The sequence below is a fragment of the Suillus subaureus genome (genome assembly GCF_016647635.1).
Source record: "Suillus subaureus strain MN1 chromosome Unknown BJ212scaffold_34, whole genome shotgun sequence".
In the NCBI taxonomy this organism is placed as follows: Eukaryota; Fungi; Basidiomycota; class Agaricomycetes; order Boletales; family Suillaceae; genus Suillus; species Suillus subaureus.
This window is the reverse complement of record NW_024538590.1, coordinates 1-245,410: the sequence shown is the minus strand read 5'-3', so window position 1 is coordinate 245,410 and position 245,410 is coordinate 1. Positions and strand designations below refer to the sequence as shown.

The 245,410-nt window shown below is 46.5% G+C and overlaps 82 protein-coding genes and 4 non-coding genes across 86 annotated transcripts; 36 read left to right on the top strand and 50 right to left on the bottom strand.

The window, feature by feature from the left end:
* Positions 1 to 2,644: 2,644 nt before the first annotated feature.
* On the bottom strand, positions 2,645 to 2,836 carry BJ212DRAFT_1279609 (uncharacterized protein; the record flags this gene model as incomplete). Its single annotated transcript, XM_041331507.1, has 1 exon — positions 2,645 to 2,836. A coding segment is annotated over one exon (192 nt), but the record flags the coding sequence as incomplete, so codon positions are not given.
* A 1,909-nt stretch (positions 2,837 to 4,745) lies between these two features.
* BJ212DRAFT_1302594 (uncharacterized protein) lies at positions 4,746 to 7,043 on the bottom strand (the record flags this gene model as incomplete). The annotated part of the gene is made up of 8 exons (XM_041333288.1): positions 4,746 to 5,075; positions 5,103 to 5,384; positions 5,439 to 5,923; positions 5,979 to 6,152; positions 6,218 to 6,333; positions 6,396 to 6,536; positions 6,576 to 6,892; positions 6,954 to 7,043. 8 exons carry the CDS (start codon positions 7,041 to 7,043, stop codon positions 4,746 to 4,748), a joined length of 1,935 nt encoding a protein of 644 aa, XP_041189194.1.
* A 2,025-nt stretch (positions 7,044 to 9,068) lies between these two features.
* On the bottom strand, positions 9,069 to 11,226 carry BJ212DRAFT_1527999 (uncharacterized protein; the record flags this gene model as incomplete). The annotated part of the gene is made up of 10 exons (XM_041341752.1): positions 9,069 to 9,112; positions 9,379 to 9,611; positions 9,662 to 9,795; positions 9,996 to 10,245; positions 10,303 to 10,438; positions 10,482 to 10,509; positions 10,560 to 10,844; positions 10,893 to 10,903; positions 10,941 to 10,975; positions 11,075 to 11,226. The coding sequence occupies 10 exons, from the start codon at positions 11,224 to 11,226 to the stop codon at positions 9,069 to 9,071; spliced, it is 1,308 nt and encodes a 435-aa protein (XP_041189193.1).
* A 7,701-nt stretch (positions 11,227 to 18,927) lies between these two features.
* Positions 18,928 to 20,158, top strand: BJ212DRAFT_1484485 (uncharacterized protein; the record flags this gene model as incomplete). Its single annotated transcript, XM_041340804.1, has 6 exons — positions 18,928 to 19,168; positions 19,225 to 19,407; positions 19,473 to 19,562; positions 19,609 to 19,622; positions 19,690 to 20,065; positions 20,109 to 20,158. The coding sequence occupies 6 exons, from the start codon at positions 18,928 to 18,930 to the stop codon at positions 20,156 to 20,158; spliced, it is 954 nt and encodes a 317-aa protein (XP_041189192.1).
* Positions 20,159 to 20,232: 74 nt separating this feature from the next.
* BJ212DRAFT_1279530 (uncharacterized protein) lies at positions 20,233 to 20,673 on the top strand (the record flags this gene model as incomplete). The annotated part of the gene is made up of 2 exons (XM_041331500.1): positions 20,233 to 20,371; positions 20,426 to 20,673. Coding segments are annotated over 2 exons (387 nt in total), but the record flags the coding sequence as incomplete, so codon positions are not given.
* A 958-nt stretch (positions 20,674 to 21,631) lies between these two features.
* Positions 21,632 to 22,464, bottom strand: BJ212DRAFT_1484484 (uncharacterized protein; the record flags this gene model as incomplete). Its single annotated transcript, XM_041340803.1, has 2 exons — positions 21,632 to 21,921; positions 21,957 to 22,464. The coding sequence occupies 2 exons, from the start codon at positions 22,462 to 22,464 to the stop codon at positions 21,632 to 21,634; spliced, it is 798 nt and encodes a 265-aa protein (XP_041189190.1).
* A 3,373-nt stretch (positions 22,465 to 25,837) lies between these two features.
* BJ212DRAFT_1302590 (uncharacterized protein) lies at positions 25,838 to 26,912 on the top strand (the record flags this gene model as incomplete). Its single annotated transcript, XM_041333287.1, has 3 exons — positions 25,838 to 26,002; positions 26,033 to 26,789; positions 26,839 to 26,912. The coding sequence occupies 3 exons, from the start codon at positions 25,838 to 25,840 to the stop codon at positions 26,910 to 26,912; spliced, it is 996 nt and encodes a 331-aa protein (XP_041189189.1).
* Positions 26,913 to 27,847: 935 nt separating this feature from the next.
* BJ212DRAFT_1279487 (uncharacterized protein) lies at positions 27,848 to 28,168 on the top strand (the record flags this gene model as incomplete). Its single annotated transcript, XM_041331497.1, has 1 exon — positions 27,848 to 28,168. A coding segment is annotated over one exon (321 nt), but the record flags the coding sequence as incomplete, so codon positions are not given.
* A 3,741-nt stretch (positions 28,169 to 31,909) lies between these two features.
* On the bottom strand, positions 31,910 to 32,773 carry BJ212DRAFT_1379640 (uncharacterized protein). The gene is made up of 3 exons (XM_041336606.1): positions 32,460 to 32,773; positions 32,402 to 32,411; positions 31,910 to 32,354 (listed from the first exon to the last, which is right to left on the bottom strand). The coding sequence occupies exon 3, from the start codon at positions 32,277 to 32,279 to the stop codon at positions 32,064 to 32,066; it is 216 nt and encodes a 71-aa protein (XP_041189186.1). The 5' UTR covers positions 32,280 to 32,354; positions 32,402 to 32,411; positions 32,460 to 32,773; the 3' UTR covers positions 31,910 to 32,063.
* Positions 31,910 to 32,773, bottom strand: BJ212DRAFT_1379638 (uncharacterized protein). The gene is made up of 2 exons (XM_041336605.1): positions 32,460 to 32,773; positions 31,910 to 32,404 (listed from the first exon to the last, which is right to left on the bottom strand). Exons 1-2 carry the CDS (start codon positions 32,584 to 32,586, stop codon positions 32,301 to 32,303), a joined length of 231 nt encoding a protein of 76 aa, XP_041189187.1. The 5' UTR covers positions 32,587 to 32,773; the 3' UTR covers positions 31,910 to 32,300.
* A 491-nt stretch (positions 32,774 to 33,264) lies between these two features.
* BJ212DRAFT_t107 lies at positions 33,265 to 33,347 on the top strand. The gene has a single exon. It is a non-coding gene; the product is annotated as a tRNA-Ser (tRNA).
* A 1,458-nt stretch (positions 33,348 to 34,805) lies between these two features.
* On the bottom strand, positions 34,806 to 36,406 carry BJ212DRAFT_1379631 (phosphatase phospho-type). The gene is made up of 8 exons (XM_041336604.1): positions 36,260 to 36,406; positions 36,100 to 36,207; positions 35,971 to 36,049; positions 35,809 to 35,919; positions 35,614 to 35,761; positions 35,455 to 35,560; positions 34,894 to 35,400; positions 34,806 to 34,831 (listed from the first exon to the last, which is right to left on the bottom strand). Exons 1-7 carry the CDS (start codon positions 36,301 to 36,303, stop codon positions 35,259 to 35,261), a joined length of 738 nt encoding a protein of 245 aa, XP_041189185.1. The 5' UTR covers positions 36,304 to 36,406; the 3' UTR covers positions 34,806 to 34,831; positions 34,894 to 35,258.
* Positions 36,407 to 36,414: 8 nt separating this feature from the next.
* BJ212DRAFT_1379623 (uncharacterized protein) lies at positions 36,415 to 38,792 on the top strand. Its single transcript, XM_041336603.1, has 11 exons — positions 36,415 to 36,554; positions 36,602 to 37,023; positions 37,076 to 37,264; positions 37,317 to 37,458; positions 37,511 to 37,590; positions 37,637 to 37,743; positions 37,808 to 38,003; positions 38,071 to 38,142; positions 38,198 to 38,285; positions 38,336 to 38,580; positions 38,642 to 38,792. The coding sequence occupies exons 1-11, from the start codon at positions 36,422 to 36,424 to the stop codon at positions 38,729 to 38,731; spliced, it is 1,764 nt and encodes a 587-aa protein (XP_041189184.1). The 5' UTR covers positions 36,415 to 36,421; the 3' UTR covers positions 38,732 to 38,792.
* BJ212DRAFT_1379610 (CASP C terminal-domain-containing protein) lies at positions 38,793 to 42,131 on the bottom strand. The gene is made up of 15 exons (XM_041336602.1): positions 41,936 to 42,131; positions 41,780 to 41,890; positions 41,672 to 41,728; positions 41,496 to 41,617; positions 41,231 to 41,445; positions 41,057 to 41,166; positions 40,879 to 40,973; positions 40,604 to 40,659; positions 40,386 to 40,503; positions 40,222 to 40,326; positions 39,993 to 40,172; positions 39,714 to 39,932; positions 39,530 to 39,658; positions 39,157 to 39,441; positions 38,793 to 39,094 (listed from the first exon to the last, which is right to left on the bottom strand). The coding sequence occupies exons 1-15, from the start codon at positions 41,982 to 41,984 to the stop codon at positions 38,897 to 38,899; spliced, it is 2,049 nt and encodes a 682-aa protein (XP_041189183.1). The 5' UTR covers positions 41,985 to 42,131; the 3' UTR covers positions 38,793 to 38,896.
* Positions 42,132 to 43,950: 1,819 nt separating this feature from the next.
* On the bottom strand, positions 43,951 to 44,811 carry BJ212DRAFT_1484476 (uncharacterized protein; the record flags this gene model as incomplete). The annotated part of the gene is made up of 5 exons (XM_041340802.1): positions 43,951 to 44,154; positions 44,210 to 44,261; positions 44,319 to 44,556; positions 44,608 to 44,742; positions 44,793 to 44,811. 5 exons carry the CDS (start codon positions 44,809 to 44,811, stop codon positions 43,951 to 43,953), a joined length of 648 nt encoding a protein of 215 aa, XP_041189182.1.
* A 1,303-nt stretch (positions 44,812 to 46,114) lies between these two features.
* On the top strand, positions 46,115 to 47,260 carry BJ212DRAFT_1279580 (ribosomal protein S9/S16-domain-containing protein; the record flags this gene model as incomplete). Its single annotated transcript, XM_041331504.1, has 3 exons — positions 46,115 to 47,051; positions 47,116 to 47,186; positions 47,240 to 47,260. The coding sequence occupies 3 exons, from the start codon at positions 46,115 to 46,117 to the stop codon at positions 47,258 to 47,260; spliced, it is 1,029 nt and encodes a 342-aa protein (XP_041189181.1).
* Positions 47,261 to 47,916: 656 nt separating this feature from the next.
* BJ212DRAFT_1279632 (BRE1-domain-containing protein) lies at positions 47,917 to 51,092 on the bottom strand (the record flags this gene model as incomplete). Its single annotated transcript, XM_041331508.1, has 14 exons — positions 47,917 to 48,026; positions 48,085 to 48,151; positions 48,204 to 48,392; positions 48,509 to 48,787; positions 48,842 to 49,217; positions 49,268 to 49,413; positions 49,466 to 49,645; positions 49,696 to 49,853; positions 49,918 to 50,068; positions 50,120 to 50,353; positions 50,401 to 50,564; positions 50,617 to 50,683; positions 50,740 to 50,883; positions 50,940 to 51,092. 14 exons carry the CDS (start codon positions 51,090 to 51,092, stop codon positions 47,917 to 47,919), a joined length of 2,418 nt encoding a protein of 805 aa, XP_041189180.1.
* A 117-nt stretch (positions 51,093 to 51,209) lies between these two features.
* BJ212DRAFT_1379581 (P-loop containing nucleoside triphosphate hydrolase protein) lies at positions 51,210 to 54,568 on the top strand. The gene is made up of 13 exons (XM_041336601.1): positions 51,210 to 51,573; positions 51,668 to 51,830; positions 51,882 to 51,970; positions 52,021 to 52,097; positions 52,149 to 52,304; positions 52,356 to 52,878; positions 52,931 to 53,029; positions 53,085 to 53,228; positions 53,279 to 53,578; positions 53,632 to 53,851; positions 53,903 to 54,072; positions 54,123 to 54,326; positions 54,375 to 54,568. Exons 1-12 carry the CDS (start codon positions 51,259 to 51,261, stop codon positions 54,201 to 54,203), a joined length of 2,337 nt encoding a protein of 778 aa, XP_041189179.1. The 5' UTR covers positions 51,210 to 51,258; the 3' UTR covers positions 54,204 to 54,326; positions 54,375 to 54,568.
* On the bottom strand, positions 54,373 to 56,621 carry BJ212DRAFT_1448784 (galactose-binding domain-like protein; the record flags this gene model as incomplete). Its single annotated transcript, XM_041338594.1, has 13 exons — positions 54,373 to 54,486; positions 54,543 to 54,568; positions 54,619 to 55,015; positions 55,066 to 55,133; positions 55,191 to 55,433; positions 55,494 to 55,592; positions 55,645 to 55,798; positions 55,851 to 55,967; positions 56,019 to 56,095; positions 56,157 to 56,224; positions 56,281 to 56,369; positions 56,425 to 56,510; positions 56,564 to 56,621. 13 exons carry the CDS (start codon positions 56,619 to 56,621, stop codon positions 54,373 to 54,375), a joined length of 1,596 nt encoding a protein of 531 aa, XP_041189178.1.
* Positions 56,622 to 58,325: 1,704 nt separating this feature from the next.
* BJ212DRAFT_1279698 (S-adenosyl-L-methionine-dependent methyltransferase) lies at positions 58,326 to 59,268 on the bottom strand (the record flags this gene model as incomplete). The annotated part of the gene is made up of 2 exons (XM_041331516.1): positions 58,326 to 59,032; positions 59,088 to 59,268. The coding sequence occupies 2 exons, from the start codon at positions 59,266 to 59,268 to the stop codon at positions 58,326 to 58,328; spliced, it is 888 nt and encodes a 295-aa protein (XP_041189177.1).
* A 231-nt stretch (positions 59,269 to 59,499) lies between these two features.
* On the top strand, positions 59,500 to 61,900 carry BJ212DRAFT_1379551 (uncharacterized protein). The gene is made up of 9 exons (XM_041336600.1): positions 59,500 to 59,937; positions 60,001 to 60,099; positions 60,159 to 60,227; positions 60,283 to 60,881; positions 60,930 to 61,000; positions 61,105 to 61,237; positions 61,290 to 61,436; positions 61,491 to 61,671; positions 61,723 to 61,900. The coding sequence occupies exons 1-9, from the start codon at positions 59,634 to 59,636 to the stop codon at positions 61,743 to 61,745; spliced, it is 1,626 nt and encodes a 541-aa protein (XP_041189176.1). The 5' UTR covers positions 59,500 to 59,633; the 3' UTR covers positions 61,746 to 61,900.
* Positions 61,813 to 63,012, bottom strand: BJ212DRAFT_604431 (prenylated rab acceptor PRA1). The gene is made up of 5 exons (XM_041343637.1): positions 62,822 to 63,012; positions 62,666 to 62,755; positions 62,535 to 62,608; positions 62,411 to 62,481; positions 61,813 to 62,355 (listed from the first exon to the last, which is right to left on the bottom strand). Exons 1-5 carry the CDS (start codon positions 62,864 to 62,866, stop codon positions 62,153 to 62,155), a joined length of 483 nt encoding a protein of 160 aa, XP_041189175.1. The 5' UTR covers positions 62,867 to 63,012; the 3' UTR covers positions 61,813 to 62,152.
* Positions 63,013 to 63,158: 146 nt separating this feature from the next.
* Positions 63,159 to 63,374, top strand: BJ212DRAFT_1205676 (uncharacterized protein; the record flags this gene model as incomplete). Its single annotated transcript, XM_041329154.1, has 1 exon — positions 63,159 to 63,374. A coding segment is annotated over one exon (216 nt), but the record flags the coding sequence as incomplete, so codon positions are not given.
* A 190-nt stretch (positions 63,375 to 63,564) lies between these two features.
* On the bottom strand, positions 63,565 to 66,366 carry BJ212DRAFT_1379530 (uncharacterized protein). The gene is made up of 10 exons (XM_041336599.1): positions 66,199 to 66,366; positions 66,104 to 66,142; positions 65,740 to 66,052; positions 65,582 to 65,689; positions 64,828 to 65,528; positions 64,350 to 64,766; positions 64,214 to 64,267; positions 64,043 to 64,158; positions 63,691 to 63,978; positions 63,565 to 63,629 (listed from the first exon to the last, which is right to left on the bottom strand). The coding sequence occupies exons 1-9, from the start codon at positions 66,295 to 66,297 to the stop codon at positions 63,915 to 63,917; spliced, it is 1,911 nt and encodes a 636-aa protein (XP_041189173.1). The 5' UTR covers positions 66,298 to 66,366; the 3' UTR covers positions 63,565 to 63,629; positions 63,691 to 63,914.
* Positions 66,367 to 66,908: 542 nt separating this feature from the next.
* Positions 66,909 to 67,457, bottom strand: BJ212DRAFT_1250260 (uncharacterized protein; the record flags this gene model as incomplete). Its single annotated transcript, XM_041329707.1, has 3 exons — positions 66,909 to 67,008; positions 67,161 to 67,248; positions 67,301 to 67,457. Coding segments are annotated over 3 exons (345 nt in total), but the record flags the coding sequence as incomplete, so codon positions are not given.
* Positions 67,458 to 68,274: 817 nt separating this feature from the next.
* BJ212DRAFT_1448779 (Alpha/Beta hydrolase protein) lies at positions 68,275 to 71,381 on the bottom strand (the record flags this gene model as incomplete). Its single annotated transcript, XM_041338593.1, has 11 exons — positions 68,275 to 69,243; positions 69,297 to 69,486; positions 69,519 to 70,076; positions 70,126 to 70,246; positions 70,297 to 70,570; positions 70,622 to 70,693; positions 70,752 to 70,907; positions 70,962 to 70,984; positions 71,045 to 71,131; positions 71,183 to 71,279; positions 71,331 to 71,381. The coding sequence occupies 11 exons, from the start codon at positions 71,379 to 71,381 to the stop codon at positions 68,275 to 68,277; spliced, it is 2,598 nt and encodes an 865-aa protein (XP_041189171.1).
* Positions 71,382 to 72,085: 704 nt separating this feature from the next.
* Positions 72,086 to 73,666, bottom strand: BJ212DRAFT_1379507 (uncharacterized protein). Its single transcript, XM_041336598.1, has 6 exons — positions 73,480 to 73,666; positions 73,009 to 73,431; positions 72,853 to 72,953; positions 72,691 to 72,791; positions 72,592 to 72,638; positions 72,086 to 72,533 (listed from the first exon to the last, which is right to left on the bottom strand). Exons 1-6 carry the CDS (start codon positions 73,612 to 73,614, stop codon positions 72,180 to 72,182), a joined length of 1,161 nt encoding a protein of 386 aa, XP_041189170.1. The 5' UTR covers positions 73,615 to 73,666; the 3' UTR covers positions 72,086 to 72,179.
* Positions 73,667 to 74,168: 502 nt separating this feature from the next.
* BJ212DRAFT_604142 (uncharacterized protein) lies at positions 74,169 to 74,892 on the bottom strand. The gene is made up of 2 exons (XM_041343636.1): positions 74,602 to 74,892; positions 74,169 to 74,552 (listed from the first exon to the last, which is right to left on the bottom strand). The coding sequence occupies exons 1-2, from the start codon at positions 74,671 to 74,673 to the stop codon at positions 74,286 to 74,288; spliced, it is 339 nt and encodes a 112-aa protein (XP_041189169.1). The 5' UTR covers positions 74,674 to 74,892; the 3' UTR covers positions 74,169 to 74,285.
* A 1-nt stretch (position 74,893) lies between these two features.
* Positions 74,894 to 77,454, bottom strand: BJ212DRAFT_604069 (uncharacterized protein). The gene is made up of 3 exons (XM_041343635.1): positions 77,316 to 77,454; positions 75,923 to 77,264; positions 74,894 to 75,867 (listed from the first exon to the last, which is right to left on the bottom strand). Exons 2-3 carry the CDS (start codon positions 77,129 to 77,131, stop codon positions 75,091 to 75,093), a joined length of 1,986 nt encoding a protein of 661 aa, XP_041189168.1. The 5' UTR covers positions 77,132 to 77,264; positions 77,316 to 77,454; the 3' UTR covers positions 74,894 to 75,090.
* Positions 77,455 to 77,505: 51 nt separating this feature from the next.
* BJ212DRAFT_1448777 (glycoside hydrolase family 16 protein) lies at positions 77,506 to 78,710 on the bottom strand (the record flags this gene model as incomplete). The annotated part of the gene is made up of 6 exons (XM_041338592.1): positions 77,506 to 77,594; positions 77,650 to 77,722; positions 77,780 to 77,917; positions 77,941 to 78,091; positions 78,144 to 78,450; positions 78,497 to 78,710. The coding sequence occupies 6 exons, from the start codon at positions 78,708 to 78,710 to the stop codon at positions 77,506 to 77,508; spliced, it is 972 nt and encodes a 323-aa protein (XP_041189167.1).
* Positions 78,711 to 80,022: 1,312 nt separating this feature from the next.
* Positions 80,023 to 80,304, top strand: BJ212DRAFT_1200393 (uncharacterized protein; the record flags this gene model as incomplete). Its single annotated transcript, XM_041329063.1, has 1 exon — positions 80,023 to 80,304. A coding segment is annotated over one exon (282 nt), but the record flags the coding sequence as incomplete, so codon positions are not given.
* Positions 80,173 to 80,699, bottom strand: BJ212DRAFT_604053 (uncharacterized protein). The gene is made up of 2 exons (XM_041343634.1): positions 80,395 to 80,699; positions 80,173 to 80,340 (listed from the first exon to the last, which is right to left on the bottom strand). Exons 1-2 carry the CDS (start codon positions 80,609 to 80,611, stop codon positions 80,297 to 80,299), a joined length of 261 nt encoding a protein of 86 aa, XP_041189165.1. The 5' UTR covers positions 80,612 to 80,699; the 3' UTR covers positions 80,173 to 80,296.
* A 418-nt stretch (positions 80,700 to 81,117) lies between these two features.
* On the bottom strand, positions 81,118 to 83,834 carry BJ212DRAFT_1579627 (Rec8 like protein-domain-containing protein). The gene is made up of 6 exons (XM_041342258.1): positions 83,729 to 83,834; positions 83,556 to 83,676; positions 83,358 to 83,497; positions 83,194 to 83,309; positions 82,643 to 83,136; positions 81,118 to 82,498 (listed from the first exon to the last, which is right to left on the bottom strand). The coding sequence occupies exons 1-6, from the start codon at positions 83,729 to 83,731 to the stop codon at positions 81,444 to 81,446; spliced, it is 1,929 nt and encodes a 642-aa protein (XP_041189164.1). The 5' UTR covers positions 83,732 to 83,834; the 3' UTR covers positions 81,118 to 81,443.
* Positions 83,835 to 85,848, top strand: BJ212DRAFT_1379489 (uncharacterized protein). Its single transcript, XM_041336597.1, has 4 exons — positions 83,835 to 84,017; positions 84,070 to 84,431; positions 84,491 to 84,832; positions 84,884 to 85,848. The coding sequence occupies exons 1-4, from the start codon at positions 83,912 to 83,914 to the stop codon at positions 85,733 to 85,735; spliced, it is 1,662 nt and encodes a 553-aa protein (XP_041189163.1). The 5' UTR covers positions 83,835 to 83,911; the 3' UTR covers positions 85,736 to 85,848.
* Positions 85,849 to 89,505, bottom strand: BJ212DRAFT_1379487 (uncharacterized protein). Its single transcript, XM_041336596.1, has 5 exons — positions 89,381 to 89,505; positions 89,050 to 89,327; positions 88,406 to 88,918; positions 87,054 to 88,353; positions 85,849 to 87,012 (listed from the first exon to the last, which is right to left on the bottom strand). The coding sequence occupies exons 2-5, from the start codon at positions 89,186 to 89,188 to the stop codon at positions 86,271 to 86,273; spliced, it is 2,694 nt and encodes an 897-aa protein (XP_041189162.1). The 5' UTR covers positions 89,189 to 89,327; positions 89,381 to 89,505; the 3' UTR covers positions 85,849 to 86,270.
* A 1,398-nt stretch (positions 89,506 to 90,903) lies between these two features.
* On the top strand, positions 90,904 to 93,375 carry BJ212DRAFT_1279679 (DUF580-domain-containing protein; the record flags this gene model as incomplete). The annotated part of the gene is made up of 18 exons (XM_041331514.1): positions 90,904 to 91,143; positions 91,195 to 91,310; positions 91,365 to 91,496; positions 91,549 to 91,586; positions 91,635 to 91,812; positions 91,868 to 91,894; positions 91,947 to 91,975; positions 92,025 to 92,159; positions 92,214 to 92,251; positions 92,302 to 92,449; positions 92,506 to 92,601; positions 92,655 to 92,717; positions 92,777 to 92,815; positions 92,864 to 92,929; positions 92,982 to 93,062; positions 93,120 to 93,162; positions 93,216 to 93,276; positions 93,325 to 93,375. 18 exons carry the CDS (start codon positions 90,904 to 90,906, stop codon positions 93,373 to 93,375), a joined length of 1,581 nt encoding a protein of 526 aa, XP_041189161.1.
* Positions 93,376 to 95,120: 1,745 nt separating this feature from the next.
* BJ212DRAFT_1379465 (uncharacterized protein) lies at positions 95,121 to 96,075 on the top strand. Its single transcript, XM_041336595.1, has 2 exons — positions 95,121 to 95,794; positions 95,850 to 96,075. The coding sequence occupies exon 1, from the start codon at positions 95,283 to 95,285 to the stop codon at positions 95,658 to 95,660; it is 378 nt and encodes a 125-aa protein (XP_041189160.1). The 5' UTR covers positions 95,121 to 95,282; the 3' UTR covers positions 95,661 to 95,794; positions 95,850 to 96,075.
* A 173-nt stretch (positions 96,076 to 96,248) lies between these two features.
* On the top strand, positions 96,249 to 96,868 carry BJ212DRAFT_1484460 (uncharacterized protein; the record flags this gene model as incomplete). Its single annotated transcript, XM_041340801.1, has 5 exons — positions 96,249 to 96,383; positions 96,434 to 96,508; positions 96,557 to 96,622; positions 96,685 to 96,738; positions 96,794 to 96,868. The coding sequence occupies 5 exons, from the start codon at positions 96,249 to 96,251 to the stop codon at positions 96,866 to 96,868; spliced, it is 405 nt and encodes a 134-aa protein (XP_041189159.1).
* Positions 96,869 to 97,322: 454 nt separating this feature from the next.
* Positions 97,323 to 97,404, bottom strand: BJ212DRAFT_t105. Its single transcript has one exon. It is a non-coding gene; the product is annotated as a tRNA-His (tRNA).
* Positions 97,405 to 98,568: 1,164 nt separating this feature from the next.
* BJ212DRAFT_1379455 (uncharacterized protein) lies at positions 98,569 to 99,664 on the top strand. The gene is made up of 5 exons (XM_041336594.1): positions 98,569 to 98,679; positions 98,732 to 98,760; positions 98,818 to 99,155; positions 99,207 to 99,290; positions 99,343 to 99,664. Exons 1-5 carry the CDS (start codon positions 98,623 to 98,625, stop codon positions 99,528 to 99,530), a joined length of 696 nt encoding a protein of 231 aa, XP_041189158.1. The 5' UTR covers positions 98,569 to 98,622; the 3' UTR covers positions 99,531 to 99,664.
* BJ212DRAFT_1379444 (uncharacterized protein) lies at positions 99,665 to 101,956 on the bottom strand. Its single transcript, XM_041336593.1, has 10 exons — positions 101,780 to 101,956; positions 101,637 to 101,723; positions 101,543 to 101,584; positions 101,454 to 101,481; positions 101,241 to 101,402; positions 101,100 to 101,184; positions 100,962 to 101,049; positions 100,843 to 100,909; positions 100,470 to 100,787; positions 99,665 to 100,421 (listed from the first exon to the last, which is right to left on the bottom strand). Exons 1-10 carry the CDS (start codon positions 101,821 to 101,823, stop codon positions 99,741 to 99,743), a joined length of 1,602 nt encoding a protein of 533 aa, XP_041189157.1. The 5' UTR covers positions 101,824 to 101,956; the 3' UTR covers positions 99,665 to 99,740.
* A 56-nt stretch (positions 101,957 to 102,012) lies between these two features.
* Positions 102,013 to 106,121, top strand: BJ212DRAFT_1279644 (armadillo-type protein; the record flags this gene model as incomplete). Its single annotated transcript, XM_041331511.1, has 9 exons — positions 102,013 to 102,717; positions 102,769 to 103,508; positions 103,561 to 103,795; positions 103,847 to 104,711; positions 104,768 to 104,878; positions 104,927 to 105,297; positions 105,349 to 105,562; positions 105,605 to 105,957; positions 106,008 to 106,121. The coding sequence occupies 9 exons, from the start codon at positions 102,013 to 102,015 to the stop codon at positions 106,119 to 106,121; spliced, it is 3,708 nt and encodes a 1,235-aa protein (XP_041189156.1).
* A 102-nt stretch (positions 106,122 to 106,223) lies between these two features.
* On the bottom strand, positions 106,224 to 107,416 carry BJ212DRAFT_1466736 (proteasome assembly chaperone 2; the record flags this gene model as incomplete). Its single annotated transcript, XM_041338978.1, has 5 exons — positions 107,162 to 107,416; positions 106,947 to 107,103; positions 106,838 to 106,896; positions 106,665 to 106,780; positions 106,224 to 106,605 (listed from the first exon to the last, which is right to left on the bottom strand). Exons 1-5 carry the CDS (start codon positions 107,216 to 107,218, stop codon positions 106,224 to 106,226), a joined length of 771 nt encoding a protein of 256 aa, XP_041189155.1. The 5' UTR covers positions 107,219 to 107,416.
* A 146-nt stretch (positions 107,417 to 107,562) lies between these two features.
* Positions 107,563 to 107,649, top strand: BJ212DRAFT_t108. The gene has a single exon. It is a non-coding gene; the product is annotated as a tRNA-Asp (tRNA).
* Positions 107,650 to 107,836: 187 nt separating this feature from the next.
* Positions 107,837 to 108,538, top strand: BJ212DRAFT_1379436 (uncharacterized protein; the record flags this gene model as incomplete). The annotated part of the gene is made up of 2 exons (XM_041336592.1): positions 107,837 to 108,192; positions 108,319 to 108,538. A coding segment is annotated over one exon (219 nt), but the record flags the coding sequence as incomplete, so codon positions are not given.
* Positions 108,539 to 108,753: 215 nt separating this feature from the next.
* BJ212DRAFT_1484455 (uncharacterized protein) lies at positions 108,754 to 109,188 on the bottom strand (the record flags this gene model as incomplete). The annotated part of the gene is made up of 1 exon (XM_041340800.1): positions 108,754 to 109,188. One exon carries the CDS (start codon positions 109,186 to 109,188, stop codon positions 108,754 to 108,756), a length of 435 nt encoding a protein of 144 aa, XP_041189153.1.
* A 461-nt stretch (positions 109,189 to 109,649) lies between these two features.
* On the bottom strand, positions 109,650 to 112,620 carry BJ212DRAFT_1466734 (cytochrome P450). The gene is made up of 15 exons (XM_041338977.1): positions 111,891 to 112,620; positions 111,709 to 111,838; positions 111,612 to 111,656; positions 111,416 to 111,559; positions 111,214 to 111,365; positions 111,046 to 111,161; positions 110,884 to 110,995; positions 110,820 to 110,833; positions 110,575 to 110,764; positions 110,466 to 110,522; positions 110,394 to 110,418; positions 110,213 to 110,341; positions 110,025 to 110,162; positions 109,884 to 109,969; positions 109,650 to 109,830 (listed from the first exon to the last, which is right to left on the bottom strand). Exons 1-15 carry the CDS (start codon positions 112,228 to 112,230, stop codon positions 109,820 to 109,822), a joined length of 1,689 nt encoding a protein of 562 aa, XP_041189152.1. The 5' UTR covers positions 112,231 to 112,620; the 3' UTR covers positions 109,650 to 109,819.
* A 16,274-nt stretch (positions 112,621 to 128,894) lies between these two features.
* BJ212DRAFT_1279531 (cytochrome P450) lies at positions 128,895 to 131,002 on the bottom strand (the record flags this gene model as incomplete). Its single annotated transcript, XM_041331501.1, has 12 exons — positions 128,895 to 129,072; positions 129,123 to 129,298; positions 129,327 to 129,328; positions 129,376 to 129,432; positions 129,485 to 129,724; positions 129,794 to 129,905; positions 129,956 to 130,071; positions 130,124 to 130,275; positions 130,328 to 130,471; positions 130,522 to 130,566; positions 130,619 to 130,748; positions 130,801 to 131,002. The coding sequence occupies 12 exons, from the start codon at positions 131,000 to 131,002 to the stop codon at positions 128,895 to 128,897; spliced, it is 1,554 nt and encodes a 517-aa protein (XP_041189151.1).
* A 1,147-nt stretch (positions 131,003 to 132,149) lies between these two features.
* On the top strand, positions 132,150 to 133,863 carry BJ212DRAFT_1379390 (Gtr1/RagA G protein conserved region-domain-containing protein). The gene is made up of 6 exons (XM_041336591.1): positions 132,150 to 132,398; positions 132,454 to 132,562; positions 132,614 to 132,740; positions 132,791 to 132,984; positions 133,037 to 133,179; positions 133,229 to 133,863. The coding sequence occupies exons 1-6, from the start codon at positions 132,373 to 132,375 to the stop codon at positions 133,599 to 133,601; spliced, it is 972 nt and encodes a 323-aa protein (XP_041189150.1). The 5' UTR covers positions 132,150 to 132,372; the 3' UTR covers positions 133,602 to 133,863.
* Positions 133,864 to 135,468: 1,605 nt separating this feature from the next.
* On the top strand, positions 135,469 to 143,874 carry BJ212DRAFT_1448766 (uncharacterized protein; the record flags this gene model as incomplete). The annotated part of the gene is made up of 27 exons (XM_041338591.1): positions 135,469 to 135,757; positions 135,815 to 136,035; positions 136,228 to 136,341; positions 136,389 to 136,438; positions 136,487 to 136,587; positions 136,657 to 137,218; positions 137,271 to 138,122; positions 138,175 to 138,193; positions 138,243 to 139,367; positions 139,418 to 139,469; positions 139,528 to 139,556; positions 139,606 to 139,747; positions 139,798 to 139,939; positions 139,985 to 140,141; positions 140,166 to 140,167; positions 140,277 to 140,481; positions 140,533 to 140,577; positions 140,627 to 140,754; positions 140,817 to 141,061; positions 141,114 to 141,172; positions 141,222 to 141,394; positions 141,448 to 141,858; positions 141,914 to 141,953; positions 142,010 to 142,079; positions 142,129 to 143,553; positions 143,603 to 143,658; positions 143,710 to 143,874. The coding sequence occupies 27 exons, from the start codon at positions 135,469 to 135,471 to the stop codon at positions 143,872 to 143,874; spliced, it is 6,879 nt and encodes a 2,292-aa protein (XP_041189149.1).
* A 693-nt stretch (positions 143,875 to 144,567) lies between these two features.
* Positions 144,568 to 145,826, bottom strand: BJ212DRAFT_1484444 (uncharacterized protein; the record flags this gene model as incomplete). Its single annotated transcript, XM_041340799.1, has 2 exons — positions 144,568 to 145,115; positions 145,187 to 145,826. 2 exons carry the CDS (start codon positions 145,824 to 145,826, stop codon positions 144,568 to 144,570), a joined length of 1,188 nt encoding a protein of 395 aa, XP_041189148.1.
* A 341-nt stretch (positions 145,827 to 146,167) lies between these two features.
* On the top strand, positions 146,168 to 148,873 carry BJ212DRAFT_1379368 (TPR-like protein). Its single transcript, XM_041336590.1, has 10 exons — positions 146,168 to 146,398; positions 146,451 to 146,480; positions 146,537 to 146,861; positions 146,914 to 147,226; positions 147,272 to 147,501; positions 147,549 to 147,823; positions 147,880 to 148,188; positions 148,241 to 148,376; positions 148,428 to 148,558; positions 148,617 to 148,873. Exons 1-10 carry the CDS (start codon positions 146,297 to 146,299, stop codon positions 148,698 to 148,700), a joined length of 1,935 nt encoding a protein of 644 aa, XP_041189147.1. The 5' UTR covers positions 146,168 to 146,296; the 3' UTR covers positions 148,701 to 148,873.
* A 1,596-nt stretch (positions 148,874 to 150,469) lies between these two features.
* BJ212DRAFT_1484442 (dihydroxy-acid and 6-phosphogluconate dehydratase) lies at positions 150,470 to 153,355 on the top strand (the record flags this gene model as incomplete). The annotated part of the gene is made up of 22 exons (XM_041340798.1): positions 150,470 to 150,486; positions 150,552 to 150,630; positions 150,686 to 150,710; positions 150,767 to 150,810; positions 150,861 to 150,888; positions 150,941 to 150,963; positions 151,015 to 151,094; positions 151,141 to 151,166; positions 151,219 to 151,231; positions 151,284 to 151,323; positions 151,377 to 151,385; positions 151,444 to 151,648; positions 151,699 to 151,792; positions 151,840 to 151,919; positions 151,972 to 152,215; positions 152,264 to 152,558; positions 152,619 to 152,641; positions 152,698 to 152,800; positions 152,852 to 152,858; positions 152,913 to 153,008; positions 153,065 to 153,273; positions 153,326 to 153,355. The coding sequence occupies 22 exons, from the start codon at positions 150,470 to 150,472 to the stop codon at positions 153,353 to 153,355; spliced, it is 1,770 nt and encodes a 589-aa protein (XP_041189146.1).
* Positions 153,356 to 153,996: 641 nt separating this feature from the next.
* On the bottom strand, positions 153,997 to 154,412 carry BJ212DRAFT_1466717 (uncharacterized protein). Its single transcript, XM_041338976.1, has 2 exons — positions 154,253 to 154,412; positions 153,997 to 154,192 (listed from the first exon to the last, which is right to left on the bottom strand). The coding sequence occupies exons 1-2, from the start codon at positions 154,265 to 154,267 to the stop codon at positions 154,046 to 154,048; spliced, it is 162 nt and encodes a 53-aa protein (XP_041189145.1). The 5' UTR covers positions 154,268 to 154,412; the 3' UTR covers positions 153,997 to 154,045.
* On the bottom strand, positions 154,266 to 155,171 carry BJ212DRAFT_603118 (uncharacterized protein). Its single transcript, XM_041343633.1, has one exon. The coding sequence runs from the start codon at positions 155,010 to 155,012 to the stop codon at positions 154,422 to 154,424; it is 591 nt and encodes a 196-aa protein (XP_041189144.1). The 5' UTR covers positions 155,013 to 155,171; the 3' UTR covers positions 154,266 to 154,421.
* Positions 155,172 to 155,267: 96 nt separating this feature from the next.
* Positions 155,268 to 155,631, bottom strand: BJ212DRAFT_1484441 (uncharacterized protein; the record flags this gene model as incomplete). Its single annotated transcript, XM_041340797.1, has 2 exons — positions 155,268 to 155,490; positions 155,549 to 155,631. 2 exons carry the CDS (start codon positions 155,629 to 155,631, stop codon positions 155,268 to 155,270), a joined length of 306 nt encoding a protein of 101 aa, XP_041189143.1.
* A 3,034-nt stretch (positions 155,632 to 158,665) lies between these two features.
* BJ212DRAFT_1302560 (uncharacterized protein) lies at positions 158,666 to 161,505 on the bottom strand (the record flags this gene model as incomplete). The annotated part of the gene is made up of 12 exons (XM_041333286.1): positions 158,666 to 158,732; positions 158,791 to 159,024; positions 159,076 to 159,278; positions 159,326 to 160,059; positions 160,113 to 160,216; positions 160,271 to 160,359; positions 160,405 to 160,568; positions 160,618 to 160,703; positions 160,754 to 160,830; positions 160,884 to 161,081; positions 161,140 to 161,273; positions 161,334 to 161,505. 12 exons carry the CDS (start codon positions 161,503 to 161,505, stop codon positions 158,666 to 158,668), a joined length of 2,262 nt encoding a protein of 753 aa, XP_041189142.1.
* Positions 161,506 to 161,918: 413 nt separating this feature from the next.
* On the top strand, positions 161,919 to 163,267 carry BJ212DRAFT_1570169 (uncharacterized protein; the record flags this gene model as incomplete). Its single annotated transcript, XM_041342040.1, has 4 exons — positions 161,919 to 162,173; positions 162,231 to 162,386; positions 162,435 to 163,145; positions 163,217 to 163,267. The coding sequence occupies 4 exons, from the start codon at positions 161,919 to 161,921 to the stop codon at positions 163,265 to 163,267; spliced, it is 1,173 nt and encodes a 390-aa protein (XP_041189141.1).
* Positions 163,268 to 163,320: 53 nt separating this feature from the next.
* On the bottom strand, positions 163,321 to 164,689 carry BJ212DRAFT_1379334 (ATP adenylyltransferase). The gene is made up of 6 exons (XM_041336589.1): positions 164,546 to 164,689; positions 164,300 to 164,485; positions 164,205 to 164,253; positions 164,041 to 164,148; positions 163,867 to 163,980; positions 163,321 to 163,809 (listed from the first exon to the last, which is right to left on the bottom strand). The coding sequence occupies exons 1-6, from the start codon at positions 164,663 to 164,665 to the stop codon at positions 163,367 to 163,369; spliced, it is 1,020 nt and encodes a 339-aa protein (XP_041189140.1). The 5' UTR covers positions 164,666 to 164,689; the 3' UTR covers positions 163,321 to 163,366.
* A 5,797-nt stretch (positions 164,690 to 170,486) lies between these two features.
* BJ212DRAFT_1220992 (uncharacterized protein) lies at positions 170,487 to 170,915 on the bottom strand (the record flags this gene model as incomplete). The annotated part of the gene is made up of 1 exon (XM_041329381.1): positions 170,487 to 170,915. A coding segment is annotated over one exon (429 nt), but the record flags the coding sequence as incomplete, so codon positions are not given.
* A 1,423-nt stretch (positions 170,916 to 172,338) lies between these two features.
* BJ212DRAFT_1448760 (uncharacterized protein) lies at positions 172,339 to 173,242 on the bottom strand (the record flags this gene model as incomplete). The annotated part of the gene is made up of 4 exons (XM_041338590.1): positions 172,339 to 172,426; positions 172,484 to 172,647; positions 172,692 to 172,889; positions 173,123 to 173,242. 4 exons carry the CDS (start codon positions 173,240 to 173,242, stop codon positions 172,339 to 172,341), a joined length of 570 nt encoding a protein of 189 aa, XP_041189138.1.
* Positions 173,243 to 175,844: 2,602 nt separating this feature from the next.
* Positions 175,845 to 176,165, bottom strand: BJ212DRAFT_1484434 (uncharacterized protein; the record flags this gene model as incomplete). Its single annotated transcript, XM_041340796.1, has 2 exons — positions 175,845 to 176,054; positions 176,109 to 176,165. The coding sequence occupies 2 exons, from the start codon at positions 176,163 to 176,165 to the stop codon at positions 175,845 to 175,847; spliced, it is 267 nt and encodes an 88-aa protein (XP_041189137.1).
* A 1,642-nt stretch (positions 176,166 to 177,807) lies between these two features.
* BJ212DRAFT_1484433 (uncharacterized protein) lies at positions 177,808 to 178,815 on the bottom strand (the record flags this gene model as incomplete). Its single annotated transcript, XM_041340795.1, has 4 exons — positions 177,808 to 178,010; positions 178,070 to 178,133; positions 178,206 to 178,712; positions 178,768 to 178,815. The coding sequence occupies 4 exons, from the start codon at positions 178,813 to 178,815 to the stop codon at positions 177,808 to 177,810; spliced, it is 822 nt and encodes a 273-aa protein (XP_041189136.1).
* A 2,096-nt stretch (positions 178,816 to 180,911) lies between these two features.
* On the bottom strand, positions 180,912 to 181,315 carry BJ212DRAFT_1527763 (armadillo-type protein). The gene is made up of 2 exons (XM_041341751.1): positions 181,265 to 181,315; positions 180,912 to 181,211 (listed from the first exon to the last, which is right to left on the bottom strand). The coding sequence occupies exons 1-2, from the start codon at positions 181,265 to 181,267 to the stop codon at positions 181,035 to 181,037; spliced, it is 180 nt and encodes a 59-aa protein (XP_041189135.1). The 5' UTR covers positions 181,268 to 181,315; the 3' UTR covers positions 180,912 to 181,034.
* A 1,922-nt stretch (positions 181,316 to 183,237) lies between these two features.
* On the top strand, positions 183,238 to 184,260 carry BJ212DRAFT_1302554 (uncharacterized protein; the record flags this gene model as incomplete). The annotated part of the gene is made up of 7 exons (XM_041333285.1): positions 183,238 to 183,495; positions 183,594 to 183,680; positions 183,730 to 183,793; positions 183,875 to 183,951; positions 183,977 to 184,022; positions 184,065 to 184,099; positions 184,213 to 184,260. The coding sequence occupies 7 exons, from the start codon at positions 183,238 to 183,240 to the stop codon at positions 184,258 to 184,260; spliced, it is 615 nt and encodes a 204-aa protein (XP_041189134.1).
* A 5,590-nt stretch (positions 184,261 to 189,850) lies between these two features.
* BJ212DRAFT_1279578 (uncharacterized protein) lies at positions 189,851 to 190,318 on the top strand (the record flags this gene model as incomplete). The annotated part of the gene is made up of 1 exon (XM_041331503.1): positions 189,851 to 190,318. A coding segment is annotated over one exon (468 nt), but the record flags the coding sequence as incomplete, so codon positions are not given.
* Positions 190,319 to 192,573: 2,255 nt separating this feature from the next.
* On the bottom strand, positions 192,574 to 195,375 carry BJ212DRAFT_1448759 (uncharacterized protein; the record flags this gene model as incomplete). The annotated part of the gene is made up of 12 exons (XM_041338589.1): positions 192,574 to 193,161; positions 193,189 to 193,235; positions 193,515 to 193,746; positions 193,855 to 193,997; positions 194,019 to 194,044; positions 194,095 to 194,270; positions 194,321 to 194,450; positions 194,503 to 194,731; positions 194,860 to 194,970; positions 195,021 to 195,077; positions 195,117 to 195,234; positions 195,283 to 195,375. 12 exons carry the CDS (start codon positions 195,373 to 195,375, stop codon positions 192,574 to 192,576), a joined length of 1,950 nt encoding a protein of 649 aa, XP_041189132.1.
* A 1,519-nt stretch (positions 195,376 to 196,894) lies between these two features.
* Positions 196,895 to 197,629, top strand: BJ212DRAFT_1484428 (uncharacterized protein; the record flags this gene model as incomplete). The annotated part of the gene is made up of 5 exons (XM_041340794.1): positions 196,895 to 196,945; positions 196,984 to 197,144; positions 197,229 to 197,357; positions 197,401 to 197,560; positions 197,609 to 197,629. The coding sequence occupies 5 exons, from the start codon at positions 196,895 to 196,897 to the stop codon at positions 197,627 to 197,629; spliced, it is 522 nt and encodes a 173-aa protein (XP_041189131.1).
* Positions 197,630 to 197,778: 149 nt separating this feature from the next.
* Positions 197,779 to 198,473, top strand: BJ212DRAFT_1484427 (uncharacterized protein; the record flags this gene model as incomplete). The annotated part of the gene is made up of 3 exons (XM_041340793.1): positions 197,779 to 197,916; positions 197,966 to 198,151; positions 198,201 to 198,473. The coding sequence occupies 3 exons, from the start codon at positions 197,779 to 197,781 to the stop codon at positions 198,471 to 198,473; spliced, it is 597 nt and encodes a 198-aa protein (XP_041189130.1).
* A 142-nt stretch (positions 198,474 to 198,615) lies between these two features.
* BJ212DRAFT_1220540 (uncharacterized protein) lies at positions 198,616 to 199,155 on the top strand (the record flags this gene model as incomplete). The annotated part of the gene is made up of 2 exons (XM_041329374.1): positions 198,616 to 198,828; positions 198,982 to 199,155. Coding segments are annotated over 2 exons (387 nt in total), but the record flags the coding sequence as incomplete, so codon positions are not given.
* Positions 199,156 to 201,805: 2,650 nt separating this feature from the next.
* Positions 201,806 to 201,877, top strand: BJ212DRAFT_t109. The gene has a single exon. It is a non-coding gene; the product is annotated as a tRNA-Ser (tRNA).
* Positions 201,878 to 202,459: 582 nt separating this feature from the next.
* BJ212DRAFT_1379325 (uncharacterized protein) lies at positions 202,460 to 203,803 on the bottom strand. Its single transcript, XM_041336588.1, has 4 exons — positions 203,410 to 203,803; positions 203,268 to 203,358; positions 203,013 to 203,214; positions 202,460 to 202,962 (listed from the first exon to the last, which is right to left on the bottom strand). The coding sequence occupies exons 1-4, from the start codon at positions 203,465 to 203,467 to the stop codon at positions 202,846 to 202,848; spliced, it is 468 nt and encodes a 155-aa protein (XP_041189128.1). The 5' UTR covers positions 203,468 to 203,803; the 3' UTR covers positions 202,460 to 202,845.
* Positions 203,804 to 204,643: 840 nt separating this feature from the next.
* On the top strand, positions 204,644 to 207,997 carry BJ212DRAFT_1448757 (uncharacterized protein; the record flags this gene model as incomplete). Its single annotated transcript, XM_041338588.1, has 11 exons — positions 204,644 to 204,887; positions 204,946 to 205,035; positions 205,083 to 205,236; positions 205,295 to 205,506; positions 205,560 to 205,810; positions 205,872 to 206,102; positions 206,160 to 206,703; positions 206,759 to 206,983; positions 207,128 to 207,618; positions 207,674 to 207,761; positions 207,882 to 207,997. The coding sequence occupies 11 exons, from the start codon at positions 204,644 to 204,646 to the stop codon at positions 207,995 to 207,997; spliced, it is 2,646 nt and encodes an 881-aa protein (XP_041189127.1).
* On the bottom strand, positions 207,901 to 209,196 carry BJ212DRAFT_602522 (uncharacterized protein). Its single transcript, XM_041343632.1, has 5 exons — positions 209,007 to 209,196; positions 208,706 to 208,930; positions 208,597 to 208,654; positions 208,280 to 208,550; positions 207,901 to 208,233 (listed from the first exon to the last, which is right to left on the bottom strand). Exons 1-5 carry the CDS (start codon positions 209,096 to 209,098, stop codon positions 208,169 to 208,171), a joined length of 711 nt encoding a protein of 236 aa, XP_041189126.1. The 5' UTR covers positions 209,099 to 209,196; the 3' UTR covers positions 207,901 to 208,168.
* Positions 209,197 to 209,252: 56 nt separating this feature from the next.
* Positions 209,253 to 211,287, top strand: BJ212DRAFT_1279646 (rab-GTPase-TBC domain-containing protein; the record flags this gene model as incomplete). Its single annotated transcript, XM_041331512.1, has 9 exons — positions 209,253 to 209,793; positions 209,841 to 210,017; positions 210,071 to 210,141; positions 210,190 to 210,384; positions 210,438 to 210,552; positions 210,603 to 210,789; positions 210,833 to 210,959; positions 211,012 to 211,107; positions 211,156 to 211,287. The coding sequence occupies 9 exons, from the start codon at positions 209,253 to 209,255 to the stop codon at positions 211,285 to 211,287; spliced, it is 1,641 nt and encodes a 546-aa protein (XP_041189125.1).
* Positions 211,288 to 211,532: 245 nt separating this feature from the next.
* On the bottom strand, positions 211,533 to 213,784 carry BJ212DRAFT_1484421 (uncharacterized protein; the record flags this gene model as incomplete). Its single annotated transcript, XM_041340792.1, has 6 exons — positions 211,533 to 211,709; positions 211,769 to 211,851; positions 211,907 to 213,428; positions 213,480 to 213,570; positions 213,620 to 213,681; positions 213,731 to 213,784. The coding sequence occupies 6 exons, from the start codon at positions 213,782 to 213,784 to the stop codon at positions 211,533 to 211,535; spliced, it is 1,989 nt and encodes a 662-aa protein (XP_041189124.1).
* A 185-nt stretch (positions 213,785 to 213,969) lies between these two features.
* BJ212DRAFT_1302544 (uncharacterized protein) lies at positions 213,970 to 217,785 on the top strand (the record flags this gene model as incomplete). The annotated part of the gene is made up of 8 exons (XM_041333284.1): positions 213,970 to 214,226; positions 214,291 to 214,554; positions 214,608 to 214,810; positions 214,858 to 214,958; positions 215,012 to 216,135; positions 216,191 to 217,542; positions 217,600 to 217,668; positions 217,694 to 217,785. 8 exons carry the CDS (start codon positions 213,970 to 213,972, stop codon positions 217,783 to 217,785), a joined length of 3,462 nt encoding a protein of 1,153 aa, XP_041189123.1.
* A 191-nt stretch (positions 217,786 to 217,976) lies between these two features.
* BJ212DRAFT_1484419 (ribonuclease E inhibitor RraA/Dimethylmenaquinone methyltransferase) lies at positions 217,977 to 218,732 on the bottom strand (the record flags this gene model as incomplete). The annotated part of the gene is made up of 1 exon (XM_041340791.1): positions 217,977 to 218,732. One exon carries the CDS (start codon positions 218,730 to 218,732, stop codon positions 217,977 to 217,979), a length of 756 nt encoding a protein of 251 aa, XP_041189122.1.
* A 718-nt stretch (positions 218,733 to 219,450) lies between these two features.
* Positions 219,451 to 222,184, bottom strand: BJ212DRAFT_602435 (uncharacterized protein). The gene is made up of 7 exons (XM_041343630.1): positions 221,820 to 222,184; positions 221,696 to 221,761; positions 221,504 to 221,645; positions 221,121 to 221,453; positions 220,922 to 221,069; positions 220,188 to 220,868; positions 219,451 to 220,137 (listed from the first exon to the last, which is right to left on the bottom strand). Exons 1-7 carry the CDS (start codon positions 222,111 to 222,113, stop codon positions 219,582 to 219,584), a joined length of 2,220 nt encoding a protein of 739 aa, XP_041189121.1. The 5' UTR covers positions 222,114 to 222,184; the 3' UTR covers positions 219,451 to 219,581.
* Positions 221,829 to 223,452, bottom strand: BJ212DRAFT_602442 (uncharacterized protein). The gene is made up of 4 exons (XM_041343631.1): positions 223,349 to 223,452; positions 222,561 to 223,295; positions 222,449 to 222,502; positions 221,829 to 222,390 (listed from the first exon to the last, which is right to left on the bottom strand). Exons 2-4 carry the CDS (start codon positions 223,057 to 223,059, stop codon positions 222,158 to 222,160), a joined length of 786 nt encoding a protein of 261 aa, XP_041189120.1. The 5' UTR covers positions 223,060 to 223,295; positions 223,349 to 223,452; the 3' UTR covers positions 221,829 to 222,157.
* A 2,348-nt stretch (positions 223,453 to 225,800) lies between these two features.
* Positions 225,801 to 226,746, bottom strand: BJ212DRAFT_1484417 (uncharacterized protein; the record flags this gene model as incomplete). The annotated part of the gene is made up of 4 exons (XM_041340790.1): positions 225,801 to 225,829; positions 225,880 to 226,187; positions 226,236 to 226,441; positions 226,489 to 226,746. 4 exons carry the CDS (start codon positions 226,744 to 226,746, stop codon positions 225,801 to 225,803), a joined length of 801 nt encoding a protein of 266 aa, XP_041189119.1.
* Positions 226,747 to 228,181: 1,435 nt separating this feature from the next.
* Positions 228,182 to 229,667, bottom strand: BJ212DRAFT_1302541 (uncharacterized protein; the record flags this gene model as incomplete). Its single annotated transcript, XM_041333283.1, has 7 exons — positions 228,182 to 228,552; positions 228,747 to 228,990; positions 229,035 to 229,204; positions 229,238 to 229,348; positions 229,396 to 229,468; positions 229,519 to 229,540; positions 229,645 to 229,667. 7 exons carry the CDS (start codon positions 229,665 to 229,667, stop codon positions 228,182 to 228,184), a joined length of 1,014 nt encoding a protein of 337 aa, XP_041189118.1.
* Positions 229,668 to 230,560: 893 nt separating this feature from the next.
* Positions 230,561 to 231,196, bottom strand: BJ212DRAFT_1302540 (uncharacterized protein; the record flags this gene model as incomplete). The annotated part of the gene is made up of 3 exons (XM_041333282.1): positions 230,561 to 230,643; positions 230,688 to 230,910; positions 230,975 to 231,196. The coding sequence occupies 3 exons, from the start codon at positions 231,194 to 231,196 to the stop codon at positions 230,561 to 230,563; spliced, it is 528 nt and encodes a 175-aa protein (XP_041189117.1).
* Positions 231,197 to 239,187: 7,991 nt separating this feature from the next.
* Positions 239,188 to 239,924, top strand: BJ212DRAFT_1302539 (uncharacterized protein; the record flags this gene model as incomplete). The annotated part of the gene is made up of 4 exons (XM_041333281.1): positions 239,188 to 239,435; positions 239,526 to 239,634; positions 239,687 to 239,779; positions 239,826 to 239,924. The coding sequence occupies 4 exons, from the start codon at positions 239,188 to 239,190 to the stop codon at positions 239,922 to 239,924; spliced, it is 549 nt and encodes a 182-aa protein (XP_041189116.1).
* Positions 239,925 to 240,710: 786 nt separating this feature from the next.
* On the top strand, positions 240,711 to 241,709 carry BJ212DRAFT_1302538 (uncharacterized protein; the record flags this gene model as incomplete). Its single annotated transcript, XM_041333280.1, has 5 exons — positions 240,711 to 240,767; positions 240,891 to 240,956; positions 241,004 to 241,192; positions 241,398 to 241,652; positions 241,698 to 241,709. 5 exons carry the CDS (start codon positions 240,711 to 240,713, stop codon positions 241,707 to 241,709), a joined length of 579 nt encoding a protein of 192 aa, XP_041189115.1.
* Positions 241,710 to 242,210: 501 nt separating this feature from the next.
* BJ212DRAFT_1484411 (uncharacterized protein) lies at positions 242,211 to 242,627 on the top strand (the record flags this gene model as incomplete). Its single annotated transcript, XM_041340789.1, has 1 exon — positions 242,211 to 242,627. The coding sequence occupies one exon, from the start codon at positions 242,211 to 242,213 to the stop codon at positions 242,625 to 242,627; it is 417 nt and encodes a 138-aa protein (XP_041189114.1).
* Positions 242,628 to 245,410: the final 2,783 nt, after the last annotated feature.

Sequence of the window (245,410 nt, the reverse complement as noted above, 5' to 3'; positions counted from 1 at the left end):
GATGTTGACGGAAAGTCTTTCGAGGGAGCGACTTCGTGAATATGTCCGCTATCATGTCGTGAGTCGGTATGTATGGTATGATAATGATACCGTCGTTGACATGGTCACGGATGAAGTGGTAACGAACGCGGATATGTTTCGCGCGATCGTGGAACTGAGGGTTCTTCGTCAGCGCATGACTCCCATTGTTGTCCCCATACAGGATCGTAGGCGTGATTAGCGACGGGTCGAGTCCAAAGTCTTGCAACAATTGGTTGAGGTGTATCTGCTCTCGAGCAGCATTGGAAAGAGAGATGTATTCCGCTTCTGTAGAGGATGTTGCCATGACAGGCTGTTTCTGTGAACGCCAGCTAATGGGGGAGCCGAAGAGATAGTAAACGTAGCCACCGATGGATCTACTATCATCTTTGTCAGACGCAAAGTCGGAGTCAGAGTATCCAACCAGTCCTTCATCTGACAAGCTGAAGTTGAGGGAAAAATGTGCCGTTCCACAAATGTAACGAAGCAAATGGGTAAGCTGTTGGTAATGCTCAACACCGGGGTTGCTTAGGTACTTGGATAAGGTAGACACCACATAAGCAATGTCAGGGCGGCTGACGCGCATAGCAAAATTGAGCTCGCCGATGACTCGTGCATATGGTATGTGCGCGAACTGCTCCATTTCGGTATCGGTAAGGGGTGTAGTTGATTTTGTTAATGAAACCCCAGGTACCATGGGAGTACCTACTGGTCGACAGTCTGACATTTTGGCCTCACTGAGGATTTGTTCGAGGAATGAAGTCTGGTCGATGGTGAGGGTGCGTTTTGCACGGTCTCGCTTAATGTGCATTCCCAGGAAGTGGCGGGTGTCTCCAAGATCTCGAACCGCTGGCTCATTGCACCCTTGAACCCATCGAGGAATTTTCGACAATTTGAGGCGAGAAGCATGTCATCAACATAAATGAGGAGCCATATGACCTTATCTTCTTTCCACAATACATACAGACTATAATTGGCCTCACTTCGAACAAAATTGAAACCTTCTTTGCGCAAAAATTCATCAAGGGTCTTGTTCCATTGACGTCCGGATTGTTTCAGCCCATAGATAGCTTTGAGGAGCTTCCAAACCCAGTCTGGATATTCTGTGTCTTCAAAACCTGGTGGTTGCTTCATGTAGATATCTTCATCAAGATCACCATTAAGGAATGCAGTTTTCACGTCCATTTGGTCCAGTTCGAGGTCATATTTCGCCACCATGGAGAGTAAGGCACGTGTTGTGTCATATTTGGTGACTGGTGCGAAAGTCTCCGTGTAATCCAGTCCTTCTATCTGCAAGAATCCCTGTGCTACCAGGTGAGCTTTGTGATGACTAATTTGACCATCTTCATCATACTTGTAGGCATAGACCCAATGGGAGCCAACTGCTTTGCATCCAGGAGGGAGTGGTGTCAAGATGCTGGTTTCTTTCTCTTGAAGTGACGCTAACTCTTCTAGCATTGTACCCCCAATGCCCAGACTCTGGAGATGCACGGGCCTGAGTGAGGGTTTCTGGAGGTTGTTTTTGTCCATCAACAGTCACAGATGTACACATTGCAGAGTGTTCGTTGATGGTATCAGCCATGATAGGTTCCTCATCATGGCTAGTTTCCATTGGTGTGTATGTCCATCGTTGTTGCACCGGAACACTCTTCATCGGGATAGCAGCTGATTGCAGAACTGCAGGCTTTGCATCAACATGCTGGTGGGTTGATCGTCATGGCTCCAACGGTAAGACAATCTCTGAGTCCTGTATGTTGCCAGTCAATGGTGTGGGGGCAATGTTATCAGGTTGCAGAAATGGGAGTGGGGTATCTGGCAATATCTGAGCCACTGGGATCGGAACTGCTCCCACTGAAACTATGGATTCGGGTACTATTGAGGGAATGGTAGTTTCAATAATGACTTCAGGTGGCTTGTTGTGAGTTTGTGACTTGGGATTTGAGGCAGTAGCTGGGGCGTCAGATAGCTCTTGCACTTGGAAATGCTGATTATATAGGTTGATGAGTGGGGAAGTAACAGAGTTAGGGTCTCCGTAGAAGATTCTTTCATCAAAATGGACATTATGGGAGCACACAGTTTTCTGTGCGGCTGGGTCCCATAGCAAGTAACCAGTGTCTTTCACGTGGCCCAACAGGAAACAGCATTGTGACACATAGTCATATTTGTGACGTGTGCCATCAGGAACATGTACATAGGCAAGGCAGCCAAAAGGGTGTAGGTGCAAGACATCAGGTGGACAGCCAAAAAAGAGTTTGAAAGGCATTCTTTGATCTGTAGCTGATGATGGGAGTAGGTTTTTGATGTATGCTGAATTCAAAATAGCATGTCCCCAAAAAGAATGGGGAAAACCACTCTGATGGTGTGCACTCAATGCCTGAGTGACAATGGTCTGGTGTCCACGTTCAGCGACACTGTTTTGCTCTGCAGTATATGGCATTGTAAGTTCGTGGTTGATACCTTTGTTATGCAGGAAAACAGTAACAGCATTGGAAATATATTCACCACCGTTATCGCTATGAAAACGCTTCACCCGTTGACCTGATTGATTTTTGATCCAAGCCATGTATTGCTGTAGATGAGAATAGACATCCTTTTTGTGCTTAATAAGGAAGATTGTCATGTAGCAGGAAAAATCATCAGTGAATGTGACAAAATATGTCTCTCCAGACATGGTAGCAGTGTTAATGGGTCCCCAGATGTCAGAGTGAATGAGTTCTGCGATATGTGTGGCACGGTGACAAGTGTGAGACAGGAATGAGAGGCGCTTCTGTTTTCCCATGAGGCATGATAGACACTCAATGTGATCACCAACTTCCATAGGTTGGCATTGTCCATCATTGTCAAGGACGAGGCCATTAACCACTTTTTCAGCATTGCGTAAGGTGGAATAAGCTGTGTGGCCCATGCATGCATGCCAAACAGTTATTGACAGTGGTTTGGTTGAGACAGTCTTCACTGTGTAGGCAGTATGGTCATCGCTATACTTCACACGAAGGTAGTATAGTCCTGTGGTGCAGTCAACCTGTGCAATATTGGTGCCATCTATGTGGTGCATCCACCCTCCCTTAGCATCTGTTCTGAAAAAGATACCCTCTGTTGCGAGAGCTGAAACAGATATCAACGTGCATTGCAAATCAGGCACATGTATGAATGGTAGCTCAATAGTGTCCCATTCTTTACCATTGTAGATTGCTAGCTTCACAATTCCCCAACCAGGAGTGAAAACGACATCATTATTGGCAAGTTTCACCACAATGGGTGGATTATAGGCAGAGTAGCAGGTAAAATGAGAGCTGTTTGATTCCATATGTGCAGTTGCAGCAGAGTCTACATGAAAGGCGAAGGAACTAGTACTTGTATTAGAAAGACTTGCTTCATGTTGAGAGAGTTGAAGAAATGATGGGATGGGCTTAGGTTGTTCTGCAATACGGTTGGGCGAATCAGTGATTTGTGAAGGTAGTAAGGGGGGATGTGCTGACGTGTTTGGAGAGTCAGCCTTTGCTAGACAGGCACAGCAATTGTGCCAAATGTGGCCTGTGTGCTTGCAAGACCTGCACATTGAACGCCATGATAATTCCCATTTATCTCCCTTTGTGGCGTCAAAATCCTTTGGCTTTGTGCGTTCGGTAGGTTTACCTGTTTTCACTGTCCTAGCCACCATGGCTGTGTGGTGCATGTGTGGATTTGTGGAACCAAAACTTGCATAGTACTGCTCCGAATTCCTGATCTAGCTAATGATGCCTTCCAGTGTTAGCTTTCCAGCATTGGCATCAGCACTGTGGAGTATAAGCAGACCCTTCAGTCATTTTACATGTAGAACCCCTGCCCTGGATGTGCCAAAAGGTCATAGAATCATGGCTAGCCAGTCCTCGGCCAGTGCATGTAGAACAAGTGCTGGCTGGTGTACTATTTGATTATCACCTGAGTATCATTAGTTCATGTAGGATAGGTACTGGCCAGTGTATAGTATGCCAATGTCTTTCATGTAGGATTGGTGCTGGCTGAGGTATTATAAGCCAATCTCTTGTATGTAGTATCAGTGCCGGCCGATATATCATATGACATATACTAGCCACTGGCTGGTATATGTAGGATATATCTACTGCAGTCTGATTTCATTAGTAGACTGGCCAGCTTGTATGTACATGTGTAGGACCATGGCTGGCCAGTTTGTAGTCCTTAAGTGTACTAACCAGAGGATCAAGCTGGCTAGTATATGTAGTCATTAGTGAATCAGCCAGCCTGTATATACATATGTAGGAACATGGCTGGCCGGTTTGCTTATATTTCACTAGCAAACTGGCCAGCTTGCTTATATTTCATTAGCAAACCAGCCAGCTTGGCCTCACGTGTGTAAAACCATGGCTGGCCAGTTTGCTTATATTTCATTAGCAAACCAGCCAGCTTGGCCCCACATGTGTAAGACCATGGCTGGCCAGTTTGCTTATATTTCACTAGCAAACTGGCCAGCTTGGCTCTACATACATAGGAACATGGCTGGCCAGTTTGCTTATATTTCACTAGCAAACTGGCCAGCTTGGTTCTATGTACGTAGGACCATGGCTGGCCAGTGTAGAGCTTTTGAATTATCACTTTGCATTAGTATACTGGCCTTTTTTCATCTACATATGTAGGAGCTAATGGTTCAATTCTTGTCCAAGTCTTGACAAGTAGATATATTTATTGTACAAGATTGATCAGCAATGAAGACAAAGGAGTATATAAGATCAGTTCTGGTTTCTCTTGGAAGGTTGCCTTGTCCTGGCTGATCTGCAGACTTCAGGCTCAATCCTAGGCTTCTTAGACTTACTGGTCGAAGCTTGGGGCATTCTTCTCTTCCTCCCTTTCTGCTCCTGCTCCTGCTCCTTCTCCTGCTCCTCCTGCTCCTCCTGCTCCTCCTGCTCCTCCTGCTCCTGCTGCTTCTCCTTCTCTTTTGTGAGATCAACTTCCTCCTCAGTCACCTTGTTTCCAACTTCATCTTCATCCTCCATGTTGTTGTCCTCACCAAGTGCCTCTTTTGTCAGCTTCTCTATGTGCTCGACAACTGTGCACTTAACCTGTGAGACAACTCAATCAAGAGAAACCAAGAATTCTAGATTGAAAGCAGAATAAGGTAGGTAGAAAGGCATATTGGGGTCAGCCTCATCTTCCTCATACTCTATGACATGTTTAGACTCCCTATAGAGGAGCCCAATTCCTAGAATCACTGGCATGGCAGATGCTGCCCCTGAGATTGGACATGCTTGCAGCTTATCCAAGCTCGCCTTCAAAGTGTCATATGACACATGCATGTCCTCAGGAAGATAAGATCCTCCCCAAGACCAGTTAGCCCAGATAGGCAAATCTGGATTTTGCACTGAAGTTGGCTATTGGATGAACTATGAGCTATAAGATTAAGATGCACTGGAAGTTATACTGACCTTCTGCTTGGCCAAGATTGCCAGATCCCTAATGGCATCTATAAGCTCCAGGTAGTTGTCATTCTTGCTTAGAGATTCCAGGAATGTATATTGATCAGTGATTGAAACGTCGTCAGGGGTTGTGTCGGCTGGCTGGGTTCTATGTTCTGTGAGATCAGAGCTGTTCAAGGAAGGAAGCTGGTCTCTGTCTTCTTTGTCTGAGTCAAGTAAGCTTACTCTTTTTGCCTTAGACTTCTTCTTTCTTTCTTCATTTCTTACATTTGCACGAACATCACCATCCTTGGCTTTGACAAAAACAACTAGCTTCTTGTTTGCAGCTGAATTTTGTTCCCAATGGTTCCATAGACGATTTACCTCCTCAGTCTTCATATGAGAAGGGTCTTTGACCACAAATGCAGTGGGAACAGAACCATGTTCCAAATAATTGGACGAGGCAGCAGTCATCACACCCCAAGGCACAGGTCTAGAGCCCCCAGTGCAAATTTCTACAAACCAAAGCATCAATGAAATGCTAACAAATATGAAGACATAAGAACTTACTATATGAAGCATGAAATATACCCCTAATCAATTCATGTTGGCCCTTAAGGCCAAGACCATCACAACTAGGAAGTTTGGCATATCTGTCTTCATCTGGGATAATTTCGGGGATAGCAGCTTCATTGCCAGCATCCTCATTGTCTGAACCCTTGAGGTCCTGATCATCTGAAGGATCTATTAGTTTGAGTGAATAATTAGTGTTAGTGCATGCAAGATTCAAATTTTAATTAGCCACATACAAAACTTGGTCTTTGACCATTCTGCAAAGGATTCAAATCCAGTTGCAGTCCACTCCTTGATCCAATTGGAGCTGACAGAGAACCTCTTCTTGACATTTTGAGGGTCGGTTTCATGTCTGAGACATAGTGATTAGTTAGTCTAGTTAGCCTTGAGAATTAAGAAAGTTCAATCACTTACAGACTGACAGACAATGTCTGACTAGCTTTTTTCTTGTGACTAACGAACATCACCACTCGACAACCCATAGTATGCCGGATTTGCTCAGAAAAGTCTTCAAGTGTTTTCTTGAGGTTGTTCTTCCTATACCTTAAGGAAGATCTTAGACAAGATCAATAGTAAATTTTAAGTTAAACTTACATTGCTTGACTTTCTTCTGGTGCCCCCTCCCTATTCCATTTTGTCATGGCCAACTTGACCTCCTCCTGTTGTGAAGGTGACATATTGTCAAACCATTCCCTGGCATGGCCTGTCCGATACTTGATTGACTGTTGGACGCCTTTCCTTTGCTCAGCTTTGTCAAACTTATCTATTTCTTCCTTGAACAACCTCTGTGTGACATCCCATTTGGTAAGTGATTTCTTGTAGAAGGATGCTTCTCTTGGACGACTTGTGGCCTCTCTAACCTCGGCCTCTTCCTTGTAGGCAATGATTTGGGAACAGTATTGTTTTATTTCCTATATGTAGCATTCACCCATCAATCAAATGTATTTACATACACAATTAAAATTTTGTTACCTTTTTCAAAGAAGTAGGCAATTGGGGCACATCTTCATCTTCAAGTTCCTTTTGGGCTTCAAGTATAGCCTTACAAATTTTCTTCACCATGCGTTTGACAGCCTGTGGTGAATCTGCAGTCACAACATCTTTGTCATATCCCACAATCCGGACCCACGTTCCATCATATTCCCACGCCTTCTGAGCCTACATCCGGACCCCACATCATATCCAGCTCATTCCAAGATCCCCTTCTGCTGTGCTCCACACCTCAGCAGGATCGACTATGCTCCGGATTTACCCCTGAGCTCCGGACCATCGGATCCTCACTGCTAGCCTGATCTGTACAACCCTATCCTGTCCACCCTATGTGCACTTCATCCAGCAAGACATCCAGACTTCACCTTGTCTCAGATTCTGGAACTATATCCACCTTCTTGTATTCTGGTCCTGTATCCACCTTGTCTTCCAGATCCCCAGATCTCCAGACCTCCGGATATTAGCTCCAGACCTATTCCCACCCTCTGTCCGATATCCTGCACCTATCCCCATTTAGGCATTCTCTGCTTTCCGGCTTTCGGTTACCTCTTCTTCCGTCTTGCTTATTGATCCTTGTATGAGTCTTCATCTCCGAGTTCATTTACTTATGTTCTGTCTTACTTACTAATGTGTTTCCACATGCTCGTACATAGCCTTGCTCCTTTGCTTACTGATCCCCTCAGATATTGTTCAGTATATAACCCCTGTAGATACTCCTGTAGTTCCCTAGTTTGAATATCAACTTAGACTTGCCCAATCCTCTCTCGGACTTTGGTCCACCTAAGTCTGTCCTACCCATCAGGTCTAGGGATTGATTCCCTAGGCTGGAGCTCTGCCTTTCTGGCACTTACCCTCTTTCTGGACTTAGGTCCAATCCCTGTCCCTCCGACTCTACCTTAGGGTAGTCTACCCCTGCTTGTTTCTACATCGGATGAAGTCCGATGTAGCCCCTATTCCTTCTGGACCTCCGGACCTCCTGTCCCTTGTACCTCTGGGCATCCTGTCCTTCGGACATTCTGCCCTCCATACCTTCGGACGTTCTGCCCTCCATACCTTCGGACGTTCTGCCCTCCATACCTTCGGACGTTCTGTCCTCCTAACCCTCAGACATCCTATCCTCCTGTCCTTCATACCTCCAGACATCCTGTCCTTCTGTCCTCCGTCATCCTGCCCTCCTGTCCTCCTGTCCTCCAGACCTTCAGACCTCCTATCCTTCCATCCTGTTTCCTGTAGAAGTATTACCTTGCAGTGGGAACTCTCCTGAGCACTTCCTGTGTTCCTCCGGAACTGTCCCACGCTCCTCCGGATGTTTCCCGCGCTCCTCTGGAAGTCCTCTAGTGCTCTCCAGCAGAGTAGCCAGCCTCTGGAAGTCCTCCAGACTTTGTTGGACCATCATCAGACCTCATATGAAATGAAGGGCACATACTCAGGTAAGGGGCACAGTGTATGAGCTGAGGCCAAGCCCCTCTGAGTCAGTCTCTCTCTCCCTTGAGCAACATGGTTCTTAACAATCTTGATGATAATGATCAAGAATATATTTAAAGTGAGTTGTCCAGTCAGAAGACATTATAGTTCAGTCAAAAAAAAAGGCTGAAAATTTTGATAGAGCTGACATGTACTTGCAGTAGGAGGGCGGCTGGCTGACAAACTGATTTGACTCCCATATTTAGGTACAAAAATTAAGTTGCTAATCATATGACCATATTAAGATGATTTTCAACAATCAACAATCAGTTCACATGATTGTATTCAACGTGTTGATTTAATCATGTGATCGTGTTTGAACCACTTAATTTTTGAAGTCATCAAGAGCTAAGGCAAACAACTGATATTCAAGGCTGCAACTATATACTAGTTTCTAATGGTAGTTGAAACCTACTGGGGAGATAATGTTTCTAAAAAAAATGAAAATCTGTCAATCAAAGTAGTTAAAATCATGTGATCGTGTTTGAACCACTTAATTTTTGAAGTCTTCAAAGGCTAAGGCAAACAACTGATATTCAAGGTCATGAGAACAAGCATCGATTTGTAATCCAAAACATGTAAAAAAGCAAATCTAACATGGGTAAAAGTAGTAGTAAAAAAAAGCGATGAAATTCAATTGGCCTTCACACAAACTGCAATCCAGCAGAAAAGCAAATCTAACATGGGTAAAAGTAGTAGTAAAAAAAAAGTGATGAAATTCAATTGGCCTTCACACAAACTGCAATCCAGCAGGAACCACTCTTTCTGGCATGAGATAGGATGACTGAGTTCTCAGGGGGGCTGAAGAGATACCCTTTCCTGCACTTTGAGTTCATGCATTCAAAGGAGTAGGTCTTCTTGTGGTTGGCTGAACACCAAGAGTTAGCCCATCCACACTGAGGGCATTGGAGTGGAAGATGGTGGCCCCAAGGGCGTTCCTTACAATGGGTCCATGCGAATCTAGTGATGTCCAAGGCATGACCAGCATTAGTCATCAATAAGAACATGTCAGTGTGTCTGCCAAGTTTGTAGGACTGCATAAGCATGTCCAGAAAAACTTCGTGAATTGGCAGACACTCAGTCAGGACAAGTTCTGCAAATGATAGAAGAAGGGGAGCCACAAAGGTTGGCTGGAAATGGATGGCGTTGAAGCAGATGGTAGCTGTAATGTGATGACTGGGAGTATGTGTCAGCAGAAGTGCAGGATGATAGACTATGGTACTTACTGAAGGATGGCTGTTTGCAAGGACAAAAAGGACTCCTCATTGTTAACTAGAGCACCACAAGACAAAAACCATAGGTAAGAGTCTTTGGCAGCTCTGATGAGCAGTTGCCATGGCATGAGGATGATGCCCAAAAACTGTATGTAGAATGGTGAGCAAACAGCATGTCATAAAAGACACTACTCACACTGTCAACTCAGCCAGACACATACAATTTTTTCTTCATCTCATAGCCCAGGAATGGATCTCCAAGATCATTGTCAGTATGGTTGGAGATGGTGAACACGATGCAGGGCCAGTTACGCTGAGCCATGAGGCTATGGACCAATTTGCCCACCTTGACTTGGTACCAGTCACTCTTTGACTTGGAGCTGACGTCGAAGATGAGCTCGTGGAAAGCGATACCTCTGTGTGGAAAGTAGGGGGAGAGGAAGCAGTACATGAGATCAAAAGGTCTGCCAGAAGTTTCGAAGTCAATGAGCGTGAGGTGGATTAATACCACAGGTGTGGAAGAAATCTGCGATTGCAGAGATACTTCCAATGCACTGCAGATTGGGAGGAAGGTGGGCAAAACTGGCAAGTTGTTCCTGTAAAATCCCTACATAGCGTGTTAAGACACAACTACAGAAGAAGAAAGGACTTACAAAGTAGGCAGTGCATGTTTCTTCTGCATGAGGGTCTTGTGCTGCCAAGTGGCAAGATATGCATGTGAACGTGACATTGTCACAGTTGACAGTGTGAGCGTGAGTGATGGGAATGTTGACGCAGTGAGAGCACATCCTGTGGGGACAAAAATCACACAAGTACAAAAAATCGTGGTCACTTGAACCGTCCTGGCAGACGATACACCACTGTAAAACATGTGGATTAGTGATCAATAAGATATGGGGCAAGTACTCACCTCATTGTGACTTGACTGCACCTCACCAGCTACCATCCCATCATCCATCCCATCCATCTTGTCCACCTCATCTCCTCCAGTCTCCTCATCCAAAACCATCTCCTCCATTGCCAGATTGGAGTTGAGATCCATGTGGATTGAAGCATCGAAGCTGAGATCGATCAAAGAATCAACGCCAATCAAAGAGAAGTCGAGTAAGGGCGCAAAGTCGACAGTGATATGCTTGGCGGTGCCTCCAGTCAACTTCTTGCAGGTTTGCTTGGTGCACGTCATTGGATTTGTAAGCTGAAGAAAGAGGATAAGCATCACAAGCAAAGACACAGAAAGACTTACAATTGGATAAGCTGGATGAGCATCAAGCAAAGACAGAGAAAGACTTACACATATTTTCCACATGTAGTACAAATAAACACAAACTGGTTGGTAAGCCAAATAAAGACACACGGTTGAATTAATGTGCCAAGTGCCAAACAACCAAACAAGGACAAATGCACATGCGTCATATCAACACCAACTTCAATTCCCACAGTTCATTTTCTTCACCCATTACCCTCACCACTTCCACTCTCATCTCATTCTCAAGGGCGCCTTCTCTGGTGTACCCTTTAGGTCTTTGCAGACTGCAGCTGCAAGGATCTAAAGGCAATGCACTGGAGTCGCCTTTCATTAATGGTGAGTCCCTTTTCTCTATTCACACATTTACTAACTTTCTTTCTATGTTTATTTTCATCAAGGTGTATTGGCGGCGCCTATGGTAAGTACTATGTACATTTGTTCTTTGGTGCTGACTACCTTTGATTTCACTGCCTCTGTCTGTAGTGCTCCCTTGGGTCTTGGGGGTTCCTTTCTGGTGGTTGTGTGGCACTGCACCCCCTGCTTATATTGGGTCTGGGGGATTCATTACTGACTTTATCTTCTTTTCAGTGCATGTCTTGGTTTTCTGGCGGTTGTGTGGCACCGTGCCCCCTGCTTATATTGGGTCTGGGGGATTTATTACTGACTTTATCTCCTTTTCAGTGCATGTCTTGGTTTTCTGGTGGTTGTGTGGCACTGCGCCCCCTGCTTCAATGTCTGTTGGGTCTGGGGGTTAGTTTGTTGGCAGTTGTGTGGCACCGTGCCCCCTGCTTATCTTGGGTCTGGGGGTTTATCACTGACTCCATCTTTTTTAAGCACTGGTCTTGGCTTGGTTTGGTGTGGTGTGCCTCTTGCTTCTCTTGTATCACTGACTCTGTCTTTTTTTCAGCACTGGTCTTGGCTTGGTTTGTGTGTGGTGCGCCTCTTGCTTCTCTTGTGTCTTGGGGTGGGTGTTTGTCACTGACTTCCTGTTTTTTTTCAGTGATTGTTCTTGGTTTGTTGGCAGTCGTGTTGTACTGTGCCCCCTGCTTCTTTGTGGTAAGTGTCGTTTTTCTAATCAATGTCTGTCTAACACAGTTGTAGGATGTATATGATACTGTGCCCCCTGTTTCTTTGTGGTAAGCGTCATTTTTCTAATCAATGTCTGTCTAACACAGTTGTAGGATGTATATTACACATTTTACTACTTAGTTTTCTCTTTGAGCATGAGGCTTTAGTGAGGAGGGCTCCCTCATCAAAGTCTCACTGCTTGCCTTTGACTTCCACACTCGATTTTCATATTACACTTGTAGTAAAATATTTGCTTGTGTACTTTGCACTATTTCTTTGAATAGTAGGCCAAAATGATGTGAATTGTTGCTAGTGGAAAAAATCACATGACCATGTGCATTTTCTTGGTACACCAGCTGTGCTGGTGGAAAATGAACTCAACACCCAATGTTCTCAGTGAGAACTGCAAGTGTAAAATCTATAGATATCATGTACAGTGGCTCAAAAAACTGTCCACATGTCTTGACATTTTTCACTATCTATGATATTGTGTGAGAATGAACAAATGCCTCAAGAACATGCTTATACCACATTGTAGTATGGCTTCAGGGCTTTCATCTGTGCCCTACACCGTGGGAATCGGTGGAGATATGGTGGAGATACAAGGCTCACAAAATGGTGACTCATGTGGACAGTTTTTTGACTCAAGTATTTTACAATAATAACCAGGTATTCTAGTATTTTGTATGACCTCCCTTGGCTTTAATTACTGCCTCTATCCTTCTAGGCATACTCTCAATTAATTTCTGGCAATCCTCAGCTGTGATCTTCCCCCATTCCACTGCTACTCTCTCCCAAAGCTCCCATACTCCTTTAGGGGGGTTTTCATAGGCTTGAAGCTTTTTCTTGAGTGTTCCCCAGAGATGTTCAATGACATTGACATCAGGAGACTGTGCTGGCCAGTCAAGAACATTGATGTTATGTTCTTCAAACCATTCCTTAGCTCTTCTGGATGTGTGCTTGGGATCATTATCCTGTTGGAAAATGACATCTTCTTCATCAATCCCTGATTCTGCCAAGCTAGGCAGCAAGTGGTCATTTAAAATGTCCACATACTGCTCAGCATTCATCTTCCCCTCAACCTCAGCAAGCATTCCCACACCATTCCATCCCATACAGCCCCATACCATTAAAGAACCTCCTCCAAACTTGACAGTCCCATTAACCTCTCTGTCTGTTAGGCCATCTCCCTTCTTTTCCATACATATACCTTCCCATCTGACCCAATCCTATTGATTTTGGTCTCATCTGACCATATAACATGCTTCCAGTCCTCTACAGTCCAGTGTTGATGAGCTAAGGCAAAGGCTAGTCTTCTCTGCCTATGTTTGATGGAGAGAAAAGGCTTTTTCTTCTTTGTTACTGCCTTGAGAACATTCCTCACAGTTTGTGAAGAGACAGGGGTAGTGATGGTGGAATTGATATAATGGGTGGCTTGGACAGCATTATCAGCCTTTCCTGTAGTGATATGTTGGATAATAGCCCTTTTGTCAGTAGAGGTAAGCTTGGATGGATGTCCTCCACAAGAGTTTTCCTTGTCTGGGTGGCTTTCTTTGATAAACTTGGCCACAGTGGACTTGTATACTCCAGTTCTAGAGGAAATTTGGCGAGCAGGGAGGCCAGCATAAGACAGAGAGAGGATATTATCTCTTTGAGTGGAGGAGATGGCTTTCATGGTGATTATGACTATGATACATGAGATATTCTGGTTTATATAGTTAGATATAGTCATAAAATAACATAATGACACCACTTCATAATTTATATAATAGTGGCATGATTTTTGTGGTGTCATAAATAATGATTTATATAGTTTTAATATACACTCAAAAAACTGTCCACATGAGTCATCATTTTATAAGCCTTATGTCTCTACCATATCTCCACCGATTCCCACGGTGTAGGGCTCAGATGAAAGCCCTGAAGCCATACTACAATGTGGTATAAGCATGTCCTTGAGGCATTTGTTCGTTCTCACACAATATCATAGATAGTGAAAAATGTCAAAACATGTGGACAGTTTTTTGAGCCACTGTAAATAGCTTGAGAATCATATCAAATGGACAAAGCAACTGAACAATCTATTGCAAAAATGCCTTATGAAATTGAAGCTTGGTTGATTCAACTTGAAGCACACGAAATAAAAGTAACCAATGTGAAACACCATTGAAACACTTTGTTTTGCGTGCAATGCACAAGTTCACTAGCAGTACCTGCTGCCATCACTACTACTTACTACTACTACTCCAAGAAGCAAGCTTCAACAACTCTCTGCCTTGTCAAGTATGCCATTTGGTGTGCTGAAAGTGCCAATCAGCAACATTTGAGACTCAATGTGCAGTACTGCATACTGCCAGTCCCGTTCTAACTAAAATCCCAATATTGACTTTGACTTTGACTTTTCAGATCACTTTTTCCTTCTCGACACCACACTGCCCATTCCACTCATCACCCCATCAAGGCTGCTGTGCACGGTCCACTTGTACCTACCCACCCCCTCCCCTTTCAGAATGCCCAGAGCGTTCCTCATTCACGTATGGGTTATCATCCTGCACCGTTGGTGAGTCCACTCAATGATCACCCCATCATGGCTGCTGTACATGGTCCACTTGTACTTACCCCCCCACCCCCCCTTTCAGAAAGTTCTTATTAGCCGCTCATCATTCCATGTGTTCAACTTCGCATAGGCACCACCCAAACCCCAATCAACTCAACCTTCCACAAGACACTCTGACCCATTTCATGGTCATGAGCAGCCTTTGCAGTTGTCCACACAGTTCATAACCCATCTGTTTGCTTGTCTACCTCCCCCACCATTGCCTTCTAACTCTCAAGTGAAGCTCCACATTCAACGCATATGCCCTCCACTGCACAAAGTATCATCCCTCACCATTGGTGAGTTCTTATTAGCCGCTTGTCATTCCACATGTTCAACTTCGAAAATCATAGAATACTTAGATCCTCATTCAAAATTCAAGGGTAACAGGTGCCTTGTCACTTTGAACCAAGTCTTATGTGTGATGTAATCTAAGTTCTGAATTGGTGGAACTGTTGATCTCATATAATATACCATTTTAGTTAAATTAGCCGCTTCTGTTTTCTATCAGTTGCTTCCATCATTTCATATCTACAATATACCTAAATTTGGACTAATTTGACAGTGCGGGAATTCTGACAACAATTTTTGCTTTGTTTCAGTCGGTTCATATTTCCTCCCTCCCTCACATGGACAACTTAAGAAGTGAAACAACAAAGCTAAGGGCTGCACTCACTGGTCAGATCACTCAAATTATGAGGGATTCTGCAAACACAAGTGTTTTTAAGGAGGGGAAAGTACAATCTCACCTTCTACACAAGGCAAGGTATGACAGTTCATCATTTAACATTATGTTTTGACTTGCTAACCTGTTCAGGTTGAGAATTGGAGTGCAACTGAACAGTTGCTTGGCAACAGCTGATGCCCCATCAAAGTGTCCTTCCTCGATATCTAAATATGAAATAAACTAAGCAGCGCTCACAATTGCTTATGCAATGGTAAATCCTTGTGAGTTACATACATAATAACCAATTTACTGGGGTTTTAATCTGAGTGGCAGATTATGTAGACTGGGATGTTAAGAGATATGCTAAGATGGCAAAGTGCTCTCTACCCAAGGCAGACTGGTTCACCCTCCCCAGAAATAGAATGGCTACAGAAATACTTCCCACCAGCAGCAATAGGCAAAATGTCTGCACCAGCAACCATTGTGGACAAACATGGTAAAATAATGATGGTGTACTTGCCTGGTATCTTGTCAAGATCTTGAGTTGTAAGTCCTCTATTTGATGGGGATTCCCTCTTGTAACATTAATTATTTGTAGGACTATGTGAACACAGCCACTAAGGGTTTACGAAAGATGCTTCTTAGAACTGTTCTGACTTCATCGGCCTCAAAACCATCTTGGCGATCTCAAGGCTTTGTTGTGCCTGAGGGAGGGGGAATTTTCGGAGCAGGAAGAGTTACAGTATCTCTGGCATATTTTATGCAAAGACATGAGGTATTTGTCTAATCAAAAACATCTAGCTAGTTCTTGCTCATTTTTGCAAAGAATTCAAGACCCATTGGTCACATCTGCTTCATACTCATCTGCAGAAGTCCAAGAGTGGCTTGCTGCCTTATCAACTACTGAATATTTTTGGAATGCAATTACTGCTACCTCGGCTCCTGGTCTATTTGAAGCAGGTTCCACTGCTATTTTGGAAGTTGTACAGCAAGTCAGGGGGGTGAGTAAACCAGATCTGGCAGTGCCCATGTCTCAATGGCCCTCAATCTTTTCTGGATTGGAAGTAATTGCCAACCGCATCACATTCTCTCACAGAGACCCTGGTGGGGCACATTCACTCTTTGATCTTTTAGTGAGTTTGGGTAGTGGCCATGAGGCCAAATTGACATTACAAGATATCGGAGCGGAGCTGGATTATCACCCTGGGACCATGGTCTTCATTTCAGGGAAGGTTCTGGAGCATTCTATTGGCCCATGGATTAAAGGAGAAAGGCTTGTCATTGCCCATTTCATGAAAGATAAAGTTCATTCTAGGGTGGAGGTGCCAAGACCAGCATTTCCAACACAGGACTTTTTTTTGCAGATAGTGGGAAGGCAAACCTAGGAGGGGGGTGGGGGGAGGGGGTGAAGGGATAAGTCAGGTGTTTGAGCATACGTACTAGGTACTAGATCTAAATGAGGTAGTAGTTTAGCAATTTCTATGAATGATTTTGTCAATTACAATCAAAATATCAAGGACATCCTCTTTTGCCTTAGTAACAGTATGTCTCCCCAAAAAAAAACTTGCCTCAAGGCAGCTACATTTTCCTTCAAAGGAAGAGGTTGATTATCCAAAGGCAAGGACCTAGATGTCGACTATGTGTCTCACAAACAAGTCGTTGGAAAGAAAAGGAAGATGACCTGGGTAGAATCGTGTGCTGATGCCCTCTACAACACTGCCCCAACACCATCTCCTTCCTCTAGCCCTCATAAACAGGTTAGAGAGGAAACTCAAGGCTTGCCAAACATTCAGGAGGAATTTGATGGAGAAGTCCTCGGTGACTTTAATTCATATACAGAGATCCAATCAAGAAAAACAAAGGTGACAAGATTGATGCATAGAAATTTAATTTTATACTCAATTAAGATCAAATGAACTAGACTCAGAATGACTTTATCCAAGAATATCTGCCTTTCCGAGACACATACCTCAATATCCTCCTTGACTTGGAGAAGCCCTCTGATGTCTTGGAGTGCCAGTCTTGTCAGATCAGTGAAGGGAAATTCCATTGTTTGACATGCAGTAGGGATCAGACATTGTGTCATCCTTGCATTGTCAAAACCCATCAATGTTTGCCCTTTCACAAGGTTCAAGAGTAGACTGGAAAATGCTTTGAAGACAAGTCACTCGAAGAATTAGGTATTGTCTGGTATATGGGCCATGGGGGGCAACCGTGTCCATTTTCTGAAGACCCACAGGCATGGGAGGATGTGCATTGGATGCAGAGGCTGGGTCTGTGCCAATGGAGACATTTTCCAGTTCAACTACGACATCCACCTTGACCATCATACATTCAACTGGAGTGTTTTTGCACAATGTTGTTTGGTGTGGTTGTCCTGGGTCTAAGCATCAGCAGCATCTGCAGTTGCTGAAGGCCAGGTTATTTCCTGCAAGCATCACTTGACCTCGAACTGCCTTCACTTTTGAAGTCTTAGATCATTTTCTAATTGATGTGCCTGGAGTGCAAGACTTCAGCATCAAGCTTCTTTGAGAAAATTTGATGCATGACCAATCACTCATTCCCTGGTACTGTTCCTGTGAGAGCATATAGTTATTCTTTTCAACAGTTGGACTGACCATATTAAATGCCTTTGCTGGCTAGAATTAATATCAGGAACTCATGAGGGTGTCACGTCTATGGAGAGACTTGATGAGCTGAAAATTCTTTGGATTTGGGCATGACACTAGGGAGAAACCTGGCAAGGGTGATCTGGCTTGGTTTTGCCCTTCATGTCCTCAGCCTGGCATCAACATACCTGATAACTGGCAAGACAAGTATGAAAGGCAAGTCATCTATTTGTGGTTTGGATTATAAGGAAGCTGGCTTTCTCTTCTATGCAACAAAGAACATTATACTGACTGGCCGGCTGTGTGCTACATGTTGTACACAAACTCTGGCCTTGCTGGCTTAGTTTCTAACAAAGCTGGCCAGTACTGTATAGACAGGCTGTAGACCTGGGCCAGCCAGCCAAACTCTGATATTGTATTTGGCTGGCCAGGACTGTATAGACAGCAAGCAGAACCATGCTGGCTGGCTAAACTCAGATAATACATTGTCTGTCAACTCATTGAACTTATACTTATTCTTTACACAGTTGGCTCATTTTGCAAAGATTTGTTGTGGATGGAAACTTTACTGCTCAACATATGACTATGAAAAAACCACAGTTAGACATCAGTCTTTCAGATGGTCTTGGTTATATGGTGAAAGATAGAGAATATTAGACTCATCTCTCATTGGCTGTTGAAAGTAAGGAGGTGAGTTGACCTGTAGCAAGGGTATTTGACTTTGCTTGACAGCCTGTATAGCGCTCTTCTTGTAGCAATCACTGAGTGATCAACACCGCCAATATCAGCAGGAGTAATCTTTAAGTAACAGGGGTAGGAGCAACTGCCTGTGCTCAACATGGATGCTTTGTTCCACACAGCATAGTTGATTTCCAGAAGGGCAAAAGGTCTGTACATCCTCCTAAACAGCACATTAAGTGAGCTCATAGGATGTTTAGACACATGAACATTGACTATTCAATATCCAATGCTTTGAATTATCATTTGTCTGGTATAGACTCCTCTCTCATTATTTATGATGTGGGGTGTCAGTGGAGTATTAATTTTTTACAGAGAGTTGCTGAGAGCCAAAGCTTATCAATACCAGAAAATATGCAGATCATCCCTGCGGTTGGAAAGTTCCATCTCAGCGCTCACAAATTGGCTTTCTTTGCAAGGTACAGCCTCAACTTTGTTCAAGGTGCTGGACATGTTGATGGGGAGATTTTGGAAACCCTATGGGCACCATTCAATAAGATTTCCCCAACTGCTCAGTCAATGAGTCATGCTCATCGCCAAGAAGTTCTTGACAATCATATGAGAGACTCAAACTGGAAAAAATTAGTTGGAATAAGTAAGCACTTCAATCATGTATATATCAAAAACTGTGGTTGACACTTAAAATTCTAGTGAAGACTCTCTTGACAAAGTATAAACGTGCTCTCAAAGGTGTTGATGAAACAAAGTCTCCTTTTGATGAACTGTCCCAGTCTCTGAATCCTGAGAAGATTTTGATGTGGGAAATTGATGAGAAAAAGGCTGTGGAAGAATGTGGGGAGTATCTTGACATCTACCAGTTGCAGATCAACAAAGGTAAGTGCTCACAGCTCTGTCTGGGTCTGAGGCTTATAAGACATCTAATCTGGAACTGAGTTCAGCCCCAACTATGGCAGAGATTCGGCTCAAATTAACTGAGTCTGAGAACAATGATGACAGACATCCAGGAACAGTATCTTGGCTCATCACTGGTATCAATCTGGAGGATTTACAGTACATGGTTGATTGGAACAGCAGAATGGCTTGACAAAGTGCTATTTTAGGGATGCATTGAGAGCAAATATATGACAACTTCCTAATGATGCAACCTCTGCTCAGAAAGCTTCTATAGAAGAAAAGCGGCAGAGATTGGCAGCTAGGATCACCAAATTTCATGAAACCACCAATGCTATGACTGCTGGCATGGATCTTGATATTGGAACAGTGCATTCTGACGATCCTAGATTCTGTCATACAGATAACAATGGTAATGAGTGGGTGGAGGTTTCAGATGAAGAGATCTCAGAGGATATAGATGAAGAAATCCTCACAGAAGAGATGGGTATCTGGATGCCATCTTCAACATCACAACACAATAGATTGACTCTTGGGCTGGGCCCCCTCCAAGCTGAAGAATTGGAGCTTCGAAAAGGCCAAGCTAATGACTGCCTAGAAAACCTTCATATGGCTCTCGGTCACAAGGCCCTTATCTATCGTCAGTATTTTCGAAGTGCTGATTCCACATGGGCTGGCACCAGGTCAAAGCAAGAAGCTCATCGATGTCAGCTCAAAATTGACAAATATGTAAGAAGCTATCAGAGGGCAAGGTCAGCAATGCAACGTCTAGGCATGGATGAAGCTACCTTGGGCAGTATTTATTGAGAAATATTGCCCACCAAACTCAGTATTGACAAAGAGGTGACAGAAGAAAATAGATTTGGTCAAGGGTCAGACAGACTGGCTTGGTTTTGGAGGGTGAATAATGGCAATGAAGGTCAAGAAGATGCTTGGATGGATGAATGTAAGAACAAAATTTTATCTCAAGTGCAAGTCACTTCAACTCACTCTGATTTAGTCTATAGAGTCAACTGGTTGAAGGCAAAGGCTAGATGGAGTAGATGGCAGGAGGAGTTGAGTCTGGTAAGACATGAAATGGGTTGGACCATAAACTGGTTCAAGTATCACCAGAAAGAATGGAACAGAAGGTGGCAGGAAACGACTAGACCTGGTCATCAAGCCTATGCTTATCAACAGGTCTTGATGTGGAGAAGGTTTGCTCAGGATGCTGAGAAGGCTTTCAATGGGTGTGGATTTGTACTTTGATATATTATACCAACACTCCTGCAAATTTCACGTTGAATGACATGTTGTAAGTCCACCTACTGGGCAGTATTAACTTAAGGGCTGCAAACCAGCCAGCCTAGGCCTACATGTGTAGGACCATGGCTGGCCAGTTTGCTAGTGAAATATAAGCAAACCAGCCAGCCATGGTTTTACATACATAGGACCAAGCTGACCAGCTTGCTAGTGAAATATAAGCAAACCAGCCAGCCATGGTTTTACACACGTGGGGCCAAGCTGGCCGGCTTGCTAGTGAAATATAAGCAAACTGGCCAGCCATGGTTTTACACACGTGGGGCCAAGCTGGCCGGTTTGCTAATGAAATATAAGCAAACTGGCCAGCCATGGTTTTACACATGTGGGGCCAAGCTGGCCAGTTTGCTAGTGAAATATAAGCAAACCAGCCAGCCATGCTCCTACATACATAGGACCAAGCTGGCCGGCTTGCTAGTGAAATATAAGCAAACCAGCCAGCCATGCTCCTACATACATAGGACCAAGCTGGCCGGCTTGCTAGTGAAATATAAGCAAACCAGCCAGCCATGTTCCTACATATGTATATACAGGCTGGCTGATTCACTAATGACTACATATACTAGCCAGCTTGATCCTCTGGTTAGTACACTTAAGGACTACAAACTGGCCAGCCATGGTCCTACACATGTACATACAAGCTGGCCAGTCTACTAATGAAATCAGACTGCAGTAGATATATCCTACATATACCAGCCAGTGGCTAGTATATGTCATATGATATATCGGCTGGCACTGATACTACATACAAGAGATTGGCCTATAATACCTCGGCCAGCACCAATCCTACATGAAAGACATTGGCCTACTATACTTTAGGCCAGCACCAATTCTACATGAAAGACATTGGCATACTATACACTGGCCAGTGCCTATCCTACATGAACAAATGATATTCAGGTGATAATCAGATAGTACACCAGCCAGCACTTGTTCTACATGCACTGGCCGAGGACTGGCTAGCCATGATTCTACAACCTTTTGGCACATCCAGGGCAGGGGTTCTATGTAAGGAAATGACTGAAGTATGTGGTATAAGCTGGGAGAGCAGCACATAGAAGTCAGGGAGGGCACGCAATAATGCTTGGACGAGTGTATATTCATTGCACTTCCACTCCACAGACTTGATAACCTTGAACTGAGCTTTGATATCTGTTATCTCCTTAATAGTGTTGGTAAGAGAGTCACTGTCGGAAGCTTTGGGAATATCAGTAAAACACTTTTTTTCCCACCACCAAAAAATGGCTGGCCACAGCTTGGTCCCTTCTGTACAGAGCTGTACAGAGCCCACAGAGGCAAAGTGATTTGCTGATGAAGATCAAAAACATGGCCCATAAGGCTCATAAAGTGGATGCTGACAGACACCTGATATTTGTCCTCCAGTGCCTTCCAGATAGTGGCTGGGTCAGTGGCACCTGTAAAGTGAATCAGGTCACTTGAATGGACCGCCATGCTGAGTAATCCTTTGGTTATACTCTGGCATTCCTGGAATGAAACGATGTCCACACTTGCATCGTGGGTTGTGAGGCATTTATTAAAGTCGTTGTCAGACTCAGTGGGACTTTTACTTGGGTGCTGAGGGCCCTTTTCATCACCAGTAAGGAGGCGCCAGAGATTGAAGAGTGAAAGCCGAAGGTCCATAGCCATCACCCACGAGGTGTAGTTTGAGCCATTGGCATCTAGCAGAGAGTGAGGAAACGAAGTGGGAATTTGAATGTTGGATGCAGAGATAGTGGACATTGCTGGTATAGAGTGATATGTCAGCGATGGCAACAATAGAATGGGAAGAGTGAGCAGATTTGGCAATGAAGGAGTTGAGAGGACAGGAGTCAATGGTGGTGACAGTGGCAAAGGAATGAAAAGGATCTGCAGATCAAGCGGTGATAGAGGGCGGCCTTGTTCCAGTTCGGGAAAGGCCAGGATGGCTCAGATAGGCTGAAAAGAGGGAAGCAAGAACGAATGTAATGCCTAGTCTGAGCCAGGGCTCATAACCTATCAAAAGGCAACAAGACTCGGACTAGGAACAAGGAAGGGACTCAGTCTGGGATCAAAGACTATTGATAACTATAGATCATACCTAGGAACAAGGAAGGGACTAAGTAGGATCGTAGTTAGTAGAATATATAGAATCATAAGCAAGGGATCTTACCTCAGTCTGGGATCAAAGACTGAGGGAAATCATCTGACAGAAGGAAGAATCAATACGCTAATTGAGATGGAGAGTCAAAGAGGAACATGCGTCGAACATGTGTAGAAAGGAGTGATTGTGTATGTAAGATAAAATACATATGAATGAATGCCATCTTGATACCTTGAACATCCATGGACCCTTCATGATGTCTATTTTGTGTAGTCATAGCCAACTGGCACCAGAACAGATTACTCTGAAATTTTCTCTCCTGCGACAAATTGTTTTCCCTTCTAATCACACTTTGATATTCACTCAGACAGTTGCCAGAGACTTGTCTCAACTTCGCCCTGGCGAAAGCGGTTACCATGACAGAATCGAAATATGTTTCTCCTGGACTGCACAGGTTCGAAACCTGCCGATAAATCATTTTTCCATCTTATCATACCTTGACGTTTATTCATCAATAGTTGGTCGGAGAGGAATCACAAGTTCCTCCTGGGGAAAGTGGCTACCACAACGGAATTGAAATCTGTTTCTCCTGGACTATGCAGGTTCAAAACCTGCCAACAACTGACTTTTTTCTATTAGAACAGGCTTTGAAGACTCACTCGTGGATGATTTCCTTGGAGGTCATCTCAACTGGTCTTAGCCAGGTGGTCACCGCAACAGAATCGAAATCTGTTCCTCTTCAAGTTGGACTGCGCAGGTTTGAAACCTACCAACAACATGATGTTTTTTACTCTGGCACAAGTTTGAGGAACATGGGGAGGACATGGATTTTTGTCTTCTTGCACAACAACACCTACATCACGAGTGCCCCACAGGACAGCATGATGCAGAAGTGGAATGGTACTGTGACACACTAACACAGGGGGTCTTGTCGTACAACAATGGAAAGGTGGTTGGAACACCAGGTTTGAAATCTGCCGATAACAAGTCTTTTCTATCGGAACACCTTGACATTGACTCATGTTGTTTCCTTCAGTGTCCATATAACTGGCCTTAGCCAAGTGGTTACCACAACAGAATCGAAATCAGTTTCTCTTGGACTGCGCAGGGTCAAAACCTGCCAATAAATATTTTTTATCGGAATGCACCTTGACATTCACTCATGGATAGTTTTGTCGGAGGTCCATCTTAACTGCTCTCAGTGAAGTTGTTACCACAATGGAATAAAAATCTGTTCCCCCTGAACTGGGCAGGTTCGAAACCTCCCAAATGACAGTTTTTTTTTTCTATTAGAACATACCTTCAAATTGACCCATGAATAGCTTCCTCGAAGGTCCCTCTATCGAGTCTCAGCCAAGTAGTTACCACAACGGAGTCAAAATCTGTCTCTCTTGGCCTGCACAGGGTCGAAACCTGCTGACAAAAATGTTTTTTATCAGAACACACCTTGACATTCACTCATAGATGGCTTTGTCGGAAGTCCATCTTAACTGCTCTCAGCCAAGTGGTTACCATAATGGAATTAAAACCTGTTCCCCTTGGACTGGACAGGCTCGAAACCTTCCAAGTGACAGCTTTTTTTTCTATCAGAACATACCTTCACATTGGCTCTTGAATAGTTTCCTCGGAGGTCCCTCTATCTGGTCTTAGCCAAGCGGTTACCACATCAGAGTCAAAATCTGCTTCTCTTGGAGTTGGTTCGAAACCTACTGCCATCATTTTTGTGGTGTAAAGATCCTCAGAGGTATGTCTTAACTAGGCCCAGTCATTGCGCCAAAACCTCCTTTATAGTCTGTCCATGAACAGGAATTCACCTTCATGGCGCACACTTCATGAAAGTTGTCTCAGACATATAAGATATGTCCCTGAGGTGCATACGTGCCAACCTAGATTTTCGACAGACTGACCAAAACAAACTATCGGCATTGACCACTGAATGAAAAAAATGTTAATGGGGCTGGAGGCCAGAAGAATACGTACAAGCTAAGGACAGAGTGAGTCTGACAGTCATTCAGGAAAATGATGTAACCTCCCCACCTTTAGCTTTCAAGTCACCCTCGATCGCATTGGAAGAGCCAATGACCAGAGGAGTGTCCATTGACGAGGCTTCGGTGAGGCTTGAAGAATTGAAAGTGGCAGACTGAGCCATATCGTTCTGATGTTCCTGTTTTATGTCGATGCTGTCGGAGTCTGAGCAATCCGCGATAGCGATGGAGAGGGAGCAACTTGGTCCGAGCACAAACCAAACAGGACAAAGGCGAGTGGCGTAGTGGCGTCAGCTCACATCCTGCAATATGACAATGCTTGTTTGCCTTCAGCAGCCTTTTGGCACATTTTTGCTAGCACAGCAGCACAGTGGAGAATACAAGAGAATTGCATCGGATCATGACATCATTGGACAGGTCAACGACATTGGAGACCTGATGGACATCAGGACCATAGAAATATTGTAGTTGTATGTTTTTGTTTCAAAGTTTATGGATTTCTGAGTGGCTTGCATCTGCACTTTAAAGATGATATCCATGCAGTATACATATCAAACATGCATGTGCATCGGACTATAGATTGCTCGGGTACAAATTATGCCCAAGTCTTGTCATCATTTCTTGCAACCCTTTTTCATCCCCTCCAATTCTTCGGGACTGGCACTGTGACAAGTTGACAGTGATCCGCAAATTGTGCACTGGCACGAGGGGGTCAGATCAGTAAACAACATGGATTACTATTCTGGTGATTAATATTAGATCAGGACCCAAAGAGCATCTTCGATGAGTAAAACGCAGGCTATGTATCCACTCATCAGGAAAATGTCATGAAAGAAAGATGTGCTCAACCACCTCTGTGACCTCTAACAGAACAGATGGATTGCTTCTTGGACCCAAACCAAGTGGCACCCTGACAAGGACCCTGAAAAATCCTTATCATTCAATGTGCTCAACAGTGCGTTTGCCGCCTAACAGCGTCATCCCACCCCAGCGGAAATATTCAAACTAACCCACTTCTCCTTTCTAAAACACCAAGCATGCCCTCAACATGCCTGGAGGCAGAAGAAGCATGAGCATCAGACTGACTGCATTGCCCACCTCATGCACTATTTCACCAACCTACGGGCTCAACACATGCAAAACAGCAAGATCACCCATCACACAAGAAGCAATAGAAGCTCTCACAAATAGAGTCAAGGACGCACCATTTACAGTAAATCACCTGATCTCAGTACTTTTCCAGATTATGCAAATGTCAAGCTCCACACTGGTCCTGGTTGTCACAGCCATCCAGGCAGTAGCCTTCCTCCTGAAGGATGTAGAAACTAGTGGTGCAGCAGATGCCATCATGGAGCAAGTCATGCACTCTCTCATCACCAAACTGGCTGATGCCAACATAGCCAGCACCATGTCTAAGAGAATCACGGAGGATATCACTGCCAAACTGGTAGACCATGTTATAGCAGCTATATCACCCCAGGTCGCCTTGGTATATGATGCCTCACAATCCCTCACATCGACACTAGAGGAAATGTCTGCACTTCACACCTCCATAGGAAGGGAAAGGACAGAAAAAGAGGATAATGTCAAGACTGTGGCAGACCATATTGAGGATGCTGCAGATGCTCTCCACGACTCAGTAGAAACCTACCAGAAAGCGCTTCAGATACTAACTCCATCCCTAGATGCAACACAGGAAAAGATTGACCAGCTCCCTACACAGATCCTCAAAACCCCAGCACCATCCCAAGGAACTGTCCACCCTTCCTACAGCTCAGTGGTCACAACCCACCTACCACCACAAGTAGACAAGGCAATAGGCTGTGCAGCACTTCAAGCACACCAAATCCTACTGGACCCCCTCCCAGGAGGAGTACTGTTCTCACTGAACACCTCAAAATGCGACATGGCAACCAAAATCAAGACTGCATTGGAAGCTGCAAGAAACAATTCCACTCCAGAAGGCACCATATGCTCGATCACTGCATTACATAATGGAGGTATAATAGTTGAATTGGAAACTGAATCACTGGCCAAATGGCTCAATAGCCAACCAGGTAGGACTGCACTGGAGGCTCACCTGGACATTTCTGTATTGTTCCGCCAATGCCAATACCCTCTAGTCCTTGAATACTTACCCATTCAAATGCAGATTGAACAAGAAGGTTTCCTACAACAAGTAGAAGCAGAAAACCAGTTAGACACCAACACCCTGGCCTCAATCAGATGGATCAAACTGCCCCTGAAATGCTCAGCGGAACAAAGGAAAGCCTTCACTCTACTCCATGTCACTGACATCAAAACAGCAAATGACATCATCCAGGAGGGAATTTGCTTGGAAAATGAGAGAATCAGCACTAGAAAGGACAGAAAGGAACCAATGCATTGCGTTAAGTGCCAGAAATTCAATCATATCGCTAAAAACTGTACCTCCCCACAGGATATCTGCAGTACATGTGGGAACCAACATCACACTTCAGCCTGCAACTCCTACCGCACAACACGCTGTGTCAATTGCCAAAGCCAACAACACATGAGCTGGAGCTGGTCATGTCCAGAATTCGTTAAATGATGCAAGGAACTCAACAACAAGCACCCTGAGAACTGAATGCCATACTTCCCCACTGAACACACATGGACACATGCTGCCCATCCACCAAGACCAGCCAGAACCTCTACCTCCCCATATCCCTCTTCTCAAAGCCCTCATAGCCTCCCTCCTGGATGCCTTCACCAAACAACAATCACACTCCCCAACCAACCCCCCCATGAACAGTCACCACAACATCCTCAAGACAAATCCATCCACAGCCTCATCACCACCCCCATCCCCCCCTTCTCCTCCTCTCCTTCTTCCTCCTCCTCCTCCTCTTCATCTTCTCCCTCTTCCTCCTCCCCCTCCTCCCTCTCCCCCTCCTCCCTCTCCCCCCCTCCCCACCCCCCGCATTCGGGGACAACAACCCCGACAGCTCCCCATCCAGCTCTCCCAACCATGTCTAATCATGCCACTAACCCTCTAGCTCACCTATGCATATTGCAACAGAACCTCAACACATCTATGGTAACACAAGTTTCCCTCCTCAATAACTCTGCACTCACAAGAGACTGGGACCTCATAATCATTCAAGAACCTTACATTAACTTCCTTCGTAACACCTGTGCTAATCACTGCTGGCATGTACTATATCCCACAGAACACTTCACTAACCCTCAGTGTCACTCCCAGGTGATCACGCTTGTAAACTCATCTATCAATACTAACTTCTGGAAACAGATACCATTCCCCTCTTCAGATGTGGTCATAATGCAACTAACTGGTCCCTACGGTGGATGCTCAATTTTCAACATCTATAACAATGGTAACTCCCAAGATACTCTTACGGCCCTCAATACTTACCTTGAAGCAAACATTGAAACCATCCGTGCCACGGAAATGGACCACATGCTATGGATGGGTGACTTCAACTGTCACCACCCCTTATGGGAGGACATTTGTAACTGCCACCTGTTCAACTACACAGCAGCAAACCCGCTCATTGACCTCATCGCTAACTATGGCATGTTACAGCTGCTTCCCTGCAGAATCCCTACCCTCCAAGCTAACTCCACTGGTAACTGGACTAGACCAGATAACATCCTAGGGATGGAATCTATTGTGGACTCAATTATCTTTTGTGACACCAACCAAAGCCAACATGGCCCTTGTATGGACCACGTCCCCATCCTCCTAACTCTAGAACTCAAAACGACCAAATCCCCATCTGAACCCAGGAGAAACTGGAGAGATACTGATTGGGAAGCCTTCAATGAACACCTCAGCAAATCACTTGAACCATTCCCCCCTGTTCCTCTAGCATCTGAAGAAGAGTTTCAGCAAGCTGCAAGCAGCCCCACCAGAGTTATCACCACCGCAATGGAAGCCACTGTCCTGTTCACCAACCCTTACCCACACTTGAAGCACTGGTGGACAAAGGACCTTACTAACCTCCATAGACAGGTAAACAAAGCCAGCCACCTGGCCTATCAACTCTGGGGCCTCCCTGACCACGCCTGCCACAATGATCTCAAGTCTATCAAGAATCGATATGCAGAAGAAATCAAGTTGATGAAGAAACAACACTGGATAGACTGGCTGGAAGATATAGAAGGTAACAACCTATGGACTGCTAACAAATATATTTCTTCAGCACCCAAAGATGGTGGCAAGGCCTGCATCCCAACCCTCAATATTCGAAGACCAGATGGCACCCATGCCAAAGCCACCACCAATCAAGAAAAAAGCACAATCCTAGCTGAGTCCTTCTTTCCCCCTCCTCCTGCTGACAACTCTGTTCCTCCCGACACAGACTACCCTGATCCTGTAGCACCTCACACCCCATTTTGTCAAGAGGAGATCACCTGCACAATTGCAAAGCTAAGCAGCTATAAAGCTCCAGGCCCAGTGTGCAAACACAACAATGGCTATACACTTGTTAAAGTGCCTAACCAAAAATATTGTTGTAGGTCGATGCTCTGCCTATCTGCTACACTTGCAAGCAAGAATGTTCAACCCTAAAGGGAATTGCTACTGAGAACAGCCGATGATACTAAAGACCCGAAAGTGCGCAGAGCATGGGAACAAGTGCGCAGGTATGTAGAGTGCGGGAATGCAGAAGTGCAGTTGATGAGCGGTTGATGAGCGGTTGATGAGTGGTTGATGTGGAAGTGCGAGATGCTAGGGTAAGGGGTAGGGAAGTTTTAAGGAATGGTGCAGGTAACAAGTGAGGGCAAGGGTATTGATTGCATGGGTAAGGAAAGTCAAGACAAGGTGTCCAGGTATAAGGTAACCAATAGGGGCTAAAAGCGCACACTAAAGGTGACTGCTCCTAAGTAAAACCTAAGGGAAGGAAATACTGTAGAAGGGAAGTAAATATGAAGTAGTCACTCTAGGCACTTCATACTAGCTAAACCCTCTTGGAAACGGAAGGGACAGGACAGACAGGCAGTAGGAATATGTAAAGACATGTAATAAGACTGCAACACTTGTTACAACACATGAGGCAAGACAAAATACATATCAATGAGGTAGGATGGACAATGGACTGACATGGGACATTTGTAAGGTAGTCCAAAGGCACAGGAAATTGACCGCAGGTATGCGCGCAGTGCAGGAGTGAATGCACGGGTCTGCAGAGCACAGGAATACACATCTGGAGTGGGTTGAGTGCGGGAAAAGCAGTCAATGGTTTTGTAGCTTTCCATCACCTATATCAAAAGATGGCCATTGCAAGCCTAGTGGGAATATGATCGTCACAATGGATTCTAACTCTAGGTGACTACTGACATGATGGTGGTTCATTTATATTGTGGTGGTTGTAGGTATATTTGAAAACTTCTTAGGCCACAGGTAAGCTGTGCCTAGGTGCGCTCCCAGGGCTCAGAAGCAAATAGGGAGCACTCTAAGTATGTAAATGATGTAAATAAGGGTCCATGATGGAATAATATATCATACAATACCAGAAATGGTCTGATATAAGAAATAAATGAAAAGGGACTCACTAGGGGACTGGTTGGATGATGGATGGATGCTCCAGGACACTGTGTGACAAAGGGTGATTGAGCGCAGGAAGAGTGCGCTAAGCGCATGCACGGGAATGCGTCGCATAGTGTGGGAAAGCGTCGTGCCTCTGGCGCATTTTGCGGGAAAGTTATAGATAGTGAGTCATGCACTGTACCAATCATCTTGAGTTGTAATATGGGTGATCTACACCTAGAGGAATCTCATGCCCTACACCAGGCCTCTGCAGCTTAGAGAAAGACACTCACAGTCCCTCAACCATGCTCAATGCCATCAACCCCTGATCAAATGTCACAGCTCAATCCAAGCACCACACCCCTTCAAACTTTTGAAGATCATGAGGGGGCCATAGAAGCAGTCACAGTGTTCCCCGATAAGCAACGAATGGTTATGGGCTTGAGGGACAGGACACTTCATCTTTGGGACTTGAAGGCAGGTGTTGTGTTGAAGAAGATGGAAGGGCATCATGATGAGGTGCTGGCATTGGTGGTATCACAAGATGGACAATTGGTAGCAAGCAGCAATAGAGACAGAGAAAACATCATCTGGCATGGTGAAACTGGAGAATCTCTAGCCCAGCTCATCAAAGCCCACACCAATAGAATCACCTCACTGGATTTCTCTCTGGATGGTACAGTGCTGGCCACTGGTTCAGGTGACTATATGGTGAAGCTTTGGTATACCAAAACATGGCAGATGCAAGCAGCTTAGCAGAACCAATTGACTGTGGTACTTTTGCACTTGTCCGCTGTGTTTGATATTCGCCTTCTGGTGAACTTCTTGCTATCACAACAGACTACAATAATATTGACATTTATAATATAGGTACGGGGGAACGTGTCACATCTTTAGAGGGCCACAAGTCACACAACTTGTCACTGGTGTGGACGCCCAATGGCACACACCTTCTTTCAGGTGGCAATAAAGATGATTCTACCATAGGAGAGTGGGATCCATTGACCTGGGAACAGGTTGGCCATCCTTGGGAAGGCCACACTAGCAGTATCAATGCTATTGCCACTCATCTTGCTGGTACCCTCATCACTTCTGCATCTGATGACAACCATATTCGTCTCTGGTGGCTCTCAGATCAACGAACCATTACCATCTTCCAGCATTCATCCATCCCAATATATGTCACGTTCTCTATGGATGGCAAGCACATCCTGAGTGGAGGTTATGATAATAAGATCTCAGAGTGGACACTACCTAGTGATGCTAATTCAAAGGTGGGTTTCTATTCTTGACTCTCATAACACAATTCCAAGAGCATCCCTTGCATAGATCCTGGCTATCATGACAGCTTGCCATGCATGTGTAACTGGGGACCTGTCCACTGCTGAAGAGTTACTCACCCAAGAAATAAACACTGATGCCAACCCTTATACTTCCTATGCTAATTGCTCATTTGTTATGGCCCAACAACAAGACTGGGACCACATCAGGAAAAAACCAATATCGTCGTAGGCACACTGACAGCTATATAGGCACATGTAGGCACTGTAGCACTATGTAGGCATTGTTTAGGCTACATAGAAGTATATAGCACTATATATCCTAATGCCATGCTACATGGAGCTACAGGAGTCATGACTGTGCTACAGTAGCTACAGGATACTACCAGAGTTACCACTGTGCTACAGGTCACTACAGGCAGCTACAGGCACAACTATCTAGTATTTGCAGGTCTACTAAATATATATGGACATCCTGGCTTCTAAATACTTGTCACAGATGCACAAAACATCTCACCATCAATGAAATCATTAAAATAAAAATCATTAGCTGCTTCATACACATTACCACATATCAACCTCAGGTACACTGACTCTCCCATCTTCAGTATTAGATGGCATGGCCACACAATGTTGTCAACATGAATCACTGCTGCATTCTGGTGAAATTGGCAGGTTGAGTGTGACACTTGTTGCATTCAAGATGAAGGGTCTGGTGCTCAGAAAGGCGTGAACCACTCTATGTATGCAAGGGCTCTTGAGTATTCACCAAACTGATGAGGGAGTGAGAATATAGCACGAACTTGAGCCACACACAAACCTGCTGCAGACTATGATCAGATTGGATCACTGTGACACCAAAATCCAATCAAACTTACCATCTAGAGAACACAGCTGTGAAGTCCAAGGACCATCCAATATCAATGCCATATCAAATCGAGCTGGACTACCAGCCTTCCGTCCTGATGCAAGTTTCTCTGGGGTGGCTCTAATCCGCCTGGACATTGGAGCCTCGCTAACTTGAAAAGCAGGTGGCGTCACAATGACAACTTGACGATAAATGTTGAAACGGTCTTGAACGCCTGGTACGATGGTGTTGTGCGGGAGATTCGTCTGAAGGAAAGAATGGAGAGCCGGGAGAAAATCAGTCGCACCATGTGCACCCACAATATTTTGAACAGACTGGTGTAGATGCACTGGGGTCTTGGCAAGGACACGGGTCACTCCAAATCCGCTTGTCCGAATTCCGATCCTCTCGGGCTTCATGTCGTGGAAGTAAGTATGATCCGGCTACGCTTGTTCATCGACACTAATCTTTGCAACTTTCGCATTAGACATATCTACGTGTTGAGCTTGGAACCAAAGCCTTGGATGACGCGCATCACGAAGAAGCCGCCGATCACTTCACTGCCGCTGTCAACTCAGGTGCTCACAATATTAGAGAAATTGATCTGACTCAAGTAGCCTTGAAGTTACGCTGGCCAACTACAACAGTTGCAGGTTCCCCCCCTTTTACCCACCTTGAACATCCACGGATCCTTCATGACGTCTATCTTGCGTAGTCATGGCCAACTAGCGCCAGAACAGATTATTCTGAAATCTGCTCTCCTGCGACAAATCGTTTTTTCTCCTGAGCACACCTTGACATTCACTCACAGACAGTTCCCGGAGACTCGTCTCAACTTCGCCCTGGCGAAAGCGGTTACCACGACAGAATCGAAATCTGTTTCTCCTGGACTGCGCAGGTTCGAAACCTGCCGATAAATCATTTTTCCATCTTATCATACCTTGACGTTTATTCATCGATAGTTGGTCGGAGAGGAATCACAAGTTCCTCCTGGGGAAAGTGGCTACCACAACGGAATTGAAATCTGTTTCTCCTAGACTGTGCATGTTCGAAACCTGCCAACACACGCCTTTTTTTCTATTAGAACAGGCCTTGAAGACTCACTCGTGGATGATTTCCTCGGAGGACCATCTCAACTGGTCTTAGTCAGGTGGTCACGCAACAGAGTTGAAATCTGTTCCTCTTCAAGTTGGACTGCGCAGGTTCGAAACCTACCAACGACATGATGTTTTTTACTCTAGCACAAGTTTCAAGAACATGGGGAGGACATATGAATTTTTGTCTTCTTGCGCCACAACGCCCACATCACGAGTGCCCCATGGGATGGCATGATGCAGAAGTGGAACAGTACTGTAACACAGGAGGTCTTGTTGGATAATAAAAAGGCAGTTGGAACACCCAGGTTTGAAATCTGCAGATGACGAGGTTTTTCTTCTATCGGAACACCCTGACATTGACTCATGTGGTTCCCTCCGGTGTCCATATAACTGTCCTTAGCCAAGTGGTTACCACAACAGAGTCGAAACCTGTTTCTCTTGGCTTGCGCAGGGTCGAAACCTGCCGACCAAAATGTTTTTTTATCGGAACACACCTTGACATCCACTCATGGATAGGTTTGTCGGAGGTCCATCTTGACTGCTCTAAGCGAAGTGGTTACCACAACGCAATCAAAATCCGTTCCTCTTGGACTGGGCAGGTTCGAAACCTCCCAAATGACAGTTTTTGTCTATCAGAACATACCTTCATATTGGCTCATGAATAGTTTCCTTGAAGGTCCCTCTATCAGGTCTTGGTCAAGTGGTTACCACAACAGAGTCGAAATCTGTTTCTCTTGGCCGGCGAAGGGTCGCAACCTGCCGACAAATGTTCTTTTTATATCAGAACACACCTTGACATTCACTCGTGGATGGTGTTGTCGGAGGTCCTTCTCAACTCCTCTCAGCCAAGTGGTTATCATAACGGAATCAAAATCTGTTCCCCTTGGACTGGGCAGCTTCGAAACCTTCCCAGTGTCATTTTTTTTTCTATCAAAACACACCTTCATGTTGGCTCATGAATAGTTTCCTCGGAAGCCCTTCTATCTGGTCTTAGCCAAGTGGTTACCACAGCAGAGTCAAAATCTGCTTGTCTTGGAATTGGTTCGAAACCTACTGACATCATTTTTGCGGTGTATAGATCCTCGGAGGTACGTCTTAACTAGGCCCAGTCATTACGCCGAAACCTCTTTTATAGTCCATCCATGAACAGGAATTCACCTTCACTGGCGCACGCTTCGTGAAAATCGTCTCAGACATATAAAATATGTCCTCGAGGTGCGTACGTGCCAACCTAGATTTTCGACAGACTGACCAAAACTATCGGGATTCACCGTCAAACGAAAAATGACATTAATGGGGCCGGAGGCTAGAAGAATACACGCAAGCTAAGTCTGACAGTCGTTCAGGAAAATTATGTAACCTCCCCACCTTTAGCTTTCAAGTCATCCTCGGTCGCATCGGAAGAGCCAACAACCGGAAGAGAGTTCATCGATGAGGCTTCAGCGAGGCTTGAAGAATTGAAAATGGCACTGGACCGGCCCATACTGTTCTGATGTGTATGAAATGTGTAATGCTGGTCATTAGCGCTTAAACACTTGCGGGGCCGAGTCTTGATCGCATCTAGATGCCATGCGCGAGAGATGTTTGAAATAACATATAGACCCATTGTGTTGAACCAGGGCACCGGTAACATTCTCGCAGCCCAGCCCCAAGCAGGATAGAATATGAATATGAAGACTCTGTAGATCGCTTTAATATGACAATATCGACGCCATCCAGCAGCATCGCCGCCATCAATTCTTCTCTATAAATTGATTAAAGATCTCCTCGACCTCCCAAGCGCCCGCCCAGTACTTGACCTGGCATTGATGACCGCCCTCTCGAGAAATACGGCCCTCGAGGCCGCGGAACCGCCGGCAGAGCACCATATCCTGGCTACTCAACCTCAGTGACAAGATCTGAGTACTAAGACGACAAAGCAGACATTACCTTCGTAATCTGAGGATAGGACAAAAGTCATTGGATCCATCTCCAACATAAACGATACGGTCGTAGCCAGGCTTGTGGCGCTCCAAAAATGCGGTAAGCTCTTCGCCTAAACTTTGCGTTAGCTAGGGTGGTGGTGTGGTATAGAACGGAAGGAGTCACCTTTACACATGTTGGGGCTGCATCCGACTGCGCAGCTGTGCTGAGGCCCGTGGGGGTCGACTCTACGACGGAGCTTGAGCAGACCCGAAGGTTCGAACTCTGCAGGGTTAGTCACGATCTCTTCAAACAGGTTTTGCAGCCCTTTTGACTGCGATCCCTTAGTCAAAGAAATAAAATCGAAGTGAGGGAACGCACCTCGAGAATAGTGTTGATGAAAACAGAGTTCGCGTTAGAGAGGCAAAAGAATGTGGTGGTGGGGTTGGACGCGCCCTTGAGGTTAGTGACACCGCGTACCATCGCGGGGTGCTAAGTATACATGCTTTAACACACCTACGTTCTCACGTGCGAACTACTCACGAAGGGCATTTGACGGAGGGTATGTTCGATCTCCTCACGCGTCCTGCCGCGTGAATGGATTTCTTGCAACGACTGTGCTCTGCAAGCCATATATGAAGTTAATTGAATAGTAAAAGGAAAGGCACGGACATGAGATCGGTCCATTGAACGCTCTCTTTGAGGGTTTTCATCTTTCTGCGAATATCAGGTGCCAAGACTTCGAATATCCAGCGATCAGTGTCTTGATCTGCCATTGACCTAGGATGGGAGACATGTATGATAAGTGACGGAGGGAATTAGGATGAATTACCAGTCAAAGTCGAAGACGACCAGCTGGGTTTTGATGGTGGTCATGGTGGTTTAAGAGATAATGATGATAACGTCGTTTCGAAAGATGAGCTCGGTTGTCTTATGCCGCGGTGTTTAAAAGTGTACATTATTGGAAGGTGGTTGTGTGAGAGCAAAGTCGACGATGCCTACGACGTCCGCCAAAGCATCCTACAAAAAACAACCCGGTACTCTTGAGCTCACAGATTCACATCTAACATGGACACAAGAAGGCAAGAAAGCACCAGCAGTTCGTGTTCCACACCTAGAAGCATCTTGTAAGTAAATTCAACCCAACTCATATCAAGCTCACTATCGCTTTCAGCTCTATTCTGCAGTAAAGAAGGCGCTGCTCAAGTCCGTCTCAAACTTGGACTCGTCAACGATGAGGCAGGACATAATTTCACATTCACTTCACCTTCAGCGGTCGCGTACGCCGAGCGAGAAGCGTTCAAGCAAGAGCTCACAAACATCATTTCCCGAAACCGGAGCGCTGCACCAACGCCATTACAAAAACCAACACCACTCAGCACACCCGCAAAGACACCCGCGCCAATACAATCCACATCCCGTGCTACCTCCGTCTCGAGCGACACTCGCACTCCAATCCTCTCCGGAATAGATGCAGCAACTGACTTTCGCCTTAGAAAAAAGGTCCTCCTTTCAAATCCTGAACTTCTGGCGCTTCATAAGGAGCTTGTCATGAGTGGTCATATTACAGAGTCTGAGTTCTGGGATGGTAGAGAGGTATCGTATCCCGCATTCATATACCCCTTTATTGTCCTCAGTTATTACGAAGCACCTCTTGCTTGCAGAAGCTGCTGCAGAGGGCCAGAAACGCGGGCGTCCAGGCCAGCTCGTCGACCCTAGACCACAGACCGTAGAAGGCGGCGAGGTTAAGATCGTCATCACCCCACAGCTAGTCCACGATATATTCGACGAGTTCCCCGTTGTTGCAAAAGCGTACAACGATAACGTCCCTAATAAGGTCCGTCACAAGTCCTCACTCATCACCTGTATCTAAACCGCACTGCTACAAGCTCTCAGAAGCCGAGTTCTGGAAGAGATATTTCCAGTCAAAACTCTTCAACGCCCACCGCGCTTCTATCCGTTCCTCAGCTGCGCAGCACGTCGTAAAAGACGACCCTATATTCGACAAGTACCTAGAGAAAGACGACGACGGTACATCACTTCTATCCATCCTGAAATTCATCCCCGTCATTTCATTTCACAGAGCTAGAGCCCCGAAGAGCACGAAACGAGGTTTCAGACCTCTTCATTAATATAGGAGCGACGCTCGAAGACCATGGAGAGGTAATTCCCGCCATACTTGGCTCATGTTCTTTCTCACCCCAAACAGACAGGAAACGAAAAAGACGTGACGATGCAAGCCGGTAGACAACGCGGTGCCCTCCCCCTCATCCGAAAATTCAACGAGCACTCGGAACGATTACTCAACTCCGCGCTGTCCGTCCCCTCTTTTCACAATATCAACACTGATGCTGATGCTGATAAACTTAATGTATGACAGAGGCGAAGTGCCACCCGCTAAACGCCGGCGCATTGATAGTGGCCTCGATGAGGACGAGGACACATACGCCCAGATCACGCTCGACGATCTAAGGGACCCAGAAGCTATGGATGGAATCACGCTTCAGATGCAAGACCGCGAGCGGTATTTCGAGGGACAGCTTGCTCGGAATGCTTCAGAGCAGGCAGGTAGTGCGGTGCGTTTCCTTCCTCAATTCAATTCTATTCTGTTGTATCCCAGAATCTCACGCACCGAACAATCAGGTCGTCGACGTCCGCGCAGCGTTTGCAGAGTTGAAACATGGCTTTAGGGGTTGGGAGACGCGGTTCAGTCAGGTAATACCTCCTGTTTTATATATATATCGGCGACACATCCCCAATTCCTCCACAGCTCCGAATAGATAAAAGAGCAGGAGACGCAGCGCTCGACTCAATGACTCAAAACGTTTCTGCGCGACTAGACATCCGCACTAGAAAAAGTACGTATCCCTCAACCAATATCTCTTTGATTCAAACCCTTGCTTTAAAGCCAATTTCCCACCAACGCTATTCCGCCAACTTACGACGTGCCAAACGGCCGCAAACGAGTTCCTCAGGCAATTCTGGACATCTCTCTATCCTCCACCAACGACTACTTCGTCGAGCGCTACGCCTTCTCAAAACGCAGCTAAAGCGGCAAAGATGGCGGGTTACCTTAGTAAGACGCGCGAGAAAGTTGAGGCGCTCGTGCGGGCTGGGCAATTGGAGGGTGTGGAACCTGAGAGGGTAGAGGCGGTGAGTCTTTCTTTTCTTCTTTTGTTTGGATGATTGTTGTTGAACGCGTTTTTTTTGATAGGCTATGAAACCGCTCTTAGACGCTGTCGAGCATGCGCTTGCGTTTTATAGGGCGCGGAGTGCAAAGACTTCGACGCCGAAAACCGCGTAGTGTGATTCAGGAGATGGATTATGTATCTCAGCATGTAACATAGCCATAGTGCATTGATATTTTACAGCATATAATCTAATCGCATACGTTCCCTCCAAGTTCCGTGATGTGGTGAACTACAGAGCGAGCAGCCAACAAAATAACCTCCATCAAACTCCACCATGATCAGTATGGCCCCGGTTGAACCTGCAGCTGCCCGCTCGACCACGCACACTCATACACAGTAACGACCACTAAGAGATGCAGCGCTGCCGCGTAAAAGATAAACGCCGTACGCGCACGCCGGTTGCCAATAATCCCACGCGTGAGCACGAGCACACCTCGCTCGATAGGATTGAGAGCCTCATACGCACGCGTCGCTTCCTGAACGACAAGCCAAACAATACATCAGTCCAGCACACACGAGGCCAAGCATAGACACATACCCTTCCGCGAAATGCTTCAAATGGATTCATCGTTTCCTCATACCTCGCGCGCCATTTCCCCAACTCGTCCCTTCCACTTCCACCGCCGCTTCCATTCCCGCTTCCACTTCCGTTAAACGCCGAGGAAGAAGAGGAGGGTGGGAGAGGATCAAGCTGTGAGACGGAACCTTGTTCGCGATATGATTGCATGTAACGGACTTTCTCATAGAGCTTGAGGTTGTCGGATTGGAGGGATTTGACTTCGGTGCGAAGTTCTGAGATGGTGTGGTAGTGTTTGCGCAGTTCCTGGGAGTTAATTAGTGTCGAGCGGGGTGAATGATAATAAAAGAGGTGGGGCAGAGGCGTGAACGCAAATGCAAAATCTGATACTCACTTCCTCGAGCTCTGCGTTCCGTTGCCGGAACCGATCCCGCTGGCTGGTCACGATAGGAAGGATCGAGGTATCAGCAGATGACGTGAAAGGTATCGGTGTTGAGCGTGTGGTACTTGGGCCCGTTGCGTCCTGCAATGCCAATTATATCAGCCGCACGAATTAACTCTTTCGAATGCAGACAAACCTTGGTCCGTAAGCCGAACTCGAGCCCCAGCCCCGAAATCCCACTCTCTCCACTCTCTCCACCCTCCTCTCTTGGCCCGCTCCCACTGTTGGTGTTCAGCGCGAGTAGGTCCGTCTCGAGTTTCTCACATAAGGCTTGTTGCTTGGCAAGTTCTGCGTGCGTGTCTGCGAGCTCGTCCTGTGTGCTCTTGAGGGAGGCTTCAAGTGATGTATGCAGGATCTATGGAACAGAAAGTTGGATGAGGAGCGACGTGGAGGTCAAAATTCATAGTAAACGCACCCTAAATCGAGTCAACTCTTCTAATATCCGTTTGTTCTTCGTTGCAAGGAGCACCTCGAGACTCTTGCCGTGCTGTGCATTTGCTTTGTCTGCATTTGGATTTGGCAGATGCACGCCGTCTTCGTCTTCTTCAGGACTTGACCAATCGTCATCCGGGTCGAGACCTGCGAATTCAACGTACTATCATGGGGTCGACACGGTGAGAATGACACACGAGGGAAAGGCGCACCTTCAGAATCTCCAGTTCTCGCTTCACCTCGTCGTAATCTGAGTATGTTTTGAGTTTTGTCTTGAGAGCATCTACTTCTACGTGAGCAGCATCCGCTTCGCGAGCCTGTGGAATGTTTATTGTTCTTGTTAATTATGCATCTCCGTACTCGGAATAACACCCACCTTCTCTAAAATCCGTTCCTCTAATCGTACTGCAGCACTTCGTGCAACGTCAACGGCACCTTCGAGTCGCGTGTACTCGGACTCGAGTTCGGAGAGACGAGTCGTTAGCGATCTGACACTGTTGAAATATATGCACGTCAGTCAGATTGAAAGCACGTATACGAGTTAAAAGAGTGGGCAGTGGGAGAAGCAGAGTGAAAGACGAAAAACAGACGTACCGCTCACTGCTTTCGCTCCCAGTGCGCAACGCCTCAATCTCTCCACGGAGCGCTTCCTGCGGGAGAAGTCAGTGTCGAATTTCAAAGGAATAAAAATAAGAAGTTGCGGTAATAAGGAAAATAGTAGGGCAAAATGTGCGCATAGTAACGAAGGGTGGCTATATGCCATGACAGCTATGTGGTAACTCGAGTGGATGCATGCAAGATGATGCATAATAAATGGTATGGAACAACAGCGAATTGATGAACAAGGGATAGAGCCTGACAAAACTTACATTTCGCTGCTCGACGGTCGCGACTCTGCTATTCGCGCGTTCCAGGTCGACCATGATCATGTCAGCTTCTGCAAGACGGGAAATGATCTCTTGGTCTAAGTAGAAGTGTCAACGTGCAAGACAAAAGGTACAATAATGAAGTGAAAGGAAGCGGAGGGAGGAAAGTAGCACAACTCACCCTGACGCTGGCTGTGGTCAAAAAGCTTCGCCTGATTCGATTCGTTCGACAGTCTAAGGTCACGCACTTGGTCCCTATATAGTGCAACCTGGCGCTGCAAATCCTGTTCCCTACACCTCAATCAGCATCATGCAACTGCAAAACACCAACCTAAACAAACAACACGCCACATACCGCTCCTCGTAATTACGCATACGTTCGTCGTACGCAGCGTTGATCTCAGACTCCTTCTGTGACACAAGCTCGTCCATACGCGCCTCCAGCTGTTCGACACGACGTTTGGACGCATCAAGAGCGCTAGACGACTGTCGAAACTCAGTATTCTCAACACGTAATCGAGCAACTTCAGCTTCCAGTGCGTGCGCTTCTGTAGCTTTGACTGCTTGGTCCTGCGCACGTGTGAAATTGAGGAGAGGTGAAGAAGATGGGTGAGACGCACGACAGCAGCTTCGAGTAGAGGATATGGATCTGGTGCTTCGGCAAGGACCTTGTACACATTGAGAAATGCATTCTCAGAAACCTTTGACCGCTTCGTGAGGCTGTCGATCTCTGTCTGGTATGCTGTGCCAGAGTTAGGAATGGATAGCAGGATACCGAGAAAGACCATGCGCGAACCTTTGAGCAGGCCTTTGAATGAGTTCAACTTCTCGTCATCTGGAATCTTCTTGAACTCTACGGAATGTTTCAGAATAGCTGAAAATCAAAGAACGTATACACACGGACCTTTCGTGCGGTCAGCAAGCTGCTTGCGACCCAGTACAGATTCCTTCTGGTTGTCAACGATTTCGATACCTTGAGTGTCCAGCGTCTTTTGCAGCTCCTGCAGCTTGATATCTGCACTTGTTAGCTCATGACATCCATATAATTTGATTCGCATACCCTTCCATGTTGCTAGTGCACCAGAAAAGTTGTGCTCTGCCGCGCTCATGGTCAACCGCTAAGTGTAGTAGGCCACGTGACTGCAGTAACTGGCAATATTGACTCGGAAGATAAATGTAAATCCTCTGAGGGCCTCCACATATGGGCGCATGGAGTGAAAATCGACAAGAATCAGGCCGATACGTGAAGATAGATGTCTAAGCACAAATTAAGATAGATACAAATCTAAGAAATCCGAGACAGCGAAACTTTAAATTTGTGCAAAACGCAAAGAATCTTTGCGAAGGTATTACGCGCACCATATGTCACGTCTGGTCGTGTTTCTTATCCTACAGTAACTACACTTCAGCTTCGTCAAAGCTTAGCTCACCTTCTTCGGTCATCTTCAACTCATTGAGCGCCGCAAATTCAGCAGCAACGTCGTCAGGCGAGATACTCTCTGGATCAGCAAAAAGGTCATCTGCATCACGAAGCTCGGTCTAGAGCGGCAGGGGTGCTCACGCAAAGGATGCTTCAATGTCAATTTGTCATTGATCAATGATAGCAAGGGAGCGCCCTCTAACATGTGCCATCTTACTTTAGGGACATCGGCTTTCGCAACTTTGGAATCCCCGACCCTACACAGTGGAGAAGTTATGTGACCTCTAAGCATCAGCCACCTGTATCTTCATGTGCGCGTGAATAGACTACCCAAGGAGGCCGCATTCACTACCTCATTGCAACTTGGAAGTAACGTGTAGTTTTCCCTCCAGAATATTAATATCGCGCTTTACGTTGGTATGTCCCTTTGCCACTTTGCCTTCTCTTCCATCATTCGTCGTGCTTGCTATGATGCATGATTTTTGTTGTGCTGAACATCTACTCCAGGCACTCTTTTGCAGTCTATGAGGTGTCTTGGTTTAAGGTCGGTCCAATTCCATTGTTCGAAACTTCTGCCAAGAACGAGTCTCATTCCCATTTAAACGCTAGTAGGTGTTTCACCGATCCGCATTCCTTCCTTACCTGTTTCTGGCTGTTTTAGTGCCCTGCATTATATGTCTTTACTTTCTATGCGTGATCACAGCGGACCCTTGCATCTCACGCCTTGAGCTTCTAAATTTGCCCTCCTCCCACCGATGCTCTCTCTGTCGAGAGTGCCGCATCCGATGTTCTGGTACGCCTGGGACAGGACAACATCTTATTTTCACGCGCTCACCTTGAGATAGGCATCTTACGTGCACTGTACTGTGTTCCAGCGCTTTCCCCATCAGCCTAGCGTGGTTCTTTCGGACATGGATTCGACCCCTATAGCCACAACAAATGCTGATTCTGTCTGGTTTGTTCATACGCCTTTGTACCATGCGGATAACCTAAATGTGTTGTCGGCTCCCGCTCTCCGCAGTGCTACCACCGATCATCCGCAGGTGTCAAGAGAGACATGGAAGTAGCTGACAACTGATACAGTGCAGGTAAATAGGGAATGTAGAATGGGCCGTCAAATGTAAGATACTACCTGTAACTTATGACAATCTCGATGGCTTGCAAATGCAAAAGGCATTGGCGGACAGCTAGAGCTAACGAGATTTAACATGAACAGGACTGAATGGATGGCGATGACGGGAAGACCGTTCCTGTGTATATCTGAAGGGATTTGGGAGAAGCTGTTCTAAGTTGCTGTGAATATAATTATCTGTATCTGGGCTTCATGCCTCACGGACACTTTATCATCTGTACGCTCAGATAGCGGAACTCTACAAATGCGTAGAATCAGCTGTCTGGGCAATTCATACTGATTCTCGTTGTATTTTAGTATCGGGCATCAAGAACTTGGTTGGTTGCTAGAACCTCCAGACAATTCAGCTTGCCACTTGGTGCAAGTGTGGGTGGGCAGTTTACTGATTTCCAGTAGTGATACAACATGAAATGAAAATTTGTCTACATAAGCCTCAGCTAATATACTTAAAACGTTATAACTAAACTAAAATAAATACTACGACGGTGAATATCTCCATGCAGAACACTCGGCAAGTATTCCCCTACACAATACTGCTAGTTGGCACATGTACATGCTCTTGGAAGACAGTCGAATCCAGGCTAGTCTCTGCATCGGAGTCGGCCACGAGGTTAGCGTGATATTCTCGAACGCTAAGGATGAGGCGTGGTCCCAGCACAAACATCTGCACGACCAATAAAATTTGAAGAGCACCATAGGATATCTCAACTTCCATAGAATCTGACTCCTACAGAAATGATGAGCAGTGGTTACAAGCAGACGTTAGCGACAGGTCGGCGTACCGAGAGCCCTAGAGAGAGATAACCCAACTCGAGGCAAGAGACACAAGCAAAGCTAGCACGTGCGGAATTTGAGCAGAAAAGGATAACCGCCTTCACATTACAAGCTCACCTTGCAAAATAAAGCACGTGGGATTTTATCAGCACTCTGAAACAGTCCCCGATGGTCAATCTTGTCAATGGGCCGAGTAGTTGCAGGTCGCGGAAGTGTTTCACAGCAATCCAGACTGACAGACACAGTGCAAGGACCTCCCAAACAGTGTTGAGCATCCAAACCATTGAGGCCAGAAGCTGGAAATCCCCCTCATATTCATAATTGCACATATACGTGCCAGAGAGTATCAGCTCCTCTAGAGTTTGTCCAATGAGCTGTGTTCTTCATATCAACAAATGAAACTTACCCGCCGCAGAATCCTTGAGTGCTACTGCCGCGATTACTCCGCAGGCGATGTTAACAGCCAAGAAGATAATGACAAGGAAGGTAAGCATCATTCTAGATCTCTGATACATGGCATGTAACCGAGCAATCATGATGACTTGCATCGTGTTTCAGTCGAGTCGATATCACAGAGATATTGCAGCTCACCGCCCAGTATGGCAGCCATGACTACATTTGTCCCGTTCAGTGCGTAGCCCATAATATTACCTGAGACACCCGATTAGTGATCACCTCGTACTAGAATTAAACACGCTGACTCACACCTGTCGAGAGATTATTTTGAGCCAAGTTCTATGCTCAGAATTCCACTCACCCCTACACATGAGTGTGTTTGTTTAATGGGAATGAGATAGTTGCGGAGTACTCACTGCACCTGACAGCAAGACCAATGGTATATTTTCTGAGTGCCGTCGGTCAGAAGAATCGAACACAGCGCATATGAGACATACGCAGAACGTTGATACTGATGACGAGAGATGGGCTATTAGTACAGCACCAACTTGTTAGCCACAAAAACATACACAGAATATGGTATTCCAATATAGCGTATCTAGAACATTTTAGAGTCAGTACTTGCCAGCCACGCTATAGGATAACGTGAGGTACGAACAACGAGATACAGCACGGTCATGAGAGACCGGCGTTGCCTCTGTCGCAAATTCATTACCTTCTCCTGTTTTTCTTCTGATATGGGACTCTGCCACTCACCCAGATCAGTTCAATCTATGACACAATTCTTACTAGTAACGAGTTGGGTGCTCTAGCAATAGCACCGACCCACCTCTTGTCCAAGTGTCAGTACTGGAAATATTATGAGAATAACAGCAGTTTTCGAACACTATCCCACTCACCCCAATCGTATACCACCACGCCGGCGGCGGCAACTGCGGAACCGCAAGTCAATTAGATCGAGACATATTGATGCGACAAACCTATCCAATAGCTTAAACAAATGTTCAAATTGATTACCGGCTACCAGCTGGGATCATTTGAGACTACGGTCATATTCGAGGGATGGGTGTGAACGAGTGGGGGATGTATGGGGTGTATGAGGATCTAACGTTCGTGCTAGATATACCACTCCAGTGACAGCCCAACATGATGAGGTCGGGTGAAATATGATGATCCTGTATTTGCATAACACGAAAAGTGATGAGCTCTGAGATTTCCGATCAAGACGCGCTGCATCGCATCGTTACTAATCATGGTACATTGTATCGTTCTTGTATCGTTCTTGCGTCGTTCTAGGGGTGGGCCCCGAGCTGTCAACGTTTCAATGTTTATATGACCCGCAAGCCGAATAACACGCACATGCCACGCCTGCGCTATCGTGACAACATTCTAGCAGGCTGTGGGATGAGGCACCTACATTAAATATTGCCTAATCATATGCAGTGTCGAAACATACTACCATGTCACGTGACATCTACAGCCAAATTGCTCGTTGCGGGTTTTCTCGCAAGACAACAATGTTAACGAGCGTTTTACGGCGTCCACAAGGCCTATCTAAGTTTTACTCATCACAAACTAGGCCGTTTGTTCCTCCCGCGTCTCTAAACAGTTTTGATTTTCGCCAACGTCAACGCGAAAAGCCACGTCCTACGACTCCAACGTTTTATACCGCTCGTCCCGAGTTCTACGACCAGCTCTCGTCATTGGAGTCGGCCCTCCAGTATGCTAAAACAGCGCTCACAACATGTCATCTCCTTCCCCTTCCCCAATTTGCTCGAGAGGCCCTCCCACCGCGTGTCAACGCTTGGGTTGACAAACGCGAGCTCGGCCTGAAGCTAAGGAGTACCCTCACGACGAGCCGCTACAGACGGGTAGTTCTCGTGCTCAACGAGCTTGAGACCTACAGGTCCATTGCGGAGAAGGCTGGGATTATGGAGTTGCAGGAAGGTATCAGAGGTATCACAGAGCTATTTGAGCGTGCAGACGCCGCGACAATGCTTGCGAGGGGGAAGGCCAAACCCGTCAAGCTCGACGAGTATGGGCGAAGTTACACGCTTGGGAAGCGGAAGACGAGCTCTGCACGAGTGTGGATTGTGCCCGTGCAACAACCTCCCGTAGACAAATCCACCGCCTCCCAGTCCATACCAGCAGTAACAGAAGCAGACTCTGCGCTTACGGCCCTTCTTAACCCTAATTCCTCGTCGAAGAGCAACGAGGCTGTATCCGTCGCTCAGATCCTCGTGAACAACACTCCCCTCTCGACTTATTTCCCTATTCCCGCTGATCGTGCTCGCGTAATTCATCCAATCAAACTCGCCGGTTTATTGGGCGCATATAATATCTTCGCCATCGTACGTGGAGGAGGTACGTCCGGACAGAGCGGTGCGCTCGCGCATGGTATCGCCAAGGGCTTAGTTGCTCATGAACCCTCTGCCACAACGATTTTGAGGAAAGGTACGTCTTGTGTATCATTTTTGTCCTCCACTTAACAAGTTCGACTAATTTTTTTTGCCTATAGCGAAACTTTTGCGTCGCGATCCACGCATGGTCGAGCGCAAAAAACCTGGTCTTGCGAAGGCACGCAAGCGGGTATGTGTATTTTTCGTTATATTCCTTCTCTCATTTGCTCACCTTGTCTACAGTATGCCTGGGTCAAGCGGTAGCTATTCTCAGTGCATTGCGCAGTGCCTATGTCTTGTTCCATCGCTTTTATCGTGTTACCAGTGCTCCATCAATTTGACAATTCTGCACGAAATACATAAGTGAATATTGCCTAGAAGATGTTTTCACCTCCATCGCTTGATATGACAATGGGAGGTCATCGCTTCGGACACTAACCAAGATGATTCCTCGTGGAGTCGGGGATGTCGAGAGATTCAGTGACACCTCCGAGTCAGGCTGCGAGCCACACAACCTCTCAGATGGTTCTCGAAATCTAATTATCCTCTAGACATACTTAATAACGCGCCAACTGAGCCTCAATCGTTGGTTCGTTATAAAGCGGTTCCGTCTCGCTGTGTAGTGGTCAATGCAGAATGGTGTCTGGGCTCACTTAGCCGTGGCATCCAGCCAGTCATCCCCACGCCTTGCACTTCGCTTCACAGCTTGACCCTTTTGCGATTTTCATTCATCCGCATAGATGTCAAAGATGAAAAGATATCATTACATTACCTGGCACGAGAATTCCATAAAAAAGCATAAAATATGCTACAATACATCGCTGCGTGACTGAAGATTCGGTCCAATAAAAAAGGCGCCAGGCAGCGAAGATTACCAGAAGTCTATATTTGAGTAAGGGTGGATGGAGTGGGAGAGAAAGTCATTGGAAGAGGACGTTCACTACCTCACTCTGTGCAAAGCCTGAATTACAATGTGGGCACCGCCGCTGACGTGTCGAGATCCTCGCCTCGACGCATTGTTTGCAAAACGCTGGAAAGGAGTGAATTAGTTCGTTCATGCGCTATCGATTGCTAGCAATGATACGTACTGTGCGAGCACTTGGTGAGAGCAACTCCGCGCATATTTTCTTTGCATGTCGAACATTTAATGAGCCTCTGTGAACTCATTCAATAATCACTTCCAAACACTGGGGAGGGTGCATCATACCCAGACAGACGCAGCCTCTTCCATAAGGTCTGCTTCCTTTTCACTTGCTGAAGCAGATTTCAACTTCTTCATCTCAACACGGAGTTTATTAACCTCGGCTTTCATACGAGCTAGGTCGTCATCCCTCTTGAATAGACAGCCCTTGAGGTGGTGGATATGAGCGTATTTTTCGTCAGCGATCTTTCGAACCTAGGCAGAGAAGTTACGGATATGGACCAGACAACGATGTAAAATCGTACATTCTTCATCATCTCTTCGGTACATTCGGCCTGCTTCTTATACATCAGGGCATCGGTTTCGAGAACATTGAATCTTGTTTCTGCTTCATCCATCACTCGATGCAGACGCTGGTTGGCTGCTTCGAGATGACCCTGAGTCAAAATGACGATAGTAAGAAACGAAGGAGAGACAGAATGCAAAGAAAAAGGACGCACTATTTGTTGTTGCAGGTTTTTCTCGCTATCAACTAATCGTTCGACAACCTTGGCTTGCTTCTCGAGGTTCCGGATGGCGTTTTTCCGCTCAATCTCGACTGATTCCCTGTCGCGCATGGCTGCAAAGTACTTGTTATCCGCCTTCGCTTTCTGGATGCCAGGTGTTCACTTAACCTGCCGGACGAATGAGAAATGGCGACGGACCTCGTGTGCGCTCTTAGCGATCTTTTCCTCTGCCGCTGTTAAGCTCATCACCTTATTCTTTAATTGCCCATCCAAAGCCTCCCATGCACCCGAAAGCCTTTCCATCTCTGCATAAATTGGGTCCTCCGCCTGCTGATGTTGTACTGTAAGAAGTCGCATTTTCTGGAGCTCATCTTCCTTCGCTTGCAATTGCCTGGCGAGATCTGAAGAAGACGGATCTCCAAGGAGAGATCGATACCGTGATAATTCTGTCGTGACGGCAGCAAGCTCTTCTCGGGTAGCTGCTTCTGAGGTAATATGACGTGCAATATCAGGTTGCTCTTCTTGTATGGTGGACATGGATTGCTGAAGTGCGGTGAGCTTTGATTCGGTTTCACTGTGTGATGTCAATTGTACCGTCTCTACACTTTAGAATATAACACGCACATCAGTTTCCTCCGAAGACCATCCACGTATTGAAGATCGTCAACTTTTCCCTCCCAGAAATGCTTCATGAGATCTTCATTACCGGCATGCGCAGCTAATTTCGCCTTATGTCTCCTGACCTCCGACTCAAGTTGCGTCACCCTCTCCTATTCGCAATGTATCAACAACTTGGTATGAATCTGTGTGTAACTGGCGCACCGCTCGTGATTCGGCGAGGGCCTTGAGCTCCCGAGATGACTGATATTTTATATTTTCACGACTTCTAAGTTCATTTAATTCGGCATGCAGCAGCTCACGTTGGTCGCGAAGGCGAGTGAGATCTGCATCCCGCTTAGCAAGTACAACTTTGAGTTCTTGGTTCATTTGTTGCGCAGAAGCCTGACAAAGATGAAATGAACAGGCAAGAGAACAAGAGTGGAATAACCTACCCGAGTCTCCTCCTCAAATTGTGTCCGACTTGATTGCAGGTCTCGTATTGTGACGTCCAACCGTCCTATTCTGCTATCGTTCTCAGCTTTCATGTGCTCCAGCTGATCCCTACGCTCAGATAGTATCTTGTAATGCACAGTCCCAGAGACCATTTCGACTGTTGGAGCGGCGCGCTTTGATATTTTAATGTAAGTTTCGTCCTGCGGAAGGTAATGTCTAACAAACCTCAACCTCGAGCTTCGCTATGGTCTCCGCCTGGATCCTAATTTCTGCCTCTAGTTTACTTGCACGTTCGGAGGAAATTTTGAGCTCCAATCGACAAGCTTCGATATCTGACAGGGATGAATCATTATGACCATTTATTTGAGGCGGCTAGTAAACGTGAGTTCCATGCAATAGTGAGCAGAACCGATAATTACTGACTGGTGGAGTTGATGACCCATGATTTGGGGTGCTTCCTTCCGCTGGGCATGATTGGTCCGGGTTTGCCTCATCCTTTGCCCCGCCTTTTGTCTGCATGGCTGCAACAGTGCCACTTTGCATACGGTCTAACTTGATCTCCGCAGCAATAAGGTCGTCGTGAAGTTGCTCCTTCTCTGACTGGACCTCGTCAAGCCTCTGCTGCAGCAGTGCTATCTCGGAGCGAAGAGCAACATACTAGGTCAAGTCAACATGGTATGATATGGCCCAGTGGAAATACTGACCTCGGTCTGTGATGTCTGACTGCGTTGATATGCCTTATCATTGAAGGTGGCCGGATTTAGCTTCATGAAACTTGCAATTAGTTTTTCGGTTGTAGGCATGTTCTTCTCCAGTGCAGCTTTGAGGCTCGAGTCAGTTGAAATGTGCTGTGACAAATCAAAAATATCTGGTACAATGTTTAACAGGAACCAAGTTGTGGAGGGAGTGCTTTGACCTACCTTTCGTATCGATTTCGACGGCTGGAAGTTCCTCTGGTGGCGTCAGGGTTTGAACAGTATCTACCAACTATCCCACCAGAAAGTTGATGCCCACTACTGAAATGGCAGTAACATATAACATACCTGCTTCCAGCATGCGGCAATAGCTACTAGACCTGCCTCGCACGAGCTTCTTCTCTGTTCCAGTTGAGCTATGCGCGCCTGATTCCGCTCGTTCTCTCTCGAGTAGTGCCTCATACGCCTGAAGATGGCCTCCTTTCGAAATAGCTAATAAAGAGTAAGGTTTTTGTACGCCGTAAGGTTACAAGGAATGCCAAAATCACCTCTAACTGGTGGTTGTCTGCAGGTTCTTCTGCGTCGTAATTAGCATTCAAGCCGTTGACCTCCGGGCTCCCACTCGTGCTCGTTAACACCCGCTTTTTTGCTTGAGCAACCTCTCCATCGTCTGGCAAGGGCCTCTTTCTTGATTCCAACATGATGATGGATGAAAAGAGGCGTTGGTAGGACGCGACGAATGGAATAAACACTTTCAAAGTGGACCTTAGCAATGAACAGTATCTGGGTTTGAAACTCCGATGGCTGTAGCGGGTTGTCGGGTTTATCGCCAGCCCGCCTAATTTTTGCATGTCCTTCTGACCTGTCATGCAGACATTTGTCCGGAGGCTGCCCAGTTCATGGCAATGGGCGTTATACAGTTCTAGATCATCCAGAACTTCTCTGAAGTGCTTGGCATCATGCTCAGGCAGACGCGGTGCTTCAGCAGCAGCTGCGGTCGCCAAGTCCTCACCGGTGGAATATGAGCCACCGATTTATCCCACATATCAGCTAACAGGGAAAGATGTGCAAAGGCTCAATTTCCAGAGGAACATTGGTGTTTCCGCCCACATTGATTCCGGAAAGACCACTCTCACAGAACGTGTACTGTTCTATACCGGTCGTATTCGAGAAATTCACGAGGTGAGTTAGTGAATCTTTTTGGTTTCCAAATAGCATTTGTTTCACAGTCAAATTTGTTCACATGGGACTGCGACTTATTTTTTATTCGGTCAAGGTTCGAGGTCGGGATGCTGTTGGTGCCAAGATGGATAGCATGGAGCTTGAACGCGAAAAGGGTATCACTATTCAAAGTGCTGCTACATTTTGTGATTGGGAAGCAACTTCACCTGTGACAAACGAGAAACAAAAGTATGCAATTAATATCATCGATACCCCAGGTAAGTTGGTCGCCTGACTATCTCCGTGCTGAAAATGACGGGTCTTTGCAGGCCACGTAGACTTCACCATAGAGGTTGAGCGCGCCCTCCGTGTTTTGGATGGTGCCATTCTAGTTCTCTGTGCTGTATCTGGTGTACAGGTGTGTAAAACATAGTCAAATTGATCAACAACGTTTCATTACTTGTACAGAGTCAAACTACAACAGTTGATCGACAGATGAGACGGTATAATGTTCCTCGGATTTCCTTTATCAACAAGATGGATAGGTAAGCACCGATTCATCGATTTGAAGTTCGAATTTTGATTTTCCCTCGCAGGCCTGGCGCAAACCCATGGCGAGTTATCAACCAGATCCGGTCAAAACTCAAGATTGCAGCTGCAGCGGTTCAGGTGCCTATAGGCGTTGAAGACGAGCTGAAGGGTGTAGTCGACCTTGTACGTTGGAAAGCCATTTACAATGAAGGAGAAAAGGGGTATGTCTCTAATAACTTGTCTTCCCCGGCTGTGTTGACCATATACTGCAGCATTAATGTCGTAGAGTCTGACGATATTCCTGAATCTGTGCTCGATCTCGCCAAGGCTAAGCGTGTCGAGTTGCTCGAACAACTTGCTGAAGTGGATGACGAAATGGGTGAACTTCTGATCATGGACGAGACTCCCACGACTGCCCAGCTTGTTGCGGCCATTCGTCGCGCCACTGTTGGTCTCAAGTTCTCACCAGTCTTCCTTGGCTCCGCGATCAAGAACACCGCCGTCCAGCCCATGCTCGATGGTGTATGCGCCTATCTTGCGAACCCCGCTGAAGGAACCGTGACAGCCCATGATACAACTCAGCCTGCATCTGCCCCACCCGTTCCACTTGTCCCTGCCTCAGATGCACCTCTCGTCGGCTTGGCTTTTAAGCTTGAGGAGGGACGGTTCGGTCAGCTGACATACATGCGGGTTTACCAAGGCACTCTGAAGAAGAGCGGTATCATCTATAACGCCCGCACTGGCAAGAAGGTCAAGGTTCCTCGACTAGTCCGTATGCACAGTAACGAAATGGAGGTACGCATCTTTGCAGTTTACGCGATTCAGACCTCATGTCCTTGTGGATTAGGATATCGAGTCTATCGGTCCCGGCGAGATTTGCGCTATCTTCGGCGTTGAATGCTCCTCTGGTGACACTTTCACCGATGGTTCAACTAGTTTTTCCATGGTAAGCACGTTAACGCTCTCCTGTTGGTGCCGGTCTTACCCATATTATTGTGAAGACGTCGATGTTCGTCCCCGAACCCGTGATTTCCCTCGCAATCAAACCTGAAGGCAAAGAGACTCCCAATTTTTCTCGTGCCCTAAACAGATTCCAGAAGGAAGATCCGACGTTCAGAGTTCATCTGGACAAGGAGAGCAAAGAGGTACGTATGCTCGTATGCAATATCACTCCGTTATTCAAGTTTCACTGCAGACCATTATTTCTGGTATGGGTGAACTTCACTTGGAGATCTACGTCGAGCGGATGCGTCGTGAGTACAATGTTGCTTGTACCACTGGTAAACCTCGCGTCGCCTTCCGTGAGACCATCACGCAGCGTGCGGAGTTCAACTATACGCACAAGAAACAAACTGGTGGCGCAGGGCAATTCGCACGTGTCATCGGATACATTGAGCCCATGGAATACAGCGAGGACCTTGGCCGTGATGTTGACTTTGTGAATATCGTCATGGGAGGGAATGTCCCTACTAATTTCATTCCTGCTGTGGAGAAGGTACGTTGATGGAGTTACTGGAAGATTGACTGTATCCTCATGTTGTTGCACAGGGCTTTTACGAGGCGCTTGAGAAGGGTTCATTGTCAGGTAACCCCATCACTGGCTGCTGCTTCGTGCTCAAGGATGGTGCTTTCCATGCTGTGGACTCATCTGAACTTGCTTTCCGAAACGCCACTATCGGTGCATTCCGCGAAGCTTATAAAAATACAAAGCCGGTCATTCTCGAGCCTATCATGACTGTCGAGGTCGTTGCCCCATCTGAATTCCAGAGTACGTCAGAACCCCTTTGGTTGCATGGATGAACTCCAATTTCTTCTATAGGCGCTGTCATCGGTGGACTGAATCAACGGCGAGGTACTATTATCGACAGTGAGGTCCGCGATGAAGAGTTCGTTTGCATTGCAGAAGTCGCTCTGAATGACATGTTTGGCTACTCGAGTCAGCTCCGCGGTGCTACGCAGGGCAAGGGCGAGTTTACTATGGAGTACAAGGTATGTTTTGCCTGTCGGTTAAAGGGTAGAAGCTTATGTTGTCCTTGTAGAACCACATGCCTGTGCTACCCAACGTTCAGAAGGAACTGGAAGAGGCCTACCGCAAGACGATGCCACAGGCAAAGAAGTAGATTTGTTACATTAATAGACACATCACTGACCTACATAGAACTTACAAGCCTGGATCGTGGCTTGATCTCGAACAACACTAGAGCCTAAATAATACACATCACTCCCATCTGATATCACGCTCTGTCGATCGATTATTCGAATGTTTGTTGCGTCGAGGAGGAAGGTTACCTAGTGACGCGGAAGCGCCAAAATAACCACTTCGCTAGCTTCCAACTCCAAAATTTCGCAATCCGCCTTGTCGCCATTCCCAATTTGCGTCTCCACGCAAGTGAAGTCCATTGGCTTCCAGAAAGTTGGTGAGCTCGTGTATTCTAGAACAAAATAAAGAAGCCTGTCACCTTGTACAAAACCGTCATCGGTTGATCTGAAACATACTGTAAAAGCTGGAAAGGGAAATGTTGGTAGGTCACTTACGCCAAATTGCAGTGTTATACATGATTCCTTGCCCTGCACTCGCTACGAATGCACGAAGAGTATTGAAGTCGGGTTTGTCGTCTGTTCCATTGTGGGCGACCACTACAAGGTATGCACTACCTGGCTCCTTCAGCGCCTCGTCACCCTGTATACCTCCCCCTCCCATAGGAATGAAGGCCTGGTTCGTGTATGGGTGACGCTCGACGACCTTGAGCTCCACACCACCGTTAACAACTTTTGTCGGATTGCAGCGATAGACAGACAGCCCACTGCTAGCCCCCAGACCAGCCGGATACGACGATTCTAAAAGTGAAAGCTTATGGAATTTGGTTGCAGATCCTTGATTCGCAGGCGTGATCTTAGTCCCTGGGGGAGCTGCAGTATGGTCACCATATGCCTGAATGACTTGACCAAAGGGCAAAAAGCTTCTGGTGTAAGAGGGAGAACAGGTATGGTTTTGACTTGTTTGACTGCTACAGGCGCCGATTCAAGTGGCACAGCAGCATCGTTTTGTGCTGTGTTACTGGGTCTGACCGCAAGGTCTGCTGTAGTGGGACAGGGTCCCTTCGTACCATAGACTCGTACGCGCTTGATACCACCATCAGGATATATGGTAAGCTTTACGTGCGTATAGGCAATAGACACATCTGCTTCCAGTGCAAAGAAGTGCCTCCGATGCGGTCCGAGCTTGACTGGGGACAAAATCTGTGTCCAATCGGCAGCATCGCTATCTGGTACCTCGTCTTCGCTACACAAAGCGTGGAGTTCACAGGTCTCCGGGAAGTTGCCCTTAAAATGTGCCGTGTCGATTTCGACTGTTCCCAGATGGCCCGGTGTACCCCTAAATAGTCACCCATAAGCTCAATCCATGGGACTCTGGGAAGTTTTGGTGACTTGCAATTTAATGATCACCCAATCCTTGTGGCCCTTCTGCCGGCTTCGCTTAGTCTCCCAACCATCACCCATATCTTTACCTGCACATATATAGTACCGAAATCAAACTCCCGAAAAGCGCGAGACACCCACCTCGGCCTGGGAGAATCAGATTCGCGCCAACACCAAAATGCTGATCAGACATAAATGTCACACGACCTCCAGCGAAGACATGGGCAAGGTCGAATACTTCTTGAGGGCCATCAGGCTGCACAGGAGCGACATTACCGTAGACTCGGAAACGCGCCTATAATTAAATACGTGAGTTTCACATTCGAGTAGTTGGACACGAGTCTCACAATACCACCGTCCGGATACATGTTTAACTTCACAAACTTCACTTGTTCGGTTTCTGCTATCTTGAAAAGATGCCGCTGAGACGGGCCGAGTGGGACACGGGGTAAAATTTCCGTCCACTGTAGCGTCATATATATTTAGGAAAAGGGACGCGAGATATAGACACGAACCTTTGCATTGTTCACGTCATGTTCATCCAGTGATGAATCAATAATGCCATCTACGGACACTTCAGGAGCTTCATTACCTACTCATTACGACGAGCTTATCGATAACATTTATTGTGTAAAGATAAGACTGAGACAAACCGTTGAAGTGGGTTGTGTCGATATCAAACCCGACGATCGTGCCCAACGTACCAAGTTTAATGACACACCTGTGCGGAGAACACTTATATCACGATATTATACGAATTATACCTCGTCAACATACCAGTCGTAGGAAGGATTATGTCTCCGTGTCTCCCAGCCGCTGTACAGCGCGCCATTAGGGCCAAACTGCCCTTTGAGGCTGGGAGCTGGCTGTTGAGGGGGGCTTGAAATTATCTCGCAAACTCACACTGGCCATGGAAATTACCTCGACTTCAAGCAGGTGAAATGCCTCAGCGAAGAACTCGTCTGAGACTGTCACAACTTTTCCTCCTAGTGCGACACTGGAGAGCTCTAAATTCAACGGGTTGCGTGAGGATTGAACAAAGAGCAAATACAATACACACCAGTATTAGACTTGAATGTTTCATGGAAAGCTTCAAGCGGGATGCTCTCGTATGCCATACTAGGCTTTGCGTGCAAGGTGGTGGATGTAGGACAAGATGAATTATTCCGCCGGCTCCCGCCGCGGTAAACGACTATCTTATCTTGCTGTGGAATCCACGGACGTATTTGGGCGTTCGTGAATTCAAACACGCGAGCAGTGGCGCCACAGGCAGTGGTCTGTTCCAGATAACAGAACTAATATCCATTGGCTCATACTAGTCCATAATAATGATCAAGGTGATCGAAGGAGCTATAGCTAACCTCGTGAAGCTTCAAGTTAAAATCTGAATTCGGTTGGACCGCACCGGAAGGAGGTTAGAGCACATCGTTAGTCAGCATGGGTTAAAATTTGACGGCGAGGGACTTCCGCTACTCAGCATGCTGCTAGTTCATCCTCGCAGGGTAGGTTGTAACTTTTAGCGCTCACATGTGTCGATTAGGAAGGTTACGTGAAGTACATACTAAAACTTGATCAGCGTCCAACCGTTCTCGATGCGAGCACATGTAGCTCGCATTTAGGAGTGAACAATGCACGGTTATGAGGCAATCCACCATGCAATCAGGTTAACAATAATAATATATATCGCGATGAACGCTCTTTGGGTGTGAACATGTAGCGCGCACTTGACTGATAGAAGAGTGCCCATACACCAGCTCACCCTATTAGAAGCGCACCCCACCAATATCCCTGGCATGCGCCATGACCACAGGTGGAACTGCCAGAACTGGCTGTCTTCGCCGTATTTCCGATACCAAAGGCTTAAGATCATCTGAGGGATCACGTATGCTATCCTTCAGACCAAGATGTGCTGTTTGCTTGATACTGAAGGGTTGGCGACGAAGCTGCGGAACGCAAATGTTACAAGGAGGTCCACACCAATGTCGTCCTCTGCATTCTGGAGTCGAAGTCGATGGTCTGAAGCCTAGAATACAGCACGTTGCTGTCCAGGTATTGATCCATCATTCCTCCCCGAGGACTCATCAGACATATATTCTGACTCGCTCTCGCTTCCCTCCTGGGAAAAATCTCTCCACCTCCACCGATCGGGAGAACAGCAAGGGGCATGCCAAATTTCAACACCAACTATGGGATAGACATCTTCAGACGAACATGTGGCACTTGCTGGGGCTTTGGAATGTGGTGAGGTAAGGTGAAATCAGACACGGCGGAAATGCGCAAGGCGAGGGGTCTGCATGGGGCTGATCAAAATTTTCATCAAGCTGCTCACGGTGAGAGCACTCACCATAGCATTTACACTTCGGCTTTCTGCGAATGTGACATCAAATCAATCAGAATTACAAACCTCCTGAGTGATTGAATTGCGAACCTTCAAATCAGTCAGCATGATCAAACGACAATCATCGCCAATCAAGTGCGGTTACTCTGCCACATAAGCGCCACGTGCAATCATTGTCATTGTCATGGCGCCTCGCCCTTCACAGCGGGAGATTCCCGTATGTATTCCCCGCGTGTGGGCAAAATGCCACGTGTGGTCGCCGTGAAATATCCGGAGAAGAGTTTCCGTTCGGAGAATAAACCAGCAGTTAGGCTTCTCTCGATCATGGGACAACCACGTCGTTGTCGAGGGAAGCGGTAGAGACTTCATATCTCGGACGTCATGAGTCACAGCAGAAACGGAGTAAGATTGCTATTATTACGCGCATCTGGAGATGAGAAGAGCGTCGATCACTCGAGGACATGACACGTGGATGTGAGTATCCTCAAGCGCGTGCAAGGACGACACGTTTGACATTCCATGGGTCTTTCCATACTTGCGTGTTTCGCAAGCCTGCTGACTGCTGGAGTATACCCTCGACCGCATCTGCTTGAGCTCGGCCGACTTCCAATGCCACGATTGAACCGTCACGCAGCATCCCTTTTTGTCTGAGAAGTTGTGAAATGAGACGGTAGAAGGACAGGCCATCCTGTTCCTCGGAATCTGGGAGGTCTCCCAGCAATGCGGCAGGATCTTCGTAATCCTTGACTGATACAGGAAGCTCGTCGTACTCTCGTTTTGGAATATAAGGAGGATTCGCCGTAATAATATCGAATGGCGGCAGGAGGCTTTTGAAGACGTCTGGATCACGGAGATCACCAAGCATTGGAATAAATACGTTTTGACTGTATGGAGTCAGGGACGAGGGCTGGGATGATGGAATGTTGCAACGTGCAGCATTATCTGCGGCTAAGCGGATCGCGTCTTGAGATACGTCTATACCATAAGCACGAGTGCTGCCTGGTGGCCAGAGATGACATAATAAAAGAGGTATGCAACCGGTGCCAGTGCATAGATCGAGGACGGTTAGCGGACGGAGGGGGGTCGGCGTTAACATATCCGCAAGACGAAGAGTCCAGTCTTCAGTCTCAGGACGAGGTATTAATGTTGGAGGCCTTGTTAGCAGGTCAAGTGGACCAAATGGCGTAGTGCCTAGAGATCTGCATGAGTTTATTTGCACATGGGTTTGATGAACTAGCCTGCACACCCAAGATATATTGGAGTGGTTCTCCACTCAACCTGCGCTGGAGCATCGCGGGAAGTGTGGGAGAATGAGATGCAATCAGAGTTTGCTTCATCCATTTGAGTTCGCGTGTAGCGGTTTCACGACCTAATGAAGAAACCAGCCCAGTGAATAATTGTTTCACAGCAGTCACGTCGCTACGCATGTCCAAGTTAAAGCAGAGCTCAAGTTTACCAGACCAAGTTCTGATGGTTTGTTGTCCTTGAACCTATAGAATTTTTGCCTCATGTTAAACGAAGTGTCAAGCCGAAATTAATCCGGACCGTCATCGGCAATGCCGACCGGTTTACGGCTATTTTTTTGATTATGTAAGTGAAATAGTAAAAAAATATTATAAGTATGTACTTGGCAATAATTAGAATTGATGTAAAAGGAAGGATATCAGTCGCTCATCGGTTTACGGCCGACGTCAAAGTTTCCCTTGCTTCCAACCGACTGTCTTCCTCTTACTTCTTACAAGTCTTTAACAGTTTACCTTGCTGATCATTATATGTGTTCATAGCAATTCTCATGGCAGCAGATTCCGCACTCGCCACTACATCCTCAGAAATGACTACTTTGGTCGACCCATCCCCTGTGACTACTGCTGCTCCTTCACCATCTAGCGTATACGTCAATCCTTCCCAGATGGTCACTCCAGAACCACAGGCAGGCCCTTCTCATTACCGCACACAAAAAGACAAAGTCGTTGTGAAGAAACGCAGACGCGATGATGAGGCCGAAGCTCCCCGCAAAAGCAGGGACGGTCCCAAGAAAAAGAAAGCAAATCGTGCCTGCGCGCACTGTCAGAAAGCACATTTAACATGTGATGATTGTAGGTCACCTGTTTGTTGCCCGGATCTTGCACATGTCAAACCTTACATGTTTCTTCTAACAGCTCGTCCTTGTCAGCGCTGTGTCAAGCGCGGAATTGCAAGTACATGTACAGAAGGTCACCGCAAGAAAGCCAAGTATCTCCTCGACGATGACGAACTTCGTGCGTGCTTCTTGGTATCTCCGCTCGCCCGGTTAATTTTGATCACGTGTCCATGACAGAACAACTTAAGAAAAAGGGCAGAGTTCCTGAATCGAGTTCAGAGCCCGCACCCGCGCTCCAACCGACATGTAACACGTCTTGGCTCTTTTGTCTAGTCGTGTGATATTCTGACACTGCTTGCAGCTGAAACCTTCCAATCGCACGACCCACTCTTTAATGTGTCGTTCGATCCCAATTTCACGTTCGGCTCCGAGGCCGCCAACCTAGAGTACTCCATACTTTCTGCAATCTTGGGTAATCCAAGTCCTCCGGAATCCGGTCCAGCACCATCTCCGTCACAACAGCAGCAGCAACAACAACAGCAACAGGTTTCCCAGCCACTTCCAAATTCGGCGTGGTCTCCTGAGCCACTTCACGCACAACCCCAGTATATGCAGGGAGCGCCAAGCAATTTTGGCTCCCCGTTCGGCGATCCGCCTCAGTTGTCGATGCCGCAGTCGGATAGCTTGTCTACTTCTCAACCGTCGCCAACCTTTCTTGCAAGCTATCCTGCGCCACTATGTCGAACTTCGTCGCCAGCGCCGCAATACTCTTACGCTCAACCACAGCCGCAATTATCGGCTCCATATAACCCGCTTGCACCGCATTATTCGCGTGGTGTTATCAGTCTCGGTTCCTCAAGCGTAATGCGCACGCCATCGAGGGATACTCGTTCTCACTCCTACGAGTCTTCGTCGCGAACGTCACCATCACCTACGATTCAAAGCGGTGATCATCATTCTGTTCGTGTCTGCTTTCTCATCATGTGCCTGGCTCATCTTCCCATTCAGACCATCAACGTCACAGCGCCTTATGATTATACTGAAGGTTACCACTTTCTCATGAAGCATCTCCCGAGTCGGTGCGTATACTCTGTGTGCTGAGAAGTAGAGAGCTCCTGGCCTGTGTGGTCAAATCCTAATATTATCTTGGGTTGGATTGCCCCTGGGACCCTCGAACGTTCAGTTTTGAAAAGAATGACATATTACGCATTGTCCGAGCACTCGCCATCTTTCGACCATCGCTTATCGCTCTGCAAATGCCTATGACGGATGAGGACGAAGTATTCGTCGAGAAATGTTTCCAAAGATCACTGCTCGTACGTGTATTACTTTATTCTTACATGACGCTGGTTTTGATCCCCCATGTAGGAACTCGAAAAGCTTATATCGTACAGCGGCACACCAACGGTGGTCTGGAGGCGAACCGGCGAAATCTGTCTCGTCGCACCTGAGTTCTGCATGCTCACTGAATGGCGTCTGGAAGACCTTGTCGGAAAGCGCAAGTACATATACGAAGTCTGTATACTTTGTCTCTTTCTCGAAATCACGTTGATCCAGCGTTGGTGCCAGCTATTCGAAAATCAATCCGTCGTCGAATACTGGGAAAACTTCGCCTCTCATGCCTTTGAGAATACGACCAAATCGGTATACTCGCATTGCGTTCTCCTCAAGCCCTCCGGCGCGCCGATCCCCTCGACCTTTTGTTTCTCAATACGAAGGGACATCTTTGATCTTCCCAGCATAGTCATAGGCAAGTGATCTCTTGATTCCCATCGATATACTGACGACAGGCACGCAACAGGTCAATGGTTACCGCTCCTATGACCCGATGTCCCACCTAGATGATATTGATTCCCTTATCTATCTGTCTATCTATCTACATTTGTATCGAGATACTGCATTCCTTGGAGAGGATGGCTTAACTCTGTACATTACATTATGAACTTCTTATATTGCACATGATCTCACTTGCGCTGCCACTGTCATCATAAAATCATTATTCTAGTACCGGTATCCTAAACGTAGACAATGAAGCTAGTTTTCAGTCCGTCTCATTCCAATTCGTACAGTCTATGCACGTCTTTATGAGCAACGGAAATACGCGCCCATATATTGAAAGACGAGGGATCAACGAGCGGCCGGAATTGGGATTCGAGAAAACAATAGAAATAGTCCAATCTCGAAGGAATACAACAACCACGCTCAGTTCTCATTCTCTTTCCCCATGGCATTTACACTGCTCCTTCGATATTTGCATATTCACTTTCGACACCTGGTTCGATCAAGCATGCGTGGGTGAGAATGAGAAATGCAGATGCTCCAATGAGCCAGAACAAAGTCATGAAAGGAGAGGAGAACCACAAGAGGGGGATGCCGACCACGAAAAGCCCTGTGTAGAGGGACTTTTGAGTGACGAATTGTCCATAGACTTCCTCTAAAGCCCAAAATCAGCCCAAAATCAAAGGAGAAAGAGAATAGAGGAGTCGCACCAAAACGGTTGATGGCAGCAAAGCCTCCAAAGAGGAAGATGAGGGATAAGAGAAGGAGGGGACTTGCAATACTAGGTGAGGGGACGATATTAGTTGTGGGTTCAGGGTTGGGACTGCTACGCACAGGGAATATACTGCGAGAGCAGCTACGATGAGAGTGTAGTTCCCTGAGAAATACCGAGTGTTATATGTAAGTCGCTGCGAGTTCGGTCTCAGCATCGTCCTCGGGGTATGCAACAACCACACGAAACGCACCGATACTGCCGTGTTAAAATCTGCAGGTCTTGAAATTCGATGGATATCAAAGAACTCTGCAGGAGTTCTGAGTGTGCTCAAGCGGGTTTCCTGTCAATGAATAAAATTCTTGAGCGTCGGAAGGCAAATTTTCCTTTCATGCAGAGTACGACGTACCCGGAAAGACTTGAGAGCATCAGCGACACGAATAGCAGCTTCCATAACTGTTTAATAGTTTGGGTTGGATGGTAGTTGGTTGAAAGTAAGGTCTGTGGTTGGTCTGCGGGCACGGTATTTGTTCAAGGTTTTTCTGCTGCGCTGCTGCTGTGTTCCGCTTCGCGTGTCGGTTTTAGTGACCAAACAGTGGTGAACACGTCTTTGTTGTCAGCGCCAAATTGAGGGCGCTTATTTGATACCTCATTATCACCGCTCATCATTGTCTACATCGTCAAACTAGTGCTAAGCACTCGGGCCTGTACAGATTATCCAGCGTGCTATTCCCATCGACTACACTATGATCAGACGCACACCTACCATGATTCCAATGTCAGATGCTGACGTCCAAGAAATCCGAGACCTCGTGGTAGACCAAAAGTCTCGTTTCGAAGCCAAGCAAAAGACTATCCTCGCAATGAAAAAAGTGGCTGAGCAACCAATCCAGCCTAATGACCCAGAGACCTTGCCGTGGTTCCAGCTATTGGTGGCTGAGAGGAATAGACGGCTCGGTATACCTGCCCCGGGCACAGCTATTCATGGGCCGAGCACCGGTCCGAGCACATCAGGTTTGATTCAAACGCTTCTAGCCCGAAGACTACTCCAAACTGACAGCCTCATAGGTTCCAGTTAATACACGTGAGGTAAAATACAGATGAAGCAGTGCTAGACGCAGTAAAACAGAGTACGAAATAACAGGACACATTAGGGCACATATCGTCCGTCGGGGACTCGGCTTATCAGGGCCCGCTTTCAAACGCATTCCTAAATCCTGTACATCACACTGTCGTCAGCCCCATATCGGAAACATCTGATGGTGTCCCAAAACTTACCATCCAAGTCTCTCTTATCACATAACGCTGCAAGGTCAGACCTCTGAAGGTGCAAACAAGTCGTCTTGAGGCTATCCCACAGTGTGGAGTTTGTCACACCACGTTTGTCATTCATGCCACTATCATCCGCCACGCCATCGCTATCTTGCAGAACTAACGCATCGAGAATGTGGGACTGCGCCTCCTCATACCGCTGTCAAACTAATGTCAACAACAGCACAGCATCAAAGCTTCCCGGAACAAGCAAGACCCACCCGAAGATTAATGCAGGAAATACCCAGGTTGAACCTACCACATAACGCGTTTCACTCAGCACCCATAACAACCAACTATGAGGATAGGGTCACAATACCTTGCTCGTATATATGCAGGGTTTAGATCCAGTGCCCGATAATAGAACTGAAGTGCTTCCTCGGCCTGCCCATTATTTGCCATCGTGGCACCCACTCTGTTATACAGAAGCCAATCCTAGTAATAATATGCTTCAGTCGCGCGCCCATAAACTCAACTTTGAAACACTCACATTCGGACGGACCGCCAATGCCGTCAGGAAACAATCTTGCGCCTTGACATATTCCTATGAAATCAATTGACAGGATAGGTAATCAGTCCATGACTCTCGGAACAGATGGAAACGATCGAAGGCCGTAAGCACGTACATCTGTCGTGTTTAGTAACACAGCAAGTGCCACTTGCACATCCGCATCCACACCTCCCACTTCGTCAGTACTCCGTGCCATACTGATAAGACACTCTATCAACGCCTCGAAATCGGGAGGGGATACATATTTAGCCGATGTCAATGTGGCGTTCTGTACCATATGTTCGTACTTGGGATTGCGGATCGCCCATTCTTTAACTGCGTTGTAAACGCCCGTGCGGTTATTGTCATTCGTGTAAGAAACGGAGAGGGCAAGCCATGTGCCAAGGTGTGTCGGATCGAGTTCAACGGAACGTTCCAGGGCCTGCACAGCCTTCTTTTCACGTTCGTTTTCCTGTTGTTTGACGCCAAGCTCATACCATGCTGCGGCGTTGTTCACATCGCGCTGGACAACCGCTTCTAGTTCGAGCACGCTCTATTTGAGATGAAAGCGGAGTCAGCATACATGTGAACAGAAAAAACGTCTTGTGACTAACATCATGGCCACGTTGAACTTCACTCACGTGCATTCCATGATGACGCGTCCTTGACGAATCGCCCAGGAGATAAGGATTGTTCTCCTGAAATTGGTAATTTGTCAAGGCTTTAATTCCCGTGGAGGTGGCTTCAAAGGCATCCCAATCGCGCTGGAGTTCATGCCATGAACCTTGCTCGCCCGCGGATATAGTGTGGGGCACAGGTCCTGTATAATGAGCGTCCCAGTACTTCGAGAACTCTTCGTTTTCTTGTTGAAAGTAAGCATCGTCGGCATAATTGTTATTGCGTTGGTGGCGATACGCCTCGCTTAATTCGAAAGAACCTTGATAACCCTGGATGGAACTCGCTGGTACTGAGTGTACCCGGACGGGCTCCTGAACTTCTCGCACAGGAATGTCAACTGCACGCCCCTTTCCCTTGACGTTTACACGCGCAGTAGTGCTACTTTCGCTCGGAACGATCTTGTCTTCTTCAACGATGACTTCGCCGTCCCGGAACTGACGCATAAGGCTCATGAATTGACTGTGGTGAAATTTGGGATTCTGCTCGCCCTGGACGGCATCAATGACGCGTGCTGCTAACTGTGCCATGTCATCTTTCGAAGCAGGCTTCAATGCAACGTGATCGGATTCCGCAGCTGGGGCGACATGCGCGTTTAACCTCATTTCTTGAGATTGAAACTCTCTGTCCCATGATACCTCTTCAGACCATCTATGAGCGTTTGATTACATTCGATCAAACTATAAAACGCACGATTAGTCTGCAAAGCAGATCTTTGCATTGGCATCGGGACTGCGGCCATCATGCCCGACATTGGACTCATTCTATAACCTGCATGCGAGGCGTTCCAGGGTATACTACCTAACACTTGAACTCCGCATATATTCATTGTACCCACCACAAGCACGCACCTTGCAGTCCTGGACTCATAGGCGCAGAAATAGGACTCTTCATTCGATCTTGCTGAGCCTCGACATGCTTGATCATAGATGCAGGTGTCTGCACCTGCTGTACCAAAAAATCGCTGGCCCAGCCCGAGGGAAATGGGTTCTGGGTCTGCGGTGATTGAACAGATGCTTGAACTTGTGGGAGAGCATCGTTTAATCCAGCTAGATTAAAAGGCTGAGGGACTACAAGTTGGGTCGGGGGTGCAGGCGTCGAATTAAAGAAACGTTCTGCATGCTGTTGCAGTTCTGGTGAAGTAGCTTGCTGGGTGCGGAACACCTGTGTGTGGGATGTTATCGGGTTCATCTGATTAAGAGATTGTATTCTTACCTCTCGAGATGAACCTGCACGCGTGCCACCGATGAAATCCTGCAGTGGGGTAGAATGGTTGATGACCCTAAGACTTCCCATAACCCCGCACGCACCTGCTGCACTCCGCGGTCTTGGTCGAATCTTTTGGATAGGCTCTGAAGTGGGTTTGACGGCCCGCATTCAGCTCCACCGACAAGCATTGCAAGCGACATCGTGATGGAAGAGGAAGAGAAGTGCTGGACGAGTCCCAAGTCATGCACCTGATCTACACCCTGTAATAGCCGGGGAGAGTACATTTCTCACGTGTTTCTGCAAGTTCCCACGGATCGCAGTATAATGGGGGTAACATTAAGAGCAAAAGTATATTAACTGTAAGCCCACTGAAGGGAGAAAAAAAGTTGGGATCGATACAAGAGTGTGTACATCGGTGGGAATGAATGATGATGAGCCTATAGCTCAGATAATCTTACATCCTGAGGAATCATGAAGACATGAAGGAGAAATATCTAAAAGTGTTCTGGGAGTCCATGCATGTCAACCACTGGAGTTGATTAACTGGAAGTGCTTGAACTGGGTCCCGGTTGATTGCCGGGAGGGTGGCCAGGTAGCGGAGGACCCTGAGATTGTGTGATCGCTTGAGCATGTGCTGCAGCCTGCTGCTGGGCTTCTACAATCTGTCTGCATTCAGAACCACCCTCGGAACGAACTAGACCGCGGAATAGTAAGTATTTAATTGTCGAGAACTCCGGGAATGTCGACTTACGATGTCGCTGAATGGAAGCAAATAGGGATCGACGTTAGCGAATGAGCGTTGATAACGATATGAAGAAGTTACGTTTAGGGCATCCAGGCGGCTGAAGGTCTTTTTACAGCCCTGACAGATGTTGGATTGTGAACGCGTGGCGTGTAGTGCTTGATGTCGCCTGTGCAGATCATGACGTGAGCATGTCGTAGGTGAGTCAATAATGGGGAGAGGATCGATGACGCGATAAGGAACAACAGTCGGCCGAAGCCAATTATATGATTGAGAAGTAGAAGAGAGTATTATGAGGAAGGGTCAGTGAGTAAGACTTACTTGCAGTCATGTTGTCTTGCAAAGCCTTTCTTGCAATCGGGGTACTCACACACATATGGGCGTTCTTCGGTGTGAGATCGAAGATGACCTGGTGGATGATGATTTATTACAGAATACAAACATATGGTGTAATTGGGCACCTCTGAGATTGAATCGACGCGTAAATGTGCTCCCGCAACCTGGAACTGGACAGGCGAAATGGGCCTCATTCCTCCGCCTGCTTGCACTTGCAGCCTGTGTTGCTGATGTCGTGACCTGCTTCTTCTCTACTTGTAAAATAGGGGGGAGACGAGTTATTGCGGTTGGGGAAGTGTAATGGGCGGAAGCCGACCCCTCTCCCGCACCGGATGCGAGGACCTGGGCGTGAGTGTATAACTCTGCTGATGTTGGGGTGTAGTATGACTCCTGCTTTAACTCCGGTTGAGGCTGAATTGGTGGAATGTTTGGTTGTGGATAGGGTGTTGGATGTGTGGTGTGTCGGAACGGAGAGTTTGACTGACTCCTCCTGTACGCGTGACCTGGAGGGTATTGGTCTGGTGGAGCACTGGTGTCATTTGGACCTGCACCTGGAGGAAAAGATTGCTGTGGTGGTTGAGACATGGGTTCTGTTGAAATAAAATGATGATTGTTATAAGGTTGAAATTGTTGCTGAGTGGATGTGGGAGATGTCGACCAGTTCGACCGTGTCGAATCCAGGTTCATGATTGATAGGACCTTTTTATTATTTAGGCGAGGGAATAGAGGGCTTCTTTGATTTGAAGGTTGTAAAGATCAACGGAAGTTCTGAACAGAAGCGGATGCTGAGACTTTTCAGGACAACGGGTGGGGAACGGATGACTGGATCTGGAGCGCTCTCCCTGGCGCCTTTTGAAGGGAATGCACAGCCTCTCTCCAGAACCAAGTTTTTTTTTCTTAAAATGATTAGAACTTGAAAATTAATAAAAATCCAGTGCAAGCAGACCTTTAGGACTGACTTCTGCGATTCGGATTGACAAAGATCTCTCAAAGAGTGGCTGTGTCAGCACAGCTCTCATCGCCACAGCCGCCGGTTCCCATTTTCACCCGACCGGTCACAACGTTATTTCCCATCCCGTGAACATAATTAGATTTACTATCAACTACCTTGTCCTTCAAATATATGTGCATCCAACAACCTCCTCCGTCTCAATAATTCACTCTCCGTGATCCGTTGTCCTATCTTTCCGTTCCCTCCACGAGGCGTACCGCTCTGAGGCGTCGTACTAGTCGCCGTGTCAATTTGCTTCTCATCCCCACGACGTAACTGCCCCATCTTCTGCGCTTGCAACAACGTCTCACTAAGCTCTCCAGATCCCCTTCGCGAACTCATCGGAGGTGTAGAGCCCACAGAGCTTCCCTGCGTCATAGTAAGCCGCTTCCGAGCCACAAACGTGATACCCGAGTCGTCCGTCTCCGTTTCAGATGTAAATGGGCTAGGGCTCCCATCGGTGTGTGCCTCCCCATTCACCCGTTTCGGACCAACAGTCGATGATTGCGGCGAATTTCTCCGTGACCGGATCTTCTTTGTTCCAGCATGATCAACAGGGTTGACCTCAACCCTGCCACAAGGACTGCCGTTTTCTTGACCGCTGTACCTCACAAACGCATCTTCCATCCAGTCGGCCAGATCCTCTACCACAGCCCGTGCTTCACTCATCAGGGACATCATCTGAAGGTACCCGTGGCTCCAATCAGAAAACAACACCATCTGCACCCAATCGTCCTCCGCTTCTTTCGCAAGTTGGTCCCTCTCTTTCTTCAACTTCTCCAGCCCCTCGTCACTTTCGATGTGCGCGGAGCTCATTTGGAGCGTTTCCCCAAATCGGGCACTCTTCCCAGAAAGTGCAAGCTCCAGCTCAATTTTACGCGCACGCTTGGCCTCACGGACACGCCCCGCAAAAATCACGGTGTCGTCCACAAATGGATCCTTTTCACCACATTGCATCAGAAGCGGGGGGAACTGCGCTAGAAGTTTCGCAGGTGTGAGGATAGGCGAGATAAAATAATCAGTGGCAAAATCCGGGTTGTGGTGGGGACCAATATAAAGGATAGCCATGGCGCGCATCTGTCGAGTTTAATAAATACCGAATGGGATTGAAGACTGATCAAAGTACGTACCATGCTGGGAGGTATGATTCTGTCCTGGAAATACCCCGTGCGGCTAGTCATTGTCAATCGGGTGCCAATCAGTTCGCGTTTCTTGTCTTCGCCTTTGGTAGACGTCGCTTTATTGTCAGCCTCCGCCACAGCTGCAGAGAGTTGTTCCTGCTGCTTCTCGAGCGTCTGATGCAAGTGTGCACCATCGCTGCTGCCGACACATTCAGGGTACACATATCGTACACGATCTCAAGTGGCCGGTCCTCCTCTCTCACAGGTTCGTCCTCGTCGCTTTCAGAACCCGCCCAAAAACCACTATCGTCGTGTCGCATTGGATTCGTTCGCGCGCTCTCTTTCCTAGCGCGCGTTCCAAACGATACCACGGAGCTCTTTTTCTTCATCCCCAAGGTGGAGTGGTGCCGACTTGGTACCTGCTTCGACCTAACGGCGTCAGCGTCTACCCCTGTAAAATCCAATAGCGCATCTTTCCAGCTCCTGCGTCTATGTAATTTTCGTCGTCCGGACCCGTGTTTGCGGTCCCCCACCATGCTCAGCGGGCTGACATGTTGCAAGTGGTCTTTCTGCGATGCTAACTCATGTATGCCCGGAAGATTACCCGAGGATTGCTCCGAGCGCAGGACCTGGAGGTTCTCAGGGGACATCCACGAGGTAAAATTGAAGTCTAGAGCTGCATAGCTCAGCACAAGCGCGACAGGTGCGGGAAGAGGAGCTGTGGTAGCAGGGAGCGCGGCATTGTGATGTAAAATCTTGATCACCACGCCCACTACAAGTGTTGCACCGCTAAAACACCGTGAATGAGCGGCATGCAACTACAAATGAGTTGACGTACGCAGAGTCTCCTGTCAATATAATGTTAAGTTTCTTACCAGACATGCCAATACATCGTCCAGTAGACATAGCAATAGCCCGATAGACATCAAAGCATTCATCAATCGCGAAGGGGTATGGATCTAGTACGTTAGTTAGTAAGATGAAGACAGGCACATTGTGTTGATATTACATTCTGGTGCCTTGCCGTAGTCAACGGAGAGTACTGGCTTGCCTGTGCGTAGCGCCCAGGAGCGCAGTCGCTCATCGTGATGTTCCGGCGTCATTGCGACAAACCCACCACCAGGGAAATCAAGTATGAGATCCGTGGCTTGCTGAAGCTGAGGAGCAGGTGGTGCAAAGTACACATGCACCTTTAAAGGACGGTCGTATGTCGACGTGGGAGGCCTCGGCAGTAGAAATTTCTTGCATAGAGACATTTGCGGCGTCCGCGCAATTAAACGGAGCTAGAAATGTTTTAATACTACAAGCGTCAAAGCAGTGCGAGGATGTCTTACATATGGGTTAGTAGTCTTCTCCCAAGTAGTTCTGAGCATCTCGACGGTCGGAACAGCTCTGTACCTACGGATCTACGGACATGCGTGTTCTGTGAATAGTATTGATATCAGTTGCATGCACAAGAAGTACCTTTTCATCAGCTTCGTTGGCGTAGATGATATAATAGATGGAGAATAAGATAGAGCAAAAGTCTTTAAGCCATTTAGGGCGTATGGAGATAGCAGTAGCAAATCCAGCATCAAGGCCAATCGCAATCCATGTAGCACGATAGTATGAGGGCGAGTACTGCATTCCAATGGTTATGACACTGTCAAACACCAACAAAGGGCAGGGACTCACTAAACGAGCCAGAGGTTCCGGCGCTGCGAGATTTCAAGCTTAAATGAGACTAATCAATTTCTGATAGCGTTCTCTAAACTTACCTCCAAAACCGGTAATCTTGTCCAAATTTCGAGCTGCATACACCGCAGTAAGTGTACTAACGATGATCTGCCAGGGCGAGAAACGTTCTAAAGGCAATATGAAATTGGAGGCTATGAACATGCATACACCCCACTCACGCAAATGCCTATTGGCTCTTCTGAGCCACAGAAACCGTGGAGCATTGGGGCTACCGTAAACCAACCGCCAAATCCAGAAGATGATGACGAGAAAGACCTTGTATTCACTGATAAGCAAAGGAATGCGCGAGGTTATGGTTGTAGCTACCTGAGTGCGTTTCCAAGATGGACTTGGTCTGCCTAGAAGATAGTCAATCATGATGAGTTGCGAGTAAGGAGGGGTGGGACAAGCATGGACTACCAGCAAACCCCCTTTTACATGTGATTCTCTAATTACAGCACTTGCCTTATTTGGTGTACGACCATTTCTACTGTCATGGCCATGATTAATCATGTTCGGCTGGTCATCATTGTCTTGGTATGTAAACTGACATCGAACTTGTGCGTGGCCGCACTCACGTCCCCTGAGTCTCTTTGTCGACTTCTGCATCACCATGCCTTGGCCTATACACATCGTTATCAAGCGCCGCAGTCGTTACTAAACTCCGGCATCTGTATCGAACACCTAATTCGATTGGAATATACCTAGTCGAATTAGCTAGCTCAGAGCTGGTCATCCGATTTCTGTAGCAAATTAAGGAACATTTACGGTATTACAGGTTTTTAAAGGGTGTGCCATGGGTGGCAGACGATCCCAGTCTGATCCACGATGTTCAGGCATCAGGCGAAAGGTTGAAATCATCACCCGGCGGGACAAGTCAGTGATACGTCATGAACTGGATTGGCTTGTGATACAGAGAAAAATAAATTTTGTCAACCAACAGGCGCTGTCGGACACGAGTTTACGGCACTGCCCATTTCTTAAGTCTGTTTCACACAAGTTTCACGGGAGAAATTTACGGTCAGCCGTGCTTTCTGGATGCTCACATTGAGATACAGACTGCAACACTGATCTTGAGAGTATTTCGGAAACAATAAACACTGGCTGTTTAAGCTGAATTTCTGAACCGTTGTGTGAGTACATGTACATGCTACTTCTAGTTGATATCTCGTAAGATCATACGACCCCACTTAGATCGAAACTAGTCTCGCCCTCTTTCCTAGTTGCGACGCCCTTCTCTGTGACAATCGCGGTAATTAATTCAGCTGGGGTGACATCAAAGCTTGGATTGTATATCCCCTCGAGGCCACTCGGGGTAATCATGACAGTCTCCTGCCTGACCTTTCCTTCGGCATCGACATCAAAGGGATAAACAGCCCCGCGCACGAGGCAAGCTTCGAGCGGCTTGCGGTGCTCGATCGGAATGCTTGAGCCGTCTGGGGTATCGAGATCGACAGTGCTAATCGGGGCAACAACAATGAATGGAATCTTATGCCGTGCCGCAAGTACGGCCGCGTTATAAGTCCCGATCTACAAGGGTAATAATAACCTCTGACAACTCTGAGTTTGGCTAACAAGTATGACGTACTTTGTTCGCGGTGTCTCCGTTCCTCGCTATCCGATCGGCACCAACCGCTAGGAAAGGATCAGGCGATCGGAAGAAATGTTGACCTCAAATGGTTCTTACCGACGGCATGGATCTTATGATGCTGAAATAGAGAACCAACCATTGTATCACAAATCATCACTGAGGGGATCTGCATTGTCTTGAGCTCTAGTGCCGTAAGGCTGTGAGGTGCGAGGCCTTAGCGAAAGCTGTTGGCGATGCAATGACTGATCGGCGGCTCACCGGGACCCTTGGTGGTATGGAGCGGTTTGGGTATAGTATGCTTTACCTAGCTTCTTTTGCTCGTGGAGATAGGTAATCAGCCCGAGTGCTGTACCGTAGCCCTGTGACACATTTATCGCTGTCAAAAATGGATAGATTAACCAAGAGATGCTATACCGATGTCGCAAGGGAGCCCGTGTTGCACACGGTGAGGATATTAAGTTCTTGACCACTGCCTCCATATCCCCTGTCAAGTTCTGCAAGCCATTCACCGCCGTGCTCTGACATTCTTTTATTACGATCGAAATCTTCATCGGCTATAAGTTTCCCTTCGCTAATCAGATCTGCTGCGATCAGTCCAACGGATTTTCCAGCATCTGTAGAAGACTGAAGGACCGCTTTCAGGCGGCGAATTGCTGTACCTAAATTAACAGCTGTCGGACGTGCGCCAGAGAGATAGTCGAGTTTATGGATCACATGGGCGGAAAGTGATTCGGGTGACAGGAGGAAGGCTGGTGGCTGAGCACTGTCGAGACCGGTTTGAATGTAAGCAGCAAAAGCTAGTGATGCCAATGATGCAATGGCCGGAGCACCACGAATCTATTATTCATCAGAAACCGTGAAGTGGATATATGTTTTTTTTCTGACCTTCATGTCTTTGATAGCATCATAAGCCTGTTCGATAGAGGTGATCTCTACGTATTTTGTCGTATGTGGCAAGAGCAATTGATCAATGATCTCGATCTTCCCATTCGATGTCCTGATGGACGTTAGCATATGCATGACTGCAGCTTTCTTTATCTCCCCTAAGATACTTGTATTGACTGAGCAGAAGGAAAGCAATCGTTCCTTCTATAAGTGGCTACTTACGTTCGGTAGTAGTAGTCAATTACTTACTATATATCACATGTCCTGGCACGCTGCATGCAAAAAAATATGATAGTACGGCCTCTTAAAAATCAGAGCACAAGACTAATTTACATTAAGCATACGTTAACGAAGGGAGATCAACTTGCATTCCTAAGCAGGCGCAGCTTGATTCTACACACCAATGTGAATAAAAATAATCATCTGCCCGAGCAGCACTTTCTTTTTCACGGTGCATGTTACATGTTTAAGTGCCCGGGCTGCCATCGTACAGTCCGTAACACGACCTTCCCCCAAATTCTCGAACATCTGCTCGTAGAAAGCTTCCACAAGGTGTTGTTTCAGTGTCGTTGACCACCCACAGCGTGCCAATGACGCTCTTGAAACCTAAAAAAACTGGAGACCAGCTGTGAAGTGAATGATCTCGTCGAGCATCTCCTTATCGCCGATAGGAGTGTGAAACTCGGCGTGCAGAGTGTAGTTCTCCATGATGTTAAGTAGCGCGAGGGGTTTGTCTCCTATGGCGAAACGTGAACTGTAAGGTTGCTCTGTGCCGCAAAGCTTCGAGGGCACATAATTATGCGGCTTCATTGCCAAACAGAATAATAGCGTTGTCCTTCGATAGAATAGGTCCACAAACAAGATCGAGTTCGTTGTCGGTACCATTGAGCAATTTCATTTGCCCTCCAGCTTGTTGACCTTGTCCGATCACCACAAAAGACGGGACTACATGTGTCTTCATCGTCTGTCGAGCTCTGATTACAGCCGAGAGCGTCGGCGTGTAAAAACAGATGTAGATATTCTCCAGGCATGGTTCCCGCCCACATTAGTGTCGCAGTGAGCATCATAGCTAGCTATGGCGCATGTAAACTTCCTGAAGCGATACAAAGCAGAAAAAGTAACCCGTATGACCGAAGAACGATGAACGGAGAGCTTCTTGACCATGCAACTGAGTGTTGGGTGCCGGGACTCCATATAGGGCACATAGGTATGAATCCTGGTGTGGACTGGCGAGGCCTTTTTTTATCATGAAAAGCAATATCCGGAAACCTGATGAGTGCAGCCCTTTGAAGCTTCGACATCGTCTCGTGGGCTTAATGAGAGTACGAGAAAGAGTAATGCGAGCTACGCATGTGCCTGGTTAAAAAGCAAACCTCAAGCCCGCGTAACTCAGTGAACAGAAGGTGCGGCAGATGCCGCCGACTCAGAGCCGCGCCTCCCTCGACCTTCCTCAGAAGCACATAACTCAAAAATAATTCCAGACCATCAACTACTTGCAAGTGTATCGAAGAAAGGAAAAATGACATGGCCTTCGAGTATTTACAACAAACAAGGAGAAGAAAAAATAGTAGCAGTCGATCGAAATCCGAAATCTACTACTGACACATCCACTCACTTCCTCACTCGCCCCCTGATCGTCATCCTACGCTGCATAATAGGAATCCCAGACGGCTTCTCAGGACTTGCATTCTCGCTCCCATCACGAGAACCCAAGTTCCGAAGCTTTCGTACGAAGCTTTCAGGGCTCGGCGACAACCGCCTTATGATTCCCCCAGGGTTGCGTAGGGAAACTTTGAAGGCGTCAGGACTAGCATCAGGACTATGCAGGTGTCTCCATACGGGCAGCTTGCTCCCACTGGATGAAGGTGTACTGCTTCCCGTAGGTGGTGTCTTGCTCGGCGTGGTAGGTCCTGTTGTGGGCGTCTGGGTAGACATGAACAATGAGTCCTTGCTTTCCTCACTAGTGCCGAAGAGTCCAGGAGACCTCGTAGTGGTGGAAGCCGTAGTGTCGAGTACGGCAAGTGAGCCAGTCGAGTTCATCAATCCCAAAGAATCCGCAGAGTCAAAGATAGCAAGGGATCCGGTCGAGTACTCGTTGATATGCTCGAGGAAGCGTGAGTTCCTCCTGGCGCTTGCAAGCGTATTGGAACATTGACGCCTGTCTGAGTCCGTCGGGGTGCTACCGATACCATAAAGCAGACTATGGAATGCGGAATTGTCGAACGGCGCGTCGGAGCCAAGGCTACAAGTAGATGTGGGTATGCCTAACGAAGCGCTACGAGAAGGGAAGGCGGGTGTGGAATCGGAGAGGCGGGATGGAACACTTGACCTCGACACGGCCGAGGAGTTACGGCGGTGTCCACGTCCAAGGGCGACGCGGTTCAAATTCTATTGGTGCCATCATCACTATCTTTTGACTGTAGAATGTTTTTATTTGACATACCTGAATGAGGTCCTGGCTGAGAGTTACCATAGGGCGTGCATTCTGGTCGTCAGATCCATCTTGTTCTGGATCCTCTGGTTCAGACTCCGTTTCTGGAGGTCCATCCGAAGATTGGGAAACGTTAAGATCAATGTCACCCAAAACCACGGGGGTCGAGCGCCGACGTAGCTCAGATATCGAAAAACGTGCTCTCGAAGGCGGAGTATGTTGCAACTGAACGGTCGATCCCGACGCAGAGCTCGCCGCAGATCCAACGTCAGAGGCAGAAACAGGTATAACCAAACCACCTTGCACAGAAGCCCCACCATATAAATATCTAGCAGCGCCTGCATTTGCCTCTCGTCTACGAGCAATGAGCGAGTCGACAGCGTGTTGACGGGCGGGAGTGAGAGGCTCGTGGACAGAGGACATGTTCGACGAAGACGGGGTGACGGTGTCTGTATAGCGGTCATCTTCCTGAGCTAGGCGTTTCCAAAACTTGGAGACCTTCTTTTGCGCACGGACTTTGCGCCGCACGCTAAGAGTCATGTGCAGCGCAGATTGATACTGTTCTAGGACAGGATGACCAATGACCGCGGGCTTCAACCTCGAGAGTAGCGCTTCTGGGTCGTGAACAGCGTCACCTATAGCATTGACCAAGAGATGATCTGCGGTGCCGAGATCAGAATCCAGTGCATCAGAGATCCGCTGAACGGTGAAGTACGGAATGCCAATATCGACGAGAAGGCCAGCGAGGCGCTGAAATCTTGATTCAAGCTTCTGGATGTGGTCCATACCACGCGCAAGCTGATGCTGGAAGCGGGCAAGTTTGGTCATCTCTGTATAAAGCTCGTTGCGGGTCCGCGAAAGATCGTTGGTGACATCGGCAAGGTCGGCTGCGAGTTCGGAATTGGCCTGACGGAGGCGGAAAGTATCACTTTCAGGCTGGTGAATGCAGCCATCAGTGTGCATGTCTAGGGGACGAGTTGGCCGGGGTTGATAAAGCTGAGCGGGATCGAATGAAGGTAGGGAAGCCTCGAGGGAGACGAATACCGGGGCCGCTGAACCATTGATTAGGCTAGACGATGTAGGCCTGACATATTGCATCTGTCGGAATCCCATTGAACAAGACGACCCAATCGACGATGATGGAGAGGAAACCATGTGGGACACGTCGCCCTCAGACTTCGTACGACGATGCAGCAGCCGGAACGATTTGAAGAACCGCATCTTGGTGGTCGGCTGGTAGTAGAAAGTATAGAACAGCTAGAGCCATGTCATAAGTACAGTACTAGGATGCGGCTGACACATAGCAAGGAGCCACCCATAAAATTATCCTGGGCCCCGGATACGGCCCCTGGGCCTGCAGGCTAGTCAATGCTATGCAAGCAATTGTCAACCACGTATGACGTACCAAATATTCCGAGGCATATCGACAACCTGTATTCAAGCTCCAGGGTAATGTCTAACGGGTAACTTAAACAATACAAGGGCTAAATGACAGGCTTCTATAATGCTGAAACAATCGTCCAGACTTACTACGTTATTAGCTGTATAGTATGGTATAAGGAAGATGTATGACAAAAACGAATGCGGGCGTCAAACTAACGCAAAAAACCATGAGGTGTATATATCTTGAGGGAGTTGATTTCCCAATAGGCTTCGGCGAACTCATCGGGATTGCTGTCAACAACTGCAACAATTATGTATCAGGATTGCGAGCGATAAACACTACAAGGGGGGCTTACAGCTATCACAGGTAGAGGCTTTTGCTGCACATGTGGACGCATTCCACACTGCCTCAGACCCTGCCCAGTCGCCCTGCAAGATTTATGGATAAGTCATAACGACGCCACAGAACATAAAAGGGACACTCACACAGAATGTCAGATCAAAAACAATTCTATGTGCATTGAAGTGTTTGGAGTAGTCGCAGTTTATATTTGTTGGGAAGTACGCATCGGGTATCGATAGAAGCACCACGTCCAAGGGGGCTCGCCACCGAGAAGCAGCAAGCTGTCGCGGGCGATAAACCAGACTGAGATGCCCTTGGTGCTGCTTTTTTCCATGATATAAAAGCCACCGCCCACTGCGTTGAAGCCTGCTCCGTAAGAATCTTGCTCAGAGAAAGAGACACCGCAACCCTGATTGTAGTTTACGGATGTGTCGCACGAAGTGGACTCTGTTGACCTACGAACCAACTTGAGCGAATGATATGTATGACGGTTGCAGAATAGCGAACCCTGTCTGTAACCGAACCTTTGGCATAGTGCAATTCGGTGTGGTGTGGAGCGAGGCAAGATTTCGTTGATCGAGGTTGACGCCTTCGATGATATCGATTTCGCCACCGTAAGGCCAGGGCCCTTTCTCACTCAATGTCCACCACGCAGGCCACGTTGCACAACCCTCGGGCATGTGAGATATGTCGAGGACGAACAAAGCGTCATCGTAGGCATTCAGCGAATGTATGCGTATGCTGTCTCGCCCGCGGGCAGATTTTGCAACTTTTTTCGTATCGTCAGCGCGCATGACAAACTTGCAGTCCGAAACTGAGAAAATTTGAGCAAATGAATTTGCGCGAAAAGAAACACGCACCGAAAGTCAGATTATCCTTGAGAGCAGTAGCTTGGTCAACATAGTTGACACGGCCATGCGTCAGATCGTCCGCTGTCTCCCAAGAAAAATTACCTAGAAAGTCATAACCAACATGTGAGACAATCAAACTGTAGGTGAATGATGGGAGCAGTGACTGGGCGTTGACCGCCACCACCAAGGAAACGAATACGAGTATGACACATCTAGTATACATCGTTGATAAAGAAAGGACAGGATCTGGTTGTTCTGACTTATAGGGAGCGGAAAGGATGTAAAAGGAGCGGGAGTCAGGATTGAAAAACTGACCTGGCCCTGATGCGAATGGCACATGGCCGAACATGAATTAGTATTCAGACCTTCGGAGGAATAACGGCATCACCAAATGCATTCCGTTAGTCGAGACCAACATGAAACATAAGTGGTGGCCAACGTCGACTGATAGACAACTCGACTCCAAAAATTAACCTGAGCAGATGATAACCATGACACGGTGCAGACTGTGGGGCGTAAGACGCACGAACACCACCGAAGCAAAGAGTTCAATCTGAGACCCGGGGTTCTCCAGCTCGCTGGTCATTTACAGTCTGATATCTCTACCGTCGGCTACAGCACTGAATTCGGTTACAATCATTTGACACCTTAAGCCTGTCAAGTTGTCATTCAGTGCTCGCCGAGCCCCTTCTTTTCGTTATGCATGCCTCGGCGGGCCACTCCTGCATGGTGTCTTGAGTTTTGCGTTGACCTCTAGATCTGCTGATATCTCTGCCCGGTGCCTGCAGCAATTTACGAGGAAGCTTGCAAGCTTCACGAAGGTGCACTCAGGGAATTGGCTATGTCGGAGATCTCTTTGATGCCGTCAAAGCCACTTCCTCACTGGAGACAGCATGGGCAACAGAATACATTAATGACAACGCGAATACCCCAAAACAGGGCTACATGCTCAGACCTGTCATTCGTGTTTGGCTGTAACGCTCTTTGAGTGTTTGTAGGCGAGACCAAGGTCCTTGACGTTTTGGAAGAGAGCGGCTGCAGTCAAAATATTGGCATATAATATGATATATGCGAGCCAGTTTTCTAATCTTGTCAAGTATGCGGCAGTGACAGGTTTTCGGCTAACAGCAGACTCCTTAACAGTTTAAATTGGTCCAGTAATCGAGGGCGCACCTGTGATTGATGTGTGGGGGTTAATACATACATGTAAATCATAATTTGTCTCCCACCGCCCTATACTTTTTGGCGATACCCCATTGGCAGGAGTGACATATGCTAGACCTCCCATCCTTCTTCCAAATGAAAATACAAAGCTCATTCTTTTCGGTTGGGACTGATCTTCTGGTAGATCTTGGGAAGTCCAAGTAAGAAATAGGTGTGAGATGGTGTTTTTGGGCCGCCACGTGCAAAACTCGAGAATATGGCGAACCCGGTGCTCAGATCTGATAAGGAGAAATTGAGATGACAACTGTAATAAGCCTAAAGAACAAAGCAGTTTCACGGTCTTTGCCGTATCGACCAAGAAGATCATGACGGACACAACACCATCTGGTCGTATCATGATAATTGAACGGCGTTTCGCAACCTGGTTTTCTGGAGGTGGGCAGCCCAACACCTTGGCGCACCACACATCGGCATACGGCGAGGGGTCTGGTCCGAAAAAGATGTGTACTGGATCAACCTTGTTGAAGTTTTCTTCGTATAGAGTCAAGATTTTTGATATGTGGGGATTAGGTTTCGACAAGACGCCACGCAATTGTGCGCAGTTAGACTTTGGTGCCTCCGCAGCACTGTCAGGAGGAAAATATTTCACCACCCGGGAATGAAGTGACAGGCTTCGACTGGAACGGGAACTAAGATGAAAACGTCAGCAAAGGCAAAAATACAAGTGTGGGTAGAGAATTGACCACAGCTAGCAGTACGTGCAATGAATGATGGAGTGTTGAATCGTGCACGGGTATCGATCCCCATCAAATGCGCACCATCGAAACCCTTGAAAAAGGAACCTGAACCGGAAACGCAGAGATATTTCGTCGAGACGGTCTGAAACCGCAGACGATGGAAGAGTGAAATCGCCGAACCATGGTTTATACATACTGGAGGATCACGGTGAAAAATGATCATGAGCCACAGTGAATCCACACACGCTCAAGATTTTTTGCACTCTGTCTCTTCTTACTTCGCTTGCTGATCACTTTGATAGGACGGCTCGGGAAAGAACCGATAACGAGTCCAAGCTCATCGTCAGAAGCGGCAGCGATCTTAGTATTACAAGCACTTTAGCAAATTTCTTCTTCTCGTCTACACCACTGATGAATGCTTTCCAACGCAGCAACCAATGTATGTGGTGCCTGCAGTGGCATTATTTACATTAAAGATTTTGCTGGAGGCGGACGTCCACTCGATGGAATCCTCTTGAGGGATAGATTCGCCCGATATGCAGACGGTCACGCGAGGAGGGCAAAGTTTTGGCTCTTCCCCTCGGCGTACCACGTCAGTCCACCAAGAGTTGCCAATCATGATTGCAATTAGAAGGGGGTGTGTGGAGGAAGCGTTTCTCAGTGCCGTATGATTTTTAAGCCGCCTTGCTTGACATGACGGTGACCGTGCGTTCACCAAACGCGAGGCGGTTTGGCGTTCGTACGTATTGATGGAGGTAGGGTCTGAATAGCAAAATCGAAAGGTGCACACTATTTGTGAATTCATTTACGACTGAATTGTTTACGACTGTATTCCCGATTTCTTGGTAGGTAAGGGAAACATACAGATCGAGGCAAACAAATCTAGGATGTATAGGAAGATACAGTATAAATTATGAAAGCTACAGAGAACAAAACATCGAAAGCTTGGTGTAACGAGCTCACGAGATAGAATAAACTGATGAAAAATCCTAGTAACACATCGTAGATAGTTGTGAAACAAGATCTGAAAATCAAAAGAAACAAGATAAATACACTTAGAATACTGTAGCAGATGCAATAGATGGAGCGATAGATCCGTGCCGCTGACGCTCCCATAATTTGTCCTTAGCGCGGACTTCGATATTCTCAAAGGCGGCGCTCTGCGATAACTTTACGCAGTCTCGAGTTCCGAGGACAAGAAGCTCAAAGAAGAATGCAGATGCAGCACGCCGAGAAGCTTTCTCCGTCATCCTACGGAAGCTCATGACTCGCTCCTCATCATCCTCGCGATCTTCGGGTTTCAGCTCCTTGCGAATGATGCCGAGCGCTTTTACTGTATTTTTGCTGTATCCTGTGCCTTCGCCATCACCAGCAGCCTCCTGAGCCTGAGTGGGCGAGGGCCGCACATCGAAAGAGGCGATAGGGCACGTCAGATCAGCATAGGTCTCTTCACCTTCTTCACCATCGACGGCTGGCGTGGACGATCGACTTTGTTCCGTTGCGGCACCTTTGTCTTGTTCCAATCCCAATTCGTCATGTGCCACCGGGAATTCGCCACCAACGTCCATCTGAAATTCGTCCAAACCGCCTGTCATGTCGCCAAAGTCGAAGCCACCGTCAGGAGCCATACTGGCACGACCACCAAGAGCTTCACTAGCAAGTGCGATGCTCGGAGCGATACTGGCATCCCGCCGAGCTTGTTCGACCAGCTCATCCTCATGTATGCTCCCCTCAACCCTAGGCTTTTTTCTCCCTGCCTTGTCAGGGGATGCACCCCTCTTTTTCGATGGGAGGCCGGTCTGTAGAGGACGCATGAACAAGTCGGATAGTTCAGGTGCTAGTCCAGGGGGGCCTGCGAGGAAGAAAGTGCCTTCTGGCGTAACCTTGGTGGGAAGGAAGTAGGCAAGGGGATCCTCGCGGATCTCCATGAGCCTCATCACAATCGCGGAACGAGGGAGAGATGGATGTTCTGCAAGGATATTACTAACATCCTTGATAACGGGCGCGCCTAGACCACGACCAGCTCTAGCTCCGGGGCCATCGGTGAGTTCAGTAACAGAATCAATGATTTGCTTCTTTTCTTTGGGCTTGCGCTTGGCCTTTGCAGCGGCTGTATCAGTCAGCTAATTCTTGTGCAGCTGCCTTTGGTGTGAGGAGAAGGTCAGGCGGCGGTGTTGGCGGAGGCTCGGTGAGCGGAGAGGCTGTTTGCTGAACGTCAAAAAAGTCAACCGGAAAATATCAAGGCACGGCGTACACATTCGAGAAGGAGACCTAGTTTGTTCGGGAGTCTTTTCACGATCGCTCAAGGGGCGGTCCCCGAAATCGATACCCAAGTCAATGTCCATACCTCCCATGTCTGGACCAAAACCCATGTCCACATCCATGTCGGCGCCAAACGGATGTTCGGAAGGTTCTCTACTTCTGTTCGAGAAGAAATCTTCACCCTCTCCACCTTTTCCCATCATTCTAGAATCTAACGACTCTCTGGCACTTCGTGGAGTCGGGGCATCACGACCAACTTCTACGCCCCCGTCGATAACACTGACCGGTCCGTCTCCAAAGTCGAGTCCAAGATCAAGCTCCCCAAAGTCCTGTGAACCGATGCCATCTGATGGACCAAGATCAAAACCATAGCCAGGATCGTCAAGGTCAAATTGCAGGTCGTCAGCAGTTTGAAGGGTGATATCTGCCTGCCGTGCAACATGATGACCTTGAGGTTCAGCAATACGATCCTCAAAATCAATATCCCTAGCCCAGCGCATAAGCCAGGGGGATAAGAGACGAGAGAACGCATGAGGATCTCACCAATTGATATCTGGAAGCAAAACGTCCAGGTCAAGATTGCCGCTTTGAAGTGTAATGGCATTGCGGTTGACAGCCAGTTGATCTTCCGTCATATCAACAACACCTGGGCGGAATGCCTGGAACGAGGTCAACATTTATGTGGTACCAAAAGGACGAGACATTACCATCTTGATTTTGAGAAGTGCTTCGTTACAATCATCCAATAGATATTTCGCTTTACGACTGTAGATTCGAACAACACCGAGCAATAACTGTCCGCTTAAACGTAGTGCCATGACTTCAACCTCCTGTCCCATGATAGCATCTGGGATGAGTGTGAAGTGTCATTTAACGCGTCAGAAACGAATCATATAATGACGCACCCGCCGCCTGCTCGATATCCGTCTGTAGTGTCTGTGTTTTGGAGAGTTTTCTCTCCATATGCGCGGCTAGCCATACTTTGGCCAGTGGCCCACGGCGCGATAAAATAGCTTCCGAGTAAAACTTTTCCGGATTGAGTCATCGCAAGGTAGTTGTAGCAGTAGACTACACGCACCATGATAATCCAAGCTTTAGATGATATACAAGAAATGGAAAGAGAAGGTGTTGACCAGGCACCCGGTCGCGGTTTAGAACAACTTGCTTAGGCGGTGGCTGTGTCGCAGTGGAAGGTTATTGAACTGTGTTTGGCTCATTGACTGTCTAGATTTTTGTGGAAGCGGACTGGCCAAAGTCCAAGATGCTGGCTTCCACATCGCGAAACTCTCTTAAAAGAGTCTCCAGGAAGGCTGCTTTGTGGTCATCCCAGTCCGAGTGCACTGGAGTACTACCCGTGACCTTTTCTCGTGAGTCAAATTTACCACTCGTTGGCAGACGCGGTTTTGAAACCCCATGCAGGATGTCAGAGCACCCAACAGGTTGCAGCAAAGTCTGCTACACGTTCGAGCTCGTCTACAATTCGGAATAAACCATGGTCCTTCGTTCCCGACCAAACTTTTCAGGGAACTGCGCGTGGTAGTGCCATAGCACGCTACCAGTTCAGGTCTACAGGGATCGCCAATTCTAAGAAAACCGTAGATGCTCTTAGAATGTGCGGAGAAATGAAGAAGGAGGGCGTAAAACCAGACATCATCGTCTACAATAACTTGCTGGCATGTCTTGCGGAAGATTGTCAGACGCTAGAGGCTTGGGCTGTTGTTGAAGATATGAGTTCTATGGGGATTGCACCCGACCGAAACACTTTCCATCACCTCATACATGTGCGTCCATATCTCTTTGGCGACTGTACCTTACCTTATCGTTTCACTATTGAACACAGGCATCACGTCGAATGCAGTCAACAGCCATGTGGGATATCCTCGATAAGATGGATGCAGAAAATATCCCTCCGAACGAACAAACTTTCCAGTTGATGATCCAACGCTACACAACGGCGGAGAAAAGAAATCTTGAATTCGCACTGCAATGTGTTTATGAAATGGGGACCCGGGGACTCGTCCTTGAGCTCACGATCGCCCAAGATGTGATAAGATTGGCGGCAGAACTCAGCTTTCCCCGACTCGCAGTCGACCTGGCAGAGAATTTCGAAGCAACCTCCGTCCGGAGATTAAGCATGGAAACATGGATGAGATGTCTAGCATCATCTGCTGAAATTCTTTACGTGTGTGGTATTTCTGTTCTGTATTGTTTCCACCTGACATTAGATTGGAAGGCTGAAGGTGTTCAACGATGCTGGGAAAAGGTTGTAGGCGACCTTAATGTCACTCCAGACGAAGGCCTCTGCCTCGATGTTCTCCATACTGCTGGACGTCACGGACTCTCTGACCTAGCAACAGATGTCATTCGTGTGCTCAGAATTCTGGGTGCTGACTGGCAAGAGCACCACTTTGCGCCCCTCCTGGAAGCACTGTGTAAGGCCGGAAAGCTAAAAGATGCCTTCGGTACCCTCGACTTGATGCGAAGTAGTAACATCTTCCCTACTGCGATAACAGCCCGGCCGATATACGACTTCCTGAAGCAGGATATTGACAAGGTGGACGGCGCTTGGGAACTGCTTGACAAGCTGCGAAGTGAAGGGAAGACGATCGACAGGACCGCCATCAATGCCATCATCCGCGCTGCCATATCACTTTCAGATCTGCAGCGTGCCGTGGGCGCCTACAAGGCCTTTCCCGATTACAAATGCGTCCCTGACATTGACACCTTCAACTCCCTCCTTTCTGGCTGTATCGTTGCCAGTCACCGTGAACTCGGAGATAGACTGCTCTTGGAACTGAAAGAGTTGGGCATCAAGCCAGATGCAACGACCTACGAGCGGATCATCATCCTCTGCCTGACACAGGCCACATATGAAGACGCGTTCTTCTATCTCGAGGAAATGAAAGCGCAGAAGTTCGTACCGCCACGGAGCATTTACGATGCCATCATTCGTACTTGCGTCGCTGCTGGTGACTCGCGGTACACGCTAGCATTGGACGAGCTGAAACAGTGTGGATATACTGTTTCGAATAGCTTGCAGGAGTTCATTGATTCTGGAGGACGAGAGTCACGGCCAAGGTCATAGTGTTCATGTGTCAAGTTATATCCATCATCGATAGGTAGCTTAGCTATATCTACATAATTTACCTCCTAAGATATGTGGGGTTTAGAATTGATGCTTGCACCTCTCTATGGGCCTACGCGCGATTCCGAAAATGTTGACCGTATATCAATCGCTCCACATTTGTACAACTGCCTTCCCCCTGCCTAGGAGACGTCTACTAGTACCAAGTAGCCGACGTGTCGGATTTCAAGATAGCAATTGCGCCCACGTATAAGTCAACCCCAGAAATAGGACCTTTGGTTGTGGAGACTCGAGACTGAGAGGTTGCCACTCCTGATCGCCCTGACTGGCTGTGGCTACTTGCCAAAGTGAAACGGTTCAACAGATTCGTGCATTGCGATATATATATATATCAGACGAACAGGTACTTGACAAGCAGATACACTTACTCCACCCACCCCTTTTGCTCTACCACGAACACCTACCCCGCCATCCCAGGACGACTCACCACCATGGTTTGTACAAATTTTCGCCAGCCCCGCTTGCTACACATGGTCTACTTCCTCTTGGCCTCTCCGCCTGTACTCACAGAGTCAGGTTCTTCGTCCTCCCATGGGCTAAAGTTGGGCTTCCGGATCAACGGCAGCGATTGTAGCCACGCAGGTAAAACAGCCCCCTTCCCCCCAAACGCTGGCACCGGCCGGGCCTCAGCATTAGTATGCACCGGAGAAGATGGGATACTTCCGACGTCGCTGAGGCTTGGCAGACGCTCGAGGCTCGTATTAGTCGAACCACCAAGCGCGCGCTGAAGTGCTTCACGTTCCGCTCGAGAAGGAGCAAAGGCGCGGAGGAGGGCAGATGGAGTCGAGGAATTGCTGGTCATGAGCCCATTCGGGTTAAGTGCATCATAGCAAGCTGTAGGAGGGGCACTGGTGCGTTCAGACGGAGCCGGAGCATGTCGTCGTGGAAGCCTGAAAACTTTGGCATCAGGATTGAGGCCCTTGCGTTGCTTATCCTTGGCAGACGCTGAGAACCACCTGCGTGGTCCAGAATCCAACCCTATGGTAGCGGTGTCGTTGACAAGCGCGTTGTCCAGCGCGCGTGCGGCGGAGGGATCAGAGTTCGTGCGGTGAGGCATGCTCATTTTGTCATACATGGCCTGAGTGTGGTGGCGAACTTCGAAAGGATCATACTCAACGCTCATTTCCTGTGTGGGCGAAGGTCCAGTGAGCGACACCGGTGATGCACTGAGCGTACTTCCGGCTCTTCCAATGCCGCGCCAGTCACCAGAGGGGAGTCTAGCACGCTGATGAGGCTACTTGGGATAAATGCTGAAGACGGTATTTGAACATCAAAGGGAGAGAATGTCGAATTTGTATGGGGGGAGAAATGACCGTGAGCAGTTTGACCAGATTGTGATGGTTGTGCGAGGGAAGCGATGTCCTCATCAAAGATGGCGTACCCCTTGGAGCGACGCGAAACAGCACCCGTTTCGCTTGCATTGGGGCTGAAATTTGATAGTGATCCCAATGAAAGTCGTGGAGGTCTCGGAGAGCGTGAAAATTCTCCTGAATCAAGACCGCTCTGTGCGCGTTCCGAAGACCCTGGTGAAGAATGTATGTCTAACGGTTCATCAAAGGGACTGAAAGTTGAAGACCAGGATGGTGCATCTGCTTGACCCATGTCATAATCATTTGGATTGCCGTGACCACTGTTGTGACCGTATTGCTCTTGCGTGGAGGTATGTCCGCTGCTCAAAACCTGCATAGGGACGAACAGTGGTTCATGTTTCAGAATCTCCGTCCGCTCCCTAGCGGCTCCAAGTCGCTCGCGAGCCTCTGTAATTTTAGCCTCGAGCTCCTTTGCGCGTGTGCTGAGTGCGGCGACGACGTCCTCAGTAACCCGAACCTCTTTCTTCTTCGCCTCGAGCTCCTGCTCCAGTTCCTGTACTAGTCTAGCGTCCTCGATCTCAGCTTCTTCAAGCAAAGTCGCTCGGTCTGTCTCGATTTGATCTCTTAACCTGCCAATTTCGTTCTCCAGTTCTTCGATGCGCCTCACAGCGCCTTCCTTCACACTACGGGCGGCCTTCAGCTTCTTCTCGGCATCTCTTCTCCCTGTTTCAGCAGAGCGTCGTGCATCCTCAAGCACTTTGGCACGAGATTTCCCTTCGGCTTTGCGTTGATCTTCATCGCGCTTGCGTATGCGCAGCTCGGCCAATTCAGCCTCTAGGACATCATGGGACGCAGTAGCCGCTGTTTGGACCTCGCAAATTTGGGTGTCTAGTTCTGCCACGAAAGCTTGCTGGGCAGTGATTTGCCTCAAAACTTCCGCAATCATCGGCGAGTCATCGATGGATAGAGATCTCGAAGGGCCGCATGAGATGGTTTGAGCAACAGGCGGTACGTAAACGCTAATACAGGTCTGGTCGGAAACCGGTTGAGATACTGGAAGGTTGTGCTCGTGCGTTCGGTGATCTGTGTGCAGGGGGAGCGAAGCTGACTTGGGAAGTGGCGGAGGGGTCGAGTTACGGCGAGGAATTAATCCAAGGCGCGGGGCGAAACGTTCACGATTACGCAACCTAGGTGGTGTGCCACGTGACGGAAGCCTGGGACAGGGAACCGACTTTGCAAATGGTCGACCTTCTTTCTACATTAAAATGGAAGAACCAATATGAGATCGAAAAAAACATACTGTTGAATTCGTTAAACTTGTCGAGGGCCTTAAATCCAAGTATACCAGAGCTCCAGCCTTCAGCATCCTTCGATCCGATCATGGCATCGTGATACCACGAATCAACAAGGCCGCCTCGCCACCAGTGACCAAACGCTCCAATAAACCAAGAATCTGAAACTACCGATCCATCGTGATCAACACCCGACAAATTCCCATTACCATGTGGACTAGTTGTGCTTGAACTGCGTCCATGAGCCCCAGCAGCTCCGCGGGTGGTGGCGATTGTACAAATGCCAACACTATGGAAGATGTGCTTGGGAGTGCGTAGAGATACCGAAGCACGGTTTGCAAAGTGAAACGGAAGAGGCGTACGGTCAGTCAGTGTATTGCGGTCCACGGGACGTGAAGAGTATTGAGCATCAGTATCAGAAGATTCGTCTGTGGTATCATCAAGATGGCTGAGGTGTTGGCGGAAGGATTGTTCAGTTAGATAAGCACGGAATGATGTCTCTGAGGGATTCGTGAGATACGCTGGAGATTTGTGGGTTCAATAAGGATGGACAATCGAATGCCGTGAACAATGATAGTATGCAAGAGTGAGAGACAAGCAGAAATAAAATGGTCAATATGCGCAATGAAAGAGCTTGGACCACATTGCTCACCAAGTATGAGCACTACAGCGACAAATACAAGAACAAAGACGAATGACCTGAATTCACTACGAACACGAGCGGAGTCATCCCAGAAATACAAGGGGGTCCATAGGGAGATCAAGCCAAGCCCGCCGAAAGATAGGCTCATTAGCAAGATGGTGGATGGTCTTGATGAGTTTGCGAGCTTATGCACGCTGGGATGAAGATTACGAGTAAGGTGGGTGTGATTAATGGCAGACACCGTTGCAAAGGGACAATGACGTCCCCGCAGTTGAATTGAAATGTACCTGTAAAAGGTGAGTTCAATTAGTGAGTTGGACGTTTATAATAATGAGCTCGCCGTCGTTTTTAGAGATAGAGAACGTCGCCAACGATGATCACGTTGAGAAACGTTGAGAGTTTAGGAAGAAGAACAGCGCCCGCAATCAAAACACCGGAGTCGGAATTTTGGTACGTAAATCAGTGCCACAGTTTCACAACAAAACTAAATTCGGTGCTAATCTTAATATACGATCATATCATCCACACAGCTTGAAGCCTTTCCTAATGGTTTTTCCTAATGGTCTCCTTGACAGTCTAGCGGTACCGAAAATTGTCTGTCTAAACTTTGCACTTTTTTTGTAATTTTTCGATCTAAGCCGTTATCCATCGATAGTCGTAGTACCCGACGACGATGGAGAACGATGCGCCAAGAATTTGCCCTCATTTTTACTTACCTTGGTTTTACATATTTGATAGAACATGTTACCGGCCACGAGTCGAACAACGTGTCGTACCATTTATACGCGCAGGAAATTTGCCCTGTAGTGATCCAAGTATGTCCAGACTCCACTTCGCATGTCTTTCATTCACACATCGTGACCCTGCAGCAGACGCGACGCACGCTGGCCCTGCACATTTTTCATTATTCCGCTAGTGCATAACCATCACAACGTCTATCCCCCTAGCATCGTCATTGACCAGTCCAGTGGTATGTGCTAAGATTTGTAACTCGTGACCAAATTGGTGTCACTTCCTGGTCTCATTGAGATATGGATGAGTCTAATGCTATATTTATGCATTCTGTACTACTGCTGAGAAGGAAATAATGCACCGAGATCAAGAAACTTCTCATGACTTCTTTTGTGACGCACCCGGGGCCGCATCCCAAATTTTGTTTCGCTCCAATACCTGCTGGGTGTTAACCAGAGAGCATGGAATTTCCGTGATTATGGTGCATAGAATCTGTTGCATTGCGTCATCAGTCGACTCAGGGGAAATCACGTTAGTGACCGATTCAGTTCGAATCTCGTTGGCAGTATTGTGGAGAGGCATCGACGCATGCTTATTTTGTCGATGTTGAAGCAGAAGTCCACTAGCAATAGCTTCTCCTGGGGCCCGAGTCTTAAACAGTCAAGTACCTCCGTGCAGAAGTGAGTAGCTTCCATTACCCCACTGGGTATGTGCCTTTGCTCAATTACCCTACTGGAGCGTGCTTCGTGCATGTGGGAAGGGGGATGTCTTCGACAGACTTGGTTGGTTTTAGCTTTTTTTATCATCTGTGGTGAGTGATCGGTGACATCCGAGCCTCGTTTCTCTCATACGCTCTAATTAACTACGAGAGGGCTGTCAGGTTGTTGCATAGTCCTGCGTATGATGTTCCTAACTTTCCCCACGATCCAACTAACGCATCTTGTGTACCAGACAATTGCCGTCTGGCGTACCTCACTTGCCTTTCAAGAATAGTTTCGATCCGGATGCCAAACTTGGAGATGGCGATCGACGCAGTCTGTTTCCAAATTAGGTTCCTCCTTTGCCTCGAGGGGTCTGCATGTACGAGAAGTTACCTCTCGCAACTTATTCGCTTTCTCATTGTCTCAGAAAATGGCTGCTTGGAACAAGGATCAGTGGGGAGTGCAACATAGACAGGGGAATCCGCCATTCTACGCTCTTGGTGGGGAGCCGACGCCTGGACACTCTCAGCCATATGTGCAACCAGTCGTTCAACCGCAGTACCCAGACCCACAATCATCTGCAAACCAGAAAACTCCTTTCGAGAACGGTCGGTTTCAGCCGAAGAAACGGGTCAACGACATTTTCTTTCTGATCCTTTTCATTCTGCAGGTCAGTCTACGTTATATATTTCTTGGTGAACTCCTTCTAACTCCGCGGTAGTTTGCAGGGTTTGTCGCGCTTTCAATAATTGCCCTCTCAGGATACGTGTCGAATAATGGGCTCGGAGGTGGTGTAGGCAATGGCTCTCAGGTTAGCTCGGAGGTGACCCTCAATCGGTGTGTTGTTTGTAGACATTTATCGGTATATTGAATTGATGTTGACTGCGTTAGGCACACTGCCTATCTTCTGCTATTTGTCACTGCAGTAGCTCTTGTCCTGTCTATGGCCTACCTGATACTCGCACGCATCTTTACACGGGCCTTGATGCACATGACTCTCGTGCTGTCTATAATACTTAACATGTAAGCTCGCTCTAACGCCTCAGATAAAGTGTTATGCTGATCGTCATTCTAGTGCCATTTGCATTTATTATTGGACTACTGGTTACTATTGTGAGTAATACGAACATCGACCACCTCTTTTTGACGACGAAGCTGCAGCTGGTGCCATCATATTCACTATCATTGCCTTGTTCTCGATCATTGCCTATTTGGGCCTTAGGTCCCGCATTCCACTAGCGTCCCTTCTCCTGCAAGTAGTAATGGATGTCTCCAAACATCACAAGAGTGTCTACGTTGTTGCCTTCATCGCCTTGATCTCGCAAGCTGCTCTAAGTGTGTAAGCTTGCCGTTGCCACGTTCAAAGAAGTCTTTTCAAATATTATTAATTGTAGGTGGTTTTCTTATACACTGATTGCGATGTAAGTGTTTCAGTTTGCTGCGCAACTTTCGGCTTCTCTAACCCATTTATAGATATACGAAATGGACACCTGGAAATCCAAGTAAATTTGCATTACTAGTCAATTTAATTAACTTTGAACGACCACACAGGTTGTGGCAACGGAACATCTTGTTCTGGGAGCACTGTGGCAGGCCTAATATTCTATGCAGTATTCTCGTACCTCTGGACATCTCAAGTCATTGGTAACGTCGCCTTAGCCACTCTTGCTGGTGGAGCGTACGGAAGTGAGCATAATTGGATGACTCGGTTGATTCCGTTATCTTATATGCACATCGCAGGTTGGTATTACTTCGGGCCTCGAGAACAAGGACAGATGGTAGTGTTCTGCTTTATGCCTCCTTAGTTATGTTTATACGATGGTTTCAGCCGAAGCATCCAACCCTCAGCGCTTTCGGACGTGCTTCGACGCTCTCTCTTGGGTCAATAGCATTTGGATCCCTAATTGTCACTATTCTAGAAGTTGTCCGCCTTATCCTGAACGCTGCGAAAGACAATGCAAATGCGCAAGGGAGTTGTGAGTATCAGTCTGAATTTTCCTTACTTTAACGTTAAATAGTAGCCTCTGATCAGTCGTAGAGGCGTGTCTTGCTTGCTGCGCAGAGTTCTTCGTTGGATGCATCGAAGGACTGGTAAGGTACTTCAATAGATATGCCTACATCGAAATTGGTGAGTTACCTCATTTGGTTCGGTTGTACTTACCGGTAACTTGATGTTATTAGCGCTCTATGGAAAGCCTTACATCAAAGCAGCAAAAGACACTTGGACCATGTTCGTGGATCGTGGTACGTTCCGTCGCTGTTTTTTTTTCCCTAAAGCATTCTCACGATGCCCAATATTTTAGGGATTGATGCGCTTGTCAATGATTCATTGGTTGGCATGAGTGAGTCACCAGTTGGGGATGCCGACGTCTTCTGATGATGTTTGGCAGCTTTGATGTGGGGAGCGTATGCCATTGGGCTTCTATGCTCACTCTTCGGGTATCTCTACCTGCGCTGTGCGTATTGAATTAATGTGCTTGAGGAATCGGTACCATTTTTACTGCACAGTGACGCACCCTGCATATAACGTCGATGGACAGTACACAGCGCCAGTTGTCTTGTTTGCATTCCTCATCGGACTACAATGCTGTGCGTGCTTCTTGTTGTTCGCCTCGATAATTCTGCATGATTATTAATATTCTGCAGCGATGACAATGTCAACTGCCATCGAGGCTGGTGTGTCTACTATGTATGTGCAAACCTCAGTATATGTGGATACTGACCGATTTTCACGAAATTCAGCTTCGTAGGTCTCGGAGAAGATCCACAAGTATTAGCTGCACGCGCACCTGACCTATTTAGGGTGAGAGCTTCGAAGTCGCAGCACATCTTTACCTGATCAGCTTTGCAGCTCATTGCTCTTACTTATCCTCGTGTCGTTCAAGGAGTACCGATGGTCTGATGCACTTGATGTGGCGTTGTCTGAATATATTATGTGGTCGGATCCGGTTTAGGTCGCTGCCTCAAAACAAGGGCCATGTCGAAAGGATGCTCTGAGAGCTCTGGTATGTCGACATGAAAACATGTTACTTGTAGCACTTTGCATAATGACTTGGACAAACCGAGTGATTTCGCATCGTGTTTACTTCTGTTTAGCAGGACCAAAATGTGACATTATGATATCGCGCTGCTCCCCCGTTTCGCAAAACGTCCTCGATCGGCGATGCCTGCAGGTTAACGTCTATGGATATGCAACTGCCAGGATATAAATCTGGAAAGTGGATGAGTACAACAGGTAATATATCACATTTTTAGCTATTTCACCCCACATCCAATGCTTGCAGATGATGACATCGATGGTAGCTTGTTATTATCATGATTGACGTGTGAGGCTGTTGTGATGTGCTCATGCCAGTGGTACTGTGAAGCGCTTGGATGTATCCTTATTCGGTCCGGGTGTTGAGGTGGATAAACCGTTGATGTCACGAGTCAATCGCGAGTCGAACGTACTTGAAAGCTTGACCCTTGCCTCGAGTAGCAGTGGTCCCAACAAATCACTCACTAGATATTACTCGTTGCCTTTTATTGTCCGCTCACTTGAGAGCACTTGGATTCTACCACTAACCGTGACGTACACGTTAACCTACACCAACACAGAAACTACAACAACGCTAGGTCACTCAGAGCATCGCACCCAATCAATTTGAGGGGGGCCTGATAAAAATGAACCTGCAGTGTGACACCTCGCCCACGCCATCCTGCGTGAGTTTGACTTAATTAAGAAACAAACAAAGTCAGAGATTATTCAACAGCGTGAAATAAAGTGTCGTACCTCTGTTTCATCATCACCATTGGGCAAGTTCATCAACAAGCCTGAAACAGGGTTCTGGATGCTGAAGAGAAGGGGAAGTGAAACTAACGTCAGCACCGATGTATTCGGAGTCGGACTGGATAGTTATCTTGCTGTAGTCGCCTACGCTGGTGGCTTTGATTTCCCACTGCAAACACCATGAGAACTGAACGGTAGTGCAACGAGATATCTGTTCAAGAACTTATCTCGATGCGTGGAACTTCGCCCGAGTTCTGGTCGACGTGCAGGCGAGTTGGCTGCCATCCATTCCTGAAGGGGTATCAGGTGATCTGATAGCTTGCATGGAACAGTGCATACTTGCGAAAGTCAAGCAAATAGCACCCCAGGATGATGTGCTTCCATTACACTTGCTTCTGGATGTGTAAGAACTTTTTGAAATTACCCTGGAATTACTTGAAAGTTCCAACTTCCAGTCAGTTGAGCCGACAGCTTGCATGGAACATTGGATCGTTGCGTAAATCGCGCGAATAGCACCGGCCTTCAAACCCCTAACATCATTCATGCTCGCTATGAGAGCAAAGACGGGTGAGCGCAAAACTGTCCATTGGCAGCACGACCCGCTGGATTCATTCGTCGTAAGAAACTTTGTATGCACTGAGTATCATAGTAGCCAAACCCTGCCAGTTAGCAGATTTACGAAGCTGGGAACAGATTGAAGAAACCTGACTTACGGCTGCTTACTACGGGCCTCGTGGACCTGATCATACCACCTGTCAACCGAATGAGATAAGTAACAGTTGAATCAATATAACAAACATTGTTTCTCGAATCAGATTTCCAATGGCTGCAAAGGTGCAGCGAACCACCTCCCCTATTATTAGCCACGACTGTAAAGGTTGGACCCCGAAAACTGTATCTGAGAAAGGTACGAACCTACTAAGGTTCATTGTCACGTCTTCGTTGTCCTACTCATCGAGCTCTTTGCACACACCTCTGCCTTTTTTCCCAATCCTAGTGCCCATGAACACCACCATCTCTCTGCATCCTACCTATGATATATGACCTTTGACACCAATTCTGCATCCGCTCCTTCAACCTGCAGTCTAGCTATCCCGTCGCCACCACTTGATGTTTTCGGAACAGCGCATCACGACCCAGCGGCACGTCCGCGTCAAGATCCAGCGTCAGATCCCCTTTGCACTCATTGTCTCTTCCCGTCAATCTTTGTTGCCTCTGCCCACTACCTGGCGCCTTTGTATTATTTCTTCAGTGATTTCCACTGCATCCTGGTTTTTCTTCTTCTTGTACCTTGCAGTTCCACCTCGTACATAGTGCCTACTTCTCCATACATGTTCCTGTCAAATATTGGTAGTCATAATTTCAAGTTGCACCTTTGCAGCCATTGGATATCCGAAAAGCAACATTCATTGTACTGATTCAATTGTTCACTTACCTCCGATTTGGTTGACAGGTGATACAATCAGGCCCACGAAACTCGTAGTTTCCTGAAACCGCTGATCGGCAGGTTTCGGTTACCATGATATGAAGTTCCTCACGACGAATGAATCCAGTGGGTCGTGCTGCCAATGGACAGTTTCACGCTCACCTTTCGTTGCTCTCAATAGCGAGCACTGATGATATTGACGGATAATCAGGTGCTCCGGGACCGTGCTATTCGCGTGATTTACGCAACTATCCAATGTTCCATGCAAGCTGTCGGCTCAACTGACTGGAAGTTGGGGCTTTCAAGTAATTCCAGGGTAATTTCAAAAAGTTCTTACACATCCAGAAGCAAGTGTAACGGAAGCACTTCATCCTTGGGGTACTATTCGCTTGACTTTCGCAAGTATGCACTGTTCCATACAAGCTATCAGGTCATCTGATACCCCTTCAGGAATGGATGGCAGCTAACTCGCCTGCACGTCCACCAGAACCCGGGAAAAGTGCAGTATAAAAGGTCTTAGATTATCATCACAGAGTGCATCCTCATCGTTCTCGAAAGCCTTTCACTTCAAATCACTATCATGAGTTTTGTAGTTCCATGGGATGGAGCATACCGCGTCCAGAATGTCGCCTATCCCAAGCAAAAGATAGGGCTTCGTTTTCATGATATCATCGTCGCCGGTCGTCACGAAGATTCGGCTGAGCCACGCATCGAGGTAAGTTCTTGAACAGATATACCGTTCAATTCTCATGGTCTTTGCAGTAGGAAATCAAAGCCACCAGCGTAAGCGACTACAGCAAGATAACTATCCAGTCCGGCTCCAGATACGTCGGTGCTGATGTCTTCACTTCCCCCTTGTTTTGAAGTTGAATACTAACTTTGCGAAAGTCTGAGAAAGTGGTTTACAATACCCTATGGGTGGGGTGTATCGTACCGCGATATTGGCAGGTGGATGTGAGTATGGCATATATCACGCATCTTTAGGAAGTAAACTGGCTCTTCCCCCCAGCATCCAGGACACTGCTTCGGGCTTGTTGATGTACTTGCCTAATGGTGATGATGGAGCAGAGGTACGACACTTCATTTCGGGCTGTTGAATAATATCTTATTTTGCCTTTTAATTAGGTCCAACTCACGCAGGATGGCGCAGGCGAGGTGTCATACTGGAGGTTCATTCCTATTAGGCCCCCCTCGAATTGATTGTGCGCGATGCGCTTAGATAGTCGGTGTTGATGTGGTTTCTGTGTCGGTGGATAATGTGTACGAATTCAAGCGTTCTCAGGTGAGCGGCCAATGAGCCTAAGACAACGAGTAATATCTAGTGCGTGATTCGTTGGAACCAGTGCTACTTGAGGCAAGGGTTAAGCTTTCGACTCGCGACATCAACGTTTTAACCACCTCATCACCCGGGCCGAACAAGGATAGATCCAACACTCCGCAGCACCACTGATGACATTGAGTGCATCATGGCAACGGCCTCACACGTCAACTATGATGATAACCAGCTGCCATCGATGTTATGATAACATCGATAGCACATCTGCAGGCACATATGGTGTGGGGTGAGAAATTATTCATATCTTGTTCATATCAGTATTTTCTAAGCGCAGGGAAGCTGAGGTGTACATAATGCACGCAGAACAAAAACAACATCTGTCCCAGGGAGGATTCGAACTTCCGGCTTCGCAGATTGGAGTGGCCACAATGCGATGATTTAACCACTAATCGACAAGGACGTTAACCAGTTGTCACCATCGATGTATCAAGAAGACGGGAGCAACAAGACAAGCGGGGGTCTCTGGGGTACGTATTCACTGTGAAGCTCCGTCCGGAACCTACTAAAGCAGGAAATCCAAAGAGAGTCGTACACAGAATAATTATTTGGGGGCAATTGTGCCGGGATAACCGGCACCAGTAGCGATTCTGCCACCTCAAGTTGGCAAGGTGTTACAGACTATATGTATGATAATTTAGGGTAAGTATCACCACCAGCACCAGGGCGTCCATATCCCACTATCCATCATCATGCGAGGTGTGATCGATACTATCATGATCTCGCCATCGACAGATGACTTGCTAAAGTCTTGATCCACTATCTTCACCTTCCAAAACTTCAAATTCATCAACTGACACGTCTTCCACGGGTTTTTTTTCTTGCTCCGGTAGCGCAAATGCCGCGTCGATTTCATGGAGTAATACAACTTCAGGATCTACGTGATCATCGTTGATATTCTGTATCTAAGGCGGTCCGGCGGCAGATATGGCGTAATAGCAAATTGCTATCTACGAATGCATTGAGAAAGGTTATGTGTGGCCGTATAAGGTGCTTAAGAGCTTGGAAGGTTATTAGAAGTTCCTTGACCCTGATCCCCATTTGACATTCTGCCGCATCTACCGGTGGTTCTGCCCAACCAGTTGGCGGAATGGCAGACTTTTGCCTATAACACTAATCGTCAGTAACGCGTGCCTCGCTCAGGGCGCTCGGGCCCCTGCGACTCAGGCCGTTGATAGTCCGCATTCAAGCGCGATACGTCGAGCAAAGATTGATGTAGCGAAACCTCAAGGGTGTGGTCAGGGTGGAACATGTTGTAGCGTTAATGTGCGAACTTGAAGAAGCATGAGGACACTATGATAGACGACCATCGACGTCACCAATCAATTCTATGAATACATGTCCCCGTATCTTGGCTCGCTACTACAACATCATGATGCTGCATAGGAAACGAAGATATAACGTGCGCGCTTCCTTCCGTGGCTGTCTCTCTTGTCGGAGCTTCAGGCCCACCCTTGAGATATTTGCGCGAATGGTTGAAGATATCGCATCGCTCCATACTCCGGAAATGGTCGTTACATAATATTAACAATAAAAGGCATAACAAGACATAACCACCCTGTGGAGCGCATCAGGAATATTTCTTCACTCACTCGCAATCTCCTTCAAAACCTCTGCTACAATGAGGAAAACGTCATATGCAGCGACCTTTGCCGCTGTCCTCATCATTCTTGTCATCGTAGGTGGTTCAAGTCCCATTTCATGAACAACACTCATCCAGGGGTTTCCAGAACATTTTATCTGCACGTCTCCCGGACTGGTTCGCCTAGAGAACGTTTTAACCACCAAATGCCCGCCTGACATATTATCTTTGAAGGCTCATTGCTAAATATGAAATCCCAAACGCTCAAGTCACCGTTCGCTATGGGTTAATGGAACGATGCGAACGTGCAACCATTACCTTTCCTGGCCCCAACAAAGACGGTCGTCTAGAATACACCGACTACGAATGCCGCCAGTTCCCGCTCCGCGTACAAGACAAATGTGACGACGAAAACAGCCTGTTCTGTGCTCTGTGGACCTCCGCTCAATATTTCACCGAGCTTGGCATTGGTTTTGCAGCAATGGGTCTGGCCGCTTTACTCATTGGCGTGAGCACGCACTCTAGGAGGAGAAGGGTTTGGAGAGCTGTAGCGGGGCTAGTCATATTGCACGGTTAGTCTTCATGAAGTACATGACATCACGAGGCTTCATCACATTCCGCAGCTGTGTTCCAACTCGTGACGTTTATCCTCGTCACTGAGCTGTATCGCAAGGACCGTTTTCCGGCCTTTGAGCATGCTAAGCCTGGTCAGTTTTGTGGTGTCTTCTCATCTTGTTGGCTCTAATATGTTCTTCAAAGGTGTTGGCTACGTCTTAAACGCTGTTTCTTGGGTTTCAGGTTTTGTCGTTGGGGCTGGCGTCATCGTAACCGGTGTGGCTGCGGACCGCGGCCATAAGTGGGCTGCTGGCAATAGATCATACACACCCATTCAGGGTTATCGTCAGAGATCATACTCGTCTGTTCAAGGTTATGGTACAAATGCATAGTTCCCTTCTTCCTCTACAAGCACAGGCTCGCTTTCAGTTTTACTTGTACCATATTTTGGATACCTTTGCACTTACCGCATACACGGATTTTGTAAATATGTTAATTCAAGTCGCCTTCCCACTTATTCATAAATTAAAGGTGTCTGAGCAGTATGTATGCAAGCTAACATCAGTTGTGCAGATATACCATTTCATATGTATAGCCCCTCTTCAGTCCTCCTCGGGATAATCCACCTGATCATATAGCCTCAACGTCTCATTCCAGTCCCTCTTCCGCCTCCTTCTGACAGAGAAGTACTTCGCTCCACTGTCCCAGGTGCTTCTTACGCGACCCTTCTCCTTACCCCCACGTTCGACGAAAAACTTCTCGGGATCATCCGGTAATCCCAAAGTCCCCACAGCAAGGTTCATCAATCGCGAATACAGATCTCGCCTTGTCATTCGTATCTCGTTCAGCGTCTCCTTCCCCACACATAGCAGCCTCGCCAGTGCCATAAAGGCACGGAAGGCAGAAACCGCATCTTCCGTCCACCTCAGTGTCATCCACATCATAGCAGGGACGAGAAATGTTGTGATTGCGGCGGAAGGAAGCGTGAATATAATACAAGCAGCCCAGACGGATAGACCTGAAAAAAGCCCATACACAAGCTTATATTGCGCAATTTCATCAAAGGTGTCCCAGATTGGCCCAGTTCTCTTGAAATTCCGGACGGCAATGAATGTGGTAATGAATACGGGGGTCCAAAGCACCAGGCCCGGGAGAGAGATGGTAAAGAGACATATGAACCACGTCAGTCGAATAATCATCCGCATGGTGATCGTTCGCAACGGGAGGGGACGCGCAATGCGATCATCTTTGATACCCCAGTGAACAAGCCGGTCTTGATAAATCTTTAGACAGTGATTTAGAAACTGGTACATCCGTTAAAGATGTGTTACCTTGAGGTCACGACGCAGTTGGTTGATCTCAATGTCCTCCCTGGTGAATTCGATAGACTGATCTTCAGAAGTGCGTTTGCTCTTTTGAGTGTCATCGGAAGCTTTGAACGCCTCGACAAATGTTCTGGTGATTCGCACATAATCTCCTAGGCTCATACGAGTCCCAAGAGGTGCATATATGCGTGTCGCCATTTTTGCGGATCTCACGAATTCCCAAGATGGCGAGTCAATCGTCCGGGAACTAATTTGTTGTTGCATTCGTGCAGTCAAAGCCCGAATTTCATCTTGCTGTACGGGAGCGAGGAGCTCTGCATTGCCCTGAACCACAGGAAACTAAAGGAAGTGCTTTACACAGATATATATATGCACGCACCTTGGGAGTGAATGTCATCGGGGGATTGAATGTCACCAGAACATCTGATCTGAAATGTTGTCGATGCCTGAAATTTCACGAAGTCAGCGACTAGGTAGAAATATGAGAGAGTTCGTTACATGTAAGTGATTGAGCACGTCAGAATGGATATGGAAAAGTTTGGATCATCACGATTACGGCTCAGGACATCCGAAACAAGACGAGCCACTAAAAGATAGGTGAAGAAGACATTAGCAGGTACAAATCAGTCGACAAACCTCCTGTCTTAAGGGGGGCAATAGTGGGATGATAGCGACTTGCTCCCTCCGGAAATAAACAAACTGCATCTCCAAGTTCGAGTGCCTGTTAAATTTAATTGAGCTTCTAGATACCCTATACATACTATGGGCGCATCTTACGTCCATTAGCTTATTCATAGCTTGACTGTTATCCACCTCGTTGTTATTATGATCTTTGCGCCGCTTAATGGGCACGGTGCCTGCGGATTCAATCAGCCAACTGGTAAATGTCCGATGGCCGAATTGGGTGGATTTTGCCGTGAGCCGCAGCATATTACGCGTCTACACGGTAATGAGTCAAATGGTGATGCCAGGCTCAAGGCCGTTACTTACTCTGGGCGGCATAGAGGTTACCAAAAGACTGACGCATACAGATTATGAGTTAAGGCGTCTGGCCGGGACAGATATGAATATGTTCTCACAGTGCATCCGTCAGGGAGTTGGGATGGTTGGCGCAGACAATGCTGAGTCGCGAAACCATTTAGCTGATGGAGGATAACCTGACTGGGGACGGACCATGGTTGCCCGGTCTTCGGTATAAGATCAGCATTCTCAACAACAATGGTCCCGTAGAATATCTTCAGCACAAACTTAAAGAGCAACCTAACACAGCCGTTCCGAGTCAAATTGTGTCGACCTTGGCACGTCGCTGACCTCACCGAACTAAGATATAGGACCAGGGAGTAATAGATCCCTTGGACATATTTATACGAGTCTCGTCGTGAAGGTCGTGTACATGAACTGTCGTGCGTTATGGGAGGAAAGACTCGGAAAACGGTCTATTACACTTCGAGCCAAAGTAGTCTTGAGTATTACATAATCAAAATTTATCAATGCCGCATGTCAGTAAGACGGTCATTTACAGTGATCTGATTCTACGGCTGTGATCGTCATGGAGGAGGCATTGGCTAAAATACGGCCTCACACTACCTCAAATCTTGCCCACCAGAAAGCACCAGCAAACCTGCTCCAGGCTTTAGAATCTACGTTTCAGGAAAAGCGTACGGACAGAACACCTACGGCTTATTTTGCTGCATTGATCACAACTCTCGATGGAAGCATTCAAAAGAAGGAGACTTCACTCGGAGATGGAGACGTACTACCTGCAGAACTGTATCTTCTTGCTCTAGTGGCTCCCTTCGTCCCCCCGCCAGTTATCCAGACCAATCTCAATACACTTCTCTCTCTGACCGCACCACTTTTTCCTGCCTTGATGGCACATGCCCCTCCACTGAGGTCGCAGTTGACTCTGTATAATGCTGTGTTCAGAGCCCTTGACAAATCGCAACTGGACGTTTCTGCAGTCCGCCAATCATTTGCGTCTATACTGCAATTATGTTTGGATCCGCGACCAAAAGTGCGCAAGAAAGCAGCTGACATTGTAAAAGACGTCCTTTCCTTCCCACCGAGTCCTTTAATTCGGCATCCTTATGCTCAGCGGGTGGCTGAGTGGGCTCATATTGCGCTTCAGCAAGCAAGCTCTGGCGCCCTACCGAAATCAAAATCATCTGGAAAAGGGTCCGATACCTCAGCTGCAGAAACAGCTATCCATCTCCTTGCATTCTTGCGCCCAGTACTTCCAAATCTTCCCCTTGATGTATGTTAAATAATATCTGAATCACCGTCTGCTAACACAAATATTCGCAAGGCCATTCCACCCATCACCACTACGCTCTTGACCCTTCCACGATTAGGAAATCCATACCTCTCGCAGGCTGCATACTCGATTCTTTCCAATCTTTTTACTGCATCTACTACGACCGACACTGCCAGTGCAATAGAACAAATTCCGGCCGTACTAAATGCCGTCCTGGAATCACCGCCAGCAAAAGCCGATAATTCCACCTCTCCATCTTGGATTCGTGTTCTAGGAGATGCAATGTTTGCATATCACGTCGCGGACGCATCGGCCTGTGTCGCTGAGCTCAATAAAGTGTGGAAAACGGTGTGGTCGTACTTCGAGACGAAGCACCCACAAACCCGTAAAGCTGTTGCGGAATCTCTGGCTTTACTGACGCGGTGTATCACGTCGTCTATCGTGAAAGACTCCATTTCGGACGGCGAAGCTGGCAAATCGCCCCTGCGGAGTATAATCTCGCAGATGACGAAAGCTCTCGACTCCCTGGCCTTTGCATCTGCCATGCCGGAGCTGCTCTCGGTTATTTCAGCTCTGGTCTCAAATTTGGGCTTTCGTATGGACCCCACGAAGTCTACTACTGCTACAGAGGCTTTACTCATGCCTCTAGTGTCGAAAATCGCCGATCTGCGGGTCCAAAAAGGTTTTGAGCACAAGGAAGCCGCTGATGCTGTGCTCTCGACGGCCATGCGAGTGGTGGGTCCCGCTGTGCTTCTTGCAGCTATTCCTCTGAATCTAGAGCCCTCGGATCGGTGAGTCATTTTGGAACGGGGAAAAGGACTGGAGCTGAATATTCATTTTTAGCCAAGCAGGCAAAGAACCACGCGCGTTCCTTTTGCCTATGCTCAACCAACCTCACCCGTCGCTCCTTGGCCATTTTGTCTCATACTTCGTGCCCATGAGCGAGCGGATGTTCAATTTGCAGCAAAAGGCCGATAGTGAAGGAAGGCAATCAGAAGCAAAAGTGTGGAATGTGCTTGTCGCTCAGATATGGACTGGATTTGCGGGCTATTGCCATGCACCTTCTGACATCAAGACAGTACGTGCGGCGCTCGTATGACAACTTTTATATTGACGGGTATCATTTTAGGCCCTCACACCGGCATTCTCGCAACTCCTTTCTCAGTTACTTTACGGCCAGCCTGATCTTCGGCCACCTGTACTAAGGGGCCTGAAGGCTCTGATAGAGTCCAACAAGATTATCGCATCCCAGGTGGACATAGACATGGGAGAGTCCTCGAGATCCGATAATGCAATCACTCCCGAACAAGCTTCCAAGAACCTTACTTTCCTCAAGACACAAGTAGAGAGCTGGTTTGCTGTCTTCTTCAACGTCTTCGGTAGCGTGGATAGGGACAATCGTGGCATGGTGGGCGACGTCATCAGTGTTTGGGCTGAACTCGCAGAGAAGCAAGACATTGCAAAAGCCTACCGCAAGGTCGTTGACCTTTTCCGTCAAAGCCTCCAACAATCAGACAACGGGAACACCACTGCAATGACGCAAGACCTTCTAATCCTTCTCCTTTCCTTCCTTGACGAGCAAGACATCGCCGCTTTGTTCTCAACGTGCCTCGCACAGGAGGTGCTGTGCCACAAGGACAACGGCGTACAAAAGCGTGGTTACAAGATTCTGGCGAAGCTTCTGGAGAAGGGCAAAGTAGAAGAGGATGCACTCCAGACTTTCCAACGTCTGGACGAGCTTTCTGTTGGGCTTGCACCTGCTGCAAAGAAAGATCGGTTCATCTTGCTCTCTCTGCTGATACTTCGGGTACCTAGCGAGTCTTTGCACATCATTCCTTCGCTCATCCCAGAAGCTGTCTTGGGTACGAAGGAGCCATCAGAGAAAGCCCGATTGGCGGCTTTCGAACTTATCGTTGCTATGGGTCAAAAGATGAGCCAGGGTGGTGTAGTGAAGAGGAGCATGGTGGATGGAATGGATGAGGATGACGCCGAAGGTGAACCGTGGTTGCACTGCAAATCTCAGCTATTGACATAATTTTTGCAGCACAAGCGAGCATTAACGAGTACATGACCATGGTTGCAGGAGGCTTAGCAGGAGCTTCACCACACATGATCAGTGCCACTGTAACCGCTGTCTCCCGTCTCGTATTTGAGTTCAGAGGTATGTAAGTTGATGTTGTGGCCGCAACCTATCCAACGATTTGGATAGAATCCATCGATGCCCAGATGCAGACAGAGATCTTTACGACTCTTCTCGTTTTCCTTTCCTCTGCCAACCGTGAGATCATCAAATCTACGCTCGGGTACATCAAGCTTGCGATTCATACTTTGCCTATTGAATTGCTACGACCACACCTAAAAGAACTTGTCCCTGCACTCCTCGCCTGGTCTCACGATCACAAGAACCACTTCAAGGCAAAGGTCCGCCATATCTTCGAGCGGATGATCAGGAGGTTTGGGTGGAATGACGTGTATCAAGCGGCAGGTGAGGATCAGGCCGCGAAGGTGTTGGTGAACATCAAGAAAAGGAAGGAAAGAGCCAAAAGGAAGAGAGCTCGAGAGGACGATGATCAAGAGGAGGTTGGTTTTCCTGAGCGTCTATCATTTACTATTTCTGATGGTCTTATCCAGGCAACTAAAGGAAATGTTCCCACAGGCGATGCCTTTGAGGACGTTTTGTATGGCAGTGAAAGCGAGTTGGACGACAGCGACGAAGACGAGCAGGTATCTCGACCCGCGGCGGGACTGAAACGGAAGGGAGTTGAACAGGGTGTGCGTCTGCGGGTGGATGATGACGAACCGATGGATCTCTTGCAGGGGGTTGCATCACGATTGACCAGTAGGTGTTCATCATGTGCTTGCAGCTATATCGTTTACCTCTTTACAGACGCCCAAACCAACCGACGCCGCAAGCCGGGTCAAGATGCAGGTCACTTCAAAACTGACACTGACACTGGAAAGATTGTTATCAACGAGGACGAGGAGTCTGACATCGAAGTCAGCTCTCGGAAGGCTGCCAAAGATGTTGCTGGCAGTGCATATCGGGAGAGTATGACCTCAGTGGATGGCTTTACCCGCGGTCCCAACGGGCGCATCAAGTTCAATAAAGATACTAAGAAGAGACGCCGCGAGAATGAGGACGAAGACGGAGATGTTGAGATGGCTGATGGTGCTGCCACTGCTACGAAGAAAAATAAACGACCCATGGAGCCAAAACTGGGTCACGAGTTCAAGGCAAAGGTTGGTAGTCTGCTGTGTTTGTGTTCACATGATCTGATGCTTTATTGCAGAAAGCTGGTGGTGACGTCAAGAAAGGCGGCGTGGATCCGTATGCTTACATGTCGTTATCTCAAGCCGCGAAGAAAAAAGGCCGAAACCGTACTGGCATTTCTGGAAAACGTTGATGAAGTTCAGCGCAGACAACCAAAAAGCGCGTGTAGATTTGTTTTTGGATCATTGCTTGATTGTTTTTATCAACATCTGCACCAGACTGTAGAATACACTTGTCAACCGTACAATGTTTGATCATGAGGAGTACCGAAAAGACCATGACCCCAACTGCTGGGCTGCTTCCAGTTAGAAACCTCTACTTGCAACACCTTGGATACCACAGTTGCCATGAGCTGGGCGTCCGCTCTGTTGTCCCCCTCCATGACATATTGCAACAGACATACAGTCGGAATTTGCCATGTGTCAGAAAGTGAGGAGAGCATTCGGCGAGATAATCCTCCGCCTGGTATGAAAGGTATGGCTGTCCTTTCTGCATCGGTATATAGGAACTGGGAGACAGGTGAAGTGTAGACGGGTATTGGCAGGGTTGTGAGGGCGGCCAATGGACCAGAAGTCAGATCAGGTATTCCAGGTGGGACGATATGACAAGTAGGCGTCCTAGAAGCATTGGAAGAATATTAATTCACAGTTGAGACATCGAATCATTGCAACTCAACAGCATCTGAAGATCAGTCCTGTTGGACATATCTACTCCGCCAATGAACAGGACACCTGAAGCTCCTGAGGTACGGATGAACTCCAACAACGAGTCAATGAAATCTTGCTTAGAGGACTGGTGGGATGCAGGATAAGCACAGCGAAAATCACGTCTGAGTGACGGCTTTACTACCTTTAATGCGGGAGAACGTTGCTGTATGACTGCGACATTAACATCATCACGGCCAAAAACTAGCCTATTTGTTAGCCCAGACTCTGGCAATACATGCACTAGGACATACGCTCGAGTGGTGTTGTGACGCCAGGAAGATCGTCTTCGCGTGCTCCGACGACAGGAACTAAGCTCCTAGGGTCAAATATGCCTACGCGATGCAAGGAAAGTGAAGCGATCAGGAGATCAGCCACGAGCTGTGCAATGTTCGCGACAGAAACAACTGGCTGCCTTGGAGAGTTTGTCTTCAGCGAGCTATCTTGAATCGGATATCGGTATACGCACAACGACGAGAACTTTGCCCTTTATACTGAAATGAGCAGTCGGGTGATAGAATGTCATGGCCTGCGAGGTTGCACAGTGAAGAAGTTAGTAAAAGCTGAGCACTGAGTACTGAGTACTGAGTGTTGGTATGCGTCGATTTGGCTCTTATGTGCGATTGTGGTTGGTGATCTGCATATGACTTGCAAAACTGGAATCAGCACGCGTACCTGCGCTGCGGTCAATTATTAATAATTAAGTAGCCTCCGCAGCCGGGAAATTATTTCCTTATTGAACTGGTTGATACTAGCCGGGGTAGTAGTCTGCCATAGCACGCCGTGGACACTTTGTCGGGTACATGTCTGAAGGTATTCTGGTTTACGACAATTCCTGACCATATAGTAAAGGGAGGGACGCACATCATGTCTCTGGTAGTATATCGGATAGTACACCCGCCTGTCATGTAGGAAACACGACCGCGGGAGAGCGGGGTTCGACTCCCCGCCAGAGAGTTTTTGTAATTTCTTCTTACACTTCCCTATCGAGGTGGATCGTCGGGATTGTCGCCCGTCTTTCTTTCTTAATCCAATCACTCTTATTTTCACATCTCGTACACATCCACATTAACGAATGTCCTACGGATAACATGTAATGGAAAACATGCTGAACCTTTTATCGCAACATCCAGACTAATTGACACCGAGAGCGATGCAAGTTTGAGCTGGAGGCCACAGTATAGAAAGAGCAGCTATCTTCATTCATCTATGGCCTGTCTAGGGGAGACCAAGCAAAACTGGCTGAGGTTTAGACTAAAACACAACTTTGTGCCTTAGAAAGAATGGGTCACTGTAAGCTGTGATCTCCAAAAGATTAAAAGTGAAATGACGCAACTAGTTCTGGCAGGAAGCTGAGTTGCTATGTGTAGGAGGAGAGGCCAAGCATCGACAACCTCTGTGCCTTTGGTGATGATGCCTGAATGAATACCCTGGGTGCTGGATATGATGGGTAGATGAATGATCATCTGACTCATCTCTGGAGTACAAAGATTGAAGGTGCTGCAGACATGGTCCACACATTGAAGAAGGGGAGTAGCACACCACGCAAATGCAGAGTGTGCAAGGCAGTCACAAAGTCAAGAAAAATGTGTCAGCAGATAAATGATTGAAGCAAGGATTAAAGTGAACTTGAGCATCACATTCATCATCACAATGGCAGCAGTCTTCCTGGTAGATTTCATGAAGAGTCATCCTAATCTCTTGGTGATCTATAATGGAAATGTCCCATGCCCCATCTGTGAGGGGAATGGCTCTGTGCCACACCTGCCGTTGCTTATCTTGGTAGGCGAACAATGCATGCTCCTCAAGAGGGTTATTGGAATTCCAGTAACCATGACACATTAACACTTGCCAGAAGGCTGTAAGCATCTGGATATGCTGGGCTGCCCAACCACATTGTTGGAACAATGCTAGTGTGTGAGGCACAGCCTGAGTGAATTGGGTGACATTGAGGCTATGGTCAGGAATGATGCCAGTGTGATGAGTGGCATCCACTGTAGTAAAGCTCCCAGGGCTTGCAGGATGCCCCATCCCTTCATTGGCAGCAGTGCAATAATTTAATCATTCATCTGCTTGGAGATGCTCATTAGTCCAGTAGTAAAGTTCCACATACTGGCCTTCAATGACCCTTTTGAAGGCAAAATCAGAAATGAGGATGTCATGTATATTGTATGGGACTGGATGGTCAGGAATGGGAATGTATTTGAGAGGATTTTGCTTCCAATCCTCCTTGAGAAGCGAGGCTTGGAGTTGACACTTAGTCTCTTTGTGGATGAGGCTCTGCTGTTTTGTGATGGCAGCTTGGTCTTCCTGAAGTTGCTGCTGCCACTGGACTTCATGGGTGTTGTTGGTGATTAGCCACGCAGCCTGCAAATTTTCGACAACTTGAGCATTGTTGTTGTTCTGATTAAGAAGTCGAGCACAGATAACCTGATAAATGTTGGAGGTAAAGTCCAGGCAGAGTTCTAATTTCGGATCAGATGTCAGTCTATTCATAGTGGAACAAGGAGGTTGGCTGAAGCTGCTGAAGTACTAATAAGTACTGTAGGATTTTTGTAAAATAGAGTTGCAAGCTCAGTGTCAATCGGGATGTTGATATAATGCCTTGTTGTTCACTGAGGCCCATTTCGTGCATAGCCTGGAAGGATTCCAGTTCGAGAGAGGTACAAATACTGCCGGAGCATCCAGTCTTGCTGCAACTAGTTAAAGCAACATAGATTTAGCGGAGCTGAATCGGGCAGATGCAACGTGCGTGAAGGCCAGTTCTGAGATCAGAGTTTCTCCTCAGAAAACGGAGATTAAGGCTATCACAGGCAAGGTGTAATGCGCTAATGTGCTCAAATACTTTGATCTAGAAGCAACACAACGATTAATCTTACTGTGAACTTACATAATGCTTTGTGGTGCAACGCGAATTGGATCCGCAGGATCAAACGCTCCATCCTTACAACATGTAGACGAGGAAGACAGTCGTTCATGTTCAGAGTGCATACGGGCTATAGTTATACTCAACAAATTTAACAGACATCGTGGTATTATAAGACTTGGTCAAAATAACGTGGCCGCAATCTCATGTTACAAAGACAAAGAAGGCAAACCAGAAAGCTATTGCGCTACCATGCCACAATCACAATTTCTCTGCCACTGTATGTTAGTATTTCAGAGTACCAGGTGTTGTCGATAGAACGGACCTCCTAAGTTAGTCGAACGCGTCAGTGTCTTCAAAGACACGTCGGGGAATCGTGGGAGAATTCGACAGGGAAATGTCTCCGGACGACTAAATAACAAGAAGTCAGCAGACTACTCTCTGGGAGAAATGAAAAATTTCAAACACTGTGAAACCGGTGGTGAACTTCGGAGCGACCGGAATCTCCATGCCGTGTTCATCAAGAGCTTTGTGGGCCGAGAAAAATGCCAGGAAATTCGCCATAGCGATCCAGAGTGACGCGTCCACGAGATGCCGTCCCACACTGACAAGTCACTTTCAACGGCAGGCGAAGAAGTGCGAATAGATGCTCACCAAATTCGGCGACCCCAGCCGAAGCCTAAACGCATAGTATCGCTGTTAAGAGTTCCGTCGTCTTGGAAAAATCTTTCCGGTTTAAATTCGTCAGGACTGGGGTATTTCGTTGCATCGTGCGTCATTGCCCTGGAAGGTTCGTTATTTGGATACATTAAGGATGAGGATAGTGTGGGCTTTCCATGCGTTTGGAAATACAACAACGCCTAGCAAAGATCGTCAGCGACCGTCGTTAGATTAACGTGATGTAAACCTTTAGGAATGAAATGGCCATTGTAGATGTCACTGGTTGTTGTTGCGTGTGGGATGCCTGCAAACATTGTCAGAGGATATTTAGAAGTGGTTTTGTGTTATGGACAAACCGAATGGAACCACTGGGTACCACCTGAGTGTTTCACGTAAAATAGCTTCTAGGTAAGGCAACGCTGGTCCATCGTCGAGATTGGGGAGTCTATCCTTGCCAACGACTCGATCGATCTCCGCCTGCGCTTTTGCTTGCACCTCTGGGTTGAGCACCATAGCAAGAAGAAACACAAGTAATGTGTTAGTGGTCTGAGTCAAGGGCAAACTGATTATGATTGGCAAACGAAGACCAGGAGAAACTCGCCGTATCGGTCGCCGCTGAAGACAAAAATGGGTACTGAGAGGAAAAAAAATATCAACTTGCATACCTACGAATGCAACGGAAGCAGCCTCCTTAATTGCAGTTATAGTGACGTCGTCCTCTTCACTGGTCCTATTCAAAGCATCAGCCACCAAGCACGGCCCCATGTCATTGGCAGACTGTCAGTATTTCGTTAGTTGGATGCACCTCCACTAGTGGGGTGCTTCACCATCCTCTCTTTGACATATTGAAAGGGTATCTCCTTCACATCATGGCCCGCCTGGATACACTTGAGTGATGCTCGCTTGAATGTGGCACCGGGAAACCAGCTAGGTAGCTGCAAAACTAGAAGGATTATTGAGTTACTTACATGCAATCACTGCATGTGCAAACATACGGAAAGGGAATGTTTCCATTAGAGTCATAGCAGCTGGTGCGAAACCTTCGACTATGAGTTTCCCATACCTTGTAATGGCGTTAGCAACACGATCGTCCTTAGCTTTCGCTTCACAGTCATATATTATAGACAGCATGAATGTCACAATAAACCTGGTGTAAATCAGCTCCTGCGCGAGACCAAATAAATTCTCATAACCGACATCTGAAGATGGTTTGGATAATTTTCAGGGTCCCGTAGAAGACTGAACATCATTTTGTGGGCAGAGCGGAGTACCGTAGCGTGATAAGCGGGTACAGCAGTTTGATGAAATGCCTGATGAAAGATTCGTCGGTGAAGGCGCCACCTGCCTTTTATCAGACACTCATCAACATAACATAGAATAACCCATTATGTACCTGTTTCCATATGGCATGAACCCCGTGTTAAAATCTGAAGCGAAGCTGACAAAGTTTTGGTGATTGATGCGGACCAACACTCCAAGATGTAACTCACGCTTCGTAAACGATTGACTGGGGTCTATCTGAATATATGCTGGAACGCCGTTCAAAAAGGTCTTTCGCGACCTCCTCAGAATTAACGACGATGATGGGCTTGCCAAGGAGACGAGCATAAATAATGTCACCTAAGGAACAAAGTGAGTTGTCATGGACAGATCCCTGTCACAACGTGCCGACCATATGTGGATCTCCAGGCATTGAAGGTCAGCCAGGGTCGAGCGGAATCAAGACTGAGAACATTTCCCAGTACTGGAAGGGGGATAGGACCAGGCGGTAGCGGGGAACGCGAAAGATTGAGTCTATATTTTCGACAGTAGCTTAACACAGCTACTACCAAGGCTGATATTGCCAAGTAAAGTCCAAGTCCATCATCGAGCATCGTTAGATAATACTTGCTGCCCAATGCCAGATATTGGAAGGAGGAGGATGCATTAAAGTCTAGGTCAACTTGAAGTATATATATCTGCGGCTCACCAGTCCTGTGATGCTGATACCGGATGCTGATATTCGTTTCCATTTCGAAGAACGCTGTCAAAGGGAGCGGAGCTTGCTATAGTGGTACTAGCGTATCTGGTGACCTGTTGTCATTCGGACCTTTCTCGATTCCTTGGAACGACTTTGAACCCTGAGCGAAAAAAGGCCGGACGCCCTCACGTCATTTAAAATGAAAAGACCCCAGACTCTGCTCAACATCTTCGCTTCAAGTTAATGTTGCAGCCATCACCGAGCTAGTGATGTGCATGGCCCGGCTTCAAGCTGTGGGCTGGGCCAACTCGGGCCATCCTCATGGCCTGACAACGGTTTCGGCCCGACTTGAGATGTCTGGAGGATGTCTCGTTTATCGGATTACCGGTGTTTGAGGACGGGTTTTGGACCGTGATCAGTACGGCGATCGTCTATTGCAAACCAGACGCTTACCATTTCAAACTCCGCGTGAAAGTGCTCGGTAGTCTTCGGGCTTACTACATTGAACGCTGAGTTTACGCGCGTTACGAACACTTACGAATGCTTACGACCTGTGTGATGGACTACTATCTTTGGCCCAGAGTTGCAAATCACAACATAGCACACTCATCTTCCACTCATTTCCTTTGCACAATGATTCTAGAGGATGATTAGTATATAGCTTGCTGTATTTATTTTATATTTTATGAAAAACGAACTGGAAGTGCTTGTGGCAGTGAAATACAGTGTGGAACATGCACTTTCTGCACCAATCTGTCAGAGGAGAGCCATTACATGCACCAAAAAATTCAGGAATTTTACTAGTGATTCTACATTGCCTTCTTACACTACTCTAATTTTTTCTGACATGAAAACTGTGTTATGTTGAGAGCCATAAATGTTGTACTATTGAGATGCAAAATGTGACAGGAGGGGTGAGCTTGTGTTCAGAGTTGCAAAGCATTGCTCAGCAACTCAGCTAACACATGTGTGCGCACTCACCCATATCTGTGAACAGTCTTGCAGTGCTGGTCACATGCCAAAGAGAATCCAACCCTCCAAGTTTTCTCAAGAGCTTGAAGATAAGATTCAACATGCCTGCACTATTCTATATGTTTTTCCTTCTCCTAATGTTTGTGCTGTTGCAACAGAGCACAAAATCCCATATGACACCCTTTGGCGGCAGTATCTTAGCAAGAGTCAGTCATACCACAAGGCTCATATTGAGCAACAGCTCCAATTACCAGAATCAGAAAATGTGCTTGTTGACTGGATCAAATTACTCAGCTTCATGTAGCATCCACTCAGCAAGCACACAATTTGAAGCAAGGCAGCTATATAATAGTATTGTGTCATGGCAAAACTAAGCCTCATGAGAAGTGGGTCAGAGGCTTTCTCAAATGTCACTCATGATATATTACACCTATCTAGTTAATACCTTACAGTACATAAGCATACTTTTATGTTAGAAATATGAGTTTCAATGCTGAACAAAAGCCTTTGGAATCCTTGTCAAATGCACTGGTTTCATTCATTGGAGAATTAAAACTGCAGCATGACATAGTATGACATGATGACTTCTATGCAGGTGAGAAATTTTGCAACTCTGTGCTCAAACACTGTTTTGCACTAGCTTCTCTCTGGCAATGTAGCCTTGACAAATTTCTTTATTTTTTTTACATAGCCTTAAAGTCCATATCAAATCCTATATACTCCTACTGTTTTCTTGTTTTAATGTTGTGTAGTTGTTGTGTTATGAAAAACTGTTTGGAACATTTTGCAACTCTGGGCCAGAGATAGTACTCTGATTGGTGGAGATTTGGGTGATCTTGGAGTGACATGATGCAGCCCACAAGATAACCTTAATCATGTTTGAGATTAAATCACACTGCAAGAAATGATCATGATGCATTGACAATCACATTGACCTACTACTAATCTCTACTATAGCTAGCTATCTAAAGCTACTGCTAATGCATGATACAGTTCTTTGTCTGCAAAGTTGTTTAGGAAAAATTTGTCAAAAAGCTTGAGGGACACATTAGACTGGACATCCTTGCTCAATGGTCCTTCATAGTGTTAAGGTTGTACTCAAGGGCTAAATGGATTCTAAGGGCTTCAGCCTCAGCTCATGTGCTGTGCCCTTACCTGAGTATTGCCCCTTATTTCAGGAGGACAAGACTAACATATCTGGAGGGTCAGATGAGTAGCATAGTGGATCCAGATGACTTCCAGATATAGGATAAGTATCGTAAGGCTAACCTAGATGAGTCCAGACTAGAAACTAATGGTAGTGGACTGTCATAGACAGAGACAGATACAGATAGACTATAGGAATCAATTCTAAGTCTCAGAGGGTGATGAGAGTAGAGGTACTCAGGTCTGGAGGACAGGAATGAGCAGAACTAAGATGATATTTGAACTAAGGTGCTACAGAGATTTACAGGAGGTTATACAGTGACTTGCAAAACCATTACAATGTTTGGTACTTTTTCAGTGTACACAATATAGCGCCTATGCACATGGGAATCATGCTTAGTGTTGGTGGGGGTGTGTGAACTACAGACCCTTGGCTACAGACTGACACTTAGATCACATGATTTGGCCAAGGGGATGTGAAGATATGCCTATTTTAAGACAGAGATACCATTGTAACAGTTTTGCAGCTGTTAATATAGATGGTGGGATCTCAGTCAAATCAGAGGATGGTTACTGTTATTTGCTTATACAAATAGAAATATACATAAAAATATTATATCTGAGTTTGAAATTGCTCCCATGCATCTTTATTCCCAACCATTGCTACTATTTCCTTAGGGGAATGCTCATACTCTGCAAGTCTCCTTTTGACAAGGTCCCAGAGATATTCCAATGGGTTAAGGTCAGGAGATTGTGCAGACCACACCATAGTCCTAAATTCCTGCCCATCTAGTCACTTCTTGACCTTTTTGCAGGTATGCTTAGGGTCATTGTCTTGCTGAAAGATGACATCAGAAGCATTAAGATTATAAAACTCCAGGAAATTCTGAAGTTTATCCTTCAAAATTTGAAGGCAAAGATCTCCACCCATTCCACCATCAATCTTTGCAGCATAGCCAACTTCTTCACAGGTCATACAGCCCCATATCATCACAGAACTTCCATTAAACTTGATAGTTCCTTACACCAATCTGTCACTATGTCTCTCTCCTGACTTTTTCCAAGCCCATTTTCAACCATCTGACCCTAGGTGATTAATTTTGGTTTCATCAGACCATATGACCAACTTCCAGTCCTCCAAAATCCAATTTTTGTGAGTATAGGCAAAGTCCAAGTGCGCTTTGCAATATTTGGCAGACAGTAGAGAGTGTTTGGACTTGACTACAACCCTCATCCCAGCTTTTTCAGGTAGCAGCAAGTGGTACTTGGGTTAGGGGGCTAATTGACAATATCTGAAAAAGATTTGAGCACTTGGATAGCAGTTTCTGCCTGCTGAGTGAAGATGAAACAAATAGGATGACAAATATTGACTGAGGAAAGCTTGGTTGAATGACCACCAGTCAACTTTTGCAAGTAGGAACACTCTTTTTAATGAAGCTTGGAGATAGTAGTAGTGCTGACACCAGTTGTGGAGGCAATAGAGTGAATAGAATTACCAGCATTAAGCTAAAAGAGAATGGTATTCTTTTGAGTAGTAGAGAGAGATCCCATGGTGGTAATGATTAAAAATAAAGAAGCACAGGAGCAGTTTCAAACTCAGACATAATATTTTTATGTATATTTCTATTTGTATAAGCAAATAACAGTAACCATCCTCTGATTTGACTGAGATCCCACCATCTATATTAACAGCTGCAAAACTGTTACAATGGTATCTCTGTCTTAAAATAGGCATATCTTCACATCCCCTTGGCCAAATCATGTGATCTAAGTGTCAGTCTGTAGCCAAGGGTCTGTAGTTCACACACCCCCACCAACACTAAGCATGATTCCCATGTGCATAGGCGCTATATTGTGTACACTGAAAAAGTACCAAACATTGTAATGGTTTTGCAAGTCACTGTATACTATAGGTATCTAATGGAATGATCAATCAGCAGGATTCGAGGCTATGTACAAAGCATATGGATAGTCTATTGGTAAGTAGGAATGGATCACAAATAATGAAACGGAAATGAAGCATAGGTAATGGATCAGTGAGCAGGACAGATATACAGATAACTGAAGTACTGGAGTCAGGGGGTTACTGAAAGGAGATGAGTGCTGGTTGTGGATTTGGATGAATTGTGGACTGGACTGGATGAGTGGACAGATTGGATAATGGGATGTTAGATAGGGATAAGATGTGGATAGGATTGGAGATGAGATGTGGATTGGATCTGAGATCCAGATATGTGGATATGACAGTATCCCCCCTTTAGGGCCAATCCCTAGAGGCACAAGATCTGACAATCTGGACTGGACGATATGAGGGTGAGAATCAATGGAGAAGCTGATGGGTGGAGTTTATGAGTTTGGATTTCCACAGATATACAGATGCCAAAGTGTCCTGGGCCTTCCTTCCTTTCCCTACTTCACTCACTCATACTAGCTTTGAAATATCATGTCTGGCAACAAATCCAGTGGTCAGAAATCTGCTAGGGAAACACTTGTGGAACTTCAGCACCAGATGGCACTTGCAGAGGCTGCAGCTCAGAGAGAGGAAGAGGAAGAGAAGCGGAAGCACCAGGAAGCAGAGTGGAAGTGTTAGGAAGTGGAGTGGAAATGTGAGGAGGATAGGAAACAGATAGAGCAATCTGAGCTCCAGGTAGCACAGGAAGAGAAGAGGTGGAGGGCTGAGGTGGCCAGGAGGGTGAGTAATGATGCCTCTATTGGAACTGGAACTAAGGAACATGCTAGTCCCAGTCTGCTTCCATGTCTGGAGCTCAGGATGCACCCTACACTCATTGTGTCAATAAGAACAAGGTGTGCTCCTGGGAGGATGCCAAGTCTAACATGTTAGTGAGACATTCCTTGTCTCAGATGTCTGGAACTGAGTGTACTGACATCTGGATAGATCAACTCTTGTGATGTCTGCAGGAGGGATAGGGCCTCCTGTCCTGGAAGTGTGGACAAGCCCAGGAAGCTGAAGCAGAAGAGGTAGCATGCTGTGGGAACTCCATCTCTGAAATCCAAGGGTAAAAGACATCAGAAAAGCCCTACTCCTGAGGAGCCAGAAGTGGAGGACATCTCCAATCTGCAGACTGTGATCAAAACAGATGAGGGGAGTGTGGAGTATGATGACCAGGCCTGGGTTGCTGCTGCTAACAGCATAGTAGCAGAACTGGCCTGGACCAATGGACTTCTCCAGGAGAGTATTGGAGCTGCAGAAGGGAGTAGGTTGGTGATGGAGTGGATGAATACTAACATGGAGGACTTCATCCAGCAGCAGAGGGACTTCCAGTCCATCCTCCTAGAGGGGATCTGGAATGGATTCTGGTATAGAGAATGAGATTCCTCCAGGCATATATCACACATATTTTGACTCATGATAACTTGTACAGTGCATAACTCACTATCTATGACTGTCCCACAAAATGTGCCAGAGGTGTGACACTTTCCTACACTACGTGATGTATTCACATGCATGTGCTTAGTTGCACTATGTCATGCAGCATCCCAGTGCATCCATCCATTGTCCAACCAGTCCCCTAGTGAGTCCTTTCTCATTTATTCTCATTATCAGACCATATTTAGCATGTGTATAATATTATTTCATCATGGACCCTTCATTTACCTCACTTACATACTGTCATATGCCATTCCAGACCCTCAACTCTAAATTCACTTCTCTGGACATCTGGATCCAAGATCCAGATCTCCAATGATCTGATCTATCTTTATCTTCCTTCTGGAATCCAAACTCTATATCAGCACCCAACTCCATTTAGACTTCCCCTGTCTCTGGACTCTGGTTAACTATGTTTCCCTTTTGATTATTGATCCATTAGGACTAGGGGTCCCAAGGGCAGGAGCTATGCACTAAAGGGCCTATTGGCCCTTTCCACAGCTTAGTCAGCGCGATAGACTAGGTTTTGCTATGTTTGTAGCTAGCATCTATCATCATCATTGCAGCTTGTCTGCCTTGCTCCAGGTTTAGGCTGCTGGTCCTGCTCCACCATTACATACATTTCATTTCTGATATGCATTATTTGTGATCCATCCTACTTACTAATAGACTTTGCATATGCTTTGTACATAGCCTTTGTGTCTGCTGACTGATTCCTATATGATACCTACAGTATATAGACCTCCTGTAACTCTTGGAAATACTTCAGTTCAAATATCATCTTAGTTCCTGCTCATTCCAATCCAAGTCTTAGGATTGCATCCTAGACTACATCTCTGGCTCTACCTTAGGGTAGTCTATCCCCTGTTAGTTTCTAGTCTGGACTTCATCCGGATTAGCCTTATCTGCTTGTCCAAGTAACATCTGGACATCCATTATCTGCCCTAGTCAAATCCTGGAAACTCTGGATGACTATTCTAGCCCCCAGAAATTAAGGACACATACTCAGGAAAGGGGCACAGCGTATGAGCTGAGGCCAAGCCCTTGTGATCTGACCCCCTTGAGCATGTGACCTTAACACATACATTGAGCACTTGTTATGATATGCCCTGCCCTGCTGTACTTTTTCTTTCTCTTGTCATCATCTATTGTCTCTATCTGACTCATCTTACATTTACTGTATCATGTCATGTGCTGCTGCTGCCATTAGACACCACTTATGTGTCCTGTCTACATGTACATTTCCTTTCTGGTATCTCTGACTTCATCGCTCCATCTGTATTAGGCATATGCTTGTATTTGCACTTACTCACACCTGCCCTAAACCTTCCTAGTTATTCCCTATAAATACATGACTCCAAACTGTATAATACTTTACTTTAATCTTACTAGGTTTTACCTGGAATATCCTTCACTTAGGACTCCCAATCCTAAGTCATCTGAACTGTACTTTAAGTCAGAGGCACTCCCTCTGTCTTAGCTTACACTGAACATTTGGCTTATTGCCTTATGTAGATTCTCAGCAGAGGTCCTGACTCTTATCAAGTTGTCCATTGTTAGAACTATCCTAGTTCATAATAGCACTCCCTATTCACTTCTGAGCCCTGGGAGTGTGCCTAGGCACAGCTTACCTGTTGCCTAGGAAGTTTTTAATACATCAACCACCACCATGTCACTTAGCATCTAGCAGTCAGAATATATCACCATGAGTTAGCATCTATCAGAGTCATTGCCCTAGTCCTCAGTAGCAGTCTATTATCATTACCAGTCCACTCAGCAGCCTCAGTTCATGTCTTCATGCCATTCACTAGTTCTTTACACATTCATGCATGACTTATGCCTTATTCCCATGCTTTGCACACCTATGCACTCCATATTTCTGTGTGTGCACTCATTGCACTCCACCAGAGTTGACCAGGCGTCACCCAGTGGATCTTTGCTTTCCTTGCTTCCCCTAAGGGTCAAACATATTGCTGGCACACTTTGACCAACACTTAGAGAGTTAGTAGGCTTTCCTCTCACCCCAGAGTGAGAGCCCTCTTTCTTTCTTCTGCTCTGCAGCCTAGCAGAGTTGTTGAACCTTCAGCGATTCAGGACAGGATATAATGTCAAAAGGACCTAAGTTCTTTTCCAAGAGCTTCTTGGAGGAACAAGTGGAATGGAAGTACTTTGCTTTGATGAAGACTTGATCTCCAACCTTAAAGTCTGGGGCTGGTATCTGCCTTTCATCTGCAGGTCCTTGATAGTGTTCTTGTGTGTGGGTTATTTCTTCTTGGAGGAATTGATGAAGCTCATTGAGGTCTATGACATATTCCTGTGCACAGACAGAGGAAGGTCATGTTCTGGGTAGATGGATATGTTTGGATGGTACCCCTTGTTGGTGAAGAAGGGTAAGACTCCAGTGGTAGCACTCAGAGCATTGTTGTATGTGAATTCAGCCAAGGGGAGTAGTTCTGACCAGTTATTCTGCTGATAGTTACAGTAGATCTGGAGGTATTGTTCTAGGGTTTGGTTGGCACACTCAGTTTGTCCATCTCCTTCTGGATGTGAAGTGGAGGATCATATCTAATGCTTTTCCTAAGGACTGGAAGAAGTGAGATATGAACTCTGTTCCCCAGTCCAAGATTACATGGGACGGGACTCTGTGCTTGGAGAACACATGAAGTAGGAACAAGCAAGTGAGGTCCAGAGAGGTGATAGTATCATGGGTTGGAATGAATATTGCTTGCTTGGATAGACAATCTATGATGACAAGGATGGCTGTGAAGCCAGAGGAGTCTGGAAGTTGCTCAATGAAATCTATGGAGATGGAGTTCCAAGGCTTTTCCAAAACAGGGAGTTGTTTGAGCAATCTGTATGGCTTATGTCTCAGAACCTTGGCTTGGACACAGGTGGTGCATGATTTGACATAGTCTTTGACATAGGCACATATTCCAGGCCAGGTATATTTGTGTTGGATGAGTTCTAACATCCAGTTCTGGCCAAAGTGTCCAGACAGGGGATGGTCATGTGTGTTTTGGAGGACGCAAAGTTGGAGGTCATTAGAATCAGGGACATATATACTATTGTTGGATTGGAGGAAACCACTATTGTCCATAGTCCATCTGGGATCCAGAGGACCAGACATTTGAGTGGACATGATAGGGTCATTGGGGAGAGTGGATAGGATATCATTTCAGAATTGGTCAACATCCATGAGTACAGCTGCTCAGAGCACTGGATATGCTAAGGTTGATGCTTGTAGGGATGAAGCTAACTGTTCGGATGTGAACATTGGATGGAGGTTATGAGGGTTAACTTGAGCATAGTCCTTATCCCCCTCTTTAGGATAGACATCTCAGCATCTAGTAAGGGAATCTGGTTTTGCTTCAAGTTTTCTGGGCCAGAAACAGATGATGAGATTGAATTGGTGGAGGAACTTTGACCAATGTGCCTGACAGTGAGAGAGGAGTTTGGTGGTTGTGAAGTACTCAAGGTTCTTGTGGTCTGTGACAATATCAATAGGCTTGGACAAGCCTTCTAGGTAGTGTCACCAGGTCTGGAAAGCTTCATATATGGCTAGGAGTTCCTTGTCATGGGTATCATAGTTGAGTTCTGGAGCAGACAGGGTTCTAGAATAGAACACTACTGGATAAAGCTCTGAGTCCAGACATACAATGGACAGTATTCCAGCAATAGCATAATCAGAGGCATCAGTCTCAACAACAATAGGAACGTTCAGGATCCAGTGCATAAGCACTGGAGCAGAAGTGAAGGCTTTCTTGAGTGCAACAAATGATTTCTGGCAATCCTCAGAAAAGTCCCAGTCAACATTCTTGCATATAAGCCAGGTGAGTAGAGTGACAATGTCCAAATAGTTGAAGATGAAATGACAATAGAAATTTGCAAATCCAAGGAAGGATTGAACATCCTTGACCTTCTGTGGCTCCAGCCAGTCAATGATAGCTTTGACTTTATTGGATGACATAGTAAGGCCTTCCAGAGATAGGAGGTAGCCAAGGTATTCTATGGAATCAGAGTGGAACTTGCATTTCTCTGGTTTGGCATAGAGTCAATGCTTTCAGAGTCATCAAAGTACTTCTCAGGTGTCTCATATTTCACTAGTAAAATATCACTGTACACCTAAGTATATTCAATATGAGCCTCTTGTACATGATCTCAAACATTCGCTAAGTTACTTCTGCCATTAAATTGAAATTTTGTGCTAGTTTGCCACAGTGCACATGCATTATAATAACCTTGCTGTCTGTGTCTTGAAACAAATATCTACTCTCCATGTACCATCCAACAGGTTGTCTTCCCAGTAGTCAATCACAGTTTCCTTCATACTCACCTCCAACACTGGGCATACCAAGGGCTGAGAGCTCTGGCAGTCACAGTCTACAAGTTTTGCCATTGATAACACCAAATGGCTCTTTTGAGACTTTGCAAAACTTCTCTCCACCTCTGCATGCTCCAGGCCCGGGTCCAGTATTGCATAAACCTACACCTGGTACCTATGCTCAGTATATGATACCCATGCAGCATGCTGAGATGTGCACTTGGAACAGGAAACAATGCCTACACCATGCATGTCAACATTACAGCTTCCCTGGTGCTCAATCAATTCTATATCTGTGGCTGCGCAATCATTGATGGCCATATTCAGGCACTTGACAAAGATCAACACTAGTGTTTGATGTACAACAACCTCATTAACTTCTGCCACCCATTCAGACTTGGCTACACCACTTCCTCTAAGTCCTTCCTTGTCATTTGGCCAGTCAACTCCAACATTAACTTACACTGGAAGAGTGAACACAATGAGATTTAGAGGAAGACAGGAAAGATGCTGAGCGAGAAATGTAGCACTACAAAGAAGCAGCACCTCTTGATGCCATGGCTGAACACACAGCTGATATTGTTCGTTTTTGAGAGGTATGTGTACTGTTTAGTCATTTTTTGTTTATTCATTAAATTAGCTATTTGCAGCAAAAAGAACTTATATTCCCACTGCTTTGCTGCATTGCAATGGATGTCCTTCCCATGCAGGCTTCATCTGTTCCTTCCAAACAAGTCTTCTCATCCAGCAAAGAGATGTGCACAGATCAGCATGCTAACCTCTCACCACCAGTTCTCAAAGCATTACAGATTCTCAAGTTCTCTTACAAGCAAGACCAGCTGGATTTCATGTCACATTTAGTTGCAGAAGAAATAGATTACAATATTTCAGGGCCTGTGTCTAGGAACACCATAGATGAGTTCATGGCAGCAGGCAAGCTCAATGAACTTGCTTAGCTACTCACAAATGAAAATGAGGAAGCTTAGTCTTAAATTATACTGTAGCTGGTAGTTACATTTGATTGATCTATTACTGCTGCAAGTTTTCCCACCTATTGCTGACTTCACAAAGTAGAACAAAGTGCACTTCAACTAACTTCATTCACATCAAAGTCTAATGAAGTGCATCCAATTTCCACTTCAGTTCACTTCGCAGCAACACTAAGCATTGTGTAGGTCTTTGAGGTTCACACTGGTGTGTCATTCATAAGGAAGGCAATGATGACTTGGTTCAAACTGAATGAATGTGCTATGTTTGTACAAGGTCATAATTAGGGGAGAAAGGATAGGAAAGGTTTTTGGGCAAAGGCACGTAGCATCTACCAGCCTTGAAGGGGCTTTAGCCTAGGAGAACAAGGTGAGCTGCGAGGGTGGGTGGGCTGCCTCACTATGTCTTGGCTAAATTCACCTCCTCAGGGCCCCAAGGGGTTTCTTTAGTTGCTGTGAGTGTTTTTTCAGCGAGGTGCCAAATTGTGCTGTGGCACAATGGCTCAGGGAGAGGAGGGTGGGGAAAGAAAAACTAAGTCAATGAGATGCACAGCATGAATACTAGTTGATGCAGCGGAAAAGGAAGAGGTGAGAATGCCACATTTGTTGTTCGCTCAAAGACTTAGAGTCTGTTCGGCCATGAAATTTAGGCCAACTTAACTTGAGAAATTTGCTTCTAGATTTGCTTTGTCATGATTTGTAAGGACGGGTAGATGTCACACTCAGCACTGTGCTTATCATCAATAAGGATATCATACTCATAGCTGTCGACAACATGAATCCCAACAACCCTGCCCACAAAATCAACGCCATCAACCCACCTGACCCAGCCGGTGAACCAGCTGATGAAGAGATGACTACCATCGAAGATTTTGATGGAAGTACTGCAGTTGGCAGCAGTATAGATGAGATGGAGAAGTGGATCTTCAAGACATTACTTAGCACCTCTCAAGCAGCCGCAGTAGTTTCATCAGGTGCCTCAAAGGCCATTTCACTTCATACACAGTCACACTATGACAAGGAACCTTACCATACATCTATTCTCACAGGCTTAGGATGGGTCAATGAGCTACTTACAGGACACCTGGATCATATATGCTGTGAACTCGGTGTGTCATCACATATTTTATGTACTCTTATCTTTACTTCATGATTCCAGGTGCTGTGATTCAAAGTTTGTGACACTTGAGGAGCAGCTTGCTATTTTTCTGTATGCTATTGTAACAGGGCTATCTACTCATCACCTTGGCAAATGGCTTCAGCACTCCAATGAAATGATATCAAAGTATGCTAATTCCAGTCTTGAGTCTTTGAAATGCTGAATTCTTCAAGGTATTTCAAACACATACTCAATGCATTCATGTCCCCCCCATCTATCAATCATATGTTCAGCTACCTCGTGCAGATGATCCGGTCCCTCTCAAGATACTCCAAAACTCCAAATACTATCCCTACTTCACTGACACCATTGGTGCCATCGATGGGACTCACATCCCTTGTCACCCTGACAGCAAAGAGCACAACACTGCACACAATCACAAGGGCACATCAACTCAGAACTGCCTTGCCACTTGTACATTCAACATGTTGTTTCTCTATGTCTTGAGCAGTTGGGAGGGATCAGCGGCTGATGCTCATGTGTACTACCATGCTCAGATCAAGGACTTCAATATTCCCACCAGAAAATACTATCTTGCTGATGCAGGATTTGGAGCCTGTGACAAGTTACTTGTACCATATTGCAATGTGTGCTATCACCTAGCTGAATGGGGCAGGGGCCATCTCAAGTAAGTTTCATTTCAATTGCCTCATTTTTGTACTGACATCAAATTGTAGGCCTTGTAATCATAGGGAACTATTCAATCTATGTCATGCCATGCTCTGGAACATTATTGAGCGCATTTTCAGTATGCTCAAGAACTGCTTCCAAATTCTTTCCCTCCCCCCTTTCTATCCCATGAGCGTCCAAGCTCATATCCCCCCTGCAGTGTGCCTAGTGCACAATGTCATCCAGGTCCATGACCCGGATGACATGATGGATTATCACTGAGTCAAAAACAATGACAATGATAGATATGCAGGGCCTGAGCATCACACCAGCACACTCACTGAGGGTCCTCCCTCTGATGAGGCTTGTACTCATGCCCACGACCATTGCAATGCTATCATGCACCAAATGTGGGCAGACTACAACAGGGTTCAACAGGAGAGAGGTGAGTCTGTTGTTGTAGATGACCTGGAGTAGTACTATTCATTTACCTTTGAATGTAATGATCACATGAACATTATATATTGCAAACAAGTTGAATTTGATTCTATGAAAGCAGCGCAAAAACAAAGATTGCAAGGAGCAGACAAACTAAGTACTATACTTCATTAAAAAAAGTTTGTGGACATTGTCCCTCTTGATTGCAAGATAGGAATCAGCAATAGAAACATCAGCACAAAAGTGCTCAATGATTGCGACCACCTCATGGTCCTCTAGACCCTCCTTCTCCTACACCTGAAGGATAGCTTTCTGCTTGTGCAGAGGGATAGGATCCACAGAGTGCAAGATACTGTGCACTGTGCGCTCTTCCAAGGCGGTTGTGGCATGATCAAAGGACATGGTGAGACCCTTGGAGAGACCCTGTATCTCAGAGCCCACTTGCTGGATGGCCTCAGGCATGCTGATGTGCGCAGATTTGATGGACCAACCTGATGTTGATGGACTGATGATGGACTTGGAGGAATTGGGGGGGCAAATGAGTGCTCACAAGTTGTCGTCATTGTTGCAGTCATCTTTGTGCTTCCCCTTCCACTTGCCCACTGAAATTAGCATGGTGGAAGATGCCCCCAGTGTTGAGGGAACAAAGGCAGGTTGGCTAGCAGGATCAAAGAAGGAGGGGGCCAGCATCATCAAGGTGTTGCTGTCCTTGTCAGAGGTTTCACCAGCACCACTCACGAGACTCTCCAGTGCTTGGGACTGCTCCTGCACATCAACTTCTTGGAAGCTGAATGTGTGGCTAGTTGCACTTGCACCCACCTCTGAGTTGGGGCCATGTTGAAGCAGGGGGTGATATGCATGACTGCCATGCACCTTTGATGGCAGGATGGCATTCATCTTCTCATATAGTAACCACCCCTTGTTTTTGAAGCTCTTCACAAGGGGGATTTCCTGGATGATGAAAAAGTTAGTGGGACTAGTAAAAACAGTAGATAGAACTTACTCTAACGAGATCTGCCCAAACAGACTCAGACTCAGGCATGATGTTGGCACCAAGCTCATGGCTCCATGAAATTCTGGAAAAGTTCATGACCCAGTTGACAACTGAATAGGTGGCACACATCTTGAATTGTTTTAGTAAGATAGGAGGACAGAGGGAGTGCCAAAAAAAATACCCTAGATCATTTCTGTTGACATGCCTCAGCTGTTTTCACTGCACCAATTATGGTGGTGTGCACTACATCAGCAGCAGCCTGCATCCAAAATGTCTTGTCAAAATTGAGTCCATCACCCCCTTTTGCTTTATGGGTGGTGACATAGTTGAGGAGACATACAGTGGCTCAAAAAACTGTCCGCATGTTTTGACATTTTTCACTATCTATGATATTGTGTGAGAACTCACAAATGGCTCAAAGACATGCTTATACCACATTGTAGTATGGCTTCAGGGCTTTCATTTGAGCCCTACACCGTGGGAATCGGTGGAGATATGGTGGAGATACAAGGCTTATAAAATCATGACTCATGCGGACAGTTTTTTGAGCACATATTAAAACTATATAAATCATCATTTATGACACCATAACAATCATGCCACCATTAAATAAATTATAAAGTGGTGTCATTATGTCATTTTAAAACCATATCTAACTATACAAACCAAAAATTTCCATATGTCATGGTTATATTCACCATGAAAGCCACCCCCCCTGCTCAAAGGGATAATATCCTCTCTCTTTCCTATTCTGGCCTCTCTGCTTGTCAAATTTCCTCTAGAACTGGAGTATCCAAGTCCACTGTGGCCAAGTTCATCAAAGAAAGTCACACAGACAAGGAAAACTTCTGTGAAGGGCGTCCATCCAAGCTCACCTCTACTGATAGGAGGGCTATTATTCAACATATCACTACAGGAAAGGCTGATAATGCTGTCCAGGTCACCTATTACATCAATTCCACCATCACATTCCCTGTCTCTTCACACACTGTGAGAAACATTCTCAAGACAGCTCATCTCAGGTCAGTAACAAGGAAGAAAAGGCTCTCCTCTCTATCACACATATGCAGAGAGGACTAGCACCCTTCTTTTTTCACATATATACCTTGCCATCTGACCCAATCATATTTATTGTGGTCTTATATGATCATATAACATGCTTCCAGTCCATGTAATCCAATTCTGATGGGCTAAGGCAAAGGTTAGTCATCTCTGTTTATGTGTGATAGAGAGGAGAGCCTTTTCTTCCTTGTTACTGACCTGAGATGAGCTGTCTTGAGAATGTTTCTCACAGTGTGTGAAGAGACAGGGAATGTGATGGTGGAATTGATGTAATAGGTGACCTGGACAGCATTATCAGCCTTTCCTGTAGTGATATGTTGAATAATAGCCCTCCTATCAGTAGAGGTGAGCTTGGATGGACGCCCTTCACAGAAGTTTTCCTTGTCTGTGTGACTTTCTTTGATGAACTTGGCCACAGTGGACTTGGATACTCCAGTTCTAGAGGAAATTTGACAAGCAGAGAGGCCAGAATAGGAAAGAGAGAGGATATTATCCCTTTGAGCAGGGGGGGTGGCTTTCATGGTGAATATAACCATGACATATGGAAATTTTTGGTTTGTATAGTTAGATATGGTTTTAAAATGACATAATGACACCACTTTATAATTTATTTAATGGTGGCATGATTGTTATGGTGTCATAAATGATGATTTATATAGTTTTAATATGTGCTCAAAAAACTGTCCGCATGAGTCATGATTTTATAAGCCTTGTATCTCCACCATATCTCCACCGATTCCCACGGTGTAGGGCTCAAATGAAAGCCCTGAAGCCATACTACAATGTGGTATAAGCATGTCTTTGAGCCATTTGTGAGTTCTCACACAATATCATAGATAGTGAAAAATGTCAAAACATGCGGACAGTTTTTTGAGCCACTGTAACTCATCAGCGCTTGACCAGTTACATCTTTTACCTTCCTGGCCCACTGATTCACCCTGCTTCTTCTCATCTGTTGCTTTTTTTTCACCATGGATGTATATGAAGGCAGGGAGAGGACACCACTGAATTTTGAGTGGGTATTAACCCTGGACCTTGAAGATCTAGTCTGAGTTCAAGTTGCTGGCATGTTGACTGTTTATTATCTCTTGATTATTGATTGTCACACTGATGTCACACAGAGCTTAGATGACAAAGCAAATCTAGAAGCAAATTTCTCAAGTTAAGTTGGCCTAAATTTCGTGGCTGAACAAACTCTTAGCTCTATTTCCTCCGTTCGTGCCTCGCTACGTAAATAGTGACAAATTGTGCGGCGCTGTGCCATAATTGGTAACCGGCGGTAGCTGTGCTCGACTGCACAGCATGACACATCCGAAGCATGTTCAAAGTGAATACAGGCTGTAGCTATTCCTAACGAATTCAACAGACATCGCGGTATAGACTTGGTCAAAATAACGTGGTCGCAATCTCATGTTACACAGGCAAAAAATTCAAAGCAGAAAGCTATCGTGCTGCATACTACCGACCACACCACAATCACAATTCCTCTGCCACTGTATATTAGTATTTGAGAGTACCAGGTGTTGTCGATAGAACGGACCTCCAAAGTTAGTCGAACGCGTCAGTGTCTTCAAAGACACATCAGGGAATCGCGGGAGAATGCGACAGGGAAATCTCTCTGGACGACTAAATAACAAGAAGTCAGCAGACTACTCTCTGGGACAGATGAGATTCTTCAAACACTGTGAAACCAGTGGTGAACTTCGGAGCGATTGGAATCTCCATGCCGTGTTCATCAAGAGCCTTGTGGACCGAGAAAAACGCGAGGAAATTCGCCATAGCGATCCAGAGTGACGCGTCCACGAGATGCCGTCCCACACTGTCAAGTTTCTTTCAACGGAGGGCGAAGGAGTGCGAATAGATGCTCACCAAATTCGGCGACCCCAGCCGAAGCCTAAACGCATAGTATCGCTGTTCAGAGTCCCGTCGTCTTGGAAAAATCTTTCCGGTTTGAATTCGTCAGGACTGGGATATTTCGTTGCATCGTGCGTCATTGCCCTGAAAGGTTCGTTATTTAGATACATTAAGGATAAGGATAGTGTGGGCTTTCCATGCATTTGGAAATACAACAACACCTAGCAAAGATCGTCAGCGGCCGTCGTTAAATCAGTATGATGCAAACCTTCAGGAATAAAATAGCCATTGTAGATGTCACTGGTTGTTGTTGCGTGTGGAATGCCTGCAAAAATTATCAGAGGATATTCAGAAATGATTTTGCGTTGTGGACAAACCGAATGGAACCACTGGGTACCACCTGAGTGTTTCACGTAAAATAGCTTCTAGGTAAGGCAACGCCGGTCTATCGTCGAAATTGGGGAGTCTATCCTTGCCAACGACTCGATCGATCTCCGCCTGCGCTTTTGCTTGCACCTCTGGGTTGAGCACCATAGCAAGAAGAAACACAAGTAATGTGTTAGTGGTCTGAGTCAAGGGCAAACTGATTATGATTGGCAAACGAAGACCAGGAGAAACTCGCCGTATCGGTCGCCGCTGAAGACAAAAATGGGTATTGAGAGGAAAGAATTTTTCAGCTTGCATACCTGTGAATGCAACGGAAGCAGCCTCCTTAATTGCAGTTATAGTGACGTCGTCCTCTTCACTGGTCCTATTCAAAGCATCAGCCACCAAGCACGGTCCCATGTCATTGGCAGACTGTCAGCATTTCGTTAGTTGGATGTACCTCCACTAGTGGGGTGCTTCACCATCCTCTCTTTGACATATTGAAAGGGTATCTCCTTCACGTCATGGCCTGCCTGGATACACTTGAGTGATGCTCGCTTAAACGTGGCACCGGGAAACCAGCTAGGTAGCTGCAAAACTAGAAGGATTATTGAGTTACTTACATGCAATCACTGCATGTGCAAACATACGGAAAGGGAATGTTTCCATTAGAGTCATAGCAGCTGGTGCGAAACCTTCGACTATGAGTTTCCCATACCTTGTAATGGCGTTAGCAACATGCTTGTCCTTAGCTGTCGTTTCACAGTCATATATTATAGATAGCATGTATGTCAAAGGAAACCTTAATAAAAAATCAGCTTCAACGCGAGACCAGATAAATTGTCGCGACCGACATCAGAGAATGGTTTGGATAATTTTCAGGGTCCCGTAGAAGACCGAACATCATTTTGTGGGCGGAACGGAGTAGCGTAGCGTGGTAAGCGGGTACAGCAGTTTGATGAAATGCCTGATGAAAGATTCGTCGGTGAAGGCGCCACCTGCCTTTTATCAGACATGTCAACATAACATAGAATAACCTATCATGTACCTGTTTCCATATGGCATGAACCCCGTGTTAAAATCTGAAGCGAAGCTGACAAAATTTTGGTGATTGATGCGGACCAACACTCCAAGATGTAACTCACGCTTCATAAACAATTGACTGGGGTCTATCTGAATATATGCTGGAACGCCGTTCAAAAAGGTCTTTCGCGACCTCCTCAGAATTAACGACGATGATGGGCTTGCCAAGGAGACGAGCATAAATAATGTCACCTAAGGAACAAAGTGAGTTGTCATGGACAGATCCCTGTCACAACGTGCCAACCATATGTGGATCTCCAGGCATTGAAGGTCAACCAGGGCCGAGCGGAATCAAGACTGAGAACATTTCCCAGTACTGGAAGGGGGATAGGACCAGGCGGTAGCGGGGGGCGCGAAAGATTGAGTCTATATTTTCGACAGTAGCTTAACACAGCTACTACCAAGGCTGATATTGCCAAGTAAAGTCCACGTTCATCGTTGAGCATCGTTAGATAATACTTACCCAATGCCGGGTACTGGAATGGGGAAGGTGCACTAAAGTCTAGGTCGACCTGAAGTATATATCGCACTGGGCTCAACTGAGCCAAACAAATGATGGATCTGCCCATTAGAGATTTCGTGAGTCTCCCCAGGGTGCCTTATGCTGATTGCGGTGGTTTTCCGAGGTTATACATGACTATATAACGAAAACCTTTTCTAAATATAATCATATATCGGCATATATGACGATATCTGCAGCTCACCAGTCCTCTGATGTGATACATGATGCTAATATCCGTTCTCATTTTGAAGAACGCCGTGAAAGGAAGCGGAGGTTGCCATAATGGTGCTAGTGAGGAAATAAGAGACAAAACTCTGAATGCAGAGAAACACGGTATGACGCAGAGCATTCGAACTCACAGACCAGCAACAAAAATACGCGTCCGCCGTCCACATAGTTTGCCTGTCCTGGGGCACAGGGGTATGGCGGTGAGGATGACTAAGCGCTTGTGGGACACGATGGCATAGTATACGTATTGCCCCACGCCCTGAACTACATGCCATCATCGACGTTAACGTGTGGACACACAGTGAGCGTGCCCTGTCCAGGGTCATTGCACAACCTGTAAGGCACATGCTGTAAACGCCTCGGGTGAGTAGAAACTTGACTTCGGTTGCTGCCGAAAAAGGCTGCGTGTCCCATTTGCGAAGCTTACACGAAAAAGAAAACCCGCTGGGGTACCTGAAATACCTTCTCCGTCTGTAACAACAGGCGTAGAAGAAATTATATTCTCTGCAGGAATCACAGAGTAATAGTGACCCCTGTAAAAAACGTCAAATGTACCCTGGGGCTGGAAAAGTCAACTGTAGCCAGCAGAAGGCTGAGCGATATCCATTTCCGAAGGCCGGAATCGAGAACCATCGAATCTCGTATGGACAAATGCGAGCCAATCACAGCCAAGCTCAACTTCCACCAAAAAAAGTTGACGGTGTCATAGATCCAAACGGTCATGGCACCATAGTAAGTGCGTCTGCATGTCAGATTGAAGGGTCATGACACAAGCATCCAAATATTGTGGTATCAGACCCGGTTGAAAAGGAGTTTGTGCTTGTTGAATTCAAAGGCTCTTGCCAAATCTATCTTCTGACTTACTAGCTTACTTTATGTAATTTAGTACATTCCCACGTACAATGAGCTCTTCCTCAAGCTCCAATGGAACCAGGACAAAAATACTCTTTCTGGGAATGAGAAGGCGAATCTCTACGTTTTCTCCTTTTACCCGTTCTAACTTATCACAGGAGTGGAAAGACCTCCATACTCCAAGTCCTCTTCGATGATCTCCCAGTCAAACAGACTTTTTACCTCGAGCCTACCATGCGTGTTGCAAAACATCTCATTGAGTGTGCACTCGTCCATGACTTCTTCTCGTGCTTAGCACTGAACACCGTCTCTCAGCACTGTCATCCCGTTGGAGATATGGGACTGTCCAGGAAACGTTACCGTCGACACACTAGGCGCATCTCTCGTCGATTTCTCAACTATAGTCTTCGTAATAGACATTCGAGTACGTGCGCTGTATTTATCTGCTGACTGCTGTCCTCATTCATATGCGCAGGATCTCTACCAACATCCTGTCTCAAAGCTCGTAGAGTTCATAGTCGCTGCATGCCAAATCAACCCCGACATAAATTTTGAAGTATTTGTGCACAAAGCGGAAAGGCTTCAAGAGGACGACAAGATCGGTACGCCAGTCCCGCATCCATTCTTTACTCGTAACTGAAACAGCACACAGAAAACTTCCGCCAGATACACGAACGTGTCATGGACCGCCTCATAGACGAATCTCCCGAATTTGAGCAATTCCCTCTCAATTTCCATCTCACCTCCATATATGACCATTCTCTCCGAGAGGCGTTCTCTCGTATGCTTCATAAACTGATCGATTCCCTGCCATATCTCGAAGAACTATTAAATGTCTTTTGCTCTGTATGTGCCTTCATTGTCACTTGTCTTCACGGGCACCTCTCATCGCTCGCAGAATACAGCATCTCCAAAGGCTTTCTTATTCGACACATCCAGTAAAATCCACGTCGCAACAGATACCTCACCAGTAGACAAAGCCACGCACAATCTCTGCTGCGATTATCTATCCATGCTCAACTCTTTTGGACCTCTCTACAGGTACGTACGTATCACAAATTTCCCTCCCACCCTTGAACCATCCTACCAGGTCTAACTCTAACGATCCGCGGACGAGTCGGTTTTCCCCAACACCAGCACCAACACCCCCACCCACAGCCACGACATCAACTCCTACCTCCGGCATCACTCCCGCCGGAACACCGCCACTCACCTCATCGTCATCCCCCGTTCCACCCTCAAAGCCCCACTTCTACCCCTCAGCAGCGACGTCGCTCTCACCTTCACGCCCAGGGACTACGCTCACGTACCACCTCGTCACCCCGCACCTCGCATTGCTCGCACTCCTTCCGACGACGGTGTATGATATGCGCAGGGGTTTAGTGGAGTGGAATGTTGTATGGTTCAGGGAGGGGGTTAGGGAGATATGGGAATCGGGGCTGCGCGGGGGTTTGGAGTCGTAGTTTTTGTTGACCAGTGATCTACTCTTGTGCGATCGACGGTGTCTGAGTTTCGATCGAGCAGACTGAGACGCGAATGATTGTTTGACCTTCTTCAAGGGGCAGGTCAGAGCCTTCTGGGTAGACGAGGCATCAGATGCCTTCTTTATGAGCTTGGTTTCATGGAGACAACTTGGTGGAGTCTCGAGTTTTTGCCTTGATTTTATGGTAGTGACTCGAGCTTCTCTGTAGCGAAGTGTAAGCTCGATAAATTGCTAGAATGATTTCACTCTTTTATCTTTACGCTTACTTACTGCGTACACGTACAATAGCACGCTTATCGGTTACATCATCGATAACACGGATAGGTATATAAGTCCTTGCATCCGCGTCGTTCCACTCCTATCAGACTGAGCCGTTCGTTTGTCTTCGCAGTCCTTCCGTCCGTCTCTACTCATATCAAGACATGATAGAAATCGTATACTATTCAGTTGTGATCCTCCAGCTCTCAGAGAAAGGCGACGCGGAGAATCAATTAATAGCACGGTGTTCAGTACTTGACTGTCAAGGTTGCAAGTCATACCCGCCCAAATACTGCTAACCCGCGGTAAGGCCTGATCAGAGGGGTCATGGTATGTTCAAGACGACTATCCTACACCGTACACGTACCCTCCAAACCTGTCAGCATATGCGGTGTTACCCGTACCCGTGCAAGGACCGTGCGAAGGAACCACCAGAAACAACCGTGTTTAGGCGTTTTCCACCAAAAAAAAACACAAAGTGGATACAGGTAGATTGAGAGGGCTAGGGCTCGCCCCTGAGAAACAATGTGGTCAGCAACGCCTATTGATTGAATCAGATCGATCAGATGGTGTTAATATGTTCCGTGGCTGTACTTATCAGAACCCTCAACAGGATCGAGGGTTCGATTTCGATGTCCGCTGCATGTCCTACTCCGCAGCCATAAATGCGCAGTGTGCATAGTGAAGAGCTTGGGGAACGCACCGGGACTGTGGAGATGACGTTACCAGCGTAGATAGGACGAGTGAAAGTGATGCTGCCTGATGCTGCGTCATATTCGAGAGGCCCTAATGCCCTATTGAACTTGAGGCAAAATAGATTGGGCAGAGCTGCCAGAGACGATGTACGTGAAGGCGAGTTCTGAGATAAAAGGTTTTCCCTGCAGCTACAGCCTACCCAAGCAACGTGCCGTGGAAACGTGTAATGCGGCATGCTCCATCAACTTAATCTAGAATCGAGGCAATGATGTGATGTTCCTAGGCAAACTTTAGTAGACGACTCATGAACCTTGTGAGTCGTTCCATTCAATGTTTAATTGAACTTCCACATTCTTTGGGTATGGCTGGCATTCTTCATGAGTGACGTTTATCTCCTCGAGGCTGCAAACGAGGCCAGTGACTTGACTGAGACCATCCGTTAAGGCAAGGTAGATGGCCGCGGTCATGCCGCTGTGACTCTCGCTGATCAAATAGGGTTATTAAAATTTACAACTCCGCCAAATCTTGGGGTTGTCTCAACCAACTCCTAGTCACTGCAGCGTCTGTCAAAAGACTTGTTTGAACAACTGACGTGCATATTGCAACAATCTATTCACTTGCGAATAATCGTATGGGCATCTCAGGTTAGAAAGGCCAGGTCAAGTTGCACCAGAGACAGATCTCCCAAGACATTGGCTTCAAAGGACGTGTATCAACTGGAAATCAACTAATTGAACACATCCTGTGAAGCCTCGTGTCAGAAGAGCTCTATTAGTGCTCCTGAATTAGTTCGTGGCATCAGTTGCATCTGTAGGTCCCCCAGGCACCTCATGATCCTCTCACTTAAAAGGCGGCACAGCTAGAAACTGTGGTGCTACTACTAGTAACCCAACATGTCTCGACGCCCAAGTTGTAGATTTTATAACTCGCCAGGCGGCTGTCGCCGTGGCACATCTTGTACTTTTGAACACATTCCAAATGCACAGCATCGAGGAGGAGATGGAAGACCGTCATCACCGGGCGCGTCTTCTGATGGATCTCCTTCACGACGCAATGCTCAAGGCCCTCAACGCCAAATGCCACCGTCAAGCCCACCTCCTCGAGGAGTGTGCCGATTCTTTTGGGAGACAGGACGATGTTTTCGAGAGTTCGGCTGCCGTGGTGCACATACCCTCCCGCAGGGTCAGGACGGCAGGCGATCTCCGCAGCCTTTCGTGATCCCCACACAGGCTGTGCAAGCATTCATCGCCCCATTCCTTACAGAGAAAGGTCTATCGAAACTCGTAGGAGGTGGTACCGATGGTTATTTCCCTCAGGATGCTACAACATCTTTGACTCCGTCAGAGACCCAAAGTCGTTTGAGGAGATTCTTCCGAGAAGACTTTCGATTCAAGACTGCACCTGAGGTCTACGGCTTTCTCGTCTCACTGTCAAGCGCCAATATTCAAAATGGCTCATGGGTGCGTTTTAGACATGTCACGCAACTCGTCTTGATTAACTGCTAGATCCAGACTCAAGAAGAAGGACAGGTATGGTGTTACTACCCGATCCAATCGTTGTGTTGACGGTGATAAATCTAGTTACTACTCGAAACCTTGACTTCGGTACGTTCATTCAGGGTCTTGTGATGTATACTCAACCGAAATTCGCAGAACACTGGTCGACTTCGGGTCGCCGAGATAGTGACTTGGCCCCAAGTTTCCTCAAAAACAACGATGGGTCGCGAAATTCTTTCATTTCAGAGAGGGCTTATCCCCCTGCTTAGAGTACGTCAACATATTAAACTCCCGCGCTAGTATTGATGTTGTTGCAGTATATGTCTTCTGATTTCGTTGTTCAGAGCACTTTAAGGACTCAAGCAAAGTATGTACCTTCGATTCGTCGTGACATAACGCACTGAGCTGCCGCTAGTCAACTGTACATGACGGTTTTACAGAACCTTCCAAGTTTTGCAGATGCTGTCGAGAAGTCCATGGACAGTATCATTGCTTCCCGTTCCTTTAGTGACCCGGGTGCTTTTGGAAATGATCCTGTTGACGCACAGGCGTTCGCATCCATCGCTGGTGTTCTGCACGAATAAGGAACTGTCACTACCTTCATTATTATTGCTGCAATCCGCATTAGGTTTCTTGTTCGCTTCAAGAACGCTGTTGCGACATATCCTCGGCTGGCACCCTTGGTCATGAACTTGCAGAAATGGTTTGTAGAGTGGAAGACTGGTGTTCAAGCTAATCCGCCTTCATTCGATAATTTTCTTGGAGGCCTGCAGCCTACTGTACGAGACCTGCTCGTTCAAACTCTCAACGAGAAGATTCACAAGTTGGTTTCCATTGTTGAACGGGAACAAGGAAAAGAAAAACGTCCTGATCGTCAAAAACAGTCGGCCCCCTCCAATGAGGGCATCCTTGCTGCTCTCCATAGCGGATATCAAGGTCCAGGTGCCGTACGTGAAGGTGGACCTCGTCACGATAATGACTTTGAGGACATCTATGACATTCGCATTGCTCCCACTCATGAAGAACTCATGAGCCGTATTCCCCCGTTTCTGCCTGTCAACTTCTTCGGTGCTCCTCATCCAGCACCTATGGAGAGCATGCAACGCTTGCTCGACATCCAGTTCAGGCTTTTGCGAGAAGAGTTAACGTATGTTGTTGTCTGGATAATCTTGGTTAGTCGCTGACTGAACTTTGTGCAGCGCCCCTTTGCGTCAAGCTATTCAGCTCGTCCATGATGACTTCAAAACACAGCCGCGCAAGAAGACAAAGCTCGCAGAGCTTCTAAAGAACAGGGGAGGAAAGTACCGTGGCCAAGCGGACACACAGGACAGTCTTATGTTTAACGTCTACACTGGCGTTGATTTTGAGTCGCTCATACCTGACTGGAGAGGTATCTCTGCAAGCATCGTCATCGACACGCCCCCGGGTCGTGCGCGCTCCAACAACTCCCATATGCGAACTTCATTCTGGGAGGGTGGCAAGCGCCTTTCCCAGGGCGGCTTGATCGCCCTTGTGTGGCAATCTGGCAATGATATCTCTGTGCACCTTGGGGTGATCGCCAGCTCCCTCAGAGATCTCACTGAGCATGCGAAGCGCGATCCAGATCGCGTGAAGCTTCGCATCGTCTTCTTCGACACGAAGTTAGAGTTGCGTATTTTGCAGGAGCTCAGGAACCCTCAGATGTCCGGACAACACATCAAGTTATTAGTCGAATCCTCCGTCATGTTTGAAGCCATCCGACCATTCCTCGAAGCTCTGAAACGCGAACCCGAGCTAATCCCGTTCCCGCGCTATCTAGTTCACCGGCCACCAGGATTTCTAAATACTTGCAAAGTGGATCCTCCACGTTACTCAACGATGCCTGGCTTCGCGTTCAATCTTTCATGTCTCTTCCCCGACAAGACAGACGTGGAGGACTTGACGCTCTCAGTGACAGATCATCAATCTATCGAAAATGCGCGTGCTGAGCTGCGGCGGAGTAGCCGCCTTGACCCCAGCCAGGCGGATGCAGTTGTTGATGCACTGACGAGAGAGGTGTCCTTAATTCAAGGGTGAGTGTGTTGCACCCAATGAGTGTGAATGACGACCTGACAGTATGTTCAGTCCTCCAGGGACAGGGAAGGTAACAACTCTCACACAACCTGTTAGATCGCTCTAACTCGCACATCTAGAGTTATACCGGTGTCGAGTTGCTCCGTGTGCTGCGAGCCAATGATGTCGGCCCCATCTTGATGATCGCATTCACGAATCACGCACTGGATCATATGCTTAGCTCTGTGCTGGATGCAGACATCACCAAAAAGGTTGTCCGTTTGGGCTCTCGCTCAGCGGATGAGAGAATTTCACAATATTCGATCGAGACGCTGGAAAAGGTGAACGAGGAGTCTCGCCTCAACAGAACGTTTTCCAGCAAACGCAGGGAACTCAAGGAGATCCAAGAAAGTATTAGGAACTTGATGTTCAAGGTCCTGAAGGACGACTTGGAATCGAACTCCACCGAAGTCATTAAGTATATCTCAGTCTTGCATCCGGAGCACTTCGAATACCTAGCTTCTCCGCCAATGTGGATTCAGAACATCAAGTCCCTTTTCGGCAGCGACGACGACGACGGTGCAGGTGAATGGCAGCAACAAGGCCGACGAGGCAAGACTTTTGTCAAGGACATGTCATTCTATGCATTTTGGAGGGACGGATCTGACTTGGAATTCATCGGAGCTTTGAATGATGGCTCATACGCACCTTGGAAAACCACACCTCCGCCTAACGAAACGACAAGCAACAAGTATAATCTTTTAGAACAGGATTCTTTACCAGATTCAGATGATGAATACATGACGAGCGAGGAGCATGATGATGAGTTGCTCCCTGAAGACCTACCAGTCGAGGACGTTTGGATGAAAGTTAAGATCGAGCCGCCATCTCCCGGAACTGCTAGTTCGAAGGAAGTCCCTGTTGCTCCCACCAAAGCTCCTGTTGCCCCCATTCCGTCTCCCGAGCCTGAACCCCGTGACGACGCTGGCCTGGGGCAGGCAGACTTCAGGGACCCTGAAGGATTCCTTGAAGTCATCGGATGCTCGCAATGGCCTGTCGTTCCTACTTCCGATCGCCCCTTGAATGAACTGCTCGATGATGTCGATGACGTTTGGACCATGAGCAGGGCAGAACGGCACATTTTGCATAATTTCTGGGTTGAAAATACGCGCATAGCGTTGGCTGAGACACAGAAAGGCGAGTTTGAGCGCCTTCGTGAACTTCACGAGGGTATACTGCGAGAATGTAACGAAGGCAAAGAAGAGGTGCGTGGCTGTTTCACTTTGGTTATCAGTTAGTTCGAATGGTTGTCTAGGTCCGTCGAAATTTACTGCGCAATATTGATATCATTGGTTGTACCACGACCGGTATGTGTGTTTTCGGTATTCAGCCAAGCATCTCCACTTACAACGTGACCCTGACTAGGTGCCGCCAAGTTGGCCACGCTCCTAGAGGTCAGCGAATGAGATTGACGTTGTGTTCGTTTGATCTGAGCTCTTACAGGGTTTGAATCCTCGAGTTTTGCTCGTTGAGGAAGCTGGACAGGTTCTAGAGGCTCACGTGCTCGGAAGTTTGGTGTCCTCGATTGAGCACCTTATTATGATTGGTGACCCCTTACAACTCCGGCCGACACTCAATAATTTCTGTGAGCACTTCACGTGTGAAAATATTATATGTTCTCTAACATCCGACTAGCGTTGTCCATGGACAGCCAGAGAGGGCGAGATCTCTACAAGTTTGACATGTCCCTGATGGAACGTCTTTCGAGCTCCGGGCTGGCTATGTCCCGGATTGATGTACAACGCCGAATGCGGCCTGCAATTTCGAGTTTGATTAGGTGCGTCTCTTCTTACATATCAGGCGCGTACTGACTCCCTATCAGGAACACGCTCTACCCCGGTCTTGAAGATCATGAACTCGTCCACCACTATCCCTCTGTCCGCGGCATTGCGAAGAATCTGTTCTTCTTCAATCACAACCATAGGGAAAATGAGGGTGCAGAAGACTCCGCCAGCAAGTACAATTTATTCGAGGCAAGGGTCTTTATCGCCTTGATGATTTAGCCGTTCGCTGATCCATAACAGGTAGCAATGATTCGCGAACTAGTGTTGTATCTGTTGAGGTCCGAGCACACAAAGCTCTTCGTAGTTTGAGGATTGACCTGTTTTATTCAGGCAAGGCTGCTATTCTGAAGAGGGTGACATCGTGGTTCTTTGTGCCTACCTTGGTCAGCTTGCCAAGCTACGAGATGCCCTCGCTAACGAGGTGGCGATTGTGATTGATGAGCGCGACCAAGCTGCTCTTGCTGACCAAGAGGGAGATGATGAAAATGATTTGAGTTGTGGGATCACGATTGAACATGTAAAAGTCACGAGAAGGGTATGTATTGTTATTACGAGGCAGTCTCTTTGTGCGCTCAATCAGCTCTAGGTTCGATTGCGTACGGTTGACAACTATCAAGGCGAAGAGGGTAGAGTAAGTGTCTGCATCAGTCTCATTTCATTTTCTGAATGTTTTCTCATAGATCGTGATCTTGTCATTGGTTCGAAATTCCGGCGAACTAGACGATGAAATGGCTATGCTTGGGTTCACGCACGGATCCAGACCTAGCATCGGTTTCCTAAAGGTGAGTAACAGGGATACAACTTCGAGGTGCGCTCTAAATTCTGGTTTCATGTACAGTCTGAGAACCGCACGAATGGTAAGCTGTTTAGTGGTATAATGGTGTGGCACGCTGATCATTGTGCTTTAGTGGCCTTGTCTCGTGCACGCGAAGGTCTTTTCATTTTTGGGAACGCCACCAACCTGTCCTCCAGGAGTCGAATGTGGCGGCGGATCATCGAGGAACTGGAAAGGGACGAAGCCCTTGGTCCAGCACTTCCTATCATTTGTCATCGACACCCGGAGACCCTCAAGTATGTTTGCAAACCAGGTCAACTACCTCAAATCGCACCTGATGGTATGTATGATCGCTCCTTGGACTCGAGCAATGTATTGAATCATGTTTTCAGGAGGATGCATGCGACCCTGCGACTTCCGTTTGAACTGTGGTCACATGTGTCCATTCAAGGTAACGCTCTCCCGTTCAGTGTGACATTTGATATTAACATTCCTTTTAGTGTCACAGCGATGACCAGAAACATGCTTCCGTAACGTGCATGCAGTCATGTACGAGGCTTTGCACAAGGGGCCATCCATGTACCAAGCAATGCGCTTCCCCATGTGGCGATTGTTTCTTCCCAGAAGCCAATGTCCAACTTCCGTGTGGACACCTGAAGGCCTCTGTTCCATGGTGTGTCTTGACCATCTCTAGCCGAAAACTTGATACAAATGCTTTATTTCTAGCCACGGGATGAGCGCGTTGGAAAATGTCTACTGTGATTTCGTGGTTGACAAGGAATTGCCTTCTTGCGAGCATACTGCTCGCATGGCGTGTTCGACTAATCCAGCTACTTATCTCTGCAAGGCTCCATGTAACGAGATTATGAGTTGCTGTGGAAGATCATGCAACGCAAAGTGCTACGAATGCCAGCAGAAAAATACACCTTCCGCAGGAGAACATACACCGAGGGCACGGCATGCTGCTCACCCCTGCGAGAAACCACTTTTCTGCGAGCATTTGTGTCAGGAAGCTTGTTCTGATGATCACAAGCACACCGTCGCCTGCAGGAAGCCATGTAGACAAGCCTGCTCTCATGCCCGGTGTCAATTGGTGTGTTCGGTGCCTTGTGCACCGTGTCAAGAGTCATGCACATGGTAAATGAAACCTCTCGAAATTGGGATCCATATTTTCGCTGATCAACATCTTCAGGAGCTGCCCGCACCATTCCTGTCCTGTACCATGTGGCTCTGTCAGTGTTTCGCCTAGCTTCAGCTGTTTCGTGTTTTTCTGATGCTCCATTTTTAGGTTTGTGCAAGGTTGCCCTGTGATGTACCTTGCAACACCATTCTGCGTTGTGGACACAAGTGTCCTTCTGGTGAGTGGTTAATCACTTCCTCGAAACCTCGTGCTCACATCGTGGAAAGTCTGCGGGGAAGATTGCGACATCCAAATTTGCCCGCAGTGCGCCTCCGATGACAAGAAACGCCATGTCGTTGATTTTATCATGCAGCGCACACTATCCGAAGTTGCACCGGAGTTGCAAACTCTGGACGAGATGTTGATTACCATTCCCTCGTGCAAGCACACGTTCACCGTGGAAACTTTGGATGGTCACTGCAGTATGAATGATTTTTACTTCCAGAACGAGTCTGGACAGTGGCTTCGTATGCTTTCCCCTATCGGATTCAGAAAACCCCCTACGTGTCCAACATGTCGTTCGCCAATCACAGCTCCCAGATATGGTCGCATCTTCAAGCGAGCTGATTTAGATATCTTGGAGCACAATGTTGCCGCCCGTATGTCTCGAGCGCTTGACCAGGTCCAAACCGCCATTCTACGTATTTCTGAAGATGAGATGAAGGCTGCGGTCATCCGTGACGCAGCTACCATCAAAATCCGCCCCTCAAAGACCAAAAAGCCCACTTCACAGGCAAAGGCTCGTTCTGAGGAGTTGACGTCAAAGAAGGAAGTCCCCACCTCAGAACGCGCCCTCAACTCTGCCAACACTTCCTTGCATGCTATCGATTCAGCAGTGGCCGTAGCTTGGGGTAAGATTACCCACAGACTACTCAATGTCTACAAGGAGGCAACTGCAGTTGCCGAAACACGCTCTGCCCACCTACATGCTTGGGAGTCTGCATTTTCATTCCTGTATCACCGCGAAATGGCCGCTCTCGTCAACAATCCAGCTCATATGCCTGTTCGGCCGCAGGAAAATGCAATGAGGCTCGCGAGACTGCAAGTCGGCCAGCCGCGTCCGCTAGCTGATAGACGGTTCATCGTGGAAGCCTTCTGGTGCACGTTGCATATTCGTTTGACTCTGATTACTCTGGGTCGCACGTGGCTAGAAGAGGTGGGCAAGCGCGAAGTCGACTATCCGATGTACCATTTTCAGCAATGGGCGAACTACGTCAAGTTCATGCTACAGAGTTGTTCTCTCGATGTGACCAAGGCTCTCGAGCTCGCAAGGAGCTCAGAATCCCACCGACAGGTCACCAAGACTTCTCTTCTCAGCATGCGTGTCGAGCTGGAGAACTTCCGGTTTAGCTTATACATGTCTAACAAACTTGGGAACATCAAGAATCAAAGATCAGAAATAGCAGAGGCTGCAAGACAGCGCGGCCGCGGGGCGCAGCAGTTGATGAGGGATGTAGTCGCAGAGCATTTCGCAAACAAGGTCACACCGTCCCGAGAAGAAGAGGCTTCCTGGGTGGCAGAGAACTTTTCTAGTGCTGCGCAAACGATCGTGGATGAGTGGGAGGCCATTAAGGAGGCCGTCCGTAGATCCACGTTTTATCAGGAAGTCTCGTTAAAGGAGCAGATGGAAATAGTGCGAGCTTTCAACTTCGGTAAGGTCATTATTCTCGAAGCTGCAGATCCTTTTTCACAGTATTACAGGCAGCACTGGACACTTCTACAACTGTGCAAACGGTCACACATTTGTTATTACCGAGGTGACGCCATTTGAGTATTTGGTTTGTTGCGATGCTAATTCATGTCCGCAGTGCGGAGGAGCCATGGAACGCAGTGTTTGTCCGGAGTGTGGCTCTCCCATAGGGGGACAGAGCCACCGCCTCGACACTTCAAATACCAGAGCAACTCAGTACGACGAGCTTGCTCAGCGAGCAAACCCCGGTATAACAGGAACCCCTTGGGCCAATCCTTATTAGAGAGCGCTTATGACTTTGACCGTCACAGATGCATATGTACCAAATGGTATTCTAAGTGTAATATTGACTGGCTAAATAGCTTTTTAAATGCTTCTGCACTGTAACACTTACTCAGAGAATTGACGACCTGGCCAGATTATCTTCTGCATTCGTATTTCGACGCATGAAAAGTTCACAACTGAAGTTTAGAAGTATCATATGGCATAAGTTTGAATCATGTCCGTTTGACAAGCGTGTCGAGGGGCTCGTGTACTATGAATGACGGTGTTGAACGCCAAATTAGATGATTGACTAAAATGTTTCAAGGTCGTCACTTCGCCGTCCCTAATAAAGGCAGTCTCGTTCTGTACTCTAGAAAATCCCGGCGAGAAATATCAACTTTCAGGAAAATATTTTGAACGGCGTACTATTGTCAGACATGAGGTGTGTAACGAAAAGTTTACAAGAGTTGAACAGTCTACAGAAGTGGAACAAGTACAGGAGTGGAGCGTTGCATGAAAGGAAACGACGGACTGCTTAGCATTGACAATATAACATCGTAATGTCAGAACTGTTGGGTGACATGATAGAAGTCTTGTATTAAGTAGAGTCCCGTCGAATAAAGGACAAAAAATCGTGCTTGAAATTTTCCCAGTAGCTGGCAAGCTCAGCGTCGAACCTTCATAAACGAACCAAGATCAAACTTCATGAAGCTTAAGCGACAATAGTGTCAACATACCACGGCCAGCTCTCTTTCTCCAGCAAATTGTTTTCCAACAGTATGCGACTCAAAAAGCCCTGTTCGATAGCAAACAACCAAAGCTTGAAGTTCAGCTTGTAGTTGGTAGTCGTGTAGTTGTACCGGAAAACCGACGATTTGATTGTCTTGTAGACGGTACCCATTCCGTATTGTACTCGCTCCAAAGCCCAGCCGTTGTAGATAACAGGGTCGCACTGGAAAACGGAGGAAGAGGGGTTCATTTGTGAACGCAAAGCGACCCCACGCGTATCCAGAGGCAGTTTCCAAGTATAACGGTCTCCGACGGTGCGGTCTGTGAAAGGATAGAAGGGGGAATTTTGTGGAGAAGTACCGGCCGGTAGTGTGGAAATCCATGCGAAGCCGCGTTCGCCGTACTTGATCTCGACAGTAAGGTCATGCAACGGTCTTGCCCTCCAAACTGAAAGAGTCTCTCTCTTTTCAAAAGTCCCCACTGGATACAAAGAATAAGCTGCGTCGAAGGCTATGAAGTTCATAACGCAGGCTGTATGCACATGTGCAAATCCATCGTAATCAGAAATCAGCAGAATAATCCTATAATATTTCGGGACTCACTGGAATGAAAATTTATGATGGCATCGAATGGGCTCGTCTCGCACACTATAAGTTGGATCTTCAAAAGACCATCCCGGCCACGTCTCTCGATTGAAAGTACAGATTCGACTCCTCTGATTTGGTAGTATAGTAAGAGCTCGTCATCATCAAGTGACTCGTCGCGGATTTGAGTACCATCCCATTCATCAGACACGATTTCACGGTAATCCTTAGGTTGAGTCGAATCTGGCCTAAACTTATATCCTTCTTTATCAACAAGATAGTCCAACACTTCTCTCACGTGCCCTGGATGCACGTAAAGGTCCATGTCAGAATCGGGATAAAACGTCCGATCCAGAAATTGAAGTGCGTTCGAGCCCGCAATAAGCGTCCCGGTACGCGCCTGTAAGCTGCGAAAATTGAGAGGTTCGGAAAGAAAGCGAGAAAGATGCCGGTGTATATTGTAGGCACGATGTGAGAAGTCCTTGGATGCAGCGTACGCAGTACGACAACTGCGACCAATGCGCACAAGCGTGCGGGGCGAGACACAAGAGAAGATGGTGTCGTAGATTGGAGCGCGACCAAATAATTCGCCTACGGCACATTCGTAAGCAAGTCGAGGTTGTCGTTGACTGGTATGTTTGGTTGGGATTCGCAACATGTCACCGTAGAATCAACTGAGGACTACAGTCAATATCTGAAGCACTCATTAAATAGAAGACAACGCACCCTCGAGTAATATTTGACAAGTGGGCTGTAGTGGGTAGACGAAGACAGACAAATCTGCGGACTTTTGAAAGGACGACTTACTTTGTAGTCAGCCGCAGCCTCGTGCTACGACAGCTCTGATACGTACACCGTATACGCATCATGTTCATTTACGAAGTCTCAGTGCCAATGAGCTGTACATCAAGCCTAGTTGAACGCGCTACGGTGGTTGTTTACATGTAGTTGGGTGTAGTTACGTATATACTATCAGTTCATGTGAATTCGGTGTTCCGACTTGCCGCGAGCGCTACTAGCAGCTTAAAGTACTGATCAATAGCAACACAAGCAAAGCACAAGGATCAAAACCACATTTATCTCCCATATTTCCACCAAACATTCCCGAAGTCAAACAATCGAGGATCCATGTCTCTGCAGGGTTTGATTTCTGGATCTGAATGTGCCGTACCACTAAACCCGCTGTCGCAAGTTCTGAAACACACAGAAGGAGACAGAAGCTTGCAGCAGGTCTGTCAACAGTGCTAAAACCCGTAATTCATTTGACAACAATTGCGAACAGGATCGTGTAGCTGGTTCTTCATCATCTCGAGTCAGCTTTTACTACATTTTCAAGTTGCTGTCATATATATTCATTTCATCCATCAGCTCCAGCACCTTCCAGGATCAGCTCCAGCCCAAGCCGCCGAACAAGATGTCACGATGGCACGTCAGTTCTTCGAAGGACAGCAAAGATTAGGTGGCCCTGCACTTGTTGCACCTCCGTATCTTCATCCTGAGGAACTTGCCCGCATGGCAGAAATAAACAGACTTCCAGAATTCAGTGAAGCATGGGCCAGAGAAAGATATCAGCCTCCAATACAAAATAATGTGACCCAAAGCTCGTGGGCAAATGAATTTGGCGGCGCTCAGCAACGACCCATTAGCGGTTCCGTCATGCAACATCCTGTTGCACAGATGCAGATGCCTGAAAGTGAGTTGCCCTGCGTAAACTTCTGAATTTTGAGTCAACGTTAGGTATACAGTTCAGAGACAGCAATTCATCGGTTCACATGGGATGTATGGAACACCCATGGGCTTGTACGGGAATATGGGACAGCCATTCTTCCAAGGATTCAATACTACTCCCCCGAGTGCAGATGCGAGCAAAGGGAAGGGTAAAGCCCGTGAAGCTGACTATGAAGCTGCGTTTGCCCAATACGCTTCCCCGTTGCAAAATCAACAAGGATCCACCTCCCGGATTGTTGAATTGGACGATAATGCGGCTACTTTGGAGCAGGCCATGGAGAGCGTCAAACTTGGAGATTCTGAACTGAAGACTAACGAGAATTTCAAGGAGTTCGTCATTTTATTATTATTACGCGCCTACTTAGATATCTTTAGCGCCTGGAATCACTTGCAAGACTCGGATATACCACCTCCCGCAGAAGATATCGGCAAATGGGAAGCACAATTCAACCAGCTCATGGGTCGTGATCGTGAGGAGCTCGACCAAGATTACTCTACAGCCATGCAGGAAGCTTGGAATGGCGGATTTGGAAACTTAAATGAGAGTGCCCTCGAATCCAGGTATAACGATGATGGGATACCCATCCTGAGCGAATATGTGTTTGGTGAGTCCGATTCGACACATCACACCCTCGTTTGTTCAACTATACAGAGTCAAACAACAAATATCTTGACCCATCTTCGTCTGGTCGGTCGCCGCTGAGCGAGGCAAAGGCTTTTTTGGAGCAGGGTGGTTCGTTATCTGAAGCTGCCCTTCTACTCGAGGCTGCTATTCAGAAAGGAGAGCTCGGTGAGGGCGGATATGAAGCATGGATACTCCTTGGCGAAACCAGAAACATGGACGAACGTGAAGACCTCGGCTTGCGTGCACTGACCGAAGGTGTTCGCTTATCAGAAGCTGCCAACGCCAACGGAGTAGGCATGCTGGTGCGTATTACATCTGGAAACTTCTTTCAGCCCCCTCTCATGACAGATTGTTGCAGTCCTTGGCGATCTCATATACCAATGAGTCTTACGACCGGGCCGCTTATAATATGCTGTTGCGATGGTTAGGAGCTCGTTTCCCTGATTTTCCTATATCAGATGAGACCCGAAGGGCTGTCTCGTTACACTCACCATGGGACTCTCATGAGAAACTTACAGAGACCTTCCTTACCCTGGCACGACAGCAGTATAATCAGGGGATTGTTGATCCTGATACTCAGATTGCCCTTGGTGTACTATTTTATGCAACAACAGACTACGAACGTGCGAAGGATTGTTTCGAGAGTGCCTTATCACAGCGCCCTGGGGTATGGAAGTTCCGGCCGCTGTCATCTCATTGTCGCTGATAATAATGACCAGGATTACCTACTCTGGAATCGATTAGGGTCTTCTCTTTCTAACGGGAACAAACCTGAGGAAGCCCTTGGGGCGTACAGGGAAGCTTTGAATTTGCGCCCTACTTACACTCGTGTTATTTATAACGTTGGGGTAGCGTGTATGTTTTCTAGTTAATCCCTACACGTTCTCAAGCTAATCTCACGCATAGGTCTTAACATAGGAGCACACAAAGAGGCAGCCGAACACTTTCTGAGTGCACTTAGCATGCAGGAAAGCACGGGCGGTGGTCAAACTAGTGATCAGTTATGGTTGACCCTGAGGCGTGCCTTTATCGCAATGGTGACTATGTTCAGTTCCATCATGTCTAGATGCAGCATGCTGAGCCTCTTCGTTTCAGGATCGCAATGACCTTGCGGAGTTGGCTAAACCTGAGAGCCGATCAAATTTAGATCTCTTTCGACAGGAAGGATTTGATTTCTAGTAATTTGGCCAATGCGGTATAGACAAATTGATGCAGTACGCCACATATAGACTGTAATCGGAGTTTTGTTTGGTCCTTGTATCTGCGATGGCACATGGTGCTGTGTTCATCGGCTCAATGTTCAAACGTTCAAATCTCGCTGCTAGTGTCCCCCTGGCAGATATCAACATGGAGGTTCGCTCTTGTACGACCACTATTTGAGTGTCGATCCACAAGGACTGCGTATATTTCTCTTTTTAATTTTACTCCAAGCTCATCCACAGGCGTGTCTCGTGCCTTGAACACATCGAGATTACGATGGGTCCACACGTTGGTCAAGTGAGTAGCCTATACAGTGGCTCCGGCTGGTGCACTTTTATCTTATCAGGTTGAGAGAAATTGATCTTGTTGAGTTGCCTCACTTGCCATTGACGACCCTAGATGGTGGCATGCATGTGCCGTAAGTTTTTATCTTGGAGCGGAAGCTGAACTTTTTAAGTTATCTTCCTTGCTGTGGGGTTATGTTGACATTGACATGGGATTGCGGGGACAATGCACGCTTTCATCTATCCATTTTGGTCACGGCGCTAATGGCTCAATAGCAATATAAAATGGCCCCTCTCTGGCTAGCTTTTCTCCAGCAATCCACTCTACTATCAACTGCCTCACAAACCAGGTGAGCTATCTGACTCGGATCTGACCATGATTGGCTGACACCGTCTTGCAGCTTAACCGCACTCACCACCATCATCATGTCCAACAGCAACACTGAGCAATGCAACTGCGGCGTCGCTAAGTGAGTTTTGTCTCGCGACATTTCATTGACCGAATTCTGACTGTCTGTCAACAGCTGCAACTGCCTCGCTGGAAGCTGCACCTGCAAGAACTAAACACCACGCGCAAGTGCACCTGCCTTGCCGTGTATATATAAACATAAAGATATCCGAAACCGTTTGACGTGACTTGTACCGTTGTATTGAAATGCCAGAATCGTTATAGTCTCTTTATAAAGCTGACAGTAAAGCTTGACTGCAACATCGATCCAGCCTGCCGATAGCGCTCGTTGAAGAAATCGAAAAACGCACAAATGCTCTTGAGTCTCTACATAGGCTTTACATTTCTAACCATAAGTTACTAACGTTACCGTCACGTGAACAGCTTGAACGGATTTAGTCTCTACCACCCTTAGAATCATGCTTCTATGTTTGCCACCTGCGAAAATTTCTGTCTCTGGCTGCGAGCCTCCTTCAGCAGCATCGTGATGAGTGTTTAAAGTGTCGCTCGAATTTCGCTGCAGGTGGCCGACTGTTCCATCCAGTTTCTGTTGTTTCTACTAAATACCAACAGACTCGTTCTTTCGAGGCGCGTACTAACTTCAAGGACTTGGCCTTCGTACTACCGTCCACCCTGCGCACCAATGGACCACTATATATAAGTAAGTCACTAGTACAGGATGGCGAGGGCTGGCCTAATATAAGTATCACGGAAGTCGGGACTGTCGAGTGACGACTGACGTACATCAAAATCATTCTCTCTCAAGGAGATAGTCAGAAGTACTGGTCATGAGTCTACTTATTATTATCGTGCATGGAAAGATCTCTAATTATCAACTTCGGGCCGTCGTGGGCGTAGTTGATTGCTCGACTCAGGTCATTCCTGGGTCATAGGACCTCGATGGTCGAAGCGAAGCTGATTCGGCCCGACTATAACGATGCATGGCTTCAATATAAGAGACGTGGTGATATACGGCTCTAGCAACATCCACTGCCCACCTTCATCCAACGTCAGTCATGTCTGGAGTAGAGATGTAAGTCGACCATGTACTGGGATATAGGTAGTAGTATGATGAATCTCACTTGCAACGGCATCTAGTCATTCCGTCCCGCGTCCTACTGGGGTGCCCGCCCCGGTAAAACTTAACAAGATCTCCTGTCAATTGACACAAGACAAAGTATTGATTACTTGTTCCTCTTGTTTCCATTTGCTGACTTTCGTTGCGCTTGAAGGCTCGGGGAGGAGCCCAGGCTATGTGTAAGTTCTTGCCCTGAATGTCACTTATCGTGCGATTAACTAAAGGCGTAACATAGTATATGCCGTTGGTATGACAGAGGAAGACATGAATAAGCCTCAAGTACCTTCATGACAACTTGTGGTTTTCACATTGCCTTAACTATTCACTAGATTGGTATTTCCCCCATCTGGTGGGAAGGTAATAATATCAGTCCTGTGTGCAGATGTTGGTGCTGAAGTACGTTTTTCAGGTAACCCATGTAATTCTCATCTCGTGTGTTTTGCTCCCCGTTTGCGAGTGTCCGGTAAATTAATACCTGTGTAGCTCGATTTGTCCAAGAAAGTTAAGGAGGGCTGCACGGAGGAAGGTTTAGTTGGCTTAACCTTTAACACCATTGGTGTTAGGTGTGTCTGGTCATTTTCCCAATGAATATGTACTAAAGCTAGGCAGTGATGCTATAACAATGGGAACAGATGGTAAGGTGTCTTTGATAAATTCCCTTGAACATATCTGATTGCATCTGCTCAGGAATGCGGTACTCGTGTGTATCATGGAAGTCACTGGCATGATATCCTGTTGATATAGCATACCAGACTTCCAAGTCGTGATCTCATTGCGGACTCCATTGAAGCTGTAAATGACCTCCCTGAGGCTTTAATTCAACGCTGACTCGGTTTTTTTATTAGGTCACACTTGTGAGAGGCTCCATCTTTTGGTAGCCTCTGGATGCTCAAGTTACTTGATTTGTGCAAGGCGCAACATTACGATGGTAATATCTCAATACCAGGTTGCGACAAGAACATGCCTGGTGTCTTGATGGCCGCCGCTAGACACAATAGGCCGACCATTATCGTGTACGGTGGTACAATTCAGGTTGGGACGCGCCATGTCGACTGCCCTTCCATGGGGTACGAGAAAGGCGGGACTGTCAACATCTCAGATGCCTTCGAGTCTTATGGTGGGTGGTTATCCGGCTCCAAATACCTCCAAGCCTTGAACTGGAGTCAGGTGCCTATGCGGTTGGCCTCATCAACGACGAGGAGCGATTTGATGTCGTCAGACATTCATGTCCTGGCGCTGGTGCCTGTGGTGGTATGTATACGTACGTGTTTCGTCGCTTTTAAGCAGAAACCTCCTCATATGACCTAGGGCCAACACCATGAGTTCTGCTCTTGAAGTCCTGGGTATGTCTCTTCCCTACTCCTCGAGCACACCGGCAATGTACCCTGGTGAGTTAGAAAACGCTTATGTTGCATGTAACGTTGTGAATTTGCGTATCAGAGAAGGCACAGGAATGCTTCAAAGTCGCCAAGTATATGAAACGTCTTCTGGAGCTTGATTTGAAGCCCAGAGATATCCTCACCCGTCAATCTTTCCTGAATGCAATCACTATCGTCAACGTCCTCGGTGGCTCAACGAACGCTGTTCTTCACTTGCTGGCCATAGCCCGTGCCGCCGATGTTCCCTTAACCATCGACGACTTCCAGATGATTTCAGATAAGACTCCATACCTTGCTGATTTGAAGTACTTTCAAATTCATAATTCGATTGCGTTCTCTCACAGTATTGTCAGGCCATCTGGAAAGTATTATATGGAAGACGTTCACAAAATCGGTGGCATACCCGCAATCATCAAATATCTTCTTAAGAACACCAATCTCATCGATGGTAGCCAGATGACTGTTACCGGAAAGACCCTCGCTGAAAACCTCGTGGATGTTCCTGAGCTCGACTTCGATAGCCAAGACATCATCAAGAAGCTTGATAACCCCATTAAGCCCTCTGGTCATTTGACTATTCTCAAAGGTAGCTTGGCTCCTGGAACCGCTGTCGCCAAGCTTACAGGGAAGGAGGGTTTGCGTTTTGAGGTGATTCACAGTTATTCGTTGATTCCATGACGTCATAGCTAACGGACACTGGTCGTTCAGGGTGTCGCTAAATGCTTTGATAGGTATGGCGTAACGCGAAACCTTGTGCTTAGCTTGCCTTATATAATTCATCTTTAAGTGTGCACGACTTTTATCCTGCGCTTGAGCGCGGAGACATCAAGCACGGGATGGTCTTGATATTCAGATACCAAGGACCGAAGGGCGGGCCAGGAATGCCAGAGGTTGGATGTTATTTTTGATATTATTTCTTCCATGCTCATATTTGACTGCAGATGCTGGGTACACTTGCATTTTGAACAAGCTCTACAGTCCCCCTAACCCCTTTACACACAGGTCCCACCGCCGCTCTTATGGGTGCTGGGCTAGGAAACTCAACTGCGCTGATCACGGATGGTCGTTTCTCTGGGGCATCCAGAGGTTTCATCATTGGTGCATTTTTTACCCAAACTTCGCTTGAAGACCAAGGCTTATTTCCGACCCACTAGGTCACGTTGTCCCTGAGGCGACCCTCGGTGGTCCAATTGCTCTTGTGGAGGACGGCGATCTCATTGTCATTGATGCAAAGAGTAGGGCCATTGACTGGCAAGTCGGCGAAGAAGAGAAAGCACGCCGAAGAAAAGCATGGGAAGTCTCGGGCAAGAGTGCCCTCAGGGAGCGGAGAGGTATCTTGTTCCGATACGCCCGTGATGTTGCTGTAAGAGGTTTAGTTTGATTATTCGACATCGCTTGCTAACCGTGCTTTGTAGCCTGCTAGCGAAGGAGCCTACTGCGATTGAGATGTCTCTTGCCACGGTGTATGAGAGGGTATCGAAACGATTGAGTAACATGGTCAATAAACATTATGCGTTAAGTCAACATGTCATCGGTAAATACAGAAGTAAAATATTTAACATGTTTTCGGGCCTCTTTGTTGGTACAATCAGGTATCTGGACTTTGAAAATACAATGTCGTCATCACCCCAATATCTCCGCAATACTGAACACACGTACAGTCCAAGTATACATGTCATAATCCTAACGGCTGAACAGATTGTCATATCCTCTACAAGTGCATTGCATCCTGGTCGGGTATTTGCTGAAAGCAGCCTCATGAGAATTTGGTCCATGAATAAATGCGCTGCAGCCTAGACATGACAATGTCCCAAATCACCTGCACCGCTGCGGACAAGATAAAAAAACTGTCTCGTCTCACGACATATTTACTTGCTGCGCGCGTCGACAATGCACCTCTATTTGAAAAGTGTAAGTGAGGGAGCAGTGATGGAGTGTTCCGAGCAAGGATTTCTCATGGGACGGAAGGATAGGATCCGACACTGATCCTGGTCTAATCATACCCATCTTCACAGCGGGCAGTGGGTGCCGGTGACCGCTCGTCCTTATTTTAGAGCATCAATGCACCATCCTCGTGTCTATGTGAGTACCCTGCCAGCATGATAATGCGGGATTTCGTCTTCTTTGTGGTCCTATCACATCACAGGTGACCACTCATCCACGAGGTTGGCCAGTATCTGGGAGTGGCCGTATGCAGCCGGCTGGGGCCCGCGCGGTTGGTATAGCGCCACGAGACTGAAGACACAGGAAAACACATACAACAGTACGCATGAGTTCTGTATCTGTACCATGTACGAGTGTGAGGACGCTGTGACGCCTGTGCTTAGATAGTAAATGCGAACCTGGTTTGGAAACATAAATATTACTATTGGAGTCGACGGTTGGAATTGACCACGAAACAACACCCGGGTATTCTGTCTGTCATTAATGATAATGAAGTCATGATTATTGTTCAGGAATTCAGATCTAATGTCACTGGCAGGTCAAGTGACTTACATAAATATATACAGGCTATCGCAATGAAAGATGCAAAAAGGAGAATATTTGCGAAGCCCGACTTCGCGGGTTCGTCGCCAGTGTAATCCCTCTTTGTCCGGTACCGCTTCCCCAATCACCTGCATCTCGAATGACATTTGCGATGTGCTCCGAACAGTGCAGACAACAGCCAAGTGGATATGACCCATAATCCACCACTGAACACCCCTCCGACATTAGAATCTCACCGGAGTAGCTTTTACTCGACTTCGTATCGTAGATGTACAGAACGAGGACACCCCATCCGGCGCATGCTACGACAAGGCCCCAAAGGGAGATGACGACTTTGCGGATGCTAGGGTGTGCATGCAACGGAGAAGGCTGAATCTCTGATCGATTCGTTGGACCTGCATACACATCCAAGTCGGACACGCCACGCATGCACCGGAAAGTAACGGAGTTCAATTGTGAATACCAGTTGGAAGTAGTCGCCATACGGGAGGCCGAGAATGGAGGGGGTAACACATCATATACGCGAAATAAGTATATGATAATCTGTATGAGATGGGCCTCAGGAATGCGTGGGTCCGTAGGCCCCCTATATGTCCCCCTCGACAACCTCATCATCTTGATCCGTGGACAGGAATTAGTTGCAGAACGAAGCCTCTGCTTGCTATTCAAACCAGTAGTTCACCATATTCTAGCGTAGATTGTGTCCTTGATGTCCACACTGCCTGCATCTAATGTAGTTCAGTCAGGATTTGCGATGGAGTAGCAACACGACAAATTTCTTCACCATTTTATAATTCTGATATTTGCAGACTAGATATATCATGATGTGCCGCGTATATGGTCCAAGACCTGATATCGACTGCCATAACATTATTGCTGGATGGATGTGCGTGCGCAGTGCTCGTTGGGTTCTTGCAAGATGGCTGGATCTGGGGGTATAATGTATCGTTCCGTCTCATTGATCTCTTTGGGAGGATTCCGATCTTTCGATTTCCGGCGTTTAAGTAAATACCAAATGAGGCCAGCGATCCATGCGATGCCCAGCACACCTCCACATACGCTGCCAGCAATTATTGGTGTCAAAGCTTTGTGTCTAAGTATGATGTGAGCTGAACATTTGAATGCAAGTCGAAGGGCCAAAGGACACGTACCCATTAAGGGAAGCAGCTTCAGAGGAGTTCTCTGCGCGAGCTGCTCGAATTTTCGTTGCAATGCCATGTCCCTCCCAGTGCATGTCTCTTCCGCCTTCTGTTCGGCGGTAGGATAGATCAAGTGGCCTTCAAGATCTGTCTTCGTACTCTCTACTAATGTCCGATTCTTCAAGGTCGAAGGATAGGAAGTGAGGAATGTATGTGGTTGACTCACGAGCAAGTCTTGCCGCAGTGAGCCGCAGAGAGCTCCGGAAACTGCCGTGGAGTGGTAATGTTTAAATTAAAATTTAGCACCCCACATAGTTTCTAGACCATGAGTCTACCCAAAGTCTGTCTGATTCAAGCCCGCGCCGCATGATGTTACTATCATCTCACCCACAGTCAACATTCATCCCGCGTGCCTGCCATCAGGATCTTTACCTTCATCTCTTCCGATCCATGCAAGTCTCTCACACTTACCTGACTGTCTCCATGTTTGTCTAGTATTTCCTACCCGCCCGCCAATACTATCATGATATTGTCTGTAGCTCCCAGTCTACGGCTACCACTCCTTCCTCCAGGCGAATATAAACACGACGACAAGCTGACAAGGACGACGGGATTGGCGTGATGGCGGGATGCGTACGGTAGCTGACGTAGACGGCAGGGTGGTGTAAGACAACAGACAGACCTTTGATCACCTAGACCTTTCACTTGTTTGAGTATCAACGAGTATCCAGTATGCCTCTCACCGCAGTGCAGCAGTATCCCATTGGTTTTTTTTTTTGGTCAGTCACTGCCCTTTTGTGGCGCTCCGCCAATGTCCCTAGGAGGTTGCTTGCAAGACCTGCATTATTAATGGACGCTCGCAATATCGACATCGATCCTCAAACCGAGTCGTTTCAACATGCCTCCCTATAGCGTTTGGATGAGGCTCGTCTGAGCCAGAGATTACGGATGCTGGAGTTGTCGCTCCCATCGGTTTCTCCGTGCTCCCTTGCATTAACCGATTTGGTGCAAGTAGACCAACAGGACGGAGGCGTGAAGCAAGGTCAATAGACGCCTCCGATCCTTAAATCTTAGGTGAATGTGTTGAGTATTGGAAGCATATTTCGGGTAGGCGTAAGGCGCGTTTGGCAGGATGGTCTTGAGTTGGTGCTTTTGTACAGTGATGCCGCATGCTGATCGATTCGTTCGTGTCCTGTCGTTGTTCTTCGTCGCGCTTGACTATATGATACATAGTTCTTGCAGACCACAGCGATGTCACAGGCTTGGATGCGGATTTAGCAATATGACCGTGGGTCAAGGCCATCGATCGCCCCTAAACACCCTTCGAGGCCTGCCAAGAACTGTTCCGTTCACCTGATTGCGACAGGCGAAAATGCGAAAACTTCCTGCCTTGGACCACATGTTCATAACCTCAACATAGTTACAGTCTATAATTTTGGTATGCATCCTTATGTACCCTATAGGTTCAATGCTGATTTTCCACTCGACAGGAGTCAAGTGAGTTGAAGATGGAGGAAGGGCCTCAAAGGCTTACACTGTGACTGGGCTCAAATATTGCCATCAATAGCTGCGTGCTATTTGGCGTATGCATTTACGCCATATTTATCCGGAAAAAAGGGCACATTGGTTCGTGTCATTACTCGTTCAATTATTCGCCGGCACTTACCCTTGGATCAGGATCATTCCTCTTTCAAGCATCTACCACTTTTCAATAGCGACAGTGCACAGCATCCTTTCCCTTCTATATGCTCTGCCACCAAATCCTGCTGTAATATCCGTCCCCGACGGAAGTACGTTGTACTTTGCCAGGGTTACGGCCTTGTCGATGACGATGACAGGATTGTATCTTTTCAATGTGGGTATCATATTTCTGTCGTGAATTGCACTTTATTGTACTTTCTTTCAGGTTCTTGTTCTGCATTTATTACTCGTGAGTAGTAGCTACCTGCGTTTGGAGGTGTTTAACCTGACACTCCTGACAACAGATCTGGAGGCTTTATTTGGTTTGGGATCATAACTTGATCCTTGCTATTGTTATGGTAAGATATCTTTCCATTACTTATCGCGACTTTTACGAGCGTCGAGATTGCTAGCTAATTCTGGAAACTGAACACCTCTGTGCGCCTGTTTACTTGAGTTGACCGGCAGTTAAAGTACTAACATTACTTCCCCGCGTAGCGACTGCCATCGCGGCCTGAGCTATGGTCATGTGGTTCGGTGTCGTTCTTACACTAGATTCCGAGACTTTGTTGAAAGCTTGTTTCACGTTCAACTTCGTTCTCACTGTTTGTCTCATATCTGGGATCGCCTACCGTCTTTGGCGCACGGGAAAAGATACGTTTGGTTTGACTGGTCATAATGCCTACAAGCCTGCTATATACACCATCATTCAGTGCGGTGGGACCTGTGCCTGCAGCATCGTGGTAGTGTGCGCTCTATACCTTTCTGGGAGCCGCGCTGGCTTCGCTCAACCAGTCCAGGTCAATATCGCCGAGGAGATCCGTACCTGCCATGACGACACCATGGATTCACGACCTACTACCCGGAGGAATCAGAGTTTGCCGACATATAGTGACACTGAGAAGGGACATTAGCTAGGAGTATTTCATACGTTTTTCCTTCTAATGAGGGAGGAAGGGCGGACATGCCAATAAGCATGGATTTTGCAGTGCTTAGTGTTTGAACCGTGAGCTTGAGGAATGAATTAAATATGAGGACTTCAGGAAAAACTGACAACGTTGGGCACACGCAACAACTGTAACATTTGGTTGTAATAGAGAAGGAACGCCTGTCTTCATTCGTTTAAGGGCTGCCCAAGGGAGGCTGGCCCAGCACAAACGGTATGATCAATAACGACTCCGAGTTCTATTGACACATCCCGAAGACAATATCGTAAGAGATACGGAAATGATGAGCGGTCAGATATTCAAGGATTTAAGATATTCACCTATAAATTACAGACTGGCATTAAGTTGGCATACTGAAGGAACCGTTCTTTGGGATCAAAGACCGAGCTCGGTATATTCTTGAACATTAGGGCTAGGGATGCAGACGACGTGCGTAACCACTGGAGTTATGTGTTAAAGGTCGCATATATAGAACGAAAGATGAAGAGGAGGCTACGAAGAATTAAAGTGCGATGGGGTTACTTGATTTGCAAAAGTCTGGCCCTTCACTCGGGGAATCGATTTTGTGCCTGAAGAAGAAAATCAATAAGTGGTGGATCTGGACCATTTGACAAAATGCTTATTTACTTGGATTTGATGTGCTGCTTGACACCTTCCAACATGAAAGTCCGATTTAAGCCATTGCAACGTCGACAGCGATATCCCAACTCGGTAGAAGGTTTAGACTTCTGAGTTGTGCCCGACTTTGAGGGCTTCCCGATCTGATGGGTAACGAAGAACTTCGTTGCTGGAGGCGGTTTCTCGATGGCGCCTTGGTCATAGCTAAAGTCAATTCCTTCAGTCGGAGTGGTGATTCTATGCCTACTACGTGTGAAAAGAAGGTGAAATGAAACAGAAAAGGTGATAGCTTACGATTTCATATGATTAATCACGGCAACCTTTGTAGTTGGGTCTCCGTAGTATGAATCGCATTTGTTACAACGCCACACTTTCTGAGTAGCTCCGGGATATTCGGGCACACGCCAACTTCGGATGACTTGAAGTTGTGCGTCACTCAAGAACTCCCAACGAGGCTCTTTGTGCGATGGACCTTGTTGGTCGACGTAATGAAACACCTAGAAGACAGTAAGCACAGCGTCAAAGTCACAAACACGGGACGAACGCCCTGACGCCAGTTCATTGCCATCCGGTACGATCCTCCATTCTCTGGCTTGGGTGGACAGTTGGAGCAGAAGAAGCGACACTGGAGACTATCCATTGTGGTTGCAGTCGTAGTTTTGGCGTTGAGACCGATTAAGCCTAACAAAGAACGTGCAGCGGCAACCCCACGCTGGGAGATCGAAAATGTACAAGATGATATCGACGCCGATCTTGCGTAATTTCGGGCCACGTCTTGATTGTGAGAAGACCATCTGTGATGCAGCACCTTGTCCCACGTAATCAGTGGGAAGGAGCCCAGGCGAGTGCATTGGAAAACGGAGGTCGCCAGCTGCAGTAACATATCATCAGGGGCATCGATTCCTTGGCTTTGTAGCGTCGTAGTATCTTGCAGTACATCAGTGGAGAGGGCCAGTAGTCGTGTCAGTTCGAGCTTCCTTTTATGCACACATTCAGCACAAAACTCGGGAAATCTTTCCGCGAAAGCAGAACAAGGTTGAATATCGCTTTCTTCATCCCCAGTGGGTGGGCTTTCGATAAATTCTGCAACATCACAGAGCTTCATGAAATCTTGGGGAGGAGGTGTGATGACCTGTGGCAACGGCTGCACGTATTTCTGATACATAGCCAACAGGCGAGACTCCCGGACATACGATACTTTTCTTTGCTTCTCGAGGCGCCATTCTTCCTGCAATTCAGCAAGCTTACGCTCGACTTTTGGAAACAAACGCTCCCAGCCTGGAAATCGACGATATGAAGACAAATATTTTCAAATGTAATAGATCACTGACGTGCATCGGTAAGCTCTTTGTCCAGTACGCCATAGTGATGACGCTTGAACATGCGCTCCACATCTTCAGCATTGTGGCCGAGATCGGCCAGTCTAGCTTCAAACCTAGGATAGAAGATCAAGACATAATTAGATGACGAGTCGATGGGATTTACTTACAGCTTTGTATTTTGGATACGAAGCTCACGGGCACGTGACAATTGACGTTTACCGTCCTCGTTAGCCCAAGCGCTACAGACCGCTATATGCTTCGAGGTTGTTAGATTTAGTAAAATCACTTGTAGGAATCTTACGTCGATATCGGAATTAACATATTTCTTGCGTGATTGCTTGAAGTCTTCTAATGCTTGCTCAGCACCTGGTTTGAGGTACACCTCCAACTCTTTTGCCATTTTCAGGACGTCATCTAACCAAAAAAACTCGCAGTCAGTGACATGAATACGATCATCTACACCGACTGCATAGGAACATCAGATACAGATAAATCATAGTAAGACAGCACCCACTGTCACTGGATGGGATCAAATCCATCATGATCGGATCGTATTTAGAAAATTCAGATTCAGAGACGCAGCGACCAAGACAGACTAGGCTTGCCAAATTGTTAGCTAGATAAAGGCATGATGACAAAGTAGTACTCACTTTTCATCGAGGCAGAGGGAACATACTCTGCGCCTGATACCAAAGTCTATTTGCCACATTCCCTTCTCGCCACATTCCTGAGCTTGTGGTCATGAAAAGTACAAAAGATGTAGACGGAAACCAGACATACTTGACAGTGAAAACCACCAAATAATAGGTTAGCCCATTCCATCTCAGACATGCCAGGTAGGCAGTCAGGAACACCACCACGGTTGACGCGAGCAGCTTTCCAAACTGAGACTGCATTATTAGATGATAGAACCTTATGGAAAGCCTTGTTGGTGCGGAACAGATGTAAAAGATCTACTGGTTCCAAAAGGCCAAAGATCTGATTGAAAGTGGAGGTCATAATAAATAAGATGGATGTGCAACGCTCATTAACTGACCTCGAGAAGAATATGGGTTGGCACAGTAACAATAAGACAAGGAGTTTTCTTTCTTCTGCTAGAACCTTTTGCTACTGGTGCCGCTCCCGTATCGGTTACTTTGTCTGCCCTAGCACGCTTTGTCGCGGGTCTATCTGGAACTTGAAAGCAAAAGTTGGTGAACAGTAATTGCTATGTCTCTCCGCCATAGTCACCTGCACCGTCTTCACTGGGCGCCTCACCCAGGCTGCTGTGCTCGCTAAATTGGCTACTACTATCTTCCACTGAGTCTGTGTCCAGGTTCGTAAATTCGGAGTCGTCGGAATCCCAGCACATGCGAATATCGTCGGGAGGGTTCCAACAGTAGGATGTACTAGAGACGCCCATGACGATTTGAACGTAGTATGGAGCGGCGTAAAGCGAACCTGAAGAAGTCGCGCTTTATGATGTGTTGGCGGCTTGACTCAGATTTAAAGGGTTCGGTCATTGATGCCGAAGGTGACGAGAGGTCGCTAGATCAGATGGGGAAACAAAATGTATTCATGTAGCGTATTGGCCCGGGAGTGGCGGAGACTGATCATATTGCGAGTGCTCAAAGCTCGGTGGTGCATCTTTAAGTGCTCAAGGTTGAGCGTATCAGTCACGGAACGCGGTGGACGGTCAAGTGGTTCTGATATCTATATAGCAAGTACTGCCAGAGTTGGGCGTTATATAACAGTGTCACGGACTTTAAAAGAAACACCAGCGGCATATCAAACAGCAAATTCATACTTAGCGATAGAACTTTTTGCACCCGGGAAATGGCTCAATTCACTACAACAACCGTTACTTATCCGCTAGCAAAATATTCGCGATCATATCCTACGAGCTCATCATCCTCTCAGAACCCTGCTACAGATGCAGAATGGCAACATTTCGTCCACCCCGTTATTAACCTCTACTTGGACGTGAAGAAATCTTCCGCAGGAAATCTTGTTTCTGTCCGCCTTCGAATTGTATGGAATTTTGACAGCAGCATTAATAACAAGGACGACGATCAAAGAGAGATCACACTTGTAGGCTCTTTAATTACTGAGGGACAACGAATCCCACTAAATAGCATAACCCTCCAGGAGGATCTTGATTTGCTCTCCTTCTCGTCGATCTCAAACTCGAGGACGAATCCTGGGCAACCCGACCATGGTCTTCCTCTCAAAGCTGTCTATCGAGATACTGTTGTTGGAATTCGCTATCTGCACCCGAGAACAGTAGACTCGACCTGTCAACCAGTACATACGTGCCATTCGCTCCAAACATTTTACCAAGTTTTGTTTTAGGTATATCGGCGCTTTCAGATCACATTTACCACTACAGCGAGCGCAGCTCAGTTTATCGATGCCGTCCGACCTGTTTGTCCTTGTAGATTGAATCCACAGCCGCAGCCTCTGGTCACTCGTATCCCTACTGTAGCTACGACAGGCCTTCTTGACGACATTTCCCGTCGAGGTACTATGCTCCCAACTGTTTCACAAGCTCGGCCGTCAATTGGCGGAACTCCCCTCAGGCCAGCGCCGACTACACTTCTTTCAGAAAATCCATCATCCGAATCCGATTTACCGGCATTCGCACCATCGACGCCGGTTAGGTTCACACCTGTGGTTCTGAGCAGCAGTTCTACGAAAACGACATCCGTGGCTGCATCCTCTCACGATAGTACCTTCGTTACGCCTCCAGAAACACCTCGAATGACTATCCCAAAGTCCAGCCAATGCCAAGCGCCGTCTGGCTCCATCAACTCTACCTTACCTGATTCTTCCCAGCCATCCTCATCTATTCGTAGTAGTTCAAACACGATGCCCCCGCCTCCACTGCCTTCGAGCGTCACACGATCTCTTCAATCGGAAAGTCGACCATTAGAAGGTCGTAATTCAACTCGGGCCCAGCTTGTTGCATCACTGCATGACACTCCGGCCCTTCACAAGCTATCCCATGCAGAGTTAGAATCCATCGTAGCACAAGTCATCAGAGAGGAAGGGTTTGCCCAACTAGTAAGTGTTCTCGAAGTCATCAAATGAGAGAAACCATAACCTCAGATGGCGCTGCTAATTGGATCCTCCAGCTTGCTTCCTTAGACACTATGTGGAGAGTGAAGGGTTTTCTTGGTCAATGACGCCTGATAGTCTTGAACATATTCATTTCTTGCCATCCTTCGAGTAGAAACCTTACGAAATATTGCCTTGTACATGTATAAAGATTGCAGATGTTACTATCAAGTACCTGTCTCATCCATTGCTTCCATCGATGTGCCAGCAACTTGCAAGTCATGGACGCTTTCCACACCGACACCTCTAAGTACCGCTCCGATCTTCTCTTGCTCTAATACCTGGCGTTCGGACTCGCTTTTCACCATCAGCATGCCAGCAAAACCAAGTGAGTTGATGCTCAACGTCGCCCCCGACTCTCCTAGGGTATAGGTTTCCCAGCGTCGCGGGATCAAGTGCATGTGTTCCAAGGTTAGAATCACATTATATGAAGGGGTACCAGGTGGGTAGTCCGGAACATGTCGTACGGTCGAAATCACAAGATCCAAGAGGGATAGGAATGGAAGGAACAAAACTTGTTCGAGCTGCTCCGGTGACGCGCCATTCGACAGAGTCGGAAGCCGATATACATGGTTGGCGTATGGCACGGATGACAGCGAAAAGGGTTTACCTGAGGATTACTTAGAGTGAGATATCTAGTAGAGCAGGAGCAGTATGGAGTAAGTACCTGAGACTTCAAGGTTTGCGGCTTTGGCTAATCTTTCAATTGGAGGTCCATCATCTTCAACTTCGATGAACTGGATATGTTTGTGACTTTGACTGGCTCCACTGTTTGGTCCGCCTTTGATGAATACTCAGGATAAGCCTGCCATCAGATCGTCATGTCACGAGAGATCCTCACAGTTGTAGAAAGCGAAATAATTTTTGCGTGCTTTCCGGGCTGCAAGGAGCAGCAGATAAGTTTGGACCAAATCATGAGGCATCAGCGGTGAAGTTTGCGGCATAAACTCTGTTGATCGTATGCATCAGCGCATGATCATGGTGTTTAGGTAGCTGGTAGGGAACCTTTGGTCACAAGAAGGAAATGATGGGGGACGACCGAGTACTTGTTTAGCTGGATGCACTTGAGCTGATGCTCGGAGGGAGAAAATTGAACATACCAGTACACCATATTCCGCCCCGGATGATTCGTCGCGTAAATCACCAACGTGAAGGTTTGGGACATATGGAGGTGCAAAGGGATCAGACTTCTTGGAAGTCTCGTCTATCTGATTAGATGGTGCGATTCCTGCTTCCCAAGCAGGTATCGATTTCTTTTGAAGCGCTGTACATAGGCGAATCTCCCACTGTGGATTGATCACCCGTATGAATTATCATTATATTGATGAAAGCAGACGGAAACACACCTCTATTCCGATCTCCTCATGCTTGCTCACTTCCGACGGGAAGAAAAACAGATCCCCTGAAGATTGCGCAGCTTCAAACTGACTGGGTAGTGCAGATATGATATCAGAGGCCTGAGTCATGACTGAACTGCACGTCAATATTTGGTCACCGGCGTGTGAGCACAAATCGGCCAGCCGTGGCTATACCGGCTATACCGTGACTGTACAAAGTAATCGTCACGGCGCTGGCGCCAGCTGCCCGACTCGCTTATTCCTGGTTTTTAATGATGTCCATAGAAATCTGATGTAGGTTCGAAACCTGCTCGACAATCCTTTTCCTTTCACCACGCCTTGGACATTCACTCATGGATGGATCCTTCAAGGTCTATCTCGAGTAGTCATAGCCAACTGGTACCATGACAGATTAGAAACTCTGCATTCTTGGGTGGTGCAGATTCAAAACCTGCCGACAAACTTTGATTTCCCTCTTATCGCACCTTAACATTCACTCATGGACAGTTCTTCGGAGGTTCATCTCAGCTCGGGAAGTGTCCTTGTCTTGTAGTCACCACGACCTAATGCATTGTTTAATGATAGATGTTAATGCGATACATGTATCTTGTCACTACGATGTATAATGCATTACCTACCCACGAAGTCGTCTTTAATCACACCTTGACATTCACTCACGGGCAGTTCCTGGAGGGTCATTTCACCTTCTGCCTGACGAAAGTGGTTACCGCAACGGAATCGAAATCTGTTTCTCCTGGGCTGCACAGGTTCGAAACCTGTCGACAAACGATTTTTCCTTCTTATCACATCTTGACATTCATTCATGGACAGTTCGTCGGAGATTCATCTCAACTTCCTCTTGGCGAAAGTGGCTGGTAACCACAACAGAATCGAAATCTGTTTCTCCTGAGCTGTACAGGTTCGAAACCTGCCGACAATCCACTTTTTCTATAAGAACACGCTTTGAGGATTCACTCGTGGGTGAGTCCCTCGGAGGTGCATCTTAACTGGTCCTAGCCAAGTGGTTACCGCAACAGAGTTGAAATCTGTTCCTCTTCAAGTTGGACCGGCCAGGTTCGAAACCTACCGACGACAAAGTTGTTTTTACTCCAAAGCACGAGTTTCAGGAACGTGGAGAGGATATATGGATCTTTGTCTTCTTGCACAACAACGCCTATATCCTAAGTGCTTCATGGACGGCATGATGCAGAGCAGTACTGTGGCACAGGGGGTCTTGTCGGACAAAAACGGAAAGGTGGTTAGAACACCCTGACATTGACATTGACTCAATCTTTACCAATCGTCCCAACCAAGTGGCAACCACAGTAGAATCGAAATCTGTTTCTCTTGGACCGCGCAGGGTCGAAACCTGCCGATCACTTTTTTTTTTCGGAACACGCCTTGACATCCACTTACGGATGGTTTCGTCGGAGGTTCATCTTAACTGGTCACGAGTCTAGTCTGAGCCAAGTGGTTACCACAATAGAATCGAAATCTGACTGTGCAGGTTCGAAACCTGCCGACGACAAGTTTTTTTTTATCAGAACACTGTACACCTTAACATTTACTCATGGATCGGAGGTTCATCTTAACTTCGTCCTAACCAAAGCGATTACCACAACAGAAAATCTGTCTCTTGGACTGTGCCAGTGTCCTGCCGACGAAAAGGTATTTTTTCCATCGGAACATGCCTTGAAAATTCACTCACAGATGGTTTCCTTGGAGGTCCATCTTAACTGGCCTTGGCCAGATGGGCGCGGCCGGCCAGGTGGTTACCGCAACAAAATCAAAATCTGTTGAACCTGCCAACAACCAGTTTTTTTCCCTTATCAGAACACGCCTTGACATTCACCCATGGATGGTATATTTATTTGGTCACCGGCGTGTGAGTACATATCGAGCACCAAAAACAGGGGCGCCTACACAGGCTAATATACGGCTCGCCAAAATAAAATAATTCGAGGAAGAAATACTGGCCGCTCGCCCGCCAGAGAAGAGGAATCACATCGGGAGAACCGTGACTTGAACAGCTGGGCGCTGATTGATAGTAGCTACAACCCGAAAACACGTGTGTCTAGACCCAACTCATGCATATAGTGAGACTGAATTGATGCAACGATCTGCAAAGAACTAAATTCAAGCCGTCGTGCATCATGCATGTCCTCATATCATCCGGTCGAATGACACCAAAAGCTGGCGCGCGGCGACAGGCTGCGTCGTGCTCTCTGGTCGTCAATATCAATGTCAAGACTAGTAGTACTGGCCTCAGTTTCGAGGGTGTCGAGTAGGCTTGAGGATTCATGTTCTAGTAGGACTTGATATTAGAGTACTAGTGTTTTGGAGTGCCGTGAGGCGGCTCCCCATGTACAGTCACATTCATCGACAGGAAAATAAAATGGACGAAATAAATGTAATTGAGTGGGGCAATTAAATACCTTTCGTCTTCCATCCCCTAACAACATGGACTATTATAAGCCTTACGGATAGCTGACTTTGCCTCAGGTATTGACTTCCCCATTGAATGATTTCCTTGGTAAAAACAAAATCATGGTCAGTGGATGTGGCGACTTTGATAATATTAAGGATTAAAGATGGCTTTGCCTCGTTCTCTAACTCATCCGTTCCGAATATTGTTCATATGATCAATAGATAGGCTGAGTAAATTACAAAGTAGTAGAAATCGTGTTGGTGGTTGCTTATAAGTGTATTGCGAGCATTTATTTCAGTAAAATGAAGAGCTAGAAAGCATAGTAGAACCAACAGCATTAAGGTCCTAATATGAGGCAGTGTAAGTTGTTGATATGTCTGGAGAATAGAAAAGAAACATGCCTTTGCAAGCTCTTGCCCTTGGGACAAAACAATGAGGCAAGACCCCAGACCCTTCAAACACCAATGCTATTCAAGCCAAGAGGGGAGATAATGATTCCAGAAAGCCTGAAATATATGATGGAGGTTGTCATCCCACAGATTTGAAACATGCGAAAGATGGACAGCCCAGTTTTGACATGCATATTTCAGAGCATCAGAGGTGGATTGACTGAGTTCCTGTGCTTTGTTTGCGAAGGTGGTAAAGGCATTCACAGCATGGATGATTTCCTTGTCTAGTGGAAAAACTTGACCCTCTGGTGATGCAGAGGTGCCATGTTCCTGGTGCCTTAACACCAGGAATGCTGGAAATATCAAAAAATCTGGCAACTCCTTGAACTGTTGTATCACTTGGAAAGCTGGCAGTGAAACTAATTCTCAGGCAATCTTAAATTTGCTGATTGCTTCTAATGCGCTTGAGAATTCTTCCATTGTTACCCAGGTGGACACCACAGAAGTAGATTGCCATGCTTTGCCATGGGGAGTCTGCAGCCAGTCTTGCCCATGCAGGGTCTGTAGCCAGTCCCTCCTGCATGGAGTTGACAGCCAGTCTAGCCCTCCCTGGGTTTGCAGCCAGTCGTGCATGTGGGTAGTCTACAGCCAAACTCTCCTGCCCTGGCCCTGCAGCCAGTCTTGTCCATGTGTGGTCTACAGCCAGGCTCTCCCACCCTCAGTCTGCAGCCAGTGTTGCCTGCCTTGTGTCTGCAGCCAGTCTCTCCCATCCTGTGTCTGCACCCAGTCTTGCATGTCAGGGGTCTGCAGCCAGACACTCCCACCTTGAGTTCACAGCCAGTCTCTCCTGCCCTGGAACCACAGCCAATTTCTCTTACCCTGGGTCTGCAGCCAAACTTACCCATCCTGGTGCCTCAGCCAGTGGTACCCACCCTGGGTTGCCAGCCAGTCTCTTCTGCCCTCACTCTGCAGCCAGACTCTCCCTCTCTCACTCTGCAGCCAGACTCTCCTTCTCTCACTCTGCAGCCGAACTCTCCTACTAGGGGTCCTCAGCTGGGCTCTCCCACTTTGGGTCTGTAGCACATCTCTTCCATTCTGCAGCCAGTGTTTGCTCACAGTTAGTCTGACCTGTTCTTCTACCCATCATGGTATAACCCGAGTCTGCACATTGTGTTTTATTTTGGTAGAGATCTCCAACAGGTCTTGCCCGTCCAAGGTCTGCAACCATTCATGCCCTCCATTGGTCTGCAGCCATCCTTGTCCTCTCTGAGTTTGTAGCCAGTCTTGGGCTCCCTGGGTCTGCAGCCAACCTTTCCCACCCAAGGTCTGCAGCCAGTTGTGCCCTCTGTGGGTCTGCAACCAGTCATGTTCTTTGTGGGTTTATAGCCAGAATCTCTGCTGTGTGGTCTGTAGCCAGTCTCAGTGCATGATCAGCAGCCAGTCTGGCTCACGTGTCGTCACTAGCAAGTCTTGTTAGCACATGAGCTGCTGCTCTCTCCTGATCTGCGGCCAGTATTGCTCTCTGTGAGCCAGCATCCAGTTGCTACTGCCCTAGGTCTGCAGCCAGTCTTGCCCTTCATGAGTTCGCAGCCAGCCTCTCATACCCTGGATCCATAGCTGGTCTTGCCCACCCTGGGTCTGCAGCCAGTCTTGCTCTCCATGGGACTGCAGCCAACCTCTCACACCTTGGATCTGCAGCCAGTCTTGCCCACCCTGGGTCTGCAGCCAGTTTCTCCCACCCTGGGTCTGCAGCCAGTCTTTCCCTCTGTGGGTATGCAGCTAGCCTCTCCTGCGCTGTGTCTCCAGCCACCCTCTCACACCCTGGATCTGCAGCCAGTCTCCCCCCTCCCTTGGTTTGCAGCCAGTCTTGCCCTGCCAGGGTCTGAAGCCAGGCTCCTACACCTGAGGTCTGGAGCCAGTCTTGACCTCCCTGTGTCGAGAGCCAGTATTTCCCACTTGAGGTCTGCAGCCAGTCTCTTCCACCCTGGGTCTACAGCCAGTTTCTTCCACCTTGGGTCTGCAACCAGTTGAGCACTCCCTGGGTCTGTAGCTAGTCATCCTCCTTGCTTGTTTGCAACCAGGTGCATCCATCCAGGGTCTCTAGCCAGTATTGTAAATCTGAGCTGTGGCCACCCCAAAGCCATCTCATGCTGATCAGAATTGACAGTGGCTCTGGTGGCCAAATGAGGAAGGCTAATGAGTCTCTTAATTTATGGGGGTCCTGGGGTTGCATAGCTTGGCTCTGCTTCTGCAATTCTGAGAGCACACCTAGAAAGGTCATGCTTTCTGGAATCTCCTTCATCATCAAGCAGAAAGAAGCACTAGCAAGTAGGGAGTGGGCTGTTGATATACTGTGTACATGAGGGAGGCTGCAGTTTGAGGGGTCAGAAACATAGTCATGAAGGGATGAGTGATGGATATTTATGGGAAGACTATTATTGGTAGGAATATCCAAAACCAACCATAGCTGTACTAGCATTGTCTCAACATCCCTGCCCAGACCAGGGCTGAGTAGTTTTGAGATTTGTGACATTGGCAGAGGGACTGCAAGGGCAGCAATGATGGACAAGTGCATGTAAGCCCACTTGGGGTCGGTGCACATGGAGAGGATACAATAGTATAACTTGTACACCTCCGTTCCTGGTAGCAGCTTGAGCATCAGCTGCAGCCAACTGTGGGGATCATTGTCTCCATTGTTGATAATAAACTTCATCATTGTAGACGCCACAATGAAATGTCTGCCTGCACGGCTTGCCAGCTTCACAAGATCATCCATCAATGGCTGCAGGAAATCCTGATGATGAATTGCCAGCTCTCCAAATGAATGCTGCAAGAAAACAAAGATGTCATTATCAACATCAGCGCTGTCTAGTGAGATGATGGTAGCAATCCCTTCCCCAGAAGTTCTCACAGGTATCTTGTGCACCAACAGGCGCACCTTGCCCTTCTGAAAGATTTTGCTGATGTATGATTCCAAGCAACTCACGAGCAGAATGTGGGCCACATGCAGATCAGGTTCATGAAGAGCCCATGCAAGGGAAAGGACAAGATTGGTAAGCTTGGGTTCCGATGTGCATTCATCAAGTGCATCAATAACAAATGACAAAGGCAGACACCTGCACAATCTGAGTTGAAGTTTCTGGAGAGGTTGAAGAAAGAGAACCTCCATCTGGTCACAAGGAGGTGTGTCAGGGTCTAGCAGAGCAGGATTCTCACGGATAGCTCTGTTTACATCATTGCGGATGTTGGGGAAATTGTTGGCAAGCTGGTAGACGAGCATCACAAAAAAGTACCCAGCCATGCAACATTTCGTGTTCTTGCATGAGATTCCTCCTAGCTGCATTCTGACATCCATCTGCTCTGTGACTTTAAGACCTCTCATCCTTTCAGCTACTGTGAATGCAACAGCAGACTTTCCGATGCCTGCTGTGCCATGCAGCCAAATGAGCTGATTATTTTCTTGGTTGTCTAGTAATTTGTGGATGTAGTAGAGGAGATCCACCCAGGTCCCTTCCAAACACTTGGGGTGGGGCTGATGTTCAAGGGAGTTATATTGAGCACCCTTGACAATGACCTCAGATAACCTTGCCAAAGTTCCTTCAAACAATGGAAGAACTATTAATGAAGGTTAGAGAGCCTGATAAGTACAAGAGCAAGAGCGATACTGACAATGATCCTCGCTCATTCATGTGAAGGCTGTGGTATGCGTGATAAAATGGACTGACTGAGATATTAATGTGGAATGCAGTTGAAACTGAAGGATGAGTGGGCGCTCATCTGGCTGCAGGAAGACACAAGGCTACCATGACTGTGCATGCTGGCATCATTGCTAGCCCAATCACATTGGCCACTGAACAACCAGGTGTACATCACTGAAAACCAATGTTCCCTATCAACCATTATATACACATTATCATGTAGATAATAACCACATTTGGCTAAAATGTGGCACCACAGACTATCTAGACTTTTATGGCTTTAAAATGCCATCCTCTATTATGCATAACCATCAGATGGACTTATATTCAGTAGTAGCTGCACAATTGTGATTGTTAATACATTGAATCTCATTAATGGATGTGCAAGATATGTTTATACTATGCAGCGCATAGACTTTAGAGCATTGTGACTGTTCATGCAGCATATCTATGAGAGTGCATTTGATGGCTAATATATATGAAAAATAGACAGAAGCACTAGATACATAAAGTCATTTATGTGTATTTAACACTATCCCACATGATCAAGGAAAGTCATGGAGGTTGGTGTACAGTGTCAATCACACGAATTTAGTTATAATGCTACAGAACCTGGTTGACAGCCACATCTAATAGATGTATGTAGGACAATTGTGAAACAGTGTGACCCAATTTCTGGTCATGCTACATATATATGAGCACACAATTGATAACCAATCATATATCATCTTGTGACAAAAGTGAAAGGTAGTTACCAGTTGCACCTGGTTTTCCCATATCAACCTTTGTGCTTGCATTGCTGTGTGAATGAGTTATGCTTTGACATTTATCATACTCCAACTTAATAAACTTGTAAGACTATGATGCATGATTGCTGTGGATGATTCAATGTTATCTTGGTGGCAAAGTAGGTCCAGTAGACCCACACCGATATGAATGAAATTTTTTTGAAAGAGTGTTTGCTGTATGACATTTCAAGCACACAGGGTATTGTTTCAAAGATGTTAAAGAAATACAGTATCCTGCTACCTGTAACATAGGTAGGTAAGTGCCTCATAAGTTTAATATAGGTATTATCTCTCAGTAGGAACAAATCATGGACATGTAGCAAATAAATGACCATTGGATACTGCATTGCCGAGTCTCCCAGGTGGTGCAAAATCCATTAAAATTTGAAATCATGGTACATTTATTATTTAGGAACTACACAACAAAAGTCACTATAGCTAGTTGTGTTACATATCAATATACTCAACTGATCTGTAAATAATGAGTGGAAGATCTGAGCTAATGTCTACCTGAACAATGAGCAACAGACAGCTGCTTGGTTCTTTGGGGATGATAGATGGATGCATATTTGCGTCCAAAAACCTTACTAAAGTTACACTATATTGAGAACAGTGGCCGATGGCTATAGTACACAATGACTCACTGGTTCCACCAAAGCAATAAATCTTCAACTTCCTTAACTGTGTTTGACGTCACAGCAAGCTCGAAGAAGTCAATGATATGGTCATAAAATTCTTGATGATTGAACTCGTCATCTATAATACACCATGATCCTGTGCTAGACAAGGCAAACCTAAGCTGAATGACCTGCATCAGTGAATGCATTGATAGGAGTGATTTGTTGTACTTACCTGCATGGCTGCATATGCAATTGACTGTGGTTGAACAGATTTCATGTTCAACAGCCCAGCAACATTGCAATGAGTGCGGTGCTTGCCATTAGTCCTTTGCTGCCTCAGATGACCCTGTGCAGAAAGCTCCACCACGTTGATCTGCTCTTCATCATCCAGCTCTGTGGAGGTAGGAGATGTGAAGATATACTTGAAGGTCTAAAGGTAGCTTCAGTAAATTGTCATTCATGCTCATAAAACATACCTTTAAAAGTAATTTCCCTTTAAAGAGACCATCTATAGGGTTTAGTGGGTCATATCATTCATCCTTGTATAAAAAGGCAGGCCAGGAGTGAGCTGTAACTCAATAATCAGGGTGATAATCCCTGATTCCTTGTTAGATACTACCACATTGATCAGCAAAGATGCCACAATGTACACAAAACTTACACCGGGTCATTCCAGTCATAATCTACAGGGCATATAAGCCATCCTGTTGCATTATTGTTGAACCCACAACCCATTTTATTCTGCATGTGAATGACAGGGTTTGGTGGTGGGGTATCTTGCATCAACCACAAAGCAATGGTGACTTTAAGTCATGTCGTATCATCAGCCCTTGCTCTGTCAGCACCCTTATTTAACTAGAAACAGTGTGTCAATTACAGTGGCTCAAAAAACTGTCTGCATGTTTTGACATTTTTCACTATCTATGATATTGTGTGAGAACTCACAAATGCCTCAAGGACATGCTTATACCACATTGTAGTATGGCTTCAGGGCTTTCATTTGAGCCATACACCGTGGGAATCGGTGGAGATATGGTGGAGACATAAGGCTTATAAAATGATGACTCATGTGGACAGTTTTTTGAGTGTATATTAAAACTATATAAATCATGCCACTATTATATAAATTATGAAGTGATGTCATTATGTTATTTTATGACTATATCTAACTATATAAACCAGAATATCTCATGTATCATAGTCATAATCACCATGAAAGCCATCTCCTCTGCTCAAAGAGATAATATCCTCTCTCTGTCTTATGCTGGCCTCTCTGCTTGCCAAATTTCCTCTAGAACTGGAGTATGCAAGTCCACTGTGGCCAAGTTTATCACAGAAAGCCACCCAGACAAGGAAAACTCTTGTGGAGGATGTCCATCCAAGCTTACCTCTACTGACAAAAGGGCTATTATCCAACATATCACTACAGGAAAGGCTGATAATGCTGTCCAAACCACCCATTATATCAATTCCACCATCACTACTCCTGTCTCTTCACAAACTGTGAGGAATGTTCTCAAGGCAGCTCATCTCAAGGCAGTAACAAAGAAGAAAAAGCCTCTTCTCTCCATCAAACATAGGCAGAGAAGACTAGCCTTTGCCTTAGCTCATCAACACTGGACTGTGGAGGACTGGAAGCATGTTATATGGTCAGATGAGACCAAAATCAATAGGATTGGGTCAGATGGGAAGGTATATGTATGGAAAAAGAAGGGAGATGGCCTAACAGACAGAGAGGTTAATGGGACTGTCAAGTTTGGAGGAGGTTCTTTAATGGTATGGGGTTGTATGGGATGGAATGGTGTGGGAATACTTGCTGAGGTTGAGGGGAAGATGAATGCTGAGCAGTATGTGGACATTTTAAATGACCACTTGCTGCCTAGCTTGGCAGAATCAGGGATTGATGAAGAAGATATCATTTTCCAACAGGATAATGATCCCAAGCACACATCCAGAAGAGCTAAGGAATGGTTTGAAGAACATAACATCAATGTTCTTGACTGGCCAGCACAGTCTCCTGATGTCAATGTCATTGAACATCTCTGGGGAACACTCAAGAAAAAGCTTCAAGCCTATGAAAACCCCCCTAAAGGAGTATGGGAGCTTTGGGAGAGAGTAGCAGTGGAATGGGGGAAGATCACAGCTGAGGATTGCCAGAAATTAATTGAGAGTATGCTTAGAAGGATAGAGGCAGTAATTAAAGCCAAGGGAGGTCATACAAAATACTAGAATACCTGGTTATTATTGTAAAATACTTGAGTCAAAAAACTGTCTGCATGAGTCACCATTTTGTGAGCCTTGTATCTCCACCATATCTCCACTGATTCCCATGGTGTAGGGCTCAAATGAAAGCCCTGAAGCCATACTACAATGTGGTATAAGCATGTCCTTGAGGCATTTGTGAGTTCTCACACAATATCATAGATAGTGAAAAATGTCAAAACATGCAGACAGTTTTTTGAGCCACTGTAGTATCATCACCAAGGTGTGCATATGTCCCACCTTGCTGTATACACCAGATAGTTCGCTATCCTCAATCACTGAGTGTATGAGCTTATGGACAGACAGACACCAAGCAGCTAATTTCTTGTATGATCTGTACCTCCTGTCGTCCCTAGTGTGACATATCAGCATGAGCAACTGTAAATGCTGAAGGACTCACTTGGGGTCATTCACACTAGCATTGTCATCTAATTCAATACCTAGTGTCATGTGTCTATCAAACTCTGTGATGAGATCTTCTACATGTTCAGTAAGGCAGATGAGTCTGTAGATTACCTGACCCTCAAGATGAAGGCATACACTATCAAATCAATGATTCAAAGGGCAACCACACACTAGATAAAAACTCATATCTTTTCTCCTCCACTGGAAGTTTGCAGAGCTCTGCATTTTGCATCTCCAAAAGAGCCAGCTGCCTTTTCAAGGCAGCTACTTCAGAAGGTGAGCCATCACCTTGGGTGCTCATCTGTGACATTAGGTAGAAGCATTGGGAGGTGTTAGAGGTAGATGCAAGTAGTGAATGTGAGAGCTGTGGAAGTGTGAGAGAAGGCACACTGACTGAAGTATGGGGAATCAGCAGCAGTTTGATCCAGTGTATTATGAATGATACAGAAAATATTGTGTCTGCTGACATCTGGGGGTTTCATGTTTGGAACAACCTAACAGTCATTAGAGGATTGTGGTCATTAATAAGAATGAAGGGTCAGCGAAATTAAAGAATGTGCTTACAAGGTTCTGGTCTGCTGAGCAATACCAATGTAACATCAATCACTATCCTGCAGAACTTCTGATCAAAACAGTCAACAATAATCCCTGAATCCCTGAAAAACAATTAACAACCAATGGACATCCAAGAAGGGCTTAGTTGGGTGAAAAAATATGCTTAGCCTCCCAAGGCATCTCCTTTGCCATCATCAAAAGCAAACTCAATTGGTCTAGATGTGTAAGTGTGCATGCAGAGATGCGATAGGTGAGGTGTGAGATGAGGTGCAAGGTCATACTGCGAAGGGAAAGAAGAGGCATGGGGAGGTTGTACTGCGAAGGGAAGAATATTAATGGGTGAAATTTGATGATCAGAGGTATTGGGGAAGGACTGACATCAGAAGCCGAATGTCAGTGAAGAACACTGCAAAGAAATTTGACTCACCAGTTTTGGTGGATTAGGGTTAGGGTTAGCAAAATGAACCTGCAAGGCAGTGCTCATGAGGGCGCCTAAGGGAGAAAAAAATAAGGCTACAATAAAATAAAGAATTAGTAGTACTATGGGGTCTTTGAGCCTGGAGACCCTCACCCACAGCTGGCAAAATAAAATAAGATAATGATTGAGTTTTCCCAGGGATTTGTGCTCAGGGACAAAGCCACACAAGGTAACAGCAGATGTTCATGGATCAGCACCTGAGCAACTGAAAGTGTCTGCATGATGTGGAGCTGTGCATAGTGCATGTATCAGTGGCTCATATGAGGAATCCCAGTGGTACTAACTGAGGAACAAAAACACAAAGGTTTAAACCTGCGAATGCAATCACATGACTGTTCAAAGCCCACCGGGAAATTCCCATTAAGTATTCAAGATACTACACAGACTAACTAGATTATCAAGTGCAGACTCAGCTATGAAGTGAGAATGGGAGAAGCAAACAGGAGCATTCTCAATTGTCATTGCATTGACACCCTGCTGCAGTTCCTGAGTTCAAGGATTTTTTTTCTTGATGATGTGTGGGGATGGAGCAATTGTAAGCGACTGAGGGTGTTTTGCACTGCCAAAGCCCACTATCACAGAAATCCAGTTTGACATTACACTTTATTTTTCAATGACTCTCCAAAATATCAGTATTCATCAGTAAATCTCAAATTTCTCCAAAGATAACACACTACAAAGGGCCAAGCGTCATGTGAAAATGTTGGTGGGTGTAACTGGTACCCAAATGTGGTCACAACTCTCTGACATCTGATGTGTGCCTTGCATGTCACCCAACACCCAAGCGTGCATGAACACAGGTGCCTGCAACCAAGCTGGATGCATCAGTGCCATGTGCCTCATTCAAAGACCCTGGGGGAAAGCAGCAATGTGTGGGTGCAGCTGGACCTTCGCATGTGCAATATAAAAATTTCCAGCCTCCCTTGAAGTGGGCACACACTTCCTTGCCTGCAGCCCCTGCACAACCATTGTCTCTTTTCTCCAGATGTGTTTGGTCCTGGGCCAACAGGTCATGTGCAGGTTACCTCAAGATAGGTATGACAGCGATCTCTGAAAGTCCTGTATATTGCCCTGGCAAGACACTATCATCCAAGTTAGTTTCAGCATACACATAACACAGACTCCTACCTTAGCCTTGTGCATTGATTCCAGGCATTGTCCAGTACAGCAGTTTTGAACACCTTTGCTGCTTGAATGACAATAGTCAGATCTTCAGCATAATTCTGGACATTAGTCGAGTGATTCAACTTAGAATGTTCCAGCCAAGCCAGGTGCTTGTGGCATAGAATAAAGGGTTGATAGTATCCTTGATCAAGGCATACAGCTCCAGTGCCGATCTGAGAGGCTGATTTTTGACAACATATAATCAACCGTTAATGCACATGTTAGATACAAAATTTGAAATATGCACAAGTAGTACTACAACAATCTATTGGGCGTGGTGCCCAATATTACTGTACTAGAAGGTGATCAGTGTGTGAAGGCAATGATACTAGTAAGAGTTAATGCATACCATTCAAAATTCCTTCAAAGGGCCGGCACTGAGATGACAATGTTTGAAGGGGCTGCTCGGCATGGCGGCAGGTGGTGACAGGATGGTAAGTTCTCATAAAACAGCACTGAAAATGTCTTGTTTCTTGCTTTTTACTCAATAGTGACAAAATGCCATATGCACTTCAATGAGTGTGCCCTTCAGTTTTGACTCATACTGAGATGGTAGGATGAGGGTGTGATCCAAGTCATATGCTGGCAGGGGGCAGATGATATTAGTTGAAATGAGGCCCTGCAAATGGCCTTTGCATTGGTCGGCCACTGGCCAGGTGGTAATGTTGAAGTTGGGGCTTAGGCTATCTGCAGTTGGGTAAAAACAATTATTATAGTGACAGACATAAGAATCATTCATGGCTTACCAGTCAAGTAGTTTTCATCACCATAAACTTCGCCAGCAAAATCTTGCTGATCCTCTTTATTGGCCTGGTTCATCATGGCAATACCCAGAAATTAGTCATGGTGATGCGCACAGACAAGTATATGATGAACACTTACTTTGAAAAGACTGTGTGTCAGTTTGATGGATCTTTGGCTGAGTGAATCATGAATAATGCTGAGTTTATCATACCCTCCTGGCCTCGGGATTAATCCCTCAAAATGAGCAAGATTGTTGAGAACATCTGGGAAGTCTTCTGATGAGAATCGGAATGCATCGTTATGGCCAGCAGTGAGCTGACAGCTCAATTTCATGTCTGCAAAGCAACCATGAAATACATTTGAGGGATTAAAATTTCCATCTGGGGTGAAATTAAAGTCATTGCAACTAATCTCAAACACACCACAGATGATGAACTCTGTGGGTTGGAGCCCACCTCCCTTGCTGACAAGAATATTTCTGTGCTGTCCACCTATGAAGTATTCGACATGATGAATAAGTCTCGGCATAGCAGCATAGAATCCTCCAGGAGAATTCTGCACTTTTTGAAGTACAGGTGCAGGGGTACTAGTAGTGGACGACGGCTTACATTTGGGATACATGGCTGGTGCAACTGGTGCATGATGCTGATGCAAGTCTTATTGAGAAACAAAAATCATGTTCCATGGTCAAGTGACTCACAGCAGCGATGGCAGCATGGAAGGAGTAGTGTAAGTATATTGGACCCATTTTGCTTGAAGCTCAGAATTTTTGACAGTCACAATTGTGGGGGCAGCAGTGCAATGTGTGTCGTCCTAGTGGTCATGGGATCTGACATGTGTGAAATTATCGGCAATTGAATAGTATACAATAGTTGTGCTCATGTTTGAAAAATTTCAAACTTTGAATATATTCTGCTGCACCCACATTCCAGAAAGCTTGGCTGCTGAAATCCCTGTGCCCATGTGATGAGGTGGCATCTGAATTAAGTCAAGTCTGAGTCCCTGCTTCCATAATGGATCTAAACAGACTTTAGTCAAGGGTAGTCATAAGTGCTGTCACAGCTCCAAAGTACTTCTTTGGCTGCCAAATGTTGAGATGAACATTGTAAATACGTACAAACTAGTATCCTCATGTTCAGCAGGAACTTGGTTGCAAAATTTCTGGTAACCAAGAGATCAGCACATTGGAATGTAGGGTCCTGTTTCAGACCAGGGTCATTTTTGTGTCAGTTTGAAATGTAGAGTGACTTGAATTTAAATACTGTCACTCAACTTGAAGGAGGAACTAGCAAATATGTCTGACACAGAATCCAAAAGCATTGACTCCTGGCCCTCTGACCTTAATGATGGGCCCAACACAATCTTGATCAATGTACCCTTCAGAGCTCATAGAGCAGGCGAGGGCATCCATTGCTCAAGGAGCTCCACTCCACAAAGCCACAAGGACTCCTGCCCTGGTCCAGGTCAGGCGCACAGGCAACATGGTCCAGTGTATTCCTGTGGGTGTTATGCTTATGGTAAGATTTTTGACTTTGGATCAGTCATCCACAGACCTAGAGCATCTCACAGATCAGTTTCTGGACCTCAAGGACATTGATAGGCTGCAGCCGCATCTAAAGTGAAAGAGGTCACAGTATGAGTTAAATGATGTGAGTATTCCTAGCTTTATCTTTCAAGTTATGCACTTACCATCATGTGGAGGCTCTGCACAACTTTGGCCAGGGGAGTACCAATGGGAAGAAAGTATCACAGAAACATGACAGACTCAAAAGGAAATTTGAGGACCTAATTGACAAAATTGCAGGTGCATTAGAAGCTGTGAGTAGAATTGAAGTGGCCATCAGTAAGCAAAGTGGAATCCTTACTGAGGTTTGTAATGTGGTTGAAAACCATGGCATGTGATGTTGCATTATACTTTATGTCAAAGATAAGCAGTGCACGCACCTAGCTAAATACGAGAACCTGTGCTTGAATGGCAAATTCCATAGCTGATTTGCTTACATGGAGGATCAGACATGCTTGAATAAATTTGTTATATCTCATGATATATATGGTACAGAATTTGGTGTACAGGAATGTGGAAATAGTGTTACTCAATGGTACATGGGATGAGAAGACTGCGAACATGTGCATGGGCAAGTTGGTGGAGATAGCATCATGCAATGGCGAGTGCCAACTGGTAGGCAGGATGAGAAGACTTGTGTGGGCAAGTTGATGCCTGCAAGGATGCAGAACAGATGCAGAACATGCTGAAAAGAATGTCAGATTGATCACTTGACTACTGGAAGATGTTTGACTTACCTGGGATCTACCTTGTGAACTACCTCCCTTTCTTGTTCCTCATCCATGCTCAATGTACCTCTTGTGCCTCATGGGCAAGCTCGATTTCTTCTTCACATATGGTGGTCCAGAACTCCACAGCCTGCAGTGCGAATTGTTCATCAGAATGCTTAAGTGAGATATCTGGGAAGAGACATGCTAGCAGTGCTCATAGATGCTGCTGAGGGTGGAATGACGCACAAGGCATCCAGGATAGAGTTCAGTTGATTTGATCTATGTAGGATATATGTAGTTGTATTAGGGTTAGGGTTAGAACAGCGTACCTTCAATATGTTTGGCCAGTGGCATGCTAGATGATCCAAGAAATAAATGAGTTTGGGTGTAAACATATCCAATGAGGTATCTATGAGCTGAGAAGCAGTCAATTCATTCTGTGGAATGGTAAGGTGCAAAGCGACGCACCAACAGGAATCAAATACAGAAGAATCACAACAGCTGGCCTGATCAAAGGATCAAAGGGAATATGAGAGAAAATGCTGATCCACGAATGAAATGATAAAAGATGTTGTTTATCAACCGGCAGATGAAGGCCCAAAGGTTAAGGAATTTACCGTAAATGCAGTGTAGCATAGTCTTGAGAAAGTCAAAGAGCTTGAGGAGATTTAGTACAAAGGGTTGATCAATGTATCATTTAGTGAGATTGGTGTTGAAATCTGGGCTCTTGACAAACTGGAGGAAAAATTCATAGACAATCTGAAGATGAGGCCAGGTGAGTTCCAAGACAGGCTCATCTTCTTCAGGGTCAAAAGCATCACCAGTGGGGTTGACAGGTGGGGGTATCGATCGGAAGAGGTTGACAGCAAACTACTCTAAGAGGTGAGTGGAAGATGTTGAGCGACACAGAATGAAACACAAACCATGTTGACAACCTTGGGGTATATGTTTTCAGTGATTACGTTCCTCTGAGTGTCAAACAGGAGTGGAGGAGAAGTAATGGGTGAAGACGCTTCAGGAGATGTAATGTCCAATACTGATGAGCACCAACTGCCAAAGGACAACCAGAAGTTTGACTGAGACATGAAAACTGAAGATGACATTGGGGGTATCAAGTCAGTTGAAGGCCTATGATAAATAAAAACTCATGTCAGTGCTAGATACAGGTATATGTGAGCTAAATTGTGAAAGCCAACAGCATCAGTGCTCAGGTTCACCTCCAAGAGGCATGCCCTCGCAGCTTGATGGCCTCTGGTCCAATTTGCCTCCAAGAGGCATGTTGGACCAGGAATAGAAGTGAAAAAATGCGAAAAATGTAAATAAAATGAAAAACTTACTGGGAGTCAGCTGATTTCCAGTGTTTTGTCATTGTGACAGAGATGGGACTGGAGGAACCCCCAGACTTGCAAGCACAGGAAGATGGTAGATGCAGGTGGAGGGATATGATAAGGGCTAGTTGATTGACAAGCAGGTCTGCGAGTTGTTCTGGGGACAAGTTGAGTTTGGAAAATTGTAACCTTGATCACTGGTGCCAGCGCGCCAACTTACAGCACAACTGCCACCTCACAAAGTAGTAATATAAGCTAGAATAAATGTAAAGTTAGTAATTTGAAAAATTGAGGGTTCCCAGGGCGCTCTGGTGCTCAGGGACCAAGCCGCACAAGTTAACAGTGCACAGTTGTGGATTAGGGCCTAAGCACCTAAAAGTGTCCTGATGATGGGGAGCCACATGTAAGGCATGTATCAGCAACTGGTGTGGGCGAGCTCCCAGTGGTACTAACTGAAGAACAAAAACACTAAGTTCAAAAACTTAGTTCAACAAGATCATGTGACATTTCAAAGTCTGCCAGCTTAATCTGTACATGCTATCATTGCTGATCTCAATCTCTCTTAACCATTATGGCACATCATAAGTGTCCTCCAAGTCCAGTAGGATTGTTGAGCTCCTCTTCAAGTGACTCAGCAGTTTCTCTTGGGTACAAGATTATACATATACCACAGTAAATCCTGAATCATATCTGTGCTTTCTCACTCTCCCAAATAGTGTCCTTTGGAAAATGTGCAGCTATCACTCATCAGCTCACAGCTTGTCTCATTGACTTCTTCCTCAATGAAGGCATAAAACAGGCGCAGCAGCTGGATGAGTACTTCCAGAAAGAAGGCAAGGTCATTGGTCCACTCCATGGATTGCCCATTTCAATCAAAGTAAGTGTAGAGTGACCAAATCACAATCATCTACCTCAGATGAATGCCATCAGGGCATGCTCCCAGTCAAGGGGACAGTTGGGTCTGCAGGCTTCCTCATGAACATCGAGACTGCGACTGAAGACTGTGATATGACAAGAATTCTGTGTTCACTAGGGACAGGTAAGTAATTCACACCTGGAACTACATTCTATCGGTCAAGTGTATTTGTAGTCTTCTATGTCAAGACAAATCAGCCACAGACTCTGATGCACCTTGAGTTCAAGTCTACCTACAGTCGAGTCATAAGCCATCTCTCAAGTGACAAATGTGTATTTGTGACTAAAGTCTCAATAGTTGAACCTCCATAATATGGATCTTACTATGGGAGGATCTTCTGGTGGTAAATCAGCCCTTGTTGCCATGAAGGGTTCTTGCATAGGTGTGGGCACATAAGTCTGTGTTCCTCCATGTCACACCAGAAGTTGACGCATTGCCAATTAAGTGATGGCAGAGGATCCATTCGAGCCCCATCCACCCATTGTGGTATATATGGGTTCTGTCCATCCTGTCAGACACCGCCTCTTCATGGCATTTTGTGGTAGTAAGTATGCAAAGCTCTGCTGAGAAGTTGTGTTGATATCACCCCAGTCAACCTGGCCAGGACGGATTCTTTAGTTCCATAGGTCCAATGTGTCACTCTGCATGAGACATGCAACTTTTCCTTGAAGCTGTCATTGGAGCCAATCCTGCACTCCTGGACCCAGATGCATTGCCAGTGCCACTGAAAGTGCCAGACCTGACCCAGAAGAAACTGTGTGTAGGAATCATGATGCATGATGGGATTGTGATGCCCCATCCCCCAACCATTCAAGCACTCAAGTGGGCGAAGGAAAAGCTGGAAGCCTCATCAGAGGTTGAGGTGGTGGGCTACACCCCATATGACCACAATCGTGGATACAGCATAGTTGTGAGTGTGGTGGTCTGTAGGGCAATGATGTCACTCACCTGTTCTAGCATGAGCTCTACTTTGAGGAAGGAGGAGCCACAGTTTGACACCTTCTGAAGGAGGGTGGAGAAGAGATGCTTCCCTTGACAGAATGGGTCATTAGTCCACCACACGTGAGAGATCATGATGCCACACAAGTTTGGAAGGTAAGCCAACATCATGTTGCTCATCAACGCTTGCTCTGACCTTGATCAGCTGCATGATGAACATGGTAATTACAGGAGGGAATACTCTGATCACTGGTGGTCCCAAAACCCAGGTACAGCCAGCCATCATGATGTGACAATCATACCAGCGCTAGGCGTGTATGAGTGTCATAGGCATATTTTGTCTTGTCCAGAGGAAAAGAGTAAGGCACTAGTCACCAGCACTATTCAGCTTCCAAGCTATCCACTTTGGAACCACTTTGCTCCCATAGTGTGCTACCTGGTCCAATGCCTAGGTATTCTGTCCTCCCATGTCCTGCCTATGTCCACCTACCTCTGCTGGTGCGTTATTTTTCCTTAAATGTTGCTACTCATCAGTCACAGGTCTTATTACATGTGTCCTTGTGTTCCGCAGTGCTGTATGTTTTATTACCTGTCACTATATCATGCCCTTGCCAGTGTCGCTACTATACTCACCTATGCAATCCCGAACCCCTATGCAGTATGATAAAATGACCTGTCCTACATACAGTACAGTACTTCCCTTCCCTGGACCTTTGCAGGTGTCGGGTCACTTTAGTCGCTATATCCTAGTTTTAGTGCAATCAATTCCACTCTTGCCAATCTCTTTGATCGCGTGTCACTTGACTTGCTTTAAGTGCACATTGCTAAAAAGTTCCCTCTGAAGTTTGACCTTTGCAACGTCAGGATTGCTATCGGTAGTCGAGCTATAATCTAGTCGCTATTGGGCATTCCACTTGCACTGTCTTACCTTACTCCTCACTTTCACTCCCTTTGATTTCTTCTTGCTGTTGCTAGTCAGATGTCAAATAGCGCTATCGCATAAAACAACTTGCATAGCGCCACTCACTTATATGCACGTTTCTCTTGTCAGAACTTGCTTGTTGCTAGTCACTGATCGCTATAGTGCTACTCATCGGGTTTTTGGTCTTAGGTTACTATAGGTTATTAGTCCTTCACACTAACACTCCCCTTGCATATTAGTAGGGAGTTGCTTCATTAGCAGTCCTCTTGGGTCAAATACTACACTCGCGCCTATTTGGATAAGTAGCGCTAGTTTCTAACCAGCCTAGTCACTATTCCTCCTTCACAACAACACTGCAAAATACTGGGGGTGTGTAATGGTATCTTGCTTGACATCAGACATCTAATAGCTCATTAGCTACATGGCTATCTGGAATTTGCTGGACTACCCAGGGATGGCTTTCCCATCAGGGTTTGTCGCTGATCCAGGTCTCTATTCTATGTGACATGTGCAGTTGACCTGATGTGCCTCTCAGTCTTTCTTTGATTGATGATTCATCAATGCTGGATTTTGCCCCTTGTCAATGACACACTTTGAAGGAATTTGTGGTATGTGGGTTTCAATTTAATCATCCAGAATCTGTTAACACAAGCTCTAGGCTGTTGTGATGCGTGAAATGGAATTATGGCATGATGAAGTGAGTTGGGTCAGCTATTGAACTTCCACCATGAATTAACTATCCATCATCCTACTCCAACCTGGATCCAACCCAGATCCAACTGCACATATGTGACACGTCCCTTTATTCCAATGCACATACAGTATGCACTCAGTATGTCTTTTTCTATCTTGATGCTCTTCTAGTCCATTAATTATGTTCGCTAGCTGTTCCTATTTTCAGTATCAACAAAAGGCCGTTTGCCTTGGTTTGTGCATACAATGCCACTGATACATCACAATGATTTTGTAAAGATTCAGCTAATCCAGTGAGACACTAGCACCAGTAATGTCTCTCTGGTAGCCTTTGTAATTTGTCACAAAGCTTGGTCATAATGAGGAGAATCCCTCAGCTACTTCCAAGTTGGATCTTGCATGTGCCACCTTGCATTCAATTGTGGTAGCAATGCTTTTGACTGTCACTTACTAGTTTTACTCATACCTATTGTCAGTTGTTTAGTCATTACATGATGGCTAAATATATTCATGTTCACATGAACATGGTCATGGTCACCATGTATGACTCCTGCAAGTCATGGCGCCAAAGCTGAATTGTTCACCAAATATGCCCTTGGTGACAGACTGAGAGGGAACCATGAGAGTTAATCTCATTCCCAATCATTTTGTTTTACTTCTGACTATACTACTATTTCTTGAGATTTCAATGAGCAGTTATTTCAAATGCCATGAGAAGTGTGGTCGGTCATTTTCAGCATCAGGAGGCCTGACTCATCATTGCAAAAGCTGCTCCCACTGGCAGCAACAGCTGATGCAACAGTCACTGCATTTCAAATGAGCCTCCAAAAATGCACAAGGAGCACCTGCAGCTAAGAAGATCAAGCTTGGTACTGCTCAAGTGAGTACTAGTATTACTACCGTATGCCTGCTTCACAGCCTGATCTTTATTTGATTAGACCACTGGTGAGGATGCAACAATGTCACAGTCAGATGTGCCCACTCAGACATCTTCACCTGGGGTCACATCTGCTGCTAGTGGCAGCAGCAGTTACACACTCCTGGGCCTATCCTCCAGCAGAGACTCTCAAACTCCTCAACCTCTACCAGTGCCTCAACCATCAACAGAGCTTCAAGCACATAGCCTTTTTGATGAGCAGGCTGAACCAACCATAGCAACTCCTATTCCTGAAGACACCTGCCTGAAGAATCACCCTACTCACTCTCGCAGGCTGCCCATGCAATTTCATGATGAGCCTCCTGTGCCACCACTCCCAATACCTCAGGCTCCTCCATCTACCCTTCCCTGAGTCATCCTCCATGTATTTGACTCCTTCTAGACATCCCTAAATCAATTCAGCATTGGACGAGAATATCGCCATCAACCAATGCATGATCCCAATGCGTTCATCTCTGCAGATCAGCTGTCCAGCTTTTATCCCGACTCAGGTTTAAATACTGAACTTGAGGCAACATCTTCCTCAAAGGCTCCTCCCTGGCCATGGCGAAATATGAGTGTCTGGCGCCTCATGACTTGGATGTTGAGCAGAAGCAATCAATTGTCTGAAGCTCAAGTAACTTGACTTGTCAGAGAAGTCATATCAGCAGAAGACTTCAAAATTGAGGACATAAAGAACTTCAATGCCCATACCAAAATGGGACATTTGGATTCCTCAGAAGCTGGACTGGGTGACAATGATATATTCCAAAGGGATGGGTGGAAAGAGGTGGCAGCAGAGATTCTCATACTGACACAGGAGAAGAACCCAAATGGCAATGGGCAGGTTTTTACAATCCCTGGATTCCATTACCAGCCGCTCACAGTGGTGATCCATGCTGCTTTCTCAGAGGCAATATCAAAATGGTTTCATTTCACTCCTTTCAAGCACTTTTGGAAGTCTCCTGTGACTAATCAAGAACAGCGCCTTCATGATGAACTTTATATGTCAAATGCATGGATTCAGGCTCATGATAACCTGCAGAAGCAAAGGAGAGATGACAGCTGTAAGCTCAAGAAATCAGTCCAAGTACACTTGTGCCTGCCCTACTTCTGGTGTGTGCCACCCTGTGGGATTTATTCCTACTGTAGGTGTATCTATACTTTGCATTCTAGTATTGCCATGCTGATGGTCATCAGCTTGTCCTTGGCAGCTTCTAGAATCTATCAAACAATTTATTATGACAATTACTTCAGTTAAAAGGAAGAGCTACCACGACATTCTTGCCCACTGCAAGCACGAGATGTTTCATGCTATCTGGCATATTTTAATAGATGATGACTTTCTTGATGCATACAGCAATGGCATTGTAATCAAGTATCATGATGGGGTATACTGCTGAGTTTTTCCTAGGATATTTACCTACTCAGTGGATTACCCTGAAAAGTGTGTAGAACGAATACTTCTCACACCATTTCTGCTAATGAGACCTTGAAGAGTTCTTATTGCAGCAATTCATGACAAGGGTGTGTGTCCTTGTCCTCGATGTCTGCTCCCAAAATCGCATTTTGGTCACATTGGACTTCAGTCTGATATGTTGGGAAGAGTTGCAAGACTGTATAAATCTATCAAAGATGCCATTATTGCTGCACACAACACCATCTACAAATTAGGCACCCTGATCAAGGGTGCCACTGTTGAGTGTCTTCTAAAAGAGTTCCCACTTGTGCCTACCCTCATAAGCATATCTCATTTTTATCCAACTTAACCTTTATTGTACCTCGCCTACAGAACGCCTTTGTGGACCATTTGGGTCCTCTTGGCTTTGATTGCTTTCCAATGCTTGTTGTCGACCTTTTACATGAATTTGAGCTGGGTGTACTCAAATCTGTTTTAAACACCTCATCAGGCTACTCTACACTATAAACTCTGAGTGGATAGTTGTTCTGAACAAATGGTGAGACATCTGACTGCTGCAGAGGCTGCAAGTTCCATCTCTAATGTGGACACCTCTTAACATAGATTTCGCTCAATTCCTTCCTTTGGCAAGGGCACTATTCAGCACTTTCCAACCAATGTATCTGATGTCTGGCAAAATGCTGCAAGGCACTTCGAAGATGTTTTACAGGTTAGTTTGACAGTCCATGCTGTTTCTGACACTGACCTGCTTCTTCTTTTTGAACAGTGCACAATCCCTGCCTTTGAAGGGTTGTTCCCTGAAGAGCATGATGATGTTATTCAGCTTCTTCTCTTTTGACTGGCAGAATGGCATGCCCTCACCAAACTTAGGCTTCACACCGACAATTCCCTAGATAAACTTGATCAAGCACTGAATGCCTTAGGGAAGCAACTTTGGCAGTTTCAGCAGTTTATGTGTTTGGCCTTTCAAACTATGGAGCTTCCACATGAAGTTGCTGCACATCAGAGGAGGCAAGACACCAATCCACAGTCCACCAATCAAGAAGCAAAGGTTTCCAGCACCTGAATTAAAACCTTCAATCTTCTAACTTATAAATTGCATGCATGTCATATGCCATTCCGGACTCTCAACTCTAAATCTGCTTCTCCGGATATTTGGATCCGAGATCCAAATCTCAAATGATCTGATCTATCTTTATCTCCCTTCTGGAATCCAAACCCTATATCAGTGCCCAACCCCATTTAGACTGCCCCTGTCTCCGGACTCCAGTTAACCATGTTTCCCTTTTGATTATTGATCTGTTACATACATTTCATTTCCAGTGTTCATTATTTGTGATCCATCCTACTTACTAATAGACTCTGCATATGCTTCATACATAGCCTTTATGTTTGCTGACTGATTCCTATATGATACCTACAGTATATAAACCTCCTGTAACTCTCAGAAATACTCCAGTTCAAATATCATCTTAGTTCCTGCTCATTCCTGTGTCCTCTGGACTCAAGATAAGTCTCTTGTCATATTCCAAGTCTTAGGATTGCATCCTAGACTACATTTCCGACTCTACCTTAAGGTAGTCCGGACTTCATCCAGATTAGTCCTATCTGCTTGCCCAGGTAACATCCGGACATCCATCAGATTTATCTCATGTTTCAGATCCGGATGTCCATTATCTGCCCTAGTCAAATCCCAGAAACTCCAGACAACTGTTCTAGCCCCCGGAAATTAAGGGCACATACTCAGGAAAGGGGCACAGTGTACGAGCTGAGGCCAAGCCCTTGTGATCCGACCCCCTTGAGCATGCAACCTTAACAATGTGCTTGGTGATTACACAGCTTCAATCAGGTTGTTTGGTACAACAGATTCATATACCACCCAAATTGTACATCTTTCATATCCAGCTACATTATCTGTATTGACATTCTGTAATTTACAGGGCAAGCTAGCTCATCGCTTCATCAAAATGCTGTATCGAAGTACAAACAAGCAAGATACTTCAAAGCAGCTGGCTAGACAGGAATGACAGTGCACTTGCATCCGACAGCAACAGTCGTCAATAGCCCTTCAGGACATACACACCAGTGAGATGTGACCTGAAGCGCATCATTTTCTATTGGGCAATAGGTGCAACAACCTGAATTTGGCCTCTTACCTTGGTGAACACAGGGACGATCCAGCTGTCAAAGTAAGATACATCAGCTGACTTATTGTTTCACTGCTAACAGCACTCAAGGACTTCGTTCCGAAACTGAAGGATCACCTCTTCTTGCAACTCCTAGGCTTGGACTATGATGGCGATGAGCGAGAATTCAGTAATGCCCAATGAGGTAACATACTGTTCATTAACAACCTCAGCAGAGTCTCCCAGGCCAAGCACTTTCAAATCAATTACACAACATATGATATTCGCCACAACCAAGACACTTTGACACCAGGATGCGGCTGCACTGTAATGATGTTGTCAAGGGAACAAGGCACAAACCCTCATCCATTCTGGTATGCACAAGTTTTGGGTGCCTTTTGCATACAGATACTCCACATTGGCCCAGAGGCTCGTGATTGCTCTCTGCAATTGATGGAGTTCTTGTGGGTCTGGTGGCTTGGTGTAGTTCCGCATTATCGGTGGGGTTTCAAGGAAGGTCAGCTCCTGAAAGTCAGGTTCATACCAGATTCACCTGGTTCATTCAGTTTCCTCAACCCTTCTCTTGTCCTCAGAGCTTGCCATCTTATACCAGCCTTTGCTGATGGTTGCACAGATGAACTCCTGCGACATGGCCCCACAGTTGCACAACCATTTGGAGAGCTAACCAACTGGGCTGCATTCTATGTTAATATGTGAGTCCATTGACTCAGATGCAGTTTAAAACCTTCATAGTTGATGATTCAAACACAGTTTTGCTGATCATGATATGTTTGCTCGCTTTGCACACATTGGTGTCAGTCATCAAATTCAGTATGTTTTACCAAATGCGACCGATGATGAAGTTTTTCTCAGGGGCCTGAGCAATGATGATGAACCTTTGGATGAGGGTAATCTGGGACCTACGACAAGCAACACTGTTGAGTCCCATGTTAATGACCAGCAGAATCAAGCTCAAGGGGAAATAACGGATGATGAAGAAGATGGTGGATCTGATGATGAAGGTTGTAATTCAGAAGACCATGGAGAATCCGAAGGTGGGGGGCCAGCCTTCAAATTTTAGGATGAACTTTTGTATTTTATGTACTTACATCGATGTTAATTACCATCTTGTCATAGAAGTTTTAATGCCTATAAAATCATCCTGCATCTATGGTGTGTGCAGACCTCATCATTTGTTGTTTTTGGTCAGTCAGTTCAGAAGTGTTTGCTCACAGCCCCCAATACCATCATGCTACTCCACCACTGCCAGTGGACTCATATATATTGGCTTGTGATACCTCTGGCTAAAAGATGATGAGCTATAACATTCATAGTTCATGATCTCAATGTCTCCAAAGTCATTGTCAAACTACAGTCACATTAGATTGCTATATAAAATCCTACTTTATCATACAATTTTGATGGAAAACTGCAGAAGTTGGAACACTAGCTTGGAACCCAATATGGGATTCTATTGGTTTATCGGAAGAAAGCTGAAATAAAGAAGAGACTATAGATCAGTAATGTGATGGGCAATTTGGACAGTGGAGTGTAAAAATACATCAGTAAATTCACACATTCCTTAGCACAGCTTATTTTGAAAATTAAAACTTATTTTTAACTTATCTATAATTATTCACTTTGCTTTGAGTTTGACAAGTCAAGTAAGGAAGCACATGGAATTTAAGTGCTGAAAAGCAGTGCAAGGCAAGATCAATTACCAATGCCAAAACAAGTGCTGCAAGTTGCAATACATCATTATCAATCTACTACTACTCATGATTCAAACCCTATACTCATCTGAACAAAGATCTCAAGCGTGACCTGGTATGTCCTCAGGCTTCGGCTCATTGTTTGTTTGTTGATGATGCTGGAACAACAGATAAACCAAGATCGATGGACTCCAATGTGCATTGCAGGCAGGAGCGAAAATGCCGGTGGACAGAGGTGAATGAGGATGTGGGATGGCAGGTGGACTTGGAGGTCCCACTGGGGTTGTGGGAGAGACTGAAGAGGGTCTTGGGGCGCAAGGGTTGAAACTGAATGTGAGTGCAGCATGACTGCAGGTTAAGGTGAGCAGAAATATTACAGCAGATGAGCTGTGAACTTACCAATCTTGAAGTTGATATTATCGTCTTGGCGATTTGGCATCTGGGAGCTGCAGGATGGACCTGTAAACTAGCATTTTGGTCGATGTTAGTAGTTTAGAGTAAAATGCAAGGGCACATTCAGCTGCATCAAGGGTGAACAACTTACAGTCCATAGAGGACATGACCTCCTTGAATGACACTGTGCATTGCTGATGCATAAGCCACCTGGACTTCATCCTCGAGAACTGACAGCCTTAGAAAGGGTCTCTGGGCACCAAGACTGCGAGATGAGCTGAGGCAGTGGGGTCATAATGAATGCTAAGCAACTCCTGCACCTGCTGTTATTCAAGTGCATGCATTCGATCCTCGAACATTTTCCATTGCAATAACCTTTGGCGCTTGTGCTCTAAGCGCTTCAGCTTGACGCACTTTGGGAAGGAAGGTCAATTAGAAGGAAGATCAGAGAAGTTTTAGCGGTACAAGGTAAGCACTCACCGAGAACGAATGCAACAGCATGACCTTCCCATAAGCCAAGGGCCATGATGGCATGATGGACACACCTGAGGAAAGATCCAGCTTTGTGGTGGTGATGGTGAGACTCAGCTTCATGATGGTGATAGACCCGCAAGACAGACCCATCAGGAAGAAGCTCCTTGACATCACCTGAATTTTCCTTCTCAGAGGAGCTGGCCTGGACAGTTGATGTAACGGGTTGCACGAACAAGGGATTAGGAAGGATATGAAGTTCTCCAGAAACAGGACCAGGGGTACTGCGTCAGCATCTGTGCAAGTTTTGACTGGGTGTTCTTCATGCAATGTCCCAGGACCTGACCATTAGCAATGGACCAAGAATTGGATTGAGAACCCACCTATGTAATCCAGTCAGGACACTATCTCGAATGCATGGTGGTCAGCATATTTGTTGACATAAAATGAGCCGAAAGTGTCAAGAGAATGATAAAACTTGAGGGAGTGAGGAATGTACTCTGAACCATAGATAGCTATCAAGTGTGCTGCACAGAAGACCATCTCGATGTGAATGACAGCAAGGTTCCTTGAGCCATCCTCATGAAAACTTGGAGTGACCATCCACATGCCAGTATCTTCATCAGGGCAGTCACCAATCTTCTCAAACCACTGTATGAGAGCACAAGGATATACTTCCCAGTTGTGCTTGAATGAAAAGAAGCATATGACTCTCGCAACTTTGAGTCCTTGCATCCCTTCAGCATCTGAATCAGTGTTAATGAACACGCAATCATTGCGTGGGTACTCATTTCGCCAGAGTGGACATGCACAGATATGTTTGCGTTGCATGCCACCAATGTCACTCAGATCACTGGGAGCATAAAACGTTGCAGCAGCAGAATTGAAGACCTGAAGCTTGCCTTCATGTCGAGGCAAGCTAGCAGCTGGGATATCTTCGGGGTTGTGGGCATCATCCAGGTTGAGCTGAGAGAATAGAAAGTACTGAATGAGGCGTCATAGATCTGGAACAGCAACTTCATGTGCCAATGCTGCTACTGTCTGTGCACATTTTCGTTCTGTGAGATACAGTGGTGAGCATTGAGATTGGACATTGCATGAGATTACTTACGAGGAGTTTTGGTGAGTGCCACATAAGCAAGCACCATTGGACCGTCAACTATTTCAGCATCATCAGTATCATCTGCTTGTTGCAGTTCAATGATGGGGGCATCTGGTTGTGGTGCAATAGCAGGGGCGTCTGGTTCGTTTTCATCTGCCGTTGTATATGACTGTTGAGTATGCAAGAAATTTGAGAAAGAAACCTTAAACAGACTTACCAAGAGCAGCTAAAGTACTTGATAAAATTGTGCCAGTGAGCATCCCTCGCACATCAAAGTCTGCATGGGACGCTGCGAGCTTATCAAGGCGCTGATTGGTCACAAGCATCTGACCAAGAGCATTGTGCCTGTTTGACCACCGCCAAGGCTCCTTTATGGCCTTGATGTGCTTTGATTCTGTGATCGATGAGCACAGTCCGTTAGGGGCACCGAAGAGTCTGATCATGTCGACATAATGAACCATCGAGTGCTGATGGGGGAGTGAGAAGGTGGGAACGACATTTTCAAATATCGTGCAATATCAATGAAAATGACCAAGTGCGTCTTGAATCTGAATCAGTGTATCTTCAGTAATGACATTGTGCCGGACAAGATAACAGAATTCTAACAATGCGCAAAATGCACATACCATGTCTTGAGGTATGTGACCTTCAATAGCTGGAAGAAACACTTTCATGAGCGCTTTGGAATCATTGCCAGTCCACTGTTTAAAATCGTGGCCTTGAGGGAAACATCATAGACCAGAGAATGATGGTACAGCAGCAACTCTGACTTATTGTTAGATAATATCGTTGAGTAAATGAGTAAGTTGACATACCTGCAATCTATGTTGCTCATGATCTCCTCTGACCATTTGGTCCTGTGCATGGCCTTGAGGTACTTTGCTACCCAATCAATGAGATGGTCTTTGAAAGCCCCTTTAATTAGCTGGTGGAGGAGGTCAAACAACAGCAACTCATGAATGTCAGCTCGGGGGAAGTCATTAGTGAATGGCTACACAAAATAGATTAGTCTGGTATTGGAGAGCGGCTTGTTTGACTCACGATGAGATCACCAATGAGACCAAATTCATCCCACAATACATCTGCATGTAGCTCATTGATTAAGAAATCAGTAAACTTGTGGGTGTGGTAGGTGGCATCACCATCAAGGTTTGTGTGAACTGCAATGCATCTACATGAATTGTTAGTGTGAATGGATACTGACTGCAAGTGCCAATACTCACTTTGGGCACCAATGTTTGACAATACAGGATAGCACTAGTTGTTCTTCGTAATCCGCAATGTATGGTCCTAGACTATATATGACGCACCAAAAGTGTCTGTCTCCACAGCGCACGACCTCATACTCAGTCATAACAGGTTTTAGACTGGAGAGAATCGCAGACAACAAGCTGTGGAACAGCTGGTGGCAAAATATCCAAAATAAGTCATCTTTCGAATGCATCTTGTCAGCTGTAAGACAGGTCAGATGAGGCATAATGAAATTTAAATATGAACATACATACTTTTGGGTATGGCGAGGAAACCGATGATGACAAGAGCATCACGGTGCGTGCATCATACATTGTTGTGTACATTACCAATCGAGGCATAGAGGGGGTAATACTCATTATTACCAGTGCCCACAGAGACAGTAGTCTTGTCACTACTGAGAATGATTGGGATCAAAGCAGATCCATGTGTTTCTGGATCTTGCAATATGGTGTCCTTGATGGAATATTAGCTATATTATGAGCAATACCAGAAAGAGATGGAGGATGTACTGCCTGTTGCCATGCCCAGTCTCCGGACATGAAGTCTTTCCATCAGTGTGTCTCATCTGATGCATCATATTCACAAAATGGCACATAGTCAATTTTGTCCTTGTAGGTAGGGTTAGCAAGTATATTGTGTGCCATTGCATGAGGGTCCCTATACCAGACCTCAAATTCTTTGTCCATCCAAGGTGGGACAACCTCAGGTCATTCTCCTGTGTATTGTGCAGAGAAACACTGCCAAGGGACATCACCAAGCTGCGTCGCATCTATGACATTGTGCAGATCTTTGTGATCAGCAAATGGAGGGGTGTCGTGGTGTTTCACAAGTGTTGTGGCCATCAAGTCACATAGGAAATCTAAATTCCTCACCGACATGTGGCATCTTTTGAATGTGAACTCTGCCACCTCGAATTCAATTCTATTGCGGTATGGGCTCCAATCATCGGGAGCCTTTGGTGGCGCAGGAGTCGGAGGGGTACCATGCAGCAGAAATGTCCCACCAGCCATGCATGGTCGTCCTAAGCATATATTTGAGTCAAAAACAGAGTATTCAAACTTGAACAAAACTTACCATTTAACTTTGAATGGAACGTGCGATAGCAACGCTCGCTCACATCAGTGAATTCTGCATCAGTGTTTGAATCCTCATGAGTTGGATCAGGGAGTATGGGAGATGATGGCTGGGGTGGGGGTGAAAAATCTGGAGGGGGCAGCAAGAAATCTCGAGGGGGCAGTGACAAATCTCAAGGGGGTGGTGACAAATCTCGAGGGGGTGGTGACAAGTCTCGAGGGAGGGAGGGTGAATGAGATGGCCGGGGATGATCCTGAGGGGACAGTCCTGAAACAGGTAAAGTTGGGTGAAGCGAGTGCCTGTGTTGTGTGAGACCTGACTGGTTTTGAAACCAGCACAAGCATCCTGGAACTGGGCATGGAAGCTGAAGCAGGTGGTGAGCACAACAGGAAGGCATATGTGCTGTGCTGGGATGTTGACAATTGAAGAAGATGTCAAAGGTGGACACATTCTAGGTTTGGGGTGCAACCGCCCGTAATTATCGGCACCAATGTGACAAACCAGTTTGATAATAAAAGCCAGATTTGGGGCCCAGACATGAGCAAACTGTACTGAACAGGCTTTGGTGAACATTGATTTTAGTGCTACACTGGAAATGCAGTGGTTAACCTCAGTCTCACTGCATCAACAAATGAAAACTAGTACTCACAGTGCAGAAAGGGTTGGTAGACTATCTCCTCGTCAGAAAGGTGTAGGTGAACCATGACATTGATGTCTTGCAGGCAAAGCATTGGATCAGAGTGCCTGAAAAATGCTGGAGACTCCCAATATTAACAGCGACAGCAAAATATTGCGCTAGTATATTAGTAGGTATGTCAGAGCAAAGTAGGGTCATATGTATTTATTCAGAGTCAGCTTAGGCAACATTTTTTGGAGAGTTGTGATGAAACTCACCCTGTCGTCAGCCACCACTAGTCAAATTTTCTCTTTCTTCAGCCTCCCAAACCCTCTGTCGATACCATGTCTCAGCCTGCCAGCACAGTTTCGAAACATGTGACAACCCAAGCTAAAAACGCAACTCAGCATCCAGGTTATATCCTGACCGGGGGCGAAGGCCACGTAAAGAGACGTACCAAAGCTCAAAAGGCCACTGACAATCAGCACGAAGAAGAGGAAAAGAGGGCAAGTGAAATGGCTGAACTTGAAGCACATAACCGGATTGCTGCTTTTCAGAAACAAATGGAGACAGATCAAGCCGCTAAATGAGCTGATGCACCAAAGCCTACTCGTCCCTGCCCACGCCCTGTTAAAAAGGCTGTAAAAGCCACGGAGACCTCCAACTTGACTATGGCTGAGGATAAGGCCGTTAGTGCTGATGGCAAGGGTGGTAGAGCGGAGGTAAATTAGCAACTGGTGCTAATGTCAAACATCCTGAGAGTGATGCTGAGGAAGAGGTGCGAGTACCAGGGTCACACAAGAAGAAGGAGAAGAGGAAAGTGTTACCAGTGAAGATGCCAGTGAGAGATGCAATCCAAGCTGTGGGCCTTATTGATGAATCAACGATGGCATGTGATGACCATAAGAAGCTTGATGATGTGTAAGACATTTGCTTCTCAACTATGTTGCACCATCTCACTGAAACGGCTCTTTTCTTTTTCAATCTAATGGTCCATGATGATAGCTCTACTAAAGATTATGGTATTGCTGCTGAGCGCATCTCGGGTTGGAGGACTGATATTCCTCCTGCTGGTTCAAAGCCATCCTCCTGGCTTGAGGAAAAAATTATCTACAATGCCTTCCAACTTCTCTAGTACTGCTCCCTCCTCTAAACTAACTATGGGGAGTACTATTAGTAGCGGTGGTGCCCCACTCACACCCATTGACACAATTGCCAATGCTGGGGCTGACAACGTGGCAGATCATTTTACGACCCTATTTGCAGACAATGATTTGGATGAATCAGTCAAGCGCTCTCAAGCCCTTGCCCATATGTCTAAACCAAGGGCTGCTCAGGTGAGTTCAATTACCCAGTTCTTTTTATTGTGTTAACTGCATTACCAGGGCAGTCAAGATTTCTTCTAAGGTTCCTGATACTTCAGTACAAACCATTCACGCCTATCAAAACACCAATCTGACTCCTTGACAGCTCAACACAATTCAGTCTAACGTTGTTGCTGATGATGAAATGAATGTTGAGGCGGCTCCCCCAGTAGTAGCTTCCCTCGTTAACTATGGATCCTGACACCGATATGGAATCTGACCTTGAGCCTCCTCCTTCTATGCAGGTCCCCAGAGGATATTATGATGCTGATATCTGTCAAGCTGCAGCTCTCGCTCGAACTCAAACATCCCACTCTACCATGACAAGTGTCAAGCGCAAACTCATAGATATCCTGACCTGATGATGACGAGATCAAGGATGCCCTGCTAGAGGACGACCTGATTGAGGACAACTTCATGGTCAATGATAACTTCACAGATAATCATGCCTTTGCAATCGAGGAAGATGCACCTTCATCTGATATTGAATTTGTGAATCACATCAAGCCTGTGGTGGTCAAGACCAAATCTGAACCAGTATCCTTGCGGGTCACTTCTGCAGTAGTAAGCTTCGGTTATTATTTTTAAATCATACTAACTACAAATTATGTAGACTAATGTTGGCATCAAACACAGAGCTCCTGTGGCAAAGCGGACAAAGTCTTCTATCACACACACTCATAGTCTTTCCAGCATCTCGAGTGCTACTTCTGGTGCCATGCTGAAATCTGTAGAGGTGGAGATCCTCCCCTGTTCTGCTTACAGGATCAAAAACCTTCTGGAGGTTCTCGGGCAGTCGCTAGGTGGAGCTCAGTCTTCATTCCTACCCTCATTTCCACCATTGGGGATCAAGACGAAGTTTGGGGCTGACTCAAGTTGGAGATGATGCTTTGCACTATTATGCAAGACACTTGGAATGCGGTCTACAAGGATATACCTCACATGGTCACCATTGATGGGCTAGTTATGGCTTTAGTAAGTCATTTTTGATGCATTTCATATCTGATTGTGTTTTATTTTTTTATTAGGCTACCCAGCGGCTATCAGAGTGGCGCAACAGTGTTGGCACTACTGCCATCACAGTACTTACACACTTCATGTTGTCACATGATGATGTGGAGACTGATGAGGATTGCAAAAATTTTGCAAAAAACTTACATCTCAAGTTAGCTTTCTTGTATGGGACCATCACTAAGGATGGCAAATTCAAGCAGCCTTTTCAATCTGAACTCCTCATTCAAGTTCTCATACAGCATAGGTGCACTACTTGGGGCAGCTGTTGACAACTGCAGGATGGTCACACATGCAAAGGGCGCCCTTAGTCTTGCCACTGCAGCAGCATGTATATTCATTCTCTCGTCATAGCACATACTAACTCATTTCTCATGTTTCAGATGGAATGTGCCCTCGATATTTTCAGCAGGGACATGCGCGTCAGTGAACTGAAAGTCAACAGCAAAGGAAAGGCCATCAAGGTCCCACACACCATGAACAAAGCCTTAGGCAAGCCCAGTAGTGCTCTCAAGGCATTTTCAGACACAAACTACGGTGAGGTGACCAGGGGATACATGAAGTCTATCAACCACCTCCTGAGAGTTGGTCATCTGGGACGTCTGGGAGTGCACCAAGGACATTGCCACGAAGAGGCTGTGGTGCGCCCACCACTCTTGACAGCGAGGATTCCGACAATGAGTGTGCACTCATCTATGACAACTGGTAGTACTGTTTCATTGTTCACTACTATTCCCTAACTGACTGATTTTGTAGAGTCATTCACTACTACTAGGTGCTACATAGTATATTGAATCTCTTGCGCTTGTTCTTGCTTGATGTCTATATTTCGCTACTTACTAGTACTTGCATGCTCTTTCCCTCACTTAATTTACAAAATGCCAGTGTTTTTGTGGTTATTTTTATATTAAAAGTGTGAAATAAGTGAATAAGCATACATAAGTGAAAGAATCAACAATTTGCGCAATGCAACAGAGAAATAAGTGCTACTGTTAAAAATAATTGCCCAAAAAGCTAGAAAAGATTGAAATAAGTCACGGCCAAGAGGAGGCACCTGCTTTTTCGACTTAAAATTGCCTTGTGGCAAGTTTACAGCAAGTTGGTGTCACCATTCTTGCGAGGGACTTATCTGCAGCCTTTTTGGGAAATTAGCCGGTGGCAAGTTGCAAAAAAGGAAGCTAAGCAATGTGTGAATTTACTGATGCTATGAATACTAGCTAGAGAGCTTATATGGGCTAATATGGGTTCATCGAAGGACAAAGCATAAGACAAAATAGATCACAGATTAGGCACCTGATGTGCGTCTTACAAGCCACCACATAGACATATATTGGGAAATCTGATTCGCTCAACCTTATAAGGTAAATATGGTCATATCACATTGGTTGGTTTTCAGTGATGTAGTGCCCAGAAGTAAAGTAAGGATCGAGAGAGATGTTAGCAATTTGTGTGAACAAGGCCTGGGGGATTGCACGAGTTACAACGTTGAACGTTGAACGCTCTATAATTACGGAATCTGGTAAATGTTCTCGAAGTCATCAGATGAAAGAAACATAGTATAACCTCAGATGGCGTCGCTAATCGAATCCCCCAGCTTGCTTCCTTGGACATTATGTGGAGAGCGAGGGGTTTTCTTGGTCAATGATGCCTGATAGTCTTGAACAGATCCATTTCTTGCTATCCCTCGAGTAGAAACTTTGCGAAATGTTGCCTTGTACATGTATAAAGATTGCAGATGTTACTATCAAGTACCTGTCTCATCTATTGCTTCCATCGATGTACCGGCAACTTGCAAGTCATGAACGCTTTCCACACCGACGTCTCTAAGTACCGCTCCGATCTTCTCTTGCTCTAATACCTGGCGTTCGGACTCGCTTTTCACCATCAGCATGCCAGCAAAACCAAGTGAGTTGATGCTCAACGTCGCTCCCGACTCTCTTAGGGTATGGGTTTCCCAGCGTCGCGGGATCAAGTGCATGCGTTCCAAGGTTAGAATCACATTATAGGAAGGGGTACCAGGCGGGTAGTCCGGGACATGTCGTACGGTCGAAATAACAAAATCCAAGAGGGATAGGAATGGAAGGAACAATACTTGTTCGAGCTGCTCCGGTGATGCACCATTCGACAGAGTCGGGAGTCGATATACATGGTTGGCGTATGGCACAAATGACAGCGAAAAGAGTTTGCTTGAGGATTAGTGAGAAAATATGATTTTTCCTTCCTATCACATCTTGATATTCATTCATGGGCAGTTCGTCGGAGATTCATCTCAACTTCCTCTTGGCGAAAGTGGCTGGTAACCACAACAGAATCGAAACCTGTTTCTCTTGGACTGTGTAGGGCCGAAACCCGCCGACAACTTTTTTTCGGAACACACCTTGACATTCACTCACGGGCAGTTCCTGGAGATCACTTCGCCTTCTGCCCGACGAAAGTGGTTACCGCAACAGAATCGAAATCTGTTGCTCCTGGACTGCGCAGGTTCAAAACCTGTCCACAAATGATTTTTGCTTCTTATCACATCTTGACATTCATTCACGGACAGTCCGTCGGAGACTCATCTCAACTGCCTCTTGGCGAAAGTGGCTAGTAGCCACAACAGAATTGAAATCTGTTTCTCCTGAACTGTACGGGTTCGAAACCTGCCGATAGACGATTTTGTTCTACTAGAACACGCCTTGAGGGTTCACTCATGGATGAATTCCTCGGAGGTCCATCGGGATCTTGACTGGTCTTAGCCAGGTGGTTGCTAGAACAGAGTTAAAATCTGTTCCTCTTCAAGTTGGATTGGACAGGTTCGAAACCTACCGACGCCAAGGTTGTTTTTACTCCAAAGCACAAGTTTCAGGAACGTAGAGAGGATATGTGGATTTTTGTCTTCTTGCACCATACCATGAGTGCTTCATGGGGCGGCATGGTGCAGAACAGTGAGTACTGTGTCTTGCCAGACAACAACGAAAAGGTGGTTGGAACATGTCAGGTTTGAAAATGAAAATGCGGATGACGGGGATTGGAACACCTTGACATTGACTCATGAATGGTTTACTCACGAGTCCCTCTCAATCGCCCCAACCAAGTGGCAACCACAATCGAAATCTGTTTCTCTTGGATTGCGCAGGGTCGAAACCTGCCGACACCTTTTTTTTTTTTTTGGGAACACGCCTTGACATCCACTTATGGATGGTTTCGTCGGTAGTTCATCTTAACTGGTCTCAGCCAAGTGGTTACCACAACAGACTCGAAATCTGACCGTGCAGGTTCGAAACCTGCCGAGGACAAGCTTTTTTTTATATCAGAACACTGTACACCTTAACATTTATTCATGGATGGTTTCCTTGGAGGTACATCTCAACTTCGTCATAGCCAAAATTGTTACCACAACGGAATCTAAATCCGTCTCTTGGACTGTGCCAGTGTCCTGCCGACGACAAGGTATTTCTTCTATCGGACCATATTTTGAAAATTCACTAATGGATGGTTTCCTTGGAGGTCCATCTTAACTGGTCTTAACCAGATCCAATGGGCGCAGCCGGGTTACCGCAACAGAATCAAAATCTGTCAAACCTGCCGACAACCAGTTTTTTTCCCCTATCGGAACGCACCTTGACATTCACCCATGGATAGTTTCGTCGGATGTTCATCTCAACACCTTGACATTCACTTATGGACGACCCGTCGGAAGTTTACCTCACTGGCATTAGCTAAGTGGTTAGTTTACACAACAGAATCAAAATCTGTTTCACTTGGAGTTGGTTCGAAACCTGCTGACGGCATTTTTGCGGTGTATAGATCCACACCTTGACTAGTCCCAGCCATTGCGCCGAAAACTCCTTTTTATGTGATAGTCTGTCCATAACAAGAAGAATGCGCACAAGTTAAGGACAGAGTGAGTCTGACAGTCAGGAAAATGATGTAACCTCCCAGCCGCGCTGAAACCTCCAACACTCCTTCGGTTGTTGGCCCTTCCAACATGACCGATCAATCTGCTGTCTGCCCGAGGCTTTCCAAATCGAGATATGCTTTCGTTTCCACCCACCTGCCATATATGTCTTCACGACCAGCATTTGATTGCGCCCACGTAGGTTCACGTGTGACCATGTGTAGTGTCTGAAACCCGATGCTTGATATCGTACATACAACACGGAGCAAATGATATCGAAAAGGGAAACGGAAACTGGTGCACCGTAGTCACAGACTGACAGTATACACTTTAAGAAAATTGGGAATTGCACGTGTAAACGTACACGTTATGCCTCACCCACTCGGCCTTTGTTCTTTATTGCCTCCTCCATTTTCTCTCTCAATGCTAATGCACGGATATAGAACATTGCAGCAATTAATGACCACAATGCCGCATTTGTACCCTATTGTGCTGCATGAGAAAGCTGGTAATACAATATGTATGGAAACTCACCTGGTAGAATAATACCGTTCCGGCTGCTTGCATTATCAGTAACACCACTCTAAGAGCGATGCTCCTTTGTATGGCAGTTCCCTTGAGTATGGGAATGGGATATTCCAGTGCGATCATGACAAAGCCGAGGGCCATTGAGGCTATTTGCACAATAGGGAATTTGACAATAACGGTGATGAATATAGCAAACTTGGGTGACGGTCTACGCAAGAGAACATGAACATAAATTATTACACAAAGTCTTCCAACACTCACTGTAGACCACCAGGAGAGCGCAAGATGCCACCAATGAAGTCCCAAAAGAACTTGCGGAAGAAGAACCCCCAGAAACTAGCCCATACTGCATCTGTTAACGTCAGGTAAGATGATTTCCGCCAGATAAAGGAAGGCGACGTACAAACACTCGCCGTGAGGGAGATGTAGCGACTTAATTCGTGCCAGATGAGCTTTCCCATTGGTTGAAGAGGTCGGTGGTCGACAAAGGGGTGGATAGCCGAAGAAGTGAATGTATCGAGCGCTGCTCGGAGTCGGCTCAAAAGACAATTGTTGGTGTGTCGAAAGCAAGCGAATGAAAAGTGCGATAGTGCACAAGGAAGAGACCAGCTCAACCAATGGAATGAAAGAAAGTTGGTGGAAAGATAACTTGAACTCGGAAGCTAGTGATACAAGGATGAGGGCTTTATAGGACACAAATACACTCGAGAGAACGGCGCAATTTGGCACTGCTACGTACCCACTGCATATGGGTCTCTAAGGTAATCTCCGGCTAGGGACTATTTTTACAAGGGGCGTGCATTGTTTGGGTATTACATAAAGCAAAAATGGAAACTCAACATTTCTTCAGACGAGGCGATTCATTGTATTATGAAATTTAATTATGTAACAGCGCAGGGACAACATCGACGGCCAACGAGCTCAAACTCATCAAGTACCACAAAAGTGTCTTTGCCTAACGAAGTGAATGAAAAATTCCGGTTGTCAAAGGTATGTCAATCACGCCGTGAATTTTCTGTGTTCCAGAGATATTGTGATCTACACACACTATCTCACCACCTGTGACAACCGGTACGCGGCGGCCTGATACACTGCACTACATTGCCAAAGTTCCGTTCTTCCAGTCGCGCGCATGCACACTGCCGGATGTCAGATAACGTGCAATTGCCGTGTTGAGCGGCCAGAGGCAGTATCCAGGGTCAAACTATCTTTAGGATGACTTCAACCCGGTCACGGTAGGTACTTACCTGAAGGCGGTTATAGAGCTAGAGTGCCCTAGTTGTCATGAGACAAACATGGAAAACACAGATCAACGATATAAACAAAGTTCTATTGGTGCACGGCGCCCGCCACCATCATGATCACTTACCTATTCGTGACGATAGGCTTTAGCTGTGCTTCTTGAATGAATCCGTGAGAGTCAAGTATTTTGGACCGTGAGCAAGAGGATACCGTCCCCGAAGATCATTATCAGGAGGTTTGTCGCCGACGATTGCTTGAATACTAGTACTGGTGTTTACTGTACTAGTACATGGGCTGTTAATGCGAGTAGAGCCACTTCAACGTCGCGCTACTGTCAACAAAGACAAAGCAGGGATTCTCACGATCTAGCAGAGCGCCCTTAGCACCTATCGTCCATGGCGTCCAAGAAAAAACCTGCGAAAGTGCCACCTGTTCTTTCTACCTCAAGAGACCTCGTGCCAGTAGGGCCACAACATGTCCAAGCCTCAAAACATGGAGGCAAACGAGATGAAAATGGTCTCAAACCTACCACTTCTCGAGCCCTGGTCTTACGAAATGGTAAATTTGGAGCAAGAGGCACCGGGGAGGTTATGCTTTCAAGTAAGATGAGCGGTAGGGAAAAACTTGATTTGCTTGCAGGCAAGTCGTCCATCTTGTCGATTAGCACCCGATCGGCTCATTCGAGGTACGATGGCAGAGGACCTTGTCAATGAGCATGCACGAACTGCTGTAATGTCACCTCTGAAACTGGCAAAATGTATCAAGATCGCAGACTCTCAGTTCAATTGTACGTGATCGCATGCACAAGCCATACCTTCGTCTCATGTGGTCTAGCATACTTGGATGATATCACTAATCTACAAGACCCGGAATCTTTCCACCGTAAGATCACCGAGGAACTCAACGCTCGTACACCATATGGAACGACGAAGAATGGCAGGGAGGTGCGATCAGATCCCTCCTATGTGGCGTCCATCATCGCAATCAGGTACGTCGTTCAATGCTCCATTTTTAAACGGCTTGATCATCATATGTCGGCTATGTAGGATTCACAATACGTACATGGTCGCTTCAGCATGGAAGATAGTCCTCAGCTCTTTGCGAGCGCTTGAGAAGTCAGGCCTCGATGACGCAACGGCTCACATCCAGCTGCAAAAGGATCAGGGTTTATTATCGCGTTATCTTATTGTTTGTGATTTGGTCTCTAACCTAGTTGATCTTGGTCAAAAGAAATTCTCTGTGCTTGCCACCACTACGCGTACGGCAATATCTTGTCAAGTTTGTGCATCACACCCTCTAACTATGCGACAGCACATTATGCTCGTTACTTCAAGGCGGTTGAGAACACCGATCCAGGTGAACCCGAGATAGCCTTTGACTGGGCTGGTCTCAAGGATGCATGCAAGTCATTCTTAGACTCTATCATCATTGAGCTATGCTTCCCTAAGCAACCCTATCCAAAGAGGATTCTATACCACATCCTGCACGATGCAGTTGATGAGTCCCCAAGAGAAGCGAAACGTTTTCCCCAGACCATGTGGGATGCCGTCGGCGAATTATCTGTATGTCGTAGAGCTGCAGGTCTTCCATGAGGTCTCCCTAGCTGACCATCGGCATCCGTAGGTTGTGTTAGAACTCCAGGAGCTTCTTGATAGTCCTTTGTTAGGACCGCAGGGTGAAAAGATGAAGCAGACACCTCGCAAGATGCCCGAGCAGTATGAGCAATGGCTTGATGCGCAGATATTTTCCCAGCAAGCATCGAATAACTACGCCAATTTCAAGGACCTCGTTTTCCCGCTCAGCCGCACTGAAGACCGGGCAGTCCTCAAAGACATGTGGAAACACGTCGATGTGGTACGTTTTGCAGTAAATTTCTCATCAATCCCGTTGCCCTGACATTATAAAATTCAGAATTACAACAGCGTTTCCAACATGTCCATAGATACTCTTTGGCAGCTCGACGAAGCTCTCCGCCGTACACCTCAATGGAGTGCATTCTATGTCCCTCACCTTGCAGGTCACGATTCAGATTCAGACGATGGGGGTAATTTGGGTTTGATCCCAGTCAAGAGCAAAGGCGGAAAGAAAGGCGGTGGACACAAACGACCATCGAAGAAGATGCTTGCCATTACCGACGGTCGTGGAGACGACGAGAGTGATGGCTCCATGCCTGAGCTCCAGTCCGTCTCCGACTCTTCTGACGAAAGTGACGACGATATGATCGACTCTGACCAGAACTTTGGGGATGATGACGACGACAGCGATGAGTACGGGACAGAATCTGAATACGATTCCGACGAAGACGAGCAATATCGCAATATGTTGCGAGAGGCTATGGACACGGCGATGGCCATCCCCGAATTTTTCGATGCGAAGACTGAAGTGCCCGAGTTCGAAGCGATAGCTGAGGAGAGGAAGGGCAATCCGTTCTTAAAGCTCCTTGGTTCATTAAGAGGTCGAGTTAACAGCTCTTATGGTTATCATCCACTTACAATGGTTGCGGAACACAGGACGTATGTTCTCATCGAGCGCGAAGCTCAGTTCTGAGAAGCGCGGTGAACCTCGCAAGGGCATTTTCACTGCCAAGGCTGCCCCAAAGCCCAAGCCAGCTCCAGCCCTTAAGATCGATTTGTCCGGTATTCCAGAGGATGAGCTACCTCCACTGCGACCCCTTCCGACTCCTCGGAAGAAACGAGTGCCCAAGGCCCTCGGGGCCAATCCGCCACATGCTACTGGTTTGTGTTCGTCAATAATTTCCCGTTCATCCAGACCTGATTTAGTCCTATGCAGGAACCTCTTCTGCACAGCCTAAAGATACTCGCACAACGGTCGAAGAAGTCGACGATGAGGACGACGCCGACAATGCCTCTGCTAGCAAGAAGAAAAAGAAAAAGAAGCCAAAGAAGAAGAAGACCGACACGGATCTGCCTGTCCTCCCCGAAGATGCCCCGCGTCTCCTGTGACATCTGCGGCGCGCGTCGCGTCTCCCCCCTCTAGCCCCTCAAAGGCAAACCCTGTTAGGAGGGCCAGCTTGAACAGCTCGGCGACAACCCTTCTCAACAACATGTCGACTGCTTCATTGCCGCTGACAGAACAGACCACGGCTCATTCTGGCCATTCTTTCCTGCAGGAGATCCCTCAGAAAGAGAAGATCAAATCTCGTCCTGATCATGCATCCATGTTCAACCGCGGGTTTTTGACCAAGGGCAAAGACAAAGCCAAGGATAAAGAGGAAAACAAGGATACTGCGAACAACAAACATACGTGGTTTTCGAAATTGGGTAAGAAGACGACTGGGTACATGCATCAGCTGCTTCGCGCTGGAGACGACGAGAGACGGGGAGCAATGAAGTGGGAGAACTTTCTCAAGGTGCTTCATTTTTAATATTGGTATCGACTGAGGGGATGTTCATGCATGTCTACAGGTTATGCGTGACATGGGCTTTTCTTATGATCCCAGTACCGCTGGGTCGTCTGTGCGATTCGATCCGCCTAACGATGAAGATCGGGTATGTTGTTCAGTATATCAGGAATTCTACCATGATGCTGAACTTTCTACACAGTCCATCACGTTCCACAAGCGTATGTACAACCTCGCTGATTTAACACCCTTTCTGATCTTCGTTTTTATAGCTCACCCGGATCCTACTCTGTATCCTGTGAAGATCAAGGAATTCGGTAAGAAGTTGAAGGAATACTATGGATGGGATGAGGAAGATTTCCTGAAGCGAGCCGCTGCTGCTGCATAACTGCTTTTTGATTGTTTTGCTCAAATCATCTTTGGGCTTTGCCTATTCTTCTGATAGCGATATGTTCCTTTATGATACATGATGTAATGTATGAGAATGTCCGTAGGAGTGTGGTATTCGAAATGAACTGCTCATCTCACCCGTCATGAGCAGCTGTGTGGTATGATTAATTCATGTGGGAGGTGGTCCTATGACCTTGATAGCGGCTCTATCTAGATGAGCCTTGGATGCTCGGGCTGGAACACAGTAAGAACCAGTCAAGCGCAAGGTTCTTACACTCACGGCGGCCGGTTTCGATTGCATCAATCATGCCTTGTTGCCAGTTCTCAGCAAGTGCCTTGGACATAGCAGGGTCACGGTTCCGCAAGGATGCACCACCATCTCGGAGAGAGAACCACAAGAATCGAATTAAATCTTCACAGAGGATGATGATTTGAGCGGTGTCGGTGCCTCGGCGCTCATTGACACATGCAACGGTCTCCTCGCTGGCCTCGTTTATTTCTTCCAAGCGTGCAATGAAACTTGCTCGAGTTTCGACACCTCCTCCATGCATCTGTGGGATTTCAGACGTACTGAGGACATCGACGGAGAGTACTCACTCGGAAAAACTGCGAAGCGCTCGGAGAATTCGGTCGACGCTCAATTTCGATCACAAAGCTGTGACGCTGCATTTAGCTGCTTGTACAGGGTCACATATGATCAACTGACCAATGCGTAGCAAGTCGGTCCGGTGGACTGTTTGCAAGATCCATTGCCCATATCGCCCAGTTATGCAGTTCGTCCCTCCAGTTATTGATCCACCTGGAAAGGGCTGTATTTAGGGCGTTGCTGGCAGGGTCACTTGCAAGGCTCTCGCGTAAATTTGGGTTGCAACGTAGTTTGTGGGTTTTCCACGATGCGACCTGACATTTCTTCGAGCAGTAACGTACCAGTCTGCAATGGCCAGAATTAGCTAATAATATTAATATTGTAGGCAGTGAGGATCGGCTCCTCCGCGAGTTCTACTTACCGGCAGCGACCGCATGTCTTGACTTTATCACGACCGACGTCGGTGTTGCAGTACATACACCGTCCTTTGAAATCTTTATCTTCTGAAGACATTGCGACTGCAGAAGAAAAGAGCAGAGCGCTGGCGGCAGCTGCCAAGTACCGCGTAGTGAATTTATTAGCACATGCGTTGATTACCTAATCCACTTAAATGTAATACCTGTTTAACCACGAATGGGTAGATAATAGCTTGGCTCGCCGTTGAACGATGGCGGCGAAGCCTCCGCCTACACGACCACACGTTGGCCTGCACTCATCATTCAATGCAAGATCTAACGCAGACTGGGGAGAAGACGATGTTTGGGATAGTGGATCAGACTCTGAATCACCCCGCCAGTCCACAATCTCGAATTCGTGGCGGCTACCTCCTTCTCCATCATATAGACGCCAGTCATCTCCGATAACAGCACCAAAACCAGTCCCTAGGGCCTCTAGCAACTCTTCTTCATCCAATGTCTCATTCTCCTACACTCATCTCAGTGCACCAAGTCCAGGCTCCTACCCTTCGAATACCGATACCGCTCAACCTGCGAAGGGTGGATGGACAATGGTTAGAAAATCTGGTACTTCACAGGACGCTTTAGGTTCCAAGTTACCCAAAGATATTGACCCAAATGGCGATGCAGACGTCGATAGTGACATGGTCGTAGGGGATTTAGAGCCAGAAATGGAGCAGACTACTGGCACTGGCACCAAAGTTAAACTAGACCAAGGCTCCATCAAATCTGATGCTATCGAGCTCATGAAGGGTATTGACTTCTATTAAGTTCCTTTCCACATCTAATAAGACATCTAGATCCATTTTACAGGTTCCTCCATTCTCCTCAACCACCACCAGAACCAAGATTTAATCATAGAATGGGTTATTCCCCACGGTCGAGTGATGCTGAGAAGCTCCTACGGGAGAGCTCAATCCGCACAAACCGACGAATTAAGTTCATCGATTGTCTTAGCAAAGATGATGTCAATATTAGTGCGCGCTCTTGTGGGCTTTCACTGATTATGCACCTGAGGTTTCATAACTAGGCGAACTCCGTAAATTAGCTTGGGCGGGTACTCCAAACGACCTGAGAGCTGTTGTATGGCCGATTCTTCTCGTGAGTCATATTTCCCGTATCTCATTACCTTCTAATGTCGATGCTTAGGGCTACCTTCCCTTGCCATCAAATCTTCGAGCTTCCACTCTTGCACGAAAGAGAGGAGAATACTCATCACTGGTCGAACTCGCGTTCGCTCGGGATCGCCAAGGGCTTGACCAGCAAATATGGCATCAGATCGAGATCGACGTACCACGGACGAGACCTGGTGTACGTTTATGGATGCAGGCATCCACTCAACGTGTAAGCCGTTACGATGTTATTCCAGCAGATGTTAATATATCTGCCGCAAGTAGAGTCTCGAAAGAATTCTCTATGTCTGGGCAATACGACACCCAGCAAGTGGATATGTTCAAGGCATCAATGACCTCGTTACCCCATTCTTCCAGGTTTTTCTCTCCGTCTACATTGGTATGACAATATTATTTCACGGCTACGTGTAACGTTAAGACTACTTGCAGATTCGGACCCCGAAGAATTTGATACCTCTTTGCTACCAACGGCTGTCCTCAGTGCTGTCGAGGCAGACTCGTTTTGGTGCTTGTCACGTTTGTTAGACGGCATTCAAGATAACTACATTTCAGCACAACCTGGCATTCAGCGTAGTGTCAAGCGCATGGCTGAGCTTGTTGCACGTATTGATGGTAAGTTCCTTTCTACATGCACGCAATGCCTGCTGATGATCGAGCAGCCCCCTGTATACACACCTCGAGTCCCAAAATGTTGAATTCATGCAGTTCGCTTTCCGCTGGATGAACTGTCTTCTGATGCGAGAAATTAGTGTGAAAAACACGATCCGTATGTGGGACACGTATCTGGTGAGTTGGCCACACCTTCGTGGGATATCCGTTATTAATCGTATACTCCCAGGCTGAAGGAGCGGATGCATTCTCTCAATTCCACCTTTATGTATGTTCTGCATTTCTCGTCAAGTGGAGCGAAAAGCTCCGGCAAATGGACTTCCAGGTACATCCACCTTTGCCCTCTTAGGATTGCATATCTTACGTGTGCTAGGGTATCATCATGTTCCTGCAATCCCTCCCGACGCAGGACTGGGGAGACCACGAGATTGAGATGCTTCTTAGCGAAGCTTTCGTGCTCAATTCCATATGGCACAACGCTCAGAGTCATTTTAATGCTAAATAGCTATCTTATCCATACTCCAACGGCGCAGCGTACGTGTAAGATATGGTCTGAAGTACGATCTATGATGCAAAGAGCAAAGCTCCCCGGGTCTTCAACAACTCGGAGAGCCCTTCTCAGAAATGCAACTATGCTGGATGATGCTATGAGCAAAGAATACGGAAATGTGCAGTGTATAGGCGGAGGTATAGGAGGCAGTATGTAAAATTAGACATGAGCAACATGAGAGACATGAAAGTACCAACCCCTCAACTCGACTCCTTGACAGCTGCTACCTCGCGATCCAAAGCATTCTTGAGCTCCTGAGCTTGCTCAGGTGTTTTCACACGAATTCGGAACGATGCAGGAGCACCTTCATCGTGTCCGACAAAGGATATCATCGTCTTCATCAGTGTTGGAGTTAGTGACACGAACAACCTGAAGTTCTAACGGCACGTATAGGTATTAAGCAAGTGGAGTTGAATACGAAATGGTGGAGACTGACAATGATAATCCTCCCGGTGGCACTGTTTCGCATCAGTGCGCGTCGTGCGCCTGTCTCTTTATGTTTTTTCAAACGGAACATACCTATCAAAAGTCAGCAAGACCGTAGATGATACCAAAATAAAGAATACTGACCAACACCCTAGGTCCTTCCACTCGGACTTGTCAGGAGTCTTCGAAAGCTTGAAGACTTTAGCCTTCACAGTATACGTCGTCTCTTCATCTTCTTCACCCTCGCCTTCATCATCGTGATTGCTAGTCGGCAGCAACTTTGCATCGTCTTGCGTGCCCTCGTCGCCGGCAACAGGTTGCGACCCTGATCGACTGGCGGTGTCCATTGACGGAGAGACAGATTTGGTCGGTGGAGCACCAAAACTGAATTCCGTGGGGGCGCTCGATGAAGACGTAGAAGCCCCATCTGCAAGCTTCGCAACTCCGAATCCAAACCCTACTGGATTGCCAATACTCCCTCCTCCCGCCTTCCCAAACGTAAATCCATTTCCTTTCGGTGGCGAGCCTCCGCCAAAAGTACCGAAAGCACTGGTGGGTTTGTCGGTAGCAGCAGATGCGAAAGCGTTGGTAGGCGGTGTGAAGGAGGAGCTGCCAAATAGACCAGTGGTGCTTCCGGTTTTGATTTCTTCGTTTCCTGTATCGGTTTTAGCAGATACTTTGTTGAATAGATCTGAGGACCCTGGGGTGAAGAAGGAGGGCGTCTTTGAGTCAGTACTGTTACCAAATAATGACGTCGTAGTGTTGAATGCTGATGTCGGCTTTAAGTCGGAGAACGTGGATGATGCTGCCTTAGATGACGCGAAGAAGTTGGGAACGCCTGAGCCAAATGCGGATGAGGAGGATTTTGAATCGTCTTTGTCTTTGCTGGGTGCAGGTGCGGCTGGCGGAGCGAATGAAAACGGACTCGGACTTGACGAGCTGGGATCATCGGATTTAGTCCCAAATGAAAAAGCCGATTTCGGAGCTTCCGAAGTGCCAAAGGGAGATGGTGCTGTAGGAGTATCTTCACTCATTTTGGCACCCAGACTAAAAGTTGGAGTCGCGTTTGTGCTGGAAGATGATGTAGAGAAGGGGAAGGCACTTTTGGGTGCCGAGCTCTGATCTGTTCCATTCGTGGATGAAGTATGTAATGATGGGGAGCCAAAGCTACCAAATCCAGAGAAGCCTTTTGGTACGGGAAATCCAGTCGTTGAAGGTGCAGCCTTCTCAGGCACAGGAGGGCCAGAAGCTGGTGCCTTCTGGCTAGTGGCTTTGGATGAGTTATCATGATCTGTTTGGACGGTAGTCCGCAGATTCTTATAACTCTCAAGAAGGCCTGCAATGTCAATAAAGGGATCCTGGTCTACAGCTTTTTGGATCGCTGTCAAAAAGGAGGCGTTAAGACCACGAATAGACTTGTAATAGTTCAGTTCTGCGTTGTAATCTTCATTTGAAGTACTCGGGGATGCATTGACAATAGTTGGGGATGCATTGGCAGTACTAGCGGCTTGTATAACCGATGCAAAGCCCTTCGTAGCAGCAGACGCAGAGGGCGCAACGTTTGAGGTTGTGAATGTAGTGACAGCTGGAGGGGCGAATGAGAAAGGACTCGGTCCAGCTCCTGAGCCAAACCCTGAGAAACCACCGAATTTTGGAGAAGCGGGGGGTTCCTGAATGGACTTTTATTGGAAAGATTTGCAAGGCATTGACTAAGTACTCACCGAATCCGCGGGTGAAAGAGGTGCACTGGGAAGTCCGGCGAAAGACAAAGCTTTATTTGAAGCCATGGTTCGCTTAGGCAAACCACGTATTCTGGGTATTACAGAATAAGCGTCGCTCGCTACAGCTACTGGACACTCACTGTCGCTTTGCGAGGACAGACTCGTCTGCCTTTTGTAAACCCTTGCCAGGGTCTTCCACTTCCTACTCGAGTCAATGACGAGTTAAGACAACGGAAAAATTATCATCATACCTCTATGTCGTCGCCGTCGTCCTTGCTGATTTGTCTCTCTGCGCCTCTCTTCATAGTGGACAAAGCACGAACAGACTGACCCAAGGCCCTTCAGATTAATTATTACTGTTCAAAGTGAAATATTAGGTAATCAGATTGTCGGAGTTGTTGGGGTCATAGTGCTTAACTCAAAGATACGCTATCCCTTTCTATCAACCATACTGCGACTGCTCCGTGAACACGCTTTTCGCTCGTCAGTGATGTCGACGACAACTGGAATGGCCATGGACTCTCGCTCTTCATCACCAACAACACCTGAATCTTCTGACGGTCATCATCCTGTTACCCTACACCATGACCATAACCTATCAGCCTGGTATAACTCAATTCGTCCAAGGAAGACCTTTTCCGAAATTGGCGTTTGGGACAATGAGTCTATGCGTGGCATCATGAACAAACCTGACAGCGAGAGGATGTTCCAACTTGATGACCTAATAGATGAGCATGCCTATGAAGAGTATGTCTTGAAAAGGTTCTCTTGTCCGATCGCTGTCGTTGACGTGTCATATACCCTGGTTTAGCTCGGCCTGTTCTGCACCAGAATCTTCCCCTGTTCTGCCTCAAGTCATTCCAGATTGTTTGAAACCGGATGCAGTCCACCCGACAGGCGACAGCTGTGTATCTACTGCGCAAGCTCCTTTACCTGAGTCCGACTATCTTGTTCCCTCCCATATGCAGATGCATTGTTCACCTGTAATCCCTCCCCCTGCTGTGTGTTCACCCAAAAGGGATCCATCTATCGCTCAGCATCGAGTCGTTTTTCCTCCACGAGAATCTTGCTACAAGTGCGTCTGTCTTTTGTTCGAGTATCCAGTTTTTCATATTTTAATCTGTGAAGCCTTCCTATCCTGACCCCTAATATCCCTGAACACGGCACAAAGTCTCGTGTAGAGACTCAAGTGCGCGTCACGTTGGACTTGGCGCATGCTAGCTCATCGTCAGGGGAACCGTACTTATACGATAGGGTTGGTTCGTGGAAATGGCTAAAACTTCCACCAGGGACTTTCACCAAGAAGCGCACCCGTCGGGAAGGAAAAATAGGTACTGAGGATACTTTTCTGTCCTTTGCACAAACTCACCATAATCAGACCCTTCTCCCTTGGATATGTTACACCTCACCACGACTGTGACGTGCGCTACATCACCACACAATCGCGTGCTAAGCTGCGGAAGCTGTAGAAACCGAGAGGTCGGTACCTCCCTATCATCAGAGTTCCATGCTAACTTTGTTTTCCCTTTTAGGCAAAGCGCGTGGCTAGGAAAATCGCAGCTCGTGTCAGACCTGCCAGGTCTGGCTCAGATACCCCAGAGGACGGTAATGCACGACCGAGAGGCAACAAGGAAGACACAACTAGTATCATTCAGTTCAACTGCCCCGAAGTCCTTGACTTCGAAACAGGGTCGGTTGTGCTACCCGTCCGCATTACATGCTACTGCAGACATCACCGCGAAAAGGTCGGGTTTCATATCCATTTCACGATGATGGATCATACTGGACGCATCGTCGGTTCGGGAACGACTCCTCCGATTATGATTACGGATGACCATAAGTCGACGACCAAGTCGAATTCCGTGTTCAATCCCCTCACTGAAACCGAAGTCGATCTGTCCCAGATCATACCGAGCGGGGAATTGGCAGGCAAGCGTGCACCCTCGAAACGCAAGGCAGTGAACGTGAAAGGCCAGCCAAAGAAGCGAGCAAAACCATATGACGCTACTAGTAGAAATGGCCCAGTGAAATTTGTGAGAGAGGCCAGCTTCACGTCTCAGCCTTCAACAGTGCCTAGTTCCCGGTCTCCTACACCCTCTCGCCTTCTAGTGCCCACGCCATCTTGCTCATTATCTCAAATTGAAAATGGCACCATTCCTTCCGCAGCTATGTTTGGTATCAATGGGCTTCAACAGCCAGAAGACGCACATGCTAATTCATTCGTCTCAAATGCAGTAATATCGCCAGTATCAAGCTCCATATCATCGCCTCTCATTTCTCCTGTATCGCAGCCCATCCCACAACTTGTTCCACAACCGACGCCATTCCTTTTCTTCAACCCTGGATCACCTCCCCTCGTTGCCTCACTTACTCTCCCTAAAATTCACCGTCTTATACCCGCTTCTGGTCCTACGCATGGCGGGATTGAAGTGACTGTCCTTGGTGAGAATTTCCACCATGTTCTTCAACTCAATTGCGTCTTTGGAGACGTCCCCGCAAGCTCTACGCAGCGTTGGAGCGACAACACCTTGGTCTGTGTCCTACCCCCTCGAGCCTCCCCAGGTATTGTCGCTGTGTGGTTCGAGGGCTTTGAGAAGACGAACGATCCCTCGCTCCCTTCTCTATTCACATACACTGATGAGTCAGACAGGGCCCTGTACGTCTCACCGATAGCATTTTACCTTTTTTTCGCTTAAGTATTTCATTTCCAGGATGGAGCTGGCTCTACAGGTCGTAGGACTCAAAATGACAGGCAAGATCGAAGACGCGAAGAACGTCGCCCGCCGTATCGTCGGAAATGCAGGAAACGAAGACTCTTCAACATCCTCAGACGCCAACGACATGATGCACGTCGTTGCATCCTCGTCTTATCGCGACATACGACCACTGCTCTTCGTCCGGTCGGACGAAGGAGAAAATTTCGAGACCACGATCGTCAAGTTCCTTTCTATGATAGATGTATCCGTTGACAACCAATCCACTGTCACCATGAGTTCCGCAGTTTCACACTCTACGTCTGATGGGCAGACACTTTTGCACCTCGCGTCGTTATTGGGCTTTGCGGAGCTCACGAAATTCCTGATCGCACACGATATCGATCTGGACGCACGTGATAGGAATGGTTATACAGCTCTTCACTTTGCTGTGTTGTCTCTATCCAAACCTTGTTTGGAGTTGCTGGTAGCGGCTGGAGCGGACTTGGAGATTGTGAACGGACTTGGGAAAATCCCAGAGGATATTGCACCTGAAGGCTTCTTTGATGACGTCACCCCGCGGCGCTCGCCTAGTGTCGAAACAGAAAGCCAAGACGACGATGATGGTGAGAGTCAGTGGGGTGACGTAGAGAGTGACGAGGGAGAAGTCGTCACCATTAAACGCCGACCGGTGCATATTTTCCGTCGGCGCACACAAGATACGACGGAGCAAACAAGTCCTGAATCCCACGCGGAGCAAACCCCGGAATTGCCCAGCAAAGACACAGATACCAAGATACCTGCTAATGCAACGGACGAGAAACAGACAGCGTCTTTTGTGGATATGATTCAGCGAACGCTTGCGCAGCTGCAACCTCAAGGTATCATACCAAACATACCTCAGCTTCCTCTTCCACATCTTCCCGGGATGCCTGCTGTCCTTTGGGGCGCTCTTCCGCAGATCCCCATGGTGTTCCCCATCTTCGTCCCGATAACGGGGTGGCCGTTCCTCGGTGACAAGCGGGAGGAACATCAAGTCGATGGGGAAGTGAGGGATGTTGCTCATCCAGCAGCACGAGCGGCGCAGGAACTGAAGGCGACTTGGGAGAAATGGATGACACTCGCTATTGCCACTGCGACGCTCCGTCCGGTGCCTGTTGAAGAAGCGCCTCCGATGTATACGCCACGAGAGATGCATGAGGAGCAGCTGCAGGAGCCTGTAGCTAGTACGTCGCGTGCTGAGGAGTCCCCTGCGCGTCTTGCAGGCCCAAGCAGGCGCGTTGGTTATGCTACAGCTTCTGTGCCAGCTCAAGAAGTGGAGTCGTATGGTTATAGGCCAGTGAATGATGCACAGAAAGCGCAGCACGGGCGTAAGTGTTGCCCCGGTATTCTAAATGACAATGAGTCTGATTGCTGCCCCTTTTCAGGCGACCGGATGCTCGTCCTGTTCTGGCTTCCTATTTTGCTGAGTATGCCCATCTCAATCGCTATGGGATGTGCGACTGATCTTTTTCCTTACAGTTTCTCTTCTGTGGGCTCTGCACCACAGTGTTCGTTTCGTTCTTCACGCTTTCAAGACCACGATTTCTCTCAAAACCGGCCTCCGTGCATGAATATCCTAGAAATGACATGTGCACACTCTTACTTTGCGAGAAAAAGTATCTGACTGAGATTGTCGAGGACCAAGTCTTATACAGTACACAACTCGGTCTGACTACTTGATGTAGGATTGCTGTTAAATGACGTATGTATGCACATCCAGTATATTAATGCGTATCGAGGACAGCGAGTTTAAATAGTGTTTTTATTTCCCCCTGTGCTCCTTGAAAGATGCCTGGATGCCCTTGCCAGCTTTAATATCAGCCATACATTTAGCATCGATCTCTTTTCCCTTCTTAGCAAGCTCCACGACCTTGTCTACCATATCCACTGGCACGCAAACGACACCGTCTTCGTCTGCAACGATCCAGTCCCCTGGTGTCACTGTGACAGGGGCAAATGCATCTGGGCCGTCGCCCGCGTCTTTAGGATGAATGGTGAGGGCGACGTTTACACCGGACGGGCGTACGAAAGGGGACTGTCCGACTGTCGAATGACCACGCGCAAAGACCGGGAAATCCGCTGCACGATGTTCAGCGAGGTCTCTGCAACGTCCAGAGATAATAACGCCGACAGCTCCCCGAGCTTGAGCGCCTGCAGTCATCAGACCACCCCAAACGGCATTCTTGCTTCTGCGCGATAGACATGAGTGTGAAAGCTCGGACATAGAACGGGGAGTAGAACAAACTGAACGAGGTGGGGCGTCGACGATGACTACAGAACCTGGGGTTGCGGTGTCTACGAAATGGGAGGAGAGCTTTGGGGCTGATTTGTCTGATGCGAGTACCATTTGGACAGTGTATGCTGGTGCGCAGATCTTGACTTGGGATCTTGGGGAGAGCATATGAACGTCTGGGATGTGTCCTCCGTTTGGAGATCCGAGCTTTATGAGGGCATCTGAGATTTCACAAGCGGAAAATTGTGATAGTGGGCATGTGGAGGAGCGCGTCGACGTCGACATTGCACAGCTGATGGCGAGCAGACGGGTCCTTGCAATCATGAATCAAGCAGAGCAGTAGGTCTAGGTGCCTGGCTAGCATATTTTATAGACCAGTTAGTATACGTACATATAAGGATTGTAACTTCACAGTGACCTTGATATCGGAGAGGATCGTATAATGTCGGAACAACTTGCAACAACACACAACAATGTAAAAAGACGGGGCAGTCTATTTGATGCGCATCGAATGAGGACGATGGGCTCTGACCAACCAGTGTTTACGCTCGAAGTCCACATATAAAAGCCTACTACAATAGCTCCTATAGAGATACGTGTACATCCAAGCTGTCATTCCCCTCGGATTCCTTTATCCCCACTTCTCCCGGCGAGCATCTTCGCGTCCCTGAGAGGCCATGTATTCGTGTTAAAGTTCACTAGCACCTTCAATGTTCTATCATGTTGTTCGGATAGCTCCGACTCAGCGTGAAACAGTCCTTGATAATCGGTAATTCCTCCAGCTGAGCGTTTTGCAGCAATTCAGCCTGCGAGACACTGTGCGAGGACCTCCCATACGATGCCGAGTCTCGTGGAAACCAGATATAAGACATCCTCTCAACGGCAAACGCACTGATAGGTGCCGGAGAGAGTGGCCTCCCCTGGTATTATTTAATGAGTCCGATATGATCAAGCGTATCCCCTGAAGCGTTCCCCGTAAATACTGCAGTGATCACTCTGCCAAAAATGTTGGCAACAAGGAAGACGACAAGCGTAGGCACACAATATGTCTAGCAGGAGTATTACTGAATCTTCCTTGTTACAAAGATTTAGCGAGTATACTTTAGGGTATTTGAATTCTACCCCCTTGCACAGTTACGGTTCTAGTTGTGACTCTTGTTGTGCCTCCCACCGCAAGTTGCGCGACCTGGCAGTACTCCCAAATTTGACGAGGGCTTGGAGAGCCGTCTCCGACGCTGTTTCTTTCTGCCGAGAAAGAAGACCTTGTAGCTGTCTCTTAACATCGGGATATTCATGTAAGAATGGAAAGGTGGTGTCGCTCATTCCAGAAGCGTAAATCCGCAGGCACCGGCCTGTTTCGGAGTGGCTTGGGTTCCTCTCTGGAAATGAGACTTTAAGCTGCGGATCCAGGACCACATTGAGGTCGAGAAGGAGAGCGATATAGGGAAGAACAGATTGGCAATCGATCGTCTCATGCCCGCGTGTGATGTGACTTAATTCTTGTACATGGCGACGCTTCCCCGCTTTGTCGGAAATGAAAATTTGTGATACGCGTTTCTCATCATCGGGGCCCAGGGCGGGATCGTCAAAATATATAGGAATCATTTTGTCGACGAGCGGCTGCAGATGGCAGCATTGCACCGCGCTTGTGCGATGCCAATGTCGCAAAGTCCACTCTTGAGCATCGCATCTAACTTTAATCTTAGAAATAATATTGCTTGACAACGTTTAAAAGCTTACTTTGACTCCTTGGCCGTGTGTTCGAGATCACATGCAGGCGAGATAAATTCTGTCATAGGCACCCAATGCGAAAAATTGATGTACGCATGCCGAAACGCTGCCTTGGCCTCCTCTCCCGCCTTCGACCAGAATGTTGTGCCAAAAAGGTATACCAGGAACTCGATGACAGATACCTTCTGGCAGTCTAGCAGTTCGGCATCCTCACTTCTGTTATAGCGTAGATCTTGGATCGCATCTTCGGAGGGGTTCTGGCGGATAAAGAGATCCTTAGCAAGAAGCAGCAAAAGTCTGCTGGTCAGCTCTCCGCTCTGTCCGATTTCGACCATCCCACTATCAACCTTCTCCCTCAAAACCAGTAACGCTTGCAGTAAACAGTTGGGAGTTTCATGCAGCAAAATCGCTGCAACACAGGACAGAAAGGGCTCCGATGGATAACCGGTAAAACTCCAGATCCTATCTTCAGTCGTCGAGAAGCATACGCGCAAGTGACTAGCCACTCCCGCTTCGATATGAGAAACGGCATCGGGGTGACCAAAGCAGATATCGAGACCGAATCGCTGCGACAGGACTGCGAGAGCCTGGTTGGTAACTCTAGGATCAAATGATTTGGACTTGCACAACTTCTGCGCAGCCAACTCCATAACCCCATTGACAACCTTATCTTGCACGTGTAATTTCCACCTAGTATTCATGTGGTCAACAAAACTGAACCAGGATAAAAACAAAAGACAAACAGCGGACGACCGAATCCGACAATATGGTGAAACTTTGCAACATCATTAGCTGATATGCGACGCAGAGGGATTGCGAGCTGATCCCAACCAAGGTCGGTATACGGCGGATATAAAAGCTGTCCAGCTACTGCTACCCGCTGGGAATCATCTGCAATATTGTGTGAGGGGTAGAAACTGGGGACGTAAAGCAAGTACTTACGAATCTCTTGAGGAGCTGAAAAGTGGGCTACCTGTGAGGTCGTAGATGCGAAAACAACCCAGACAGGTGCATCATTGTTGCGAGAATAGGAGTTAATCACCCTGCCCAGAATATGTGATGGACGAAAACCCTTGCTGCTCATCTTGCTGAGAGGGTGTGCCTCGTCAAATGCGATCACGAGTTTTGGCTCATTATCGGAATCCCCCTCCCCCGCCTTCCCCTTCCCTCCCGCCTTCAATACGGTAAATATACGTGGCATAGTAGCCACCATTTCTTGGAAAGCATCGATCAGGAATGATTCCCCTTCCAATTTTGGAACCTCGACCTTCTCATCTGTTCGGTGTGAGCCAAGGTGATCGCTATGTGCAAAGCATAACATCTACCTGTCAAAGTCTTCTCCGATGTTGGTGTAACATTGGTGGTCTCTTTGTGCGGTTTCGACTTGCTACCTTTCAAAGACAGATTGCCCAGTTGTGAGATGGTCTTCTCCAATGCTACTTTGGACGGTTTCAGCTTGCTAGACGACTATAATGGAATTCAGCCTCGTTCTGTCTGTCGAGCAATTATCATCGCACCGAAGACTCTTTTTTTGCAGCGGCGACATCAGTGCTCTCTTTCGGTATTTTGATCTGGTCAAGAGTCTGTATTAAGCTTCAGCATCGTTCCGCTTGTCTAGCGATCATGATTAGCCGTGCTCACTGCCTGATATCGAGATTTCACTATCTCAAAGAACTCAGTACGAGCTGCCGAGCGCATGTCGCACATTTTGTCGTTCCATTCCTTTACCACAGCATCAGTACTGCTAGAGCGCAGTGAAGGTAGCTTGCTGCTCAGATCCTGCTGGAGCGCCTGGAATATGGCCGCGAAGAAGGCGCAACAACGAGCGGTATATTCGGCTTGAGTGCAGTCCGTTGTATAATCTACCAATATACGCGCAGGCACTAGGTCTCGCTTAGGGAAGCCTGTATGATCACTTGATTCACGCAGGTTCATGTACAAAACAAGAACGCCTTTGTTCCGGAGCTAATTGGATACTTTTAGCCATCTGAGACATGTATGCACTTTAAAATGCCAACCTCAGTCATTAATCTCGATTTCCCTGTGCCAGAGCTCTGCACAATGGAACAGAATTTAGCGTAATAAGGCCTCCTGAGGCCACTTCCCTTGAACTTCTTGTCGTTTTTTTTTAGGTACTCATAAAAGCCGTCTACCGCCTCCCCAATGTAAGGTCTGACGAATGAATTGTAAAGGAATTCAAACTCGTCTTTGCCTAGAATACCGTTGACATGAGATAAAATTGTGAATGCAACAGTATAGAAGCCTCTGACCTTGAGCCAACTCGGGCCGCGTAGGGGAGCTAGTGTCGGACATTTGCATTATTTCTACATTGCCAGTGACCATCAGCAGAGGGGGATGTATATGGCTGGCTCAAACACTTACTTAGGTCAAGAATGCGGGAGTAAAGGCCTGTCCGGCAGGCGTCGTGGATCACCTTGCTTAGTTGAGGATGTTGTTCTAAAGACGCGGGCATGAACTTTGTGTGGTCAAGCACATTTTCCAACTTGTGGCGATTGAAGAAATTGATGGTATGGACATAAGTGGTAGCGAGAAACGTAGAGAACACTCGATCCAAGCCCGTGTCTGCGGCCTCAGAGTCTTGCATTATGCGCAGATCATCAGGGTGAATTGCGCCGAGTATAACTTGATCAAATTCATCACGTTGTGTCTGTGTGAGCGGTAGGGGTGCCACAGAAAGATCCTGTGACCTTGATTGTCCTGGCTGCCACGACATGGGGCCAGGCGTGTCGAGGTATACTCTAGTGGTAGGATTCAGACTCGTAGGAGGATGTCTCTGAAATGGCCGACAAGTCTGAGTACAGGTGGCGGTGCTTTGACGGAGTTTGAAGTCGCCGACACCCCAAGCCGTATGGCTGACCATCACACACCCGTCAGTCACATCACACCTTCACCCCCGCTGCGAGGCGCTGTATACCAACGCATGAGCCATGGACATCACGTCCCTCCTTGCTACCATGCAGCAACACGATCAGCTTGCAGAAGTCACAGCACCTAATCTAGGATTCCAGCTGCAATGCCCTCCGTGAAGTCTCAAGCCGTCAGATCAGATTTTTCGATGGCGTAAGGTAACACCTTCTCGTCCGAAACAAGACGGTCCTGTCACCTTTACTATACTGAGTGATCAAAAGTGGGAGTAGTTAGAAGGATACCTAATCCTGCTCCTGCTAAATGGATGACTTGTCGTAGGCTCAAAATATTCTGATTAGAATATCATATAGGTCGTGCAGCCTGGTAGTGGAAAGGAATTAGCCTCACGGCAGAAGTCGGCAAAATGTACTGTGAGCGCTCTTGGTTCAAAATAACTTTGATCACTACATTACATAATATTGAGGCTGATGTCAAAAGTGCATCGACATTCCACCCTGACACACCGGCAGTTTCGGAGTTTTCCCTTAGGCAAGATTCGAATCGAAATGTGACCAATAAATTAGCGATTCTCACTTCCAATTTTGACACCGGAAGATTGTCATATTTTGACGTGTGATACAATGACAAAGCGAAATAACACATTTTGATACAGATTTTGAGCCTCATAAAATGTATAAAATACTTGAAATTTTTTCGATACGAACAATGATGGAACAAATATGACGTTTTGTAATCCAATTTTGTCCAATAGTAAATGCAACATTTTGCCTGCTGAAAAATCTTCTGCAAAATATTATGTAATGACAACCATTTTCTCACCTCAGGGAAATTCAAATTTTGCCTATGGCGAAATGTGAATAGAAAATATTGAATTTTAGCAAGCATAAAATAATATGGGTGCTGGTTGGGCATTCAGCAGGTATTCACTGGGCAATGGGACAGATTTACTAGTTTCTCACAGTGTGCAAGCCTGGCGCAGAATAATCTAGGGTTAGGAATACACTGATCAAGCTCAAGGGCAAAGTTTTGCAGTAATGACATCTGCAATGGCAAGTCCCTGACCATCATAATTGTGCATCAACTGCAATATGTACTAGGGTCTTTGGAACTATGCATATCAAACTGTGCAAGACAAGCTAGAGCATAGTATGCCCCCCCCATTAATGTTGCATCATGACAAATGCCTCCTTGCTCTAATGGTGGCAGATAATTGTGAGGTACTGGTCCAGCTATGGCAGGAGCTGAATGACATCAAGCACCTCCTAGATTTAGAGCATATCTGAAACACAGCATCTGCTTGTATTAACTATATTCAAGGTTTTTCACAGGCTTACCCGAGACTGGACGATGACAATATGATGCAATGTTATGGACAGAGTGCCACCTCGCTGTGATGGTGCTAGTGTTGATGCTGAGATGGGGGTGTTCACTGGGCATTGCTATAAGTCAGTCATGATGCACTCGCAGTACCAAATCATGCAAATTCACAAGCCATGGATGATTAAGGTACACCAAGAATGATTGATTTGAAAAGTGAGCACAAAGCAAATATAGGGGTAGACTGCAGGCAATGACAAACCTAGAGTAAGGAACATCTGGTGAGGCTTGCATCTCATCCCTGTTACCAGGCATGTCCTCCTGATGCCAAAAATAATGAGTTATAGCACCTGGCATGTACATAGCCAGATGTGAGGGAGAAGTCTTGAGACCAGAGTAGCGAACACTGGTTGTTGGGTTCGAATATTTATGTCAGTTCTCAGTGTCATTATCTGAGATGGACGTACCTAGTTAGATGCCTCCATATCAAGCAGCATGACACTTTGCATGTGTTCCTCAATAGATAAAACTAAAGGTCATGTCAAAGTAGTTAGTACATGGAAGTAATGATGGTTGGCACTTACAGGATGAATTGCACTTTGGATGTAGATGGCAGGACCAAACCAAACCTAATCAAGGGCATGCTTACTGAAGTGCCATTGCGCTGCAGGCACACAACAGTACCTCTTGATTGAATGAGCAGAAGCTCATTCAAGATGCTGCTATGCAGGTCAACTTGTGATATGAAAGGCATGATTAAGACCACCACCAGTACTATCACAAATGAGACATAGGTGTGCTTAGTCAAGGTAGTGTTGCAGATGAGTGATGAAACTCACCTGAAAAGTGGACTGGCATCACCCATATCCTTGAATTCGCATCCTCTATCATTGGTAACTTCCGCTTTGCCTGGATCGAATCTGACACACTCCAGAGAAGGTCTTCTGTGGTGCGCATTGGGCATTCAGCATAGGGGTATGGTATTACACAGGCATGTGTGAGGGTATGATATTACACAGTCATGCATGACTGTTCTACAAGACAAATCTGATCAAAGTGCAAATTCAGAAATGCTGATGGAGTAATGGTGATATCCACCGTGTTCTTCTTGATGGAACACTTAGCTACATTGAATATAGAACCACGATGACTTCCGTCTAGAACAATACATTGTTGATTTCTGCTTTGTGGGGGGGCTGGGCTAAGATCCATAGCAGGTATATGATAGTGTTGAATCGCAGCGCCTGCAGTATTCAATGAGCAGAATACAGCAACACAACCCTCAGGGGCTGTTCTGTTCAGACCAAAGAAGGGATCGGGACAAGCCATTGACACAAATTGATTGTGCAGCCTGCCTCCCATGAAGGAGGGCAAGACTTTCAATATCATGTGATGAGTAGTGAATTTGGAACAAAATTACTTGTTCATCAACCATGCTAGTGGGCCTAGAACAAAATAAGTGGAAATGTTATGAGGGTTCTATTAAAAGACTCACTTTCTTTCAGTATTTCCATTTCAGCCTCAAGCATATCGACAGCCCAGGGGTCGAGTTGAGCAGTATTATTAAGGGTGGACGCAGGGTTACTGGCTGTGTCAAGATCCTCAGAGCTAGCGCTCCAGGTAGTCCATGTGAATTGTGAAACTGTCAGATTTGCGATGGAAGCTGATGAACTCGAGGCAACCTTCTCAGGAGGGGGGGTAACACTTTGGGGTTGCAGGGCCAAGTACGATCTTCTCTGCATCTCGCAGAACGATAACATGTCAGGTCCTTCGAGCATGGCACCATTCAACCTCATTCTGTGCCTAAATACCCATTAGATCAGTTCACACATATGTATCTGTGTCAATTACCTGGTAGCAACGTTCTTGAGTTGAATCTTGGTGCGCTGCTGCCTGTGCAGAGCAACAGTGCAATCCATAGAGCTTAAGCTGTACAGCATGGCTTGGTAACCCTTATGGTTACCTCCAATAATATAAACTTCTTGCCCTATGTCTTTCTTGAAAGAATCCAGGCTGGCGTCGCTTACTTTGATAACAAATCTGATGGGAACATCAACCTGTCGAGAGTCAGATATGCACAAGTCTGAGAAGAATCAGTACTGACTAGTGAGTGGTCAGTCTCAGCGAGTAGGGTCAAGCGAGCATTTGGAAAGTCAATGCTTTGCACAACTCCTTTTGTGGAGTACTCTGGCCCATGGGCAACCTTCACAACATCTCCAGCCTTAACATTGTAACCCCTGTCTTGTGTAAATTGCAATGTCTGGAGGTTGGGGATCCACTGAACGGTTTTGATAGGAACTGGGATATTCAACAATCCATGCTGGAACCATAGATAATTCCCTCCCTTAGAGAGCCAGCACATGATGCCAGATTTCCCCATGTGTTCCCCAACAAGGACATCTATGGAATCTCCAATCTGAATGGATTCACACTAGGGGGAGGCTTGAAAAGTTGCTGAGTGAGCAGTCGTGCTTGCAGGGTGTGGCTCAGAGGGTGACCATGTTAAGGTTGCATGCTCAAGGGGGTCGGATCACAAGGGCTTGGCCTCAGCTTGTACACTGTGCCCCTTTCCCAAGTATGTGCCCTTAATTTCCAGGGGCTAGAATAGTCATCCGGAGTTTCCAGGATTTGACTAGGGCGGACAATGGATGTCTGGATGTTACCTGGCAAGCGGATGAGACTAATCTGGACAAAGTCTGGACTAGAAACTAACAGAGGATAGACTACCTTAAGGTAGAGTCGGAAATGTAGTCTAGGATGCAATCCTAAGACTCAGAATATGACAAGAGACTTATCTCAAGTCTGGAGGACACAGGAATGAGCAGGAACTAAGATGATATTTGAACTGGAGTATTTCCGAGAGTTACAGGAGGTTTATATACTGTAGGTATCATATAGGAATCAGTCAGCAAACATAAAGGCTATGTATGAAGCATATGCAAAGTCTATTAGTAAGTAGGATGGATCACAAATAATGAACACCAGAAATGAAATGTATGTAATGGATCAATAATCAAAAGGGAAACATGGTTAACTGGAGTCCGGAGACAGGGGCAGTCTAAATGGGGTTGGGCGCTGATATAGGGTTTGGATTCTGGAAGGGAGATAAAGATAGATCAGATCATTTGAGATCCGGATCTCGGATCTCGGATCTGGATATCCGGAGAAGTGGATTTAGGGTTGAGAGTCTGGAATGGCATATGACAGACCATCTATGTAGTACCTAGAAACTTCCAACTATGCCTTATATTAGATTCTGTTTCTTCCAAAAAAAATGAGACATTTACCTCTTCCTTTGAAACGTCCTGACAAAGACAGATTATATCATTCACCATTTGAATGATGTACCCTTCAACACCTAAGTATGGACCTGCCACCACCCGAACTGAGTCGCCAACTTGGAAAATGTGTTCTATGTCTTCTAATCGGATGTCTACTTCCTTTCAGAAACCACTGAATTTCAATGCCAAGGTGACAGAGCCAGCCAGATGGTTGGTTGAGACAACTTGTCCGATTTCTGAGTGAAGGTCTCCCTTGACAATTCTAGCCCAATCGCCCACATGCAGGAACTGCATGGCAAATGCATGCACGGTTGTTTTGAGGAAGGTTCGGTTCCACCCAGATTGTAGGTGGAGTTGAATGTTGTCAGCATGAGGGCAGACAATGGGTTCTAAGCGATCACAATGGACATTTTTAAGCAAGAGACCCATGTAATACCTTTCTCCCTTGTACTTGCATCCTATTACTTCCTCACCGATACTGATGTTGGATATGGCATCCCCATTCAGAAGGCGGGATCAGTCCAGCAATGACCAAGATCTGTGAGGCATGGAATAGGGGAAATCCTGTGGAGGAACTAATACCACAATGAAATTGTTTGGTAAGTCAGAATCAAAGACTTGGGCTATATTGCCCTTATATTTTTCATGCTTGATCCTTACCCAGGCTGGGTTAGGAATTTTTCTGTGGGACTGCTCAACCACTTCATGTTCTTCATCCGATATATGGACATATTGTTTCACAGTGAGGTAAAGTGAAAAAGGAAGAGAGTCAGAGATGGTTTTAGGGCCATCTGCCAGCACGTAAAGCTGGCCAGCTATCCAAGCTGACACTATGACACAAAGTTCCTTCTTCTGAAGGTGTTTGGCAACATAGTCTGTAATATTTCCTGTGATTGATAATTGAAAAATGATAAATAAAGTGATAAATAATAATTTCAATGGGAGGGCTTATGGTGAACATGAAGAAGATACATCCTCCCATCCTGCGATTGAGACAAAGCCAAAACGACCAAGCCAGGTATTGAAGAGGGAGAAACCTGGCAACCTAGCGACAAGTTGCATGGTGTATCCTCAAATCTACTTGCAAGGTGATTGATGATGGCAGTGAACCTAGCAGCTGATGACAATCCTGGCAAGTGCATAACCTTCCACACGTGGTTGTTGTCTTCCTTCCCCTCATCGTTAAAGTCCTCTTCAACCTCCTCCTCATCATCATCTTCCCCTGCATCTTCCTTCCCCTCATCATTAAAGCCCTCTTCAACCTCCTCCTTGTCATCATCTTCCCCTGCATACAGATCAAGATAGGGATTTTTTAGCTGCAGATGCTATTCAGTAGATATAGATATAGATAAAGGTATATTGTACTTACTTTGGTTGGTTTACACAAAGGTTGAACACATGCCCGAGACAATTGCCTGTCCATAGTTGAACAAACTTTATGTACACAGGGGGTCTGAGGCATGTGCTTCGCCTTGACAACATGAAGGTTTTCCAAGGCAACATCATCATCACCATCACCAGAGAATAATGCATGTTGAGCTTCCTTCCATTCGTCTTCAGAATATCAAACACCCAGGTATGATTGAAAAGCTTCCTCCATCTGAGGATATGTCATACTGGTGGTGAGGTAGTCCTCCAATATTCTCCATGCACCCTCATCCGCCAGCGGTGCTGTCTGACTTCCTGTGACATGCACCAATGATGAGATGGACAATATTATCAATACTGACCTTCATCAATTCTGAGGTGCTTCGCTGTAGGCATGTCATCATTTGATGCAATGTGTTTGGACATTCTGTAGTTCTACATGACTAGTTTCAGCATCATCGCATAGCAAACTTAAAATGACATACAATATATTTAATATGTCTATGTCTGCGAAGAATCTACACTAAGTTCAAAAATGTGTTTTGTCAAGATGGTAGCGGAAAGAAAACCACCTAAGTGTGACTCATCAGTATTTGTAGAGAATGACTTACATAAATGTGGAAATGTTTACCATTGCAGGTAGTGAATATGGAAATTTTGCGAATTTGTAGATGTCAGACAATTGTCAATTCTATTGTATGAACTTGCCATAGCGCTTTTGTTTTCAAAGCTGAAGCCCGCCCATTAATATTAGAGGCCTCCAAAAACATGCCCGCATGCACATATTTGAAGAACAATTGATGACCACCCACTACATAATCATAAGTTCTATTCTATGTATTTTTTTACTTTGTAGTACTAGTAGAAGTAGGGTAGGAAAAGAAAGGAACAACTCCAGTAGGAGAACAGCTATGATATAGAGAATGACAACAAAATTGAAACCCAGCTGGCTGATGTAAACAGACCACTGAGTGGGTGCTTTGGTAATGTCCAGTGGAGTTTGATTTACATAGTCATTCCCTATATAATGGCATCTGTCATACGTAGTTAGCTCTTTTTGAACTACTGCCTTACAGTAGTGCAGTCCTTATGACAGTATCACAAATAAGCTGCTGCAACAACATATGTTGAGAAGATGTATTTGACTTGAAATTTTTCAGTGTACACTCATATGAAAGATCTTAAAGAGAGAAGCTTGTTCAGCACCCATCGGCATGTTGGTGCCCGCTCATTGTAAGTATATCCTTGAATCGCAATATAAAGTTCATGCCCCAACTAAGTCAGCCCATCCAGGACACATTCAAATCATAACAATTCTACTAATTTGCAAGAATAATCATAGCATGCATCTCCTTGTCATGCAGTTTGTCACTGTTCAGTTTCGCTTGTGCAGTACATTTCCTATTCTCCACCAAGCTTGGCTCTATCTCAAGGTCATCACCCATCCTTTGATCCTTTATGTATTACTCCACCCTTTGATCCTCAATGTATGTCTCCACCAAGACATGGATGTCATCATTCATTAGCTCATGCACTTGAGCCGCAGGTTTTCACCAGAATTCTCTGAGTGACTCCAAGGAGATCCCAGATGTAATATGTTGTCCCATGAACTGCATCTTGGTAAGTCAGCATGTTGTGTGCAGCTTAATGTAACATATGACTGTGCTAATATATGCCATCAGAGCCATTGCGACGGCTAGCTGGAATATTCCATGGATGAAGTTCTTGAATGCTGATCCCAGCAGATAGTTGCTTGTCGGCATTGTGACACTTTTCTGTTGTCGACTCCAGATGGAAATGTTTGGTTCAGCATCATTCACAAATGTTGCCCCAAAAATTATGCCATGGTGAGTACCGTTGTATGTCTTGCTTGCAATCTGTCAGGCAGTCATGTTGATTGATTCTTGGAAGTGAGTGCACTGCTACCATTTGTACTCACACCTTGTCTGTGTGTTGTAACTCTTGCTTGAGAGTTCCTTCATTCTTGTCGAACACATAAATAATCCCTGCATTGCTACCACCAATGACAAGGGTAGCCTTCTTGCCAAAAATGACTTGCTTTGGAAATGTCTTAACTGGGTCAGTATTGTAGGTCCAGATACATGCTCCATCATCTAGTTGGTGCAGGCTGAATCTGTTACAATCATACTTGCCCCTATTCATTTTCTCAAACTCACATCTGTATTATGTCATGACTGCGCACACTGCGCCATCACTAGACTTACTTCTATATTTGTACTACATCACGATTGCTCATTATAGCCATCGTTAGGTGACCCTTATCTCTGACTCGCCAGGTACCTACCCTAGACTCATCTTATCTCTGACTCAAAGCACTTGTAGTTCACTATAAATAGTCCTCTTGTATGCTTTAGTTTGACACTTTAATCTACTAGGTTTTACCTGGAACATCTTTTGCTTAAGACCTCCAATCTTAAGTTGTCTAAGACTGATATTTGAGTCAGAGACACTCTCTTTGACTTGTCTTACGACCCTTGCATTTGCAAGGTCTTGATCGTGACTTCAGCTGTCGCTCTTATTGAGCTGCTGTTGTTACAACTATCCTAGTTCATAACAGGGGATTAAAGTCTCCACTCCGACCCTCTCCATCTGGGAGGTCCCAGAAACCAGAAACCAGAAACAGACAGAAACAGACGTATCATCCCCTGTACAGAGACATCACTAGACCAGAAAGATCAGGATGTCAGCACCCACCAACACCCCAGAACTTAAAGCTGGAGCACCAACATCTTATGACGGAACTCCCCAGCAAGCTTTAAGATGGTTGTACTCGATTAAGGTGTACTTCGCCCTTAATGCTACAATTACAACACTGATGAAAAGAAAGTCATCACTGCACTCACATACATGACAGAAGATAGTGCCATGGGTTGGGCACTCACCTTTTACACCGAAGTTGACAACTCCATCTCCAAGTCTTATGGAACTTTCGCAAATTTCAAGACGAAATTCAAAGAAGCCTTCATGCCAACTGATGCCATTGGCACAGCCATGAATAAGCTCCATACTCTGAAGCAGACAGGTGATCTCACCTCCTACATCGCCAGTTTCAAGACCCTTGCTGCACAGGCCTCTGTGAAGCAAGATGCCGTCTTGATTACATTCTTCAATGATGGGCTCAAGAAGGGAATCAGTAACACCATCTACCAAATGGAAACCATCCCTGTAGACTTTGACAAGTACATCACTGCAGCCATTAGGCTGGACAGCAATTGGCAGAGAGGTGCCATGTTCTGCCAGGACACCCGCACCACTACCAAGCCAACTAGACAGCAATACATACCTAGACCTTCCATTGATTGGCATGATCCAAATGCCATGGAAGTAGATTGGCTTACCAAAGCTGAAAGAAGTGAACACATGAAGAAAGGACTATGTTTCACGTGTCACCAGAAGGGACATATGACTAGAGCCTGTCCCCAGAAGAAGAACAGAAAGACCCCAGTCCGTCGTGAAGAAATTGAAGATAGCGACAAAGAAGATGAAGAAACAACGATCCGTCGCCTTGCTGAGGATTTTTGATGTGGAAGACTGAATTGACGTCAGTATCTTCCGATATAGCTATCAGACTTGTACAGAGTATTGGAATCAGAAAGGAACTTCGAGTTCCCATTTCACTTATCTCCAGAACTCATCTGAAAACCATCAAAACAACAGCTGTTGTCAATTCCGGTGCAGCTGGAACATTTATCTCCAAGGACTTTGTCAAAACCCATGGAATAAGGACGCATAAACTCACGAAACCATTCCGAGTCACTACTGCGGATGGAAGTTATGCAAAAGGAGGTGCCATCACCTGCTATTGCATCCTCATTGTGAAAATAGATAAATGATCCATGATTGGAAAGTTTAACATCACACAGCTTGGCCGTCATGATCAGATTCTACTCAGGATTCCTTGGCTGCATGCTATGGACCCAGTAATCAGGTAGAAAGCAGAAAAGCTGGAACTCCCCCAGAATGAAAAGAGCGATTTGATTGAAGAAGATGTCGATAATGATAGAAGAAAGAACAGTCTCCCACCTCTCTTCCAGAAAGCCAGTCAGAAATCTGAGCTGACTCCAGTTGTAATGCTGCCAAAGGCGCCTCCTGCGAAACCAGTCATGAAACCAGCCACCATTGAGGAGATCCCAGATGAAGAAGCACCCTCGGGGTTGCCCAATCTTGACCCCATCCCTGACGATGATGATGACTCTTTCGACACCAAAGAGGATGTATGGACTTCGAACTATGCTCCACCTGTGTGAGAACTCGCCATGTATCATCTTGATGATGACAAATTTTTGGTTGAGTATCCCGCCAATGCTGCTGAGCTCCAGGTTATCACCAATGTCTCCCTTGATACCCCGTTAACCAAAGATGGTACTAGCATCGCAGAACAGAAGCCCACAGTTACACCCCTGTCATGACCAGTGGAATATGTCAAAACCAGTAATAAAGCACAACAATTTGCGCTAGTGGCTGGACTTGAGCAAAAGAAGAAGTCTTTTGAAGAACTCATCCCCTCCTATCTTCATGACTTTGCTGACATCTTTGCAAAAGATGGCCTCAACCAACTGCCACCTGAACGGCCTGGTATAGATCATCATATCGAAACCAAACCCGGTTTTATCCCCAAGACATCCAAGGTGTACCCGTTATTGGAAGCAGAACATACTGCGGTCAAAGCTTTTATTGATGAAAATATAAAGAAGGGCTTTATCTCTGAATCAAAATCGCCACAAGCAAGCAGTTTTTTCTTCGTGGGAAAGAAAAGTGGGGACCTTCGTCCTTGTCAGGATTACCGATACATCAATGACTGGATGGTTAAGAACACTTACCCTCTCCTGCCACCGCTTTCATTAGTTGCTCAGTTACATGGTGCCAAATACTTCATGAAGATGGACGTCCATTCTGGTTACAACAATATTCACATCCACCCAGATGATAGATGGAAAGCCACTTTCACTACAGAATATGGTCTCTTCAAGCCAAACATCATGTTTTTTGGCCTTTGCAACTCCCCCGCCACCTTTCAAGCGTATATGAATCAGATGTTCCAGCAAGAGATTAATGAAGGATGGCTTGTCATATACATGTATGATATCTTGATCTTCTCCAATGACCTCGCTTCTCATCACGAATGAACCCAGCGTGTCCTTGACAGAATCCACCAAGAAAGACTGTTCTTAAAACCGGAGAAATGCACATTTGACACACAAGAAGTGGAATATCTTGGAATGATCATTCGTCCTGGATGTGTTGCAATGGATGTTGCCAAAACCGATGGTATTCACGACTGGCCTACCCCCACAGTGGTGAAAGAAGTTCGGTCATTTTTGGGATTCTGCAACTTCTATTGAAACTTCATTCCCCATTATTCTGACATTGCTAGACCTCTAATCGACCTCACCAAGAAAGATGTCAAGTTTCAATGGTCTGACCAATGCACATCAGCATTCTCTACTTTGAAAGAATGCTTCCTAAAGCAACCGGTCCTTCAAAACCCAGACCCAAGTAGGCAATTTGCAGTAGCAATGAACACATCGCTTGTTGCAACTGGTGCAGTATTGCTCCAAACTGATGAAAACGGAGTTTACCACCCATGTGGATACTTGTCACAGATGTTGAACCCAGCAGAACATAACTACCAGATCTTCGACCACAAACTCCTTGCTGTTATTCGCACTCTTACAGAATGGCATCACTATTTAGAAGGCAATCCCCATCCTGTCCTCGTCTTCACTGACCACAAGAACCTACTGTACTTTCGAACCACCCAGAAATTAACTTGGCAACAAGCCCAATGGCAGCTAATTTTATCCTGCTATGATATTGAACTTCATCATGTTGCTGGAACCAAGCTCGCCGCCCCTGATGCGCTCTCCTGCTGTCCCAACCATGGGGCGGATTCCTCTGAAGATAACACTAATGAAACCCTTCTTCCCGACTCCATGTTCATCCACCTTCTCGATGTAGAACTCATGACCTCCCTCACCAACCCTGACCCCGCTGACCCTGATCCCATCTTCAAAGCCACCTCTGATGCCTTAGATGGTCTTTCCCTTCCCCCCATGAAATCTGCTCTTGCAGGTTGGACAATAAAGGATGATATCCTTTATTATAAGGATTGCGCTTATGTCCACCCTGCTGGACGTCACCTTATTTTGGAACCTTGTCATGATCATGCTACCACTGGCCACCCCAGGTGTTTTAAGACTGAAGAATTGGTCAAGCAGGACTTTTGGTGGCCCTCTATGGGAACCTATATTTGTAAATACATTGAGGGTTGCGCCCTCTGCCAGCAGATGAAATCTGATACCCATCCGACGACCCCGCCCCTCATCCCTATCCCTTCTGTCACTGCCACTCCATTCACCCAGGTCTCTGTCAACCTTGTCACAGATCTCCCCCCCTGTGCCGGTTTTGATTCTATTATGGTCATGGTAGACCATGGGCTTATGAAGGGGGTAATCCTTGTCCCTTGCACTAAAACCATCACTTCTGAAGGAGTCGCCAAGAAATTTTTCAAATACGTCTATCACTGATTTGGCCTGCATGAGAAAGTCATCTCCGACTGGGGACCACAATTTGTATCCAAATTCTCAAAAGCCCTTGCTAAACTCCTAAAATACGACATAGCCGCATCAACCACTTACCATCCCCAGACTGATGGCCAGACCAAATGACTTAATCAGGAACTTGAAACCTACCTTCAAATCTATTGCTGAAATCACCCCAAAGATTGGGTAGAGCACCTTCCTATGGCAGAATTCGTGCACAATCATCAAAAACACGATTCCCGTCATGCCTCACCATTTTTCCTGATGATGGGATACGAACCACGAGCCCTCCCTCATGTACTCCCTGATTCCACCGTCCCTGCAGCAGAAGACAGACTTCGCTCACTTCAGAAATCAAGAGAAGAAGCACTCTCTTGCCATAACCTCGCTATGCAGCAAATGGCAGAACAAACTCACGGGCAGAAATATCACCCATGGAAGATAGGAGATAAGGTTTGGTTGTCAGGAAAGAACCTGATCACACAGTTACCATTGCAGAAGCTCGCACCAAAGCGATATGGCCCCTTCCCAATCACCGCTGTTCTCTCCCCTATCACATTCACTCTCCAATTACCACCGCAATGGAAAGTTCACCCCACGTTCCATGCTTTGGAACTATCATCCTATCATGAGACAGAAGTCCATGGTCCAAACTTCCATGACCCACCCCCAGACGTCATCAATAACAAAGAAGAATACAAAGTCGATGCAATCTTATTGCATAAAGGCACAGGTAAATGAAGACACTATCTCTTATCTTGGAAAGGCTACTCTTCTGCCAGTAACAAATGGGTCCCAGAAGAGAACCTTAGCAACGCCACCAATATCCTTGCCATGTATAAAAAGGCCCACAAACTGTAGAACTCAGAACAATGTCTCTTGAATGCCTATGCCTTTGCATACAATGCATCGAAGAACTCACTGCTGCTATGAACACTGTAACTGCAAACATCAACAATCCACTGTCCCTTCTTGATTACCAGACCGCCACTGCTACCAATCTTGCCAACAATGCATCCTCCCCAGTTGTTTCCCCACCCTCATCTGACTCTACTCTCACCAATGACTCTATCCTCACTGATTACTTCTCAATCATTGACCAAGTTGAAACCAGTGCCTTATTTGAATCGGCTATCACATCCCAGCAGTACGCCATAGAGATAGATCGTCTTCTAGGAGAGAGAGGAGTGATATCTAGCAGGCTTATCATCTGAATCATCAGAGACACTAGCCTCATCGAGTGCACCGCTAATCTTCTTGACAATGAGTGTCACAAAACCATTTTCTGTCACCTTCATATACGCATTTGTAATACTGCAATCCGTCTGTTGCCTGATGATACTAGGGAAGCTATCAGAGAAGCTATCCACATCATCACCGAACGAATCACTCTTGACCCAATCGCGCATCCTCCCTCTCCGCATGTCACTATTCCAGTCCCACCACTGGTCTCTCCAACAATTACCATTGAGCATCAGGATAATAATATCCCTCCTATTGCTGTACTTGATGTACCAGCTTCTCTGTTGCCTACCCCCATCACACCCACCACACATCAATACCCTATCAGACAACGATCCACCCGCATTGCCGCCAAATGTGCTACATCAGTTTCTCCACACAAATCTCATAAACAATCAAGATCCCCCTCTCCCCCAGACCAGTCAAACACCATCACCACAGTGAAAATGCCAACTGTTGATAATGTTGTATGCCATAACTGTCATACCGCCAGACATTATCACAAGAATTGCCTGGCATACTACTGTCGGGTTTGCAAAGAATATGCACCCAGACATCTATCGGTTTTCTGTAGAGAGTTGAAAGGAGAAGCGGTCATCCCGCTAGTTTGGACTGATCCAGGTTTTTATGAAGCTCTCACCCATTGGGAGATTGAGCAGGACGCCATCTATCATGCTGTGGAATTAGCTGATAGGTTGCTCCCTATCACGAGAGAGCAAGATGAGTTGTTGGACTCAAACTATGATGCTGACCCCATCTATTGGGCCAACCAGGATGACTGAAGTTGGTGACTTTGTCCCTAACCAGGGGGTAATGTTACAATCATACTTGCCCCTATTCATTTTCTCAAACTCACATCTGTATTATGTCATGACTGCGCACACTGCGCCATCACTAGACTTACTTCTATATTTGTATTACATCGTGATCACTCATTATAGCTGTTGTTAGGTGACCCTTATCTCTGACTCATCTCTTATCTCTGACTCGCCAGGTACCTATCCTAGACTCATCTTATCTCTGACTCAAAGCACTTGTAGTTCACTATAAATAGTCCTCTTGTATGCTTTAGTTTGACACTTTAATCTACAAGGTTTTACCTGGAACATCTTTTGCTTAAGACCTCCAATCTTAAGTTGTCTAAGACTGATATTTGAGTCAGAGACACTCTCTTTGACTTGTCTTACAACCCTTGCATTTGCAAGGTCTTGATCATGACTTCAGCCGTCGCTCTTATCGAGCTGCTGTTGTTACAACTATCCTAGTTCATAACAGAATCCATTCATCACATTGTCAATTAGGAACAACATGTGAGAGGCATCCACAGCAGTGTGCCCGCTTTGGTGAAATACTAAGCAAATGTTTGACTTTGTGATGACAAGCACTCACATCATTGGCCCAGCATTGTATGTGGCGATAATAACACCATTGGTGCCCCAAAGCATATGTCTAGAAGGGAATTAGCAACCTAATGACAGTAGGTGTATGTACCTACACCTCGCCATCATACATCCCAAAGACTAATAGATTTCTACTTGCAGAGTGTTTAAAGTTTACTGTGTGGGGGATTGTGGTAGAGAGTTTGACACTGAAGATGGGAATCAATAGTCCTTTGAAGTTAAACAACCAGACTTGAACACATCTGTTGCATGTCCCGCTAGCAATCTGAGTGTTGTCCCCGGCATGGTCATACATAAGGCACATGATTTCTTTACCATTGCCAATTCTTCTTGACACTTTTGTGTCAAAGTTCTCCAAGCCTTTGCCCTGCTGCTGCCAAATACCTAGAAAACCCAGTCCTGTGCCAAAACACAGTGTCTCGCATGTTGCTTCTTGGTGGGTAATCCAGCATGCACAAGTCACTGGATCGACTGGATTTCGAATGGCTGGGGATTGATGTGGAGTTGGAAGCTGAAGTTGCTTTTTGAGGCCCCAGATCCTCATGCCATCCGAGCCTGGTTCCTAGTGAGTCTAACTATTTGTTATTGTATTACTTGGAGCTCACCCCTGCTTGCCAACAGAGAGCCATTGCAAGAGACTGCTAAGCAATTGATAGCATTCCTGTGTCCGAGAAGACAGCCTTCTAGGTGGTATTCCTTGCAATCATTGTTGGATAGGAAAAACATTGGTAATGTAATACCATCACTGATGTTTTGAAGGACTTTAATATTGACTTGACAATAAGGTTTCAACAACATGAACAAAATGGCATATGACAATAACAAGAATCCATAATGACATCCTGCCTGGCAACTTTGTTCTCGTGCCTGTTACCCAATTAGCCCTGCATTATCATCTTCCAAACCATCTTACATAAAGCAACTTCACTAGCTCTCCAGGATGTCAATCATGCTTCATACCTCTACACCTGTCTCTGCTTTCTGTGAGCTTGATGGCCCTCAGCAGTCCCTCCCATTATTGACACATCAAACAGAGATGTTTTGTCCATCATTATCATTCATCTTGATCACTCTGCAAGAAGAGATGTCATTTTCTTCTCCTAAACTGATGGGACACACTCCTTCCTGCATCTTCAATGTATCATCTCGCTCAACCACACCCATCACCTCTCATCAACCTACACCCAAGGTTGCAAAGTCAGTCTCCTTTTCTGCAAAGCAGATCACATGGAGCCTCAAATCAGTGACAATGTTGGCATACTCCTCCCTCTCATCCATTGGTTCCAGTGAATCCAAGATCCCAAAACCAGAGGGTGAGGTGGGGCAACTTGGCTGTGGCGGTTACTCATTGGAAACTGCACTTAGCTGGGATGCCAAGCGCTTCAAGAAGTTGAAGGTGAGAATGCTGAGTTCCTGATGAGATGGCTCACTCATATTCATGACATTAGGATTGTCTTCAAAAGTCAATCGAGAAGCACTGTGACATTAGCAAGAGCAAGAAACACCAAGATTCTGCTGCACCGGATATTGTTAAGAATGAGGTACATTTGCAGTATTTACACTTAATTGTTACCAACTTCCTTTGAGACCCTCACTTGCTTTTCGGAACTACAAGACTACGAAGGCTGTTGGCCAGTTGGAGATATTATTCAGATGCAACTGAAGAACACATCCACCAAGGAGTGACAGAAAAAATAATAATAGTTACAAGTAGCAGCAGCAGTAACAGTTGTCCTATTGAACTGCACTGCAACAAACTGCAACAAAATGTACAATACATTTTCATCCATTTGATCGAATGAGCTCGAGCTGTGAGTCAACTGCTGGGCAATGACATAATTGCTAATGAATCACCTAGATGAATTACCTAAGGGCCCCATAACGCCATGCTGTTATGAGTTGGGCTTGGTGAACTTGTGCTACTGGATATTGGTTTGCTATTATTGTACCCCATAATGGTGCTATTATCCTTGGTCCATTTCATTCATATGGACGTTGCAACATTGTTTTTTGCTCTGATTGACATGAGGTGAGTTGTTTTTCACATAAATTGCATAATGCTCAAGAGGTTGTGTCACAAGATGTCTCACTTGGTGTCTTTTCTCTTATTGAATACTGCAGATGACGATTTAGCCACTTGAGATATGGAGTCCTACCCACTCCATGAGTTTCATACATTAGGAACGACACACATATACCCGCCATCATCCCATGATGCTTCCTCAGCCTTAGAAGAAAACCAAGTATCTCGTCTGTCAGCAGTAGCTCACATGTATCCCCTGCAGACTGCTATTGCAATGGACAAGTCCATGGATACATATAATCCTTGGAATACTACTCATAGGATGAGAGATGACGGAGACCAGCATGTGCGGGCATTCAATATCAGCGTCCTCATCTTAGCTGACGAACATTTAGCCTAATAAAGTCTTTTTGAAAGAAGTTGATCACTCTGCAAGGCTGTGTGATGACATGTGCAAGTTGCAGTTCAGCAATAATGAGCTGTTGACCCAAAAGTGCCACCTGAAGGTATGCCTAATTTGAAATCTGTCATGTTCATCGTTGAATCACTCTTAGGCAATTACCCAATCATGTGAATTGGACATGCAATCAGCCATCACACTTTGTTGACGAGAGAACAAATCCATTCAGCATGATAAAGCTGAAACCCTTGCCTCCTTGGACCAACACCACCAAAAAGAACTTGCTGATTTGCAGGTAGGATTCTTGCCTTGTTATATAACAAATCTGACTTTGAGTGGTAGAACCAGATGGTGCTTGGTCTTCAAGATGCACAGCGTGAGGCTCAGATTGAACAAGATGCTGCAGTGGCTGAGAGAGAGGCTCTGTTTCAACAAGAGGCCAATCTCGCAAGAGAAAAGTTGTTGGCTGAGAAAGAAGCTGAGTTAAGCTGTTTGACTGCTGAGTATAGATCCAAAGTAGCTTTGTTGGATGTAAGTATTAAGATGTTAGTCAGTGTGGAGAGTTTTTAACATTGCATTTACAGAGCCAAATCTGACCAGGAAACATGGCCTCCCCCCCTTTGTGGCATCATATCACAGGGAAACAAGTCACTACATGTATGAACATCATTGGGTTTTCACCAGTACATCCATATATTTCATATTTATATCTAACTTTATGCCACCTATATTCCAGGCTCCTGATACAAACTCTGAGTCTGAATCAGACAAGGAGTCTCAGACTGGCATCCAGGGCAATGCCGAATCTCCCCTTAGTGCTATCTTAGGCAATGTTCCAATTCAGAATTCCACCATTGGCATGCTGGCAGAGGCACTCACAAAAGTGCTTCAGACTCCAGAGGTAGTGTCCCACCGGGCAGCCCGATTGACATGGGAAAAAAAGAAACCTTTTATCAAAAAATTCACTGATCTCCAACACCGAGACAACAAGGTACGTGATTTTATGAAAAAGCTAACATTACTAATGAAATGTTAGGCAAACATCTGAGAGTTATTCAAAGGGACATTCCACATCACCAAAGATGATGATTTCATGACTCATATCACTGCATCACTGGATGCCATTCTATCTTTTCAATATGGAACAGGACCAGGGCCTGACCCTCTTGAACTGCATTGGCATATGGAAACTACACACACCTCTGAGTGGAACAAAAAAGTTGACAATCTTCTCTGCTCACAGTATATCATCTTGCAACAGAAGAACCAATGGACCATAAGATCCCAGGAGTTGATCAAAGAAGACATCAAACAGAAATTCACTCAATGCCGCAAGTGCTGCACCATGGCCCAGCCTTGTATTCTTAGCAATGGCATGCATGAGCTTCCTTGACATGTGGAAGCACAACTGGTGGATCATACTAATGAGCAATTGTGGCTCACTAGGGTCCTCACTCGTAGAGTGACAGTTGGTCTTTTGTCTGCCCTTCCTTTCAGAGTGGACAGATGTTGATTTACTTCCTAGAAGTTTGAAACTTGGAGAAAAGTCATGTCAACCCTACTCAGTGACAGGAAGGCAACAGGAAAGGAAGATGAACCTGTGTGCGCATATCTACAATCCATCATTGAGACTCTGGGCAAAGATGGCATGAGCTCTGATGAGAGCAAGAACAAAGTTGGTGAGGTGCAGGTCTTTCATCTAAAGACACTGCCATGGAGGACAGATTTCCATCATGAGATGAAGATCATTGATGAACAGCATTTGGTTGGTGCCACCAACTTTACTCCCCAGGGCAGCAAGCCTGCGAAGCATTTTCACAATGCTATTAATGAGTCTTCTCGCTCAGCTGTTGCAGATCTACCAAAAGCATTCTACAACCCATCATGGTTGAATGAACAATGTCCACCATTCACTGTGTCTAAGAAGAAGTTCCAGAGGATGGAGATCGTCGTTGCTGTCAAGTGACATCTCTGCATATGATATTTATGATGTCCATGATTCTTGCCTTTGTATGATATACATGTAATATCCCCTTGTACTGTTTCATCGTCCTGCTCTCTGCATATGATATTTATGATGTCCTCTTGCCTTTGTACGATATACATGTAATATCCCCTTGTCCTGTCCTTCATATTCTGCACACTGTATGTACCAAAATATGTTGCATGTGTTTCAAATAATTTAAATAAGAGGTCACCCATGTGTGCGCTCAGTGCCCTGCTCGAAACCGTAATCTGCGAAGTGCAGTTATTTTTTGTGTAAGTGCTTCCCTCTATTAATTATTGCTACTAAGTAGTGCATTGTACTTTAGTTGTCTTGCTTGTCAGCACTGGCAACTTCATTTCTCGATTGCATTGTATAATATAACAAGTTTGGTATGTTTTATTTGCAGTGGTTCAATGTGATCAGTGTCTCACACTCTTGTATGCAGTTGGATATCCTCCTGGCATTCCTGGAGATCCTAGTGTGTTTATCAGACATTACATTGCATCAAGGTTTGTCAATGCACCTGGACTATAAGAGACCTCCAATGGTTCTGATTTGGTGCTTAGAACTGTTCCGAGGGAAAATAGTGTGTGTTTCATCTGGTCAACAATGTATTGTCCCACAGGTATGATGATATCATTGTTGGTTGTCTGAAGCTTATATTGAATCTTGTCAATGGACATCACTTTGAAACCAAATCACAGCCTTACATCTTGTCCGTCATTGTTTGTTTTGGGCTTCCTGGTCACAATGTCATCCATGTCTATACCCATCAATGCATCCACCAGCACTGCATTAATACACTCACATAGGAGGTCAGTAGTAGGATGCCCTCATTTGCAATGATGGTTAATCTGCTTGCCTACTACTTTCTGTAGGCTGCGCATAAGTTTCACTTTCTTTGGAGATAGGTACCCCACAGCTGCACTGTTGCCAATGTGATTGGCAACACTGGCCACTGAGTTTCACCTCAGAATGAGGGTGATGTTATTAGTCTTTGAGCACTGTAAGTCTAAGAGTGAGCCAATGTAACAATGTTACTAACATTGTCACCCACTGATTCAACGCTCAGAATTGAAACATCTTGCACACTTCCCAGTGTCCTGCTGGGTAAAGTGGGTTTGTCGATCAACATCACAGACCCCATCCAAACCTGCTGATCACAAGCATGCCCTCTCCACTTACAATATCCTGTTCCAGCTGAACCTTGTAATCGTTGAAATGCAAAGTGAACCTCCTCGTCAGAGGTGCTGTGCATGGTGTAATACTTGCATTGGCGTCTTGTGAAGTCCAACTGTAGGGATTGTACCATCAGCTATGGACTGCAGTATTTTTGCTGCAATGTGATGGTGATCCAGATGCCATGAGTGAGTCATATGATTCTACTATGAGTTTGTGAAACATTTTAATCAGCCATTAAGGGTTTAGTGCATCTAGGATTCCATTCAGTGGTGCTTGTCTTCAATTGTCTTCCTTGTTCATTTTCGTGCATGAAGTGCCGCCAGGCAATGATCACTGACTGTTACAATAGTGGTTACCCCCTATCTCTTTTTCCACTTTCACATGTATTACGTCGTGACCGCACTAGGACGTGCCATCATTAGACTAACAATTGCCATATCTGTATTACAGCACGACCGCCGCATGCCATCGCTAGCTGACTCATCCCTTATCTCTGACTCGTTTCGATGACGTCATTTCTCTTATCTCTGACTCGTCTTGATGACGTGTACGTACCGGCCCTAAAGCAGGCCTTACCTATATAAGCAGGCCTTGTACTTAGATAGTCTTCACTTTAATCTACTAGGTTTTACCCAGAACATCCTTCGCTTAAGACCCCCAATCTTAAGTGTCTGATATCGATATTCGAGTCGGAGACACTCTCTCTAACTTGTCTTAAGAAGCCTTACATTTGTGAGGTTACGATCCGACTTTAGACGTTACTCTTATCGAGTATCTATTGTCGCGCCTATCCTAGTCGACCTACGGTTCACCGTAACAAAAGATTAAAGTCCCCCATCAACCCTCTCCACCCGAGAGGTAACCAGACAGAAAGAACTCAGCAAGAGAACGAGAACGTTCCCCTGAACAGAAACATCACTTGACCAGACGCTCAGGATGTCCACCATCGCCAACACCCCAGAATTGAAAGCCGGAGCTCCGTCCACCTATGACGGGAGCCCTCAGCAGGCGCTACGATGGTTGTATGCAATAAAAGCGTACTTTGCGCTTAATGCTATGATCTACAATACCGACGAGAAGAAGGTTATTACCGCTCTCGCGTATATGACAGAAGACAGCGCCATGGGTTGGGCACTCACCTTCTACACAGAAGTCGACAACTCCGCCTCCAAGTCTTATGGGACCTTCGCGAATTTCGAAACCAAATTCAAAGAAGCCTTCGTACCTGCCGACGCTGTCGGTACCGCCATGAACAAGCTTAGGACGTTGAAACAGACGGGCGATATTACATCTTACATCGCCAGCTTCAAGACCCTCGCCGTGCAAGCCGGTGTCAAGCAAGATGCCATCCTAATCACGTTTCTCAATGACGGATTGAAGAAGGGAATCGTTAACTCCGTCTACCAAATGGAAACCATCCCTACAGACTTTGACAAGTACATCGCTGCAGTTGTCAGGCTTGATAGCAACTACCAGAGGGGTGTCGCATTCAGATCCAACCATCGGGTCACCACCAAACCCTCTGGGCAGCGCTATGTACCCAGACCTTCCATTGACCGACACGACCCAAACGCCATGGA

What these genes read in the sequence shown, in the direction of transcription:
- BJ212DRAFT_1379640 (XM_041336606.1), bottom strand. Translation starts at nt 32,279, where the DNA reads ATGCAACAAGTGTCACACTCAACCTGCCAATTTCACCAGAATGCAGCA.
- BJ212DRAFT_1379638 (XM_041336605.1), bottom strand. Translation starts at nt 32,586, where the DNA reads ATGTCCAGGCGGATTAGAGCCACCCCAGAGAAACTTGCATCAGGACGG. An exon ending in ACAGCTGTGTTCTCTAGATG is followed by an intron (nt 32,405 to 32,459) that starts GTAAGTTTGATT and finishes CATAGTCTGCAG; the next exon opens with CAGGTTTGTGTGTGGCTCAA.
- BJ212DRAFT_1379631 (XM_041336604.1), bottom strand. Translation starts at nt 36,303, where the DNA reads ATGACCACCATCAAAACCCAGCTGGTCGTCTTCGACTTTGACTG. An exon ending in GTTCAATGGACCGATCTCAT is followed by an intron (nt 36,050 to 36,099) that starts GTCCGTGCCTTT and finishes TATGGCTTGCAG; the next exon opens with AGCACAGTCGTTGCAAGAAA. An exon ending in CAGCCCCAACATGTGTAAAG is followed by an intron (nt 35,561 to 35,613) that starts GTGACTCCTTCC and finishes CGCAAAGTTTAG; the next exon opens with GCGAAGAGCTTACCGCATTT.
- BJ212DRAFT_1379623 (XM_041336603.1), top strand. Translation starts at nt 36,422, where the DNA reads ATGCCTACGACGTCCGCCAAAGCATCCTACAAAAAACAACCCGGTACT. An exon ending in TCCACACCTAGAAGCATCTT is followed by an intron (nt 36,555 to 36,601) that starts GTAAGTAAATTC and finishes TATCGCTTTCAG; the next exon opens with CTCTATTCTGCAGTAAAGAA. An exon ending in AGTTCTGGGATGGTAGAGAG is followed by an intron (nt 37,024 to 37,075) that starts GTATCGTATCCC and finishes GTTATTACGAAG; the next exon opens with CACCTCTTGCTTGCAGAAGC.
- BJ212DRAFT_1379610 (XM_041336602.1), bottom strand. Translation starts at nt 41,984, where the DNA reads ATGAGCGCGGCAGAGCACAACTTTTCTGGTGCACTAGCAACATGGAAG. An exon ending in TGACCACAGCCAGCGTCAGG is followed by an intron (nt 40,974 to 41,056) that starts GTGAGTTGTGCT and finishes ACTTCTACTTAG; the next exon opens with ACCAAGAGATCATTTCCCGT. An exon ending in GGAACGCAGAGCTCGAGGAA is followed by an intron (nt 39,442 to 39,529) that starts GTGAGTATCAGA and finishes ATTAACTCCCAG; the next exon opens with GAACTGCGCAAACACTACCA.
- BJ212DRAFT_1379581 (XM_041336601.1), top strand. Translation starts at nt 51,259, where the DNA reads ATGCAGACATTTGTCCGGAGGCTGCCCAGTTCATGGCAATGGGCGTTA. An exon ending in TTTATCAACAAGATGGATAG is followed by an intron (nt 52,098 to 52,148) that starts GTAAGCACCGAT and finishes TTTCCCTCGCAG; the next exon opens with GCCTGGCGCAAACCCATGGC. An exon ending in TACAATGAAGGAGAAAAGGG is followed by an intron (nt 52,305 to 52,355) that starts GTATGTCTCTAA and finishes CATATACTGCAG; the next exon opens with CATTAATGTCGTAGAGTCTG.
- BJ212DRAFT_1379551 (XM_041336600.1), top strand. Translation starts at nt 59,634, where the DNA reads ATGGCAGCAGATTCCGCACTCGCCACTACATCCTCAGAAATGACTACT. An exon ending in ATGAAGCATCTCCCGAGTCG is followed by an intron (nt 61,001 to 61,104) that starts GTGCGTATACTC and finishes TCGAACGTTCAG; the next exon opens with TTTTGAAAAGAATGACATAT. An exon ending in TCTTCCCAGCATAGTCATAG is followed by an intron (nt 61,672 to 61,722) that starts GCAAGTGATCTC and finishes GGCACGCAACAG; the next exon opens with GTCAATGGTTACCGCTCCTA.
- BJ212DRAFT_604431 (XM_041343637.1), bottom strand. Translation starts at nt 62,866, where the DNA reads ATGGAAGCTGCTATTCGTGTCGCTGATGCTCTCAAGTCTTTCCGG. An exon ending in ATGCTCTCAAGTCTTTCCGG is followed by an intron (nt 62,756 to 62,821) that starts GTACGTCGTACT and finishes ATTCATTGACAG; the next exon opens with GAAACCCGCTTGAGCACACT. An exon ending in ATTTTAACACGGCAGTATCG is followed by an intron (nt 62,609 to 62,665) that starts GTGCGTTTCGTG and finishes CCGAACTCGCAG; the next exon opens with CGACTTACATATAACACTCG.
- BJ212DRAFT_1379530 (XM_041336599.1), bottom strand. Translation starts at nt 66,297, where the DNA reads ATGTCGCTTGCAATGCTTGTCGGTGGAGCTGAATGCGGGCCGTCAAAC. An exon ending in ATCTGCTTTGCAGACTAATC is followed by an intron (nt 65,529 to 65,581) that starts GTGCGTTTTATA and finishes GATGGTCTGAAG; the next exon opens with AGGTATCATGGGACAGAGAG. An exon ending in AAGTTCAACGTGGCCATGAT is followed by an intron (nt 64,767 to 64,827) that starts GTTAGTCACAAG and finishes CATCTCAAATAG; the next exon opens with AGCGTGCTCGAACTAGAAGC.
- BJ212DRAFT_1379507 (XM_041336598.1), bottom strand. Translation starts at nt 73,614, where the DNA reads ATGCATATGCTAACGTCCATCAGGACATCGAATGGGAAGATCGAGATC. An exon ending in ATGCTATCAAAGACATGAAG is followed by an intron (nt 73,432 to 73,479) that starts GTCAGAAAAAAA and finishes GATGAATAATAG; the next exon opens with ATTCGTGGTGCTCCGGCCAT. An exon ending in ACGGAGACACCGCGAACAAA is followed by an intron (nt 72,534 to 72,591) that starts GTACGTCATACT and finishes TTACCCTTGTAG; the next exon opens with ATCGGGACTTATAACGCGGC.
- BJ212DRAFT_604142 (XM_041343636.1), bottom strand. Translation starts at nt 74,673, where the DNA reads ATGGAGTCCCGGCACCCAACACTCAGTTGCATGGTCAAGAAGCTCTCC. An exon ending in ATCGTTCTTCGGTCATACGG is followed by an intron (nt 74,553 to 74,601) that starts GTTACTTTTTCT and finishes CATGCGCCATAG; the next exon opens with CTAGCTATGATGCTCACTGC.
- BJ212DRAFT_604069 (XM_041343635.1), bottom strand. Translation starts at nt 77,131, where the DNA reads ATGCGGTTCTTCAAATCGTTCCGGCTGCTGCATCGTCGTACGAAGTCT. An exon ending in TCAGCCAGGACCTCATTCAG is followed by an intron (nt 75,868 to 75,922) that starts GTATGTCAAATA and finishes TGGCACCAATAG; the next exon opens with AATTTGAACCGCGTCGCCCT.
- BJ212DRAFT_604053 (XM_041343634.1), bottom strand. Translation starts at nt 80,611, where the DNA reads ATGATCATTTTTCACCGTGATCCTCCAGTATGTATAAACCATGGTTCG. An exon ending in TGCACGTACTGCTAGCTGTG is followed by an intron (nt 80,341 to 80,394) that starts GTCAATTCTCTA and finishes TTTTCATCTTAG; the next exon opens with TTCCCGTTCCAGTCGAAGCC.
- BJ212DRAFT_1579627 (XM_041342258.1), bottom strand. An exon ending in CACTTCTCAAAATCAAGATG is followed by an intron (nt 83,310 to 83,357) that starts GTAATGTCTCGT and finishes ACCTCGTTCCAG; the next exon opens with GCATTCCGCCCAGGTGTTGT. An exon ending in TAGGTCTCCTTCTCGAATGT is followed by an intron (nt 82,499 to 82,642) that starts GTACGCCGTGCC and finishes TGACTGATACAG; the next exon opens with CCGCTGCAAAGGCCAAGCGC.
- BJ212DRAFT_1379489 (XM_041336597.1), top strand. Translation starts at nt 83,912, where the DNA reads ATGCTGGCTTCCACATCGCGAAACTCTCTTAAAAGAGTCTCCAGGAAG. An exon ending in ACTACCCGTGACCTTTTCTC is followed by an intron (nt 84,018 to 84,069) that starts GTGAGTCAAATT and finishes AACCCCATGCAG; the next exon opens with GATGTCAGAGCACCCAACAG. An exon ending in CTTTCCATCACCTCATACAT is followed by an intron (nt 84,432 to 84,490) that starts GTGCGTCCATAT and finishes TATTGAACACAG; the next exon opens with GCATCACGTCGAATGCAGTC.
- BJ212DRAFT_1379487 (XM_041336596.1), bottom strand. Translation starts at nt 89,188, where the DNA reads ATGAGCCTATCTTTCGGCGGGCTTGGCTTGATCTCCCTATGGACCCCC. An exon ending in CAAGTTTAACGAATTCAACA is followed by an intron (nt 88,354 to 88,405) that starts GTATGTTTTTTT and finishes TGTAGAAAGAAG; the next exon opens with GTCGACCATTTGCAAAGTCG. An exon ending in CCCTTTGATGTTCAAATACC is followed by an intron (nt 87,013 to 87,053) that starts GTCTTCAGCATT and finishes TCAGCGTGCTAG; the next exon opens with ACTCCCCTCTGGTGACTGGC.
- BJ212DRAFT_1379465 (XM_041336595.1), top strand. Translation starts at nt 95,283, where the DNA reads ATGACCTTTGACACCAATTCTGCATCCGCTCCTTCAACCTGCAGTCTA.
- BJ212DRAFT_1379455 (XM_041336594.1), top strand. Translation starts at nt 98,623, where the DNA reads ATGAGGAAAACGTCATATGCAGCGACCTTTGCCGCTGTCCTCATCATT. An exon ending in TCCTCATCATTCTTGTCATC is followed by an intron (nt 98,680 to 98,731) that starts GTAGGTGGTTCA and finishes AGGGGTTTCCAG; the next exon opens with AACATTTTATCTGCACGTCT. An exon ending in TCTGCACGTCTCCCGGACTG is followed by an intron (nt 98,761 to 98,817) that starts GTTCGCCTAGAG and finishes TTATCTTTGAAG; the next exon opens with GCTCATTGCTAAATATGAAA.
- BJ212DRAFT_1379444 (XM_041336593.1), bottom strand. Translation starts at nt 101,823, where the DNA reads ATGTCCAAGGGATCTATTACTCCCTGGTCCTATATCTTAGTTCG. An exon ending in TGGTCCTATATCTTAGTTCG is followed by an intron (nt 101,724 to 101,779) that starts GTGAGGTCAGCG and finishes CGGCTGTGTTAG; the next exon opens with GTTGCTCTTTAAGTTTGTGC. An exon ending in CTATGAATAAGCTAATGGAC is followed by an intron (nt 101,185 to 101,240) that starts GTAAGATGCGCC and finishes TAAATTTAACAG; the next exon opens with GCACTCGAACTTGGAGATGC.
- BJ212DRAFT_1466734 (XM_041338977.1), bottom strand. Translation starts at nt 112,230, where the DNA reads ATGGAAACGAATATCAGCATCCGGTATCAGCATCACAGGACTGGTGAG. An exon ending in CAGTCAATCGTTTACGAAGC is followed by an intron (nt 111,657 to 111,708) that starts GTGAGTTACATC and finishes AAACTTTGTCAG; the next exon opens with CTTCGCTTCAGATTTTAACA. An exon ending in TTCATGCCATATGGAAACAG is followed by an intron (nt 111,560 to 111,611) that starts GTACATAATGGG and finishes GATAAAAGGCAG; the next exon opens with GTGGCGCCTTCACCGACGAA.
- BJ212DRAFT_1379390 (XM_041336591.1), top strand. Translation starts at nt 132,373, where the DNA reads ATGCGTGTTGCAAAACATCTCATTGA. An exon ending in GTTGCAAAACATCTCATTGA is followed by an intron (nt 132,399 to 132,453) that starts GTGTGCACTCGT and finishes ACCGTCTCTCAG; the next exon opens with CACTGTCATCCCGTTGGAGA. An exon ending in TCTTTTGGACCTCTCTACAG is followed by an intron (nt 133,180 to 133,228) that starts GTACGTACGTAT and finishes CCATCCTACCAG; the next exon opens with GTCTAACTCTAACGATCCGC.
- BJ212DRAFT_1379368 (XM_041336590.1), top strand. Translation starts at nt 146,297, where the DNA reads ATGTCTCTGCAGGGTTTGATTTCTGGATCTGAATGTGCCGTACCACTA. An exon ending in ACAGATGCAGATGCCTGAAA is followed by an intron (nt 146,862 to 146,913) that starts GTGAGTTGCCCT and finishes TTAGGTATACAG; the next exon opens with TTCAGAGACAGCAATTCATC. An exon ending in ACTAACGAGAATTTCAAGGA is followed by an intron (nt 147,227 to 147,271) that starts GTTCGTCATTTT and finishes AGATATCTTTAG; the next exon opens with CGCCTGGAATCACTTGCAAG.
- BJ212DRAFT_603118 (XM_041343633.1), bottom strand. Translation starts at nt 155,012, where the DNA reads ATGATGAGGTTGTCGAGGGGGACATATAGGGGGCCTACGGACCCACGC.
- BJ212DRAFT_1379334 (XM_041336589.1), bottom strand. Translation starts at nt 164,665, where the DNA reads ATGACTCAGGCCTCTGATATCATATCTGCACTACCCAGTCAGTTTGAA. An exon ending in GGGCGGAATATGGTGTACTG is followed by an intron (nt 164,254 to 164,299) that starts GTATGTTCAATT and finishes AAGTGCATCCAG; the next exon opens with CTAAACAAGTACTCGGTCGT. An exon ending in TTTCCTTCTTGTGACCAAAG is followed by an intron (nt 164,149 to 164,204) that starts GTTCCCTACCAG and finishes TACGATCAACAG; the next exon opens with AGTTTATGCCGCAAACTTCA.
- BJ212DRAFT_1379325 (XM_041336588.1), bottom strand. Translation starts at nt 203,467, where the DNA reads ATGGGAAAGCTCATCTGGCACGAATTAAGTCGCTACATCTCCCTCACG. An exon ending in CTCCCTCACGGCGAGTGTTT is followed by an intron (nt 203,359 to 203,409) that starts GTACGTCGCCTT and finishes TGACGTTAACAG; the next exon opens with ATGCAGTATGGGCTAGTTTC. An exon ending in GAACGGTATTATTCTACCAG is followed by an intron (nt 202,963 to 203,012) that starts GTGAGTTTCCAT and finishes GCAGCACAATAG; the next exon opens with GGTACAAATGCGGCATTGTG.
- BJ212DRAFT_602522 (XM_041343632.1), bottom strand. Translation starts at nt 209,098, where the DNA reads ATGTCTTCAGAAGATAAAGATTTCAAAGGACGGTGTATGTACTGCAAC. An exon ending in GACCGACTTGCTACGCATTG is followed by an intron (nt 208,655 to 208,705) that starts GTCAGTTGATCA and finishes GCAGCGTCACAG; the next exon opens with CTTTGTGATCGAAATTGAGC. An exon ending in TGCAATCGAAACCGGCCGCC is followed by an intron (nt 208,234 to 208,279) that starts GTGAGTGTAAGA and finishes ACTGTGTTCCAG; the next exon opens with CCCGAGCATCCAAGGCTCAT.
- BJ212DRAFT_602435 (XM_041343630.1), bottom strand. Translation starts at nt 222,113, where the DNA reads ATGAACCTGCGTGAATCAAGTGATCATACAGGCTTCCCTAAGCGAGAC. An exon ending in TTCAGCTCCTCAAGAGATTC is followed by an intron (nt 221,070 to 221,120) that starts GTAAGTACTTGC and finishes ACAATATTGCAG; the next exon opens with ATGATTCCCAGCGGGTAGCA. An exon ending in CACACGGCCAAGGAGTCAAA is followed by an intron (nt 220,138 to 220,187) that starts GTAAGCTTTTAA and finishes GATTAAAGTTAG; the next exon opens with ATGCGATGCTCAAGAGTGGA.
- BJ212DRAFT_602442 (XM_041343631.1), bottom strand. Translation starts at nt 223,059, where the DNA reads ATGGTCAGCCATACGGCTTGGGGTGTCGGCGACTTCAAACTCCGTCAA. An exon ending in CTCCCGCATTCTTGACCTAA is followed by an intron (nt 222,503 to 222,560) that starts GTAAGTGTTTGA and finishes CTGGCAATGTAG; the next exon opens with AAATAATGCAAATGTCCGAC. An exon ending in GCGGCCCGAGTTGGCTCAAG is followed by an intron (nt 222,391 to 222,448) that starts GTCAGAGGCTTC and finishes ACGGTATTCTAG; the next exon opens with GCAAAGACGAGTTTGAATTC.